The sequence below is a fragment of the Tauraco erythrolophus genome, chromosome 3 (assembly GCF_009769465.1).
Source record: "Tauraco erythrolophus isolate bTauEry1 chromosome 3, bTauEry1.pri, whole genome shotgun sequence".
NCBI lineage: Eukaryota > Metazoa > Chordata > Aves > Musophagiformes > Musophagidae > Tauraco > Tauraco erythrolophus.
Window position 1 is genome coordinate 11434535 of NC_141467.1, and position 288358 is coordinate 11722892.

A 288358-nucleotide genomic window follows, 5' to 3' on the forward strand; every position below is an offset into this window, starting at 1 on the left:
GGCAGCAAGCCATTACCATATACTCACAATTCCCCTTGCCCAGTTCCTGCTGGATCTCACAGAAGGAAAAAGCTTTGGACTTGCCTGTGCCTGCAAGGATTCCTAGTATTACATGTTGGTGGGATACACAGGCATGAACATTCTGCCATCAGCACATCCTCCTCCTTCTCATGGGCTTGAAATAATTTGACATGCCAAGTTAGACAATGCCTTAAATCAAACAGTAGCTCCATTTTCTTCAGTGGAGGAGACTATTTCCAAAAGCAAGTTGAGGATCTAGCTACATAACCCTAAACTGATGGAAGTGACTACATCCCCTTGGAGACACTGAGAACATCCAGCTGTGGTCTTGTCCCCACAGCCTCCACAACTCCTTTACTTCTAGTTAGAAAACATGTTATTGCAAATATCACAATATAAGTCCTTCCTGAAGAACCTTTTCAACTTTCTTCTCTGTTATGCTGCATGGTCAACAACAAGCGTGCTGAACATACGCTTTAATGATTGCCACAGCAATAATTCACAGAGAACCGGTTTTCTTTCAAAACACTTCACGATAGCAAGGAGTTGGGAGAGGGAAGTTATCAGGATGCTGGAAAGCACTAAGACAATTTATTAGACAAACCCTTTGTGGATGTGATGGCAGGTCTGCTATCAAAGGCAAAAACCTTCAGGCATTTTACATCCCATAATCCCAATGAAAGCCGGCTTTTGCAGATACCCTGCAGTTCATGAATCACTGGCTGTAGCATACAAAATCCCCTATTTAAGTAATTACAGCACAATACAAAAATCTTCACAGTGGCTGATGTTACATAAAATATTCCAAGGCAGTCTCAAAACTACAACATTTAAAAAAAATCCCAACTGGAAACAAATGTCTTGCAGTAAGAGTATTTTGTGAAGTAGAGGATGCTGTGAAGTAGGGAATGCTCTGATCTACTCATATGAGGTCTGTCTTGGGGACTGGAAGAAGTCTGGCAATACAAGGAAGAGAATGGCTCCTGTCTCCAGATATTGTTTTTCATTTATTTTCACTTGGGCTTCAGAATACCCTCAAGCTCCCCACTTTTACATAGTTGGATGATTTTGTTATTGCCACCTAAGTTTTCAAACATCAAAAACCACAGAAAGATCTCAAATCTTAACCCCAGTCGTGGCCATGCATTGCCCCAATAAGGAGGCTGGCTTTCATTTCTTCAGAATAAGGAACCAAAAGCCTAGTATTTTAGGAAATTCTTAAATTCCTACGTTCCACCAGGCAATATGAAGTCTCACCTCTGTATTCAGTTCTGATTTATCTCCACACCTGGGAAGTTCAGCTTCTACAATCAGCAATAGAGAAGATAGGCTTGCTTTCATGAAGACCCCTTATTTGCCTAACTTTGATGTCATTTACAGATCTGTATACTTCACCAAAGCTTGCACCCTTCAGCTGGTCTGTAAATCAGACTTGAAGTGACAAGCATTTTGCCCTGTCACTTCCAGATCAGACCAGCAACTCTCAGTCATACCCACATAGCCAGGGCACCAACAAAAATGGATAAAGAAGGGCAGAATTGCATTATGACTTACAGAGCATGTTGAATGCGTTCAATTCGGATTAATTAGAAAATGTGTTCTACCCCTCTGCTTACAATTTAAGATCTGGCAAAGGTCACAGCAGAAAAAAAAAAAACCAAACTGGAAAATGAGCATTACTTATACTGTAAGGGTTTGCTGGCTTCCTCTTTCAGGGGAAGTACACAGTCCTCCTTCTGTGGAAGTCATGGTTTTAGAAATGTTGGTCTGATTCAGACTTAGCATTTTCAGAAATCTCCTGTACCTCCCACAAGGTCCAGCTCTTCAGTACAAACTTCATCTTCTTGTTCATGGTGCAAGGAATCTGCAGAACAATTGGAACGTGATTTGCAAAGAAAAAAATGATAAGGCCCACAAAACATAAGGTCAATCGATGTTTTGGAAGCGGTTTATGAACTGGAAATCTTTCTCCAAAGTATTCCACTAAGCCCAATAAAACATTACATGCTGGTGGAATTTTATCCTGTTAAAGTTGGCAAAGGCTTCTTCACCAAAGAGTAAGTTTTGTTCAGGCTTAATTCACTTCAATACTCCTCCAAAAATCAATGTAATTGCTCAGGTACATGTTGACAGGTTCCTGAGATAGTCTAAATTAAGTGACCCACAGCAACCAAGGCACAAACACCAACTACACAGTGAAAATTGAGAGAAATAGCAATTACCATCTCATGCAAAGGCTGTCTGTGTCAGGTCTGTGTGGAGCTCCCAGAGCATGCTGTTAAATTGGACATAAGTTCTTGTTTGAAGGAGGGCAGAGCCATGATGCAGAAGACTTTCCTGGGCTAGGTCTGCCTTTTGCTACAAGCAGCAATCACAAAGAGCACAAGCTGTTTGAGATAAAGACACAGTGAAGAGTTTGGCAGAGATTTGGACTGCTCTGTATGTGGGATGTTGTGATTCCTCCAGCTGCAATTCCCTCGGATGCATTTCACCCAGCCAACACCTGACAGGAAATATTTAGGAGGTTATAAGTCTTCTTTAGAAGAAAATTACAGCAGAAAGAGGTCCAATATAACAACAAAAACATGAGAAAAAGGTTTCTCACAGTTTGTGTTCTAGGTGCCTGGTTGAAATCCTGGCTCCATAAAAAGTCTTTTGCTGTGCACTTCTAGGAGGCCGACTTTGTCAAAGTCTAGCTAGCTTTCATATATAGTTGACTTTCTATGTTGCCTACTATTATAGCCAAAGAAAAGTAGATTCAATCTCACCGTGAAGAACAAACATAACATACACCGAGATGGAAAACTGTTTGGTTTGCACAGCCCTATGCATCTCAGCAGGCAGCCATTTAATAATACAGAGAAGGTGTCCCCATCCTTCTCATATATTGGATTTATTTGTCAGAAGCAGAGAGGCAGACCTTTGAGACCATTTTTTGACATAGTTGATGTGTTGATGCTGATTTTATTTTTCTCTAAAGAGTTTTATTGACTCAACAGAATAACAAGATTTTTGATTCAGGGACCATATTGCTACAGCATGACAACTGATCTGTCTGCTATAAGAGAGAGGGAGTTGTACCACAGTACATCTAATAATTTCTTTTCATATGCATATAGGTTGTTTTATGGGTTTAATTTAAAGAATAGAGCAAAAGATCCAGCCTTATAAAAAACGGTAGCTGTGGCTGCTTTGCTAAAAAGACCCTGACTCACAATCAGTAAATCAAGGGCAGCCTATTCACTCCTACCATTTTATGTCAGTTTAACAAACCCATTGCTGTCAAAATTGCAGCAGTAATGTAACAGACAAGATAGCCAGTGTCTTCTCCTCATTTTCTCAGCATCTAAACACAAAAACCAAGAAACAGAAACAAAAGTTAAAAAAGCTGCAATTTTTCCATGAGGTATGTCCAATGCCTAATATCTGCCCTTTTCCTCTGCTCATAGTCAAACTCTCAATGTGAATGAACACTGAGATGAGCATGCATCCTGGTAGCTGGATGGGCTCATGATTCATGAATGAGATTAGACCAGAGCTTCCAGAAAAAACAAACAAACAAACAAAACACAAACAGGTATTAATCTGTGCCCCTTTTCTTGTACTTCCCATGAGCAGCCATCCTTCAAAAATCCAGAGAATGAAATGATTATCAGGAGACATTAGCATTAAAAAGAAAGATAAAAACCCCATAGCTCTGCTAATCACTTGGCATAGTCTGTAAAGCCACCAACTGAAACAGGGATCTTTGGTCTGTTGTGGTGTATTATGTGCCTTCAAGAAAATGAGATGGGAAGGTAAATACACAAAGTATGATTTAGCAAGGCACTGGGTGAAGAGGGACAAAAACCCTTCTTATGGTTGTCAGTAAAGAGGAAGGTGACACTCTTACAGAGTTAGAGAAGGTCAATAAATCACCATCCTTATCTTGCAAACAGAGCCCGTGACTTCAAAAATTAGCTCATTTATTCTGCACAATTAAATTTATTGAAGTGTGACAGAAAAAGTTTAGCAGTCACTGATGCAGAAAGGCAGCAACAACGGAGACAGGCAACTGGCTGAGTGACACAATTAGTTAATTTTCATTTTATTTATCAATATAATTATTGAATTGTATTTATCCTATTTCACAGATTTTTACCATTATTAGAGCCTGGGCCTCAAGGGAAAGAATTAGTTCAAATTTTCAGTCTAACTCTAATGTGATTATAGAACTGCTAGTAAAAGTAAAGTTCTATAAAGTGCTACGCAATCTCGTATTCAATGTCACCCCACCATAAGGCTCTGAAAATCAGAATCCTTCCGCATAACAGCCGTCAACTGAATATGAATTGTGAATGCACTACATTCCCTAGATGGCAATTGAACCCGTTTGCAGGATCTCACCTTGGTACTGCCTCAAAGGAGCCAAGATTCCAACTGAGTTTTAAACTCAGGGATGTTTCTTTCTTAAAGAAACCAACCAACCAAAAAACCCCCAAAACCCACAAAGAAATCGCCCCTCAAAAACTCACTGCACTCTTTGTCTCCACCCCCACTTCAAGCTTCAGTAAACTTATTTGGAAATGTGAAAATAGTGCAGGAATATTGGAGAAAGACTGTCGTGCCAGAGGAGCGGCGGGTAAGTATGGTTTTTACACAAAATTACAACATTGACCAATTTGGTACACACTGAAAAAATACAACTTCAAAGATTCTGACAAGACTTTTTTAACACAAAATAAGAGCTATTGACAAATTAGAAAGGTATCTATTAGCAAAAGTTACTTTTCTTTTTGTCCAGTCCAGTTCAGAAGCACCTAGACTACATGAAGTTGCTCTGGCTCACTTCTTGGCATGCCTTTTTGACATTCGCAATGTCTGATTTGGTTTTGAACTTATAAGACACAGAATGGGAAATGCCAGACCTGACTTATGCATGTTCCACCCTTGCGTTTTACATACATGAGGAAGCAAGCATATGCTCAGCAGTAAGCTATATAATAATTCAAGTGTTTTCTCACATGTTCAGGAAATTAGAACACATGCTATTGCGAGTGTCTCACTCTTCCAATGTTTTGAAAGACTATTTCCATTGCAACTAGCTTATTCAGTTCTACCTCCACTTCCATTCCATAAAAAGTAATTTATTTGCTCTGAGAAAAAGACATACAGGCCATTTTTCTAAACGTTGGTCAAAGCATCACGGAGCATTGCCTAAAACAGTAAAAAATGGAGAGGATCCAACATAATTCACATAGATTCATTCTTTTCCCTGTGTGCCGGAAATCGAGCCGCTGGGGTAGAAAACCAGCTTGGATGACCAAGAAGATTTGGGAACACCTCAAAAGAAAAACGGAAGTCTATAAGTTTTGGAAGAATGGGCAGGTGTCCAGGGAGGATTACAGGGAGGAAGTTAGGGCATGTAGGGAGATAATCAGGGGGGCAAAAGCCCAACTGGAACTTAGACTAGCCTGCTCCGTAAAGGACAACAAAAAGTCCTTCTATAAATACATTAATAACAAAAGGAGGGCTAAAGATCACCTCCAGCCCCTAATGGACACAGGGGGTATGTTAGTCACTAGGGATGAAGACAAGGCTGAGGTCCTTAATGACTTCTTTGCCTCAGTCTTTAATAATAAGGTTAGTAGTTCCCAGGTGAGCCGGCCTATGGTGTCTGAGGGCAGGGAGGGAGAGCAAATCAAAGCTCCTGTGATCCAAGAGGAACAGGTCAAGGATTTGCTTTGCCAGCTGGATGCCCACAAGTCTATGGGGCCTGATGGTATCCACCTGAGAGTCCTGAGTGAGCTGGCGGATGTCATTGCCAAACCCCTGTCCATTATCTTTGGGCAGTCTTGGCTCACTGGGGAAGTTCCGCTGGACTGGACGCTGGCGGATGTTACCCCCATTTACAAAAAAGGGTGGAAGGAGGATCCGGGGAACTACAGGCCTGTCAGTCTGACCTTGGTGACGGGCAAAGTCATGGAACAGGTTATCTTGAGTGCTATTAATGAGCACATACAGGTTAACCGGGTGATCAGGCCCAGTCAACATGGGTTTATGAAAGGCAGGTCTTGCCAATCAAACCTGATCACCTTCTATGACAGGGTGACTCGTCTGGTTGACGAGGGAAGGGCTGTGGATATAGTTTTCCTTGACCTCAGAAAAGCCTTTGATACAGTTTCTCATAGTGTTCTGGTTGAGAAACTGATAACTGCTGGCCTGGATAGGCACACCCTCCTTTGGGTTAAAAACTGGCTGGATGGCCGGGCCCAAAGAGTGGTGGTAAATGGGGCTAAATCTGGCTGGAGGCCGGTCACCAGTGGGGTTCCCCAGGGCTCAGTGCTGGGTCCGGTTCTGTTTAACATCTTTATCAATGACCTGGATGAGGGGATTGAATGTACCCTCAGTAAAGTTGCGGACGACACCAAGCTGGGAGGCTGTGTTGATCTGCTCGAGGGTAGGGAGGCCCTTCAGAGGGATTTGAACAGACTGGATCGTTGGGCTGAGGCCAATGGCATGAGCTTTAATAAGGCCAAGTGCAGAGTCCTTCACTTGGGGTATAAAAACCCCAAGCATCGCTATAGGCTCGGGGAAGAGTGGCTGGAGAGCTGCCTGTCGGAGAAGGACCTGGGGGTGTTGGTTGACTACCGGCTTGATATGAGCCAGCAGTGTGCCCAGGTGGCCAAGAAGGCCAATGGGATACTGGCGTGTATCAAGAATAGTGTGACCAGCAGGAACAGGGAAGTGATCCTGCCCCTGTACTCGGCACTGGTGAGGCCACACCTGGAATATTGTGTCCAGTTTTGGGCCCCTCGCTTTAAGAGAGATATTGAGCTCCTGGAGCGAGTCCAAAGAAGGGCAACTAAACTGGTCAAGGGGCTGGAAAATAAAACTTATGAGGAGCAGCTGAGGGAGTTGGGGCTGTTTAGCCTGGAGAAGAGGAGGCTGAGGGGAGACCTGATTACAGCCTACAAATACTTGAGAAGGGATGGTGGGGAGGTAGGGGAAGGGCTCTATTCCAAATTTTCTTTTGAGTAAAGCCTGGAAAGTTGGCTCTCCATTTATGGAAAATTATATGCCCCACTCGGACCTGGAGTTGATGGAAACCATTCCGCAGCAGCACCATGCAGTGATCTGCTCACCTCCAGAGATGCAGAAGCAGAGGTGGCCCTGTCTCCAAAAAGCTTTCACTTCAGCATCAGAAAGGATAAAACAAAGGTACAGATGGGAACAAAAAGGGATCAAAGAACAAAATGTAATTTTAATGGTTCAATTGACTGAAGATGTTTCCACTTCAGCCAAGACAAGCAGAATCTTTGTTACTTTTGCTTGTCTTCAGTATGAGCAGAGGAGAATAGCATACCTTCAAGGACCAACTTCTTACAATCCCTGCAGAATTCAGCAAGGCTCTCAGCAGCAGGGAGAAGCTGCACATGAGTGCAGGAAATGGAATTCTAGACCTGCGTGAATATTCAGCAGTTCAATGACTACGATTTCACTCTTCTATGGTACTTTTCACTCCAAGAAGCCCAAATCATCTTGCAAAGAAAGAATATTCTTGTTATGAGGACCCAATTTGGCAGGTAAACCTCCCCTATCCAGAGTCCCGCAAATGAGGTAAGAAAGGCCTCTGAACATAAAACAACTAGATTTTACTAGAATATAGATTAGAATCCTTAACTTCTCAAAGCAGTGTAAACTGAACTGACTAGGTCAAACACAATCACCATAAAATGGAAAACATGCATCAATTTCTCCTTGCCCATCCTTACAAGGATGCCTTCCCTCCTGGTTTCATTCAATTCAGTCAATCTTTGGAGCACAGCAAGCCATGCATAATCCTTTCTGGTCCCTGTGAAGCCGCTTCTTCCCACCTCAAAGATACTTGATTGTGAATCTGCTTCTTGCTTATCTCTGCTATCTCCCAACCTGCCTACTGGGCTGGAGGCCTCTCTTAATAAGGGTTGCTCCTGCCTGACTGCCACACCCTACCTCTTCGGTGAAATCACCTCCTCCTTGACACTACTGCATGGACATAAAGGGTAGGAGGACCTATCTTCCTTTCACAGCAGCTGTAGCTGACTTTTTAAAAAGAAATCTAACCTATGAACTGAGAACAAATAAAGCAGATGCTGTCCATTGGACCTTGGGATATCCTCAATTTCCAACTGGGAGACAGGAGCTGAGAAAGGGAGACATCCAAGATAACAAAGATTACTAGGAGACCTCTGCCTTCCCAGGTGCCTTGCCTGACTCTCCATGCTTACACAGCATGCCATAAAAACTTAGGTGAGTTCATTTTAAAGTCTTTCATGTGCTGGAAACTCTAGCTGAGCTTACACACTCATCACTCAAAAGGATATTGTTCCTGTGCATACAAAAAGCATTGGGCTTGATCCATCTGATGTACAAGGTTCTGCATGTTAAAAATGTCACAAGCCTGGAGGATGCTTTTCTCCACCTACAGCAATGTTGCTTTGTTTTTCTCTTTATTTTTCAAAATAAAAACTTAACCAGGGCAGTTTTGTTCAGGGATAAATTTGATTTGTGACTGACTTCATAATCTTCCCAGATTAATCTCATGGACTGCTGTATAACCGTCAGGCCTCTGAGCTGACTTTTCATTCCAAATCAATGTTTTCTAAATAATTATTTACCCATGAACAGGTCACAGATGCCCTATGGCAATATTTTCCTCCCCCTTCCATATGCAGAATCATTACTCAAAAGCGCAATGTGCCTCAGGTTTCCAGACTACTCACCAATTCATCTTTTCTTTAAGCCATATTATGCATAAGTATTAATGTGCAGTACCAAAGCTGGAGAAAGCCTGTCCAACTCTTCAGAGGAAACAAACTAATTAATACAATCAGTGAGGATAAAAAGCAGAGGAACCCTGATTGTATGAAGTTCCTGAGTCCCTCCTAAGCTTTTTGATTAACAGGGGCCCTGGCAACAGTAAGTATCAGTTCTGCCAAGCACAGGGAGCCATACCATGTCATTTCATCTTTCTGTATATCAGTTTTCTTGTCCATATCCAAAAAGTGAAGGTTTACCAGTCAGCCTGAAACACTCATCACTTCAGACCTACAGAAGGCTGCCAACAGGAATTATTCCAGGCCTGAAACTGGATGAGCTGGAGAAACAGGAGAGGATCATAAAGGTGAGTCCAGAACATGGAGGAGTGCAGTCAAAGAAATAGATTGGCACAACATTTCAGGGTGAAGGAACCCCTCCTCGACATGGTTTCTGCTGGACTGAAGAGCACCTCCGCTTGGATCTGTCCTGAGTTCAAACACAAAGCAAAGTTCCCTTACAAGAAAGCTCAAGTGTTACAAAAGCTCTGTCAACTCCAGCTCTCCCACCAGTGTTCTGCCCGCCACTTCCTTTGCAGCTTCACTCAAATTATAAATAGCTCAGCATGACAGATCCAACCTTCACCTAGGTTGGGCTTAGTTGGTGGAGGGACAGGTTAATGCTCCTTCAAGGCTGGACATGACAGTGGGCTGTATGTCAGTTGCAAGGGACAATAACCGGAGGCAACACAATGGAGAATGAACAGGTAGCAGGGCCAGGACCTGAGTTCATGACTCTACTCCCATGGCTCTGATGAGACTATGCAGAGCAGGATGTGCTCAGGGCTTGTACCACCGCTTATGCAAAGCTTGGCAATAAATAAGAAATATTAAATGAATATAGCCTAAAACAGCCAAGTTATAACTACAGATGATTATGACTAGATATCAGATCCTAAAGGAAATGGGGAATAAATTGTGGAAAATGGGACACTGAAAGCCTCTGTGGAAACTGGTGTTTTTTCCTGTGCCTAACTGCAGACAAGATAAGCCAATACAGATCAAACAAAATGTTCCTTTCCCCCAACTCTCAGAATCTTTGAGTTAATCAAAATCTTTGAGTAGGAAACCCACCAGTCTGAGGTTGAACAAAATTAAAAAAAACACTTTGAAAGGAACAATGAGAATGAGAGAGTAGGCCAATAGGCAGACTTTGGAAGAGGGAAAGCTGTATTTAACATCCATTACTTGCCTTTATACCATTTACGATGTCAGAACACCATCTGAGCCTCCTCTCTGCACCTCAGTCACCAGAAGCTGGTGGTCAGCAGAGCACTCCATTGCTGAGTGAGGAGGTCATCAAGAAGACAGAGCCACACTCTTCACAGCGGTGCACAGTGGGAAGACAAAGCATAAATTGAAACAAGAGAAGTTCAGACTGGCTATAAGGATTTTATTTTTTTGTTTTCCCTGAGGGTAATCAGGGTTGCCCAGAGACTGTGCAGCCTCCTTGGAGTTCTTCAAAGCCCACCAGGATAAATCAATCTAGTCTCATCTCATGGCTGATCCTGCTTAGAGCAGGATGTTGTATTAGAGACCTCCTGAGGTGTTTTCCAACCCGAATTATCCCATGATCCTACCTGCACTGAAATTGTTTGCCCACTGCATATTCACTGATCCTGTATGAGAAAAGGAAGCAACTCTACATTTGATACCAAGGACTCTCTCTTAGTATTGAAATATTTGGGTTCTGGCCCCTTTTGTAATGACTAATTAAGTACCACTACAATTACATTACAATTGAGATAAACTTAAGACGTGTAATACCTCTACATTATTATCTGAGTTTGACTTCAGTGTGTCAACAAGCAAGTAATTTCCAGCACAGAAAAGTCTGCATGTTGCATGCTGCTGATGTATTACATACCGTATGGTGTTTCACTATAGTGACCCATAAGAATTAAAAATATGTGCACATGGGAAATTAAGCTTCATCTCCTGCGGCTGGAGCCGTTCAAATATCTAAGGTTCCATCAGACTCTTCCATCTCAGCGCCATCTTCCCTTGCATTTCTAGGGGATGAGAACATAAGGAAATGCCATTCCTTTTACAGCTAAATTGTGCTATTACTCCAACTACTTCTGAGATATTGGTACTGTTTGTTCTCCTAGCAGCAACTTTGAGGAACTTGGACAGTCACATATTGCTCAGACAAAATACAGAGGAAAGACAAGCTGAAATTTTGGTGGAAATCTTAACTATGAACACAGAAGGTGAAGTACATTTTTCTTCTTTAAGTCTAGAATGTCCAGTCTGTACAACACAGAAAGAATTTCTAACTCTTCTCAAGTAATGTTATTAATGCCAGACATTTAGTGCAACAATTTCAGCAGTGAATGTCAAATCTCTCTCAAATATTTGCATGCTTCTTAGCTCCTAAACTGACAAGCTTTAATTTAAGCAGATACAAGTGAAATCTCCCACAAGACGTTGGTTAAGATATTTAAATGATACAGGCCACAATGAGAAAGACACAGAGCACATGCAATCCTCATTAAGATCAGCATGGCAGGGGCTTTTCTCATTACAGTTACTTAAACAATAAATTAATTAAAAACTCCTCAAAAAGCCCAAACCCAAAACCATTGAAGATGCGTGGGAAAAATGCCACACTCCTGCAATCTCCTCTTCATGGAAAAAAGGGCAGTCCTCCCTCTTCATCTTCATCCTCATCTTTACTTGTCTTTTTCCCTACGGAACCTTTGTAGGGTATATAATACATAACTAAGCAAATAAGGCAACAGAAAGCACAAGAATATTAATTCCTGTGTCATATTCCTGAGCAAGCTCATGTCAATAGACCCCGACAGTGTAGGCAGTGGCAAACTTAACTCGGTGTTTCATCAACCAGGCCAAATGCAAGGTCCTACATCTGGGTCGTGGCAATCCCAGGCACAAATACAGACTGGGCGGAGAATGGATCGAGAGCAGCCCTGAGGAGAAGGACTTGGGAGTGCTGGTGGACGAGAAGCTCAATATGAGCCGGCAATGTGCTCTTGCGGCCCAGAAGGCCAACCGCATCCTGGGCTGCATCAAGAGGAGTGTGGCCAGCAGGTCGAGGGAGGTGATTCTCCCCCTCTGCTCTGCCCTCGTGAGACCTCACCTGGAGTATTGCGTCCAGTTCTGGAGCCCCCAACATAAGAAGGATATGGACCAGTTGGAGAGGGTCCAGAGGAGGGCCACGAAGATGATAAGAGGGCTGGAGCACCTTTCTTATGAGGATAGGCTGAAAGAGTTGGGGCTGTTCAGCCTGGAGAAGACGAGGCTCCAGGGTGACCTTATAGCGGTCTTCAGTACCTCAAGGGGGCCTACAAGAAAGATGGGGAGAGGCTGTTCAGGAGGGCCTGTTGTGATAGGACAAGGGGTAATGGTTTTAAAATAGAGGGAGGTAGATTCAGATTGGATATTAGGAAAAAATTTTTTACCATGAGAGTTGTAGAACACTGGAACAGGTTGCCCAGAGAGGTGGTGGATGCTCCATCTGTGAAGACATTCAAGGCCAGGTTGGACGAGGCCCTGAGCAACCTGATCTAGTTGGAGATGTCCCTCTTCCTTGCAGGGGGGTTGGACTAGATGACCTTTGAAGGTCCCTTCCAGCCCTAACCATTCTATGATTCTATGATTCTAAGTTGCTAAAACAATTCCCCCATCTGACATGAGTCCTTAATATACTATACTCCCCTCAGTCCATACTCTTGTGTTGTGCCCATCCTTTAGAGGTACAGTAAGCTTCATAGGACAAACACTATGCCATTTTTATTTTACTTTTCTCAGGAAAGCACTATATGTCAGCCTGTATCTATCTATCTTCTCTCCCCACACCAAAATCTTCTGAGCCTGTTGGCACATTTCAGGTCAACCTACTAGATGAAATTCCGCAAATATTGTGAAAGTAAGAAGGCATCACAGTAAATAATTGTAGTGCTCTTAACAAGATAGACCTCTTTTATCATCTTTATCAGTTCCACAGAACCCCCAGAGGCAAGCGCTTTGAGGAATTTCCCAATCACAGCTAAACCTTGGAAGAGAGCTCATTCTTTCTTAGACGCAGGCTCATTCAGTCGCAAGATCCAAAGCTATAGGACACCAGGCTTCGCATGTGTTGCTTGTTAATTCCGGCTATCAGACCCTAATTCCAGACCTGCATTTCAATAGAACTAATTGGCCACCTGTCAGTTCAAGTCCACGGAAGACAAAGGACTGGATCTAAGCCTGTGCCCACAGATGTTCTCCACTCAGATGGAGTGGAGAAGCCAAACAGCAAGTATGTGATCTTCTGTCCCTCCCTAACCACTGGGTCCTCCTCCAGAGCACTTACTGAGGCACCTTTAATTCTTCTTCTGAGCATGTCCAGAATCATAACTGTCATGACTATGTGGGGCCAAACATCTTGGAGCCTTCATACCCTAGAAGTCATTTGGGACTTAAGATCTAGGTCCTCTAGTGCTGATGTTCACTTAGCACATGGCTGGTGGAGAGGAGATAGTCCTGTTGAATCTGTCCTGATACACAACCAGCAACAGCTCAATTCCTAGGGTTGAGTGAGAATGCACAGGTGGGACTCTTTTTTTGGATCTGGTCACTTTCTGTTCAAGGTGCCTACATCCCAGGTAGCTTTCAGAAACGTTCTCTTGTTCTGAAGTCAAGGGAACTGGAATTGGCAGATGATGATAATGATTAATTAACAGATGACCTGTTAATGCCCTGCTGAGATGATCAACCAATAAATTCCCATCCGAAGATAAGTGCCTAAGAAAACGGAGCGTATCTGGAACATGACAATCTCTCTCCACAGACTGAAGAGGCAGCCAAGACAATTAAACCTCTATCTTACACATGTACCTTTACAATCTGTCCTTTGGACTCCTAAATATCTAACTCACTTCTGAAATCCTTTGAACTTGAAACAGTTTTATTTTTAATAAACAATCCAAACAAACTTGTCAGATTCAGTTGGAATATCTTTCACAGACTCTATAAATAATGTTCACATCTCTACATTATAAATTTAGTGCAGAATTTCAGGTCTTACTTTTCAGATGCCAAATCCTTTTAGTAGAAAGCTTTTTAGATAACAGGATCTTTCTTGCATAAGGCATTCATAAATTTCCTTTAGTGACAGGGGTGTAGTTCAAAGGTCATTTCGACACTGCTGATTAGTTTCTTATTTAAATTATTGTGTTTAAAAAGGAATAAATAAATACTGTTCCCAGTTTAAAGGGACACAAAAGTGGGTCACAGAACTTGAAAAGGCTGCCCAAGGAAAGAGAAACAACAAAACTTTGTAGTTTTCTCTCTGGAGAAGTGTGTTCATGAAGGGCTCGTGTGATCTGTCTCCCTCCCAAGAGGTGGACTGGAAATGCTGGGCTGAGCTTTTGTAAAACAAGGGGTCAATCAAGGGTGTTTTGTAAGGTGGAGAATAAGATTTACAGCAACATAACCAGTTGGCCAGTTCATCATTACACGCTACACACAGAATCATAGAATGGTTAGGGTTGGAAGGGACCTTAAAGATCATCTAGTTTCAACCCCCCTGCCATGGGCAGAGAAATCCTCCACTACACCAGCTTGTCCAAAGCCTCATCCAATCTGGCCTTGAACACTTCCAGGGATGGGGCATCCACAACTTCTCTGGGCAACCTGTTCCAGTGCCTCACCACCCTCAATGTAAAAAATTTCTTCCTTAGATCTAATCAAAATCTCCCCTCTTTCAGTTTGAATCCATTGCCCCTTGTCCTATCACTACACGCCCTTGTAAAAAGTCCCTCTCCAGCTTTCCTGTAGGCCCCCTTTAGGTACTGGAAAGCTGCTATAAGATCACCCTGGAGCCTTCTCTTCTCCAGGCTCAACAGCCCCAACTCTCTCAGCCTGTCTTCATAGCAGAGGTGCTGTCCTAAATTAGGAGAGCATGAAGCGGGTGGATACATTACATTGTTTTCCGGGAAGCTGGGTGAGTTTTTGTTGTTCCAGTTCTTTGAGACTCAATGCCACATCTCCCAGGAATCTGTAAATCATCAGCAGGTGATATATGTTGGCTGCCATACCACAAAGAATCAGAGCTGGTTACAACTTTTACCAGGCGTTTTCCGTTCATGTTTTTAAAGTTCTCTTTTCCAGGAAGCTGCAAAACAAACCACAAACCAACAAGTAAAGTAGCACAGCATAAAACAAAATTCCAGAGACAAGAGATATGCCAATAATATAGTCTTTGACATTTGTTTGGGAGCATTATTGTGTTAAATATCAGTCCTTTACCAGATTAATAAATGTACGTCGTCTCTCTCTCTCTATTCACCTATGTAGCCCCTGTCAGTGCAGTATCTGAAGACCCCTGGAAACCCCAGTGAACTCACCTCATAGTACCCCTTTGAGGTAGCAAAATACTGAGATTAACAGACTTGTCTGAGGTCAGATGGGAAGTATGTGGCAGAGAAAGGCCCCCAGAATTCTGGTTCCTCATAACCATAGCAGAAGCATCTATGTTACAGGGTCCTCCATCTATCTGGTACGTAAAAGGTTGTTGCTGATTGCCTCTGTAGCCACTGAAGAGGGAACAAGATTTCCATCAAAGACAACAATGTTGGACATCAGGGAAATCTAACTAATGAGGGAAATGAAGTACTGGGACAGGATATTCACAGCAATGCTGTGGCATGTCCTTCACATAGGTTTTTTAAAACGGGCTGATAAATAATTCTCAGGAACGAGTCTTCTGAAAGATTGAACTGGCCTGTTGTGTTCTACAGTGCTGACACGACAGCCTAGGATATTACCTAGTTTGTTGCACTTTGCAGTGCATATCAGAACTTGAGTAGCAGACAAGTAATGGCGACATTTGTTATCACCACAGTAAAACAGGAATGGGTCTGATTCTAGTGTGTCAGGAGATATGCAAAATAATATACTTCATCAAGTTACTAAAACAAATCAAGCAACTACAAAGGACAAGGACAGGCTCTCTCAGCAATGTTGAACCATAGTAAGTGGAGTGTGAGGATACATCTCCATATAAAGAGACCGGGGCTTTGGCATGGACTATAGGTGGTATGTAAGGCGTGTTGAAAACTAAACCAACTTTCAGGAATCCTCTCTGCAGACGATCAGTCAAGAACCTACAAGATGAAAAAGCAAGTGAAATTGTCACATCTGCATGGAAGATGAGATCTGTTATGGGTCCAGCCCAACTCCTTTTTAATTCAACAGGGCACTTCCATCTGACTTCAGGAGCTTGGATTTGCCTTCCCCCTTACAAAAAGTGACCCAAACTTCGTATTTTACAAGGGGGTGAATTCTTAGGGAATGTCAATAAGTTTAGCACCCTCCAATGGAGTCTCTTGTTACCGCACATTTGCATGGGATTTCTGAATATCTGGAAGCCTGGACATCCAAAGTCATCGACAAATAGTGGCTGCACACATGCGGCAAGTCAAACACAGCCAGATTGCACACAAGTTACTGTACATGTACTCAGCAACTCACAATGCTGAAGCATTAAAATGCTGGAGTCACATTTCTGAGCTGGGCCTTCCAGTCAAAAACGTATCTGTGCATCTATTCTTGACTCAGTGTCAAGAATATGACTTATGTGTCCCAGTCATAATCTGCAAAGCATCTTCCTCCTCTTCCTTCTTTGGATGGGGTTTGCCTCTGCCCTGTTTATAGAGATAAAATAGTAACAGTGAAAAAGTTGAATGAAGCTATGTTCTGAATTATTTATGTGTTTTCTGGTGATTTTTTTTTTGGCTTTTTTTTTTTTTAACTGGAAAAGAAAAAAAAAAAGAACAAAAAAAACCCAGGAATACCTAACATATCTATGCAACAGAAATAGACTTGAAGATCCAGTAACGAATACAGCCCAGTGTAAAACTATGGTTTGAATTCTGTGGAGAAAATACATGTCACATCATGTATGGGTATGTAAATTTTCCATGGTTTAAGGAAGCATCACCATATGCTGCAGGTCAAAAAAAAAAAAAGTATGTGCGTGTGTAAAGATAGAAGATATCTATCTCCTTCTGCCATTTCTAACAGCACACAGAGCTAGAGTTCATAGCAGGATCTGGCACTGAGGCACCAACACGTGCACGTGAATGTGGCCCAGCGGAGATGGATGCATTTGGTTGTCTACTTCTACTGCATCGGGGTGGAATATGCAGCTTATTTCTTCTCTTTTGGCTAAACCTGGGGAAGGCTCAAGGCACTGAGCCCTAGCAGCCTATCACCTGACAGGGCGTTCCTGACCCAAGCCACAAAATCCTCTGGGTAGCCAAGCTGCAGGTATATACCTGAAAGTTCCCACAGCCCAGCTCGCCACACTACCTGATCACAACTGTGATAACATGATCTTCACTGCTTTCAAGGGAGAAACCTAAATTGAAAGCTTTTCAGAGGTATAGGTCTCCCTTTTCTGTTCATGGGAGAATTTATCTGCAGTCATGGTATGCTGCATTTATCTGAAGATTATGTTCAGCTGTTCCCTCTCCAAACCTTTTGATACAAGTGCTGGTAGACGTTCACTACATCTACCTGTCAAGGCTAAAATGAATACAGGGAAATCTTGGGAAGACATCAAGCAGAGAGGAACCTGGATCACGATAATGAGCTATCAAGTGTGGATAAAGATCCAAAATTATCTAGGGCCTGGAGTTTAGTCAGCCCCTTTCTGTCCACAGTGTTAATGCTCACAAAACTCTCTAAAGTTTTAGACAAGCAACTTCTGTGACATTGGCCATTGAGGAATTCATGCTGGTTTTGGTAAACGCTGGGAAAATTGACCTTTTTGGCACAGAGCTATTACTTTTGCCTCTGGGAAGCAAAGAAAGTAAAAAACCTCGAGAGAGGTTTACATAGCCCACGTAAATTAAATTTTTAGCCAGACTTCTTTTATTTCCAACTGTTTCATCTTCATACTATCTTTTCAGCTTTACATTAAAGATGGTTCTTATCACAGAAATCAGACTCAAATCCAAGGCTAGATGTGGAATATTCTCCTTTTAACCCCACTCCTGTCCATAACAGTGCTTAAACCCTGGTTCAGCACCAGTCACAGCTTCCAAGCTGCCCTGCTCCCCACAGGCCATCCCACAGCCACTTCAAGAGAACCCGTCCTGTTGCTCCACAGAGCTGCCTCCTAGAGTTGGCATGTGCTGTTCAGGAAACAAAAGCAAACACTAGTTTTCTAGTGTGACATGACCGTACAAGTCTCTCATGAGCCCATATCCTCCCCTTTCTCCCTGTAAGGCCAAAACCCTGTTGCTACAGATTTTTGGTACTCGAGGCTGGAGTCAACCATCAGAGTGATGAGAAGGGCATTCAGCAACACAGTTGCTCTCTGCTCACATGGCGAGTGCTAAAGGGGAGGCTACCAGCATCTCTGTCCCTACCTTGATAAAACACTGCTGTCCATATATTGAAACTAGTTGCAGATCTCCCCTTAGCTCCCATGATGAGCAGATCCAGACCACTGACTCAAAATCTCTGTGCTCTAGGATCCCTTTCCTGTTTTAACAAAGACAGTTACAAAATCTGGTAGCTTGGAAACTCCCAGGGCTCAATACAAATTACTTGACATCCCAGAGGAAAACAGATTCTTCCATTTCAATAACATAGAGTTTGTTTAGAGAGCTGGCAATGCAGAGGAGGCTGAACCATGGCTCCTGCCAAGCCTGGGCCTCACACCACAGTGACTGGGGCAGTGAGTAAGGATTTATTTTTTCCCACAGAGACATCGTTCATGTAGATACATCTCCCCTTGTTTTAAATGATGGCTGTTAAAGGATGTCCTCACACTTCAGGAAGCTGAGAGAGCCTCTTTGTCTAGTCACCTGCTCTGGAAAATTCTGATCAGGTCACGTACCTCCAGCAATCTCTCGGATCAGGTATCCCCACTGGACTTTAAAACACAAAACAAAGTGCTCCTGAGGCCGTGTAAAGAACCTCAATAAAACATTATAAATAGAAAAACATTTCTTCTCCACCTTCAGCACTTGGCAAACCTCCTCACTAGTTTCATCCATCCTCACACATAAGCCCCACACTTACAACAGTCCATCGCTGTCTCAGAGGCCTTCTCCTCAGCCTGCTGGAGGCTTATGCTAAATACTGATCTAGCCTCAGTCCCATTCAACCACTGATATCTTTAAACACCTTGCTGACTTACCAGCTGCAGTGAAAGGTGGATTATTCCTTGTCATCCTCAGCCCAGCAAACACTGTCCTTGTTAGTCACACGAGTCCAACACCATACAATGTCTCAGGTCTTCTTTATAAGCAGTGGTTGCTCTTGCAGCCCTCCAGGAACCAAATGTGCTCCCTTTCTCCTCAAGGGAGAATGCCACAAAGAGCCTACCTTCCCAAACCACTCAGGAGTTAGCACAGCAATTGGCAAGAGCCAGAAGCTTCCTACAGAGCCCCAGGGCCAGGACTGCCACTAGGATTTAACAGTGTGCAACACAGGCAGATGCGGCCAAAGAAACCCAGCTGCTGCCAAGCTGGTTGCATTTTGGGTGCAACCAGGTCTGAAGCTGGCCAGCGCTTTGAGGTGGTCTTCTGACACATTTCCTTAATGTGAGCGGCCCAAGCATGCCAAAGGGGTGAGGGTCTGCACACATGTGAATGCAAGCTACTCAAAACAGAGTGAACACAGCTCTTGGAACAGAAGAAAACCCAGTACCCTCCACCACTCCTTCCCTACTGGACCTTCCTGGCTCCTGTGTTCCCATGCCGGGAAGCTCCCAATCCTCCTCTCGGACCAACAGCTTTCCATGTGCTCTGCTCAGCTCCAAGCCCTGCGCCATTCCCACTGGCTCCCAGGAGACCCTCTGCAAGGGCCACGTGGGGATGATATGGCCCAGAGCCACACTCGGGAGTTTCCCATGAGCTCTGCTCCATGTTTGGGGGGGGTCAGGGAGAACGGGGTGCCCCACACTGCCCTCTGCAAAAGCTCTTCTGCCCTCCCTGTAGCCTTCTCAGAAGGCGTAGCTTTCCCCTCTCTTCGCAACTGAATCATGCAGAATAAAGCAGCCTTCCTTTCTGCTGCTCACCCGCAGCTTTTGCAACGAAACAGAACGTGCGCTAGCTGCAAACAAACAAAATAAAGTTGCTACCTCCCTTCACAGCAAATTATGCATCTTTTCCTGGCGTATTTTTCCACTCTAAAACCATCTTGAGAATGAAAGCAGTAAGTGAGCACCATCAGGAGGCCAGGGACAAGCACCAGAACGAGTTCAACCATAAATCACTCGCATAGCCACAGATGCACATACAGCGATGAGGACACGGAAAAGCCCATGAGGAAATCAACCATTTTGGGCTTAAATATTGTGCAGTAAATAAGGCTAGGGGCCACACACCGAGCAGTAAGGAGAAAACTAAACATTAAGTTGCTGCTCAGTAATTGAGCACAGCCCATTTCATGCACAAAATAAGGCAGGGACGAAAGAGGGGGGAAATAGCAGAAGCATATGTAATTAAAGGCTATGGCAGAAAAACATTCACAAGAGGACTAACTGAAGATGCCAGGGGTAACTGGAGTTCTGTCATTCGCTAAATCGGAAGTGTTACACGTGTGTGCATGCTGTGTAGGTTTGATCACCCCACACACAGGTAATCCACACAAAATGCTTTGGGAGGCTTCCACAGGGAAGGGAACTGAGGTCGGAAGAACAAGTGTCAGAGCTCCAGCAGCAAAAAGCTACGCAGAACATCAGAGTGAATGTTTCCTTTTACTCATGCACATATAGAATTCCCACTACTGCAGAATTTAGGTGAGTAGGGGAGCAACTGCAGCCAAGTTGCCTTTGCAACTCTGAAGGCATCCTTTAATTTCTTTTTTAATGTGTATGCATTCAGCTTCAGTGTGAGCAATGGCTGGAGTAGGAGAAATTCATGATACCTAACTTCTAGTGATAACCTTTAGTGGGAAGCTAGACACCTACCCATCATTTATACCTTCAGAAAAACCTCCTCCCGAACGTTGCTTGCCTGCAGATCATGCAGCTCAGCTGGCTTTGACAAAAAACAGTTGTTCAGATTTATAGGACATTCTGGAGAGTTAGTGTAGTTTTTCTTCCCCAAGGCAAGGCCTGGGTGGAGCTGGAAGAAATGACAGCAGGCAGCGATTGAGAAGTGGAGGTAGCCCAGGGAGGAGAGGCGGTGGAAGAAAGTACTGAGGCAGCAGCTGAGATGAGAGGGGAAGCAGCCAGTTTTAGGGGATAAAATAAAACAGAGAGGTAATGCTGTTCTCTCTAGGCACTTCACTGCAAATTATGAAAAGGAGCACAGAAAAGGGAAATGGGAAGGCAGCCCTTGTTCCTCTGATATCAGGCAACCTGGGAAGCCTTGTTCTGCTCATTTAGAACATGACCAGTCTATAGTATAGCAAGAGAAGAGGGGACCAGCCTGGCCATTTATTTGGGGCACCAGCCACCCCTCTTCCAAAACTCACCAAAGCTGCCAGAAATTTTCCAACTGGTTTGAGCCCGGGGGGGGGTGGGGCGGAAGGGAAGAAAGCTGATTGCTAATCTCTAACACATGCATTGTCCCAGCAGTTGCAGAGGGGTGAGGCACAGGGGTTTTAATTTCTGCTTTACGTTCTTCCTGCTAACGCCTGGCATGCCTCTCCCTTCGCCGCGCAGCTTTCCTACCTCCACTCCGACCATTTTCCACCTTCTCTTTCCAAAAATCAGCTGCAGGGCCGGGGAAGGTGGTGAAGCACTGTGCGGGAGCAAAACCCAAACACAGCCACTTAAAGTAAATATTATTTTTCAACCGAAAGACTTCTAAATTCTTTTTTCCCCAGTTTATTTTTAGAACAATGGTAAGACATACAAATCCTGGAGGCCTCAAGCACTTTCCTACTGTGCTAGTGACTTAATTTATTTCTTTAATTTGTTAAAACCTCACCAAAAAAAATGTTATTCTTTGGAGACTTCACTAGCCCGAGTTTTGCATGTATTATTTTCTGCAAAAGATTAATGAGTTAGCAGAGGCAATTTTTAATGGATTCCCTTGGTTTTCTCTCACTCCCTCTCAGTTTTGTGTTTCCCCCCCGCTCCCCCGCCCACCCCCCACCCCCCCAATTCACATGGCAGCCCAGGTCCAGGAATCTGCTAAGTGCTCTCTGCAGACAGGATAGAGGGTGCGGGAAGAAAGTAATGAAATCGAAAAGCCTCTTTCACAACTTCTCCCCTCCTCTTTCAGCACCCAGAGATATCATATCAACCCCGGTGCTGCACCAAGCCCCTGCAGACGAAACGTCTCCATGGCCCTTGTCCTTTGCAAGGCTCGGAGGGAGGGACGGAGCTGAACACCCTGAGTTTACAGAAAGGCTGCACATGTGACAACAGCTAATCCTAAGCATAGTTCAGAGGTGCTGTCAGCCAGCCAGGCGATGCACTGAGGCCCTTCTCTTGGCTCTGTTAGAAATCTGCTGACGCTCCCAGAGACTCTTGGGGAGCGTCCTGGAGCTCGACTGCGGAAACCTTCCCATCGACCTGCTCCTCTTACGGGAACTAAGTGCTGCCTGGAGTGTAGCAGCAGCATAGGCTTCTAAGGCAATGGCTACGAATCAGATCTGTTTCTCTTTCTTTACCCAGAATAACTGGGCTGTTTGTCAAGAAGACACACTGTGCGCAGAGGGCTCTAAATCCTTTCTCCTCTCTCGGCCCACATGCCATGTATTCCAGCACAGCTCTGCAGGCGAGATTTTGCCTAACAGGAGGTGAAACAGAGGGAGAGATGAGGAAAACAAAAAGCAAGGGAGCACAGGGAGGGTGGGTTAAGATGCTGAGGTTAGGGCAGAAAGAGATGTGACAAGTTCCTTAGAGACATGGTAGGTCTGTGATGGGGTAAAGGCATATGAAAGTGAAAAAAACCCCACAACTCCCTGTTGCAGAAGTGAGGAAAAGGAAGGTGCGAGTCTCTTGAAAGGCAGCCAACAGAGACCTCCACTCTTTCTCCACAGCAAAGCTAATTTTTTAACCTGAGTGAACCAAAGACAAAGTGTGAGCAGCTGCTCTTCTAGCTCGCCTCCCTGCCTTTGGGGGAGTCTGCTTATCGCTTTAGGGCTGGAGGCTCCAATTTGCAGAAGGACTGAACTACAAAAGCCCTTCAGCATGACCAAGGCCAGGACACTGGCCACTCAAACCACTTGGAGCAGTCTGGAAATCTGTCCAAATTGAACTACCAGAGAGAATACACAATAGGAACCATGTCAGGGATACTAACCATGGTATGATTAATTCAGGTGGATCAGCTGGTGGCCCAAGGGCCACCTACCATGTATGAGGCAAATCCACGCAGCTCAGTATCTTTTTTTGCCACAGTCTCAACCCTGACACTGTCAGGACCATCACCAAACACTTCTGAATGTGCCACTTGTGTAGCACTGAGCCTCGTAATCTGTATTTGTGCCTGCATCAGAGCATGTTGGCCATGATCAGCCAGATTTCTGCAAGCATTTGCACACTCTGCTCTGCACACCTAACTGCCCTGCTTTGAGTGTCAATGCCACACAGGTACAAAAGTGCTTTGAGTAATCTGGCCGCTACAGTGTGCCGTTCCAGTAAATACATCAGCACATTTTTCTCACCCTATCTTTTTACCTTGAGTGGTAGGTAACACCACACAGAAATAGAAAAGCAGAGCAACAGTGCAGGAATAAAGAAAGGACGTCAGAGTACCTGTCTGGAACCACCAGCTCAAAGGCAATGACACACAGTAAATAACCCTGAACACTGAAAGACAGGGCTGTCATTCTCTGTCATGCCAGAAACGTCATAAACTATAACAGAGATGTGTCAATGGTTTGAGGACCCCACAGAAGAATTTTTATAGTGCCATATTTCATAACTTCTTTCGCTATCTTGTGGGCCCGACTTCCTCATCTATGTCTGCCTCTGCCTCCCCATTCACTGGCATTTACTCAGAAACTCACAGTCTCTGCTGCCGAGGGTGTATTGAGGTTGCTGGCTGCCCATCCCCAGAGGCAACTAAGTCACTCCAGTGCACATAACACAGAGGGCTTCATGCAACATGCTTAATGCTGGGATCCAAAGGAAAGGCTGCTGAGAGACACAAAAAAAAGATAGCTCAGTTCTGGTTCAGAGTAAGAAGTGAGCTCACCTGAGAGCAAGTGTCGCCTGTGAATTTATCAACTATCAGATGCAAGACTTCTACCTACACTGAACTTGGAGCTATCAGATAAGGTAGCTTAGAGCTACTTCAGGCACTTCTAGATGAGTTGCAAGCACAGTCTTATCACTTCTAGGCTACCCTGAAAAAAGTATAAACAATTGCTTCTACCAACAGAAGTTTGAACTGTTCAGAGGTAGCCCTAACGCCTTTGAATATCCCTGACTGGATTCCCCAATATATCACTTGGATCAAAACCTCACCAGAATTCCCCTTCTGCATTTTCTTTGGGTGGTTTTTTTGAATGAGATGACACATGATCAACAATACTACACAGGTCTAGTCACGGTACTTAAATAATCCTGTACACAGCAAAGATTCCCACACACGTTCATTTAAAGGTGGCCTGAGGCAAGCCGAACACCAAACAATTAGCGATCTGTAGGCATGCCAAGAAATATTTGTGCAGCATATAGGCCCAAGAGAAAATATAATGAAGATTAAAAATATTATTAACACATATATGGAGGTAATAGTACTTGATGGATTTCTATAGGAGTACCTCTGCGATCCTGGCAAACCCCAGAAAGACAACTGGGCGGACATTTTCCATGTTTACCTACAGCTGTCAAACCTGTAGCGCTGCAGCAGCGCGAAGCCTCTGAAATAGAAACAGCTTCTAAGCTGTCTTCCTTTGTTTTGTTACGCAGCAATTAGATCCACCTCATCCACTTGGTTCATGACAGACGTTTCCATTTCATCCCAAGACAACTTCTGTTGCCCTTTTAGGTTTTGTGGGTTTTTTTTTTTTTTCCACAGAAAGGCTTTTATTTCCCTCTGAACCTTGTGAATTTCTTGCTCCCATTACAATCTTTGGCACACAAAGCAGGTGGTATCAGAAGCGCAAACGCATCCATATTCTTTGAATTGCTATAAACTGTGGTACGGTTTTGTTCATTTTAAGTACCTAGGCTTTTGATATCCCGGCCAGTCCATTCCATGCTCATGAGTTAACAAGATCATAGGCAGGGAGAGACACAGGAAAGGCCACCCAATCAAAGGGAGAAAATGAAGATTCAAACAGGCTTCTGGGCTGTGATGTGGTGAGGTCCAGAACTGTACCTGGTGCAATCGCTGATAACAGGCTTGTTAACACTGCACCTGGCACTTTGCCGTGACCTTCACCAGTCACCTGGCTCTGGCCTTATAAGAGCTGACTATCTTCCAAGATAAAAAGGCTTAGATTAAAAATATTAGTAAGCCTGGAAATCTTCAAACAGCTTAACTGAAAACAACAACAAGAGGAACAACTTTGATGTTACAAGTCCTGTGGAAAGGACTCTGCACAATTTGATAGCAGACACAGGTTCTTTTCTTCTCCATCAAATCAGAAGGAGCTGAGCACTGAAAATACATGCTTATTTGAGGGATGGGGAGACCATCCCACGTTGCACATAAGTGTGAGGTTACCCATTGTTCAGATCAATCCTCAGAGCTGCTCAGGCACAAGCTGCTCCACGCATCAGGTACTGTTCTGATCGTGCATCAGAAACCACAGCATAAGCAGAAAATTGTAAGCAGGACTCTGAAAAGAAGTATGTCATCAGTAACCCAAAATGGACATGGGTCCCATTGCTCTAGGTATTAATGTCGTGGGGTGAGAGTTCCCAAACTCAGCATTCTGTTTCCTTGACACAATGTGGGTGAAGTGAAGGCAGGCAACTCACTGCTAAGCAGAGACGTAGATCTTCATTAAAACACCATGATGAAGATAGTCTACATTTCAGAGAGAGCTCGCACCTGAAAATTACTAGGAAAAATAGGACACAAATGTTATTTTCAAAATAAAGCAATGACTTCAATGGATTCTCCCCCAGGAGAATTAAAAGAAGGATTGCCTCTTCCTGCAAATGGAGGGAACTGAGAAGGGTTCACCACACATCGCAGGAAACAAAGCTCTTGTTAAAAACAGAAAACAAACCACAGAAATTATTTGTTGATGCGTTCTACTGCATTTGACCAAAATTCCTGTGTGTTCGACTGCCACCAGAGCATTCAGTGAAGGAGAAGAGGGAGCTTAAGGGGCTAACACTCCACCAGCACCACTAGACATCCCAGTTGGCAAAGAAGGTCGAACACTTTACTTCTTGGTGAACTCGGTATTTTACATAATGAGCTGGAAGGAGTCCACCTTAAAAAAGATAGCGAGGAAAATCCAAATAACTGGAAGGAGAGTATAAGTAAGATTTTATTACCTAACACGTCAAACAGTTTCACAACTATTCTCTCAAAAACAAAGGAAAAAACCCATCAAAATGCAGAATTTGGCTTCCACAACACAAAGAACAGCTGGAACATTTCTGCATGACTTAGCTTAATGCAGCAAGATTGGAATTTTTAAGTTCCCAAGGAAAATTTTTTTTCTCAAAAGCAGCAAAGTTGCTGTTCACTTTCTGCTATCTGTACCAGTTACCACCTGGATCCAACTATTCAAAAAGCCACCTAATTAATTAGTATCAAACCAAAGTGAAGGGTCAGCATCACAGCTCCACGTATTAATGTTTCTGTCTGTGAAGCATCTATACTCCAGGAGTGACCTTTTGATGAGAGAAGACCATTCCTTGACTCCCCAAGCACTACAGCTCAGACTTGAAAAAAGACTTTCGCATGAGAAGCTTCTCATCAGCTCCACACTCCACAATTCCAGCAGCGAAGTGCAGGTAAGATATAAACAAACCCAGGGAAAAGGGGAGTTTTCTTAGACATTATTGTAGGTTCAGCAGGTTTAGCTAATTTGCCTGTTCTGAGGACATTCAAGACCCCTTTTCCATTTCTTCTTTGATGTTTTCCTGAAAGCTACAGCACAGCAAGCAGTGCATTAGGGGGAGGAGAGCTTTCATGCCACCAGAGTTAGCAAGGGCGGACATAGATCTTATCCCAGCAGGGGACCCGCACGGTCACAAGGAGACAGGTGGACATTGATGCAGGAACTACGTACCATATCAGCTGAGGAGTCGGAAGAGCGAGGACCCCAAATTTGCCCCCAAATTCCACATTTCTTTCTACAGAGTCCTCTGACACACCTAGACCTGGGTATGGACACAGTGCGTGTTGCTGGATACCGTTCCTTTGGACACAAATCATGCCACCACCCACAGCCAGGCACTGGCACCCATTCCTGACCTTCCAGAGCTGTTTAACCCAACAGCTCCCAACCTGACGTCCTGAAAGTGGCAAGGGACAGCTGCTGAAACCCTATCAATCCAGACAAAGTCAACATGATGTGTGGATGCAGACCAGCTCTGCCAGGAAGAACCTAACAGCAAGTGCGGCTGAGGAAATATTTAATAGAATTTCATAGAATTTCTAGCTTGGAAAAGACCTTAGAGATCGTCCAGTCCAACCGTCCCTAATCCCCTGTTAAACCATATCCCTAAGCAGTTCATCCACCCTTTTCTTAAACACATCCAGGGATGGGGACTCAACCACCTCCCTGGGCAGCCTATTCCAGTGGCTGACAACCCTTTCAGAGAAGAAATTCTTTCTAACATCCAACCTGAACCTCGCCTGACTAAGCTTATACCCATTTCCTCTTGTCCTATCACCCATCACTAATGTAAAGAGCCCTTTCCCCACTTCCCCACCATCCCTTCTCAAGTATTCGTAGGCCGTAATCAGGTCTCCCCTCAGCCTCCTCTTCTCCAGGCTAAACAGCCCCAACTCCCTCAGCCGCTCCTCATAAGTTTTATTTTCCAGCCCCTTGACCAGTTTAGTCGCCCTTCTTTGGACCCGCTCCAGGAGCTCAATATCTCTCTTAAAGTGAGGGGCCCAAAACCGGACACAATATTCCAGGTGCGGCCTCACCAGTGCCGAGTACAGGGGCAGGATCACTTCCCTGCTCCTGCTGGTCACACTATTCTTGATACACGCCAGTATCCCATTGGCCTTCTTGGCCACCTGGGCACACTGCTGGCTCATATCAAGCCGGTAGTCAACCAACACCCCCAGGTCCTTCTCCGACAGGCAGCTCTCCAGCCACTCTTCCCCGAGCCTATAGCGATGCTTGGGGTTTTTATACCCCAAGTGAAGGACTCTGCACTTGGCCTTATTAAAGCTCATGCCATTGGCCTCAGCCCAACGATCCAGTCTGTTCAAATCCCTCTGAAGGGCCTCCCTACCCTCGAGCAGATCAACACAGCCTCCCAGCTTGGTGTCGTCTGCAAATTTACTGAGGGTACATTCAATCCCCTCATCCAGGTCATTGATAAAGATGTTAAGCAGAACCGGACCCAGCACTGAGCCCTGGGGAACCCCACTGGTGACCGGCCTCCAACCGGATTTAGCCCCCATTTACCACCACTTTTTGGGCCCGGCCATCCAGCCAGTTTTTAACCCAAAGGAGGATGTGCCTATCCGGGCCAGCAGTTACCAGTTTCGCAACCAGAACACTATGAGAGACTGTATCAAAGGCTTTACTGAGGTCAAGGAAAACTACATCCACAGCCCTTGCCTCGTCAACCAGGCAGGTCACCCCATCATAGAAGGTGATCAGGTTTGATTGGCAAGACCTGCCTTTCATAAACCCATGTTGACTGGGCCTGATCACCCGGTTAACCTGTATGTGCTCATTAATAGCACTCAAGATAACCTGTTCCATGACTTTGCCCGTCACCGAGGTCAGACTGACAGGCCTGTAGTTCCCCGGATCCTCCTTCCGCCCTTTTTTGTAAATGGGGGTAACATCCGCCAGCGTCCAGTCCAGCGGAACTTCCCCAGTGAGCCAAGACTGCCCAAAGATAATGGACAGGGGTTTGGCAATGACATCCGCCAGCTCACTCAGGACTCTCAGGTGGATACCATCAGGCCCCATAGACTTGTGGGCATCCAGCTGGCAAAGCAAATCCTTGACCTGTTCCTCTTGGATCACAGGAGCTTCGATCTGCTCTCCCTCCCTGCCCTCAGACACCATAGGCCGGCTCACCTGGGAACTACTAACATTATTAAAGACTGAGGCAAAGAAGGCATTAAGGACCTCAGCCTTGTCCTCATCCCTAGTGACTAACATACCCCCTGTGTCCAGTAGGGGCTGGAGGTGATCTTTAGCCCTCCTTTTGTTATTAATGTATTTATAGAAGGACTTTTTGTTGTCCTTTACGGAGCAGACTAGTCTAAGTTCCAGTTGGGCTTTTGCCCCCCTGATTATCTCCCTACATGCCCTAACTTCCTCCCTGTAATCCTCCCTGGACACCTGCCCATTCTTCCAAAACTTATAGACTTCCGTTTTTCTTTTGAGGTGTTCCCAAATCTTCTTGGTCATCCAAGCCGGTTTTCTACCCCAGCGACTCGATTTCCGGCACACAGGGACAGCTCTCTCCTGTGCCTCCAGAATTTCCTTTTTGAGGAGTAACCAGCCCTCCTGCGCTCTTTTACCCTTGAGAGCTGTCTCCCACTGTACTCTATCAACCAGACTTCTAAACAGTCCAAAGTCTGCTCTCCCAAAGTCCAGCTTGGCTGTTTTAGTGCTCCCCCTCCTAACTTCCCCTAGAATTGAGAATTCTCTTATCTCATGGTCACTATGCCTCAGGTGTCTTCCAACCACCACATCTCCCATGAGACCTTCTCTGTTCACAAACAGCAGGTCTAGGGGAGCACCTTCTCTAGTCGGTTCACTGACCAGTTGCGATAGGAAGTTGTCCTCCATACACTCCAGGAATCGCCTAGACTGTTTTCTAACTGCTGTGTTATACTTCCAGCAGACATCCGGTAGGTTAAAGTCACCCACAAGGATAAGGGCTAGTGAGCGCAAGACTTCCCCCAGTTGTTTAAAAAATAGTTCATCAGCCTCACCCTCCTGATAGGGGAGCCTGAGGGTTTTCTCATGCAGGGTTCTATTTTGGGGCATCATGTCTTGTTGCATGAGCATACCCTGGGCATTTTGGGAACTCCAGCCACAGATAACACTTAGGTTTAGGTCACAGTGGTTTTACTGATAACAGGTTTCACCATCCTGATTTGGGTGTGAATACTTGCGAATGCTGCAGTATTATATACTGTGTAATCACTTGCCGTGGACCAGAAAATATAATGTGCCTACTGAAGAAGTGCAGTAAATAGAATAACAGTCCAAACAAACATTCTTCCATTGCTAGCAGAGCAAGACAGTACTAACTCACAGAACTGCAATGTTTTGAGACTTCATGTAATAGTAGTAAGAAAAAAAAAAATAAATCACACTGCTGTGAAGTGACACGGAAACATGCGTAACACAATTTGTCATCAACACAGAAGCAGTGGTTATATACAAAGAAATCTTTATTTGATCCATTTGCTAAGGCACAAATCAACTTGGTCTTGAACTATTTCATAATATGCATTCTCACTCAGTGACACAATTTGAGGTAAGCTATTTGAGGTCATCACTGTATCTTTTCAGGCAAGAGAGCCATTTGAGAAACCATCTATAGCATGTCTGTCCACAGACTGCACAGTTTGCACCAGGAAGTGGGCTGCAACAAAAAAAAAAATTAAATCTCTGACTTAGCTAATGACAAATCCACATGGACTTGGATAGAGAAGTCGTGTGTATCCACTTGCCCTGCCCTTGTTTGGCCTTTTGGCTAAGTACAAGGGGATTATCAGTTAAGTATCTGATGTTTTCTCTCTGGGAAACTCAGTGAGTTAATAAATAATTTCAAACTATTACGATTTTGATGCATGGAAAAAAACCCCAACAAACTAAAAACAACAGCTTGGCTTTCCTCAGACAGTACAGCTGGGTAAGTATTTCCCGGCACTGTTTAAGGCTGGGTGGGGTGGGAAAAAGAAAGAAGAAGAAAAAGGAAACAAGTGAAGTTTGTAAAGAAGAGAGAAAAAAAAAACAAACCAGAAAGCCTGCCAGGAACTCAGAATATCTTTCCTTCCTTGTTTTGCTTATGGAGATCAAATAATCCAAATTAAACGTGAATCCCCTTGCAAAATGCTGTGACTCTACTCAAACTTGGGTAGCTAAGGTGATGAGAAACCACAATGCTCAGCTCCAGTCCTTCAGATGTTCACACAGGCAAGTAGCTTAAGTGATAGGTCTCATGTCTGCAGGATCAGCGCTCCAGACAGTCCCTTAAGGAGGAACCGACTCTTGGGTATGCCTATGGCCAAAGCCAATTATATCCAAGTCCTCACTGCAGGCCTCTAGTCAGCTCCACAGAACAAGCAGAAAATAGCAACTGCGCACAAGATCATGTGATCACAGCAAAGCTGCTGCCAATGTTTCAAGGAGATCTCAGCCCCCAACAAAGGAACAACACAGAGGATTGTTGGCATCTTTCCCAACCTGTTGCACTGCAAAGTGAAATGGCGTTAACCATCATGTAAATGGGATGACCCACTTGGCAGAATGCTGCAGTGGATGAGACTGTACTTACAGCTATGCTTGGCCTTCAGGTGGGAGGATGGACTTCCAGACTCAGAAAAGGACCTTCCTATTTGCTGTTAACTTGGTCTTTTGTCAAATCTACATTTCATTGCAATAAACCACATTTTTTTCACCTGAGCACCTCAAAAACAATCAGTATGTGCTTTTCAAGCCCTGCAAAATCTAAAAATCATGCTATCTCCACTTACAAAAAAGAAGCAGTGCACAAAAAAATTAAGTCAACAAAGGGTGTGTGGCAGAAGCGAAACCCACTTTCTGAGCCCCATTCATGAAAAGACCTGTCTTCCCTCCTTTCACTTTCACTATGGCTTCCCCAAGCTACTAGATTTTTCCACCTAGGGTTTTCAAAAGACACAAATACCGCTTAATATGCACAGGAACAAATTCAAGACCGTGCCTACACACAGTATGTGTTTATGAATATTTGTTTCACATACTGATTGTACCAATATTAGTGACTCCCCTGACTTGCTTCCCGTGGCCAAGCAAGAACAAATAATTTTTAAAGAGAAGTCTGAAGTTAGGAAATACATCATGCAGATGTATGCAAGCCAGTACCGCCTCCACACGCCCAAGTTTAGCAGGCAAATCTTTCAGAACCAGCTTGCAGGAGGTGGCTTTGCAAACACAAAGGCTTTTTAACGCGATGCACAGGTACAGGGATGATTTTCATGTCAATAAAATAATGCTAACTCCGTTAAAAAAAGGCCCTGCTTAATGCAGTGGTTCACAGATCTGTAAAGTCAAAAGGGACCACTGGGATCTCACCCAGTGCAAAACATAACCCAGGGGATTTCATCCAGTGATTCCTTCATTAATCCCCTAACTTTCGACTGATCTCAAACTTGTCTTCCAGACCAGCCTAAAACCACGACGGTCCCCCCTATCTGAAGCACTCCCACTAAAAAGCAAATGCATGAAATCCCTCCTCACTGAGGACATAATTCTGCAGGTTAAGAAAATTATCAGTATAACACTGTTTCAGGGGAAGGAGTGCAATTATGCAGCGCCACCCTATTAAAGTCAGCCATATAAACCAAACACTGATGTAAAGTCATCATGGTGTTTGGACCACTTGATCTAGTGACTTTCTGCTTTGCACTTAACTCTGCAGCTGCCTTGCACCTCCCACTCCTCCTTCTTTACTGTCTTCATGTAAATTAAAAAATCAATCAAACCTCACTTCATCAGTAATAAATCAATCACTAGGATCACTCAACTATAAAACAACAACCTTGTGGCTGTAAAGACAGAGTATGTGTAAGCACGTGGATGACAGCAAGCAAAAGTGAGAAATAGTATTTCTATGTACATATTTGCTATAGTTCACAGAGGGTCACTATTTTCTGGCCACATCTGAGCTCTCCAGAAGGGCTATATTAATGGAAATCCTCATTTCTTGCTTGCCAGTCACCCCAAACAAATCAAAGCATTTCTATCCTTTTTTCTGTGTTATTTTCTGTTTGTATGCTGCATTCATAACTTTTGCCCTGAATACAAACAAGCACAGATGCCAGATGCAGACTAGAAATGTTGAGGGACACACAGTACATCCTTGGTTTCGTCTAAAGATCAGACTATATCACCAATTTAAAAAAAAAAATGATAATAATAATAATAAAAAAAAAAAATCAATCAACCTCCATCTACCCACCTCCAAACGAAGATAAAGAAAATAGATCTCTAACTTTTCAGGAAGCCTCATATTACCTCCCAGAGAAGCCAGGAGGCCTGAGAATCCATCTTATTGTTTCCCTTGCTGGCACTGCATTCCTGCAGAGCCTCTGCATTTGCTCAGAGCTTCTTGTTGTTGTTGTTGTTATACAAGTGAAGCCCACAAGACAGAGAGCTTGACAGCTTTCCCACAATCCTCAGCATGTGGGAATAGCAAGTAACAAAGTGTTAACACCTGCCAACTGGTGGTTAGGTGTAAATGTCTCTGTTAACCACAAACACTGCTGCTAGCAATCATCAGAGCAAAGCAGCAAATCTGTTCCCTTCTCCAATGTGGCAAACACCGAACAACAACAGAAAAGGCACCTAATTGCTTGATTAAGATGTATCAGTGTTGGAAACTGCTGATCTAGAACATTGAATCTCTGACATTTACTTCACTCTTGATTAAACAGAAATGTTTAAAAACTAGGGATTGACCAGGCAGAAGCCCAGAGCCCTGTGTACCATCCAGGGAATTGTGACAGCAAAACTTTTCACAAAGAAGCAAAATCAGAGCCGCCTCTTTTCAGCTGTTTCAGAAAAACATCAGCTGCTGAGACCCTCTGGCTATTATGAAGAAGGGATGGAAGAGCACTAAGGAAGGGTTAGGAGTCAGGTAACTCCTTGATTCTCTTCTCCCCATGTGGAACTTCCAGGGAAACCTTGTCAAAAAGTCCAGCGCCTGCTCTGAAAAACATTGCTGAACAGGGAGGTCAGGACTGCTTCTTTATGGACAGAAGGATTAGCTGTGTACTTTTAAAAAGCGTATTTTCAGTGGTGATTTCCTAGGCAGCTTCATGAGCCAGGTGGCACTGATTTATCACCCATTTGCATGTGACTAATGTCTGACTCCAAAGGTTTACTCTACATTTGTCCTCAGTAGCCAGCTCCCTCATTTTATTGCCCTTTCTCGGTGACAAAAAAAGTAAGGGAGAAGGGGGTCAACTCACTTGCCTCGAGTAAACTACAGATTGCCAAATCAGAAGGTAAACTTCACTAATCTACACAGAAACTCCAGCTCAACTGGGAAGAGACATTAATCCTGGTTTCCATCAGCCTTCATTTCTTCAATAATCACCATTAGGAAAACAAATTATCCCATTCTTGATGGGTGGAGGGTATTTCTTATTTCTATCTTTTCCCTAAAGATACTATCTGTAATACTTCAGACAATCATGATTGTACCTGATTAATCAGCTGGTGATCAGGACAACAGATAATTTTAACCTATCTGGGTTCCCCAGTCTAGGTCACAGGGGAGGAAGAGGGCAAGTGGAAGGCAGAGGTCACTTCTTTTGGTGGTGCTACCAGTTTATGTCAGCATTAATGATGCATGAAACAAAAGGCTTTCAACAGTCAGCACCTGGAAACAGAGGACATGTTCTTATTTCCTGAAGCATCAAGTATTTTCAAGTTCTACAAGTAGTAGATGGTTAATGGTAACAAATTGGCTTACAAAGACTGGTAGAGCATTGTTCCAACTCTATGAAATGTTATTCACTAAATTGCTACAGTGAAGGCTCAAACAACATTTGATTAAAGTTTCCTGCAAATGATTCTACGGGTAGGAAATGGACAATTGTTTAGTTGGCCAAAAGTGGCGTTATCCACTAGGAATGGGTGAATCCGGTAATAAACTTGTCTGCCAGCATGAATATTGACCTATTTACTGAGCTAGATATTTCCAAACAGCAGCTGGGAAGGGTTTTTTTTGCTATAGAAGGTTTAGGATTGTCTGCACCAGAATAGTACTAGAGGAAGATTTCCCAGCTTCATGTGAATATTCAAGCCTCTCAGCAGCTGAATTTAGACTCAGTCACACGGTTTCTGTGATTCAGCCATTTGTTAGTCATCTTCTGCCCATTCTATCTCAGGAAAGTTACAGATACCCATAATTAGAAAGGCAATTCCCCCTCCTTCTGTCTTCTTTCTAGATATCATGTCCTCTCATTCCCTTACTTACCAGAGGTCACATGCTCTTTCATTCCCATTCCCTTCCCAACTAGATTTATTTCCTACAGTCTCACCCATTTTATACCCTTACAGCAGCCTGTATCTTACCCCATGCACAGAATGCTCCAGATTCACTGATGCCCACAAACCCCTCCTCAACCCTCCCTTTTCTGAAGGCAGCAGCCCCACCAAGGTCCCTGTGTGTCTCTCCTGCACAGGTTTTTATCAAGGGCTGCCCTTGGGGCTCCCACAGGCCTTATTCAATTCAGTGTCGTTCTTGCACAGTCTGGGAACAATAACACAACAGAACCTGGTTCCTTCTGTCTAAACCTATCCTGGACTAGTTTCTCTAATTGTCTGAGTTGTTGAACCGTAGAGCTGGCACTTCTGTGCTTCCCTCAAATCAACATTGATGCCTGATGTGTTATTTCCACTCCGGCATGCTGTTCCCTCCAAGCATTGCTCTACTAGCTCTCCATCGTTCGCTGCATCAAACAGCTTTCTTGGTTTCACCTTCCAGCCCACTATCTTCTCTTCTTGCTGTTCAGACAATCAACTCCCACCATCCCTCTGCCAGTGATAACTGCATTGATCGCAAGCAAGTCTGCTTTTCCATATACTCCACAACAGATTTTGCAGTTTTGCAGGTTTTTTTCTTATTCTCCATTTGGTAAAGAACAGAGATCTCCGAACTAGCAAAGCCACAGGCCTAACTGTCCTTATTCAGACTGAGACAGCAAAGCTCACGCTCACTAGAACAATCATCCAGGAGATGCTGGACTGAATTATCAGTGTCTGCTCTGGAGCAGGCAAAGGGGAATACTTGAGCATGCAGCTCTTAAATCTCAGATTTCTGCATCAGATATTAGGAAACAGGAGAAGACTGGGATGGATGGGTACTCACATCTCCTCACACTCAGCAGACTCAATACGAGGATGAGAGTTTCTCACACACAAACCCCATTCTTTTAAAACTAGCGAGTAATCTTTCTCGAAGAAAAAACATTTTTGTGGAAAATTTCCAACCAGTACTAATCTCTCACCTTCTCCAGTGCTACAAACACCCCATGCTGACAGCTGTAATGCCACTAACCCCTTCCAAATTCTTCCTGACTTAAACCTTTCTTTGGTAACAGAAAACACAAGCTTTGTTACTGGTTCACTCTCCAACTCGTTCCTCCCAAACACGCAAACCATCCCCTGTACTTTATCTGAGACAGTGATAACACTGTCTTCTTCAGGACAGGACAGGACAGGACACGACAGCCCCTTTCCCAGCAGCACCCCTACCCATCGGTGGGGTTGCTGGGTGCTGCCAGTCTGCCAGTGCAGACCAGTGCACACCAGAGCAGTAAGTCCAGCTCAGATCCTACAGGTCTGAACTTTATCCATTGTGTTTCTTTCTGAGAAAACCAGCTCCAAGGCAGAGGAAGAGTCTTTCTCTTTGTTCAGACACCTTGCAGTACCCTGAGACCACAGTGCTAGAACACTCCAGAGACAGAGGAGCTAAACGTAACTGCAGAAAACCCATCATGGCTTAGTGGTTAAAACACAGAGCACACAGTCTGGGTTCCTCTGTTGTCTTTGACACAGCATTTACGTAGTACTTTGGCAAGGGCACAAAGCAAACTACCTAGTGGGTGTTCCCCTCTCTGTGCACAGACATGCCAAGGCCTGTAAAAATGTCACAACTAATTTGCATCGGCACCTTTGGAAGCCTCCTGCTCACCTGTGACCCAGTGCTCTTTCTGCATCACAGGGGTAAAGCTGTTCCTACCCCACAGCTTGCCTCCGTCCGCCGCTTCACCAGGTGCTGAGGATTCTGGCAAGCTCTGATTCAGCACAGGTGGGGCTACATGCTGTCCCTAGTGACACATGCATATTCCTATGTTTAGCTTTAACACTAACAGGTTAACAACTCTTTCTTCTCTGACTATATTCAAATGATGACTGAAAGCTCCATCTGCACATTTTTTTCCCATTAAGTCAACAGCAGCCAACAGAGGAGCACTTGCTACTGTTTGTTTAGCTGGACAGGAGCAAACAACAATGGGTACAATATTAGATTAGCCCAAAGAGGGAGAAATATAGAGCTTCTGAAAGCACTACCAACAAAGCGATCATCAGCAGGGATGGGGTGGGCACCTGACTGCCTGCCCTGTTCATCAGCCTCACTGAGGGGCTCTGTTCCCCTGTGTTCAACAGAACTCAGCAGAGCTAGCATGCAAAGTTGTACATACAACTGTCTTAGAAATAAATTAGTCCCCCTGAACTTTAGGAAATAGATCCCTTTCTTAGCAGTCGTTGAACAAAAGAGATGAATTGTCCATTCCATTCCACACCTGTCTTATTAGTTTCCACTACAGGTTCTACCACATTACTTAAAACTGGTACTGGTTATTTGTCTAACTGAAGGGCAACTGTGAAAGAAATAGTTCTTTGGTGATGGGATGAAGGGCTCAAATTGACAAGTTGGAACAACATAAGGATGATATAAGCCATAAGCATGTGAAAAGTACTTCAACACTTGCCTTCTACTGAAGTCAGTGGTGTTGGCCAGCTTAGAATGTTCCTTCGAGGGTTTAAGGTCTTGGTGCTAGGCAAGGCTTGTTTCTATTCCTATAGATCAAGACTCCAGCATTGTACTTTGTTATCCAATAACGGGCATTGCTTGCCTTCCATCCTTCACCAATAACCTACAACTTTTTCACTGTTGAAAATTAGATAATCGGAGGCTTCATAAAAAGGAATATTTCAGTGTGGTTCCAAAAATCACTCAAGTGAAAGGCTCACAGGTTTACTCTCCACTCTGGAGCAATCAAAGCAGTCTTGCAGAATCTTGCTAGTGCTTGTCAGGTCCTGAACACTGAAGTTGTTTGGATCATAAGTGCAAACATCCGAAGAACTGACCTAGCAAGAGGCAAATACATAATCACATATCACCAACCCTTTGGCCTATACAGTTACCCAAAAGCTCTGCCTCTAAGGCAGAGCTAAATTCGACATCTGTGTGATCAGATCCTTTGTAAGCAAAGAACAGCATGGAAATAGTTGCCTCTTATTTCTAGCCCCTTCTTTGGCTTCTACTCTTCAGCACACAAGATGATGTCTGTCTTACCTGAGGTTGCCTCAAGCATGAGTACAAACATGCTACGTCCCCAGATTCCTCTCTGTCCTGTTGTCCCATGGTTTAATTTTCCGGAGTTAAGGGAATTCCGACAGTGAACAAACACCCCTGTTAACATAGAATCTTGGGGCTATTTGCATCTTTGGGGGATTTGGATGCACTGCAGGGTGAGACTGGGCCTCATTTTCAGAGAAGGCTCCAGCCCACACCGGTGCCAAGAGGCTGACTAATGTAATTATTTCCTTGCAAAGTAGCATTTTTCAAAGTGCTGATTCTTATTAAGAAAAAGGAACAGATTTGGAGCTCATATTTTGATCTGGTGCCCAGGATTATTTGGAAATTCTTTTTCCTGGAACGAGACTTTTTATTCCAAATTTCTCCATGGTGGGGAGAGAGAGTTTCCTGGGCAGAATTAGAATAATGATTACAGCCTGTATACAATCAGCTCTAACCACTGTGGAACTCCAAAAATGAATGTTATTGCTTAGTGGCTTCATTGAAAACAGAAGTATTATTTAACCAGAAGGATGGCAACACATGGAAATAGCTCATTATCATATTTTCTCCCTATTTGAAATGTCACATTGAGTATGTATCTTTCACGTCCACTACACTTCAATTAATTTGGACTGTGTTTAAATATATTACACGGCATGCTTTATTACAAAATTCTGACACATTCCCATTGATGAAACAGGGCTTTCTTTCAAACACATGTAAATGGCAGTAGGAGTTACCCTGCTTAAATGTTGTTTTAAATAAAATAAGAATACACATCATCTCTGTGTCAGCTTGTTTTTTTATGTGGCATGGAACATATAGAGCAAAACCAACGTTACATCCAAAGCTTGCTGTTTATTGAAGGGACAATGATGTTAACATTATTATTCCAGGTCTAAATCTTAACTACTTACCTTATTTACATAATTGCAAGACAAACATATATTTTACTCAATGGCCGAATAGGATTCCAGCAGTGTGATTGCCTAGGAATTAAAAAGTGGAATTGCAGGGTGTATGTGTGAGATGAAAATGGCTTGTTTTAACACAGCTGGTGTATTTCATCTTGTGTGCACTTTCAAACACAGCTCTTACAAAGGATGATTGTCCTCCTCCACCCAGGTCTCCAGCAAAGTGGAAGATTTATTTCATTTGCGGACCTTCCTCTGGAATGCAGTCACTTCAAAAGTTACTCCTGATTTATACTTGTATAAGTAATTTGGGAAATAAAAAGAGTTTTTAAAATCAAGTAAAAATAAAAGAGTTCACTCAAACTTCAGTGTTTCTTGGACTGGAATCTTATGGTACATGGAACTCTATGTCGAACAGGATTAGGGATTTAATAGAAGGTATGACTAATATCTGACTGAAAAGATGTCATGTCTCCACTATTGTCTCTGTTGAGGCACTCAAGAATTAGCTGCTGAACTACTGTAAAACCATCTTAGTTTCAACTGTCTTGGGTTCAGCGAACACCTAATGATAGTCTCTCTTAAAACGCGTCACCAGCTGCCCCCTCAGGGCAGTTCTATCCCACTCTATCACGCCAGTCCCACTAGATGCCACCAAGTGCTGACGATGCTTGTACCAGGAAGGAATCTCCTTCCTCACCACTTATGCACTGGTCAAGAACCACTCAGAGCCAAGGCTGGTGAGGGAGATCTGCTTCATTCACTAGGAGTCAACTGACCGGCGTATCTCACACAACAAGCCTCTGCATGACATTACAGTCAATCCCAACAGCTTGTTCTAAAATCTGGACCAGGGACAGCTCTTTGGACCCTTGCTTCCTCATCCATCCTTGTAAAAGAACAGTAATCAAAGCTTTATTCTCTGAATCATGCATTTTTTATTTTTTTTCCTTAGCAGACGGCCTTTTTCCAAAATAATTCCTCAAGCAAAGATTCATATCATGGGGAAGATAATTCTGTTCTGAAACAAGCTCCCAGATAGGGCCACATGGAACAGTACTCCTGGAATACACGTGTTGTTCCTTAGATAAAGGAAAGCTGTCAGACTGCTGATCACTGTGTGGATGCTGCCATGAAGGAACAGCACAAATTTGCTCTGTGCTCTTAGATACTCTGCTACTTCTTCTTCTGTCCTGAGTGCTCTCTCCTCACCCCACGTAACCCTTTCTTCAGGAAACATACTGAGAAGAAAAATGTTTCCCAGCAATTGAAAAACAACAATAAAGTTGCCTTTAGATACAACACGTAATGTCTGTCTTTAAAAATCTGGATTGGTTTTATATTTAATTCATTCAGTGAATTGTAATAAATGAATAAACATAATTTGGAGAAGAATAAAAAAAAAAAAACAGAACTGCGTTGCTGGAGCCAAAAGCAATAACTGCAACTCGCTTTCTCCCACTTCTTCACTCCTTTCGACCCAAGAATTACTATTGCAATCCTTTTTTTTTTTTTTGTATTTTATGTGTTTTGTTTTATTTGATGTCTGCATTAAAGGAACACTCCAGTGTAATATAAAAAGATACTATAATTGCTATGTCTAATTACAAAGAAGAGCTAAGTGTCTAATACAAAAACATGCAATAAAAAGAATAATTAACACTCAGATCGAAAGCCACCAACACAGCAATCTGATGAGGCAGGCTGGGAAGCACTACTCAGCTCTCCCCTTACAGCGTATGGGGAACCAAAATGCTTTGCCATGTGAGAAGACTGGACAGGGTGCTAGATAATCTACACAAGGCTCCCTTTCCCATAAAAGGTTAGACCAGATGACCTTTTAAGGTCTCTTCTAGCCTGGGCTGTTCTGTGACTCTGTAAGATGGAAAGGTGTGCTCTCATAGATGGCTCTCAGCTTAACCACAGCTTTTCCTCCTTGTTTTATTTCTAACTTCAAGAGCTTGCTCTTCCTGTAGGTTTTTTTCTTCCCTGATTCCCCGGAGTAATGAATATGAAATTTTATCCTTTTGTCTGCTAGTGGACAGGATCTTGTGTTCTTCAGACGTTTACATTTTCCATTATAATCATCAGGAATGTATCAAAACAAGCAGGCTGGTTTCCATCTCCTGGAACAAGTCACTGAAGCATTTAGACAAACATGGAGTGCAAGACTGAGTATACAACTGACAGTTTCCAAAGAGAAGCAGATCATTTAAGTGTTCCTGAAGGAGCAGTTTGTCTTTACCTGGCCACAACCACTCCCACTAAGAGCAACAGTAAAAATACAAAACCTTACCATCCACAGCTTCACTTGAATCAATGACCAATTCCAGTGTGTTTTGTAGACCTTTGAAAGTCCAAAGACAACCTTGTATTAAAGGCAGTTCATTACTCTCATCCATATGCAAGTGGATGGAGTCTAATGGGTCAAATTCCAGCCTGAGAGACTGTTTAACCATAAATCTTCCCACCAGGCAGAGGCATGAGTGACTTTGTTGGACTTGAAGGTAGAAGGAACAAAGGGAAGAAGTTGAGCCATAGAAACGATTTTTCAGAAGGTTCTCAGCACCATCAACTCAGAGAAACAACGATTCTGATTTAGGAGAAGATATTCTGCAGCAAGAATGAGAGATACTTTTCTTTGCATCTCATGTGTAGGACTTCACGTACACTTGTTTCTGTGCGACTTGGCAGTGCAGCAACAGCTTTTCGGGAAGATAGCAACAGAAGATTCATCAGCAACCATACTGACATCTGAAGAGGCATATGCTCACAGACAGTATTTTGCCTATTCCCTTTAACCTGGTATTTAAACCCACAAGGTATAGATATACCTTGGATAATGTCATTTTACCTGTACACAGATTTGTGGGCTGTCTGTGCATTTAAGATAATTTCAGCACTGGGCAGATGTTTACTAAAATCAAGATAATGATGCTATAATTATGAGACAGACAAACAGAAACATGGCTGACAGCACTGGTAGTTTTTGTTATCTTATTTCTATTCAGCTTTTGAAATAAATTTTAAACAAGTTCTGGGGTGTTGTTTGTTTGTTTGTTTGTTTGTTGTTTTGTTTTTGTTTTTGTTTTTGTTTTTAGAAGAGCACAAAAGACGGGAACAAATAATACTTCTTACAAAGCATTCTCTATAGATCAGTTCCAGCTAAGTCATCTTTCCATTCACAGACCTCATTCATTTTTCCAAGTTTTTGCAAAAGTGATTAAATAGCTTTAACAACAATAGAATTACAAGCATTCTCAGGAAGGGAGAAGCTTTTGGTCAGATACAATATGGTTTTTTTTCAGAGGAAAGTCAGTTAGAATCAATTGGCTGCAAAGATGACGTGAACATTCAAATCTGCCTGCAATATAAAAATGTGTTGATTTAACAAAAGTTTAAAGAACTTAAGTACATTGCTCAGGACAGACCCTAGTCCAACAGAGTTCTGACTACAGACACCAGGCAATAATTTCCTCCAGTTTTTGCAATAGTGTTCATTTCTTTGCTCTAGTATTCCCATACCGCATGTAACTTCCCTTGATTTTATCATTACTGCAATTAATTGTCCTAAATCTAAAACAGTATTGGAAAGAGAATTTAACTTAGACAAATCAGACTTAATTTGTGAGAGATTCACTGCAACATAGCCTCTGCTGAAATGTTTACAAGCTGCCTGTAGAGGAGAACTAAAAGCCAAGAGAGATCTCAGAATGAAAACTGCAGGGAAAGAAATAAGTTTACCAAACTCCACATGCCACACCATGATTGTGCTCTTCTGTCTCCAGGGTCTTCAGTCCTACTGATATTTATAGTATTTGATTACAATTCTATATACAACATCTTCCATTCAAAAGAAAACAAAGTGGATTAATCCACTCTAAAGTGATAGGTGTGCAAAATCTAATTGCTACCAGCAGCCTGATGCAAAACCCTGTGTAAGTCTAAGAAAACTTTATCCTTTGTTTCAGTGAGCTGAACAAACTAAGATCTGTTTGCTCGTAGGGCTTTACCTCCAGTACCCTAATACCCACATGCTCCACCTGTGTCTCTGAGATGACATGATTCTCGTCATGACTTTTAACTGCACGACTGTCCCCACAGTATAACTTTCAGAAGCAGAAATCTTAGCTGCTACCAAATAAATTTAAACATCTCACTGTTTCTAGAAACACCAGAAAAAACCTTTTCCTGCGTCCTCTTTGCCAAAGCATACAAGAAGTGAAAATTATGTCAAAGGCTAACACATTATTACCTGGACAGAACAAGGTACTTTTTTGGCTTTGAGTAAAAGATTGAGCTATTAAAGTAAAATCCTTGGAAAATTTATATACTTATTTCTAGATGGCTCTAGAGAATTCATGGCAAAAGGAGTCTGTGGTGATGGGCTCTTGCTGTAGAGGGAAGCTACCCATCAACTCTGAAAACATTCCAGGAATTCTTGTGTTAGATGGATTCAGAAAAGAGAGACAGCACTGCCAGGCAAAATATCCGATCTAATGTTACAAAAACCTTTAAAGGCATGAAAATATGAACATAATCTCACACAATGTGAACACACTGCTCTAGGTACACTGAGCAGTACTTAAACCCAGCAGTATACACACACTTTTATAAACATAATGTGGTCTTGCTCCCCAAAAGTTTGGGAATTTTTTTTTTTTTTATTAGTGCTATTTTTTTTTAACACCAACACAAAACTCAAGTGTTCTCAGAACAAGGAGGGCATGGACAGGTTATTTTTCAGTAGAATTAATAATCTATTTATAAGTTGAATTGGTTTGTTGCTTACGGTTCCTGGACAGCAAGAAATAGTGAAACTGCTGAGTGACGCTACTGGTGGTATGGCAGGCTCCATGTATAAGAGCGGTACCTGCTTGTCTGAAAAATCCGCCTGCTTACTTGCAGGCACAAATTGGGCATCCAGTTAAGGACTCCACTTGGCATCCTAAAAGCTGTGTCTGGCTTTCTGAAATTCTGAGGGTTAGTTCTGGAGGAAAAAAATCAAATCAAAAGGCATTTTAAAGAGTCTACCAAACAGAAACTATATAGTACAACAAAAACTATATAGTACAATAAAACCTATATATAAGTTGTAAATTAGAATATATGATAAACACATGCAAGGTTTGAAAGAATGGAAAAGGAGAAGGCGGCTAGACTGGGAGAACAGAGAATGCGTCCAAGGTGGGTAGATATGATCTAGGTTACTCTTCACCTTATAGATGAATTGGAACATTTCTGAGTAGAGAAAGACAACAAGCAATGGCCGTAATGAGAAGGAGCACATGAAAGTCAAAACCACATGGTTCTTAGAGACTCATTTACTGATTTAATCCAGCATTTTGGGATGGAAACTAAAGCTTGAAAACAGAGATGCTGGAAGCCATTAAAGAAGAATGCTGTGAAAACCAATGTCTGAAGCAACTTGAGATGTTTAATGATGACAGAATATGAGCAACAGAGGCCCCCACCCAAATAATATGTTCCATTTTCACATCATTATGCCAGATGAAATGAGGAGGTGGCTAAGAGCTGAACACTAATGATCCCACTAATCTGTAGGCAGAAAGATCCATAATTCTGATGAGCTCTGGGAAATTATAAAGAAAGTGGCTATTGGATTATGGCATCCTAGAGATCACAGGGAATTTGGGGCTAAACAGTAGGGAAAATGGAAGGAGCAAAGAAAGAAGTGAAAGTCTGAATGAGTAAGATGACAGAATTTGGTGCTTAAGGGCATCCAATTTCTCAGTATTTCAGGAAAGCAATAAGGTTGTGAGCAAATCCTATTGAAACCTTGATTATTGCTTTTGCCACTGAGCTCATGTCCCAGTAGGGCTTTCTGCTTGAATCAGACTCTAATGTGAGACATTTTATTTGTGATTGCGGGGCCAGCAGGAAACAGTGAGCCTAATGGGTTGGTAATATTTAAGTTAAGTTATCGAAGAGAGAGAATCATAGAATCATAAAATGGTTAGAGTTGGAATGGACCTCAAAGATCATCTACTTCCAACCCCTCTGCCATGGACAGGGAAACCCTCCACTACACCAGGTTGCTCAAAGCCTCATTCAACCTGGCCTTGAACACTTCCAGGGATGGGGCAGCCACAACTTATCTGTGCAACCTGTTCCAGTGCCTCACCACCCTCAATGTAAAAAATTTCTTCCTTAGATCTAATCGAAATCTCCCCTCGTTCAGTTTAAAATCCATTGCCCCTTGTCCTATCACTACACACTCTCGTAAAAAGTCCCTCTCCAGCTTTTCTGTAGGCCCCCTTTAGGTACTGGAAGGTTGCTACAAGATCACCCCGGAGCCTTCTCTTCTCCAGGCTCAACAGACCCAACTCTCTCAGCCTGTCTTCATAGCAGAGGTGCTCCAGCCCTCGGATCATCTTCGTGGCCCTCCTCTGGACCCGCTCCAGTAGCTCCATGTCCTTCTTGTGTTGGGGACTCCAGAGCGGAACACAGTATTCTAGGTGGGGTGTCACAAAAGCAGAGTAGAGGGGCAGAATCACTTCCCTCGACCTGCTGGCCATGCTTCTTTTGATACAGCCCAGGTCACGGTTGGCTTTCTGGGCTGCCAGTGCGCATTGCCGGCTCATGTTGAGCTTCTCATCCACCAGCACTCCCAAGTCCTTTACCTCAGGGCTGCTCTCAATCCATTCTCTACCCAGCCTGTACTTGTGCTTGGGATTGCCCCGATCCACGTGCAGGATCTTGCACTTGGCCTTGTTGAACTTCATGAGGTTCTCACAGGCCCATCTCTCCAGCCTGTCAAGGTCCCTCTGGATGGCATCCCTTCCCTTCAGCGTGTCCACAACACCACACAACTTGGTGTCATCTGCAAACTTGCTGAGGGTGCACTCGATCCCACCGTCCATGTCTCCAACAAAGATGTTAAATAGCACTGGTCTCAGTACTGACCCCTGAGGAACTCGGGGCCACTCATCACAGACCTCCACTGGGACACTGAACCGTTGACCACAACTGTTTGAGTGCGACCATCCAGCCAATTCCTTATCCACTGAGTGGTCCATCCATCAAAACCATGTCTTTCTAGTTTAGAGACAAGGATGTTGTGTGGGACAGTATCAAATGCTTTGGATAAGTCCAGGTAGACGATGTCAGTTGCTCTTCCCCTATCCATCAATGAACATGTAGAGCAGTGTGGAACACCGAAGAGTAAAAGAAATGACAAAGTAAGGAGTTACCTGGGGTCAAAGAGGAAGGAAGTTGCTGCAAGAAGCAGGGGTAAACAGGCTTTGGAGGAAAGGAGAGTGACTTCCTGCTTTTGGGTCGGCGCTTGTTTTAAAATATGTTTCCCCAATCTGTTGACGGTGGTGTCACCTGAGCTATCTCAATTTAAATTCAGAGTGATTTTTTTGGCTTCATTTTAATTTCCTTATAGAAGCATATATCTAGCAGAATCCACAATCAAATTTACCTTAATTAGAGAATAGCACAAAAATTACTGATTCAGACAATCGCTGAGGTGCAAAGGGACCTCTGAAGATCATAAAATACAACACCTCTGCTCAGAGCAGGGGCAACTAGAGCAGTGAGATTTTGAGTAACTCCAAGGACAGAAGCTCCTCAAACTGTCTGGGCAACTTGTTCCAGTGTTCAGCCACCTGTACAGTAAAAAAGTTTTATGTTTAAACATTTGTGCCCATTACCTCTTGTCCTTTCATTGGACACTACTGAGAAGAATCTGGTTCTGTCTTCTTTAGTCCTGCTCCATCATGCATTTATACATATTGAAAAGACACGCCCTCAATCCTCTCTTGTCTAGAGTGAACAGTCTCAGCTCTCAGCCTCTCCCCATATGTCAGACGCTCCAGCATTTTAATCATCTTCACGCCCTTTGCTGGATCCACTTAAGTATATCCATGTCTCTCTTGCACTGGGGAGCCCAGAACTGTACCTAGAACATCAGATGGGTGTCATCAGGACTGAGTGGAGGATAAGGATTGTCTCCTTCGAACTGCTGGTGATGTGTGGGAAAATAACTGAAATTGGAAGGGAATCGGAGAACATTATCCCCCAAAATTCAGCTACATCTCAACATAAACTGTAGTATCAGAGCAGCTCTGAGATGAGACACAGCTGCTGCTCCCAGGAACAAACGAGGCCTCTGTAATATCCTTGACATGGGGAATAAAGTGATACGGAGGTATCACGGCTCATCCTTGTTATCTGCGATAAGGAGTAGCAAATAAGGCCTACGTAATACCATTGAAATGGGGAGTAGAGTGGTATGGAGGTATCACGGCTCACCCCTGTTATCAGGGATAAGGGGCACCTGGTGAAGATAAAGATGAATCACAACTGCTGCCTCAGCAGTGATGGTGAAATCGTGTCCTTTAGCTACCAAATCACACCTCCACCCGTCTTTGAGCTGCGACCAGCCCTCACGAGAGAAATTTACATCAATCCTAATAAAGTTATGTATGACTAGAGTCACTTGAGAAATAAAAAAGGTATAAAATGGCAAAAGACAAAGGGGATGTTAGGGAGAAGACCCTCCATCGAAACATCCGGGACATGTTGCGGGAGCTGCGATTGTTTAGCCTTGAAAAGAGAAGACTTCGGGGGACCTAATAGCGGCCTTCCAATACCTGAAGGGAACTTACAGGAAGGCTGGGGAGGGACTTTTACAAGAGTGTCCACTGATAGGACAAGGGAAAATGGGTTTAAGTTGAAGGAGAACAGATTTAGATTAGATCTTAGGAAGAAATTCTCCAGTACGAGGGTGGTAAGACTTGGGAATAAATTGCCCAGAGAAGTTGTGGATGCCCCCTCCCTGGAGGTGTTCAAGGCCAGGCTGGACAGAGCCTTGAGTAGCCTGATCTAGTTGAGAGGCGTCCCTGCCCATGACAGGGAGGTTGGATTAGATGATCTCTAAGGTCCCTTCCAGCCTATGCCATTCTATGATTCTATGATTCTATGATCAGTCGACGGGCTGAACCTCTCTTCTCCCCCGCATAGGGACACTTATTGGGTAAGAACTTTGTGTTATGCACGCTTAGTTACTAACATCTATTTAGTATTATCTCTGATGAGTAATAGTTTTATATTATCACTGCAGTATTTTAATTAAAGTTGTTCTTGTAGCCAGTCACTATCACCAGCTATCTATGAATCTATATTCTGTCACGAATAAAATATATATACACGTTTCCAGAGATGCGTCTCCTTATTAGGAGTTTGGGCGATAGTATTACTGCTGTTAACCTATAGGTGAGCAAACACCCTCTGACTAACTGTGGTTGCCAAGGGAGGGCAGGGGGAGTTAGACTCAAGGGTCTTGTGGCATTTGGGGAAACCGGTATACTAGCCAATGTTATTATTAGTTTCGGCCATAATATTACTGCTGTTAACCTATAGGTGGGCGAACACCCTCTGACTAACTGTGGCTGCCAAGGGAGGACAGGGGGAGTCAGGCTCAAGGGTCTTGTGGCATTTGGGGAAACCGGTATACTAGCCAGAATTATCTTCTCGTCTATTGGTGTTAAGTCCCATGCTCTGACTTGGGGCGCTGATAGACCAGTCTTTTGACCGCTTAACGTGACATGATGTTCTACCTAGTGCAGCCTAGAAGGCTGTTGACCTTCTTTGCTGCAAGGGTGCACTGCTGGCTCTTGGCCAACTTCTCTGTGTCAACAAACTCTCTTCAAAGCTGCCTTCCAACTGATTGACTCTCAGCTTGTCCTTGTGCATGGCGTTGTTCCTCCTCAGGGGCAGGAATTGGTGTTTACCTTTGTTGAACTTTATGAGGTTCTTTTGGCCCATTTTCCCAGCCTGGTGAGGTCACTCTGATTGGCAGCACACCCATCTGGACTACCAACAACTCCTCTCAAATTTGTATCATTTGCCATCTTGCTGAGGATGCACTTTGTCACATCAATGGGATAATTAATGAAGATGTTAAAACAAGGTTGGCCCTAGTATCTTTCCCTAGGGTACATCACTAGAGATTGGCCTCCAGCTGCTGATCACAATCCAGCTGTTCAGCTAGTTTTCAGTCCACCTCACTGTCTACTCATCTAGCCTGTACTTCTTGGATTCGTCTACAAGGATGTTATGAGAGACACTATCAAAAAACTTACTGAAGACAAGATAAACAACATTAACTACTCTTCTCACATCCACCGAACCAATCATCTCACTGTAGAAGGCCATCAGGTGGCTTAAGCATGACTTCCCCTCCATAAATCCATGCTGACTACCCCCTACCATCTTGCTGGCGCTCATATGTTTGGAAATGGTTTCCAAGATTATTTGCTCTACCACCTTCTCAGGGACTGAGATGAGGCTGGCTGGCCTGTAGTACCCTGGATCCTCCTTGTCCTTATTGATGATACCAGAGACACTTGTTTTCTTCCAGTCTTCAGGAACCTCCTCCAGTCTCCATGATCTTTCACGTATTTTTGAGAGTAGCCTCACAGTGACATTGGCCAGCTCCCTCAGCACTTACGCGTGCATCCCATCAGGCCCCATGGACTTGTGTATGTCCAGTTTGTTTAAATGTTCCCCAAGCTGATCCTCCTTCACAGAAGACCCCTTGCTCCAGACTTTCTTACTGGTCTCAGAAATCTGAGATACCTTGATGCAAATCTTACCAGTACAGAAAGGCAGTCAGTACCTTGGCCTTCTCCACATACTTTGTCATCAAAAGAAGCGTGGCAGGCAGGTCGAAAGAGGTGATTCTGCCCCTCTACTCAGCTCTTGTGAGACCCCACCTGCAGTACTGCATTCAGCTCTGTAGTCCCCAACACAAGAAGAACATGGAGCTGTTGGAGTGAGTCCAGAGGAGGGTCACAAAGATGACCCGAGGGCTGGAGCATCCCTGCTATGAAGACAGGCTGAGAGAGTTAGGGTTGTTCAGTCTGGAGAAGAGAAGGCTCTGGGGAGACCCTGCAGCATCCTTCCAGTATCTAACGGGGCCTACAGGAAAGCTGGAGAGGAGCTTTTTACAAGGGTATATGGTGATAAGACAAGGTGCAATGGATTTAAACTGAAAGAGGGCAGATTTCGATTAGATATAAAGAAGAAATCTTTTACATTGAGGGTGGTGAGGCATTGGAACAGGTTGCCCAGAGAGGTTGTGGCTGCCCCATCCCTGGAAGTGTTCAAGGTCAGGCTGGATGAGGCTTTGAGCAACCTGGTGTAGCGGAGGATTTCCCTGGCCATGGCAGGGGAGTTGGAACTAGATGATCTTTAAGGTACCTTCCAACCCAAACCGTTCTATGATTCTGTGATTCTATCTGGTCCCCTGCCCCATTCAGCAGTGGGTCCTCATCTTCCCTAGTCTTTCTTTTGCACCCGGTATACCCATAGAAGCTCTTCTAGTTGCCGTTCTCATCCTTTACCAGGTTCAATAGGTGGTATTTTGTTTTCCTAATCCCATCTCTGCACACTTAGACAGTGTGTCTATATATCTTCCTGGATCACCTGTACCTGCTTTCACCTCTCATATTCTTCCTTTTTTGGTTTGAGTCAGAAGATCCTTGTTCATTCATACCAGCCTCCTGGCACCTTTGCTTGACTTCCTGCATGTTTGGATGGACCAATCTCAAGCTTGCAGAGGTGATCCTTGAAAATCAACCAGTTCTCTTGGACCCTTCTCATCAATGCACTCCAGAAACCTCCTGGATTGCTTTTGCCTTGCTATGTTGTCCTTCCAGCAGATATCAGAGTGACTGAAGTCCCTCCTGAGGACCGGGGCTTGCAAACACAATGATTCTTCCAGCTGTCTGAAGAAGGCCTTATCTGCTGCTTCCTCCTGACCAGGCAAGCCAGTAACAGACACTCACCACAATGTCACCCACATTGTTCTGCCCTTCAGTCCTGAACCTCAAGCTCTCAGGTGGCTTTGTCTATCCCTAGGCATAGCTCCATGTGTTCTTGCTGTTCTCCCATGTATAAACAAAAGATAACTCACCTCCTTGCTGTGTGGTCCTGTCCTCACAAAAGAGCCTGTTTCCAGCGATGGCAGCACTCCAGTTGTGAGAGTTATCCCATCACATCTCTGATCCCAAAGGAGATCACTGACCCATGTGCTGCACGAAGACCTGTAATTCTTCCTGTTCATTCCCCTGGCTGTGTGTATTAATGTAGAGGCACCTCAGATAGTCAACCAGTTGTGTTGATTTTCAAGATAAGGTACAAATGCTTCCCCCTTCATGCTGCCCTGTAGGCACTTCCTTATTTGTGCGCAAACACTTGGAGTGAGCCTCCTTCAATTCTGTTTTTTTTTGTTTCAACAGGTCTGTCTTGTCCACATCACCCCGTAACCCTTTCCTTACTTGACTTTGGGTCATCCTGGGTCATCTCCTGCCATTCCTAGCTTAAAGCTCTCCTCACCAGGCTGGCCAGTTTGTTGGCAAGGGTGCTTTTGCCCCACTCAGGTGGATCCTGACTCTTCCTAGCAGTCCTTAATCCTCAAAGAGGGTCCCATTGTTGCTTTTCTTTTTCAAGCTCCAATTACCATCCCTTCTCCAGGACAGCAAATAAGAAAGAACTATTGCAGAAGATCAGCAAAGGAAGACTCAGGCTATTACATTTGCAGAGAAGACTATGAGGAGAGCAGAGTGACTACGTGTCAACAGTCCAACCTGCTTACATCAAAATATCTCACAGGGTTTCTCCAGTATAGACCATTCTGCTTAAATATATCTTTCCCACTGATTATAGCAAAGGCTCGGCTCCGAAAAGCAACAACCTAACGAAATATTTAAAAATCCTTCATATTTTTTCAGAATTGTTTATCAGAGTTGCTCACAAACTGTTACAAGACCTGGATTTGTACAGCAGCAGCGTAAGAGGAGCTAGCACGATATACTGCAAAGAAACCTTTTTCCACATTAACTATTCTGGTTGATGAGAAGAAAAGTCAGTACTTGTCAGAAGCTAGACAGAAATTGACATCAACATACTGAAGAAATTTACTGTAAATTTTAGAAAAAACTTCACATTTTTCTAGGGGCAAGCTTACTAGCACGCATCAGCTAAGATGCACATTTATAGCCCTCTTTTTCCTCTCTCATTATAGTGCACATCCTCCTGCCAGTGAACAAAGATCTCTGTAAGGTGAGAGTCACAACAGGTGGTAAACACTCCAGCATTTAAGGGCTTGTCTAGGTGGTAAAGGGAACCAGTCCAGTTAAATCAGTTGTAAATCACACCCTTAGCATTTCAGCAGTAGTTAGCACAAGACACAGATTTCAGAGCCATTTCAGTATAGCTTAATGTGATTTCTTTTATCAGCTTAAATTACATCAAAATCAAGGTCTACAAATAGACCTTAATCAAAATATTATGAATTCGAATGCATATTTCCTTTGGTTCTAGTTACCTAAGACTTTATAAACACGTGCATATGCACATAGAACACTCACTGATCCAGTGGGAAGACAGATTACAAATTACTCAGTGCTGCCAATTAGTGAACAAGCAGGCCAAAAAAAAAAAAAGAGATCTGCAAATAGAAGCAAAGCAGAATGCTTCACAAAATGTATGCTCTTTCTTTTATTTGATAAATGTCATGACTGATACTGTATACCACGTTAGCAAGAGAACCAGTGAACATCCCGTCATACTAGATATTGGAGAATGTATAAGAATATATAACATTTAGGGAACAAATTCTCATTACAGCAGTTTGTTAAATATTTAGCAAAGATTCTTGGAAGAGACCTGTGTCAACTTGAGATGTATAGCAGCAAATGGCAAATGAGGGATGCTGATATATTGACGTGATTGCTCAGGAATACTGCAAACAAGTTTCTGCAGGACCCCCTGAAAAAAAACAGTGCTACTATATACACAACTCCCCGTTAAGTTTCCTACCAGTGTTTCTGTGGTCATGTTAAACTAGTGCAAATACGCAAAAGCAAGCAAATCTTTAACCGTGCATATTCTGCAGAATAGAAAATTTTGATCCGCTAAGCTCATTCAGTCAGGGAAGAAAAAATGAGGCACGTGAATGATAATAAACAGGCAACACGGCTTGAATTCCCGGTATTCTACACCTCCACAAACCACAGAGTAATTTATAACATGTCATTCAGCTGCAAAGACTTTTGAGGAAACTGCAGCCAACTGGGAGATGTTGCACAGAGAGACATGTGGGCAAGATTCAAATAAGCAATTGGTTCAGCTTTAATACATACATAGCTAACGAAGCATCTAGATTACTTTCACTCTCCTGTTGTCGAGTAGGACGGTTTTCCGTGGAACACGTGCAGCCCGCGCTCTGGTATGGAGCCACTTTCTGTATCAGGAAATCCTATGCAATGCTCTACAGTGGGGTATGGCCAATAAATAAATACAACTTTGCAAAATTAGCACCACCAGCCTCCACTCAGAATCCAGTCCTCAAGGTACAAAATATGGCAGTCACAGTCAGGATGACTTCAGGTACATGTCACATGCACTATGTCCCAGGGCTTAAATGTGAATGCCTGGGTGAGTTTTTGCCACCCCATAATGACCTTATATTTTCAGATGCTGGCTCAGCAGCAAAAGATATGGAAAGGGACGTGATTACTCTCTGCAAATATACCAAGGAAGAAGTATACGAGAGGAGGAAATAAGAATGTAAAGACAATGTTGGCATAGCAATGAGAAGAAGTCAGCCAGAAGTATGTTTAGAAATTAGAAAAAAAAGTCATAAGCTTCAGGACAAAAAGTGACTCTATGGCAGATTTTGCATAAAAATAACAAGGGAAAAATAACTTTCTTCATTTTTAACATGGAATTTCATCAGTTGAAGCATCATTCAATGGAGTTACTTGTGACAGGAGGGGACAGGCCTGAGAAGGTCCCTCTGCTCCTGCCAAAACTTATACATGTAGATAGATGGCAGACATAGATACAGGTTTGTTACCTGTAGCAAGGTGAGCCTCAGAAGAGTAAGATCACAACGACGAATTTATTTTCTCAAGGAAAAAAACCCAAACCAGCAGTAAGTAGCTAACATAAGCAACTGCGTTATAACATTGGCCATTGCTTTTTCAAAACATTGGCATGCTTGTTTTGCAGCTATTATGAAGAAATCACACTGTGAAACACGAAGCCTTCCTGCAAACCAGGACAGGAAGCACAGAATCAGCTACAGTTTTTTCACTGCAGGGGTTTCTCTAAAGAAAAAAAAAATAAATCTCATCATTGGTTTTCCACGCACTAAGAAAAATTCCGTTTGCAAACAATGAACATGCTTTGTGTTCAGCGTTGGCAAAGCAATTGATCTAGTTTAAGATTGGACCTGTGCCACTGCAAAAGCAGTTTGTCTTTTCTCCTCTAAAAAGTACCATAATGCAGAGCTTCAACAGAGGGGATTTTTATCATTAGGCTTGGGCTATATTTTCTTTCTATTTCTCTCAGTTACAAAACAGAATGTATGGAATCCATCATTTCAGCATATTGAGAAATAAAGTAACGCTGAGATACTGCAGAAAATGTTAGGACTTAATCTATAACAAACAAATAACTTCCAATATGCTGTTATCTTCCTCCTTAATGGGGTTTTCCATGCTTTCTCCATCAACATTCAGGAACACATTATGAGGATACAATTTCCTGTTGCATGAATACAAATATTGATGCAAAAATGTGACTCTCAGGAAAAGAAATCATCTCTTTTTGAATCAAAAGATTCAATGGATATTTCTACCATTGGGCTCAGCATGCATGCTATATACTTGGTAGAAGTAACAGAGAAAACCCCACAAAATTATCAGACAAGAAACAGGGTCACATAACTGGAAACATGCTTAGTGTGCCAGAGAGCTTTTCTTTCGAACCCTTAAGTGTTCAAGTGCTCACACTGTCTCTCAAAGGATAGACCTTTGTATGTCCAAGCAAGCAGGATGAGTCCACTTGGAAAAAATCTGGCCTTCGAATGGCATCTTTATGATAAAGTATGAGTAATTCCCTATAAATATAGGGACCTTACTAATGGTTCATAGGCCCAAAAGCTTTTTTTTTTCCTAACTGTGTCTGTATGTCTAATAAAAGATGTCACTTCTCCCTGCAAACCTTGCATCTCTTATATCCTCAGACCATCTTGACTAGAACAACCCCACTGTATTAAAAAAGACTCACCACCTTAAAACTTGACAGATGTTTCTTTTTAACACCTTTTTATACAAAAGCAATAACAGCAGGTAGTAAACCAACACTGCCGCACAGCATGGTGTAGGGAGGAAGTGCTATAAACCCTATCACAATTTTTTCAGTGAAAGACAAGGCCATCATTAGTGCTGTATTGATCAATCTCCCTCTCCCATCTCCACTGTTTGGAAATTCATTCACATTATTTTTGCTGTTCCAGACAGTATTATTATAATAGACCTGCATTATACAATAAGAGGCTTTGGTACAATTGACCTCTGAAGCACCAGGGAGCTTGAATGTTTGCTACTGGTTAGAATGTGGTCTCCAGAGGGAGACTTTCCTTCTCACAAAGGGGCTTTCGCACAGTCATTGCACTGTGTAAATCAAATCCTCAGTGACTGCTGTTTCTTCATTACTCGTCTATGACCTGGAACGAAATCTTTGTAACACTGTACTGCTGATTACCCACCAGCTCCCGCTGGTGGTAGTAATTTGTAAGGCAGAATTGAGCCAACAGCGCTGTCCCCTACATCTGCCGTGACATAGGGAAATTCTGCCGCATACCCCAAAATCAACATCGTTCACCGAGTTCACACTCGGTGTGAGCAGACCTGAGGAGGAATTCCACCCTCACACCATTTGGATGGCTTCACGAGCCCAAAGGCCTCCAGATTAATATAGCTCATTTAAATAGCTCACTTCCTACTCCCTGGGTGACTGTTACCTCCCTACCCTGCCCATAGCAGCTGTGTGGGGCCAAAGAGCAATATGTGGCTTCATGCCCTGTTGCTATCAGGGCTTCAAGGAAATGCTACAAGCCGGCACAGGTCACAACTATTTATTCTTAAGCCAGGACCTGAAAAAGCTCTGCCAATACCAGAACTGAGAAGGAAGAAGAGGACAAGGAGGAAGGCTGAGCAACCAACTGCAGTTGTCTTAGAGGTAGCCAACCCTCAAACCCTGTAAAGGGTAGCTTTGCTTAGGACACATGAGGGAGTGTGAGGTCCTTCATCCTCGCACCAGTCATTTCCAGCAAGGTACACTCATGAGGTCACATGGCAGGAGAAAGATCATACTACTGCGTCCGCAGCCTGCTCCCCTCCCTAAAAAGACTACTTTCACCTTTTCCTCAACTAGGCAGAAATGAAGCAATTCCACAGCACGGATCAGTGCCTCTTCCTCATGCCAAATTGAATTCAAAGCCTGACACCATGCTAGTGGCTTGTTGCTGCTTGGCTTTGATTTACTGGGCTTGGGTGGGTGAGGAAGCAGGAGGAGGAACTTCTTGACCTAATATTGAATGTACATCCTTGCAGTCAAACAAAACTCTGGTGCCTTGTGAGCCACAAGTCAGGGAAAGGCAGAAGGGGGCTGATTGTCATCCTGATAGGGATGGATGTCTCTGATTAAATAGGCAGGGAAGCAAAAGGTACTGGAATAGAGGCCAAATCCAGGAGAAACAGGATAAGTTTGCTGCTTGCATGCAAGCCGGGCACATGGACCTAATTTTACCCACAAGCCAGCAGTGACTGACCGAGTCCTGCAATTAAGAAAAAGAGGAGAGGTGACTAATGGAGTTCACTCAGGAGGAGGTGAGAGACCAAAAGGCCTGGCTGCCACAAAGACAGCGCTGGGCTCAGTTTTGCCAAGCACTGTCAATCCCCTTGGCTCCCTCTGACAACAGTGGAAGACGCAGGCACACACCAGACTAAAACAATGATCCAGCAGCCTCCACACACCAAGGCAACAGTGCCAACATTTGTTTTCAATATTTAAGAAAGCCAAGCAAATACATCTTAGCACTTAGTACTAAACCAAAACAACAGAAGTCATGGCCCTGAAACCTCAGTGGTGTTCTCCCGCAATTATTTCAAACAAGACACATCTTATTCTCCTGTATTTGTACTCGGCAGGGGGAGGTGAACTTATCTGCTGCCTGTGATGTCGGCTTAAGAGCTCTGCTTAGGTCACCGTCATAATTCTTGTCTTTCTTTTTTGCTAATGGTTGCATACCTTTGATTAAAACCTGCATGGTGCATTAAAGGCTAAAACAGATGATGAATGCCATGTAGTACGTTGTGTTAGATCAGAGTTGATCAGAATTTTTGATGATACAGCAGCTAGAAGAGGAAACTGCATGAGCAGTGAAAATACTCAGCTGTTACTGTTGTAGGAGGCAGTGGCTTTTGTTTGACACAAGATACAAAACAGTAACTAAATGGACAATGTACTCTCTTGGTCAATGAATGGCTTTGTACCACAAAAGAGCTCTGTAAAGAAAAGCTGGTGAATTAATCAGTCCAAATATTTGCAAGACTTCTTGCTTGTTTTCAAGTGGGCAGCCCTCCCCCACCAACAGTTTTGGAGCCGGATGCTAGTTAGTCTATTTTTCATCCCTGCAAATGTAACAGTTGAGTATTTTAAACAAATAAGGAAACAAAAAGCAGTGTAGTAAAAGTTAGAGATATCTAACTGACCCAACTGCGTATCGCATCAGCATCCAGATGTCTTTAGTAACCTCTGCCAACACAACAGTTAAGCAAAACACTATTGCTGCTCTGAGTGAAAAGAGTGAGTTAAACAGGACAGACCAGTTACAGAGAAGAAAGCTGCCTGATTAAACATACTACTAGCAGAAAGCTGACAGTATGAGCAAACCAAACTTGCAGTAGGGGGAGGTTCACTTTCTAAAGTCATCCAAAATTTGGTGGAAGAGTGCGTAGAATAAGTACATTGAATAGGAACAGAAGGAAGAGGAGGAGATAACTGAGGAGAGATGGGAGAGAAAAGAAAAGGATAAAAAAGAAAAGCAAACCGGTTTTATGGAACTGTCTCCAAACAAGGAGAGTGGATTTTGTGTTCTTTTTAGTGGTATTATTAACTGAAACAAAGAACATGAGCATTGTTTTGTATGCAGCTTTTGAAGATTCCCCCCTCCATATAACAATTTTCAAAGAAAGGAAGTTGATGCCGCTATTTTGGAACACTGGGCACAAGATATTATCTCACTATTTGTACAACTACTGCTAAGTATGACCAGTTACGTTCGTAGTTCAACTGAGTTTCAGTAACTATCTCAACCTTTCCAGCACAGTACACTGACATTGTGATGGTTTCTTTTGTAATTAATGCCCTGCATATACACTTCTAAGCTAGATCATGGCATTCAGATCAATGATGGCTAAGGTTACAGAGTTAAAGAGAATATAAATCCAGGACCTCTCTACTTCCACTACAGCTTCAGAGTGGAGTCAGATGCAGGAACACATCATTTTGAAGAAGTATCTTTACCATCACGTTGACAGGCCAGCTATTCTAGTGCTTGAGTTATCTTTAAAATGAGTTACATGTATGTAAATCTAGAATAAACCACCAAATCTCCTCTTAGATTCAAGAAGGAAGAGCTGGGTAGAAAGAACTCTTTGAGAAGCACAATAGTAGAAGAAAGCCACAAAGGCCCCAGAAAGTATAACACTTTTATCAGTATCACATAAAAAGCCACTTCCACAACTGCAAGAAAGCTGTAGCTTGCTCATGCTCTGGGCTTCCCCAGGATGTCGGTTCCAGAGATCTGAACCCTTCTGGACAAATGCCCTGCTCACCATATAGCTACAAGTCCTTTCTCAAGCAAGCTCTTGTTTGAATCTCATACAGAGGATGCTGACCAGACAGCAGTGCCTCTCTCCTGCATGTACTTCATCCATCACTAATCTTAGATCCTTGCTTGAACGATTCTCTCTGAGGCAGGAAACTTTCCTTGTGTGTCCCGTGAAGTCTTGGGTGCCCAAGGCAGGAGGAAGCCATTACAAGGCTTATTTACCCTAAATAATCATCCAGCATGTTGTAGAACATTCCGTCATGTTTAGGCTAGCATGAGCTGGGAGATCTCCAGTCAGAGTGCATCATTACTGCTATCCAGACATGCTTTTCCTAACATAGGCTGCTGGAATCAGAGAAAAAGCACCGTTGCATTTCTAGCTTCAAAATACCTAGTGCTATCTCCAAACACGTATCCTTTCCAGTTTTTGCTACCCACAACTCCATTGCAGCAGATTATGTGTTTAAGATGCACAAGTGAAAAGGAGGTTGTCTTAGAAGAAAAAAAAAAAAAGGTACTACAAAGTCTATCACAGACAGCTTCAAACAAAACTAGTACAGCACGTCAAAGAAGTAACTAAATAATCTCTTCTATTATGGAGATAATGGGTTTTGATTCCAAAAAAACTGTATCGAATTCTGTGTGTATCTGCACTGTGTTATGATTAAGTGCTCTTTCCCCTTAATATTTGAAAGGGAACATACTCCAAAGGCACACTAGCTAGATTACACGGACACATTATAAGTTTCACAATCTTGAGAGCATCCTACTTTGATCTCAGAAGTCGATTGTTGGAGCCCCACAGAGCAAAAAGATAGCACAGGAGGGTCTTTTCACTGATACACACAGGAGGAAAAACTTACGAGATTTCTGTGAAATTGCTTTGGCTTAGAATTTTTCTCAAGTGTTTCATTTCAACTATAAATAGAAAATAGAATCTCATGACAAAGATGTAGTTGACATAGTGTGCAATTTATCATCTGTGAGCACATTTCAGAGTACTTGTCTCAAAGCTGACATGCTGTGTGGACTGTGGAATATGACTATTTTAATATATGCCATGACAAATGCAAGCAAAAGTAGCTGGGATGCAAACAAAACACAAAGAAAAATTCCCCATTGGCTCTCCTGACGTGGACTTCTTTGTGATAACAGATGACCTTGTGGAGCCAAAAGTGTTCCAGTATAAATGGAAAAAGCGTTGCTTCTCTATCTCACTTCCTACCATGTTTTTGCCACGACTTGTAAAGACCTGTTCCTGGAAGCGCACTGTTAAATAGATTTGACTTCTTCCCCACCTATAAAAATACCACAGACATGGAAACATTCGTTAACATATATGTAGACTGCCACTGAAGTCAACAAACTAACATAAAACTATGAAGACAGGCTGCAAGTTGAGGTTGTTCAGCCTGCAGAAGAGAAGGCTCCAGAGAGACCTTCTAGCAGACTTCCAGTACCTGAAGGGGCTACAAGAAAGCTGGAGAGGGACTTTTGACCAGGGCATGTAGTGACAGGACAAGAGAAATGGCTTTAAACTGAAAGAGGGGAGATTTCGATTAGATCTAAGGAAGAAATTGTTTACAACGAGGGTGGTGAGGCACTGGAACAGGTTGACCAGAGGAGTTGTGGCTGCCCCATCCCTGGAAGTGCTCAAGGCCAGGCTGGATGGGGCTTTGAGCAACCTGGTGTAGTGGAGGGTTTCCCTGCCCATGGCAGGGGGTTAGAACTAGATGATCTTTGAGGTCCCTTCCAACCCAAACCGTTCTATGATTCTATGACAAACAAAAACACAAGCATCTGATTCCAAGGTTGTCACTCCCTTTCACGGTACCTTTCTCCTGGGAACCATTTCTAGCAAGAAAGAAACATAACGCTTTACAGTAGGTCACTTATGCTAAAGCATTCCAGTTCTTTCACATCTCGGATAACAGACCCATGGGTGTAAAGTCAAGTTTATTCCACTAGTACCAGTACAACTGAAAGAAGCAGCTGATCTCGTCTGATAAAATCCAATGTAACATGTCAAGGGCTGTCAGTGATTTAACCCTACAGCACCTGAGAGGTGAGGTGCACAACCTCAGAGAGCAGGTGGTGACTATAAGAGAGGGTTCTAGCTTCAGGCCACTCAAACTTTGGCATCAGTGACTATATACTAATGAACACAATTGGATTTTCACCGAGAATTTTTTTTTTCTTCTTTGTGCTCTAAGAAACTGCACATGTGCTGCAAGGGCAAACTCGTAACTCTACTATAGATTAATGGTTAAGCAATTTAAAGGTTGTCCTGTCTCTCTGAGCCACTTTCTGACTCTATTTGCACAGGTATAAATTCAGTGCGATGAGTCTCGCTCCAGCAGAAGCCTCTGGATTTCTATGAGGATAACTGATAGCAGACCTTGCCCCATTGTTTTTGTTTTACAATTTTCATAATAAGCTAAAGCAACAGCAGACAACGGTTCTTACAAACGCCCTGACCAATATTTGCCTGATTTTTCTCTGCTTCCTGTAGTACCTGCTTCTCTTACACAAGCAGCACATATTCCTGCAACTGGTAACAACAAAAGCCTTACACTCTAATGGACATGCTACCAGAGGGCAATGGAACACATCCACTGTGTCAGCATCTTCTAGACAGTGCTTTTTGACCCCAAGTCTGGGAAGTGGTTCTGCTTTTGGCTGGGATAGAGTTAGTTTTCTTCACAGTAGCTAGTACGGGGCTGTGCTTTGGATTTGTGCTGGACACAGTGTCGATAACACAGGGATGTTTTCGTTGTTGCTCAGCAGTGCTCACACAGAGCCAAGGCCTTTGCTGCTTCTCGTACCACCGCACCAGCGAGTAGGCTGGGGGTGCACAAGAAGTTGGGAGGGGACACAGCTGGGACAGCTGACCCCAACTGATATTCCACACTATGACATCATGCTCAGCATATAAAGCTGGGGAAGAAGAAGGAAGAGAGGAGACACGCAAAGTGATGACTTCTGTGTTCCCAAGTCACTGTTATGCATGATAGAGTCCTGCTTTCCTGGAGATGGCTGAACACCTGCCTTCCCATGAGAAGTAGTGAATTAGTTCCTTGTTTTACCTTGCTTGTGTGTGTAGCTTCTGCTTTACCTGTCTTCATCTCAACCCAAGAGTTTTCTCACTTTTACCCTTCTGATTCTCTCCTCTATCCCACTGGGGGGAAGCGAGTGAGTGAACAGCTGTCTGGGGCTTAGTTGCCTGCTGGGGTTAAACCACAACAGAGGTTAAAAGCTTCTTTGCTAGCCATAAACACGCTTAGCAGCTGTCATGAGGAGACCCATATCCCTTTTAAGACCAGATCCAGTCTGTGCTCCTGCCCAACATTACAAGAGGGTCAGGCTGCAACTTCTCTTCTTGTGTTGGTCAAACTTTGCAAAGCGAGCAGCTTCCATAGTTGTAACAGACACAAATTTACTCGTGACCTTAGAGTCCAAGGCAAGTACTTCCACTGCAGAAATCTTACCCAAAGTCATCAACATGCCATCGGCCTCATGCTCATTCACAGCCCTGCACCTCCATACAGCTCAGGCGAGGAAGAGATCCAAGTTCTGCCTGAGCCCTGCCAGCTAGGAAGTGGCTCATTCGGATGAATTTTATGTCACTTTGGAGGAAATTAGGATGTTCTTTGGCACATGATAAACTGTCAGTGAGTAGTTTTTACTCTTCTGGGGTGGTTTTCACTCTTCTGTGTCTATTATTTGCAAATGCTGCTTTTGAAATGCAGTCAGAGACTAAGAATTGGTTATGGATTTTTTAGTGCTAGGACATTATGCATAGAAACATATGTAATATACCTCTAGTTTCAAGACACCTTCCAACATTTTATAATTTTGAAGAGTAATACATGATAATTGATAAACTACACATCAAAACTGAATCTTGCATTTGTGGGCGACTAACTTTCTAATGACACCATTAAATTATCCTCCTTGGGCACCAGAAACTACTACCTGGGATTTTAAGCACCAAATACGGGATTTGGGTGTCCTAGGTAAATTCAAATTGTCCTAATCCAGAAGGTAGTTGCTTTCATTAATATGATGAAAGCACTCTGAGTCAGCTGCCTATTTTGACAGTCCATATATTCAGATGGTGTTTGAGTAGAATGTGCACAGATGCAGCATGATATAAGATCATGTGACCTAAACACATATGTATGACCTATGAGTACCTGGCTGAGAGCTTATCAGCTCTGCTGATCTCAGCTCTGGATTACACCGGAAGAGGTTCGGAATCACGCCTACAGCATACACGTACTGTCAAAATCCTCCCTGTTTTCCTTGTCACTAATCTGGGGTCTGATCAGTGAAGGTGTTGGAAGTCCATTGCAGTCAAGGTGATTTCACAACTTTGCAGAATCAGCATTTTAATCACATTAAAAAATATTTCATTAATACAAAGCCAAGGAATGAAGGAAAACATTTGCCATAAGCAATCAGAGCTTTAAAAAGCAAGTATACTGTCTGCTAGACAGTACCAACCAGAGTGACTTTTGTCTTCCAGGCATGAGTCAGAAGGTTTGATATAAAGAAGAAATTTTTTACATTAAGAGTGGTGAGGCACTGGAACAGATTGCCCAGAGAAGTTGTGGATGCCCCATCCCTGGAAGTGTTCAAGGCCAGGATGGATGAGGCTTTGAACAACCTGGTGTAGTGGAAGGTGTCCCTGCTCATGGCAGGGGGGTTGGAACTAGATGATCTTTGAGGTCCCTTCCAACCCAAACCATTCTGTGATTCTATGATTAACTTTCAACACTACTATACTGGCATTAATGATTGATATCTCAAAGACAGGTATTATGGCAGAGATTGCATGCTTAGGAGCACAATTCAAACAGTTACAAAAACAGACTTCAAAAAAGTCTAAGAAAGATAGAGTTCAATAAAGTCTGAGAGTGCTTTGGTCTTAACAGAGGGTCTAGGATAAAGTTTCTATAAAAAGAAGGAAAGTAGTTGAGCCACGTAAAAGATGAAGAGATTTAAGAAGTAGGGTAGGAGAGGAAGAAGAGAAGAACAGAGACTGGGATTTGGAACAAGCTTCTGTAAATGTTGCTTTAACTATTAATTGAAGAGTAAACAGTCTATTAAATTCTTATGGAATATGTGCATGAAAAGCAGTAGCACAAGTCAGATCTGCCCCATGTGGATGTTGTCTATGAAGCAGCCTCCTTGGAAATGTTCCTCAGACTTTTGACAAATGAACTTTCTGTAGGTTGTACATTTGAACACGGAATGCCTATTGTTTCCATCTGCCTTTGGCTTGTAGAGTTCCTTAGGGGTTTAATACAGAGACAGACATTTAGTGGAAAGAAGGGTTTATTGAGTGACAAAAGCACATTCTAGGAGAATGTACTAGGAGAGAAAAAAAAAAAACCACTAACCAAAACCATCTCACAACCAACCACTGGTTTCTACAGAAATGAAACCATTGCAGAAGAAAAACGCTTTTAAAAAAATGCATACATTTTTCATGGAGTGGGCCTAAAGCACTTATTTATATTTCATCTCTGTATGACATGGTTTTGCTCATCTAATTCCATTTAGAACGTTACAATTTTTGTTTCAAATGTCTCTGTGCTGAGACATATTCTCTAAAGTGCCCTGGAGCTGCTGGTATTGTGAATGTTATCTAAATGACTCATTCCAATTTTTAAGGACAACTCAGCTTAGAAAACAGAGCATTCTGTTTTTCGATTATTTTTATTTTAAAGTTTTTAGTTTGGGGTGCAAAGAAGAAAGACATAGAACAACAGATAGCATTTGAATGAAGTCACACAATTGCTGTCGTTTTCTACTTTATGGGATGAAGCCAGACACGTGCAAGTGGCACAGTTTCTCCTGATATGCACAGGGTGAATCTTAATTGCTTACGGCATTCCTGCAAAGGCCATTGCACGAAAAAGACAAATCTCTCTCTGATAGAAAAGCAACAGACGACTATCAAACACTGCTGCTTATGTCTGTTTCTATTGTGCTGCTACACATTCTATAAAGAGCACAACTTCAACTTAGCATTTCACGCACGCATTGTCTTTGCACACCTGTATATACCTGTATGGCGAAATTCTAGCTCCAGAGAAATGGAAGTTTCCTTAAAATGCACATTATACCATAACATTATACACACATTCACATTCACAAATACTTGCCTGCATACAGAGCAGGTCAGATTCTGTGTCACATATACCACAGGGCCCCTGAGGCTGCAAAGCCTGTATTTTGAAGGCAGGCTTTGTTATTTTGCAGAAGTAGAGGGACTTCAGGGCTAAATTGTATGCTTTTTTGAAAAAGGATTCAAACTCGGGAATACCCCATTGATAGGACAAGGGGTAATGGATTTAAACTGAAAGAGGGAAGATTTAGATTAGATATTAGGAAGAAATTCTTCACTCTGAGGGTGGTGAGGCACTGGAACAGGTTGCCCAGACAAGTTGTGGCTGCCCCATCCCTGGAGGTGTTCAAGGCCAGGTTGGATGAGGCTTTGAGCAACCTGGTGTACTGGAGGGTGTCATTGCCTGTGGCAGGGGGGTTGGAACTAGAGGATCTTTGAGGTCCCTTCCAACCCAAACCATTCTGTGATGCTGTGACTTCATTGACATTGAAAAGTCACTGTAGAAATTATAATCCTGCAGTACCAGCACACAGCAAGACAGGAATTCACTATCTGGCTACTTTAAATACTAGAAGAGCACTCTGAGTAATCTTTGGCTTTAGACTGGTTCTTCCTGTACAGAGCCAGAAAGCTAATCAAAGGGGATATCCTTTCAGACAGTACAGATACCTAGCTAAGATCAATTTATAGAATTGCCTGTTTTTACATATGGAAATGCAAAATCTGAACTGTATTTGTTGATTGGTCTTTGCAATTAAAGTAAAGCAAGCCAGACTTCTGCTCAATAGAGATTAAACTTTTCTCAGGCTGCCAGGACAAGCCATCAAGGGCATTTTTCAGAAGAGAAGAGCATGCTTTCCTAAATAACCACCCCAGCCTTAAAAAATCAGACACCATATAGATATCATTCTCTAAAAATTAGCGCCAAAAAGGATACCAGATGGACCTGCTGTGTATTAGAATCATAGAATGGTTAGGGTTGGAAGGGACCTTAAAGATCATCTAGTTCCAACCCCCCTGCCATAGGCAGAGAAATCCTCCACTACACCAGGTTGCCCAAAGCCTCATCCAACCTGGCCTTGAACACTTCCAGAGATGGGGCACCCACAACTTCTCCGGGCAACCTGTTCCAGTGTCTCACCACCCTCTGAGTAAAAAATTTCTTCCTTAGATCTAATCAAAATCTCCCCTCGTTCAGTTTAAAGCCGTTGCCCCTTGTCCTATCACAACAGGACCTTGTAAAAAGTCCCTCTCCAGCTTTCCTGTAGGCCCCCTTTAAGTACTAGAAAGCTGCTACAAGATCACCCCGGAGCCTTCTCTTCTCCAGGCTCAACAGCCCCAACTCTCTCAGCCTGTCTTCATAGCAGAGGTGCTCCAGCCCTCGGATCATCTTCGTGGCCCTTCTCCGGACTCGTTCCAGTAGCTCCATGTCCTTCTTGTGTTGGGGACTCCAGAGCTGAACACAGTATTCTAGGTGGGGTCTCATGAGAGCTGAGTAGAGGGGCAGAATCACCTCCCTCGACCTGCTGGCCACACTTCTTTTGATACAGCCCAGGACACGGTTGGCTTTCTGGGCTGCCAGCGCACATTGCCGGCTCATGTTGAGCTTCTCATCCACCAGCACTCCCAAGTCCTTTACCTCAGGGCTGCTCTCAATCCATTCTCCACCCAGCCTGTACTTGTGCTTGGGATTGCCCCGACCCACGTGCAGGATCTTGCACTTGGCCTTGTTGAACTTCATGAGGTTCACACAGGCACATCTCTCCAGCCTGTCAAGGTCCCTCTGGATGGCATCCCTTCCCTCCAGCGTGTCCACAACACCACACAACTTGGTGTCATCTGCAAACTTGCTGAGGGTGCACTCGATCCCACTGTCCATGTCCCCAACAAAGATGTTAAATAGCACTGGTCCCAGTACTGACCCCTGAGGAACTCAGGGCCACTCATCACTGGCCTCCACTTGGACATTGAACCGTTGACCACGACTCTTTGAGTGCGACCATCCAGCCAATTCCTTATCCATCGAGTGGTCCATCCATCAAAACGACGTCTTTCCAGTTTAGAGACAAGGATGTCGTGTGGGACAGTATCAAATGCTTTGGATAAGTCCAGGTAGACGATGTCAGTTGCTCTTCCCCTATCCATCAATACTGTAACCTCATCATAGAAGGCCACCAAATTAGTCAGGCTAGATTTTCCCTTAGTGAAGCCATGTTGGCTGTCACCAATCACCTCCTTATTTTCTATGTGCCTTAGCACAGTCACCAGGAGGATCTGCTCCATGATCTTGCAGGGCACAGAGGTGAGACTGACTGGCCTGTAGTTCCCTGGGTCTTCTTTTTTCCCCTTTTTAAAGATGGGGGCTATGTTTCCCCTTTTCCAGTCATTGGGAACTTCACCAGATTGCCACGACTTCTGAAATATGATGGATAGTAGCTTAGCAACTTCATCTGCCAGTTCCCTCAGGACCTGCGGATGCACCTCATCTGGTCCCATGGACTTGTCCACCTTCAGGTTCTTTAGCCAAAACATCCTAGTTGATGCCCAAAGACTTTAGTGAGGGAAAAGCACTTCTGTGCTTAGAAAACTATCTGCCACAGACACAGCGTTTGCAAGACCTGAGAAAGCCCTGAAATGGCAAGGAATTAATCATGTGAGATGTACATGAACGATCCTAGCAGACAAACCACACCTCGTGCTATATGAGGTGAAAGATCCACAGAGCCTGCCAATCTGACCTGGAAAAAATTCCCTCCTAAACCAACTAAGGCAATCCGCAATCACTCTCTACACCATCTACAAAGAGATCTCCTGCTGTGGCCAATCTCTAATGCTGCAGGGGAAAGTCATTAACAACAAAGAAAAGAAGCAGCACACAGAAATCTTTCTTTATTGCACAAGGGAGGAGATGAAAAGAAATCTGTCCTGGTGATCTTCAGACAGCTTACTGAAAATCTGAGCCATGACATTCAGGTCTGTTAACACGGAGTAGCTGGCTACAAGCTTTTGAGTGCAATGCTTTCCCCTAAAGGAAAGGGACGAGCAAGGCTAGCTGCACAGGGACACAGCCATCCAGCTCAGGCTTATCAAAAGGCTTGAAGTGATCACAAAACTCTCTCTGTTCCTCAGAGGGACACATTCATGTTCAACAGACCTTGCAGCCAGAGAGCAGCTTCTTACTTCAAGACTGAATTAGCTGAACTTCAGCTTCTGTCAGCCAAGTGGAAAAGCCTCTAGTCTCGAGTATCTTAGAATCATAGATTCATAGAATGGTTAAGGTTGGAAGGGACCTCAAAGATCACCCAGTTCCAATCCCCCTGCCATGGGCAGGGACACCCTCCGCTACACCAGGTTGCTCAAAGCCTCATCCAACCTGGCCTTGAACACTTCCAGGGATGGGGCAGCCACAACTTCTCTGGTCAACCTGTTCCAGTGTCTCACCACCCTCATTGTAAAAAATGTCTTCCTTAGATCTAATTGAAATCTCCCCTCTTTCAGTTTAAAGCCATTTCCCTTGTCCTATCACTACACGCCCTTGTAAAAAGCCCCTCTCCAGCTTTCTTGTAGCCCCTTTAGGTACTGGAAGACTGCTACAAGATCACCCTGGAGCCTTCTCTTCTCCAGGCTGAACAACCCCAACTCTTTCAGACTGTCTGCATAGGAGAGGTGCTCCAGCCCTTGGATCATCTTTGTGGCCCTCCTCTGGACTCGCTCCAACAGCTCCATGTCGTTCTTGTGTTGGGGGCCCCAGTGCTGAACGCAGCACTGCAGGTCGGGTCTCACAATAGTAGATTAGAGGGGCAGAATCCCCTCCTTCGACCTGCTGGCCACACTTCTTCGGGTGCAGCCCAGGATATGGTTGGCTTTCTGGGCTGCCAGCACACATTGCCGGCTCATGTTGAGCTTCTCATCCACCAGCACTCCCAAGTTCTTTTCCTCAGGACTGCGCTCAATGCATTCTCCGCGCAGCCTGTACTTGTGCTTGGGATTGCCCTGACCCATGTGCAAGACCTTGCACTTGGTCTTGTTCTTCATGAAGAAACTGGCTGCTCTGGCAGACGGGCATAGGGAGCGGGTGCTACAGGTGGCCTTTTGACATAGAGATGCTCCACAGACGTGCTCAGCCAGGGAAGCAGTGTTTCTACTGAAGATCAATTGCATCTGCCCAGCTTTCAGCACCTGCCTTCCGCATGGGGCTTTGTACCTGGGTGTTCCGCATCTTTCTAACATCCTTCTCCACCACAGCCTCTTCTGTGCCAATTCTAGTACATACAACATTCCCAGCCAAATCAAACACAGGAGTTGCTTCCAACAAATAGCAAAATTTCTGAGACCTAAGGAAAACTCAGCAACATGTCATAAACTATTGGCTGCAACCCTATTCCCTAAAGAGAGGAAGGCCAGTCCATATCATATTTCCTTCATAGAAAGATCACTTTTCCCCTCAGCAAAACCACTACAAAATAAGCCATGTCAGAAGTAAATATTATACTGACAAAGACCTCATCTTTTAGGTGAGTTATCAAAGATCTGACCAACAGAATCAGAATATCCAACAGTGACTTCTGCTCCAGAATTTACACATCAACTCCAATATACTAGGCAAATACTAACTCAAGTAGCTCTATTCTGCCACTGGAGAAAAAAAATAAATAATTGCTGCAGATTCTGGTGAATCGATTAGTTTTTACTGTTGTGCACTAGTGACATACAATATTACACAAGTTGCCACACTCTATCCTGGAAGCAGTCATCACACACATGTGAACCCTCTTTGCATCGCTCTTGTACCAGCTCTTTAAATCCTTTGTGCATCATGCGGGATGAGACAAAGGTGATACATAATAGGAGATTAATTATGCAGTTATTTACACACAATCTTATTAATTCTTCGTCTGACTTCTATATCCAGTATCACTTAAAAATCCATGCAACAAAGTAATAGAAGACAGTAATCAAACTGAATTAAACACGCCTAACACAAGCAGCAAAACATTCACTGTCGATATCCACAGTAGACAAGAACAAGACTCACCTGAGTTAGGAGAAACTGGAAAAGAGCATTTTAAGGTATTGCTTTTGGCTTTTTGTCAATACTAAATGAACCATCTCACAGGACATACTACATGAGTCCAGCACTACGGTGCTGAATCTACTGCAGGTATAAGCTCATTACTTTGTTTCCTGAAATCTAACCATTATGATGATAACATTAACTTACCAATCTCATCTTGCTTCCTGCAAAAATGTCCTGATTACCTTTGTTTTTCCCTCTTTCAGAACTGCTTCCTTTCCAAAATTAAAAAAGTCTCTGTCTATGGAAGCAGTGTCAGAACTCAAGAAAGCAAATGAGCAGGCAATGCTGAGGCATGTTGGCTCTACTACTCTCCTACTTTTCACTCATGTAGTGGCTAAAATAGTACTTCCTGTGGTCAGGAATGCCAGCACATCAGTGCTTCAAATTGCCATTCTAGAGCAGGAAAATGAAATAAACATAAGTCAGACTATGATTTCTAAATTTCCACTCCTTCTGTGTTTTTGTCCATTGCATCTACCTGAATCTGCTTGATAATCATCTTTTAAGGTCAGAGAAAAAAAGCAAAATTTAATTTGACCATTGCTTTCCTTAATCTTTGCAGTTTCTACATGTTTGATCTTATCAAGGTATGGAAGGATTGCCCTGCTACAGAAGCAGAAGTAAGCAAGGAAGCTGCATGAACATAGGATATGCTTTTCAGAACACAAACAAGGAAAGGCTAATGGGGAATGGGTCAATTCAGCAACATAAGCTATGTAGTTTGTTAAATACAGCACCACCATCCTCCACCCCAAAAACGTAGCTATTTAACAAGGTATCTGTTAGTAATTAGGCAAACTGAGATGATATCCATCACTAGACCAATATTTACACAAAGAGTAAGTTAATTATAAATATCTAATGCTACAAAAAGTTGTATAACTGTACACACTGTCAGTATTCAATTATGACCCTCAGGTAAATATTCCACCTTTAAATAGTACTACCAAATATCACTGTTTTAATAGTTGATTTGTTTAACCTCATGTGCAGTCCTTGCAATCCTAAACCCACATATTGGCTATACAGTCCATGCAATACTGTGTTCAAAGAACAGCTTTAAAAGCAAATCATAAACAGGCTGACAGAGATACGTCAATGAAACCTAAAGAGCAAAAGAGAAGAGCAAAACGAAGAAAAGTTATACCACTCCGAACCTTGGTGGCCTGCCTACTAGAAACTCTTGGACCTTTACCTTAGCCCTGGGAAAGTGGATTGAATCACTTCAAAAAAACTTTTCCTCCCTCTAAAGAGTTGTAAAGATTGGGGTTATAGTTATTGTCTGGGCCAACCAGGTCACAGCTAGCACTGATAAGTGATTTACACACCAATGACAGTGGCATAAGGTGGCATAACACTAACACAGTCGAGCCCTTTCTAAAGGGCTCAAGTCATTGCAATGGGCAAACACATCCTGCTCTATTGCTTTACTCAGACTTTGTTCCCTTTTATTTTGATAACAAATTTGCTTGAAAAGGTTTGCCAGGATTTGTACCTCTATAAACTTGTTTATGCCTCCGTTTATTCTTTCAGGATAAAATCTTTTCTTGATATGATTAATCACAATTAATAAAAAAAGGAGGGGAAAAAATCTTTCTAAAGATCAAATATTAAATAAAGCAATAATAGTTTTCATGTGCTTTCCCCATGGGACTCTCAGTTTTAGAAAGACTACATACACTGTGAGATGGAGTAAAATTTGCACAAGCAGCTCGGAAACACTTAACTGCATTCAAGACACTGTCAACTTCTGCTTGATACACTGCTTATCCCTCAATTGCTATGGGGATTTGATTCAGGTATTTTCTGTTGGAACTACTTGTCATTACCAACAGCTAAGAGGAGCAGCTATGATTCCAGAATAAAAATAAAATACCAAATCTTATAGACAGAAAGAGAATTGCATGAGAAAAAAAGTTAAACCAATAAAGAGAAAATGTCCACCTTCATCATGGACAGATGCTTTTAAATTTACTTTCAAACATACTTATTCTATATACTCTTTGACAACATACTAAAAAATGTCTTAAAGCCACAAACCTAATCAGAAACTTCAAGAGCTGAGAGCTGACGGCATGCTGCACTTACTGTTTTGATGAGTTTACACTCCATGAAGAGGAAGGAAACATCCCCCTGCACAGCATATGGCATCACTACAGGAGATAGCAACAAGAAACGACCTTCAAGGGACCATCTGCCAGTTCTGCTCCAGTCACACCTCCTCCTTGCCCGCAACATGACCCTTATACCAAGGAGACCAGCAAAGGATGCACATGGGAAACATTCTAAACAGTTAAAGCTCATGCTAGGCTTGCATCATTCACTTCACCTCTGTTAGAGTTTTTTTCCATCAAATGCCAAGACCATTTAACCTTTAACACTGTTGTCCAGGAGCATCTGAACATACCACTGAAACCATGGCCCAGAGGTGGTTATCCATTCCTCATGGCTCCACATCTTCAAATATTGTTTCAAACAATAATAAAGGGACAAAACTGCTAAGACAAAATGTGATCTTTATGCAGATGGTACCACAGGATAAATGGCTGTCAGTCTGCTGTAAATAATTCATCATTGTCAAGTGTGGTGCCCCAGTCATCTCAAAAGAAGTATATGATACAGAGAAAAATGTAACATTTGTCACAGAAGTACCACATACATCATAGGGCTTTCTTTTTAACCGAAGTTAGACACAAAAATACAGAGTCAAGCAAGGCCCTAAGGACGCGCAAGAACAACCTTCCTTACACACCACCCCCCGGTGCAAGCTGTCTGACTTTCCGTTTGCTTGTGAGAAAGTGAACAGAGAATGAGAGGAAGAGACAGAAGCCTTGTTCTGTTTCTCTCCTAAACCCCCAGTGTGGTAGCCAGTGCACATTATGTTCCTTGTACATTTATGCCACCATCTTTATTATGCACATCCTAGAGGAAAAAGTGAAGTACGGAGGCAGCTGGGACTCACAAGACATCACTTAGGCTCACAACTCCTAGTGCAAAGCCTGGTACAGTGCAACTTACACCTCATCCCTCTACCACTGTGTTCAGCCACCTCTTTTGGGGTCATATGGAAACCTGCGGGAAACAGGCAGACGGGGTGGAAAACACATTTCCGAATAACATCCTTATGATATAGCTGTGTTTCCCTTACACAGCTCTGAACAGTCCAGTGCTACAAGAATTACTATTCTCAAATTACAGGGAAGACCAGCCAAACAAAGGAACAGCATTATTTGATGCACAGGGGAAAATCCAGGTTAAGAACTATATATACAAAGGTACTTGTTCCCCACACTTGCCTCCCCAGTAACTGTAAAGAGACCACAGGCTGCCTGATCTGGCAGGGTGGCTTGAATCACCTATTAATCTCCTGCCAGAAAAAGTCCCTTAATCCATTTTAGGTGCTGAACGGCAGCACTGAATACATCCTGGGGGGCCTCCTTCCTCTGCACCTCCTACAAAATATACAAGGCTGTTACAGCTCCCAGCTTAAGAGTATGGCTATTTAGCTCAAGATAAAGTCATTTTTTTAAACTCAATTTTCTGGCTGCTGTTGCTTGTGCGCTCCAAGCAACAATGGGAAAGGCTTCCCTAAGAGCCATAATGGATGTGGCACAGGATCAGCCCAAAGGAGCTCTGACACCCACCCTGTGCAGACACATCCCTCTGAACAGCAGGCGTGGATGGGCTCCCAGTGCTGTTCCAAACCTTAGAAATTGCAAGTAGATCTGAGAAGGACATCAATACAGCATTCATTCAAATAAAAAAACGCTCGTGCAATTTTGTGAGAGGAGGTGGGCAAAAATGGTGTCTCTCCCCCCTCCCTTTTTCTTTCCTCTTCTCACTCCTCTCTCATTTCTGCTCGTTTTACCCTTGTTACAGCTGTAGCCATGTAAATGACAGGCTGCAGCCTACCACCATGTGACGGATCATCCTACATCAGCTCTGAAAAATGGAGATGCTGTCAACTGCCTGGTTCTCCTCACATTGGCTGTCAGCATCAGTGCATTGAGGCAGCATGTCACAGTCATCTGAACAAGATGAATACAGTACTGTGAACATCAGCTTGGGAACCAAGTCAATCAAACATGTGACCACAACCACACAGAGGCATTTGTGCTGAGAAACTGCCACACAGAAAGGGTTTCCAGTGCCCTGCTATGTACTGGTAGTTTTTAATTAAAATATCTGCTCAAGCTACTTTTTAAAAGAAACAAAGAGGGATTTTTGTGTTGTGGCTTTTTACATAGAAGCTCTTAAAGAAAATCTCAGCAGCCCCTGGGGTTGAAGACAACCTCAACACGCACTAAAGCTGTCAGGGACCAGTCTTGCTGTTCCTAATCGAACTGGACTAATTTCACTGACAGGCTCCCAGAGTGAAGGAAGGGAATTGGTTCTCCTGTTCTATCCAAATAAGCCTCTAACAGAGGTGAGTCAGAGGAGACAGTGTTGTCTCCATTCCCTCACTATTCAGTACAACTAATTCAGAAAAGAGACGAAATCAAAGCGACCAAAGAGGAGGCTGTTAAATTTAACTTCCATCACGGAAAGCAGAAATAGCAACGGGCCATGCGATGGTTCAGTGCTACTGTGTTCACAGGACAATGTGGGTGTGCACTGCCTCCTGTCCTGTCACTCCCTCCTCAAGGTTCCTGGGCTGCACATCCCAGCCCAATCCGTTGAAGGTTGTGCAGTCCTTATCAAAGAGGCCTTTGCTGCTGCACAGTGAAAAATGGTGTAGGGCATGAAATGGGAAAATTAACGTTTCTCCTGTTCCACTGTATTTCATCATACAATATCCAGAGTTTTCCTTCCTTCTATCTTGCCTCCTTAGAATTTTCCTCTGAAAAACATTTGCAGGTCTTTAGGTGTATCTCTTATAAATTGTCTGTATTCTGTTGCCTGCTACAGGTTGGTCTCAGAGCTGCAATCACTACACAAACAAGCAGGAAAAGGTTAACCTGTTGCGCCTGTGCTGAAATTGGTTTCAACATCGATGAATCAAAGCAGTGGTCTGGGAAAACAACAGAAATGCCTTTAGCAATGCAGTGATAAAAAGCAGCATTCAACCAGCTGAAGTGGCACTTATGGGAAAATTTTTGAGCACTGTCCCAAAATGAAAAATGTGCAGTACATTAAAATGAGTATCGTAAAAACATCAGGAAAAAATGCCAAAACAGCAATGACTTTGTAGCAGTCAGAGAAGAGTCCTATTCAAAGAGAATAGGACTTCAGCTCAGACAAAAGAAGACTGTTTCAGCTGTGTTGGGAGGTTCTCCAACCAGAAGACCCATTTGAATTGTCAGTGGAAGTCTGGACTCTCTCCAGCAGCTAATACAAATGTTGAATCTCTTTCTGGGGTGGCAGAATCTCTGGTTCTCATAGTCATGCTCATGGTCATGCTACCTACAGCACAGAGGTAGGGGAAGAGGAAATTTTTTTTCAGTTACAGCAGCACTTCTGGCCTTATCTTCTTAGCAGAAGGGGATAGAGGTAAACTATGAAGGAAAAGCTGCATAACAAGCCATTAACAGCAAAGTGACTTCAAGATTTCTGGGACTGCTTCTCTCAGCCTTGCCTGAATCACCATCTCACCACCTTTCTGAGAATACCTCATTCAGTACCTTGTCTGAAAATGAAATTTACCTGAGTCGTTTTCAGAGGAGTGAATCACCTGCACAGCTACACCCCTATACGTGGTCATACTGAGAATGGGACCAGATGAATGGTGGCTAAAGACCATCCCATTCCACGAGGATCCCTCCATGACTCTTCTACCCCTAATGTGGCTCCTGGCAAAAGGAAAATACTCCTTGCCTTCTAGATGTAGAATGCACCTGCAACTGAGCTAGGCAATGTATGTGGAATACAATACTCATTAAAAGCAGCAAAAACGAAAACAGTTTATTTAAATTAGTACAAATTTTCCACAAATTCCAAAAGACAACTATAATTCCTGCAGGCTTCTCTACTGTCCTCCAGATCAGCAGGGACAGCCACACAGAGAAGTTATGTTCATGTGCAACTGCGGATATGAATCAAACGAAGAGCCTACTTCTGAAACATATACCACACTGTACAAGCTACTACTGCTCTGTGATTTGCCTAAACAAACAGATGCATTTATTTAAATAGCTCCCTGCACTGACAGGGACCTCAAAACAGCTCAGCGTCAGTGCATGAAAACTAGAACATGAAATTTTCTCAGAGCTGGGGGGATCATATAACTTGTAGAAAGTTTCTTCAGTTTTATATCACGTCCCCTGCCACAGACATGAGAAGATCAGCAGTGAAGCTGATTCTGAACTTGATTCTGCTTATATCCAGACCTCCAGACTTAGTCCATTTGGGAGACAAAACAAATTTATTTTAGTTCATGAAAGATAGAACAAAATCGACTTTTTCCTTCTCACCAATAGTGTTTTTATCAGTATCACAGACAACCTGCAAGAGACTCTACTTTGCATTTGAGAAAAAAATGGCTACTGAAACCTCAGAACAATCGATGTTAAAAGAACTAAGTCTTCAGGACCTAGCAAATTGGACTTTTATTTGCAATAAGGTACAGTTTCTTGACATTTTATCAAGATGATGGATATTTTTTCAGTTAGATCTCATTCTGAAATGCAGGCTCTCTGCTGCCAGCATCTGAGTAATGCGGTGGTTCGTTAACAGATCTCTTTGTATGAGAAGAGGTAGAAGATTATCCCTAAGCTCATGTCTTCTAGCCAAACAGACACTTTATTCTTGCTGTGCTCAAAGTTCTGAATGGTCATTTACAGTAAAGGCAAGAATTTTCACTGGAAAACAAGTAACTTGCCAAGAAATAATGAATTAAAAGAAAAAAAAAGAAAAAGGAAAAGCAGATTGACTGCAAATCTCCAAAAGATGAACCTTTGTCAAGGAACAAACTTAAACCACACTTTAACTTGATCATCTATCCCATACCTCAAGAGTCTTGCTATTCCTTAGGATTTTATGAAGACAAATGCAGAAATGTGACAGAAGCACGTCAGAAGACAACATGACTTTTTTTTTTTTTTTGGGGGGGGGGGGGAGGGAGTGGTGTGGAGATTGGGAAGGGCAGAGGGAAAGCAAACTATAAAACACGATAAAGTTATAGTGCCAAATAATGCAGTATTAAGATGAGCTGACATTACTAGAACAGATATAATTCCTGGTCCTATTTTATGGAGCTTATTCACTGTGTTCATCACTTCTTATTCAAGCTGTCAGGAAAATTGTAGCACTTACCATACACAGTCTTAACAAAAAACACACCTTTAAAAACTGTGTTAAACAAACTGAGATAATTCATGACAGAGTTGCTAAACTCACAGGAAATGGGTTTGCTTTCTGACCACCGAGCCAAAATCTTGAAGATTTTTCATGACAGGCACTTCTCATATAACCATTGCTTACGTTTTTCTTGTCAAGAAGCTTTCTCAAATCTCAGTCTTGTGGGGTAATTGCCAAGAAAGTAGACAAGTTCAAATTCTTCCAAATCTCGAGTGTTAACTGGTGGGTCAAATAGAACCTAGTTGGTTGTCTGTGTGCCACATCACCACTCCAGTCGATAAGTAGTACCTAATAGATATTATTGCGATATTTGTTCCTGTTCTTTTAAATTATCATTGCATGTAAACCATTAAGCTCTGGGATACCACTGTGATATTAGGGCAAGATTTGAGCCAGTCTCAACTGCCATTACTGCACTAGAGTAGCATAAACACAATACCCAGTATGCAGTCTGATCACATTTGTTTGACAGTTGCATGCAGAGAGCACACCTCTCTCATCATTTACATCTCTGCATGGAATTAGAATTCTGTCAACATCGGTGGAGTCAGACCAACATATAGCCACAGCGAGGAAGAAAAGAGAATCAGCTTGCATCCCCATACTACTTGGATAAAGTAAGTAGAGCTAGTCAAACAGTGAACTAATTCAGAATTAAGTCATTAAATGAGTTAGCCCTGATGTTATTCACCGAGTTGCATTATTCATTGTATGCAGATAATTACCAGGTCATTTGCAAAATACTTTTGGCTCATGATGATTTCACAAAATCTAACCATTATTCCTTTCTTCAAAAAAAGCTTCAGTCACCCAACGAGGAAACAGGGAAAAAAAAAAACCAAACATATGAATTGGATAATCCATTTTATATCACAAGCATTGTGCAACTGAAATGAATCTGTCACCAATAATCCATAGACCAAAATAGTTGCACCTAATGCTTAAAACCATCACAGTCAGAGATAACAGGCTTGGTTAGCAAACAATAGAAAGTAGGTTGTTCATTGCAGAATTTGTTTGCAACAAATAATGCAGGGTGCTGATCTCTTTCCTAGAACACATTTAAAATAATGTCTATTTTGATAGTAGCAAAATCATAAAAAATTAAACTCAAAAATTAATTAGACCTATTTTATAACAACTCAAAGAACTTGCAGGTTTACTTCAGAGCTAACAATGGAAAAAGAGTAAAATAAAAGAAAATTCTATTCATAGATTCTATATTACTCCTTCTTCTGGATGATAGAGTAGTGATATTCAACATAATGTCAATAAACTCATAAATTTGCTGAAAATATAATTATCGCTGCTGACGAAAAAAATAGCCAGCTACTCTCCATCGGCCTCAAGACATCATCAGGCACTTTGCTACATGCACAAGACCACCCTGAGTACTACCTTCAGTAAGGCAGTTCCAGTAGTTAACATGTTATTAAGAGACAATGTCAGGGAAAAGACAGTAGTGAAAAATCTACTTACTTACTGCATCCGATAATGCTTCACCACTATGAATAAAATAGGGGTTTACTCTTTTAAGGATGTATTTTTGCCACCTCCAGTTGTAATCTCCTCAAATGCCAAAGATTAATCAGAATTAGATGTCACAGGTCCTTGAATGGGAGACTCCTCATGAGAAATAAGGCAAATGACTCAGACATTTTCTCCATGGAATTCTTACCATCCTTTGATATTTTTCCAGTTGAACTTCCAAATCTAGGTCTTCCCTTAATGATCCAGCTGCCTAGAAAATGGCCACAGTTTGTTTATTTTCATCTGCTTTACAGCTAAGTACCTCCTTAAAAAGCTTTCTTAATTTTTTTAGAATTGGAATTAACAGGGTTGCTGGAGACAGAATCTCCAGCATCGTGGAGATGGACAAAAAACCTCCCCACCTTAAAACGTGCAATATGGTCTGGACTTTAGGTTCCACTAAAACACTTTTCCTCAATAAAAGTAGTAAAAAACTACGGTGGAAGTATGTTCCAAATCAGGCCATTCGAACCTGCTTCTCTCTGTTTTTCTTAGTATTTCAATTTACAAAATTTTTTAAACTTCATGTCTGAAACTCAGGGGCCGTTGGGGATGACCATTAAAGGGAGCAGTATTAAACTAAAAACAAGCAGCTGAAAATATTAGGAGTGGACTGAAGACCTAATCCTGCAATATCCTATTCAGGTAAGCAGTTCTTAATAACATGAGTATCTTAACCTCACGTGAAATTTCACATGAGGAGCAGCTTGCAAGACTCTGCATGTTTTGCAGTACTCTGGAATGTCATCTGATGAAAACCAGGTGTGCAAATTGTGTTTTGGGTGTTTTCATCACAGTTAATAAAGAAGAATAATTTTCGAGGACAGAAATGGCAAGTTAAGTGCTTAGTGCCCAACAATCATCCTCCAAATACTTGAGGGACCAGGGCAGGGCTATTCACCCACTCTTACGTACAAGGAAGAAAGAGTGTAATCACTTTGCATAACTTCCCTCAGGATGTTGAAGACAAACTGAGAAACAAATCTGAGGTCACTGCAGGCTAATACTGCAATTATCTTACCCTCCTTTTTCCCAAGAGGCATCCCTTCTGCCTTTATGAGTTTCAGAAGAGTACTCGGCAGATGCTCAACTTCCAAAATAAAGGCTTATGTCAAGAGTTTGCTCACATACAAACCTGAAAAGTTAGGGGAGGACAAGGATATGCTAAAGTATTTACCTGATTCAGAGCTTGGATAAATAGACAAGTCTTCAGATTTTTTTCAAATCTCTTACTGCTCTGCTCTGACTCTGAAATACTCAGTGACTTAAATCACGTTATGTACGTTTTATGTTATCTGCTTGTAAGTACCTCTTCATAAGTACCTAGCTTCTTCTATTAGCCTGTATCTTTTTACAGTTTCAGAAAAATTCTGGAAAATGTGCTTGTCTTCTACTTTTTTTTTTATTGAAAGTTCAGTTTTTCATATTTATCTCCATGCTATGTCCCCATGGGATATATGAGTAATATCCGTAGCAATTAATGGCTGTAAATAACGCAACATCATGTAACAATATGAAGATACGAAAGCCACACGTTAGAAAACTGTAATGGAAACAGCCAGCTTTTAGTAAAACATGACAATATTCTCTTACATCCACCTAATTCAGATTGGTAGTTTTACAAGGAATCTACGATTTTGGTCTAAATCTTCTTTAATGTTGTCTAGATCCAAGCATAATTATATCTTCTTAGACATCTTTTTGGTTTTGGACCCATATAGAGTGCATTTTATACACAGAAATAAAATGCTAAAGGAAAGAGGAAGAGAACAATTAATATGATTTATTAATATGAAATATGCATTAATCATTAGCAAGTCATTCTACATTCATCACTTACAGGAAGGCTCATCATTCAAATCATTTTTGGTGCCAGTGTTAATTGCCTGATCTTGGGGCTGATCTTGCTTCCCAGTGAAGTCAACAAGACAACAACTCCCACTAACTTTTACAGGAACCCTACCCGTTTTGCCAGATATACATCCCTTCACGGCAGCTGAAGAGCTACCCCCTCCACCTCCAAACAACTTACCTCCTAGGCCTCTTTTTTCATCTTTGCTTTTTCATCATGACATCTGTACACTCACCTTGTGAGCCACTGTTCTAAACTACAGCAATTGCTTCATCACTGAAGCTGCTGAGAACATCACAAGATTTTCTCTGTAAATTATTTCATTATTTACTTTTACGTTTGACTTTCACATGTGCAGCCATTACAAACGTCAGGTCTAATCTGAGCATACACATTTAATGTTCACTTGCCACTAAAATAACTACTTTGAATAGAGTGACAGAGTAAAAATAAGACACATTTCTACCAGGAAGCCTACTTAGTAGAAGGATAGCACATCACAGGCAATAAAATACACATAAAATACATCACGTATCTGTCATCATAGCAGATGATATCTGCTATGTCACATGTTTACGTAAGAGAACGTCTTGCTTTGCTTTACACATCAGACTGCTCATTTCAGAGACTGAAAATCTTCTGGTGCTCATACTTCACTGCTGGAATAAGGGTCAATTGACCATTACCTCCTCCAATGGACACCAGCTTCTACTAGAAAGCTCCCGTGGAAAATTTAGAGACGACATCTTTGTCTCTAAATTGGAGAGACATGGATTTGACAGATGGAGCACTAAGGAATAAGGAATTGGCTGGATGATCGCACTCAGAGACTTGTGGTCAATGACTCGATGTCCAAGTGCAGACCAGTGACAAGTGGTGTTCCTCAGGGGTCAGTACTGGGGCCGATACTGTTTAACACCTGTGTTGGAGACATGGACAGTGGGATCGAGTGCACCCTCAGCAAGTTTGCAGATGACAGCAAGCTGTGTGGTGTGGTTGACACACTGGAGGAAAGGGATGCCATCCAGAGGGACCTTGACAGGCTGGAGAGGTGGGCCAATACAAACCTCATGAAGTTCAACAAGGTCAAGTGCAAGGTCCTGCACATGGGTTAGGGCAATCCCAGGCATAAGTACAGGCTGGGCAAAGAATGAATCGAGAGCAGACCTGAGGAGAAGGACTTGGGAGTGCTGGTGGATGAGAAGCTCAACATGAGCTGGCAATGTGCACTGGCAGCCCAGAAAGCCAACCATATCCTGGGCTGAATCCAAAGAATCGTGGACAGCAGGTCAAGGGAGGTGATTCTGCCCCTCTGCTCTCAGGAGACCCCATCTGCAGTACTGCATTCAGCTCTGGAGTCCCCAACACAAGAAGGACATGGAGCTACTGGAGTGGGTCCAGAGGAGGCCACGAAGATGATCCGAGGGCTGGAGCACCTCTGGTATGAAGACAGGCTGAGAGAGTTGGGGCTGTTCAGCCTGGAGAAGAGAAGGCTCTGGGGAGAATTTATAGCAGCTTTCCTGTACCTGAAGGGGCTATCAGAAAGCTGGCAAGGGACTTTTTTGTAAGGGCATGTAGTGATAGGACAAGGGGCAACGGCTTTAAACTGAAAGAGGGGAGATATCGATTAGATCTAAGAAAGAAATCTTCTACATTGAGGGTGGTGATTCCAAAAGTTGTTTTGAAAATTATTCAAAAATTGGTTTTAGTCTAGTTTTCAGTGATACATAGCATAGAAAAGTTGATTGGAGATGAACCTATTTCAAATGGTGTGGTTTGAGCTGTTTCAAACACAAAATCTTTCCTGTACTTTCTGATTGTGTCATTAAACCTATGATAATTTCTATCAAGAGCTCCTCAATGTGCTAATGGACTTCAATTCCCTGGACTTCAGTGGGAGCAACACACTTCAGCATCTCACAGAAGGTAACTGGCACTACATGCCTGGATTTTTCAAGGACGTAGTTTCTCAAATTACCTTTGTCCTCAAAGAATGCAATTTAGTCAATCCTGAAGCCTGCCTCATTGACACAATATATGGTTACAATGAAGCTATTTCTTTCATTGTCCAGTGCACAACTTTGAAAAATAGCTATTAAATAGCTGCTTCCTTAGTCCACAATCTCTTTAATTTGCAAAACTGCTCATCTCTACTAGAATGTCACCAGAGCACTTGACCATTGTCTGTTAGGAAGTCTCTAACTCTATGTAAATTTATGAGAGCAAACAAACAAAACTGGCAGGTTTCTGACAAAAAATAAACTGGTTATTGGTTGCACAATGTAAACGAGGCTTGAAGAATTTAAGCCAAGTTAGAAGGTTCTGGATTTGAAACAATGACAACAATAATAAAAATCACATAAACTGAATTGACTAAACCAATTTTCTTACAAAAGTGTCACAATTACAGATGGCAACAATCTGGAAATAGATGCAAAGAGAAAATAACTACAAAGGGATGAAAATGTATTAATGCTCAATCGTACTCCATGTGTGGGAAAGTACATTCTGATATATTCTGGCTGTCCTTAATTCATCACTCAACTGTACTAAGAACCCACTTTTACAAACAAAAACATTGCCTCAGTTGTTGAAATTCTTTATTTAGTAATCTGTGTAGGCTGAAATGTTGAAAACGATTTCTAAATTCCTGGCTTCTGAATCTGTCTTCAAAGTTGTCTTTGTCTATATTATCGTGCAGCTGCAGGCTTTAATCAAAGGTCATTAGATCTACCAATTTCTGTCAAACATCCTAACGTCATTCCTTCCAAGGAAATACTTACTATTTTAGAACTTTCAAATTCAAGGAAATTCCACTTAATCTCCAATTTTTCCAAAATAAAGTGTCACACCAAGGATGCTAGGCAGAAAAAGAAAAACGTTGGAGTATTCTACAAAGTGGGTGTTAGTATGGCTTAAGCAGCTGTAAAATAGCAGAGAAGATTTAGTCAAAAATCCAAACAAAGTCAGCAGACTTTAGATGCCCATGACACCCATGTTCTTTTTTAGGCACCTACAATTAAGCGGTGTTCCATGAACCACTGCTCAGCTGCTGCATAAGCTTAATAAGTATCTCACTGTTCAAAGTTGCCTAGGTGTCAGTATCCTCTGCTTCACGTGCTCACAATTGCCCAGTATGGTTTAGGAATTAAACCCAAGCCGTTTGAGAAGTCCAATCCAGCAGGTGTGCTAAAAATATTCACCTATGCATCCACAGGATCAGGCACCTCGCAGGGTGGAGCAGCACGCCTTGGCAGGAAGTAGGCAGCAGCGTTTCATGCAAGTGTTGTATAGGCAGGCTCCAGGTAATTCCACATAATTCTCTTGGAAAAGATACTGCGTCATATTCACTCTCTTGGATTAGATCTGCAATTCCATTCACATTAAATGCAGCCTTGGAGGAAGTATGACAAATTAAGTATTTTAACTTATTTATAAACCACAAATGGGTAGTCTGATATCTACGTGTTCGTGAGTGCAGGGAGGGCACTTGCAAGACCCTCTCTTTCGTAATCCTATCAAGGCACTAGGCTCAAAGAAAGTCCGTGACGTTTAAGACATTTGAGAGCTGCCATTATCAGTAGAACAGGAATAAAGAGGCAACACGTGTTGACAGGATGCATCACTCGGCAACGATGAATAACTGCAGCTTCTCACGAGGTGACACAGCTACTTAACGTCCTTTGCTGAGATGATGCCTTTTCACCTCCCACAGGCCCTGAGCAAGCATAGAGAAAGGTTCCAGAAATGGAATCATACTAATGATAATATTACTGGGGCTATTTGGTACCTGTTTCTACAAATTGCAAAGTGACCACAACATAACGCACAGAATAAGAGATGTGCAAATATGCTACTGCCCGGACTGACAAAAACAAACTACCACTGTATAGATCTATCTGTCTACGTGTGAGAACAAAACACAAACACACTTTATCACGGTTTGGGTTTTTTTTGTATTTTTCTGCTCGGATCATAACCTAATCTGCTTAGACCATGGCCCAAATAGACTAAACGCTTTGTGGACCTCATCAAAAATAGCCTGCTCCATTGAGCTCAGCCCTAAAGCTAGGGACATGCAGACAAGTTTCTTGCTGTTCTTAGTGCTATTTGCAATACTTGACACCATCACAAACAGAAACGATAGAACAGACCTTAGTACAAGATCCAAGCTTGTGGAATACACACAGCAGAGCCCTTGAAGTTTCACAGTCAAAAAAATCAATTTCACCTTCAAGAAGTGGAAAGACTTGAGTTTTGTGAAGAGATGCATTAAAGGATGAAGTTTTGAGCACACTCATAATGCACCACATGTTTTCCAGCTGTCCAGGCATTACAGCATTAAGACAGATGTTTATACATGAAGAAGCTCAGCTTTCTTTCCAAGCAACATACATTCAGAAGACCTGCTAAACACTGGATGCCTTTATGTCACTGCCAAACAGTCGTAATGAATGAAGCACTTCTCAATCCCAGCTAAGATCAAAACATTATTGGTGAAGAAAAAGAAAGGTCCTTCTGTATTAAACAAACCGAAGCTTCTGCACTGCCAAACAGTCCTTTGGGAAATTCAAGTGGAAACTGAGAGCGACATGGTAGAGAACACAATACTCCCTCTTCTGCAGAAGCAGAAGAAGAGTGCTTTCCTTCTTTCTGTGCTTGAGAAAGCAGTTGTTACTCTCAGCTCCCACATGGTCTCAGCTGGTGTTATAAAAGGTTCCATCTGCTTCAGCCACGGACTCGGTTGTCTTCTGATGCTTACTCTATGCAGAAACTCACACCATTACTGAAGATGAGTGTTCATTACTGAAACTGTATTCAAAGGCAAAAAAGCAATAACTGTTTTATTCTCAAAAGTATCCCAATGGACACATGGCCCCACCCTCACCCTTACTTAAGTTTTTCCTCCATATCATTTTAAGGATGAGATAATCCAGATAGACTCTATTCCTGATAGTCTAACTGAACTGAGATATGGTTTTCTGAATATCAGCAAAATGGGTTACAAGCAGAATATTATTTGTGACTATGCAACAGCATCAGTAACATGACATTTGTTAATTTTCTCCAGGGTTTATGAGCCAATGTATGGACTACTGTACAGAATATTCAAGACTGGTTACATTCAGTTCATTTATAGATGGGTTTGTTTTGCTTGCATTAGACAGAAGAATTTTATTGTCAGAGGAAAGCTTTAGTTACTGTAGTTGTTACTAGGGCAGAGCTGTGCATGGGTTAATGGATCTGTCCACAAAAGCTAAATAGCTTTAGCCACTTCAAACACAAACTGTGAAGAGTTGTTATATTCCAAATTGTAGCTGCAAAAGGCTCTTTAGCATCCTTTGCCTAAACTACTAGGCATCTTAGCTATGTAAACACTACTTCTTCAGGAGATTAACACATGAATAACAAGTTCCTGACATGATGTGCTTATAAATGGAGCTTAAAAAAAAAAAAAAGCACCAGAACACTAGTTTTAGCAAAACTCTAGCTTAGGTTCCTGCTGCTACTTCCCAACGGGCATAGGGCTTCTCAGAACAGTAAGCCATAACTCTCTTGGTATATTTTTACTTTGTTGATCAAACTGAAATAAATAGAAATATATAAACAAATAAATGAAAACCAATAAAAATATTTTTTTTGTTACTGGTAAAAAGGACTTAAATAAATAAATAAATAAATAAATAAATAAATAAATAAATAAATAAATAAAATCCCAGCAACTGAGCTCACAGTTTCCTAAGGGATTTAATTGTTAACATAAAAAGATCAGTAAGTTTATCCTTTCTTTAAGGAAAACTTAGATTGGACATTTATGTCGGGTCTTGTAATACCTATGAAGCACACTCTTGATGTCAACAGCAATAATCATGCCAGGCTTCTACAGGCAAAATCCTCTGGTCTTTTAAAAGGGTGCATTGAGTAAGTCCCTTTTCAAGTAACTTTCATCTGCAAAGTTCCACCTGAAATATACTCATTTCCAGATTTATGAACAAACAAGCGTGAAGTTTTCTGGTTATTTTTTTCCATATACTCTTTCTCATCCACCAAATTCCCAAGAGATATTGGAAATATAGAAGAAAGGATTTTTGAACTGAAGTAAACAAAAATTATCTAGTGAGAACTAAATAACAACATATAAGATTCTACTCTCTCAGTTAAGCGGCATGATGGATGTCTAAAGCTATGGAACAACAAGCTCACTTCCTTTTAAAAATCCCAGTGGTACCAAACTGGCAAAGCAATTTCAGCTCCTATGGAAAAAGGTACAGTGAAACAAAGTCCAACCAAAAAAATAACCTCTTACATATACAGGCTAGTTCACCAAAGCAGGCTTTCCCCAGGGCCAGCTGTTGGCAATGAATGCTCACGTTCCCCAGATGCTGCTTCTCTAGCACAAAGCCTACTGACCAGCAGAAACACTCACTCTACTTGTCCTGTTTCCTATTCCTAATTAGCATGAACATACTAACTATTAAGTCAGGCTAACCTGCCTTCTGCTGAGCATCTCTTTCACAGTTTAGGTGAAAGAGGTTGTTATTTTTCCTAAAATCAGAATACAAAGAAAGGTTACACAACACGCACCACTCCACAGAACGAAGCTCAAATATGATGTTGCTGCATATACATCCCGTATACAAATAATACTGTACATATATACTGTATGTAAATGAAGATTGTCAGTAGTTAGCTTTGGCCCTTTCTTCTTCAGAGCAAGCAGACCGCTTTCTGGATATCTAACCTTTCTTACTCAGAGCTTGTGCATGAAGGAATGGTGAGGTTGCCTGTTCAGAAGATCCTTTTTCTTAGAGTAACCCGTTTGTCCAGGCCAGCTATTGACAAAAGGTTTTTACCAGATGCAGTCATGCTTTTAGTATACTTGATAAGTGACGTACAACTAATGACAAGATGGAATCCTTAAGTGCAACTCGAAATGCTTGCTTACTTTCCGGAGTTATAACTATTGCCATGTGAAGGTGGCTAGCTGGCACACAATCAAGCAATAAACCGACATTTTCAAATGTGGGGTGAGGTAAGTTGAGCAATACCAGATACTGTGGGCTTGTCAGAATCGGCCACTCAACACAACAGGGCAGTCTCTGCTATGGACCTGAGAGCAATTCTGCAGTTTCTTAACTTTCGCCAGAGCGTGACTTGCAACCTCCCAGCAGTAACTGCCTTTAAAAAGAGATGCATTTGAAAAAGAAGACAATCTTAAAAGCACAACTATGCTTAGAACTGAGCTTGTTTTTAAACAAATAGAGAAATACCATTTGCATGTTAAAAGCAGCGCTCTGTTTTCTGAGTGGACAAAGCCGAATGAACCAGGCAAGATCTAGGCATGGTTCCTTCTCCATAAACAGTGTAAATAACATACCCCTAACAGCCATTAGAGTATCTGTAGACATTGAAGTCTCTGGATTCCAGCTGCTGCAAAGTTAACTTTTACTGTCACACAAGAAGTCATACTCATACCAACAAGTACTGGCTACTGAATTAACTTCTACTTGAGAAGGAAAGTTCAGCTTGAACTTCTATCATCCTCAGGACTCTTTATTCTTTTTTAAAATTACTGTCAAGCAATGTTTGTGCTCAAAAAAACCTTCCCTCTTCTCATGATTCCGTAATTACTTACATATTACCTTAAGATAATCATAAAACATTAGTAATCTTTAAAGCAAAACCCTTTGGGTATAGGAACACAGAGAGATTCAGAGCAAGTTTTTCCTCCCAGTCATTTGTACCTGTCTTGCTAAGTACAGTACGTCAACCAAGCCCACATCCTGGATTTAAATTTATAATGCTCGGCTCACCAGAGGGATTTACCTTTGCAAGCAGGAAAGAAGCCTGTTCAGATGCATCTTAATGCCTGAATCATTTTCAGAAAAACTGATTATGCAAATTAAGATGAATAGCATTAAGAAACATATCTTAGAGTTCAGAGTTGTAGCAGGAAAAGGTTGGTTTAGTGCGCTTCCCTTTATCCATAGTTGAGCAATACCAGATACTGTGGGCTTGTCAGAACCGGCCACTCAACACGACGACAGGGCAGCCTCTGCTATGGACGTGAGAGCAATTCTGCAGTTTCTTCTTCTCTTCTTCCACTTCCCTTCCCCTTAACCATCCCCTCTCCTCTGAAACACCCTAGGAAAGGTTAGCATTTGTTGGATTTGGATTATATCCATAGTTTTATACATTAGTATCTTCTGGATACTAAACATCACTCACAGGAAAACATGTAACATCCTCAAGAAGCTGTTTACCAAACACAGTCTCATTAAACTAACATAATTAATCAATATTAATCCAGACAGTAACTCAGCAGACAGACAGGAACACAGTGTCAGCACCCAGCAAGATGAAAACAGGATGCCATTGTGTGTGCAGAGAAGGCAAACACTTTCACATTAAAGGAATTTTAAGGAAATGAAAAGAGGAAAGGCTGGTGAGTTCAGTTGGACGTAGATGCGCAGACTGTCAGATTTCTATTCGTGGACCAAGTTTTCAGTTGTAAAAAGAAAAAATTATGAGAGAACCCAATCAGTGTTCTAGTAAGTCCAGATACCTTGGTCAGAGCAAGAACCAATTAAACTCCATGTTGCCCAAATTAGCAGTAGGTAACAGTATGATTTCAGAAAGAAAGACTGGGAGAACAACCCATTTTTGTACATCTCTGTGCTGGCTATCATAGAATCATAGAAAGGTTAGGGTTGGAAGGGACCTTAAAGATCATCTAGTTCCAACCCCCCTGCCATGGGCAGAGAAATCCTCCACTACACCAGGTTGCCCAAAGCCTCATCCAACCTGGCCTTGAACACTTCCAGGGATGGGGCATCCACAACTTGTCTGGGCAACCTGTTCCAGTGTCTTACCATCCTCAATGTAAAAAATTTCTTCCGTATATCTAATCGAAATCTCCCCTCGTTCAGTTTAAATCCATTGCCCCTTGTCCTATCACTACACGCCCTTGCAAAAAGTCCCTCTCCAGCCTTCCTTCAGGCCCCCTTTAGGTATTGGAAAGCTGTTATAAGATCACCCCAGAGCCTTCTCTTCTCCAGGCTGAACAGCCCCAACTCTCTCAGCCTGTCTTCATGGCAGAGGTGCTCCAGCCCTCGGATCATCTTCATGGCCCTCCTCTGGACTCAATCCAGTAGCTCCATCCTCCTCTGGACTCCAGAGTTGAACACAGTATTCTAGGTGGGGGTCTCATGAGAGCTGAGTAGAGTGACAGAATCACTTCCCTTGACGTGCTGGCCCCACTTCTTTTGATACAGCCCAGGATACGATTTGCTTTCTGGGCTGCCAGTGCACATTGCCGGCTCATGTTGAGCTTCTCATCCACCAGCACTCCCAAGTCCTTTTCCTCAGGGCTACTCTTGATCCATTCTCCGCGCAGCCTGTACTTGTGCTTGGGATTGCCCCGACCCACGTGCAGGACCTTGCACTTGGCCTTGTTGAACTTCATGAGATTCTCACAGGCCCACCTCTCCAGCCTGTCAAGGTCCCTCTGGATGGCATCCCTTCCCTCCAGCGTGTCCACAACACCACACAACTTGGTGTCATCTGCAAACTTGCTGAGGGTGCACTCGATCCCACTGTCCATGTCTCCAACAAAGATGTTAAATAGCATTAGTCCCAGTACTGACCCCTGAGGAATACCACTCATCACCTCCACGGGGACACTGAACCGTTGACCACAACTGTTTGAGTGCGATCATCCAGCCAATTCCTTATCCATCGAGTGGTCCATCCATCAAAACCACGTCTTTCCAGTTTAGAGACAAGGATGTCGTGTAGGACAGTATCAAATGCTTTGGATAAGTCCAGGTAGACGATGTCAGTTGCTCTTCCCCTATCCATCAATGCAGTAACCTCAACATAGAAGGCCACCAAATTAGTCAGGCAGGATTTTCCCTTAGTGAAGCCATGTTGGCTGTCACCAATCACCTCCTTATTTCTATGTGCCTTAGCATAGTCACCAGGAGGATCTGCTCCATGATCTTGCAGGGCACAGAGGTGAGACTGACTGGCCTGTAGTTCCCTCGGTCTTCTTTTTTCTCCCCTTTTTAAAGATGAGGCCTATGTTTCCCTTTTTCCAGTCATTGGGAACTTCACCAGATTGCCACGACCTCTGAAATATGATGGATAGTGGCTTAGCAACTTCATCTGCCAGTTCCCTCAGGACCCGTGGATGTACCCCATCTGGTCCCATGGACTTGTCCACCTTCAGGTTCTTAAGATGGTCTCGGACGTGATCTTCTCCTACAGTGGGCAGTTCTTCATTCTCACAGTCTCTGCCTTTGCCTTCTGTGACTTGGGCCGTGCAGCTGGAGCTCTTGCCAGTGAAGACTGAGGCAAAGAAATCATTGAGAGCCTCAGCCTTCTCCATATCCCAGGTAGCCAGGTCCCCCGTTTCCTTCCGGAGAGGGCCTACATCTTCCCTAGATCTCTTTTTATCACTGACATATCTATAGAAGTTTTTCTTGTTACCCTTCATGTCCCTGGCCAGATTTAACTCTAGCAGGGCTTTAGCTTTCCTAACCTGATCTCTGGTTGCTCGGACAATCGCTCTGTATTCTTCCCAGGCTACCTGTCCTTGCTTCCACCCCCTATAGGCCTTCCTTTTGTGTCCAAGTTGGGCCAGGAGCTCCTTGTTCATCCATGCAGGCCTCCTGGTGTTCCTACCTGACTTTCTCTTTGTTGGGATGCACCGCTCCTGAGCTTGGAGGAGGTGATCCTTGAATATTAACCAGCTTTCTTGGGCCCCTCTTCCCATTGTACTCTATCAAGGAGATCCCTGAAGAGGCCAAAGTCTGCTCTCCTGAAATCCAGGGTAGTGAGCCTGCTATGCACCCTCCTTGCTTCTCTAAGTATCTTGAATTCTACCATTTCATGATCGCTGCAGCCAAGGCTGTCCTTGAGCATCACGTTCCCCACCAGGCCTTCATTGTTGGTGAGAACAAGGTCCAGCAAAGCACCTCTCCTCGTTGGTTCCTCTACCACCTGGAGAAAGAAGTTATCATCCATGCATTCCAGGAACCTCCTGGATTGCCTATGCCCTGCTGTGTTGTCTTTCCAACAGATATCAGGATGGTTGAAGTCCCCCATGAGGACCAGGGCTCGTGAACGTGAGGCAGCTCCTATCTGTCTGTAGAGGGCCTCATCCACCAAGTCCTCCTGGTCAGGGGGTCTGTAGCAGACCCCGACTACTACGTCCCCTGTCCCTGCTCTCCTTTTAATCCTAACCCATAAGCTCTCAGTCGGGACCTCATTCATCCCCAGGTGCAGCTCCATGCACTCTACCTGGTCCTTGACATAGAGGGCGACTCCTCCGCCGCCTCCTCCTCTTCTTCCCCACCTATCCTTCCTAAAGAGCCTGTACCCTTCTATTCTGACACTCCAGTCATAGGAGTCATCCCACCACGTCTCCGTGATGCCAATAAGATCATATCCCGACAGGCACACACACACTTCTAACTCCTCTTCCTTATTCCCCATGCCGCGCACATTGACAGAAAGGCATTTAAGTTGGTCCCCAGATGAATCTGGCTTCCTGGCTAGAGCAGCTGGAATTCTCTTCTTCTGTTCTACAGGTACTTCCAGCACATCTTTATCATTCTTGATATTTCCCCCCTCTCCCTTCAAATCTAGTTTAAAGCCATGTCAATGAGCCCTGCTAACTTTTGCGCTAAGACCCTCATTCCCCTCTGAGAAAGACAAGTTCTATCTGGTGCCAGTAGGCCTGGTGCCATGTGACCCATGCCACTGTCAAAGAAGCCAAAATTGTGGCGATGACACCAGCCACGGAGCCACTTATTGATTGAATGGGCTTGCTTCTTCCAATGTCATTGCTCGCAACTGGAAGGATGGATGAAAAGATTACCTGTGCTCCAGATCTTCTTACCACCTGTCCCAGGGTCCTGAAATCCCTCTTGATTGACCGTGGACTCCGTGTTTCGGTTTCGTCTCCACCTACATGGAAGAGTAGTAAAGGATAGTAGTCTGTGGGCTGTATCAGGCTAGGAACTTTCCTAGCGATGTCTTTAACCCGGGCTCCAGGGAGACAGCAGACTTCCCTCAGAGCAGGGTCAGACCGGCATATTGGACCTTCTGTCGCCTTCAGATGGGAGTCACCTATAACTACTACCCTTCTTTTCTTCCCTGTGGAGGCAGTCTTGATACAACAGGTAGCCCTCTCTGACCCTGGTGACACCTCCAGTGCAGATGGTCCCTCAGCTTCACCATCCATTGACGGGCCTTCCACTTCCAGAGCCTCATACCTGTTGTTCAGGGCCACCTGGGGAGCTGAGGTGGGCAAGGAGCAGGGGGGCCACCTGTTGCCCCAAGCACAGACTTCTTTCCATTCATGGTTCACCTTTGACCTACTGTCCTCTGCTGTGTGGGGTGAGGAATCAGAATGCCCTTTGTTTTGGGTTACCATTTCTGGGCCTTCCTGTTTATGTTCTTGCTTCAGGTCAGGCAGTGCCCGACACTTCCAATCTTTCTCTTTCTCAGGCTCCTTGATACTTCTCAGCCTTTCTACTTCCTCCCACAGCTCTGCAACCATGATAAGCAGATCTTCCACCTGGTCACACCTCACACAGCTGTTCTCACCACTTACCATGGAGAGGCTCAGGCACTCCCTACAGCCTGAGACCTGGACAGCCATGTCCCTCCGTGGGAGCTCTGTCTGCGCTCCCACATCCCTCTTGCCAGGTGTGGAGGTCTTCGCCTTCCGCCGGGTGGTCACCATGGCTGAGTTTTTTCTGAGAAGGCGACAGCTGACTACTAAACCTCCCTCTCGAGCAGCAGCCTGACTGACTGACTGACTGCGCCCTTCTCTCGCGAACTGCCGCGCAAAATGCCGCACCATACCCTGGCTGATGTGCCACGCCCTGCTTGCCCCTCCTGGTCGCTTGCGCTCCCTGGGTGGGTTTTTTATACGGGTGGGAGGGACCGCTGTTGCTCTGGCAACGCCCGGGACACGTCAGCGTCTCCCGCGAGAGCTGCCGGCTCCTGGGGGGCGGTCACTTCACTCCCTCGGCGTCTCCCGACTTTTCGAGAAAAGCCCGTGTGTGTGCCGAGATCTGCCGCTCCGCAGCGGGTCGGTCCTGCTCCGGCGCAGCTCCTTCGGCAACTCAACGAAGGAGTTGAGTTTTCCTCCAAATCACGGGAGGAAACTACAAACTGGGTTGTCTGCCATACAGCCTCTCCCATTCTTGCAATCTTATCCCTGGTCTCAGGGTATCTGATGCTTATTTAAAAGCCTAGATCTTTAGATCTACTGCTTAGATACAACATCTGGTTTTATCCAAAGACTTGCAGAAGACTGCTCTGGAAAGGGGAGAAGCAACCCACTGCAAATACACACTGGGTCATGAAAATCTACTGTCAAGGTCCAGATTTATCTCTCTGCTCTATATGGAATTGTACTGAGCAGATTAAAGCCAATTTAGCTTTTTTTTTCATTATATTCTTTTCCAGATGAAAAATAAATGATATTTTCCATAAAAGCTGTCAGATTTTTTTTAGCTAAACTTTATTTAGTGCGCAATTATTCTGGAATGTCATGTATATTGTGCTTTCACATAGGGAGCTATATAGCTCTTTTTTAAAGAAAAACATAAGAGACTTCATCAGAAAACATGAGCTAAAAATATAAAAGTATTTTAAATACAATGCTAATTTTTCCAGAGCTATGTAGACATTAAAATGTTAATTTACTGAATAGACAGTCATGGGATCTGTTGGCATATTTTTACTACTAACTCTCCACAGTACAAAAGTTCCTTGAGAAGCAAAACTAATGACAACTGGTTGGTTTCCTATCCATCAGGATTCCACAGCTCGACTCTCCGTGTCTAACACTGTTCATGCTCGAGGCACAGATTTTCCTCCACATTCAGGACATGTATATCACAATCCTCTGTTGATCTCCACTGTCCAGTAATACATTTATGTTGCTGTCTTTATGTCAATGTAGGCATCAACAATATATCTCCTCTACTTAACTTTCATGATTCATGCAGTTTTGTAAGCTCTGGAAGAACTAATTATCCTTAGAACTTCTGTTAAACTTGTTTAAAACCAGTGAAAGAACTGAGAAAAGCAAAAGAAGATGTGTGCATAAACGCACAGAGCATGATCTTTTAAAGCCAAGTTTCCTCACAAAATCTAGCTAAAAAAAGGAATATGGTGGTAGTTTTTTTTAAAACTAGTTCAAATAAGGAGATACATTGTATGTCCATTTCAGCATGCCTTTTTAAAACTATTGGAATGCAGATGCATTCATAAACAGCTATAAATACTTCCCATAGAAGCAGCATATAGTTGATGTTTCTCTCCACTCCCAGCCAAACTTCATCTTTTCAAATGTTAAGACAAGAGCTTATTTTGGAAACTGAACTTCAGCAATGTGTGTATTCCTGCAATTTGGAAAAGGACAAGCTTTTGGAGAAACAAAAGCAATATAAAATGCCCTTCTATCATTAGATGTACAGTTTACTTTCACAGCTAAAACCAGCAGTAATTTTAACCTTGCACAGATCAGGACGCAGAAACTATCCCTCCAATAAAAACTTTGCAAAAAGGTGCCTTTGTTTTCACCCTAAAATAAAGAAAATTCAACATCTCATATCTGCCGGAAGCTGTTGCTTGTAAACTTACATCACAGTAAAATGAGAGCAGTTTGTTTTCATAGCGCTTTTGTCTTGGAAAAGTTGATCCTTGTCTTTGCCACATCAAAAATAATCCATCTTTTTATACTGGCAGGGAATACTTCAGGAAACATGGCATGACAAGCACAGTACATATTCATAAGGGTGCACAATCCACATTTTCAAGATATTATTGATTTGATTATTGATTTGTCTCTAAGCTGCAAGTATGCAACTGCAAGGCAAGAGGCAGGCTCAGCAACACAACTCCACATTTTCTGTTCAAGCAGCAACAGCAGTCCAGGATCTACTTCAGTGGCACAACTCATGAGGATAAGGCCAGCAGTACAGAGCAATGGCCTCCAGTATTACGTTCACAGAGGTGCTCAGAGAACATGATGATGCCAAGTACTTGTAAAATCATAGAATGGTTTGGGTTGGAAGGGACCTTCAAGATCATCTAGTTCCAACTCCCCTGCCATGGGCAGGGACACCCTCCACTACACCAGGTTGCTCAAAGCCTCATCCAACCTGGCCTTGAACACTTCCAGGGATGGGGCAGCCACAACTTCTCTGGGCAACCTGTTCCAGTGCCTCACCACCCTCATTGTAAAAAAATTTCTTCCTTATATCCAATCAAAATCTCCCCTTTCAGTTTAAAGCCATTGCCCCTTGTCCTATCACTACATGCCCTTGTAAAAAGTCCCTCTCCAGCTTTCTTGTACCCTTTAGGTACTGGAAGGCTGCTATAAGATCACCCTAGAGCCTTCTCTTCTCCAGGCTGAACAACCTCAACTCTCTCAGCCTGTCTTCATAGCAGAGGTGCTCCAGCCCTTGGATCATCTCTGTGGCCCTGCTCTGGACCTGCTCCAACAGCTCCATGTCGTTCTTGTGTTGGGGGCCCCAGCACTGAACACAGTACTGCAGGTGGAGCAGAGTAGAGGGGCAGAATTCCCTCCCTCGATCTACTGGCCACATTTAGCTCTTTTCCAGCACTCCCTGATCTCCAAGTTTGCAAGGCTGACATTTATTTTATTATGCTTAGCCACATGCTTTCAGTGTAAAAATCATGTCTGAGGGAGGGACAGCCGAACTGTCAGCAGAACATGGCTTCTGCAAGACCACAGGCTAGTACCATCGCTGTAAGCAAAATAATCCCCAGGCTATGCTTCCCCAGCACCCTTATGCAGGGAGTGGAACTACCCATTGCTGATGACAAGAAATCCAGTTTAAAGAACACAAGTGGTACAATTCTGCTCACAAATCCTCTGACTTTCTGCACTTTCACAAGTGGCAAGGGAAGTGGAAAACAATCTTGGAAAACTGAAATGAGTACAGCTCTTCCCACAAACTTTAATTCCTATGACTAAGAAGACTTGGTCAGAGCTTCTGACATAGGCCACTCTTCCATATAGCAGAAAATTTGGTTTTAAGGCAATCTCTGTTGGATCAAATCCATCAGGAAAGAGCCGACCCATGGCAAACTCACTTCCACACAAACATGTTGAAAAAGAAAAATTTTGAAGGAGTATCTCATTTCTAGCATACTTTATGCTGGATTAGGTATTGTCTGTCCTCCCACAGCTGGCACAAACCCAGCAGAGACTCCATACTGTGTTCTGCTTAATTTGACACTCGATTCAGATCATATTTGTGCTGCTTGGTGATTTGGTATTAATAAATGAGAATCAAATTCAGGAAGATTCTTCCATCCTAAGGTTAATCAGGGTAATTATGATCACTTAGGTTTTTATTCCTGCATTACAGAGATCATTTCTGCTAAAAGAATGTAGGACAACAAATTCAAAAATGCTTATCAGCCATAGCTCAGCCCTCTCCCAGCTCTCTCAGTTCTCTCCCAGTAATCTTCAGCGATTACTGAACTTCACAAATTACAAAAACTATAGCAAAAAACAAATTACAAAAATCATAGCATCAGAACTATGAGTTTTGTAAGCTACTTTTTCTCTACTCTTTAGTTTCTCTCTCCATCTAATGGGAATACCCATCCAAACATGAGTGAGGGAAAATAACAGCTTTCTAAAAATAATGACTGTAACCAAGTTCAGAGTGATTATTCATTAATATGCCACTGATAACTTGCGGCAGTGCTGTGTGGAGAGGGCTTACGCTGATTTTCCTCTCACAAGGTCTTCTGTCATGGCTACCCTCTCCTCTGGGAGTTATGCACATGTGCTCAGACTGGCAGGTTACCCTTCCCCAGTCAGGGTCATTCCCAGAAATCCCTGCATCCCGAATGAGGGGTAACTTATTCCAGCTCACTGCCTGCTCTCCAGATCTATCTTCGGCCCAGCCCACCACTGAATGGTGCCTTCCCCTGCACGAATTTCCTTTGGCAACAAATCCCCGACTTGCAGAACCACAAGACAACAGGAATTGTCCTTTTGAGACCTGCATTGGGTCAGGAGTTTTATTTATGCATACATATCTATTCTTATACAAGAGTTCAAACGATGATTCAAGCAAACAGTTTAAACAAAATGGTTCAATCAAATAAAAAAATATAGAAATAAAAGCATTTTTTCTTTAGCTTAGCAGAGAACACCACTGCTAGGTCCAAAGTCCTCACCTGGGCAACATTAACACTGGCTTCTACTTTATAGGCTTGATCTCTCATTAATGCATCTAATTAATATATATAGGCAATGAATATATGACTGGACTGTATTTTTATAGTCTTAGATGTCAACTTGTGAGGTGGACTTGGATATAAGTTATTAATTCAATGATCTGCAAGAGCTAGCAATCAACTATAACCTTTTCACTATAGCAACTAGATGATTTATATAACAAAGAGTAGTACATCAAGTCTGATGGTTTTATGATTGTATGTGGAGCTATTCATCAAAACAGTTTCTTAAAGATCTAGACTTGGTCTATTTTTGTTTAGAGTTGATTTCAGATACGGTAAGTCCCAAATAAGTAACGTTTACAGCTTGTCTTCATGACAGATAAATAATTGAAATATTCATTTATTATGTGCCATCTTCATATCTGTAAAGAATTTTAAAAGCAGCTTACACCAAAGACAAAAGAGCTGAACAAAACATAGACGCATGTGCTTACTAAACCAATGAGCCACAATGACACAAACTAAACCAACTTACTTACATGTTTGTCCCTAAGACGGCCCCAGAACTTATTTATTACTGTAAAACGCTGCCATTGGAGATCAAGTTTTTCAGACGAGATGTTTGATTAATCATTTGATATCCAGTGAGTATAACGTGGTAAGGTTATTTATTTAAATGAGCAGAGGTACCACTGCTGTATTTCTATGTTAAAAAAAGCAACCAAACAGACAGACAAAAATTTATTATACTTACCTGTTCTCTTCCAAACAGTTTTGGTCAATTATAGAAATTTTCTCAACTACTGTATAACACTGCCACCAAACAGGCAGGTGTTCTAGCATAGAACGGGCTGAGTTTTCATGCACTGTGCTCTAGAGGAGGTATCCGAGGACTATAGCAAGAACTTCACTCATGCCCCCACCACTTCAACACAGTTTGAGGAACAGGACTCCTTTTTGACAGGCAGCGCCACCATCAAACTTGCAAATGAAACAATAAAGTCAACTGCAAAGCACCTAGAGCAATCCAGCAATCTCCCTTGAGCCTGCACTTGGCTGAAGGCAGATGTGTCAGAAGAGTAAGAAAGCCCTGAATCGCTGGACCTACAGTGAATTTCTCAGCCTTCCTGTGGATCCCAGAACAGTAGCATTCCCAGTCTCTACCCCACAACACTTGGCAGTGACATAAGTTGGCAGGAAGTCTTGGGACTGCTCTGCTCCTTGGGACCAGATTACTTGCCAAAGGGAAGTGCTATGACTACTAGGAGGCCATTCAGACTACTGAACAGCAAGTAAACCTATCTGAGGAAGACTACATAGGTGCTGGTTTACCTAGCAGTTTTATTAAACTTCTATCTTCAGTTTCACTGCTCATATTGTGGTTAAAATGTCATTATGTAAAAAGATCCTGCACACAAGATAAACCAGACACCTGAGGGCAATCATTTCAGAAATAATGTACCTAAAACATATGTTGGACTGCAGTCCTGTAAGTCAGCAGCAGCCCAACTTCTGCTAAAGGCTAGTGCATAACATGCAAACTACTTAAACCATTACATAAACCTGCCAGAGATTTCCAGCCACTACTTACCACTGAACAAAGGTAAGTAATACCTTTTATGCATCCAGCTACTTGCATTGAAACAGGAAATAACGCCTCTCCACACTGGCTGCGCTGTCTGTATTCTTAAACACCCAAGGTACATGTATGGACAAATGCACACATCAGAACAAGATGGTGTAATTATGCCTCTCCAAGTTTACATCAAGAGGGGAGAAATTCTTAATTTGGAAGGCCAGAGGGGCATCTGAGAGTTTCTAACTCAACAGCCTCCATAAAACAGGACACTGATCTTCACCCACAAGCATTGTATCCGTAACTTTAAAGTACCGCTGTGCATACACACCTATACATCACCAATACCTTCCAGAAGTTTGCTCACCTAATACAGCATTCCCTAAGTCCCAGAGAGATGCATGTGTCTTATGACACCATACTAAAGATGTGTGTGCAGTGTGGCATAGCTTCATCATGCTCCTTGCTGGTATCCCATCATCAGCCACAAGGATGACAGAACAGAAAAAAGCAGTACTATGGGCACATTGGCACAGCTATGACATCTTCTGAGAGAGGACTGTAGTAATAAGGGCCTGGGCTTCTCCGCCAAGAACAGCTCATTTCTGGGTCCCCCCCTCTTCTCCATACTATTTTCAGATTTGCATCATATTATCATAGTGTTTAGGAACTTCAGGCAAACAAAAGGACCTTGCTATTCCAAGCACTGCACGGTCCCAGAACTGAAACTGCCCCAAGCAGTTTGTCCACACCAATCTACCCAACATTTTCAGAATAAAAAGTCCTCCTCTACAGACCTGGCAGCCACAGCACTCTTGCCATGAACTGCCTATGCTCCAGCCTCAACTTCTTCCCTTGTCCCCTCTGTTCATTCTGACCAAGTAGTCCTACACTCTGAGCTAGCATCTCTTTGGCAATTTTGGACACAGGAGCCAGACTGAGAGTGAGCCACCCTTGAGAAAACTGTTCTCTAGTTCATTAATCTCAGCCTATCTCTTCTCTCTTAATAGTGACAGGTTTCCCATGCACAAATAAAACCTCTTCTGCCAGCATTCCTGATTGACTTCTGTTGATGGAGAATTCCCCTAATGCCAAGAGAGAATATCTCCCTGGCTTTCCCAGGGAACTGCATTTGCCTTCAAAAATACAAATCTTATTAAGGATTTCAAATCCTGGAGAAAGAGTTCTCAGGATACTTAATGAGGGAGTCAAACAGAATAGTAGTCCCAAGGAGTACAGGCCTCAGCAAATGGACTAAAACCAGGCATTCAAAGTTGCAACACAGCAGAATTCCCAGAAGGCTCTTCTGCTGGTAAAAGGATGCTGCACACTTATAATTAATGTAAAACTTAATTAGAATCTGTGGGAAAAAAAAAGAAATCCATTTGGAGGCAATTATAAAAGGAAGCAGTTATACAATTATTTATCATCTCTATTTCTGGAAGAGAAATCAGAGGCCTCATTTTTGGAGGCATTCACAAGTGTAACGAGCAGTTAAGTTCTGCTTGCCAGCACAGAAATGCTCCAAAGGGTTTGCACTTGCTCTTATCACCTCCACCCAGTCAGCACTACTGATGTATGACCAGCTGAGTCATTCCACAACACAGCTGCTATGTCAGGATCTCTACCTATTATTGCCTCACTCGTGCGCGTTAGTGCGACTCTTCCGTGCCCGTCACCATGTAACTGTGAGACCAAACTTCTTACCATACAGCATGTGTCATCTCTATTGATGGCAATGCCATGAGCCTGGTGACGGATGTCCTGATGCTGTGCAATCTTCCGTTGGTAAGTCATGGAGCACTGGAGGTTATCGGTGCGCCAAAACTCTTGCTTACGTGCATTGGAAAAATATCCTATAGACAATGCTCTTGGGAGCCATCTACTGGCAATTAGGAATTAACCATTTGCATGTCTGCAGAGAAATCTAAGAGCCCCTTGCAACTCCACCTTCTCAAGGCACCTCCTAAACCCCTGCATTCATAACTGGAATCTTTTGAGAGATCATCTGTAAACTAGTTATTGAACCATAGCTAAGCCTTATAGCCCTATTTAATAGTGATTCTCAGCACTTCACATACTTAGCGTGCTACCCTAAACATTATCTTCTTTCCCAACACATTTGGACTCTAAAAGATGGAAAGCACTGTAGAAATAATGTATTATTTTCATGTTAAATGCAAACTCTAGTCAGTACATTTGGGAAAAGTGGGAGAAAAGTCCAGGCCACACAGCAAATTGAAGTGTCGTGATTCGAAGTCTCAACTCCATGGCTGGAAATACTAGGTAAAGAAGACAATTTAATTCCCAGGAGATAGGTGGGAAGAGGGTAGCTGGAGGTCATGCTGGAACACTGCCATTGGGACAAGAATGCAGGATATGCATGTGGACAACCACTCAGAGAAGAACTGGTCTTCACCTACCACAGCACGTCTGTGTGAACACAGCCCCTTGGGCTACTGCAGATACATTGCAGGTGGCAAATTCAGAGACAGCAGATGCTGATTATGCTGCATCTCATGTTTGGATGGTTCGAATTGCTTCCCTACTAAGTGCAGGTCCAAAGGCAAGGAAAGACTTCCAGCAGTATCGTTGAAAGACCTGAGGGGTAATTAGAGGAAAAAATACATGTTCAGAAAAATGGGTTACTTTTCCAGGGAAGAAGGATTTTCTGGCACAGGGACATACAACACACATCAGTTCCCCAGCCTGAGGGCAGGAACTTATTTCATCCACAGCATACAGAGGACAGACCACCGGTATGCATCACTCACACCCACAGCGCAGGAAATAGCATGGCCAGTACCTGCAGGTCCCCACCCTCAATGCCCAGGATTTCCCATGGATGGAGCAGAACACATGCTCCAAATGAGAGCCCTGGCACCTACCGACTCATACACAGTGTGGATAACCCATGGATTGAGAAAAAAGTCTGAAGCAGTCTCCCAGAACACAAAGTATAGCCAGACACAAACTAATTCAGAAATAACATGGGAGACAATGCCTACCAGGAAGGTCTCAAAAATGGTATCTGGAGACTCACAACAAAATATCAGGAAACCAGTACAGAGGAAATGATCCATGTTTGCCATTTTGCATGGCAGAAGGTTTCCAGGGCATTCCACCAGCCTAGCAGACACAACAAAGGCTGGTAACAAAGCAGTAAAACCCCCTCACGTTTATCATAGTTCTAGAGGACATTGTGCTGTAAATACATAAACCAAAGAATGGAGATAAGAGCCATGAAGTAGCGTCATTGCACATCACATGCAGTATTTTATTAGCCAGAAAGACATGAAGTTTGTTTACACATACACGGATTAAAAGGTCTCACTTTTCACACCATCTGCTAATTATGAAGGAGAAGATAGTAGCTTAAATGTCTGTGTTCTATTGTGTTTCGTACTTGGTTTTAGATTTAAAGCTACTTTATTTTAAAATTAAAAGTAGACCCAAAAAAGTCCTGTTCATATATCATCTCTACATCAATGCCCAGGATTCAGTCAGCCATCATTAAAGGACCAGCTCTGTATTAAGACCTAAAATGCTGCCAATTTTCTGCGTCCTTGGTCAAGGTCCAGTTAGTTTCTTGGTGTGAAGTGGCACTTTTTCTCAGCCCAGTAGTAGTAATACCCCACATGTTTTTTTCCCCTCTCCTCTCTCTTCATGTCCTGTTCCATGCCAATATGTCTTAGTGAGGCTGTCTGGCATACTTCTTCGTTCTTTTTAATGGTTTAAAGAAAACATTTTTCATCAAATGAAAGCACTTTAAGCAGAATCTATTATGAAGGAGAGAAAAATATTTTTTTTCCCTCCCTCTGAGTGGCAGTTTTGTTGGGAACTAAATTTCTAATTTGAGGTGTCTAAAATTGCTAAATTTAGAAGTCAAGTAATAGCAGTCCTACGTGGGCCAAAGGATGATCTAAGGATGAGGGAAGCAATATATCTTTTTAAAAACTGAAAGAATTGGGAATGTTCCCACAGTGAGAACATGCTTAGCAAATTTCTCTGCAAGTGGGACACTTGGATGCATGGAATATTTCAGCTACAGCAGTAATCCCCCAGTGTTCTGTGCTGAAAGTGGAGGTCAGCCTTAAGGGAATTGTATTAGACATACAGTCAGACAAGGCAGGCACCTCAGGGAATAGCTCCTTGCATAAATACAAACACACCAGCTGCATGCAAGTTATTGCATCTAAGATGCCACAGCTACCCCTCCTCTTCTCTCTACCTGTCTTTCATAAATCCAGAATTTGATGCCACGCTACTTCAAACCGTTTAAAAAACTTTCCTTCCTATGCAAACATCATTCCACATTCAAGTAAACATGGAGCAGATGGGACAACCATCCTCAAAACAAACCACTGTGGGCACAGTCAGGCTGTTAAGCCACAGGTCTGCAATCAGGACTAGGTTAGAATCATAGAATCATAGAATGATTAGGGTTGGAAGGGACCTTAAAGATCATCTAGTTCCAACCCCCCTGCCATAGGCAGAGAAATCCTCCACTACACCAGGTTGCCCAAAGCCTCATCCAACCTGGCCTTGAACACTTCCAGGGATGGGGCATCCACAACTTGTCTGGGCAACCTGTTCCAGTGCCTCACCACCCTCAATGTAAAAAATTTCTTCCTTATATCTAATCGAAATCTCCCCTTTCAGTTTAAATCCATTGCTTCTTGTCCTATCACTACATGCCCCTGTAAAAAGTCCCTCTCCAGCTTTCATGTAGGCCCCCTTTAGGTATTGAAAAGCTGCTATAAGATCACCCCGGAGCCTTCTCTTCTCCAGGCTGAACAGCCCCAACTCTCTCAGCCTGTCTTCATAGCAGAGGTGCTCCAGCCCTTGGATCATCTTCATGGCCCTCCTCTGAACTCAATCCAGTAGTTCCATGTCCTTCTTGTGTTGGGGACTCCAGAGTTGAACACAGTATTCTAGGTGGGGGTCTCATGAGAGCTGAGTAGAGTGACAGAATCACTTCCCTTGACGTGCTGGTCACAGTTCTTTTGATACAGCCCAGGATACGATTTGCTTTCTGGGCTGCCAGTGCACATTGCTGGCTCATGTTGAGCTTCTCATCCACCAGCACTCCCAAGTCCTTTTCCTCAAGGCTGCTCTCAATCCATTCTCCACCCAGCCTGTACGTGTGCTTGGGATTGCCCGACCCACGTGCAGGATCTTAAACTTGGCCTTGTTGAACTTCATGAGATTCTCACAGGCCCACCTCTCCAGCCTGTCAAGGTCCCTCTGGATGGCATCCCTTCCCTCCAGCGTGTCCACAACACCACACAACTTGGTGTCATCTGCAAACTTGCTGAGGGTGCACTCGATCCCACTGTCCATGTCTCCAACAAAGACGTTAAATAGCACTGGTCCCAGTACTGACCCCTGAGGAATACCACTCATCACCTCCACGGGGACACTGAACCGTTGACCACAACTGTTTGAGTGCGACCATCCAGCCAATTCCTTATCCATCGAGTGGTCCATCCATCAAAACCATGTCTTTTCAGTTTAGAGACAAGTATGTCGTGTGGGACAGTATCAAATGCTTTGGATAAGTCCAGGTAGATGATGTCAGTTGTTCTTCCCCTATCCATCAATGCTGTAACCTCATCATAGAAGGCCACCAGTCAAGCTGGATTTTCCCTTAGTGAAGCCATGTTGGCTGTCACCAATCACCTCCTTATTTCTATGTGCCTTAGCATAGTCACCAGGAGGATCTGCTCCATGATCTTGCAGGGCACAGAGGTGAGACTGACTGGCCTGTAGTTCCCTGGGTCTTCTTTTTTCCCCTTTTTAAACACGGGGGCTATGTTTCCCTTTTTCCAGTCATTGGGAACTTCACCAGATTGCCACGACTTCTGAAATATGATGGATAGTGGCTTAGCAACTTCATCTGCCAGTTCCCTCAGGACCCGCGGATGCACCTCATCTGGTCCCATGGACTTGTCCACCTTCAGGTTCTTAAGATGGTCTTGGACGTGATCTTCTCCTACAGTGGGCAGTTCTTCATTCTCACAGTCCCTGCCTTTGCCTTCTGTGTCTTGGGCCATGCCGCTAGAGCTCTTCCAGTGAAGACTGAGGCAAAGAAATCATTGAGAGCCTCAGCCTTCTCCATATCCCAGGTAGCCAGGTCCCCCGTTTCCTTCCGGAGAGGGCCTACATCTTCCCTAGATCTCTTTTTATCACTGACATATCTATAGAAGTTTTTCTTGTTACCCTTCATGTCCCTGGCCAGATTTAACTCTAGCAGGGCTTTAGCTTTCCTAACCTGATCTCTGGTTGCTCGGACAATCGCTCTGTATTCTTCCCAGGCTACCTGTCCTTGCTTCCACCCCCTATAGGCCTTCCTTTTGTGTCCAAGTTGGGCCAGGAGCTCCTTGTTCATCCATGCAGGCCTCCTGGTGTTCCTACCTGACTTTCTCTTTGTTGGGATGCACCGCTCCTGAGCTTGGAGGAGGTGATCCTTGAATATTAACCAGCTTTCTTGGGCCCCTCTTCCCATTGTACTCTATCAAGGAGATCCCTGAAGAGGCCAAAGTCTGCTCTCCTGAAATCCAGGGTAGTGAGCCTGCTATGCACCCTCCTTGCTTCTCTAAGTATCTTAAATTCTACTATTTCATGATCGCTGCAGCCAAGGCTGTCCTTGAGCGTCACGTTCCCCACCAGACCTTCATTGTTGGTGAGAACAAGGTCCAGCAAAGCACGTCTCCTCGTTGGTTCCTCTACCACCTGGAGAAGGAAGTTATCATCCATGCATTCCAGGAACCTCCTGGATTGCCTATGCCCTGTTGTGTTGTCCTTCCAACAGATATCAGGATGGTTGAAGTCCCCCATGAGGACCAGGGCTCGTGAACGTGAGGCAGCTCCTATCTGTCTGTAGAGGGCCTCATCCACCCAGTCCTCCTTGTCAGCGGGTCTGTAGCAGACCCCGACTACTACGTCCCCTGTCCCTGCTCTCCCTTTAATCCTAACCCATAAGCTCTCAGTCGGGACCTCATTCGTCCCCAGGTGCAGCTCCATGCACTCTAGCTGGTCCTTGACATAGAAGGCAACTCCTCCTCCTCTTCTCCCCTGCCAATCCTTCCTAAAGAGCCTATACCCTTCTATTCTGACACTCCAGTCATAGGAGTCATCCCACCACGTCTCCGTGATGCCAATATGATCATATCCCACAGGCGCGCACACACTTCTAACTCCTCTTGCTTATTCCCCATGCTGCGCGCATTGGCATAAAGGCATTTAAGTTGGTCCCCAGATGAATCTGACTTCCTGCTGGAGCAGATGGAATTCCCTTCTTCTGTTCTACAGGTACTTCCAGCTTATCTGTATCATTCTTGATATTACCCCCCTCCCCCTTCAAATCTAGTTTAGATGTTGCCCAGCCTGTCACATTGGGAACTGCTAGGAGGAGGGAACTCCGTCCCAGATATTCTCAAAGGATGTAGAAGTCTCCCTCCTCATCTTCTGGTTGATTATGATGGCCTCTGGGTCATTCTCTGATCTGTTCTCCTTGCCTGCGTAGCTTTGGGAAGGTGTGATGGTTTGATGTGGGGGGCGGTCTGGTGGCAATAAGAGGGCATTTGTTCCCTGTGACTTCCCTGGTTTTGGAACTGGGTCAGATCCAGTTCTGGCCACCAGATTGGACTCCCATCTCCTTTGGGGTTGAGCCAATCGGCGCCTCTGCGAATTGCCTATTTAAGTAGGGACAAAAGAACCGGAAAAAGTGCTTTGCCCAGGAGTGAGGAGAGGGGAGGAGGGCACTGCCCCTGCTCCCCAGCTCCTGGACGGGGTCTGCCCGCGCCGGGCCGGCGCCACCCACTGAGGATGGGATAGCCACAGCGGAGTCTCTTGGAGAACTCGGGGAGCGTCCCACTCCCTGCGTGGCCACTGGGCTGAGTTCACCCAGAGAGGACTAAGATCTGAGAGAAACAGCCACACAGACACCAGGTCAGTGAAGATGGAATGGGACAAGGTGTGCCGGAGCTGAGTTTCCCCTGCAATCAGTGGTGAGACGGCAGGTGGCCCCCCTGCAGCCAGGACGGACTCGGTGGAGCAGACACCCACTCGCAGCCCGTGGAGAAGCCCACGTCAGAGAATAGATGCCTGAGCCTGAGGATGGTCATGGAGCATGGGACGCACGACAAGGTAGAGACGCATCTAGAGTCCGTGGGACGACCCACGCCGGAGCGAGTGGCAACAACTCCCTAAGAATCTGAGACTGTAGTAAAGCCCGCACCGGAGCAATCCGATGGGGAAGGATTGCATCCTGTGGGTAGGACTCATTCTGGAGAAGTTTGTGGATTTTCTTCGTGAGTAGGGGATCCACTGAGCAAGGGAAAAAGGGTGTAAGGACTCCTCTTCCTTTAAGAAAGGAGCAGCAGTAGCAACGTGGGATGAACTGACCTGCACTCCCCCATTCCCTGTCCCCCTGCGCCGCTGGGGGAGAAGGTAGAGCGGGAAGAAAAGGAAGGGGGGGGGGTGTGTTGTTTTTAAGATCTGGCTTTGTTTTCTCTTTATCCTCTCGAGTAACTGGTTTTCTTTGTCTCTGTCTTTTCAAAGTAACTGTTAATAAAATGAATTGTTTTATTCCCAAGCCGAGTCTGTTTTGCCCAGGCCCATGATTGGTGGGTGCTCCCTCTGTTCTTGTCTCAACCCTCAGTCCCTTTATTACATTTTTTCTCCTCTCCACTTTACTGGAGAAGGAGTGAGAGAGCAGCTGTGTGGAGTTTAGTTGCCGGATCGGCCTAAACCACAACGGAAGGCAAAGTGGAACCCCAACTGTGGTTTATGGCTATGTTAGAAGTCAAGAAAAGGAGAAAGCCATATGCTTGTCAAGCAGTCAGGCACATGCTGACCCCTATGTCAGCAGCAGAGAAACGAGAGGTAGTTTAGAAACTGCTTTCTGCTATAACTTAGTTTAAATCAGTTTGCTATTGCAGCTGAGGATCAGAAAGAAGAGTCGTTACTTATAACTAGAGATGACCACAAGCCACGGACATCCAGATGCAAACTTCTCTGAAGCTCTCTCTGGATCCAAGACTTAAGTTCTCAGCCAGCAGGTGCACTGTAGTCAGTGGAGCAATGAAACTGTTTTGAATACAAGCACAACCGGTTTCGGAAGTAGAAGGCCTGACTGGGAGCCAGGTAGAGTTTTTGGCATGCCCCTCCAGGAGCTGTTATTTACCCCTCTGCCTCTTACCAGGTGCATTACTGTTAACTGAAACAGAACGAAACATGAGCACACTGGCAGGGTGTGTGTCTGTCTCTCAGAGCAGCCACATGATATTGCTCACCCCTTTTTCTCACTTCCCCCACAATTATGTTCCTCTTAGTACATCTGTTTATTATCCTAGGTTGCAGGGCCATGTTCAAACTTTGACTCTGATTGTTCTTCTGGCTCTGTGCATGTGAAAACTGGACATCTGTGTTGAATCTCACCAATTTCCAAAGTAGTTCCAGGAGGGAGATCCGTAGGAGGTATGTTAGTTGCCTGGGTGATCCAATATGCTTTAGGCAAGAAAGAGGGAAGGCAGTTCCTCCAGCAGGTGATGTGACACTGTAGCCTGACTCACTGCGTCTCACCACAACCCATGGAGGGAGACCACCCTCCAAGTGTGATCATCCATCTTGAATGACTCAAGTTGAGTACTGTGAGTCCCTCCCCTACCCGGTCAGTCAGCAAGTGATTCATCTGCAGAGCTCCGAACAGATCAGCTCAGGACTCGAGATGGAGAATTCTGTGTGCGGGGCTCAGCAGTTTGGGTACAACGACCACTGCTTTTAAAAACCCACAAACGCAACCTCGCTGCAGCTTTTCAGAGAGCCCAGCAAAAGCTGTAAGTCTCCACCCTGAAGACATATGCAAGGCCAGCTGAGTTCCTGAGAGACAGAAAGCGAGAAAAAAACACTGTGGCCAAGTCCAGACTGGAGCATGTTTCAGGTTTTTTCCATGCTCAGCTGAGTGGCAACATATTTGAAAAAGCCGCTTGAACCAGTCATTATTCTGGGGTGCAGGGAGCACCATACACACATACCTCACTTTAGTTCCCTTCCCAACACAAGCTCTTATATTATGAAATCTAACCACAATTACTCTGTTATAAATAGCACAGTGTCAAGATCCTACTGAGTCCCAAGTCTGAAGTTTTAAAAAAAGAACATTTACAACTAGTCTTGCTCATTTTGAGCACAACCACAAAGCAGGAGTAAGAAGAACTGATTTATAGCACCCAAGGAGTTGATACAGCTAGAATAATTCCAGACTGATGAAAGACTTCAGCTGCAAATTACTGCTGTGTTGTCCACTCTGCCTTAAAAATTGCTAGTTTCCAGAAACATAGCTCTTGTAGGACAGCTTTTGTGGGGCAGGGTGTCTTGTTCTCATATATATTTTTTTTTTTTCTCAGCATGATTTAATATACATAAATAAACTCAGCTTGGATTTCAAACCAAAACTCAACTCAACTTTTTTCCTGGTGACACTGGACAGTGAACACTAGGAATTTAACAACAGCTCATTGACTTCCCTGGTTTTTGGTTTGTTTGTTGGTTTGGGGTTTTTTTGGGGGGGGGGGTTGTTTGGTTGATTGGTGTTTTTTTTTTTAAGTTATAAAATAAATAATAATAATACACTTGTATATATTATTACAGAAACAAAGAATAATAATACAATAGCAGAAGTTGGACCCTGGACACTTGCAACTTATAATTGGCTGTGTACAGAAATGCTTGTCTTACCATGGATGAGCTGGCCTATGCTCTCCAGCTGAGCTACTTCTAAACTAGATGCCCTAAGTATCTGTTTTAGAAGGTGTTGTGAATTAAGGTCTGCGAGTGCTTTGAGATCCTGAGAAGAACGGTGATGTACCGAGTGTAAAGTATTTAATAACTAGGAGCCAGAAACAGAAGGGTAAATGAATTACAAGATTTGCACAGACATATGTAAGAGAGGACAAACAGGAAAAAGAAAAAGTGAGCTTGGGCTTAGTAAGCTAAGTACTGCTTGGTGATCTGTACTTCTGAGTATCTAAGGCAGCAGTTTCAGTTCCAGGCTGAGCACCAGTTTGCCCGCAAACTGCAATGAGGTGCAGGTGTTCATTACGCCAGGAAATCCAAAGGACGATTTTTGCCAGGGATCTTGGGTTTTTATTAGGCACTTAGTAGTGACAGCATCTTCGGACACTGGAAACATATGGAAACCTGCAGACATACAACTGCACTGAACAAAAGAAAGATGGTTTCACTTCTGAACTCCTCGAGCATCCAGACAAAAGGCTGTGCAAATGTTCCAGCAAGATATCCTAGACCAAACGCATTCAATTCATTGGAACAGACAGTAACATTTTAAGTTACTTTAACAGAATGTACCTAATTATGTAATCACAAACTATAAAGGCTGTAAGAACACATGCTAAAGCCAATATCTTGACATCATGCACACATGCTTAATGTCTTACTAAATCTTACAAGTGCAAGAATAACATCTTTGTTTAACAACAAAGAAGCAATGCTGGGTTTACTTGTCTTAATCACCTTATGTATAAGATTATTTTTTCTAGAAATTCTTACTCATATGAACGAGCACGTTTACTGCTATGTCACTAAGGCAGTGCTATCTTCCACTTGCTGTATATTTTTCCAGTTTCTAGAAGAAGATTCTCAATATGCTTCACAGACACTAGACCAGGTACAGTCTCTGATTTCCTTTTTCTAATTATTCATGTAAAAATAGGACTATGATTAACTGAAATAGGGCAATATCTCCAAAATAACTACAGTAGAAACAACTGGCAAATATTTTCAGCTGCTTCTCTGAGTTAAGCAAGCAAACCCCTTGGCAGGAACAATCTGAGTGTTAGAAAATGTTTGTGGAAATAAAAATTTGGACCTGAAGTTTTAAGTATCTGCACCCAAATCCTGATTCCAAGCACTGGTTTAATCCAATCAAAGCAACCCACACAGGTCGAATTTTGTATCCTGTGTAGTCGTAACAAGCTGCTTGAGGACAATCTACGGATCAAGATAATTTCAAATGATGAATCTATTCATGAAAACTGTACACTGTTCAGAGATCATTTAAACATGGGGAAATGAGGCTAAAAGCATCAAATATAATTTTTAAAAACTACTTTAGAATGTAATAGTGACATTAAAATATTAACAAAAAGTGGTAAAATACTTGAAAAATATGAGCACTAGAAACATAGTGAATACAAAAAAATGTTCCAATACACACATTTACCTCCTACCCCAACACCTACATGTCTTACCAGATCTCCAACTCTGAGTTGGAAGTATTCACACATTTTCATGGGTTTTATATATCTGGCTTGTAGACAAACTCAACATATTCAGTCTTGGGTTAAATGATAATATCTGCTGGGTATATGCTTCAAACAGCAGAGAAAACTTAATTATCAGGGCAAATAATTAGGGTAATCCCTTAGTATTTAAACCCAGCATTCCTGCAAAGCTCCCCATATTTATCAGCATGGTGATTAATGGATGAGTGGTTTTCACTTGCTAGTGTAAAAGGCAGGGTCTAAACTCAATGGACAGGTAACAAGATTACACATCACTTTTTATACAATCTCCTCCATCATATCAGATAAGTCGCTGACCTCTGAGAATCTGCTACAAGCAGTGTGACTGTAAGGACCTGAAAGCTCTCTCTTCATTTTATAAATAGAAGGGACCAGAGGTAAATCCCCCACTTAGATATGTTCTCAGGAACTAAAAAGTCATAAGGCAGTGAGGTGAAGAGACGCATTATACCTGGAGAGCAGTGTTTCAGGGCCACATCTGGAAAATGAGCAGGAGAAGCGAAGAAGAACGTTCAAGAATATTTATGGCAAATATGAGCTAGATCCAAGAACATGAGGCATTCCTTAGTGTATACGGCCCCAAAAGAAAGCACAAATAGGTCCACCTATTTGTAAGATGTGGTAGAAAGGGGCACACCTTCATTGCAGACTTCTCTAAGGCAGATAAAGCAAAAAGGTCTTGGCAGACCAGTGAGGCACAGACATGCCCAATGAGACATGCCCCAAGGGCAGCAGCAAAACCAAGATTGTTTCTTCTTTAATGCCCCAGCTGTCCAACCTCCAGGCACTCACCTCTACAACCTTTAGGCATAGCAACAAATGGAAGATGACAGCTATACCCTTCCTCCCTTCATTCCCTTCCTTTAACATTGGGAGCACAAGGCAGCAGAGCTGGGTCAAAGCAGCTGTCGTTGTGGCCAAAAAACACAATTCTGTTGGATCTCATGATGGCAAGGTTACTGCCTCTATGGCTATATGCTTCATCTCTGCTCCCTGGCGGGCTACATTTGCCCCTGTTATGCATTAAACCCACCTAACAGGCAGGTTTTTATCCTTTTTCTCTGTACCTACTTGACATGGAGTACTACCTTCAGCACAGTCAATGAACACTGTCTCGGCCAAGAAGCTTGGAAAAGAAGTCGCTACAGCAATTATGTTGTCAGCTTTCTCAGCCACTTCAAGCAATCAATTCTGAGGATTTTCTGACTAAACACATCCTTCCTTCCTATTCTTGTTTCATCCTCTAGATTAGAGATCACAGTAACACAGAGATACTGGAAATCACATTGTGCCTCCAGCAGGCTCTCAAGGAAGTTTGACAGCAGCAAGTTCCTGGCTTCCCTGATCAGGCTCAGATGGATCTGCATACCAATTTAAGAAAAATCAATTACGAATTGCTATTTGTCATCATAAACTTCACAGAACAGTTCACAAAAAGGTTTTTGGAAGCCTTCAATTTTTAATTTGAAGCCTTGAAGAAAAAAAATAATCTATTCTGAACTGGCATAACATACTAGAAGATTTAATATATCACAAGCTAAAGAAGTATACAGATGTTGTTTTAAGTTGCATACAATTAAATGCTTCTCTGATTATAATTACTACTTCTAATCCTTCAAAGGCTTAATTCAGTTTTGATATACTGTCTTAGTCCCCACCTAATTTAACCAAGATACTTTGAATTGGAATACACCATAACAACCAAGAGCCTATCTCCTAGAGTTCCAGTTTTATCACTGGTAGTATTCTGACCAAATGTGTGAGGGATCCTCATTCTGCTTCACTTAGCAATAATGGTCAAAGACGTCATAGCTGTGCATATATTTTCAAAAGTACAGCAGAGAACACTCAATACGAGTTCATGCACTTTGAAATACCATAGAAACCAGTACACTGTGCTATCTGAACTACAGGATGTGTTACCCAGACATCTCCAATATTGTACGCAAGGGTCATGAAAACTGGCTAGCAATTTTAGCATCATAAACTACAAGAGAACATATCTGCTTCAGTAGTCAACCCAGCAGGAAAGTTTATTATTTATTATATAATCTAGTGAACAGTAGTAAAAGCATAAAATTGACAATGGATTTAGTATCACGTTCTATAATAAAAGAGCTGTTGGTCTTTTGGCTTAGGGTACATCCACACCGCACAGGGAAGACCAGGACAGAGATCCTTGCAGGTAGATGAGTTCTGAAACTGGAAGTGTGACAGCCAGGTCACATTGAACCTCACTCACACAGGAGAAAGGTCTAAGGCGCTCCTGCCTTGACTCTCACCTGCCTGCATCACCTCACTGAAGGGGTTCTCTTGGACATCTGTAAACACAGAGATGCCACATCAGTGTGACCTGGATCCAACAAATCAGGCTCTTGGCAAAGCTCTTGCAGACACTTCTGGACAAGAGGAAGAAAGGTTTTCAGAAAGCTACAGCCTGTGAAATCTGAAATGAATGTGAAACTGGGAATGACACTGGACATTAGCCACAGAGACAAAAGATGACTCTGATGCACTAGAGTCCAACTGTCCAATTAGGAAACTATTTGTATTCTTTTATTGGTTAACACCACTCCACCAACTATACGGACAACTAGGAAATATGCACAAAATGTGCTCTAGCTAGAATCCTCCTGGCCATGTTTGTGTATGAAATAAAGCAAAGCCAACACTTAATTTCCTACTTCAGAAGTAGTTCAACTGGACAGAAGAAACTGCCTACTTTGGAGTTATCTTTCAGCTGCTAATCCAAACATCATTCTGCAAGTGGGATACTCCCCTTACTTCCAGCAACGCAGTTAACTGGGAGGCCTGGGCCCATTAATGAATCTGCGCAAAAGAAAAATGTTTCCATTATTTGCCATTTTTGCTAGAATAAGCATCTCCTAGAACAAAAGCTGAAATCATGGCAAAATAGCTTTTCATGTGAGTAACAGAACAAAATCATTAGCTATCCCAGAGAGTGCATTTGCATGCTGTCCCACAGGGTTTAAAATTCCTGACCTGTAAAAAGAGGGAAGTATGCATTCCCTTCTCATGCAGAGGGAGCATAAAAAGATGACAGGAATAAGTAGGTATGCTTACAAAGAGCTACATGAAAGGAAATATGCTTAGATCTCAATTGATGTCCCTTTTGGCACTGAAGATATACTTTAATGTATAGTAGCATGCACTGTAGCAAAACAAAAAAAAAAAGAAAGTCTTGCTTAAGTTCCTCAAGCCTTTGCTGTGAGCGAGGATAGCTGAAGGAATTACAATAAAGAGAAGATTTTGCTTGAGAGCTTTTATCTGAGCGTCACTTAGCTATGAGACTGTCATGGACACCTAACCACGGATCTCAGTGGACAAAAGACAAAGAAAGTAGTGTGACAACTGCAGTTGTGGTGCAGCAGAATAAGCAGCAGTGTAAGTCATCTCCCTGCTCTTGCAGCTAGGTAGAACTGTGGCGTATATATTTCAAGTTGCAGTATCCTTGTTTTCTCATTCACAAGAACAGAAGAGGAAGAAAAAAATACGCCTGGATCCATTCTTCTGTCATAGTTTCAGCAGGAATCACAGCATTTCACTTGCTTAGCACTTTTCAGAGCGTTTTCTAACCTCAAAGCATCCTTCATTAAACGAAGGATGAAGAAATGCAGCAACTTCTACCAGGCATAATAAAGTTGCAACTTGCACTGATAGTGCTTCTGTAACTCACGCTATTTAAATCATTGCTTATGTAGGATCTGGCAAGTCAATGAGCCTTGCTCAGACTACAGGAACTCATTAATTCTGCCTTTTTTGAATCTTTTTCCATCTAGTTTGAGGACATTTGGCCCATGTTCACAGTTCAGGAGCTAGAAGGACCAAATGTTTACTTTAACTGATTAAAAGCACAAAACCTATTTGCCAATCCTATAAAGTGCATGCTTTTGTGATACTTCAGTATTTCCACAATGAATTCTAGCTCAAAAGAAGATCATCAGAAACAAACAAAACACGAAGAAATAGAACTGGGACCTCATCTGCATGTATGAAAGCCTGAAGAACATTGCTTGTTTCTTTTAAGGGCAGTAGGCCTCAACAGGCACGGCCCTACTACCAACTCCACTTCTAGCCCACTCAGGAGTCTCCAGCAGTTCCTTTCCCTCAGTGTGCTCAGTTTCCCACCCATAAACTGAGGAAAGGATGATGGAAGGTTTTCAGTTGCATCAGAAAGATAAAAACTGGGCACCACTGACTACAGCCCATTTGCTTTCAAAATCTGTGCGTTCTGTTGCTAAGCTCTTTAGATCACAACTACAACCCTTATTTTATGTGCTGCAGTGCTATTGCAAGCAAAGCAACAGTTCTGTAGGACACTCTTTTACTAACAGGGCTGGTCAGAAAAGTGCCTGAGGACAACACTAGATGTTATTCAGGCATGGAGAACGAGTGCCTTTCCAGCATTTCCCTCAAGAATAAGCCTCTGGAGGGCTCATGCACCTGGCTTTGCCAGGGAGGTGTGGTACTATGGGTGTTTCTCCTGCCTGAAAGCTGAGTCATAACTTCAGCCCACAGAAGCAAACCTAATGAAAGTTGAGATTTTTCTTTTCCTTGCCACCCTTTGACATGCTTCTGTGAAGATGTCTGATTACTGGAACAACAACTACAGCCAGTGAGCAGCCGCTGTTGCTGTCCAACCAACGAGAGGGGCTCATGCCAACATACACTTTACTCACATGCATGTCTCCTTAGTAATGCTGGATAATGCTTTGCAAATAAATAAACATTACCAAAATCGCTTCTTAGTCTTCATGGTAAGAGTAGAGGAAGCCACTGGAGACAGAAAAACACTGACACACAGGATTTTTACCTGTGACTCGTCTATTCTAACATCCTGCCTCTGGCCTGAGTCATGTACCAAGTGCTTTAGAAAAAGAAACAGGAAAATCTGTTAGAAGTAAGATTTGGGATACGTTACCCTTCGAAGGGTATTTTGTCATGATCCCTAAAAGTTAAACCCTAAAGCACGAGGTTTTTGTATCTACCTAAAATGTTTGTTACTATTAACAACCATAATTCTGGATATTCTGGTTATTTATACAAAAGCGTTCAATCTGTTGTTTAATCCTTCTAAATCCTCTGGCCTCAGCAATGCCTAATGGCAACTGTTTTCACAGTCAAATCACATCCATAGTCAGGGACTTCAGAGCTGGCAGCTCTGCCACGGAGCTGGTGACGCAGCAGCTCTGCGGGCCTGAGGAGGCTCAACGCTATCTAGGACTCTTTGCCTACAAGGCACAATGAAGTACCAGAAGCAATGCGGTCTCACTGGCCCTGCTGGGAAGCAAGGTGCAAAAGCCAAGGCAGAGGCTGGCTTCTCGACCCCAGATTAACCCAGTCAGAGCTAGTTTTGCTGCCTACCCTGCACATCAGTATATTTCTGTCCCCATTCCTGGTGCTACAAGAGAACCCAAAGCTCTATGACATCTTGCAACGGGCACAGATGATCCAGGACTTCTGGGTTCCCAAACCCTCTTTAGTTCGCAAGGCCGGCAGGCAGCCTGTATTTGAGAAATAGAGCTGCTGCTGAACTAGGAGACTTACGTCTTGGGCTCTAAGGCTTTATTTCAAAGTGAAATCAGAACAGACCAAGAGCAAAGTATTTAATTTTCAAATTACCATGGAAAATATAATCTTTTTTTTTCTCCTCTCTTTTAAATGGAGCAAAGGTTTTAACTTCTTTTCACAATCAAAAGCTTTGCACCTGTGCCAAATGTATATTTGGAATTCATATAGTCATTCCTCTAGTTAGTACAGGATCAGTGAAAAGGGCACACAGCTTGCCCTAAGAAATGCAACTACAGCCAGGTTTGTACACGGATTTTGGGAGGCTTTTTATCAAAATACAGATCAAAATGGGAAGCTAGGGACAACAGATGCTATGTGATATAACACACACAAAGGAAAAGGTTTATTCTCATTGTGATTTGTTATCGCTACTGTCTCAGAGACAATTAAAAGCAGCAAGTTCACTTTGATGTGCTAGTTAAAAGCTTGCAGCAGAGAGTCTGGTTGCACTGCACAGAGACATCTTCGCCAAAAAAAGTCAGAATTGCCTTGCATTTGAATTGCCACTCTCTCCAGGCGTGCCACTTCAGAACTCTATAACCACATGTCAGTCCCATTTATAAAAAGATTGACTACTGGATAGCTTGTGAAGGGGTCTATATTCTGTCAACATGCTGCCTGCACTAACGTTATAAAAAAAACAAACCAAGACATAGATCAACATTACTGATGATAGCTTAGGAACAGTCAGGCCATTGCATGCTTCCATAGTCTCACTCAGAACCTGCAGAGGCTGACGATTAAAAATAGACCATGAACAAATTTGTGCTGCAGACGATCCCCTTAATAGATTAAAAAAAAAAAAAAAAAAAATCACAACTGCCTTCATCAAGGAGCATGAAAAACTCTGTATACATTGAAGAGAGAAACAAAAGTAATACTTTTGGCAAATAGTTTGTGACATGACATATTTAGAAAGGCATCAGTGTAATTATCTGAGCTGAATTTGCCAGACTGAATTAAAACACCACAGACTACGTGAGCATAAGCAATTCTTCTGGCTTTGGTACTTTGCAAGGTCTGAGAGGATGCTGAAATTTGACAAATCTGGATGAAAAAAAAAAGAATAAAGTTTTTTAAAAAAGAAAAAAATCACTCAAGATTATTTTTGAAAGTTTTGTGACATTTAGGCCGATTTCAAGATATTGTAATAGGACAGGGAGAGAAAACTCATGAGCTTTAAATACTTGGATTTGGCAGCGCTAGACAATTTTACTGGCTTTCACTTCATTATGGGATCCAGATCGAAACCCACTTCCTTGTTTTAAAAACCCTTCATAGACTTATTCTTGTTAACCCTTGATCTATGGCCCCTGTATTTGACAAGTACTAGCTTTCTGTCCATTCTTTCACACAATCTCACCTCTAAGAGTTCAAAAAAAGCTCTTTTTCTCTCACTCAACTCCCTACACCTGCTTTATGATTCACCAATCCACTCATACAACCCGAACTCAAAAACAGCAACAAAAAGCAAACTCCGACTCCTTCAAGATCTCTTTTCTCTATCTTATTTCCCCCTCAATTTCTGGCCCCTTCTACTGTTGTTTGCTGTTTGCCTTGATAATTTTGGTGATTGCAAAAGGCTACTCAGGGAAGCATGAAGTGCTCCACTTCCACTCCACTTTCCATTTCCTACTCAATCTACACCTACACCAGACTGTATCCTATTTATCCCTGGAGTGATGACAGACACTATGTGAGGGATGCCTTACAAAATAAAAGGTATTATCCAGCTGTAATAATAGGATTAAAAACAAAAGAAAACAAACAACCAAAAAAACAACAGCAAACCAAAAAACACACCACAAAACAGAAGACAGACATGATGCTAACATTAGAGGCTGCTAAGGTGGGAAAGTATAGTTATAACACAGATTTCAGTGCATCCAGGAAAAATCATTGTAATATCTTCTCCCATTGACAAAACATCACCTATGGCAACATTTTTGTATGGGAGCAGTAAACTCTTGGTGGCTCTGCTTTGGTAACAGCACTAGACTTTAAATCCTCCCTGAGCACATTTATGTTTAGCAGTTTAACAAAGACTTGGAAGAGCATGACAAGGACTAGATCCATATTCATATTTACACATATCTAACATGAAAATAACTTACAAACTTTAGTTACTTTGGAAGATGGGGACAGATATCTCAAGTGTTTCCCAATTCAAAACTTTTAATTGCAAAGGTTCAGTTATGACAGCACTATGGGGTTTAAATATAGATATATATGTATTATTATATATTTTATATATATGAGTTGACAGATTTTGACTCAAAGGAAGACCTGCACCAACATCACCTCTGTGGCCACCTGAAGGATGGAAAAAAACCCATATAGGTGAAAAGCTGTAACCTTTTCTTGGGTTGCATACAGAGGGAAGCCAATAGAGTCTAACACCATGTACATACTCCAGGTGCATGTTTATCACATATGCAATATTTGCAGCAGGTGGAGAGAAAGAGCATCTCTCTTCAAAAGAAGCAGGGTATGGTAGGCAATAGAAAGAATCCTTCCTGGATGTACTTAGATCAAGATCTTGGAAGAATTTAGCAAAAAAACTGCATTTCATGGAATTATTCTTCTGGTAATGAGGAAAAAGAAGAGTGCTGAAACACAGGCTGCAGTAAAAGACACTGTGTTCTTTCTCTTGCTCTGTGAGGTTTTGCTTATTTGCTCTGACTGCTTGTAAATCCATCGGCCAAAAGTCAGACCTTTCAACAGTCCATTCTCCCCTCTGCCTTCACCTTTTGTAGCATGCTCTTCTGACCTTTCATTGTGAAAACTGCTCCAGTTTGTGCCATAGCTCAGGGGTTTTGTCCTTCAGAATAATCTCCTCAGCAACAAGGAGCCTGAGATGAAACCTTTGATTTGATCACCTGTGCTCTTATATGACTTTCACATGCAGAGCAGTTCAATGTAAGTATAATAAAGCAGAAATACTCAATAAATATAACTATTTGGATTATTTTGTTGCATGGAAGTACATATTCAGCAAGTACCAACTATCACAAGCCTGAACAAGACCTTCCATGTCCAACTCCTCAAGCAAAAAGCAAAGACAAGTCTGCAGCTCAGTACAGCTCTGCCCTCAGTTTGGTCTATCCAAAATTTCTTTTCTTCATCCCAAAGTTGCCACACTACTCTGTGCATATACAGTTGCTAAAGAGAAAGAAGCAAACTAGACATTAGAAAACAGGAGCCCTGCCAACAAACAAGACTAGCACTTAGTTAAGGCAGTAAAGTAGCAGTTAGGCCCAGAGCAAGACAGGGCAGATGGCATTTTATCCTGCAGTGAAACTGTAGCTAAGAGGGAAACTTAAATAGCTCCTGGTAAATGAGGCATACGAGTGCGTTCAGGTCTGTACTTAACAAAGGAACTCCATATGAGGCTCTTGCTACTATCCATAATCAAGTCACAACAAACTTCAGCAAGCCTCAAGGCACCATCTCAGTACTATCCCAGCCTAGGATGCTACGATCAATTGAGAATGGTTAGAGGATATTGGGTCCTGCAACACTTCAGGTGTGGTGTTGTCATACATGATCATGTCATTTTGGGAGTCTAGGAACAGCAAAGAAATTGTGTTTGTTCATGAAGCTGCAGTTTGTAAGGAACAATATGAAGATGGGGAAGCAGCCCTCTGTCCATTCCCCGTCTTCCCCTCCCTGCTTTATTCTACTCCCTCCATCATCCGCTTAGAGATCATCCCACAGACCAAACCCAACTGGCACTCTAGTATAATCACACCCAGGCTTCTAAAGAGGCTATGGCAACATAGCTTTTGTCCACTCTCTGTTCCTATGAGTCAGTGTGTATGTGTTGGGTAAAGGAAGGGCAAAGGAAAACAATGACTTCTGACCACCTCCCCACCCGCTTTCAAAACTTGATACAAAATCCAGACTAGAGTTTCAGTTACTGAGAGGAGACCAGGTTTCTTCCTCCTATTTATCATGCCCGTGGACCCAAAAGAACTCTGCTTCTGCAGTGGGATGCCTGGCTTGCTCAGTTGTTCCTGTGCTGAGCAGGGACTTAAGATACTCCAGTGCCCAGCCTGTAGAGATGTTCAGAGTCTCTGATTTTGCAGCTTTAAATTGAATCGGGTGCGAAGACCAATGAAAACAGCCCACAAGTAACTTGCAAACATCCTTAAACACTGGAGACCAAGTATTAAGGACAAAAATATAAATCTCATTTATCTCTTCACAAAAAAGCAAATCATCATTAACTACCAAATGCCATGTAAGCATTTGGCAAAAAAGTTAGAAAAGAAAACCAAAAATAGATCAAGATCGCTACATTATGTGTTGGCTCATCTCACCTAAGCCACATGAAACAAATCTCTTGCTATTTTTTTTTCCACTACTGGGATTATTTATTTTATTGGCCATTCTTTAAAAAACAAAAGCTAATACCAATACAAACAACCCAGATACTCTCCCTTAAACCACGAACATTAACTGAGCTCAGAGTTAAGAGCTGAAGAATATAAAGTATAATATATTGTAACAGCAGTGGTATAAAGAAAAAGATTTAAAGAGCGTGGAACTATTACAACTAGTTTTGAGAGAGCTCAATGTGAAATCAACCAGAAAATGATCATTCCACAACTATAAATACAGAGTACTAAAACCAAAACAAAGTCTCTAGCTTAGTGAAAAAAATCCATAAATAAAAAAAACCACACACCCCCCCGAACCATTTTAGGGGAAAGTATTTAATGCAGCTATAAAGTAGAGAATTTGTTTTCTTTATATTAAGTGTAGCTTTGATTGAGTCTGTAGAATTAAACGCCAATGTTATTGTAAGTAAAACACAAGGAACTGGAATTTGTGTTTGGCATATAATCAAGAAATAAGTCACAAAGTCGAAGGATGTGATATGCCTTTATATGGCTTAGTTAGGGTTACTTTTGATGCACTGTAAAATAAAAGTATTCCTTATACAAAGAAACAAAAATCTTTTCAAATATGCACAGAGCTCACACTCTAATACTCTGTATATATACTCTCTTTGCAAGTACAAACAGATTAACACGTATAACACATTTGGAGTTTGGCTGGACATGTTCAATAGGTATAGCTGATTAACAGCATGTTCTCAACTACTTTGTAACAGGCTGAAGGAACATATCATTTAATTTTATTTTTTACAGCATTTTAGATGACCTACTACATCGATCATGCCTATAAAATAAACTGGCAATCAGAAAGCCCAGTCTTGCCAGCTCTGACAATCATTATATGTTACAATATTTGATGCTTCGGCTAAAGTTCCAGCTCCCAAAAGTTAGCAGTTATGTGAGACCCAAAACTTCTCTTTAAAACTAATGGTGTAAAAAAACCCCAACACTTAAAACAATGACCCAGTTGGCACCTTGAAATTCAAAAACCAGAAGAGACTTTAAAAGAGAACATAAAGCCCCCTTATCACTTAATTATTTGCTTTGTTTTTCTTCATCTCGAAACATAAGCCTTTTGAAGAATTAACTTAAGACCTTTTAAATATCTGAGACTGGTGGCACCAGAACCCAGACAAGACATTATATACCAGCCCAATGACTTTACCTGGAGACCTCACCCTGCAAGATTTCCATTTCTCCCCTCTCCCTGTCAAAGCCAATAGAATCCAATGCGCTTGTAAGCTGAGCCACCAACTTACAATTATAATACATTAGTACAGTGGCAGCATCCATATTCCAGTTTCCAGAGCCTCTGGGATAGCACTAGATTAAGCCTCAAATATACAGTGGCCCTAGATGTCATCATTTCATGCTAACAATTCTGCCATTTGATCCACTGCAGTGGCAGAGAAATTGCAGTTACTCCGAACTGTATAATCTTGATCTACTCAAAACCCTCTGCTTCCCTGCTATATCTCCCACCAGAAATCAATAAAGTAGACAGGACTCATATAAGGAATCTATGTGACAGAAAACCAGTTGTATCAAATATCAGACAGAAAAGAAAAGAAGAAAAGAAAAGAAAAGAAAAGAAAAGAAAAGAAAAGAAAAGAAAAGAAAAGAAAAGAAAAGAAAAGAAAAGAAAAGAAAAGAAAAGAAAAGAAAAGAAAAGAAAAGAAAAGAAAAGGAAAGAAAAGGAAAAGAAAAGAAAAGAAAAGAGAAAAGAAAAGAAAAGAAAGTGTATTAAAACATATTTACAGGTGTCCAACAGGCTAAATACATATATTAGATCAGTGGCAAGCAGAGGAAAGGTTATCTAAGTGATGAAACAGCCAGCCAGTGCATCAAAGCTACTTCAGTGCACCCACATTGCTACTAAAGTGCTTGATAACCCAAACCTAAATTGACTGGAGTTAAAATAAGGACAGGATTCACTATTGGCTGCATTAATGTGCTAGTGAAGACAACAAAGAGGAAAAAGCCAAGAATTATTAAGTAATAGAGATGAAAGGAGAGCTGTAAGAGTAAACAAGCATCTTTGGTTTGTGTGGAGGACTGGCACTCCATCTTTCTAATGGAACCGTCTTTGAACTTGATACAAATAATGGACAAGCTACAAGGGCTCAGGAAAGCCAAAGCCAATCCAGCACATAACTGTACCATAGCTGCTCCATAAATCATTCTGATATCTGCATTCCTTTTCCTTGCTAGCTATCCAATTGCATTTTATGTTTCTGCAAGGAGAATCTAGTCTGCACCTGTTGTGACTAATTATAATTTAAAATGTAAAATGCAAAGGACAGGAATATATTGGTAGAAAGCCTACTGTTAAGATTTCATGTGTAGTATAGACACGTTAGTGCAGACTAATATGCATTAGTACTCTACTGCATATTTGGTCGCACTGTATGTGGAGCTTTATGAATCTTAGTGGACTTGGGATGAGTTTGTGAAATCAAATAGGTACCCCATGGGTCTGTATAGAAGATTATACTTAATTAAGTGGTTTCTCTTTTTGGTTTAAGGATATACAAATGATCGTATTATCACATCAAATAACGATGCAGAGTATACTGTAAGCAAAGAGTATTCCCACCTAGTTCATCAGCATGCCAATCACATACCCAGAAAAAGACAAATCTGTAAAAAGTGGGATGCACTACTATTTACATCTCAAATTTATCTGCATGACATCGTCTATCTGGCCAGATAAGAGATTCAAAGTTGAACTCTCCCTGTTAAAAAAGACTCAGGGAAATTATAATACAGACATCTCTGGCTTAACAGTACAAAAGCAATTAAAACAGTGGCTATGTCATTAATTGTGAAGATTCTCTTCCCAAGCCTCAGAAAGAACTTAAATGCAGAGAAGTTATCCAAGGCATCATAAAAAGATCTCCTGAAGAAGAGGAAGGGCGTGGGGAAGAAGAAAGGGGAACGAAAAGAGTGTTTGTTTGCATCAGGACAGATGACTAACACTGCATACATGCCCAATTCCTGGGTATGTTAAACTTTTCTACATTTTCATCCTTTTTCTGCCATTTTTTTTTATAAGAACCTTGACAAGTAGATGATAGTTCCATTTGGAAAGTGCTGTTGAGAGTAATTCAATCTAGGAAAAAAAACCAACAGACTAAGTAACACAGTAACAGGTAACACAGGCCTGTAAAATCACAAACACTACAGGAGGAACAGGAATAACTGAAGTTTTCTTTCTCTGTCATTCTCTCTCTCTTTAGAAAAATATGGGTGGAAAAAAAAAAGTTAATAAAAGCTAGGTTCAACATATGAAGATATGGTTCTCCACACCATGGAGAAGAAACTTACACAACTCTTTGCCAAAGGATTCTGCAGATACCAAAAGCTGGCAAGGAAACATGGTAAGTTTTTCGAAAATAATCTAATGAGCATCAGTAAGGCCACAGGAAATGCTTCCAGCTAAGGGAGAACCAGAAACAGATGGGGGAGTATCATGGTGAAGTATCACACACACATCCCTGCACTCTTCTCACTCTTCATTACACAACCCACCTGCAGTCACAACTGGAGAGAGTCTACTGAGATAGGTGGTCCTTTGCTTGAAGCCAGTATGACCACTACCATGTCCTTACAAACCTAATCGCAGGCTCCCAAGGAAAGCTTCCAGCAGGTCTCAAGTACAGTTAAGCCACTGTAATTCAGTGGCGAATGGTGGTGGGATGAGGGAGGGAGACTGATTAACCTGTGATATGGAGAATGCGAAGCTGCATCCAAAGAGCGCAGGTAGAGAAATCTGCATGGACATATGCATGCTAGGGGACTGTGGAGTAGGGTGCAAGGCACTCTTCTCTCCATGGTGAGAGACTGGAATGGAGGCTAAGATCACGCAAAGATCCAAACCTCTCGCTGGGATACACCCAGATAGCCCTGTACTGGGAGCTGTGACACTTGGAAAGAGTGATCAAAGAGATCACAGGTACAGTTTTCCCTGTGCCTTCACATAAGTACCTACTTTACAAAAAAATTGCTAACAGCACTAATAGAGATCCAAAGACCTAGTGAGTACATTTCAGCTGCTCTCCAATGCTTTGATCCTGAGCACTTCCTGCAGAAAAAAGGAGGAAGCATGCTAATAAGATGAATACAGATACTACTCACTACCTCCTGCTGATAACCAAGAGGCAAGGAAAAAAAAGATAACTAAATTCACTTTGGCCGAGAGAACTGGCACATATGCCCTGAATTCAATCTCAACAGCAATTAGCTGCATGCCACAGACGGCTGAGGTTGGAAGGAACCTCTGGAGGTCATCTTGTCCAACCCCCCCCACTCAAGCAGAGTCAGCTAGAGCAGGTTGCTCAGGATCACATCCAGACGGCTTCTGAGTATCTCTAAGGAAGGAGACTTCATCACCTCCCTAGGCAATCTATGCCAGTGCTCAGTCACTCTCACAGTGCAAAAGTGTTTCCGGATGTTCAGAGGGAACCTCCTGGGTTTCAGTTTGTGCCGTTGCCTCTTGTCCTGTCACTGGGCACCACTGAAAAGAGCCTGGCTCCGTCCTCTTTGCATCCTTCCCTTCAGTATGTGATCCCCCCTGAGCCTTCTCTTCTCCAGCCTAACAGATGTCTCAACAATCTTTCTTTCTTCCAAGAAAAGCAAGGCTGCGTGTAGGCCAATAGACATTTCTGCTACCTACTCACATATACCTATTTGGAAGTGAACTGGGACCAATTCATTTAAGATTTCATCCAACAAACATGATCCAGATCAGAGACTTTGCTGACTTACCCTTTGCAGTTCAGACTGCCAAAGGCTATTTAATACAGGAGATATTGGGTGCAATGTTTAAACTTGTTTAAAGGGAACAGATTCATTTGCTGGATTGCTTATGTGCAAATGTGAATATTGCCATTTCAACACTAGTTCTACTTGCTAAAGTTAGCAGAACACAATTACAGATCTTCCACGCAAAATTATGCTAAAGTATCTGTTAGTACATGGTAAGGAAGAGATATCATATGATGAGTACATACCAAAGCAGGCCTGGGACAAAAATGCTCATCTAGTCACCTGTGGCAGAACAGACTTTTCCACGTTAAAACATTCAGCTGAAAGCTTAATCTAAGACTTTGTTGGCAGAAGAGAAATCTAAACACATAATCTTTATGGTTGCAAAGATAATTTTCAAAATACGAAATACTACAGCATTGGCTTTATAAATCTATTGCTAATAGCACTGTCTGCCTTTACTCACAATTGTACAGGCCTCTGAACTGCTGATCTTGATCCTTTGTGGGCTGCCTCCTACCATTCTACCAATGTCTTCTGTATGGTTTTAAAAATACCATACAACTCTTCTGAAATGGTTGCCAGTTCTTTAAATGAACTAAATTCAAGCAGGAGCCTGGAAAGAGTCTATATTTAGAGTCTGATTACAGTTTAACCCTGCTAAATTTAAACCAATTTAGTTAGCAAGACATTTACAAATAAGTGCTCATTTCAGTTACAAGAAGGGTTTTTTTTCAGTTTACCCTGCAGCACCCTGAGTGAAATTTGAACTAAAACAAAGTGGACATTCCCAAACTAAACATCCACTACCTGAATCCCAAATTTAAAGCTGATTAGAGTTCAACAAGTGCCATTATCTTAAGGAGGCATGGCTTTCCTTCCACCCCTTAGACTACACATTAGATTATTCTGTTCTTCTTCTTTGATTCCATAAATACAGTCAAGTAACTCCTTGGATTTACAAAAGCACCTAATGTCAACAGCTGTGGCTTTGTGTCCCCCACTGGGAAAATGCTGTCTCTTCAGGCAAAGATGAACAGCATGAAAGATGTCTAGAGAAGTCTAACAATGAATTCCTGTGGCAATCTACAGACAAACTTTATCTGCTTTCCAAGCTGAGCAGATATCTTGGCACAATGAGTTGTGCAGAACTGGACTCAGTCATTTACACCTCTGATTTTGTCACCGTTGATGGAGCTCCGTTCGTTTTCCAAGACTGTTATGAGTATGACCTATTGCACATATGACTTTAAAAGTTGGCCCCACCACACTTTAAACTATTTGCTATGTAGAAAGCATTAGTGTTTTTCAGGAACCCTCTGAGTTCCCACAGGAATATCTGATGGAATGGTAACCTAAATTCTGCGTGGCCAGAGCAACTCCTGCCTTGGAGGTGAAGGATTAGCTTATACTGGTGCAGCTAATTCCACTCAGGGCTGGTACATCATCTTAGCCGCAAGTGCAGAAACACAGGACAGAAAAGTATTTCAACACTTCTGGCTAGGGGATCTTGCCCTCAACACACATACTGATGCTTGTACATGGTCTCCTGGCTGTCTATACTCCTGTACATCTGTTGGGATGGCATTACGCCAGCTAACAAGGTAGCACGCCAGCTTCACTAGCACAAATATGCCAAATAAAGAGAGGTTGTTTTGAATGCACTGCTTTCAGAAAACTGCAAGGGTCAGGTAGAAATTGTCCCCACTAAAGAAAAGAGCAAGAAACTTCTGCACATCCCCAGCTCTCCTACAATTATTTTAGGTTTGACCTCCTCTTCATTTTCAATATTCAAGCACCTTCCCAAACATGGAAATCTGAACAAAGTTGTTGAATATCAGAGATTGCCAGGAAAACAAGTGGTATTTTAACAGACTCGCTGCTAAGACCATTACATGCCTGCAGGAGATCCTATCTCTCTATATACATCCCGCTAATATCCTTAGGAGAGAGCTTACCCATCTAAATCTTCACATTTCTTCCCTGTTTTCGTTCTAATCAGTTCTAGTCCTATATATTTTAAGAGCAGGTCTTCTCATAGAACAAAACTACAGTTTTTCAAAATACCTGTTAGCCTCTTAAACAGAACCAGAGTTCTTGCTGCTGGAGCAAGTATACAGGAAACCCTTCACATCCATTAGTACACATCCACTAGTCAACTTCAATTTTACTGTGAGATGAAGAATTACAGAACCAGATCAAGAAACTGTGATATTGTTGCATTCAGAAAGGCAGAGACTTCCCTATAAGCACTAATTTAGAAGTCTGGAGAAACACAGACTCCCTCTTTTCAGAAGTTTTCCTGTGCTTACAAATTACACAACCTCAATCCCAGAGACCAACAAGTCTGAAGAGCCATGATTTAAGAGGGTTTAAGAGGCCAGTCAGCTTGCTGGCTCTAGACATTATTGAGCACTCTGGAAATCCTCTCCTGTAAAGTTTTAAGCCTAAGATGCTCACTTATCATATAAAAAAGAGTTGGCCAAAACTATAGATTGGGAGCGAGACGGTGGGAATTTAGGTAATAAACATTGTTGAGAAGAAGCAGGAAGACACCAAAGCCCTAAACAAAGCAAACAGAAGTAACACGGACTGACTCCCCTGGGTTAATATTAAAGCCATCAGAAAGCTACAGCCATCGATAGATACAGGAAAGTTGCTTTCCCTTTAATAAGTAAAACTCAGACAAGGCAACCAGCATGCCTCCAAAAGCCTTTCCTCAGGAGGCATTTCTCTGAGCAGTTTTAGTTCACTGATAAGCGTGTCATTAGCAGAGGCACCTTTCAGGTTCTGGCTCCACGTTCCCCAGCAGCCTGGCCAACGGCACTGTGCAGGGACAGGGACAAAGAAAGGTGTGTGTCTTTCAACAGTTGACTGACAAACCAAGGGACCTGCCTACCTATATTTGTATCAAGTTCCCAGAAACATTACATCAGCAGGATACAGTCATCCATCATTTTCTAAAGTCGTCACAGTAGCAGGATCTTTTATTCTCAGGTCAGTTCAGTCCAGTTACTTAACTGCACTGTCATTCAGGTACCACTGCTTTTGACACTAGCATACTGAGCTCAGGTACGGACAATGTTATATGCTTCATGACTCCAAAGTCAAAGAACAAATGATTGCTCTACCCTACCCTTTCCTTTCTCCCACAGAGACTCTGCCCTATGAACAGAAACAAAAGACCGTAGCTCAATCTACATGATCTGGCTTTTAGCTTTTAGTAGTGTGTCACTAACATCCCTAAACAGGGATCACACTCAGAAGCATTGTTTTTGACAGCAATAGAGTATGTGCTGGTAGGGGGAAATATGGGGTGTGTAGACAAGCAGATCTGGGAAAGGTTTGTGATAGTAAACACAGCCAGCATGAAGATAACCATCTGCTAGGAGGTGATTCTGACATGTAAAATATCGAGCATGCATGAATGAAGAACAGCAAACCCCACCCATGCACCAAACACAATCAAATCTGACCCCCTTGAAATTTTTATTTTCATTAATGTTACCTTTTAATAACCTTTCACTGCTCTCTGCAAAGATAACAGGTGTCATTATAACAGCTGTCACTGTGCCAGTCTTCCCTGAGACACCTATTTATTTGGATCTTTCAAGAGAAACATAAATGAAATCAGTCATTCTATATTAGAGGGTTCCCAGGGACAGTTAGTTGATTGGCATCTCACACTAGTGGGCAAGTCACCACAAGACACTTTTAGGAAGAGAGCATTTTCCCTGAAGTCTTGATGCTTTAACATCTGACAGGAATATGTATATATGTATAGATTGATTTTTTTTTTGATGAATGATACTTTGTGAAATATCAGAGAGAAAAATGTCAGACATACATTGCATAGCAATTGAGGGCTAATGAAGATCCAGGTATTAAATCAATTAAGAAGTATCAAAAGCATCAAGGAACAAAATTGGCACCACAATATGTAGTGAGTATGGGAAAGCCTAATTTACTAAACATACCCTGCAGTCACATAATTGCATGTAATTTTACCAGCATAATTAACTAATTTAATTACCACTTCTCAAGTGCATCAATTATTGACATTACAGAGTTTTCAGACAGCAGAATTACTGTGTAGTACATTCAGAGAATGCAAAACGCTTTGCACGCTTATTTTCCAGTCACAGTCAACAACTGAGAGGGAACACAAGCAGCAAAAGGGGAAAAAAATTGCAAGTGCACGACACAGAGCACAGTTGAGCAGTCAAGTTTAAGAGATGAACCAGACAAAACCATGTTTATATAGGGCTGAAAAGGTAACAGCAAACAACTGGAGAGTCCAAGGAGACAAAAGCTAAGCATGGTGCTAAAACAGACAACTCTTATGTCTGAACAATGAGGTCTATTTTAAATGAAATCTATCCAGGAGGTGACAAGCTCTTTGAGATCTACCAGCCACCCTTACCTCTTAACTAAGGCCTTGATCTTAGAGAAAGATCTGCAAGGATATACAGATACCTGCACCAAGCTCCACTGGTCTCACTAAAAAGTCACAAAGGTGTCAGGTCTGTCTGCACAAGTCTCAAAGCAAAATCAGAGCCCAAGGAGACTCGGGCTAGTATGCGATCAGAAACAGGGATGTGCTTAAATAAACCTGGGACGCACCGGTTCCTTCCAAGACAGGGGAAAAATAAAAAGTACAAAGATGAAGTATGGATGCATTCTTATTAATTAAAATGTAGCCTTGCCATGTGGGATCATTACTCAGACTTGAAGAACTATCGATCCCCTGCTTAATGTTTAGACACTGTATGTAAATCTTTGCATAAAACCATTTTGTTTCAGCAATGAGCTTTTCAAAGTCAAAAGAGATGTCAGCATCTGCTCCCTATGGAGTCTTAAGAGTCAGTGTCAGTAAAAAATGGGCAGCGTCAGTAAAAATTATGCCCTGTGTCAGTAAATTTGTTAACAGGGTGGTTGGAAACCCTGGGAGCTGTGGTGTCATTTTCTTTTCCCATTGCCCTCTTGTACTTGACCTTTGCACAGCTGTTTCACAGTATCTGGAGATGGCTGAATTGTGAAATAGTGATTACAGGAAAGGGGGCATTTTAATGAGACAATACAACCTAGAACAAGAAGAGGGCATTCTTTCATATGCCAGCTGAGATCTTTAAAGTCTTTTTTTATCTGTCAGATTGAATTAAGAACAATCACCACAACCCCCTCTTTTAAACCTAATGCCAATGTTCAGTTACCATGTTTAAGATCACAAAAGCTTACTGGATTCATTGTGGTGATTGTTCCAAGTAAGCAGAGGCACTTTGTTAAAATAAAATAAAAGTCCAAATAAATCGTAACTACCCAGAAGGGACTTAAAGTAATATAGAATAAAGCAAGTGCAGTGTCCAACCAGTCATCCCAGTCAAGTCTGTGGGCACAGTTACACATGTGGTAAAGGCACCTTCCTGGGAGACGAATGATACTCTTGAGAAGAAACTCTACCAGAGCAAAGCTACTGCTGCCCCGTCCTTTTAAGAGGTAGGCTTCACCCTCCAGTGAGTAGCAATGCAGGGATGGGACTATGAACCTGTTGCTGTCTGTCCCCGCGAGGTCCTTGTGAGGTTCCAGCTCAGGCAAAACTTAAGCATGTGCTTAAATTTAAGCAATGGCTGAAGTTGAGCAACTGGCTTGAAGTATGCAGACAAGTATATCTTTGACTAGAGATTAATCAGACTGGTCTGGTGCATGTGGCAGTAATGAAGCTTCCTCCAAAAGCACGAGAGACTCCTTGAACTTTCTTCAAAGGTTCTATGTAACAGCAAGACACAACCTAGTCCCATCTGGAGTCCTGGCTTGAAATCATGACATAAAAAATCAAGACAGTGACAAAGTTTGCATGTTGCAACCGTGAGCAGTGGAAGGAAGAGGACAGAGGAGAAGGGGACCACAACATTTTCATGCTAAAAGACAAAATGACTTTTTGTAAGCAAATCTGATGAATGATGCTCTTGATGCTGCTCTCTGTACACTTACCACGTGGCTGCTATCAGTAAAAGCAATTCCAGTAATGACATTGATGTGTGAGGGGCCTGCACTTGTGAGACACTGAGCCTAAAACATTATTCATTGCAGTTGTAAGTGGGTGGTGGAGCTTAACCAGTCAGCTGAGTAAGTGCACATAAATGAGTGTAAACAGATAGCAAGAAGAGTGGATGAGTCAGTAGCAGTAGGAAAGAAAAAAGATAAAATACAAAAGTCTTCCTCATACACCATCGGCCCTAGCAGGGATTGTGACACCACTCAGGCCTTCAAATGGCCTCTCAAGAGACCATAAAACCTGTACGGAGGTTGTGATCTTTCCAACAATCAACAAGAGTTACCAGTCCGTGGTGTGTGCATGCTACTAGCTCTGTGAACTTGGCTATCTGAAATACAAATTTTCAATAGTGTGTGCAACGCGCAACTTTTCGATTTGAAATACAAATTGCAGTTTTTGCAACAAACTGCTAAAAGTCATCATCCCATACATATACTATAGACCAGGCAAGTGGCATGGCCTGTCACACTATGTGTGCAGAGACTTCCTTATGATGGGAAAGTTCAAGGCTGATCATGAATGAGGCTGTAACATGCTTCCATCACAGCCTACAAACAGAGCTGCGTATTCTATTTCACAGAGACTAAGGAGTGAAAGTGGAATCAGACATTCATGCTCATCAGCAGTGTAGCATCCTTCCACCTGGGCTTACTGAACTAGAGACCAGACAAATTAATTGGAAAGAAGCAGATGCTTCTGAAGTTATCTTCTCTTTGGTCTTTTCCAAGACTTTCCCTGCAAAGCTTTTCCTCAGCCTCGCTTCTCTGACAAATTTATTTGGGTGAACTCCTTTCTCGCATATTCCATTACCCTTCAGCAGAGACTGGGAGTTTGATGACCTCTCTTTGGGGGCCTTACTGCCAGTGGTAAGGGAAATGATGCTTCGCAATTCACTAACTCACCCAGATACTGTAACCTCCCAGATACTGAAGTTAAGTCCTCTTCAGCTTTCATGCCAAATCTGATATTTTGGACAAAACCAGGTTTTCCTCCTCTGTTGTGTTCCCATGCTCTCTAGATGCTTCAGCATCTCTTCAATGTGGAACGTAGCACTGCAGATACAGATGGGAACAAAGCAAGAAGGGCAGCATAACACTGTGAAAGGCGCATGACCAAGAATAGCTAACCATCTGGCTCTCCTCATTGGCATTCTTGGTATCGTGGTTTTCCATTGCCATCGTATGAAGAGGAAAAACAGGTTGAATCTTCCTTCCTACCCCACATTGTGAACCAGACTGCAAAAATTGGCCCAAAGTGTAGCACATCTGGTTAATATCTTAGTACTCAGCTAATTGTTTAACACAGAAAATCTGTTCTGAGCTGCTCTGGATGTCTTTTAAATAGGTGGGCTCTCGTGTAATTGATATCCATTCACCACACCAGGGTAGCTGAGAAAGCAGCAGTCTGCATAGCACGTGTGCTACCAACACACAGTAGGTGGCAAGGAGGGTTAGGACTGGCCCTGATAGCTCTGCCAGAGCCCTTCATCTAACCCAAGCCACTGTGGAACTCCCAGCAAGATAAGCATTGATTACTGGCTAATTCTGTCAGTTCCACATTGGGGTGGCTGGGTAGGAAAGCAACCAAAGTTGATCATACTAATTTAGTGGAAATAAGGAGGTGGGAGGTGGGAGGTGTCTGGGTCTCACTGAGGACCTTCATCCTATACTACATATCGTTTTGGCAAATAAGAAGGAATAGAAACAGAATTAAAAACGAGTGTTGCTTATGTACAAGCGAGCATGGCTCCATTACATCTGTTACACAGCACAAAGCTCAAACCAGTTACCTTTCCCTTTGGTGCTCTTCAAGGGTCAGTATTAAAAAGGTGAATACAATTAGGCCAAATTCAGTCATTGGTAAAAAAACCAAACATATGATGGAAAGATGACAATGAATGTCAAGAGTTTAAGAACATCTATTGGGTACCCCAAAAGACACAGAGTAATGATTCCAAAAAAAGAATCACACTGGTTACAGAAATGCAGCCGGGCTTACAATGGAAGGGAAAGCATCTGGAATTTTCCAAATGCATATAACAAATGGAAGAAAGAGAAAGGTAAAAATGGTAAGTTAAAACAGAGAATCGACACTGTAGAAAATGCAGAAGGGAAGTGAAAAGACATAACAAACCAATAGTCAACAGAGCCAAAGAACCAGGACAAATGTTTTAAAGTTCAATAGGAACAGAAGGACCTTTTCATGATGACAGCAATCTATTACTGGATGAAGTTAGTTGTCTTGTGAGCAACAACAGCAGAAAGACAGAAATCTAAGAAAAAGTCAGACGATCTAATACAGCTGAACAAACCAAAACCAAAATCCCAAAATATGCTCTTCCCTCCAGAGAAAGATCATGATCCTTCCACTGTCTAGTTAAAGTAGAAGAATAAAGCAAGATTTGACTACAGTTTGTAAGACTGTAAATGGGGAGCTAGAATTTAGTAGTAAAGTCTTCTATTCAGCAAAAGTAAAATAAGATTGAAAGGCTTGAAAGCTGCAGAAAACAAACCTCAAATAAAACTGAGATTCTTATTTTAAGTTTTGCAAGGATCTAACCCATTGGCTAGGTTCACTGTTTTACAAATGCTTCACCCATCCACATTGCCTGCTCTCAAAGGGCCGATGGAGTAGCATGACCCAAGGAGAGATTACACTGCATGTGCACACGTTGATTTATACCAGCAGGAAATTTGGCCCTCTAGGTTTTGGGAAGCACTGTGTTTTATTCCTATTTTTGTTCCCTTACAAAGATGAAAGACAAGAAGAATTCAAAACTGGTTCCAAAGGTGCAGGTGCTCTGTGCTGTTCTGCTGGGAGGTGGGCAATATTGGCAAGACCTCCTCACCACTGCTACATCAATACCGCACCTTGGCTCATCAACCAGTGAGACCAGCTGCATGAGAGACAGTTAGGAAGCTTCCTTTTACTCTAGTCCAGACATTTCCTTTCCACTACCAATTAACTACCCACAACACAGAAAAGCTTATCAGCAACATCAAAGAATGCATTCCTCACTAACACACAAGGTATGGCAGATAACGTCTCTGACTGTATCAGATTTTCTAATTAAGCGTGTGGGAGTGGGGGAAAGAACAGGGGGGGCTAAAAAAAAAAAAATCAAGCAGAGCACACTGTGTGTGTTGTTAGCAGTCACTACTGTAAACTGAAATACAGGTGCCATTAGCAATCTGCTGTCTGCTGAGCTGCACTGCTCTGGGGCCTTGCTTCCCAGTTGGTCTTTTTTGCCTCTCTCTCATAGAAAGCAATGTATAGAAGACTCTTTCAGCGTGGCAAGGTGAAGAAATAGCATGATGATTGTACATTGTACATACCTGCCGTCTCACAGTAAAAAATAAAGGGATCAGAAAATGCAAGCCATTGATTTCATAAAAAGACCATACTGCTTTAAAAAAAAAGCCGAATGAAAGGAGCAAATAACTAAAACATAATAGTTTGAATTATTTATGAAATAGTTGAACAAATAATTTACTATAAGGAATTTACTAGACTAATTCAGCTTCCTCCCCACTCCCCTAGCAGTTTAAAATTCACTTGAAAGTATCCAATTGAGTTGAGGGCAAATCTCTCTTTCAACTCTGCAAGTGCAAGCACAGACAATTCAATATTTTCTTTCAAGCTCTATCAGTCAATTGAGAGTATTTACACATTTCTTTGTTTCCCAAATGAAAGAGTACACATGCACTTCCAGCACAAATAATTGTGCACGTAGTTTAAAAAATTGGTGTCTTTATATATTTGTGCCAGCAAAATTTGACAGCAGGAACATTCACAGGAAGCAAACACAAAGAAGACGTCACTACAGATGAAGCAAATTAATTTTCAGATTGAACATTCCCAAAAATATTGTCCAACTACAGACAGATCATTGTGCTGAAGTATGAACTGTGAAACATTAACAACAGAAAATATGCAGTGCTTACTTTGCAAGCCTCCAATTGGGTAAATCACCTTAGGTCTTTCAACTGTACTAGCTGCATTAATTGCTCAAGATCTGGTTCCTAGATAAACTCTTCTGCATGGAAAACAAGTCTTTGTTTCATTATTAAATCCTAACGAAAACTGATGGTGCTATACAAAACAGCCTTCTCTTGAAATTCCAGTAGTAGCTCAGTTGAGTTCAGCTTGAAACCAGCAATCTGCATTATACTGGTTTAGATACAGGAATTTGTCAGATGCTGCTTTTTGTTGTGTTTAGAAAAGAGTCAATATTTGGCTAATATATTTATCTTTGCATAACCTTACTGTCTATGCGCAGGAAAGAAAGAAACAGCTGTTGCAAGTCTAACCCTTACTCATTAATCTTTCTTCATCTTGGGACTTCCAGTGTTGTATTCCCTATTACAGCACCAGCTTTCTATTCAGCAGTGCCATCTGAGAACAAATTCCCTACAAAACTGCCGCTTAGACTTGCCAGATCCACTCATACTGAACCTGGACACTGAGGCTCCTCACACATCATCGCTCAGCAGAGATGGGGACATGAGGCAGGCAGTATTTCTACCTCACCAAGGCTTGCAGAACCTGTCTACTGGTGGCTGCTTGTTTCAAGGGGAACACGAGGCATCCCAGGTGCAGTATTTCCTCGTGGCAGCATAAGGAGCAATCTGAGCTCCCTTGCACCAAACTCATGTTCTGAGGTTTGCTCTTACTCAAAAGCTTGGCAAATATACCGAATCTTGGAGTGCCCAGGTTACACCCAGAAACTTACAGATTCAGCAGCAGAGGACTATCTCCTCCTGTTGCAACGGTCTCATCGTTGCGTGATTTTCTTCTCAGACTTCTTTTGGATGCGTGCCCATATCCACAGATGTGCACAGGAGGTAGATGGCACTAGAGGTGCCCTTAAGCACTGCAGCTGTTACTTCGCACTGCCTCCCAGGTGTTATTAGCAGAAAACACGCACTGTAGAAACCACAGTAGGATTCCCTTTACACTATTCTTGTTTTCAATCTTTTCAAATTCTCAGGAAATAGAGTCAATGTGTATTTGGGAGTCAGAGCTGTACAACTTCCTCCTCCTCATTAGACTCTGTATTTATATAAACATGTAGTAAATCATATATTGGCTTCAAACATCTGCTTGTAGCGTGTCAGTGTTCACTGCTGTAGTAAAGTCACTGTTCTGGACAGTCATCAGTTTTGTCCAGCTGACAAAATAGCGTCACACAGCCTGGCTCTGCCCTCAGCCACCCATCTTCAGGCATTCAGGCCGCGGGCACCAGACAGGGGAAGGTGCCATATCTGTGCTGCAGACAAACTTCGTCCAACGCCTCACGGACTGTCCTTAAGCAGCTCTGGATGGGTCTGTGCCTGACCTGTCACCATTGCACTGACTTACATATGATGTAAATACAGCAAGGGCATTTAATTCCTCAGGCCATCTTCTAATGCTAGGGAAGTAACTGTGGTATTAGCAATACTGTTCCTCACCAGCTATCCATTACCATGCATGGACACACTGGAACAAGTATAGGCTGGGGCACATTTAAGAATAGCATAAGCTAGTCAGGGCAAGAATTATGCAGTATTTCTTCTTCTGGAAGATGCCTGTAGAATTTTTGATACTTTCATAATACACATTATAAATTATTCATGCAAGCATACACACAGACCACATACACCAGTAGTGTGTGTCACAGAATGACTAATTCACATACCACTCATATCAATGGAATTGTGCATAAGACTAAACTCCTAAAATGGATTACATGGTCCATCTTGAGGTTAATATCCGTACTACTTTTTATTTGGTTTACACCAAATGGTGTCCATACTATCTTTCCTTATTATGATCAGCCTGATGAGAATCAAAAGACACTCTTACCTAGCACAGAAAATGCACACTAGTTTACACACTAAGAAAGGGGAAGAAAAAAAAAGCACCAAAATCTTATTATTCTTTGTGCTAAGTGTGTTACTTATGCTTACCTCATCTGCATTTAATAGGTTGCCTTCATGCTCCCTCCACAGAGCTACAGATTCTCATGTTAAACAAGGAAGCTCCTGACAGCTTTCTCTTTCCTAGGGCAAGATTGCTCAACTAACAATAACTAAGATACCTTTTGACAAGTGCAGCTAAAAGTCAGCAAAGCTTAGTCAATCTGCATCAGTCTGTCTTGGCACCTTTCTTTCAGTTTCATATCTGAACACTGGATGCCAAAGTCTCTTCCAATGATTATAGAAAATTATAAAAAGGGAAATGAATGCAAAAGCAGAAATCATATTAATCAGTTGAAGGAAAATACTTTTCCAACTACAATTGTGTCTGAAACCCATAAATTAGATGACTGGAGTAATAAGACATGTGAAATGGCTTTTAAGTCCACTACCAGCTCCATGCAATAAATTTCAAATGACATCCAGGCTTTTAGTGGAGGAGATGATTTATTGCAGTCTGCAGGAAGAGAGCTTTCATGGATTATCTCTAAAATGGCAAAACTCTATTCCGAATTTTTCAAAATTAGTGCAGCTCAGTGAATGTTACTGACAAGCAAGTCCAAAAGCACTTTAAAAAAACCTTTTTGTAACAAAAATAGCAAACATACTTTAGAAGTATCCACAGATTTTGCTAAGGGAACTACATCTTGTCTTTTCATAAAGCAGGCAAAAAAAAGTAGCAAAAGAATAACACTTGCTGCATGTGTGGCTCACCTGGGCTTCCTACAACCAGAGATACTTCACTAATGAATTTCTAAGACAACATTACTCAGCTTTTCATGCTAAAAGTCTACAAAACAATTTGGCAGATAATGCAAGTTTCTCCCAAAACTTGTAAACCTAAATGTATTCTTTCTACTATTTGTGTCATTAGGCAATGCGGGTGAAGCACCAACCACAGAAATGCTCTCCAAAGACATCCTAGAGCCTACATGGTCCTGTTTCCTTCAAGCATCCAGAAATAGACTTACTTCCTCTCCTCTGGTAAAAGGAATAAGAGAAAACATGTCTCCACTGGAATCACAGAGTGCGGTAACGTCAGTGTATCAGTTGTGATGCTCACTGTCGGGATCCTGCATGGCACCTGACTACCGAAATTCTGGGCAGCATCCTGGTTCTGAGTCCATTCCTTTCCCTGGGGTGAAGGTGGCTGGTAAGAGCCCTGGAATGCTGTCACGATTGCATCCCTAGGTACACCCCTGCTCAGCACTGTAAAAGTAATTGTGTCTAAGGAGATAATGTTCCAGGGGACAGGCATAATCCTCTTCAAGAGGCATGGGTGTACCTTGGCTAAAAGCTGTTAGACACAGGCCTCTAATTTTGACTGCTTTACTGTCTAGTCATAGCAAATAATTCTTGTAATTCTCAATACATGGGACACTGAATTTGCATACCAATGGCAGTTAAAACTAGGGTATGTTTGTGTTAAGTAATGGAAACGTTTTATATGGGAAACAAAATCTTACATTTTCCTGACACCTTTCATCCAGAATAGTTCCAAAATATTTTACAGATGAAGTAGAGCTCTAATTTCACTGGCGTTCAGAGTAGAGACTGAAGATCTACGCTTTAGCCAATTAATTTAAATAGAAAATGTACAGTGGTGTGATTTAGTCTCCCAGGAGAGAATGTAAGAGGATACCAAGACTAACAGCTCTGCTTTTACATGACTGTTAATGATGCTTTGGCTTTCATTAGATTCTCTCCTACTAAAGACTAACCATTAGCCTTTTAAAGCATGAATTCAGCATTGACATGGATTAAGAGCTGTATTTCACTGACTCCACAATACTCACAGCTCTGAGATTTTCCCTGCAAGTCACCTATCCAAAGTCTGATCGTAACACTTAGTTTATAGGGAGTTCTGGAAGCAATAAGGGATTCATGCAAAATCTTTTGAAAGGAAGTCCATCTCAACTTAAGACATATACTACAATAAAACAGCTGGAAAAAATAAATTAACAGCTTTACCACTCAGCCCATTCTCATCTACTGTTTGGTGGGGTTTAACAAGTTGATCACAGCCATTTTTATGAAGCTAGTCACAGACATTATCTCAGTTTTATGGACAGAGAAACTGAGGCATAACTCAGTGAAATTACTGACTTGAAGTTGTTGGCGGGCCAAAGACAAAGCCACGACTAGAACGCAAAGTTTCTCACAGAAGTGCTTTAAACAGTCAGATACACTGCAAATAGCACTGATTAGAAAGTATAGGACAGGGAAGGTTTTTGAATTCAATATAGCATTTTTAAATCCCATCCTTACCGGTGTTCAAGCGAAGCCAGACACACACTCTACTTCATCCTCAGCTTAGTGTACTCAGACACATACTAAATATATGTCTTGCTCAGTACTCCATGTAGCACAAAGCCATGCAAATACATTGAAATCTTTAAGTGATGGCAACTTCTCTTCATCATCCCATGTAGACAAAATTCAGAAGAAATCTCTTTTGCTGTCATCGCTTAATAACCATGTAATTTCCCAAATACTTAGTCAGAATTATGGGACTCAGTCTATCAAAGATCGGCTTGCATCTACTTTGTTGTAGGCACAAGATAGAAGCCATTTCCTCTGACTAAGCAAATCTTATTCCTTGGATGATGGACTCAACTGAACATAAAATAAAAAAACATCCCTTATAGGTCTTTAAATATTAGAGACTATGTTCAATTGAAAATATTCACAAGAAGACCAAATGGACTTTATTATGCATGAACACATAAACACACTGCTACCGTTCACTTAAAACATTTTAAGTAAATTACAGGCTAGGTATCCAGCATTTTTTAGTTTTTGAGCATGTGTACATCTTACGTTTTAGGCAATGCACAGTGACCATGTTGCACATAGTGACAAAGCAATGATAAATGACAGAGTACTTAGCACTATTGTGGCACAAACAAGCTTTTTTGAAAACTAAATGGAGAAAAAGAACTTTGATATTCTTTCCCCACATCTTAAAAAAATCTGTAAGTTTTTATGAAAGAAATGGCAAGGAAGATCAAGTTACATCAATTATTTATAAACTCACATTGAAATGCATGTAGAAATTTTCCCTTCTGACCTACGCATAGAGCTGCATTTGCACCTATTATTTCTGTAGAAGTCTACACCAGTTCAACCCTCCAAACCAAAATCCCTACCTATAGCCTGATTTTATAGGTGGGACCATGTCTGGAGAAGCATTACAGTAAGCAGATAACAGAAGGCTCTTGCCTGATATGTCTAAACCCCTTTCTCATTAATGGGCAATATGCCTGCACCGACAGGAAAATTAATCTCAAAGTCCGTGATAAATCAGTCAGATTTGATCTGCTTTATGTAAAATACACAGGCAGCACTGATTAAAGGAGCAGCGTAGTGCTCTTTCAGTAGTGCATCAATGCTTTTCAGCACATAAGCATGGACAGACAGCTCACAGCTATAAATGAAAGAGAATCATGACTTATGTTTTCAGTTTCTAAAAGAATTAATTGTAAAATATGAATAGAGTGATGTGGCTTCCTTTCCCATTCCTCTTCCACATGTCCATTAACATGTTTTGCTGCTGGTCATTCATATTATTATTATGTGTGACAGCTTGGGGTGCATAGAGTTCTCTGCACACTGCTGTGTTGTTTTGAAACACTTTGTGAATGAGCTTGGATTGCAGTGCAACACCATAACACATTTTTAATAAAAGAATTTTAAAAAATATAATTACAGTTCTAATCCTCAGTACTGTTATCTCTCTGCCTCTTTCATCTCCTCAACCCTTCCTTCCTCACTAAAGAAAAAAGTCTTCCATAGAGGCTGACAAGTATATTTCCTAAAAGGCAAATCACTAAAATCAAGAAACGTCAAAGTTGAGCCTATACTAGTGATCCAGAATCCAGTTCGTGTATCTGACCACCCAAACATCAGAAGCAAACCACTGCCTTTGCTCTACAAGCAAACCTACAGAGCGCTTTGATCTACAAGCTCTCTTGCAGATCCAATGCAGCCAACCAATTTTTCTAGCTCTCATCAAGGCTCCCTCTCAACCTGCCAGCCTCATCACTGTAATAAGCAATCTGGTATAAGCAAACTCCTGTAAGTCCTCATCAGCACAAGATGTCTCTTCTAGAATGCCAAGGAAAGGCCTGCAGCCTCAGCAGCAGAGTTTGAGGCTGTGATGTTCAGGAGACTCTTCTTTCCTCTCTGTTGTTGAAATTCAAAATCAGAAGGAAAAGGAACCAAAGAGAAAATTTCAAGCAAATTTGCCAGACAAATGATGCTTTCAGAATGATTTGAAGTTGCACATAATAGATGAGTTCACGCATTTAGCAAAATTGTAGCCAAGACTCACCGGGACAGAGAGGAGTGGGCTGAGAGAATTCCTACATTTCAGAGACATCCTGCTTGACAGGATGCCAGGAACATCCTTGTCATCCTGCTTGACACAGATGCTCTGGCTAGCACTTTGTGCTGGGTTTGTGCGAAGGGGCTTTGCTAGCAGGAGAGGGGCTTCCGCCTCTGGCCCGGGCCGAGCCAGCAGCGCCGCTGCCAATGCCCGATTTAAGCCGGGGACAAAGGAGCCCGAAAGGTGGTTCGGAGCTGCGGTGAGGAGAGGGGCAGGCGGGGGCTGCCCCCTCCCCACCCCCGGGCGGTGCTGCCCGCGCCGGGCCGGCGGCCCCGGCTGGAGATGGCCGCGGCGGGAGAGCGCGGGAGCGCCCCGTGCCGCGTGCGCCGGGCCGAGGGATCCGGAGCGGGCTGGGACTGGGAGAAACGGCCCCACGGACCGCGGTCAGCGCGGGTGGGGCGGGAGGAGGTGCCGGAGCGGGGATCGCCCCAGCCCGCGGTGAGGGGCAGCGGCCCCCGCAGCCGTGACAGGCTCGGTGGGGCACAGACCCAGCGCAGCCCGGGAGAAGCCCGCGCGGAGCGGAGATGGCTGAGCCGGAGGGAGGGTGTAGGGAATGAGACTCGCGACGAAGCAAAGACATGTCTGAAGGCCGTGGAAAACCCACAGCGGAGCGGGCGGCAGCTCCCTCAGCACCCATGACTGTGGTAACAGCCCGCGCCGGAGTGATCCGATGGGTCAGGATCGCATCCTGCGGGAAGGACTCCTTTCGGAGAAGTCTGTGGACTGTCCCGTGAGGAGGGATCCACAGGAGCAGGAAAAGAGTGTCAGGAGTTCTCCTCCTTTGGGAAAGGAGCGGCAGAAACAGCGTGTGAGGAACTGCCCTGCACCCCCGTTCCCGTTCCCCCGCGCTGCAGAGGAGGGAGAGGCGGGAAGTGGGGAGCGGTTGGGGGAGGTGTTGTTCTTAAGGTCTGACTGTGTTCCTTGATCTCCTCTCCAGTAACTGTTAATAAATTGAATCGATCTGTCCCCAGGCCCGGTCCGTTCTGCCCGGGGCTGCAGCCGGTGGGTGCTCCCCCCGTCCCTGTCTCACCCTCGCCCCTTCGGTTCCATTTCCCTCCTCTCCCCGCACCGAGGGAGCGGGGAGTGGCTGAGCGGTGGCTGAGCTGCCACGGGGCTGAGCCCCGACACACTTTAGCATAGGTTCCTTTCCCTCACTTCTCCCTTGTAAGCTTCCAAACTGGGTCTCGGCAGCTCAGGGTGCACGAGCCCTGTTCGTAGGCATATTGCGTGTGGACGCTTCAAGAACAAACCCATATCACAGATTCAAGAGCCCCACAACAATAGGAAAGGAATAGCTGGCATGTGCCAGCCCCTTAGAAACTACTTCAATAAGAAAAAACTCTAAAGTAAAACAACCTCTTCCACTGAGAAGCAGAATATGGAAATCAATTACAAAATCTGGAGGCAAACGGAAATAAAATATTGTACCCTAACCAATTCTTTGCTCAATGACGGTCCAGATAATTTAAGGATTCTCCTCAGCTAGGACCCCCCCAAGTAAAGACAACACTGCAGACAAGGGTCTTAATTCCTCAAATTTTTTCCCTTCCAGTATACATTTGAGGTGATACCCCTTTCTCAGCATGGTTGCATTTGGGTGCTTCCAGAGACTCTCTGGTTCATTCAAGGCACTGACTCATATCTTAAGGTAATGAGATCTTGCCTGTCACAGTATCAGTGTCATAAGAACACCTCCAGAATGCCACTGCAGGGGTCCCAGCCAGACTTTACCCTGTTTTGTTTACGAAACATACTCCTGGAAGACAAAGGAGTTAGCACACATAATAGACCCACTATGTATATTATGAAAAATTTTTATTCCAGAAATAGTCTCATTATAAAATCCCAAAGGAAGAAACAATGGATGTGACTTGTTACTAGTGCTAAATACAGGCAAATTTGGCAAAACAGCCTGATTGCATTGGAATGGTTGGAGACTATTCAGAATATAGATATTTATTTCCTCAGTGACAAGGAAAAAAGACATGAGAGAGTTAAGAAAGTGCAAAAGAAAACACAAAGAAAATAAGGACGGGTAGGGAAAGGAGAAAAAGTGTGAAACTGAGAGGGAGTAGAGTAGAACCAGGCCAAATAAACAAGTGTCCTGACAATGAGGTCCATTCATTGTGGAATATTCTCTCCTGGGAACTGAAGCACAACCCCATTACCTGTAATGCTTTTGCTCAGATATCGCTGTAATGAGCTCATTAACACTAGAACATCAAAACCTAAACTGAACTAAATGCTTTATAATGTAATGCAAGGGCAAAACATTGCATAGACAGAACAATATTTCCATTTCTATCACTGTAACAAGCTAGGAATGATTATGTCCATGTCCTAGTCTAGTTTACAATGTTCTGTGAGGAAGGGGAAAAAAAGAAAAGAGAGATGAAGAAAAAGGAGAAAAAAGCTTAGGGAGAAGAACTCATGTTACAGAGAGAAACAATAACCTTATTTTCAGTTTGTAAATTCAATCTCAACAATCTTTTGAAGCTAATGAGGTAGCCTGTGAGGTGAACACCAAGTACTACTCAGCAAAGGAAGATATTGTGAAATATCTTATTTCTTACTGATGCTCACCAATTTCCACTGAAAACAAAGGGATGTTCCCACATTAATTCCAATGGAAAATTAGATTAGGACCTAGAATAAACTAGGAATCAACTCTTTAAATCATTTTGACAGCCTTGAGAAATTGGAGGGATACTTAAAAAATAATAGTAATAATAAAACAACAACAAACAAACAGGTTGCTTTTGTTTATTTCCTTGCCCAACACTTTACAGTCCAGCAAAAGGATGCCAAGTTGCACAAAGTTTGATTCCATTCTCCTTGTTCTGCCAAAAGACCATATGACCTCCAGAGGCCTGAAACAAAACAGGAAGCACTCCAAAGAATGAAAATCCTACAGAATCACGTATGGCACTTTTCTTCACACATTAAAACTACATGCATAGAAATAGCAGTAGATCAAAGGGACAGCAAGCACCTTACATCCATACACTACATTCACCATCTTGAGGGTCTCTTCCAGCCAGATGATTCTGTGATTCTATGAAACATGCCAGAGGACCCTGTGTATTGATCCATTCCGTGAAGAATCCACAGGCTTCCAGGTAAACTACTTTTGACATATAGAATCAGACAAATGGTGCAGTTGAAGAATGGCCTACCATACACAACCTTCAATGACATTCAAGAAAAAAAAAATCATAGAATGGTTTGGGTTGGAAGGGACCTTTAAAGATCATCTAGTTCCAACCTCCCTGCCATGAGCAGGGACATCTTTCACTACACCAGGTTGCTCAAAGCCCCATCCAACCTAACCTTGAACACTTCCAGGGATGGGGCATCCACAGCTTCTCCGGGCAACCTGTTCCAGTGTCTTACCACCCTCATCTTAAAAATTTTCTTCCTTAGATCTAATTTAAATCTCCCCTCTTTCAGTTTAAAGCCATTGCCGCTTGTCCTATCACTACAAGCCTTGGTAAAAAGTCTTTCTCGATCTTTCTTATAAGCCCCCTTTAGGTATTGGAAGACTGCAATAAGGTCTCCCTGGAGCCTTCTCTTCTCCAGGCTGAAAAACCCCAACCCTCGCAGCCTGTCCTCATAGGAGAGGTGCTCCAGCCCAATCTTCAGAGAAGTAACAGCCACAGAGTAACAGATCTGTTTCATACTAAAAGGACACAGAATCCTTAAGCATCCAGCTAAATTGGAAGCAAGAAAAAAATTGAATCCTGGCAACAAATAGAAACATGAATAGTAGCAGTAATACCAGAACACCTCTCATTAAGTGACCCTGCCTTCTCTTTTAGATCTCCTTGCAACCGAAAGTTACCTGCCGTTATCTGCTTAGGACAACCCATGATGGCATATGGACAAGCTGTTTAGCTATCAGGTAGCCAGGCAGCTGCAATCATCAATGGTCATTTCTTAAAACTGAATGAACACCAGCACAAATGCCCCGGTTACAAAAGTTTAGAGATTATTTTAGATATCAAATTGCAAATAATTACATAGAAGCTGCTGCACGGAATTCCTAAGTCTTTCAGAGTCTTAGTTCTAGGAATCGCTTTGTTCAACCGGAGCACTATACAAACATACTGGAAAAAAAATGGGGTTTGACCCAAAGAACTTTCATTTTAAATAAATGAAAGAAACAAAAACCAAATGACACAGAAAGAGAGGAACTAGCAGATAACTCTAGTAAATAGGAGAGGAGAGGTCAGGACACCACCAGACTAACAGCTGACAAGTTGGATTGCTCAATTTTTGGTTTTTTGTTTGGCTGGTTTTTAAATGGGCATCATGAAAACGGAAAGTATGAAAACAAACAGTGGATATGTTTTTGAAGAACTCTTCCCAAATGGCACAGCGTGGAAGGAAACACAGGCATTTGTTAAATCTTTAATATGAAGGATGCAGAAGCTGACATTGTAGGCCATAGAGAAGCAAAAATTGTGTTTCGGTAGCGAATAAGAGATGGTTAAAGAACTGGCAGAAGTCCAAAATGCCTTGGAAATGAAGACAAATAGCTTATAATAGGAAAAGGAGAGACAGAGGAAAGATATAGAGAAAGGAATGACTTGGACAAAAATGCAGAGTAGCAAAGTGATTTTTCTATCAATATTATGAGAGAATTTAAGTGGATTGTTTTTCAGATGATGTTTTCTTGCATATTACATTTTATTATATATGTGCTAAACTTATCATTACTATATAATTACTGAATCACAGAGTTTTAATTAAGCAAGTACTCTGAAAGAAGCAAGCACATGGTAGCATGTATTTATGCTCCCTCCGTCATAAAATATTCTGTAATCTAATTTTTGTAAATGTGTGCTTTTCTATGCTGAACATGCTCCATGTCTCAGAGAAATGGGAAGTGAAGGAGGACAAATACTTCTGCTTCCAACATCGCCCCCAAAATCTTCACCTATTTGCATATTATAGCAAAAGTGTTCCCATCTCCACAGGAACAAACGTACTTTAAGAATTCCTCTTGGAAATCCATGCCTCAGTTCTGTTTTGTTTAAGCAACATGAAGAGCGAGCAGAAGCAGCTCCAATTTCTTTCATGAATAAGGTCCTTTTTTAATGTTTTTCAGGGTGCAGTACATAGAACTTTAAAAGTTCCAGTCAATAGCTTGGACAGGCAACCAAATCTGAACTCTGATGTTAACAATTCAACCTTCAGAAACTAATGAGTCATGTTATAACCAGCAGTAATTGCATTTCATTTCTCATAACCAACCTCAGATTGCATTAAGTCATTTGAAATCAAAAATCACAAATAAACGTATTTTACTGTTGCATATGAGTTTTTAAACAAGACACACTGCACCACCTACCAGGCTTTGCATATTTTAGATACTTGAGGTGCTCCATGTGTAATGGTCACTATTATGCTCTCACACTATGCTGCTGCTTGTAAACACAGTTTTGGTGTCTAAAAGGATGAACATGGGTGACGAAAGTATAGGAAAGGTAGACTGAATAATGATGTGAGCTAGTTTGGGCTACTGTAAGAGGAAAGTTTGTCCAGCACATTTTGGTGTAAGTTGGAACAACTCTCATGCTTTTATACTTTACTAGTAGGATTACACAGGAGTACCAGTATTTTCAGTAAAAATGCTCCAAATTGGGCAATGGTAAGAAATTTTACAAGCGTGTTCAAATTATAACAGAATGCTTTTGGTTTTTAATCTAAAAAATGCCATAAAAGCTAAATACAATCAAGTAAATTATTTTTCATCAGTTTTAGTCTTTTATAAACACTTAAAATTTCTTGAAAACCAAAGAGAAGGGTTTTTTTCCAATGAGTCAAGGAACCATGTTCAAAACGTGATGGTTTCAGCCATTTTAAAGCTAAACTGACAAACTCAAAACCTGTGTAATCCAGTATAAAATTATTTTCCCCCTCCAAATTTTGGAACAGTGAACAAACAAAAAGAAACTCTGCTATTCGACTATCTGTGTTAAGTCCAAAACATTCTGAATGAAGAAGAGCCTACCCAAACTTAGCAGAGATCTCATTTACAGTATTTTTCTTTGCTTCTGAATCTGACTGTCTTTAGATACTTGTATCACATGGAAAATGGTGTAATACCATGTTTGAAACAACAGCCAGTGTTGCTGATGTTTTTTTCCCTGGTGTGAACGGTTACACATCTACTGGTATTTCCTGAACGAGAGAGAGTAAGGACAGTAAGCTGGTTTTACCTTGTTCAGTTCTGCCCTTTTCTACAGGCAAGTTCTGTGTCTTATATCTTATTGCTAAAGTTTAGTAATTAGGAGGTCAAATGCACCTGCCCTTAAGAAAGTATTTGGGGCCATACATCACCTAAGGTACCAGCTTTAGAAGCCAAACGTCCTTGCCATAGAAAGGGACTACGTGATGGCATTTCAAACATGCAGGAGTAATGCAGTGAAATCCATGTTAAAAACTGCACTCTCCCAAGGAACATGGAAGTTCAGTCATTTATAAACTTCCCATACCAAGACACCTCAGTCACAAGAAGAGAAATCTGTTCAGATGAAGATGTCTTAATGCTTGTTTGTGGAAGGCCAGGACTGCAACCACCATACACAGGATTAAGCACACCAAATGTGAATAATCAAATGGATACCTGAACCAGCAAGTGTGATAACAGCTAGTATTTAGGGTCATCAACACTCAGCATCAGCATTCACATACAAGGTGGCTGATTGATGACATTCAAATCAATACATTCACAACTCCTAACAACATGCCAGTCATTCTTCTGAAATGGAGAACGATATTAAAAAAGCTCAGATCCTTCTCCCATACTCAGCTGGAGACCATGAATTATTTAATTTCTTGGTTCCCTTTGTGTGTGTAGCAGAGGGACCGAGTTTTCATTTGGCTTGACAGACATGCTGTCTTTTTCTCTTCCAAACCCTTCATGCAGTTCTTGCTGTGAAAGCTTTGCTTTCTGTAGACAACTCTTATTTCAAATGAAAAGCTGCATGAATTTTTGTCAATATCAGACTTCATATTTAATTTTCCCTTCATAGTTCACAAAACGGCTATTTCTATAACTCATTCCATGTTACTTCATACAGATGATTACTATTGCAGCATACACCCATCAAAGTCATCTTTCTCATCCACAAAACGTTATTTGTAGCAGCCGCACATCAATGAAACTTCTTCAAGCCTCTGGCTGTTGCCTTTTCATAATTATATTTTCTAATCCCCCTTTACACATGAGAGCTCAATTCACTTCCTGGTACAATGCATTAGCACCCTCTTCAAATCCATTAGCAGCACCACAAGATTCACAGCATCTCTCCCTCTTCAAAATAGCGTGTTATTAAGTTACCATACAGCAGGCTGAAGACTATGAATATTTTAAGTCCACTGTATGTACCAAATCAGAGAAATCAATCCTAGTCTTTTACCATATTGGCAACATTCTAAGAGCCACTTAGGGGCTTTGTTAAACTTGTGTTGCTGGCACAATATATGGTATATTTAATAGAGAGCTTTAACATGTAATATGATGGTAACACCACAATCTCTCCAGTCATTTTCAGCCCATAGCACCCAACACTGGTTGACCTCAATCTACCACCCAGCTATGTCAAACATGTTTAGTAAAACCAAATTAATTCCTCTAATGAGTTGCTGTTTGGAATATCAGGTGTGAAAGATACTATCGAAACAACTAATAGGATGTTTTGAAGCACTTCAGAGCCTAAAAGTGGGTTGACATGTACTACAGCCCTTTTGGGCTTTGTTTTGTCCCATCCTCCCCAAAATTAATGTTTATTTTGAAGTATTTGAGGCATTTTACTGAACCAGTTATTAAACATTCATACTAAAACTCATTCAGCCCTTTTGAATTAATAGTAAAATCTGCAGTTGAAATTAACAGGGCAAAAACATGGATTACCCTGATTTGCCCCCTTTGCAAGTACAGGTTCAAAACAAGGCTGACGACCTCATGTCTAGCATAAGTGCAGAAGATGCAGATGACCTCAATTAATTCCCTGCTCTCACAGGCTCTGCCAGCAACAAATTTCACAGCTTTTTCAAAGGCATCAGCAAAAAGAGCCCTCTTCTAGAGACTTTTTCCATGCCAGAAATCCAGGTGGTTTTACATATTCCTTAGGTGGCATACGGAACCTCTATGTTTCAATCAAAGAGCTTTGATCCAACAAAATACATGCAACAGCAGCTCAGCTTTTAGCGCCACTCTAATGCATAGCCCTGCAATGAGTTTGAGGCATTCTGCATAGCAGCAAACAGTGTCCTGGTGTTAAGAGTCTCGATGGAGCCACACTAGTCTCCTTAAACTTCCACATGAGTAACACAGCATATGTGAGCAGAAGGCAGCACACGAACACATGCCACAGAATGAGTTTGTCCTTTCCTTTTTATCCTCTCCACTCCAAAGCCAAGGCAAATTTTGTTTCAACGTTTTTTCCAGCATGAGTTAGCCTTTATTTTTATGAATTCTTTTACTGCTTTCACTATTTCGAAAGCCACATTTTTGTCATTTTCCTGCTGCACCTGGGAAATGCTTCTAAAAAAAGCTTAAAACAACAACAAACCCAACCAGTTAAGTAGTTCTATATAAAATGTTTAAGCAAGAGAACTCTAACCCTCAGAAACCGAAACTCTTTTTTCAGAGTCGTCTTTTCTTCTTGGTTTTACAGCTGACATGTTTGCAGGAAATTAAGGGTAAGCAATTTACCATCATTAGAATGTTATACTCCGACTGAGGAGTTTCCAGCAGTTTGCAATATCCGTTAAGCTACAGTTATGGCTCTGGCACGCCTTAGGTTCCTACAGAAAAGCAATGCTTCTGCTGTACAGAATGACCATTATCAAAACAGATGCTGACATACCAAAACCGGCAGGAATTCCTCAACTAAGAACAGCCAAGTGGTCTCTCACAGGAAAGCTGCCTTTCTTGAGCGGTCTGCATCTTTCTTTGGACCACAACCTTGTAGCGAGCCCATAAAATAAATAGAATCAGTTATTTATTCATTCATTTTATTTAGATAGGAAAATCATCTATATCATATTTAAAATCATATTAGTAGTTGCATCTGATACAAAAGTAAGTACTTTTGTAGCACTGTAGGAAGGTCCTGTCCTATCATCAACAAATTTGCAACCTACCAGTCAGGAAAATTAACCACAGGGTAAAGACATAAATCACAGAACAAATAAACAGAAAGGAAATATGATGTCAGGGTTTAAGGGATGGAATCACTGTTCTGTTAAATTTGAATTCATTTCCCCAAATCTGAGAGCACTGGATACAAAGAATTTCTATTTATCACTTCTAATTTACTATTACAAATTGCACGATTCAGTGGTGTCTACTGAGAAAGAGAGAGCACACGAGCAAGTAATCAGCAGTGCAGTTTCCAATCATCAGCCAGATCAGCCCCCATCAAAGTACAGAATCTCATCAAATTCCATGCTTTCCTCCCTTTCCCCCTTCGCAAGGCCTGAGTGAGACAGCAGCCACAGCAGGAGATATTAATCTCACTAATTAGTAGTAACAATAACAACTATGCACAAATAACCTCTCTTTCCCATCTTTTCAGTATAAGGCCTATGGACTTCAAAGAAATTCTTGATATTTAAGCCATGACATAATAATACAAGAATGAAACAATTAAAGAGTTGGAAGCAGCATGGAATAATCTAATGGTGACACGCAGCGGAAGTTATCAAAGCTGCTTAGTAGCCAACCTGATTATCAGGTAACAGAGTTTGGTCAGAAAAAAAACCCTCATCTCATTATATCCAGGCACTGCAAAGAATTCATAAAGAATTTGGTAAAACACAAGTGTTACAAGGTTTGCATACTGCCTTTGTAGCTTTTGTGTGTTTACTCAGCACGCATATTTGCTTTCGCATGCAGGCATATCTTGATCTCAGAAGAGCAGTTGCTATTTTTATAGCTTTAAAATGTTTTGTGCCTCTTACTGACAGACGTAACGCGTGCTACGAAAAGAAGATTCACTTAATGCGGCTGATAATCTACAGACCATCTCTGTAATAATTCACAACTCACAGCGATTTGGCAGGAATCACAACAATCACCCTAGAATTGAGTTTGGTCCCTAGAACTTTAGGACAGACTGCACAATGTTGCACTATCATGAATACTCCTTTCCTCTGAGAACGCAGCCCTCTCTGTGAACACTGGCTAATGAAGCCTTTGTCTATTGCAGTAAGACAGAGAAATACGTCCCCATTTTACAAGAAGAGAAAAACAAGACTGAAAGTCTTCCAGCATTTTAGGAATAAGAGAGCAAATGCTTTACAGAGAAGGTCAATAGAATTACCCTTGTTTTACTAAGGTTACTGAACTGCTCATTTATCCCTAGACATATCTTTTACACCCAGCTGACGAGATGACTTCAACAGACTACCACTATGCATTCACCTTTCAACTGCACAGTACCTGTACAACAAACCTCACAAGTGGACCAACTGTTCATGTGCTCCACTCACAAGTGGACCAACTGTTCATGTGCTCCATGTGCCCAAGAATTCGGACACATTCGGCGCATATCATGGGTAGTACACATGCTACAGGCATCTGTGCAGCCTCAGATCCAGACGCACCACTGGCATACCAGGTAGCATAATGTTTTCAGTGTTCAGTACAAAAGGTTAGGAACTTCCGATCTTATACGCGTAGCAGCAGATCCAAAATGCAGACTTCTGCATTTTGAAGTTCTGCTCTGGTTTAATTGTTCACTCAGTGTTTGGCCACCTTCATATCTTTTCCGCCCACTTCTCTTCCAGTCTTTCTATTTCACTATGAGCTTCAGCAAAGCAGGAACCACCTGTTTGGCTTCTTGGTATGCAGGCCAAGGAGCTACGGCTACTCTGAGCATTTTCTGAGCCCTCTTCTGACACAAATCAACAGTATGAACAAAGTATGAACCTGACAGAAAACACTTTGTCTTGTGATCACTTAATGGGATTTGGAGGTCTCTCATATTCTGAGCACAAGTTACACAGTGTCACTCAACTGCCTAAGCACAGGTGTCTAGTGCTATTTTATATGTCATACAAAGTGCTATCACAGAATCACAGAATGTTAGGGATTGGAAGGGACCTCAAAGGATCATCTAGTCCAATCCTCCTGCCTGAGCAAGACCACTTAGATCAGATCACACAAGAACGCGTCTAGGCAGGTTTTGAACATCTCCAGAGAAGGAGACCCCACAACCTCTCTGGGCAGCCTGTTCCAGTGTTCTGCTACCCTTACTGGGAAGAAGTTCTTCCTCATGTTTAAGCGGAACCTCCTATGTTTCAGCTTATATCCATTTCCCCTTGTCCTATGAGATGCCACTGAGAAGAGCCTGGCTCCATCCTCATGACAGTCACCCTTTACATATTTATAAATATTAATGAGGTCCCCCCTCAGTCTCCTCTTCTCCAAGCTAAAGAGACCCAGCTCCCTCAGCCTTTCCTCATAAGGGAGATGCTCCACTCCCTTAATCATCTTTGTGGCCCTGCGCTGGACTCTCTCAAGCAGTACCTTGTCCTTCTTGAACTGAGGGGCCCAGAACTGGACACAATATTCCAGATGTGGCCTCACCAGGGCAGAGTAGAGGGGGAGGAGAACCTCTCTTGACCTACTAACCACACCTCTTCTAATACAGCCCAGGATGCCATTGGTTTTCTTGGCCACAAGGGCACATTGCTGGCTCATGGTCATCCTGCTGTCCACCAGGACCCCCAGGTCCCTTTCCCCTGTGCTGTTCCCCAACAGTTAAGTCCCCAACTTGTACTGGTACATGGGGTTGTTCTTACCCAAATGCAAGACTCTACACTAGCCCTTGTTGTATTGCATTAAATTTCTCCCTGCCCAAATCTCCAGCCTGTCCAGGTCTCTCTGAATGGCAGCATAGCCTTCAGGTGTGTCAGCCACTCCTCCCAGTTTAGTGTCATCAGCAAACTTGCTGACCATGCACTCTATTCCCTCATCCAAGTCATCGATGAATATGTTGAACAATACTGGTCCCAGTACCGACCCTTGAGGGACTCCACTGGATACAGGCCTCCAACTGGACTCTGTCCCATTGACCACTACTCTCTGGCTTCTATCCTTCAGCCAGTTCACAATCCACCTCACTACCCGATCATCCAGACCACACTTTCTCAGTTTAGCTGTGAGGATGCTGTGGGAGACTGTGTCAAATGTTTTACTCAAGTCAAGATAGACCACATCCACTGCTCTACCATCATCCACCCACTGGGTGATGTCCTCATAAAAGGCTATCAGGTTTGTCAAGCACGACTTCCCCTTAGTGAAGCCATGTCGACTGCCCCTAACGACCCTCTTATTCTTGATATGCCTAGAGACAGCACCAAGGATAAGTTGTTGCATTATCTTTCCAGGGATGGAGGTGAGGCTGACCGGTCTATAGTTACCTGGGTCTTCCTTCTTGCCCTTTTTGAAGACCGGAGTGACATTTGCCTTCCTCCAGTCCTCAGGAACCTGTCCTGTTCCCCACGATTTAACAAAGATGATGGCGAGTGGTCTGGCAATGACATCCGCCAGCTCCCTCAGCACCCGCGGGTGCATCCCATCAGGACCCATGGATTTATGGATGGCCAAGTTGCTTAACTGGTCCCTAACCAAGTCTTCATCAACCAGGGTAGACTCCTCCTCTATCCTGGCTTCCTCAGGCTATTTTTAGGTGTTGTACAGTGTCTTACATGGCTTTTACCTATCTCTCCCAGATAGCACGCCTATCCCCATACATCCAGTGTGGTACTTCACAGCCCCGTGCCAATGGCTCAGATTTAAAATGCCATATCAGATGGCACTCACCATTCATGGTTAGGCACCAGAGACTACTGGAATATTTGCTACACAGGTACATCAGAAGTCTATGAGGGACACCCTACAGACTCCCTTCTAGTAGTTTGGAAATAACTTCATTTCTCTTGTTTTCCGTATTTGGGATGCAAATAAAAAAGCATTTCTTTAATGCTATATTGTAACTCATTATTTAAGCCTCACTTTTTATGTCCTTTAAAGCAGAAAAGAATCAGATAAACATTAGTGCCGTTATTTCCTCCAGATGTTATCTTCAGCAAACTTTGACTGTGGTAACCAAGCACTTTTGTAGCTATTCTCACTCCTGCAGAATACACAGGAGGACAGACATCTAGGTGCATATCTTTTGAAAGTATTTAGACACCCAACCGCTCTGTGCACCATGTTCTGGAAGTCTCAGGCCTTCTGAAGTAGCGGTTATTGGCCACCCATTGTGCTGATAAACGATTTGTAGACATGTGCTGCAAGTCAGATCAGGGTTAAAAATAAAACACTCACTTTCAGAGGACTGCTTAAACCAGCTCACTGAACAGATTAACAGTGCATGGCCCTACAAATAGTTGTATCAGCACAACTGACAGGGCAAGAGTCTGTGGTTTGGGGGTGGGACTGAGCAGCTGCAGCTGGAATGCCTCAAGTTTGAATCTCCTCTTCAAGTTACTTAAGCTTTGAGCCTACCTGAGAAAGTCTGGCCTCTGGTTCTTTAAAAAAATGGGCAGAGGTTTTTTCCAAATGAAATAGCAAATTATGAAACCAAAGAAAACTTGTCAGAGCGTGATTGCAGCAAAGAGCATGAAAGCATTAAGATGGTATTTCCAGTAGAAAGGAACACTGATCAACAGCATTCTGCATGCTGCATGAATCAGAACAGTCTAGTAAAGGGGAAATTAATAAAATGAAAAATCTCATGTTCTTTTCCCTCTCTCTCCATATAATTCTCCTAGAAATTAAAAAAAACAGAAAGCAGGAAACACTTAGTGAAGAAGGTAAGTCTTACAAAATAGCTGCAGTTTTTAGGAGATTGTCATTCTTTTGCACATATTAAAGATCATAAATATTCAAGGAAATTCAAACTGCCTTTCTGTGCCCTCTGAACTTAATTGACACCAAGGAATATAACTATGCAGATACAATATAGGTGGATTAGTTTTCAGCAGGTTCATTTATTAGCAGCACGCTGCAATTATCAACAAGATGAATCAATGAGCATGAAGTACACTGGGCTGCCTATGTGTGACTAATACAGAACAAGTTCTGTTGCACTCAGAGCCAAGGAATGCCATTCTGTTGCACAGGTCTTCTACTGTACATCCTACATCAGTGCCAAAAACATCCACTCCTTACAAAATGGATGACTTACTCAAAACCAGTTTGTTAATAGGCAAATTCCTATGTTAGAGAGGGGAGCTTGCAAAGCAGAGCTAAGGATTCCACGCCTTTGCCAACAAACACTGTAGCAAATGGGAATTTCTCTCATTAATTTCAGTGGCTTTGTTTCAAGTCCTTAATGATGAGAGGTCTTATTCTATCTTCAGTTTTGATAGACGTCACTTCAGTCATCATGATCTGGCTGAACAGTAAGAGTAATAATGCCCCAGCCATGTGGTAGCTCACCCACTTTTTTCACACTAGCAATAAGAAACAATCATTTTTACTAATTCAGAAAGCCACTACAAAATACTTCTCTGGAAAATGTCACGCACACATGATTTGATCTTAGAACTGGTTCTAAAGGAGCAACAACAGTGACATTCAATAACTACTTTGTACTTCAGTCACAAACTCCAATAATGCTTAAAACGAGGTAAATCTAGACCAGCACCTCTTTCAATATTTGATATAACTAAGTACAGTGTACTAATCTTCACTTAGCTCTGGTCTTGCACACAGTATTGTAATAAGGGGTTCAGCCTTAGAGTGCTTTCATTTACAGGTCTTCCATAGCCTGCAAGGCTACACTGAGATACTCACAAACACTACCACCAGCCCTTGGAACAGCATTTTCCTTCCAGTCCAGATACAGAGGGAGAGGTGCAGTCCTTCAGGCTCTACAGAGAAACGCTAAGCAGAAGTGTAGCATTTGTCTCTGGTGACCAGCAATAGGACACGAGGAAATAGAATGAAGCTGCATCAAGGGAAGTTCAGATTAGGACAAGGTTCCTTACTTGAGAAGGTGATTGATCACTGGAACAGGCTCTTCAGGGAAGTGGTCATGGCACTGAGCCTGTCAGAGTTCAAGGAGCATCTGAATAATGCTCTTAGTCATATGATTTAGTTTTAGGTAATCCTGTGAGGAGCAGGGAGTTGGACTCGATCCTTATGGGTTCCTTCCAATTTGAGATATTCTATGATTAACTCAGGTGTCCTGATGTAACCTGTGAGTTTGTTCATTGACTGCAGAAGACAATTAGCTTCTCTAGGCTAAGGTTAAGCGTTGAGAATAGCCTTAAAGCATCTGATTTCCTCATTTGCATGTGGTACATGTTAAAATAAAGGAAATCATTATTTACTCCAAGAATGTAGTGAAAAAAGGATAAGAGGGTCCTAAAATTTCTCCTTTGTTGATTGCAGCTCCTTACTTACTCCTTATTGTTCCTACTGGAACAGTATGCCACAGTTGCTAAATGAAACAGGCTTATAAATACTCCTGGTCCTAAACATGAGCACTGTTCCTTGCAATCAAAAGCCCTAACAAGTTATAGACACCAAGTTACAAGAGACCTTTCCAAATAATGTTAGCTTTCTTCTTCTAGAGAGCAGAGTATTTTCTGCAGCCTTCCCTACAAGTTCATGGACAGTGACAACCAAACATAACCAAAAGTTGACATCATCTTCTTGAAGAAGAGCTTTAACATCAAATTGAGAAGTCAGTTAGTCTGCCTCTCTCAACTTTTATGTTGTGATGTCATTACAGCTTGGGCAAAATTCACATGCATGAAGGGACATAGACACATTCTTGAACATCACAAACCAAATCGACAGTACCCCAGACTACTAATCAGCTAACTAAAACCAAATCTCTTGGGACTACTTATTTCTCCTCTCAAATTTTTTTAATGATACCAGGAAGTGTGTTGGATATTTTTTGAGAAGTGTTTTGAGTATTTTATGAAGGAGACAAATCACTAAATTTGTACCAAATGCAATTTTACTGCAGATTTCCACAGAAGTTTAGCACATGTTAAGACCAGCCACTTATGTGTGAGTTATTCTGCTCCCAGAGGATATACTAGAGGAGGCATTGAGGCTAATTAAATATGCATATGTTTGCAACATTTAGCCCTTTATCTCTAAGTTCAAAAGCAAAGAGTTTTCTAGTAATGCATTGGCATTGTACCATGCTAGAGAAATCCTGAGTGAATTCACGTTTCTAAACTGCCTTTGCATTCACCATAGAATGGTTTGGGTTGGAAGGGACCTTAAAGATCATCTACTTCCAATCCCTCCGCCATGGGCAGGGACATCTTCCACTAGATCAGGTTGCTCAAAGCCTCATCCAACCTGGCCTGGAACACTTCCAGGGTTGGGGCAGCCACAGCTCCTCTGGGCAACCTGTTCCACTGTTTCACCACCTTCATTGTAAAAAATTTCTTCCTTAGATCTAATCTAAATATCCCCTCTTTCAGTTTAAAGCCATTGTCCCTTGTCCTATCGCTACATGCCGTTCTAAGAAGCCCCTCTCCAGTGTAGCCCCTTTAGGTATTGGAAGGCTGCTCTAAGATCACCCCAGAGCCTTCTCTTCTACAGGCTGAACAACACCAACTCTCTCAGCCTGTAATATGTTTGTTGCCTTGAAGTAATCAATACAGAGTTTAATAAATCCATATCATACTAGTTATCTTGCAAGTGAAATAACTGGCTCTGAATATTCTTTTTTGAAAAAATGAACTTACTCTATTAGCATTCTAACAAACAGTAGCTAGTCTCATGAAAAGGTAACTTGAGGAGTAAAAAAAACCCAAAAAACACTAGGATATTCGCAGCAGGACTTCAGATAAGAATACTTGCGATACTTATAGAAAGCTCACTCAAGGTTTTTGACCATCTTAGTGGTCTGCTCTACTCTTCTGAGACAGTCTTGTCTCAATTTAGTTTATCCCTTATTATTATTTTCTGTTATCTTGTATAAGTTTGCAATTTGCTCTGAAAAAAGAATAAACTCTGTATACATTTTCAGCATAATTCTAACTGCTTTGATCTTTAGTATATCTCTAGCAAGCAAGACACAAAAAAGAACCTGTGCTAGGACAATTTGAGAATTAATAAATTATCTTTACTGAAGTCAGGAGCAAAGTCAAAATCAAAAAAACGTCAGAATCATGAAGAAAAATCCTCACTAATAATCAAATCTTTTGTTTCTGATCATTTTAACTTTTTCAGACTCTACTGAGATTATGTTTCTATAACTAAAGCTGGAACTCTTTGTTATGAAAATGTCAATCTGAGATGTTTTGATGGTTCAAAGCCTTCCTCTCACACACACTCAAAAGTTTTCAATTTGAAAAGGCTAACCAATAAGCCTGTTCACAAAGCAATTTATAGCTTGTGAAAACAGCCGTTTTTGATTAAGAAAACTAATTTTTATCATACAACATGGGGCCAAAAGGTCATATGTGCCTGCCAGACTGTCAAACCCAAGGGCATATGAACTGCCCTTCACTAGCAGAGGAAGACAGCCTCATAATACCTCGTCAAATCTAACAGGTATCCATATTTTAAACAAACGCAATCTGGGATGGAGTGTCTATTACCACTTGACTGGAAAGAAATGCATGTCACTCAGACTCTCTTCCTGGCTGCAGCCTTTTTGTGCCACATAATCAGGTGCAGGAGAACAGGACAAAAAGGATGGGACAGAGAAAGATCTCTTACAACACACGAGTTGGCATACAGAGCTTCACATGTCAGGTAAGAAAAATCCTGAGGCCTGTATGTGGCTCCATCAGCAACATGTAAATGTGCAGGGTAGGTGAGGAATGCTATGCCTCCCTGCTGCAGATACCTGAGCAGGCAGTGTGAAACACTCCTGCAGCATTCCACGCATTCCATTTTTCCCTCTTCTCACTATATCTGTGCCCATCAGCTTTTAAATGCTGCTAATTTACATTGCTTTCAATATAAACACATAGATTCTGACTGCAAAACTTTCAAGGTTGTTTTTTTTTTAAAAAAAAACTATATAAAAAAAAGTAAGACTAGGCAAATATATGAATTAATTTCTATGGAGAAGCTAACAAGTTAACTACTGCTTTGAATTTATTGTTGTGGCTCAGGCTTGCCCTCACTTCACAGTCCTGATAAGAAAGCAGAGTCACTTTTTTAATGAATGCATTGAAATTCTTCCATCATTGCAGTGAGCTCATGAATCGTTTCAAAGCCATGCATGCAGAAGAGGCCAGAAACTTTCAGAAAATTGTGTTCTCTTTCTTAATAGATATAATTATATCTGGAGCACCTCTGCTATGAAGATAGGCTGAGAGAGTTGGGAGTGTTCAGCCTGGAGAAGAGGAGGCTCCGGGGCGATCTTATAGCAGCTTTCCAGTACCTAAAGGGGGCCTACAGGAAAGCTGGAGAGGGACTTTTTACAAGGGTGCGTAGTGATAGGACAAGGGGCAATGGATTTAAACTGAAAGAGGGCAGATTGAGGTTAGATATAAGAAATAAATTCTTTACATTGAGGGTGGTGAGGTACCGGAACAGGTTGCCCAGAGAAGTTGTGGATGCCCCATCCCTGGCAGTGTTCAAGGCCAGGATGGATGAGGCTTTGGGCAATCTGGTGTAGTGGAGGATTTCCCTGCCCATGGCAGAGGGGTTGGAACTAGATGATCTTTGAGGTCCCTTCCAACCCTAACCATTCTATGATTCTATGATTCTAATAATACACAGCAAATGCAAGCAGCCACAGAACCACATTTATCCTCCTTGCATTTTTGCATATAGGTCAGGCTTGCAAAAAGTTGACATGCAGATGCAAAAAAATAAGGTATTTTCAGACATGACTCCCAAACAAGAATCTACATAGTCATGCTGTAATCTAGTTGCTGAGTTTGCACCTATCTACATACACTAACTGGATCCAATATTCACATATAACTTAAACTGTCCCAGCTTTGCAACCAGCAAGCAACGCTGTAAACTATAGCCTGACATAATCAGAAAATACTGTGAAAGGACAAATTAAGGAAAGACGTTATTTCTGCTCCACCTTTTTAAACGTTAATAAAGGCTTGCAGTAATGACGCTTTCCTGTGTTCTGATCATGCTATAAAGAAATTGGAAACACACGTTCTGGTACATCAAGTCCCATCAAAAGCATTGATTCTGAAAATGGAGGAGATTGCAGTCTCTCTGATGATGTAGTCAATATTAAAAATCTTAAGAATCTTAAAATGTCTGATAAAGAGTATACAGCTCACACATGCTCAGGCAGTAGGCTGGTTAATATTTTATAGTTTATCTGATAAAGTTAACAAAAGAATTTAAGTCAGAGTAGAGGCATACACTGAATATTTCATCATCCTCTTAATTGCAGAATACAAACAAGACAATTTTTTCCCTTTGGGAAAAATAAATGTTAAAAGTTATCATTGATGGGAATCAGTTTGGCAATTAGGTTAAATCCAACTGAAACCAACCAGAATTGGAGTGCTGAAAACATCACAGAGCTCAAATATATTCAGCCGACTCTATTAATTTCCATGATGAAGCAGAAATGTTGATAGCAAAGCTTGTGTAACTCAGCAAGCTGAGGTTACATTAATGCAGAAGAAAACATTGCTTTGTGCTTTTTTCTTATAGTTAATTTGCAGTCTTCAGAAGCTGCTATTCTTTTGCACAGCAGACAATATGATATACCTAAGGCTTTTCATTCCGACTTCTGATTTAAAGGTCTTCAGCTTGTGCTACAGACCTTAGCCTTGAAGCCAAGTGCAAATTAGCTTTAAATCAATGAAGCTGATTAAAGCTTCATTGTGGCTGAGCCCTTTAGCAGAAAAAGAAGCAGGGGGAGGGGAAAGGCCCACTTGAACATGGCAAGAGCTGCCTCTCAACTTGGAACATACGTAATGCTTTTCAGCTCCACTTTACCCTAACAAAACCATGAAAGGTTTAAGGCCATTTACCTGCTGACAAGATGAAGCCAAAGTCCCAATTCAGTGAGAAAGGCCAAGAATCAGAGATGTTGCTATGCAAGCAGAAAGCAAAAGGTTGCTTTCAGAAATAGTGGGGGAAGAGAAGAGGGCAGAGGCAAGGAGATAGACATCAAAACGTTTCTCCAGGAGGGAGCTAGGGAACAAACTTCTCACCCTGCTGTAGCAGCATTTTTGTTTTGGGATTTTTTGTTGGTGTTTTTTTTTTAAATACAGACGTTTCTATTTAGAGAAGTAAGCTGTAAGCAAGTTTCAGTGCTATGAAAGGAACTAGCTCTTTCATGGGGTTCCATTCTCAAAACAAGGTACTTGTCTCCAGGGGCTCTTTTTCACTTGGAATGCAGACAACCTGCCAGATTCACCTTTAAAAAAACAATAACAGTACCAAATGAGAAGAGGAGAAGATCCTTACACTGCTTTGAATACCACCGTGGGAATTCACATTGCACAAATGCTGGGATTGCTCTCCTTTCTTTCCTTATCCTTATATTAGTACAGCCCAAATATGCATAATTTCAACAAAAAGGATGATAGGCTTTTTTTCTTCTTTTTTTTTTTTTTTAACACACATACATATTTGGGAATCTTCACAAAAGGTTATAATATAAAAATAAAAACATCGTACTCCAAGATGCTGAAATTCACTTCTCCCACCAGATTATCTAATGCTCAGTATACTGCTAAATTACACTCAGAGCACCAAGAAAAATTTCATCCCACTCTCCTGTTTGAAATCTTAGCCTTGGAGATGAATCCTGCCTCCGATGACAACTCAGTCACCCTGAGTCCCTCAATCTTTTACCTTTCACTTTCAGACATAAAATAAGACTTCAAGAATACTGAAATTCCTCAGAATATGGGATGCCACAAAGGGGAAATCAGTCTGCAAGATATCGAAAAGATAAAAAAAAAATAAATACAAGTGGCAACAATCTATGTAAGAGAAACAACTGAATATTAGAGCAGAGGATTAATAATACAGCCCAGTGTTTGGCAAATAGATGTTTGAATGTATGATCTGAAGAAATGAAGAACTGATGCAAGGAAAGTGATCCTTGCATGGTATGCAAAACTTAACCTCTAAGTTAACTCTACTTCACATACTCTTTTCTCATCTATTTATTATACAATCGTTCTGAGTAGATGGCACTTTAGCACTAGCACTGTACTAACTTCAAGTCAGTCACAATAGATGTTCTTATTGAATATTAAAAACCTGCCACGAGGATTGATTCACCCAGAATTTATTTTTTTGAAGACAAATTTCACAGAGAAACTTAGACTTCAAGATTAAAAGTGGGAATTCTCTCAAAACAGAGCTCAACACATGGACAATCTACTAGTTGCAGTGTTCAATTCCCTGATATTACCACCTGTATTTTGTGTGCAGAAGTCCTTAAAAAAGATTATGTCACTGTCTGTTTTCATGAGTTACCAAAAATATTTAGAAGCACCTAAATGTTTCATTCTGGTATCACAACCAACTCATGAACTAGCTATGTTCAGGCTGAGAGAGTCAGAGTTATTCAATCTGGAGAAGAGAAGGCTCCGGGGTGATCTTAGAGCAGCCTTCCAGTACCTAAAGAGCCTACAAGAAATCTGGAGAGGGGCTTCTTACAAGGGCATGTAGTGATAGGACAAGGGGCAATGGATTGAAACTGAGAGAGGGGAGATTTAGATTAGATCTAAGGAAGAAATGTTTTACATTGAGGGTGGTAAGGCACTGGAACAGGTTGCCCAGAGGAGCTGTGGCTGTCCCATCCCTGGAAGTGTTCAAGGTCAGGTTGGATGAGGCTTTGAGCAACCTAGTGTAGTGGAGGGTGTCCCTGGCCATGGCAGGGGGGTTGGAACTAGATGATCTTTGAGGTCCCTTCCAACCTTAACCATTCTATGTTGACTACTCTGGAACATAAACATACAGCAACTTTGATGGAAGGTCATTTATTAGTGGGCTTCAATATGGAGGATGAATACTCATATTGCCTCACTTTAGGCAAATACAGCAAGCTAGTCTGCATAGGCACTCATCTCTTGAGTCAAGGTAATGTATTGTCCTGGGTCTCCACAGACATATTATCGAGCTGATTGTGTACAAGGCAAGGAGTTAAATCTGTACAAACCTACACCACAGCAGATTATCTCCTTCCTTCCTTCCTGGATTTTAGTAATAAGAGATCTACACTGCACAGGGAGAAGCAAATATGTGTTCTTCACTACACAGGGCTTTTCCTTAGCCAACCTACACATCATCCAGAACAAGAAGCAACTTTTCATCACAAAACTGGCCAAAATAAGATATGTTTTGAGTGACAGCAATGTCACTTGGACCGAGTGAACAGAGTTACAGATGACAGTAATGACAGTAGTCACCCACCTCATACATAAGGGCCCAATAACAAGGGATCCAGTGTAGAAGCACTTACACTACAGATTTAGAATTTTAAGTGCTAGTCAGCAAGTTGGTGATGTACTTTGGAGGCTTATGTGTTTTGGTTGCTTTTTTTTATTATCTACTATAAAACATCAAGATTGGAAGCAAGGAGGTGTATTTGCTGCACCAACATTAATGCTTGTTATCTCATTTCCGTATTTTGTTAGTGGGCATCCCAAATGCCTCAAATATGGCAAGTTTCACTTTTTTTTAAACCACACTAACATCAGTCATGCTGGCACTCTGTGCACTAACATTTCCCATATCCCTGAAAAACATTTAATATAGAATTTGTCACTCAAATCTTCCTTAATCGGAATTCACTTTGTCTGCTACTCATGGAATATATTTTGCTATTGGCTCAATGGCCGTACTATTGGCTCAATGGCCGTACTCAGAGAGTAGTGGTCAACGGCTCGATGTCCAAGTGGAGACCGGTCACGAGTGGCGTCCCTCAGGGGTCCGTGTTGGGCCCGGCCCTCTTCAACATCTTTGTCGGTGACGTGGACAGTGGCATGGAGTGCACCCTCAGCAAGTTCGCCGATGACACCAAGCTGTGTGGTGCCGTCGACACGCTGGAAGGGAGGGATGCCATCCAGAGGGACCTCGACAGGCTGGAGAGGTGGGCCCGTACCAACCTCATGAAGTTTAACCAGGCCAAGTGCAAGGTCCTACATCTGGGTCATGGCAATCCCAGGCACAATTACAGACTGGGTGGAGAATGGATCGTGAGCAGCCCTGAGGAGAAGGACTTGGGAGTACTGGTGGACGAGAAGCTCAATATGAGCCGGCAATGTGCTCTTGCGGCCAGAAGGCCAACCGCGTCCTGGGCTGCATCAAGAGGAGCGTGGCCAGCAGGTCGAGGGAGGTGATTCTCCCCCTCTACTCTGCCCTCGTGAGACCTCACTTGGAGTATTGCGTCCAGTTCTGGAGTCCCCAACATAAGAAGGACATGGGCCAGTTGGAGAGGGTCCAGAGGAGGGCCACGAAGATGATAAGAGGGCTGGAGCACCTTTCCTATGAGGACAGGCTGAAAGAGTTGGGGCTGTTCAGCCTGGAGAAGAGGAGGCTCCGGGGTGACCTTATAGCGGTCTTCCAGTACCTCAAGGGGGCCTACAAGAAAGATGGGGAGAGGCTGTTCAGGAGGGCCAGTTGTGATAGGACAAGGGGTAATGGTTTTAAAATAGAGGGAGGTAGATTCAGGTTGGATATTACGAAAAAATTTTTTACCATGAGAGTTGTAGAACACTGGAACAGGTTGCCCAGAGAGGTGGTGGATGCTCCATCCCTGGAGACGTTCAAGGCCCGGTTGGATGAGGCCCTGAGCAACCTGATCTAGTTGGAGATATCCCTGTTCCTTGCAGGGGGGTTGGACTAGATGACCTTTGAAGGTCCCTTCCAGCCCTAACAATTCTATGATTCTATGATTCTATGATTTGAGTAAATTGATCAAGCTTTTTTTCATCTTAGCAGCAGTAGAATTTGGGGGAATCAGGATACCTTTGTGTGCATGTTAAAAGGTGGGAGCTGATGAGGGATTAATATTTTCTGTAGCATTAACTAACTGGCAGGATGTAGAGGGGTTATGTATAGTAACTATACATGGCTCTCTAAAAATGCATTAGTTTGGAAGTACATTAAGAAACAAAACTTTACCATTGAACAGCACAGATATTTACCTACCAAAATTGCAATAGACAACTCTTAAAGCCCTTAAGGCGACTGAGCAAAAGCGACTACCCTATTCAATCCTGATAGCAGTAGGTTAGACATCATAAATTGACTATTTGCTCTCAGTACTCCCTGTAATACGAAACAGATAAATTTATAAGAGCCAGTTTTCAGATCAGACCTCAGTTTTTCTTGGTATAGGAATCAGAGATGTCATCTCACATCTAGCTGCACTCCACACGAGGGACTTTTTACAAGGGCATATAGTGATAAGACGAGGGGTAATGGCTTTAAACTGAAAGAGGGTAGATTTAGATTAGATCTAAGGAAGAAATTCTTCACTCTGAGGGTGGTGAGGCACTGGAACAGGTTGCCTAGAGAAGTTGTGGATGCCCCATCCCTGGAAGTGTTCAAGGCCAGGTTGCATGAGGCTTTGAGCAACCTGGTGTAGTGGAGGTGTCCCTGCTCATGGCAGGGGGTTGGAACTAGATGATCTTTGAGGTCCCTTCCAATCCTAACCATTCTATGATTCTAAAAGTGAGCACCATCATTCCTCCTTTTCCAGTCTGGGAACAGCCTCCAGCATGGAGCAGTAGAGCAGGTAGAAAGACTGGTACAACCACAGTGCTCCAGACACAGTTTTTTGCACTATCCTTACTAAGACAAACCTGTCTTAGTAAGACAGTTTTAGACCTGCAACCCGCTGATCCCTCTGTGGCAGGAGACGTGGCATACTGCAGAACATGGTTTTTAATGAGTGCACCAGAGATGCTACAGACAGGACTTGTAGGTCATTGGTTTGAGGCATCTTAACACTAGATGTCCTAAATTAAAAGAAATATCAAGTGCCTGTAATTAAAGGAATCCCATATAATCACAGGAATACGTTAAAGATCAAGAAAGGTCAAACATCACTATATGTGACCTAACACTTCACAACCACAGGCTGAACAAAGGGAGTTTTGGAGAGCCTTCAATATAGACAACAACTAAACAGTACTTATCTGCTAACAAGATAAGCCCTGGCTAATGTTATATCGCAACAGTATTTGTCACTGTGGGAGGAAACGCAATCCAAACACTACAGTGTGCCGAAGAAGTCTATATTGTTTTCATCATTCATTAGGGAGCACAGAGCCATTTCCCACTATTTTGACAAAACAAAAGATATAAAAGAAATAATGGATTATGTTTGTCATTTCTACTATCACAAATCAAACCTTAGTTTTTCATTACTCCAGATAGGATTTGTCTGCAACAGCAGGTTTTTTTGGGAAATGTTTCCCTACACTATGAAAACATTTCAAGGATCAGTTTGATAAAACCCACCTGTTGCAAGACAAGTAGGACACTCAAAGCTCCCTTTCCCTATCCCAGTTTACAGCTTATGATCCAGATTCTTAAGCACATTAAAATCGTTTTGCACTGCACTAAGTAGCTCTAAAACCAGAATCACCACTTATAATCTTAAATATACGTCACTTGGTTTTAAAAGTATAACAAGCTCACCTCTTTATCTACATAATTTTCTAAAATTAATAACTCTAAAATCAAGACAAATGAAAAGGACATAAACCATGGCATAGTTAGTATAACAGTTAGCATCACCTTCTTAGTATCCACAAAGCTTACAGGAAGATGTAAGGTTATGAGAAAGGACGATACGTTTTCCCATTCATTTGTAATCCTCAACTGGTGAAAAATCAGCTAGAATTGCTATCTCCTGGAACATATTTATACTTTGCCTAAGACTGTATAAGTGCAAATTCAAAAATCTGCTGTGGAATTTCTAAACACAGCCAAAACATAGGCCTGAGCTTGTTGCTCACTACTAAATAACCAAACAAAAAAAAGGAGTAACGAAGACAAAAGAAGCACCTGAGCAGGTCAAGCACATTCACCCTTTTAAAAATTTTATTTAATAAACCAGAACAAGATAACAATTTGGCTCATATTCTGATCTGTCAGGCAAACATTACAGTATACAAGCTCACATTACTATTCTTTAGACAATCCTGGAAAATATAGGCCCAGCAATATTTTCACTATAAAACCAATACCAAAACCCAAAGGTAGTTGATGTGTCAGAAACAGGTAAATGAATATAAATTTAATCTTAACAGAAGTAGGTTTGCCATTTTTTGCATGCAATGCACACAGTCTAAGTTATTTCTCAGGTAGAAATAGCTTAGTTGAAAAATACAGCAACAGCTTCATTTTGCTTTGAAAAGCACAAATTATCAATTTTTAAATTAACTAAGTCAATCAGAGGATGTCATATTTGATGACAGTAAAGGGAACAAAAGGAAGCTGATCTTTCTGTTGATAATAAAATTCACCCTCCCCCCTGCAAGACATGGAAAGAAGGAAAAACCCTGAAGAGTTTGGAGTAGGTATTACTATTGAGAAACCAAAGAAGCGATAATATGAATTGCACAAAAAGTAATACCCACAGGCCATCTATTTGAAATTTGTTTTTCACACAGTTCGTACAAAAACAACCACTCCTGCAAGAGAGGTCAATCTACCCATGCATTAATCCCCAAATCAAGCATCACTCTGAGAATCAAAATGTGATTGCAAATCTCTTGCACGCCAAGATGAAGGAGTTTTTCATTTCAGTCTATTACTACCAACGTTTTACATTTGTTATGGTCGGGGGTGAAGTAAGTACTAGGTACTTGCTGGTTCTGAATACCAGCATGTTGCGGAAGTTTTCTGGCTGCTACATGGGCTACTACAATAGAAAGCACCTGTGCCTCGTCAGGACAGGTGCTGTGAGTCACGTTGGTCAGCCGGAGACCACGTGACTCATGGATGGTTAAAGGCGGGGCACTCCCAAGAGGGAGGGGGGCAGTTCCCTCCTGGAGACTGGAGTGGTAGGAGCCCCTGGAGAGCAGTGTCTTGAAGCTCTCTGTTAGAAGCCTTTGATTGCGGTATAGACCTTTGGAGCGAAACAAAGCCTTCTGATATACGAGGGGAATCACAACAACCTTCTGGGTTGTGATTCCTGAAGAACGTGAGACCAGCGGTCTGCGACACCAGCACTTTCTTGATTACATTACTAGAGAATTAACATACAGAACTTGCATTAAAGCAGTACAAATGGGCTTACTTATAGCCACTTTCATAGCTAAAACTTTCATAGCAGTCTTACTTTCCAACCCAGAAGGTTAAAAGGTTAAGAGGTTAAAAAAGCTGTATAACCTATCCATTGCTACAAAGAAAGGTCTAAAAGACCGAGCTTTGAGCATTACAATGACACGAAAGCTATCTTTGCTTCTGTAAGCATTTCTTTAAAATGCACTCAGTGGGCATGCAACCCCTGGCTTTGAGGGTGGATTTTTTTGGTCTTGTTTTTTTTAAAACTGTCACTGGGCAGATCAAGATAAAATTCACAAAAACTTTATATAACCTCCAGATCTACAACAGGCTAGCATATGTACTAACTCTTCACAATAGAAATTACCACAATGACAAGTTACAGTGACTCCAATAGGGTCATTACAACCTGTAAACCTTGGAGAAGATCCAGCAAAGAACTACTGAAGACACTAAAAGGAAAGAGGATCTGGCCTACAGCAAGTGGGATAAGCAGTCTTAAGAGATTTTAAGAGTTGAAGACCTTAGTGCACTTCTTGCAGAACTTCTTTTGCCATTTACATGATAAATATACCCCAAGCATCTCGATTAGGGACCAAAGTAGTGAATATTTCCATAGTGGAGTTATGCATTAACTCATCTGTATAAGGAGCTTTAGGATGAAAAGCAAGGGCAAAGACAGTGGCTCTTCTACAAATAAGCCAGAGTAATGTATATTATTAGCTGTTGTTAGCTGCATGAGAGATTATTTTGGTTAACCCAATCGCTCTTTGAAAATGTAAGTTATATGCAGTGTATTATACAATGATGATACAAAAGAACTTCTTTGAGTCTCATAAAAAAAAAGATATGCAACATTATGATGTTTTTAAAGTTTACCTCTTTTCTTTTCCTTTGCATTTAAGTAATATCAGAGACAATCCTTTTAAAAAGCTTCAGCATGGCACTGCATTAATAAAGATTTATTATTTCCAAATTCTAATTCACTTGCCTATGGCCAGCTCGCATGGTGGGCAGAGCAAACTTCAGGGGCTTCTAGGTGCAAGAAACAAGGAATGCCAAAGTTATAAACTCAGCTGCTGGCCCCATTCTTTGCTCTACAGGATCAATCAAAGCAATTTACCCTTTAAAAATAGGAAACAGATCTAACAGCATCATATGCAATACTACATCATACATACCTTGCTGTGAGCAATCAAATGCTAGATATGCTTGGATATTACTCACCAGTTCTGCGGCTAAAACAACTACACAGAGATAGCTGGATTACAGTGCTTTACCTATAGAGCTGGATCTTTACTACTGCAGAGTCACGACATTCCTTGACACATACGATGATGACCTTATGACAATGGGAATCAGAAGAGAAAGTCCCTTACCCAGAAGTTAACTAACTCCAAAGGATGAACAACAGACAATACCAGTTACAGTAAATAATATTAGCTAGTTATTATATATATATTTATATATGTTTATATAATACTAGTTAATAATATGAGAGAATTTTCTGGACAACAATCTGGCGGTTATTAATCCAGTAACAGTTATTCTAATGCCAAATTTCAGCCATCACCAACACTAAAATACACCATCACAGTTTTTTCAATCAACCAATAAGTCTTATCTGAAGTCAAATACACACTCCTCTGCTAAACAATGTGCTCGCTTAGTGAATCAACAGATTCAGTAGACTAAGTACAGAGACTGAACCACGCAGAAACAGCCTCACAAAACCCAAGGGTTCTCACACCCTACTACTAATCCCATGCTTTGCAGGTTTTTCTGCAGTAGGAGGTTCCACTGAGGTTCACTCAAGCCTGTTTGCTGCTTTGCGCTTGTTTCTTTCACTTTGTTCCTAGTGATCAGTCTTGCTGTATTTGCTGTAGTCAAATAAAGTCAACAAATACAAGATGCATACGTTGCATTAATTCTAGTTAACAATCAACAGAATCACTTATTTAATGTGGTCTGTTTCCACAGGAGCGGACAAGTCAGGTTATCATTTAAGAGCCAGATTCTACACTTGTAAAATATTTCGTGGGTTCAGAGGACAGGTTAGACAAGCATTTGTCAGGAAAGACATCGCTACAGGTGATCTTGCTGGAGGATAAGGAGATGAACTGGATAGCCTATTGAGGGCCCCTCCAGCTACGCTTTCTAGGGTTCTCTGGTTTCTATCCTCTTGAAAGCTTAGGGAGAATAAACCAACAAGTGTTTGCTTCTCAATCCATAGCTTATGGCACTAAGAATAGCACTGTGGGATTTTGTGGCTTTGGTACAAAGTTTCTTGTGAGAGAAAGTAGTCACCTTGCTCAAGAAACAACTGCATTGTGAAAACCTTTTCTGAGGCTTTCCACAAAGAATACTTATCCCAGAATGAAGAGACTCCAAATACTTGGGACCAGTGGAAGACCCTTCCTCATTCACATGAATGAGTCCAAGACAGAGCTTGCAGGAGGCAAGGTATCTCAAAAAATGAGGTCTTGTTTGGTCACGTTGCTGTGTCACATTGCTGCTATACCAAATTTATAAAAAAGAAATTCAGCAAAATGCTGGAGGATACTTTGATGCCACTGAAAGCCAACATGAACAGTGATGAAAGAGACTTTTGGGCAAGGTTCTAGCCAACGAAAGAAACTACTTGACAACCAGGTGTTTCCGTATTATACAGCATTAATGTTATTTCAGGATCGTGGCGTACTAAAAGAATAGCAATGGAGAAATATGTACCTGCTCACAACAGAACTGTCTTACAGCTTCCAAAGAATGACTGTATCCCAGGAGCTGTCACTCCAGAACATTTTATCAATGGAAAGCTCACTAAGAGTTTGCACTCAGAGAGCAAGCAAGCAGGGAAGCAAGTTAAACAGAAACCAAGATAGGAAAATATCTAATTGAAAGTAGTTCTGCCTACCTGGAATTCACTCCTGAGCATCAGTAAAAGTTTTTGGACAACCACCCACCTGGATGTTAATGAAACCAACTGATTCCCCAGATCCAGCATGTCCCTTCTGCTGAGGGCACTGGGGAACCGTCATTAGCATCCAAGACATCTGGGGGCTCATTAAACAGCAAGATGCAAAGGGTTGGGGGAGGGGGAAATCAGGAGTTTATTTCAGTAACAATCACTTTTTTAAAAAAAAAAAAAGCAAAGCAAACTCCATCGTTTATAATGTAGAACTCCCTCCAAAATTAGCTTACACACTGATATAAATTGGTTTTCTTTGTGGTCTAAAATTGACTTGCAGTTCACTGCTTAGTCAGAAAATAGCTCCTGAAAAGCCCTGGCCTCAGAGCTTTTGGACTGTGGACTCCTTTCATCGTGTAAACAAATGCTTCAGATTTAAAGCTTTCCCATAATTGTTATGCTAACCTTGGAGTGAAACCTCTCCATTTGCATTTGAAGGAGCTAAATATTAGGCAAGAAAGAAAGTGGTCTTTTTAAAAGCATGAGAAAATGTTCCTTCTTTTTGGTCCTCAACCATCTGGGCAGGCCCTGCTCCTCTCTCTCTCTCCCGCAAAGGCAGAGAGAAGGAAAAGGGGCACGGATGGTGGTAATCTTGCTGAAAGAGAATTAAATTCCTTCAAAACATGAATGAATGAGACTTCCTATAGGGGAGGGGAGTTTGTGTTCCAAGGAGATGTAAGAGGTTGTAGGCAGGGGGAAGGGAAGAGGAACACAAATACATCAGTGAGCTAGTGAATGATGTAAGAAGCACCTACAGTTTATTATGTTTTACCACTCAACATGTCCTTGAAGCCAAAGCCAGACTTCTTTATAGACCCCGTGTGTGAACCCTGCAGCTAACGGGATGTTAATGCTTCCTCTTTCACCCTTCTGAAGCTAAAAGGAGTATTTGACTGCATGTGGATGCACACACGTCCTCATACGTGCATATGTATACAGGTGAGCAAGCAGAATTATGTTGCGGGGGAGGGGGGAGGGGGGGTAGTCGGGGAGAAACAAACAAACAAAAAGATAAAATCCATGGATTTCAGAACCAGGTTTGTGATGAGAGAACTTCACCAAGTATTTCAGCAAGGGCAAGACTTGCATGAAACCCCACAGTTTTGAGATTTCTAGTATTACAGTGTAAATAAAAAATTCACAAGAGGAATGGTTCTCATTCTCAAACAGCTCTACAAGGGGGGCTGCCTCTGTCACTGCAGAGGTCAAGAGATTACTCCACTGAGACTGTTTAGAGTTAAAGCTGTAATCAGCAGAATAAATATTTGATAATACCACAATAAGCATATCATAGAGAAAAAACAAGACTGACAACCTTCTTAAAAATAATCTAGGCCAAATTATCTGCTGGCACAACTCTTCTCTTGAAGTCATGCCAGCAGGGAGTTTGGTGTTACATTTTGAGCTGCTAAAGGAAGTTATCACAACACACTTTCTCATAACAAAAACAAATAAAAATAATTAATTGTGCTGGAAGGAAATTAAGCAAGGATTACCAGGTTATCACCAGCCAGAACAGAGCTTATGTTAGCTGTGTTACTGGTTTCTATCTATTTTCCATCCCTTTCCTTGCAGAGCAATGGATCAACATTCTCATTGCATTTTCTGTTAGTATCAGAAGCAGACTGATAGTTGAACCAGCAAGCAAGATTCACTGCATCTTGGTCATATATAACAGGAGAAATCAACCGAATTCCCTTGATATTTTCCATTTCATAGAAACATTCAGGATTGCATCTGAGTAAAGATTCCAGTTTCTAGAGGGAGGACAATTATGAAATACTGTTTGCCCATTTTATTCTGGGACGAAGTAATTGTCATGTTTCATTCCTGGGCTGCACAGTACCAAGCAAGAGATCTAACTACCGGGAAGACTCCACAGAAATTTCCTGAAACTACCAGGAATCCTTGTAAATGTAAATATGAGTTAAACCCAAGAGGAAATCAAGAGTCACCTAAACAGTAGCCCTGCATTCATAAGCATCATGTTTGATCTTGAGTATGCAAAGTGAAATTCATCCTATAAAGGCCAAGGTATATGATGAGTTTTAAACTCACTTCGCTTCTAATTAGAGAGGTCAAACAAGACACAAAAAGTGTGTAAGACCAAGCCTTGTCTTCATCTCCACAAGTACAGGTTGCGTACTTAAAGTCTCCAAAAAAACTTCACTCAGCAGGAGGGTGGACAGATGTAAGGAAAACTAAGAATTACGTATCTTAAACAAAAATGTAGATGTATTCGCTAGGCCTTGGCAGAAGTTCTCCTCTTTGTTTACTATAAAAAGTAAACTATTTCCTTGCCTCCCTCCCAATAAATAGAACAAAAAAACAGAAAAAACAACATTGATTTAATCCCCACGTTTTACCTACTGACACATTGAAGAGGGTATGTAACAAACTCCAAATTCTTCTTTGCTGTGGGACAAAGTATAACACTTAATTTTTGCCTGCAATACATTAGACTCTAGCAGCAAAATTTACAATTTGTAAGAAAATATATTTAAACCCTGATTTTCTGCATTTATTTTATTCAGAGTAATATCAGAATGTAGAAACATTTATATAGATTAAGCATTGCCTGTACTAAGCAGTATAAATGCATTCATGCTAGTTTTTTCAGTTGAACTCTATCAGCTGCACACTCTCCATTTTCCTGGATAGGGCAGGGATGTAAAGTCAGCTCTGTCTCATGCTCCACTAATCTATTGCCAGGGGAAGCAGGGGAGGGAAGCAAGAAATGTGTATCGTAACAGTTGGGATCTACCATACACCAATACCCTTGTATTGGTGTAGCCCTTTCTGCTACACTTGAGCTTCAGAGTTTGTAGGGATGGCATGAGCTTTTGTTTCTACAGAAAAGGTTCCTTTCTCTCAGACTGACACAAATCTTAGCAATGTCTCCAAAAAGGTAAACATTCCAAAAAAGATAACAAGTATTATCCATTTTTTACAATAACCTAGAAACCAGTTATAATTAATTCAGTATTTATCAGCTGAATGACTGAGTTTTTGGTTCCCAAACTGTTAAACCATCACAAGCCCCAGAAGGAGGAGGCTAATAACTCATTTTTCATCATTTGTTCTCAATTCCCATTTCTTCCCAACTCTGTTTCTGACGGTTCTTGCCAGTTCCAGATTGAGGTGCTGGCAGTTCACTGCCCACCTGGTCATTCATAAAGCCCTTGTTGTATTTGTTGGTGTCCAATTCCAGACAAAATGGAAATTATTTAGCTCCTGCACCAAATACAGCAGAGCACTATTTCATTGGATGTACTGTAATGAACCCATGGCTACATACATACAGAAACTATGGTCACTGGCCAAAAAGCAAGGCCATTGGCTCCAAAACCAGATGCTTCTGTGGTAGCTCTGGGCATCAGCATCATAGTCACTTGGTTCTGTCCTTTTTGTGCCCACCAGGCTTCTTACAAGGCCCACTTCCATACAGCTTTGGACAGAGACCAGCCTCTCCAGTGGCAGTGAGCTGTTCGTTAGGTAGTTAAGTGTTCCATCCTCCACCTCTCTCCACATCCAGGGACAGTCGTTCCCTGATACACTAGCCAGCTGCTCACAAACATAACAGATGCTCAGTTTGACTGGTTTTAACCCAAAAGATACAATTAGTGGCAGTTAACATAAACATCAAAGAATCAAATTTTTTAACAAGGTGGTTGAATGCAATCGCACTTACATAAGCGCTGATGCTGAGCACACAGGGATATGTGTGCTTGAAAGTTGAATCAGCAACAGCCTTAAAATGGACCGATTTTCAAACCTGTCTCATCCTCTTTCTCTCAACAGGAAGAGAAGAGTCATCTTCCTCAGGGAAAAAAAACTGCCCTCATCAGGAAAGACAGACTATCTGCATAGTTCTTTCATAGACATCATTGATTTTTACTGCATGGCTATACTCTTGTTATAATATCTACTTGCTAACAAAGTCAAAGAACATTACTCCATTTCTGGGACTGATTTCTTTTCAGAGCATACATTATGCAGCCAAGACATACAGCTATCCAGACCAATTCTGAAATCTAGCATCACATGCTTTCCCCTGTAGCTCTTTATTCTCTTTCTCAGGATGTTGTACAGTTGCAAACTGACATCTTACAGGATTTCATTAGTGTATAGAGTTAGGCTATTCAGTGAAACACCTGATGAAACAAGGAAATTCCAGTCAAATCTGTCAGACATTACTGCCTCAAGTCAGGCTCCAAGTTCTTTATCTTGACACCTAAAACAGACATTCAATTTCCAGAGAAGATGAGTGACCCTATCACAGACTTCTGTTGCCATCCCAGTTTTAAGCAGCCAGAGCATGACAGTCTTGTATAGATTGTAATTAAGAAAGAAGTTAACAACAGACTTTGGAACATATTTAGAGCTTTCAGATGAAATCGGAAGACGTGCTTGATGCCAGATGCTCAGTGTGGCATGACACACCCAACAGTACGTAGTATCTTTAAACTCACACGTTTCTGAAAACAACATGGATGCACTTCTGAATTCTGACATCTATCATCTTTTAGAAGGAGGGTTCCTACCAGGTTCTTAATATACAGAGCAAATGGCAGACAACAGACAGAATCCCTATTGCTGTCATAGGTGACCAACTCTTGTTATCAAGCTCTTGGCAGCTATCATAGAGGAAGGGGACGTAATAACACACACCTGAGGCTTCGTTCCTTCACAAGCACACTTCATTAGCACTCACTGATAAATACACTTGCACATTTTCAGAAAGACAAACACTGCTTTTGCAGAGTGACTCATCAATGCACTAATTTATGGTGGCAAAACACATAGCAAATCATTTATCAGCATTTCTGTCGTCTTTCCATATACCAGAGAAGTCACGAGTTATCCCCGCATTATCTGTTGATATCAAGGGCCAACATTATTTCATATAGCTTGGTCTGCTTTGTTTACTGCGTATCACATTTAAAAACAGCCGTGTATCCTCTTGGAATACAAAGTGACAGCTCTAGAGTGACAGCAAGGTCAGCTACAGGAAGAGCTGAAAGGAGCAGAAGGCAGTGGGATGGCCTTCCCGAAGAAGGCCTCCTACCCTTCCCACCCTCCTACTGCCACACTACTGTATTGCAATACCCTGTGCTGTCATGTATCTACCACCAGAAGACTAAGTGCTGATGTACATGCAAGTATCCTGGTTTCTTTTTTGTTTCTTTGGGGTTTTTGTTTGTTTCTTTAAAAAATAAAACCCCAAACTCTGCTACTGACTTTCCTTTTTCTTTGGACAAGGCACTTCACTCCCTTCTCACATCTGTATGTTCTTTGGAGCAGGAACTTTTCTATATGGTGCTTCCCACAAGGGATTTTGTCGTAAGCATCTCAGGGAGCCAGCTCTGAACTCCCGGCTTAATTTCACTGTCTGCTGCAGACTTCTTCTGTGACAATTGACAAGTCAGTAAAGCCATCCACACCTCCTTTGAACACCTCTGAAATGGACATAAAGTTATGCTGTGCATATTGTCCCGTTAGTAATAGAATTCACCAAGATGACTTGTTTGCTGAAGCTTCACGGAGACTGGTAAAACTCAGGTGATAAAATCCTATTGTTACTGAGAATTCACTCAATAGTTCTTCCCCAGCCCTTTCTAAAGCTTCAAAACAGATTGTTATGATGGTAGCCTTGGTTGTAGTGACCATGAAGTGGTGGAGCTCAGGATCTCATGTGGCAGGAAGAGAATAACTAGCAGAACTAGAACCCTGGACTTCAGTAGGGCCAACTTTGATCTTTTCAAACAATTGCTAGGAGAAATCCCATGGGACAGAGTACTAGAAGGTAAAGGGGCCTAAGATAGTTGGTTAGCCTTCAAGGACCTCTTCTTCTGAGCTCAAGACCAGTGCATCCCAGCAGGTAGGAAGTCAGGAAAGGGTACCAAGAGACCTGCATGATTAAATGGGGAACTGTTGGGCAAACTCAAGTGGAAAAAGAGAGTGTACAGATCATGGAAGGAGGGGAAGGCCACTTGGGAGAAATATAGGTCTGCTGTCAGAGGGTGTAGGGAGGCAACTAGGAAAGCTAAGACCTCCTTGGAATTAAACCTTGCAAGAAAGGTCAAGGACAACAGAAAGGGCTTCTTCAAATACATTGCAGATAAAAATAACACTAGAGGCAATGTAGGCCCACTGGTGAATGAGGAGGCCGCCGTGGTGACAGAGGATAAGAAAACAGAGTAACTGAATGCCTTCTTTTCCTCAGTCTATACTGATGGAGGCTACTCTGATGAGCCCCGAGGCTCCTGAGGAAGTCAGGATAGAGGAGAAGTCTACGCTGGTTGATGAAGACTTGGTTAGGGACCAGTTAAGCAACTTGGCCATCCATAAATTCATGGGTCCTGATGGGATGCACCCGTGGGTGCTGAGGGAGCTGGCGGATGTCATTGCCAGGCCACTCGCCATCATCTTTGTTAAATCGTGGGGAACAGGACAGGTTCCTGAGGACTGGAGGAAAGCAAATGTCACTCCGGTCTTCAAAAAGGGCAAGAAGGAAGACCCAGGTAACTATAGACCGGTCAGCCTCACCTCCATCCCTGGAAAGATAATGGAACAACTTATCCTTGGTGCTGTCTCTAGGCATATCAAGAATAAGAGGGTCGTTAGGGGCAGTCGACATGGCTTCACTAAGGGGAAGTCGTGCTTGACAAACCTGATAGCCTTTTATGAGGACATCACCCAGTGGGTGGATGATGGTAGAGCAGTGGATGTGGTCTATCTTGACATGAGTAAAGCATTTGACACAGTCTCCCACAGCATCCTCACAGCTAAACTGAGAAAGTGTGGTCTGGATGATCGGGTAGTGAGGTGGATTGTGAACTGGCTGAAGGATAGAAGCCAGAGAGTAGTGGTCAATGGGACAGAGTCCAGTTGGAGGCCTGTATCCAGTGGAGTCCCTCAAGGGTCGGTACTGGGACCAGTATTGTTCAACATATTCATCGATGACTTGGATGAGGGAATAGAGTGCATGGTCAGCAAGTTTGCTGATGACACTAAACTGGGAGGAGTGGCTGACACACCTGAAGGCTATGCTGCCATTCAGAGAGACCTGGACAGGCTGGAGATTTGGGCAGGGAGAAATTTAATGCAATACAACAAGGGCTAGTGTAGAGTCTTGCATTTGGGTAAGAACAACCCCATGTACCAGTACAAGTTGGGGACTTAACTGTTGGGGAACAGCACAGGGGAAAGGGACCTGGGGGTCCTGGTGGACAGCAGGATGACCATGAGCCAGCAATGTGCCCTTGTGGCCAAGAAAACCAATGGCATCCTGGGCTGTATTAGAAGAGGTGTGGTTAGTAGGTCAAGAGAGGTTCTCCTCCCCCTCTACTCTGCCCTGGTGAGGCCACATCTGGAATATTGTGTCCAGTTCTGGGCCCCTCAGTTCAAGAAGGACAAGGTACTGCTTGAGAGAGTCCAGCGCAGGGCCACAAAGATGATTAAGGGAGTGGAGCATCTCCCTTATGAGGAAAGGCTGAGGGAGCTGGGTCTCTTTAGCTTGGAGAAGAGGAGACTGAGGGGGGACCTCATTAATATTTATAAATATGTAAAGGGTGACTGTCATGAGGATGGAGCCAGGCTCTTCTCAGTGGCATCTCATAGGACAAGGGGAAATGGATATAAGCTGAAACATAGGAGGTTCCGCTTAAACATGAGGAAGAACTTCTTCCCAGTAAGGGTAACAGAACACTGGAACAGGCTGCCCAGAGAGGTTGTGAAGTCTCCTTCTCTGGAGATGTTCAAAACCTGCCTAGACGCGTTCTTGTGTGATCTGATCTAGGTGGTCCTGCTCCGGCAGGGAGATTGGATTAGATGATCCTTTGAGGTCCCTTCCAATCCCTAACATTCTATGATTTTGTGATTCTGTGATGATACAACCAACTTATAGGTTTCTACTTTTTCAATTGTGTTACCAAGTTGTAACATAATAAGATTTCAGGGAGACATCCTATCATCTCATGCATTCTCTTATTTTCAGAAGGGCAGACACCTCTCCAAAATCCTGCTCGCATGTCAAATGTAGGTATTGCCCCTCTCCCTCTTGCACACAAGCACAAAAAGCATTAACATTTTCAGACAATAATTTTATTTCCTCTTTTTACCCTTTCTCTCTATTTTTCCTTCTAATGCCCCTGTTAAGTTTTGGGATATCACCAGGCTTATATAGAAGCAGCAGCTACACCTCCTCCTCTCTGTTCATGTTCTCTGTTCATTCATAAATTCAGAAATGCCCTGCACAAAGCAAAACATTTTTTGAGTAATATAATGTACATATCATTACATTAGCCATATTTACAAAGCTATAAGCAAATTATGTTTTGCATCATAGCCGTGAACACAAATATAGTAATAGAATCAGGTACCTTTCCAACCAGATGGAAATTTTCTAATGCAATAGGAAGTTGCTTATTAAATACAATGAACTTCTGGTGTCAGGAAATACAAACTGCAAGAACCATCAGGTGAAGCAAAAATGGCTGCTTTAACGATTCTACACTCAGATACATAAATTTCTCCTGATTAGAAAAAAAACCCCAACTGTCAATACTTAGACTCTCCTAACTGGAGTTGCTAGTTTTTATCTTTTTTTTTTTTTTTTTAACTACACATCACAATATACTGCTAAAGAAAAAGTTGTTGTCGTCTTTTCACAAGTGAAAAAAGAAGCTATTGGGCAATGCTTGAATGCTAAAACTTGAATTCTAAACTCCTCAGTGTTTAGTCCTCATGGACTGTCCTCCATGTCTTGCGAGGACAGTCTCTAAGCACTATACATGGGTCAGGGAGTAGTCTCAATAAGACTAATTTCAGAAAATAGTTTCAGAAATAATTTATAAAGACAGGGTGGTGAGCATCTTAATCACATCTGAGGTATTGTATCACGCTGTTTAATTAGAAGATGCAATTTTGATAAGGTTCTTACAAAGGAATTCACTTTCGAGAATACAGGTCAGAATTACTGAAGTTTTTTTTTTTAAATCACCCATGCAGAAGATGCCAGTCTTTTCTTCTCATATCAGGTCTACAGTCATCATGGCAAAACTCACATCAACACCACAAAACCTAAAGTTTCCCCTCCACCTGTAAGGCACATCATCTGCAAAACGGACTCAACACAAGGCTGCACGAAATGGATACATTCAAAACGTAGAACTATGATAAAGCTCCAGAGGAGCAAGTTACTTTTATTTAGGTTCACAAAACTGATTCACTGGGAAATGCCTGGATGAGAGCATCTGGACCTGAACTCCCTGAAGAACAGTTCTGCTACAGAAAGGCACTAAGAGGGTTAAGTAATTCCTGTTAGAATAGTCCTCACAGGTGCCTGGATAAAGGGCACTGTGAAGTACAAACTAGCACAGAGGTGCCAATAGATGTTCCATAATTAAGGCTCTACCAGTATTTTCTTCTTAATGGGTGCTTGGCAATTTTCTAATTCTCTTCCACCTTGAATATTTCGTTTCAGCAGTGCTCTAAACAGCAAGTCCTTGCAGTGTGAATTTTCTACGGGTAATTCTGGAGTTTAGAGGCTAAACGAAGCAAGAGAATTTTTATTCTGGGTTGCAAACAACAGTACACAGCCCATTCAGCAGTTGTTCACCATAACCCACCTACTTTCTTTATAAAACACAGGCTGGAGAGATGGGCATGTGAGAACCTCATGAAGTTCAACAAGGCCAAGTGCAAGGTCCTGCACATGGGTCAGGGCAATCCCATGCACAGGTACAGGCTGGGCAGAGAATGGATTGAGAGCAGCCCTGAGCAAAAGGACTTGGGAGTGCTGGTGGATGAGAAGCTCAACATGAGCCAGTAATGTGCACTGGCAGCCCAGAAAGCAAATCGTATCCTGGGCTGTATCAAAAGAAGCGTGGCCAGCAGGTCGAGGGAGGGGATTCTGCCCCTCTACTCTGCTTTCGTGAGACTCTATCTGGAATACTGTGTTCAGCTCTGGAGTCCCCAACACAAGAAGGACATGGAGCTGTAGGAGCGAGAGTAGAGGAAGCCGCAAAGATGATCCAAGGGCTGGAACACCTCTCCTATGAAGACAGGCTGAGAGAGCTGGGGCTGTTCAGCCTGAAGAAGAGAAGGCTCTGGGTTGATCTTATTGCATCCTTCTAGTACTTAAAGGGGGCCTACAGGGAAGCTGGAGAGGGACTTTTTACAAGGGTGTGTAGTGATAGGACAAGGGGCAATATATTTAAACTGAAAGAGGGTAGATTTATATTGCATATAAGAAAAAAAATTTTCACTCTGAGGGTAGTGAGGCACTGGAACAGGTTGCCCAGAGAAGTTGTGGATGCCCCATCCCTGGAAGTGTTCAAGGCCAGGTTGGATGAGGCTTTGAGCAACCTGGTGTAGTGAAGGGTGTCCCTGCCCATGGCAGGGGGTTGGAACTAGATGATCTTTGAGGTCCCTTTCAACCCTAACCATTCTATGATTCTATAAAAATATGCAGAGGGGGTTTTGGTTTGTGCTAGTTTTAAGTGACGAAACTGCTTGCTTTTCCTGTCAGAAGACTTCTACCAGAAGCGTGCATTTTCAGTCCAAGAAGCCATCACATCAGCCTGTTTCAGGGAGATGATAGATGTTAGTTCGTATGCCTTCTCACCCTTCTCTCAGAACTCAACACAGCAGCCTGCCACCCACCACAGGAACCCAAGAGATAAACCCCAGAATCATACTTCCAGAATGAGAGTGGCTTGTAAGCAAAGCCAAATTAAAAAGATATGCACACTAAAGCTATAGCTGAGTATCAAAATTCAGCATCATAGCAGCTAATAACTCAGAAAACAACGTCCTGCTAACACAACAATACCTCTCCTATACCTGGGATAACCTATGTAACACAGTGCTGCTCAGACCTGCTGTAGAAGGCTCAGTCTCAAAGACTCATTTCCTTACATCAAAACTGTCATTAGTAAGCACAGTGTTTGCCAACATCACCACCTAGGAACTGCGGCCTAAAGAATGCATAGACCTGAAGCTACAAACACAGCACACTCAGTACTCTCATGGGAAGTAAGAGGTGTCTGTTGCATTTGCTCATGTGCTCATTGGGGTGGACTACATGGGATCCACTGAGGATTAAAGGGATCAAATAGAAGTGAATCTCAACAGTATGAAATGTAAGGTCATGCATTTAAAGACTAGTGTCATTCTTGAGACTATGGGTTTATCACTAGAAAAGGACAAGGAAGAGAACCTAGGAAAACAGGTGACCACTGGGTCAAAATAAGCTACCAATGTCACAGGGTAGCAAGAAGGAAAGGAAATCCTAGGATCTATTAACGAAGAAAAAAAAATAAAATAAATCAGTGAGACCTCACCTCAAGTACCAATCTCAAACCTCCAGCTTCTCCAATTTTACCTGTTCCAGAAGGGAGAGTTAAAATTAAACAACTGGGGTAACGAGTTGCAAAAATTTCACTGCAGAAATGGATTGCTACAAGACAAGAATACTCTGGAGAATAGGCCAGAACACATTGGTAACCACTGCCTCAGCCTCAGAGAGGCGCACCTGGATGGAGTTAAGCTATGAGACCACCAGTGAACTGTCCTGCACTGCATGGACAGGTCTTGCCTTTTAAAGACTTAACTTTCAAGAAATACCAACACAGACATATGTCCACTAGAACAAGCCTTCTTCACATGCCCGTTAGTACCAGCCTGACTCATGTTACTGGCTTAGTGTACAAGACATCCATAGTTTCCCTCTGGGCATGATATTCAGGCATTGCAAACACCTCTATATCACAGAGGCTTCAACCTTCTACAAAACACTGCACCATACCTCTATTCCCTCTTGGCAAATCTTTTCCTAAAGCAGGCAGAACACGTTTCTTCATGTTACTTTATGCCCACTTTGACCTAGAAAAAAGAATTCATGGCAGCTTGTATGGAAAAACATATTTAATTTTTCCTTATTGACCAAGTCCATTAAAACTATCCAAAAGGTGAACCTTTTGTTCTACTAATGAAAGATTGTTGGGCCAGGGTTTCAGATCCAGCATTATCATTACGTAAAGAAATTCCAGACAGCTAGCAAGAGCACAGTTTCACCAAGAGATGTTAACTTATAACTGCAAAAGCAGTAATGGAGAAAAGGAAAATAACCTCAAATCAGTCTTCTGTATATCATGCTGTTCTATTTTTTTAAGGTAGCAAAAGATGCAATAAATTGAAAAAAAAATGAAGTTGTTTTTAATTACTACAGCATTAAAGAAATATATTTCATTTTGTATGGCTTGAAATTTTGACATCATTCTTGGCTTCAGTATCATCCCCAATTAGAAACTCCTAGAAGAGTGAGAATGACAAGAGCCATTAAACGTGTCACAACATGGGGTGAAGGGAAGAAGTGCTGGAAGTGGAGGCTTTTCAAAGAGAGCATAGGAAATTGTGTTTCACAATGAGTGCAGAATATGTTTTTTTCTCCCCCCCCCCCCCCCCCCCCCCCCCCCCCCCCCCCCCCGCCTCCTGCCCCCCTGCTCATGACACACACATACATTTTTATGGCCTAAAAGCCAAGCAAAAGGGTGTGTTCTTTCAGGTTTATAGCCTTGACTAATGGAATTGCTTTAAATAACATTTTGATCTTGTAAGGTCACACAGAGTGCTATACCTTTCCTTTAATGATTCAGGTCTGGACCAAGCATTTCCCAGAATTGAGATGGTAATGAAGTCATTAGTTTCTTCCTACTTGAAGCTCTGGCTAGGAAAGGGAATTCTATGGGTAAAGTCTGAGAGGGTCTTTTTCATAAAGCTCATACCCAACTGAGCTGTAACACCTGTTACATTTTCCCAGGAGCCTGAGCTGCAGAGCATTTCCAATCTATTTGCTCTTCTTCTCCTACAGCACATTGACAAAAGCCGGGGGAACGGGTTTTCTAAGGCAGTGCTAATTGAAAAAATCTATGGCTGGTGCAAATGTTAACTCACATCCCAGTTGACATCAGGAATTGATGATTATTTCCTTGTCTTCTTTGAAAATACATGCAATTCTAGACTGCATTTAAATTAGAAATACACATTTGAAATGGATTCCTTAATAATTCCTCACCTTCTAGATATGATATAAAGGAGGAATGACGACTCTAAAAAAAAAAAATCTATTGAAAACAAGCCTTTATGCTAAAAGTTTTTGACACTAAAATACAGTCATTACCCAGTAGAGACACACAGCACAAAGCACATGCCAGTAAATATAGAACTAACATATATCAATTCTTACAAATGCAAATAATATTTCTTGGAGAAATATTTTAAAAATACAGTTTCTCAAGCAAAGAGAACAATAAGGCTGGAAGATCAAGATTTACCTCTGAGTATCTGTGGGGAGAAGTGTGGTGTTTGTTCATTTGAAACAGCAATTTGTATAATTTAAGGAAATTCCAAATCACTAAAGAACAACATGTCAACAAGTTAGACTAAAAACTGAAATACATTTAGCAACCAGCAAATACATTGTTTTGCCATTGGTACCCTCTACCTCCATGTCCCTTCAAAATGAATCCGTTTATAAACTATATTTTATGGAGCAGACTCAGGTATTCCAATGTATTTTAGTCTCGCCAGCTAATTAGCACACATGCACACACACAGAGTAATAGAGATCATTAGAAAGGAAGCTTGTAAGACGACATTCCTCAACTTCAGCATTTGTTCCGCCTACCGGATCAGACTTAATGAACCCCAGAACATGCCACAAATTCAGCTCTTCACTGTGGGGTAAACATACACTTTAAAGGTAGGACACTTCCTTACTCTTTTTCCTGCAGACCTAGTAGCTGTTGCTGTGATCATTAAGGCTTTATAATCAGATACAGAATGAGATTCTGAAGAAACATCCAAATAGTAACCCAGGGCCTTAAACGTAACATTGGAGCTTCAATACACCTGTCCCTGGAGTCAAAATACTTTGCTACGTTGCATTTTGGTTCCTCACTTTTATCTCTGAAAAAGCAATTCTGAAAAGCCTCCAAAAATGAAAATAACTGCGTTTTTTCTGTTGGTTGTTTGTGGGTTTTGTTTTTTTTTATTTCTACACTCTATTGCACATATAGTATAAACAAGTGGAATATGGTGTGGAAATTTTTGACCATCTTTGTAACATTTAGGAAGTCCATACACAAGAAAGAAGGGACATACTACTAAAGTATAAAATTAATCTTGTATTTTTAAGAACAGAGTGTGCATTCAAGAAAGAATATTACAGTCCTCATTTTCATGATTGTTATGCTAAAATATACTAGAATAAGTTAAGCATTCATTATGACAGGCTAAGGTAGAGGCTTTCGCTCTTACATCTTTCTCCCAGAAACATCAAGCCAAATTATTATTGTTTTTCTTTTAGTATTACAAATCTTAATGACAGATGTTGCTCATTTAGAAAGTAGGGAATTATTATAGAGTAACTTCTGATCTTTTTGCTCACAGATCTGATTTGCTGAGTCTATTCTACATAGCTGAGAGAAGCAACTTTGGTGCCAGACTTTACTGCAAGGTTTTGTTAGTTTCCCAATACAATGAAGTAGAACCGCTTTCTGTCCGTGTTTATATTCCCAAAATCATACCATATCAGTCCAATGGAGGAAGCATCCGCAGGCAATCGGGAGACAGCATCTCCCAGGCATTTAATTCTAATTCTGATCAGTTCAATAGAGCAGCTTAAAATTTTCCTTTGTAAGCTTAGCCTTAATTCTTCACTGTAATATTAAGCTTGATATTTAATGCATCTGAAACATACCTGCTCCCACAATTTAGCCATGCCTCATCAGCTACATCCTTCTTGTCCACTGCTTCCATAATTAGTTTCTCCTTTCCTTCCAAACTGCCCTTTATTCAGCATGCAGTGTCCTCCCCATGCAAAAATTTCCACTTTTTTAACCTATTGAACCAAGTAAGCTGCATAAAAGTCCAGTTCACCCCTTTCTAAACATTTCACAAAGCATCTATCTATATACTCCTGTTTTACACTGGTTACCTCTTCATATTAGTAGCCACTTCTGAAACAAGTAACAGGATCTATTGGTACTCCATGTAGGGCAAGGTGCCCCAGTTAGACAACCATATTCTCTATCCAATGCTAAGCCTTCCCAGAAAGAGCCGGTTCCTGCACTACTCACAATCAAAACCTGCTGATGGTAAGTTTACAGGGCTCCTACTTCCTTTTCATTTGGAGAACAAAGGCAGACTCTGGCAAATAACTGTTCGGAAATTACTGCGTGCCAAAGGCTCCTGAATCTTTGAGCTTCTAGTTGCAGCTTTCTCCATATTTACGCATGAGCTGGCCATGGCCTGACAAAACGGCAAGACTGGAAACCTGGGATTCAGATGTTTTACCTGTACTCTGGAATTTGAAGAGAAATAGAAAACTGATTCATTTCACTATCACAATTAACATTAATTGCTTTCTACACTGTACTGCACCAAACTGTTAAGTAACAGTGAATTGTTGAAAGCAAAAAAAAACCTTCAGCATTTCTTGCCTGTCCACAGAAGGAGAGCAGCAGCAGCAGCCCAGCAAAAGCTGTTGTCCCACCTGCTCTGCTACTGAGACAGGAGCACAATCTGAAAGGTATCCCTAAATGGGACTGATGCCTCCTGTGTCATAAACAGGCCATAAATCTGACTATATGTTTGAATAATGTCAAGAACTATCACAATGCAAACTGCATATAAAGATAGACATTAAATAAAAATCAAATAACTTGAATTGTACTCAACCATGGCCAGCCCACCAATAAACTCCACATACAAATACCTATTGAGGCCTAATAACCTTTCATACATCTGTCACGTGGAATGATTCACTTCATTGCACTTTTCCCAAAAATAAGAGGATCAACAGCAGTGCATGACTTCAGGTTGCCTCTAGAAGAAAACTCCAGCAAGGCCTATTAAACAGAAAGATATCAGCCCTAGCCTATGACTATCTAGAGCACGAAATCACTGAAAGCTAAGGGAGTGTGGTGGTTTGGGCTGGGATAGAGTTTTCTTCATAGCAGCTAGTACGGGGCTGTGCTTTGGATTTGTGCTGGACACAGTGTCGATAACACAGGGATGTTTTCGTTGTTGCTCAGCAGTGCTCACACAGAGCCAAGGCCTTTGCTGCTTCTCGTACCACCGCACCAGCGAGTAGGCTGGGGGTGCACAAGAAGTTGGGAGGGGACACAGCTGGGACAGCTGGCCCCAACTGATATTCCACACCATGACATCATGCTCAGCATATAAAGTTGGGAGAACAAGAAGGAAGACGTTTGGAGTGATGGCGTTTGTCTTCCCAAGTAACAGTTACGCGTGATGGAGCCCTGCTCTCCTGGAGATGGCTGAACACCTGCCTGCCGATGGGAAGGAGTGAATGAATTCCTTGTTTTGCTTTGCTTGCATGTGCAGTTTTTGCTTTACTTATTAAACTGTCTTTATCTCAACTCAAGAGTTTTCTTACTTTTACCTTTCTAGTTCTCTCCCCCATCCCACCAGGTGTGAGCAAGTGAGCAGCTGTGTGGGGCTTAGTTACCGGCTGGGGTTAAACCACAACAGGGAGTATTCTGGGGAAGCATCACTGCATGTCTGCCCTGCTCTCTGGACATCTGCAGCTGGCCACCGCTGGAGACCAAGCAATGAGCAAGACGAATGCTCAGACACTTTAATGTCAGAACTCTGCAACAGAGAAACCACCACTCTCAAATGCTTGTAGAGCTCCCAGCATGACAACATCCAAACTTTCTGTTCTCACGTAAGTCAAAGAAACATGATTAACCTGGTTTTACAAGTGGCGAACTGAAGCACAGAGTAAATAAGCAAGCTCTCCAAAATGCCAAGGGAAGTTTGAAGGCACCATGTGAGCCACAGTTCTGAGGTTAGACCATGGTCATGATTACTCTAATGCATGAATACAGTCAACAGCTTACTTTCCAGTAGAGGTCACAAGGCACACAATTTCGTAATCTTGTTCTCATTAGTCAAAAATCTCACTAAAACTTTGACCCTTTGAGATGAATTTAGGTGAATTCAATACAGATAGCAGACTAGAGAAAAAGATTCCTCTCAACTGCAAGCAAAACCGGGTAAGCTGGTTTTGAATGTGAAGAAAATAGATTAAAAATAAAAATTTATCTCCCTAAGAACATTCTTGAAATAAATATATCTATATAAAATAAATGCAAAATTACACATTTTATTTACATATGTACATGTTTTATATTTCCACTTCCACAATATTACACACAATTTTATGAAGTCATTCCCTGCCACAGATTTGGTTTGAGCAAAAAATCCCAAACATTTTGCAACCTTGTTTAGTGACTGTAAGAATTCTCTTGTAGACCAATTCAGCCTACAGCCTCTTTTTTTCTGAAATAGTAAATCTGACTTTGAACTAACCTAGCAAACAGTTATGACCATCAAGTCATCATAAACACATCAATCTTTTCACAAAGTTACTGACACCTGCCAATGAAGTGCAATATTTCAGCTTAAGGCAATACTGGTCACTTGCTGTATACATCCAGAATGAGGAACATATGCAAATGCTATCCTCAGTCATCAAAATCCATGAAACAATGTAAAGAATTTTAAGATTTAAAAATTAATAGTATATTTGAATTACTACAAGTTTTCCCATATTTAAAACTTTAATAATATTTTTTCTTTTTATTTTAAAGCAAAAAGCTTGGGCCCTGACCCTGAGTGCTGACACTTTAAGAGCAGAGGAGAGGAAATGTATCAGTCGCTTTCAGATACATGATAAAAATCAAAATAAAATGAGAACCAGCAACACTGAACATGAACAGCCTTTGAAATATCAAATACTGAGCAGCACATTTTCATCATTTTTCCCCTCTTTGCTATTCAAAAGTGTACAGCTAAGGAAGAAGAGAAGAATGGAAAGGAACTCAAGCCTGACTGCTGTTCACACTTTTAAGTTGTTTATTATGTACACAGAATTTTACTGTGAACTGACTTGGAACACAGCTTGTGTGAAATTTTCTTACTAAACTCACATTTTTCATTCAACAAAATGCAGTCACCTGGAAGGTATCACATGCCCAGATGCTGTTTCTAGTCAGTGATCTTCCATCCCACCTCAATCTCATGAGAGCCTAGTGATTAGGAAACTCACCTGGGGTGAGTTTAGATACCCAAATTCAAGCCCCCAGCCCAGCTGTTTCACAGCAAGGAGAAGACCTAACCACCAAACATCTTCCTTTTCAAGTGCTCTTGTTGAAGCTATTATACCTTCTACTAGTAACAGGCAATGTACTGCAAAAAAAGCAGTAGGCTTGGTCCCTTCCCTGGGATTATGGAAGGCACCAAACATGACAAGTCATGTATCTTAAGCCAGTATCCTGACCATGGACTCTTCTACAGTATCGTGCTCCCTCCATCCTACCCAGCTGAAAAAAATTGGTACAGAAGTTCAGCATATTCAGAGCAGTGAGTTGGAGACCTAAAGTTGCAGATAGCAGTCTTGCTGGCCTTACAAGCTAGTCTGAAGTCAAAGAGAATTCAACAACACATAAACCACTTCAGTGTCCTCGAAAAAATCCCCATAAGTGCTTATCCTTATGCGTCTTTGTACACTTGAGAACTGTGCCTGAGTCCCTTGTATAGGTTTTATAAATAAGAGAGAGAGAAGCACCTCATGAGCACTGTAGAGAAGACAGCAGGCAGGTTTTCTAAGGCAACCTGTGCAGCATTTACTGACAATAAGGCATCACGACATGGCATTTTCTCAAAGTAGTAGGTGTCTCAGGTTCTGGGAATGACAAACAGTATACTCCTTCAAACAGTATTAGAAAATTCCATACATAGATTTTATGTTAAAATACCAGTATGGCACGTTCACTTCTGAAATTTTATGTCATGATCATAGGATTATTTTGCCTCTTAAATTGAGTATTTACTATGAGAAAAATAGTTAATAGTGAACCAATAGCATATGTCCCTGCATTCCATAATGGATGCATGATCTTTAGCTGTAACTGCACATTACTATTCCACCAATGATACGTCTGGTTTAAGTTTGTATATCCTTTACTTCTGAGGTTTGTACTCCTGTCAAGGGCTACTATCCTTCAATTGTGCTGACTCAAGTGCTTAACTTGAGGATTCTGTTAATAATGTTAAAATAAAATAAAACCCAACATAAAATCACAAAGCCAAATAATTAAAAACAAACACACACATTAACCAAAAAAACCCAACCACAAACAACTTTGCAAAATATTTAAAAAAAAAACAATCAAACCAGATTATCTTAACAGATCTTTAAAGTATCACAGTGCAAACACTTGAATTGTGCAACAGGGAGAAAGCAACTTCTGGAAGTGAATAAAGCTGAGCAGTAGTATGTTGTGTAATCCCTACATTGTATCTGCTCCTGAGAAAACATTAGCACAGAACCATAGCCTTAATATGACAAGCCCCTTACTTTCTCCTCTCCCTCTGTGATCATCACACACTTCCTGCCAAACTCTTCCCCACAGGAACTACGATCCCTTCTCCTAGCTTTAGAACTGATGTTTGAACATGCTAGTTCTCATATAGTTCTTTAATATACCGCTTTTCAAACATTAATTCACACGCAGCTTTACACTAACTCAATTGGACTACCCAACATAAGAGAACTGAAGTAGTAAAAAACTTTTGTTTTTTATAGATTTGGCATGCGTTGCCTGAGATCAGTTTGAACAGTCTGCCTAAGTACCATCATACCTCTTCCAAATGCTGATCATCTGCCTTGTTGATTTGGACTGTAAACTCTGTTGGGCAGGCATCATTTACACACAGTGTTCATAAACTGTGTAAAGCACTGGAAGCTCCCACTTTTCATTGGTCTTGAAGGTAAAGAATAATAAGAATCAATAATATGCTCAATTTTACAACATTTCCAGTTATTTGCAATGAAAATCTTCTGGTTTGTTTAGATCACTAAAGTTTTCTGCTCAGTTAGCTCTGATACTAACCACACCACTCATAAATTTCTGGTAAGAGAGGCTAGTTGGAAACAAAAAGTTCAATGCAAACAGATCAAAAAAATCTTTATCTGAAAAAAGATATGGTTATCCTTTGGATAGCTGTATTAATCATCATGTATTGCAATATAAACTACAAAAGACTTTTTTTAAGCTTTGAATTAAATATTACAAGATATTAAACAAATACATCTAAAGTTTCTAGAAAGAAGACAGCTATTCAAGAACAGAAAGTGGTCACAAAATTAAAGAATGCAGTACCAGATTAAAAATAGCAGGCACAATTCAGGCTAAGTATGCCAACTTAACAAGCAAAGCCTGAATGTCTGTGTTGGTGTTTTGAGGGGTTTTGGTGGTTGTGGGTTTTTTTTGTTTAGTTTGGCTTTTTGTGGGATTTTTTGGTGGTTTGTTTGGTTGGGTTTTGTTTCTAAAGTGGACTCTTAAGTGTGAATTGCAGTGTAGGGTCAGGTGCTGATCAGGTGTTTCCAGAAGTTACGATGCAAATACTGACTCTGGTTATGGTGAGAAAAGTGCTTCACCTGATGAATATACATGCAATGACACTGAAGATGTAGGGAGAAGAGAAATAAACAATATCATTGAAACTGATGAGGATACTAAGGAAGAGCTGGAGCAGAAATGTAGAGAATAGAGATATAGCACGTTAACATGAAATCTCAAGACAGTCGTTCTTGTCTGCTGGGACATCGCTCCTCTGTTGTTTGGGGATGGCTGCCCACTTCCTCAGCAGTTTTGGGGGAAGAAGAGAGCTTGAACAATGCTCACCAATCCTCCCACACTGTTGAATAAACAAAAAAGATATTGTGATCAGATGTAGCTGGCGCCATCTCAAAGATAGCTAGAAAGAAACTTGGGGAGGACAGAACATCCCAGTGGGAACGCTCAAAACCATTCTGAATCAAAACAGAAAAAGATGCTGTACACCACTACTCTTCTTCCTAAATAATATTCAGAGGAGGAAACAAAGGGGATTGGTGCACCATAAGGTAAAAGACTTCTGGAATGGGGGAGGCAGGTCAGTGTCACGTCAAAAACTACACGAACGCTTTTGGTGGGAAATAACTACATCCTGATTGCAAATACACATGCAGTAAGACACTGTGTGGCTTACTTCTGCTATCAGGCATCAAACATCTTGCCCTTTGTGACTGCTGGGATTAGACATATGACTTAGAATGAGTTCCCTGAACTGGAAACAGGTCACAGATAAGTATCTATGCAGAATTCCCTGGAAATCACTGAATTGGATGTTTCTGAAAGATATTCAGGAGTTAGGCTACAGTTATAGGCTCTGAACTGGAACTACCAGGAGTGACTCAACACCTTTGTTGCAGAGGTAATTGGACGAAGTGGTCAAAATAGTCCATTCTTGCTTTAAAGTCTACTACGTGTTATTCCCTGTGGTCCACCTCACCTCTGGCCACATGGACGGTATCAGAGGAAAAACACCTTTCACATTGCAGGAACAAGCATAAACCACTCAAAATACTCTGAGGTCCTGCAAAAAAGCCCAGAATTGGGAAGCACATGCAATGCACTCAAGGAATGAGGAAGGATTTGGCACTACCTCATGTTCAGAGGAGGTAAAAGATGGAGAAAGTGGGAGAGGGGAAAGAAAAAACCAGAATCCTTCCTGTGATATGGCAAATCCTGAGATTACTAGACATGGGGGCAGGGAAGAGTTTAGGCAGCAAGCTGTCAGAACCGCCCTTCCGCCTCCTCTGAAGTCTAATTCTCCATGAGGATACTCAGTTTCAGTTTACATTTGTTATCAGGTCAGCTTTCTATGCAGCCTAAACAATAAAATACATGCAGGAGAGGGGGAGGAGGGCAGACTGAATGCTTTCTAATTTATCACATAAAGCAGAGACAGTCCAATTCATGTAGTATTCCTACCCTCATTCACACAGGTAAGAAAGAGGAAAAGGGAGGAAAAACTCTGGAGGAAAAAAAATAAAATAAAAATAAAAGGCTTTTTATTTTGCTAAAGGACCCCAGGGAGGGGCCCCTGATGCAGAGGCCCTGCTTTTACAAATGCTTCCCTTTCCTTACACGGTTCCTTTAATACAAGTAAAAATTCCAAATTCCTCATTTGTTTAGCCTGAAATCCCTTGCACATTTCCCACAAACTACTTCCTTTTCTCTCTTTTTAGCTGGACTCCCTCTCTTTTTAATGAAGAGAAGTTCAGAGAGTTTTTCCCATGAATAGATGGCGGGCACCTGGGAGTTATGAATTTTAAAGTGATCATTTTCTTTCAGCCCCGCCGGACAATGGGGATCTCCTTTTGACTCACTTTCACAGCTTTGAGAGGCTCTCAGATCAGCCACATTCCAATCAGACTGGAGTCAGATCAGAGCCAGGCTGGACTGCATCAAGGTTTCGCACACAGAAAGACGAGGAGCAGATGGCCAACACTGAGCTCTCCTCCCCTTTTCAGAGCGCAATGGAAGGCAATGTGGGAAAGCGTTCCCCCAGCATTGCCTATTGATTTCTGAATAGGACCACCACATGCCACCAGCCTGTAGGTATGAACCTCTCTTAACAGATGGTGAGATCATTATGAGCAATTAATTCCTTTAATGTATCAGTGGGAACATGTTGGAAAGGGTGATGCAAGCACAGAGTGAATAGTGAACTTCTCATTCCTCGGGGAGAGCTGCAGCTACATCACTGAAGGATGGGAACAGTCTTTCAAGAGGCTCTGTACGTACTGAGAACCAGAATTAGCCATTTGGTCCATAGAAACAAGGCACAGTTTTCATTAACTAATCATCCCTCCCTCGTTGATATGTGATTAACAACAGCTTTCTTTCTAGGTCATTTTTAGAGAGACAAACAATTCAAAACAATGGGGGGAAAAATATCCCAAACTATCAGCCTGATAGGAACACAGGGAATTTGGTCCTAAAGATGATGAGGGAATATTGCTACCAAGCTTTTTGTTACATAAGATTTAATTTACATTAACTATAAATTAATAAGAAAGCAGACTATTTTGAACCCAAATATGTGTACATAAATAAATGAGAGGAACTCATAATAGCTCTTAGCGCTGAAAACAGAAGCAAAATAAACCCTTAGCAGACTTGTCAGAAAGTTACTACCAAAGGCTTTCACACAGAAATTATAGATGGTACAATTTTAATACAGATATCATATTGAAATGCAGAGAAACCCACAGAAAAATACTGCATATTTACTGCTATTCATTGTGATCTGGGTAAATTCACTGTGCTAATAACAACTGTAAGACTAGAACACTTTCACATCATCTGCTTTACATGAATTTATATGACAGGCTTTGTTTTGTTTTTTTTTTCTTCTTAGAGACAGAAGGAAAAACTGAAAGCACAATATAGATGGCTAGTTAGCTCTTGGTCTTAAAGATGACAGCAGAACAGGCAATACAGGCAACTATTCACTTATTCATATTTAAATGACACTTTTTGCTTGTAATTAAGACACTCAAGTCGTGTCACTTCATGGAATTTACATAACTGTACAATAGCTTGCCTTAGTGAACAGCAATTGGTAGTTAACCTTGAAGTGTATTATCTTAATTGAATAAATCTCGCTATAGTTCAATAAATTTAAACAGAAAGATACCTTTAAACTCCTAAAATAATTTTTAAAAACACATTTGCTTTTACATGTTTTCATTGTTTTCCTTCAAGACTTATTTTTGCTGTAACATTGGTCCTTTAAAAAAAAGAAATCATTGCAGAGCACCGAAGACATTGATATATGTTTGCTGTTTTCTCCTTATTGTTTGCGGTTTGAGTCAGTGTCACATTCTGGAAAGCCTTGATAAGAATATCAGAATATTAAATCAAAACGTATAACTTGCCTGTTTGAGATAGTCCCATACCTACTTTCTCTGTCCTTATTGCACTGGTGTTCCTCCCCTCCCCCACCAGGTACCAGCTGAGTATCCCATCACACAGTGAGAAACCTAGGTGGAAGAATATAGATTTTTGCATAGGTTAAATAGGAAAGCCACATTCCACCACTCTCCCATTTAAATCAGATTTACATGGGGTGTAAATCCCCTCAGAATAGAGCCATTCACAAACGGCTCAGAATGCTCTCCTCAACACTGATTACATTAATCAGTAGCAATCATGTTTCTTGGATTATATAGTTACAGCAAGAGAAACTGTGCAGCATATTTATATTGATGTGAAATAAGTTAATGAGAAGCCACCTGTGCCTTTTACCAGTTTGCAACAAAAACCAGAGGAACACAGGTGTTTTAGCAATGTAGCTATGTATTTTTGTACGAATTTGCAAACACTGAAAATGAGCATATTGTTACGAAAGTCAGCCTGTCATCACTCAGGATGACAATATTTTGGATTTTGTTTGGGCTGTCTTCATCTTAAAAAAATACAAAAAGCTAGTTTCTTGGCCATCGGCAAGAGCTGTAATTTGCGCTTTTCTCCCTCTCACAATGTTCACCATTGTACCTTATGCAACATAGATTGTACATGCTCAGTTCTAACCCACATTGCTGGCAAGAAGCATTCACACTGTGAATTAACATTTTTCCTAGCATCTAGTGCTACTCAAAAGACAGCACAATAATACACTAGAAGTGCCTTTGTCTGTTAAAACATTGTTCTTCATTACTACATGAAAAGCAAATTCTCTTTGTATAGAGGAAGAGCGGCACACAGTAGCTCTAGGAGTAGGGAGAAGGAATTTATATTACTAGCTGACCACCTTATAGATACACATGCCAGTTTCTTCCTCAGTAGCAGCCACATTGATGTTTTGGATAAAATTTTGGCATGCCTTTTTTAATTATTAGTTGTATTAGAATGTCTCCAAGGGGGATCACTTGCTTTTGCCCTTAAGGAGGACATCCAAGCTTTCTCATAAATGCTTTTTCACTTGGGGTTTGGAGGAGAGAGGAGCACATTAATAAAAAGTGCTTAATCTCTTGACTTGATGCATCACATCTAAAATGACTGCAAATCAGAAAACCTCATCCTTTCATTCAGATCAATTCAAAAAGCACATCAAATGATGAATTATGCAAATTCCAAAGAACAACATTTATTTTTGCAGTACAGTTGAACAACTGTTCTCCAAACTGATGTGTTCTAATGAAGATTTTGCAAAATATATTCTATGGTCTTGAAATCAGGCAAGTCATGTGACAAATATCCTTCAAAGGCTATTCTCTCTTCCCCTAGGTTTTCTTTCTCTTTCCAAAACCAAAAATTAAAAAAATCAGTGTGTTCAAAAAAAGATTCTGGTCAACAAGTCTAAAAACAAAACTTAAAGGACAGAGAGGGATGCAGCCTAATACAACAGTTGCAGATGTTGATGGATTGCGAGAGGAATGGGCATCAGAGATCACATATTCTCCCTAAACAGTATCACTTTCTGCTCCTGTCAGACACAGAACACTGGATTCAATGGACCGTTGATATGACCCATGGACATTTCCTACATTCTTATATTCTCTCATTCTTGTATTTGCCAATGCGCACAGCATGGGGAATAAGCAAGAGGAGTTAGAAGTGTGTGCGTGCCTGTCGGGATATGATCTTATTGGCATCACGGAGACGTGGTGGGATGAATCCTATGACTGGAGTGTCAGAACAGAAGGGTACAGGCTCTTTAGGATGGATAGGCGGGGGAGAAGAGGAGAAGGAGTTGCCTTCTATGTCAAGGACCAGCTAGAGTGCATGGAGCTGCACCTGGGGACGAATGAGGTCCCAACTGAGAGCTTATGGGTTAGGATTAAAGGGAGAGCAGGGACAGGGGACGTAGTAGTCGGGGTCTGCTACAGACCCCCTGACCAGGAGGACTGGGTGGATGAGGCCCTCTACAGACAGATAGGAGCTGCCTCACGTTCACGAGCCCTGGTCCTCATGGGGGACTTCAACCATCCTGATATCTGTTGGAAGGACAACACAGCAGGGCACAGGCAATCCAGGAGGTTCCTGGAATGCATGGATGATAACTTCCTTCTCCAGGTGGTAGAGGAACCAACGAGGAGAGGTGCTTTGCTGGACCTTTGTTCTCACCAACAATGAAGGTCTGGTGGGGAACGTGACGCTCAAGGACAGCCTTGGCTGCAGCGATCATGAAATGGTAGAATTTAAGATACTTAGAGAAGCAAGGAGGGTGCATAGCAGGCTCACTACCCTGGATTTCAGGAAAGCAGACTTTGGCCTCTTCAAGGATCTCACTAGAGTACAATGAGATGAGGCCCTGGAGGGAAGAGGGGCCCAAGAAAGCTGGTTAATATTCAAGGATCACCTCCTCCAAGCTCAGGAGCGGTGCATCCCAACAAAGAGAAAGTCAGGTAGGAACACCAGGAGGCCTGCATGGATGAACAAGGAGCTCCTGGACCAACTCGGGCACAAAAAGAAAGCCTATAGGGGGTGGAAGCAAAGACAGGTAGCCTGGGAAGAACACAGAGCAATTGTCCGAGTAACCAGAGATCAGGTTAGGAAAGCCAAAGCCCTGATACAGTTAAATCTGGCCAGGGACATCAAGGGCAACAAGAAAGGCTTCTATAGATATGTCAGTGATAAAAAGAGATCTAGGGAAAATGTAGGCCCTCTCCGGAAGGAAACAGGGGACCTGGCCACCCAGGATATTGAGAAGGCTGAGGTTCTCAACGACTTCTTTGCCTCAGTCTTCACTGGCAAGAGCTCTAGCAGCATGGCCCAAGTCACAGAAGGCAAAGGCAGGGACTGGGAGAATGAAGAACCGCCCACTGTAGGAGAAGACCAGGTTTGAGACCATCTAAAGAACCTGAAGGTGGACAAGTCCACGGGACCTGATGAGATGCATCCGCGGGTCCTGAGGGAACTGGCAGATGAAGTTGCTAAGCCACTATCCATCCTCAGCAGCCCTGAGGAGAAGGACTTGGGAGTACTGGTGGACGAGAAGCTCAATATGAGCTGGCAATGTGCTCTTGCGGCCCAGAAGGCCAACCGCGTCCTGGGCTGCATCAAGAGGAGCGTGGCCAGCAGGTCGAAGGAGGTGATTCTCCCCCTCTACTCTGCCCTCGTGAGACCTCACTTGGAGTATTGCGTCCAGTTCTGGAGTCCCCAACATAAGAAGGACATGGACCAGTTGGAGAGGGTCCAGAGGAGGGCCACGAAGATGATAAGAGGGCTGGAGCACCTTTCCTATGAGGACAGGCTGAAAGAGTTGGGGCTGTTCAGCCTGGAGAAGAGGAGGCTCCGGGGTGACCTTATAGCGGTCTTCCAGTACCTCAAGGGGGCCTACAAGAAAGATGGGGAGACGCTGTTCAGGAGGGCCAGTTGTGATAGGACAAGGGGTACGGTTTTAAAATAGAGGGAGGTAGGTTCAGGTTGGATATTAGGAAAAAATTTTTTACCATGAGAGTGGTAGAACACTGGAACAGGTTGCCCAGAGAGGTGGTGGATGCTCCATCCCTGGAGACGTTCAAGGCCAGGTTGGACGAGGCCCTGAGCAACCTGATCTAGTTGGAGATATCCCTGTTCCTTGCAGGGGGGTTGGACTAGATGACCTTTGAAGGTCCCTTCCAGCCCTAACCATTCTATGATTCTATGATTCTATATTTCAGAAGTCGTGGCAATCTGGTGAAGTTCCCAATGACTGGAAAAAGGGAAACATAGCCCCCGTGTTTAAAAAGGGGAAAAAAGAAGACCCAGGGAACTACAGGCCAGTCAGTCTCACCTCTGTGCCCGGCAAGATCATGGAGCAGATCCTCTTGGTGACTATGCTAAGGCACATAGAAAATAAGGAGGTGATTGGTGACAGCCAACATGGCTTCACTAAGGGCAATTCCTGCCGGACTAATTTGGTGGCCTTCTATGATGAGGTTACAGCATTGATGGATAGGGGAAGAGCAACTGACATCGTCTACCTGGACTTATCCAAAGCATTTGATACTGTCCCACACGACGTCCTAATCTCTAAACTGGAAAGACGTCGTTTTGATGGATGGACCACTCGGTGGATAAGGAATTGGCTGGATGGTCGCACTCAAAGAGTTGTGGTCAATGGTTCAATGTCCACGTGGAGGCCAGTGACGAGTGGTGTTCCTCAGGGGTCAGTACTGGGGCCAGCGCTATTTAACATCTTTGTTGGAGACATGGACAGTGGGATTGAGCGCACCCTCAGCAAGTCTGCAGATGACACCAAGTTGTGTGGTGTTGTGGACACGCTGGAGGGAAGGGATGCCATCCAGAGGGACCTTGACAGGCAGGAGAGATGAGCATGTGAGAACCTCATGAAGTTCAACAAGGCCAAGTGCAAGGTCCTGCACGTGGGTCGGGGCAATCCCATGCACAGGTACAGGCTGGGCAGAGAATGGATTGAGAGCAGCCCTGAGCAAAAGGACTTGGGAGTGCTGGTGGATGAGAAGCTCAACATGAGCCGGCAATGTGCACTGGCAGACCAGAAAGCCAACTGTATCCTGGGCTGTATCAAAAGGAGCGTGGGCAGCAGGTTGAGGGAGGTGATTCTGCCCCTCGGCTCTGCTTTCGTGAGACCCCCCCCTGCAGTGCCATGTTCAGCTCTGAGTTCCCCAACATCAGAAGGACATGGAGATACTGGATTGGGTCCAGAGGAGGCCACAAAGATGATCCGAGGGCTGGAGCACCTCTGCTATGGAGACAGGCTGAGAGAGTTGGGGCTGTTGAGCCTGGAGAAGAGAAGGCTCTGGGGTGATCTTATAGCAGCTTTCCAGTACTTAAAGGGGGCCTACAGGAAAGCTGGAGAGGGACTTTTTACAAGGGTGTGTAGTGATAGAACAAGGAGCAATGGATTTAAACTGAAAGAGGGCAGATTTAGGTTAGATATAAGAAATAAATTCTTTACATTGAGGGTGGTGAGGTACTGGAACAGGTTGCCCAGAGAAGTTGTGGATGCCCCATCCCTGGAAGTGTTCAAGGCCAGGTTGGATGAGGCTTTGAGCAACCTGGTGTAGTGGAGGGTTTCCCTGCCCATGGCAGGGGGGTTGGAACTAGATGATCTTTAAGGTCCCTTCCAACCCTAACCATTCTATGATTCCATTGGAAGAAACTTCTTCCTTTTGGGAACAATCTACAAACCACATAGGTTGCTTCTGGTCCATATAGGACCTGTGAAATCTCATGTCATCTACTACCTGAGAACTTCAAATGTGTGATTGACTCTTTACTCTGGCTTCCTGGTCACAGTGCTCCAGTGCTTCCACCCACACCTGCTCTGCAGAGCATCCTTCCATGGTTCAGAGACAGCGATTAAATGGATAGATTGGGCCCAGGCCACCTCGACTCATCTCCTCTCCATCAAGGGACCCCCAATGCCACAAATTTTGTAAGGGATAAAGAAACTTAGCCAGCAATTCAACAATTACTCATTCTAGGAGGAAAATCTACTGTCTTCCTGTTTTTTTTTTTTTCCTCTCTCTCCAAAAAGCAGGTGATAAAAATCTACTCATTTTGTTCCTGACAAAGATCATAATTATTTTTTGCAACCAAGACAGCTGAAATCATTAGTCCTCCCCTAGCGAACTAAAGGGACTCTGTCTGTCTTGGCACAGTCGAATGTATTTAGTCTAGATAAATCATATTTTAGATGCTTATGAATTTTAGTTAATTGAGAATACCCCTAGCAATTCTACACAGTTACTGGGCTGGTTTGCCAGCGCAAGCAGAACTGTACTTCATAACACTTGAGCAGAGGCTGAGTAGGACAACCCCACTGGGCATGTGCCCACAAAACCTGCATACCTCTGTCTTCAATGATGGATTGAGATCTGATTTTTAAGGTTTGAGATAATTTTCCAACTGTTAGTGGCTTACAGTTCAGTACTTACCCATGTGGACAGCTTTCAAAATTAACAGGTATGTAAGAATTCCCCCTAAAGTCACAACAACACATGCTAATATTCAGGATGCTCTTAAGGTAGGAAGTTTTTCCCCATACATTTCTCACACTAAAAGTAATTTGACCATTTATGAGCCTTATTTATTTATTTTTAGGGAAGCAAAAAAGTATATCTTGGATCTCTTTAAAATAAATATTTAATATATATTAATACTTTCCAAAGAGTTTTAATTACCTTCCTTAATAGCCAGTTTCTGTTGTGTATTAATATGTAGGCTCTTTTTAATTATCATGTCTGTAATAGCACTTTTCCATTACATGGGCACAGACATGACACACAATTAGAAATATTAATTACTTTCAATTAAGGAAAGTGAATCAGTTTGAATCTGAAAGCAGAGGACATTCTGGTGGTGGCAGTTGTGCAGATAAGGGGACACTTCAGCAAGCTCCAGGGTGTCTGAGCACTTGATTCTGGAGACAAACCACCTCCATCGCCAAGAGCTGAGCTCTGGTCAGGGCACAATGCTATGCCACAGCACCGAAAACTGACACAGAACCACTTACCAACATGCCTGCTCACCATTTAACTCCTTTTAGAAGTGCTGGACACTATCTGGCACAACAGAGAACATGCAAGTTGAGTTCTGCTGCAAGCACACCAGTCCAAATCTGCTGCTTGATTAGAGCAACTGACTTCAGATTACACAGGGTTCCTTCCAGGAGAATACTGCATTACCGCTTCCACCAATAATTTCAAATGGGAAATAAATAAATAAGAGAGTGAAGTCATGCTTCAAGTTCATATTACTGGCTTAAAAAAAAAAAAACCACAAAAAACCCACACACCATCAAACTTCAACAGTCACATATAAATCAAGTCGTAACAGCATTCAGCACCAAAATCTTGGCAACAGAATGATCTGTTGCTTGCATACCACACACATTAAGTACTTGCAAGCACTCTAAGTTTTTCTTCATTTTTAACAACATGTAAATATCTTGTCTATAGACACCAGCAACAGTTCTCAACAGTTGCTCTGTTCCATTTGATTGGAACCAGTCTGTAGAAGACGAGGAGGCAAAGAAATACTAAGTATGATCACAAAAACTCCTCAAGCTCCAAACACAGTATGGGTGTTTGCAGCTTAATCTCTTTTCCAGCTGAAACACACAGATCATAAACTACAGGAAAGACAAAACTAAAATCTGGGAAATCAAATGTTCAGGAATATTTGCACAGGTATTCTTCAGAGATCAGGAGTTGGACTGTTGACAACAGATTTTTGTTTGATCTTACCTGTCATAAATACAGAGGTGAAAGTGGAAGAGCAGCCCTTCATATCAGGGCTAAGATTACTGAGGAGAAGCTTAGTAAATTCTCTCTGCTTACATACTGACTAAAAAGCACTACCAATGCTAAATGGGCTTACAAGCAAGCTCTGAAAACTTAAGCATTGAATTACTGTTCAAGAGGCACCGAGCGGATAGAACAGGCATACGTGCAAGAGAAAAAGGCTCCAAAAAACACAAGCAAAAGCCAAACTATGCACATCTAAGTGAGACTAAGGGGTGGGGCTTCTGGGGAGAAAGGAAGGTTTGTTTGGTTTTTTCAATTCTGAAAGTTTGCTTGGTCTGGACACTGACAAGCCTCACCCCTTAAAATTAGCTTCTATTACTGATATGAATATCTATGGACACAGACCCGATTGAGTTCCCTAGTCAAAAATGCAAAACGCTCCCACACAGGAATGCAGGTAATTTGTGAGCTTCCCTATGTCTCACTACGTTCCAGTCTCCAGACAGGTATGTTCTCTGGATTCAGATTCTCTTTATGCCATAACATTCTCAAGCAAACAGAGCTTCAAGACTCCATCACTGGACTCCTATTACCTAGGTGATAAACTTCCAGCCTTTCTATCAGTAAGGTGGATTCACAGCCTGGTTAGCAATCCATTTTGCAAAACCAGTTTAGTCACTTCCTTCAGCTCATGCATTGACCTGTAAGCATATTTTTAGGTCAAGGGTCTTGATAGCCATCTGCTCAATCCCAGCCTTTTTTTTTTTTTTTTTGTAACTACACACTAGTCATTTAAGTGGCTATTTCTAACTCCCAGAAAGCATCCCTGCAAAGTAGCTGGGGTTTTCTCATGGTACTGGAGTAAGTCCTTCAACATATAAATAACAACTCCCAGGTAGACAGGGAGAAAAGGAAACCAAAAGCCAAATCGCAGCATGCCACAACCTGCCACCATGGTCTCATCAAACACAGTAGCAGTAACAATTCCAAAATAACTTTTTTTCTCCAAGCCTGTCCTGCCTGGATGGCAAACAGCATGCAAACTCTGTCTCACTTTTTCTCACAGAAGCAGCACCCTGCTAGCAGTGCACCCAAACACGCTGTCTTCACTACTCACTTTCAGGGCACCTAAAGATATTAATTTCATTTTTATCATGCATCACTGTGCATATATATTGTGGGGCTCTTATTCTCCAGTCTCTTTGATACTGTCTCTCTGTGCATTTGTGTTTGAAGGTATGAATTCTTCAGAAAAATAAATGGGAAAGCTGCCCTATTTACTAAAATTCAAAAATATACAAGCACATTTCTCAAAGAGACTCATTAAGGTTCTTGTTAGACCCAATAAGAGCATTTGTGAACAAAATGTATTTGAAGTTTAAACTGACTTCGGAGACCTAGAAAAAAACAAGCCAACACAGAAAGCATGCATCTGCATGTCTCTCTAGTCTAGAGTTGCCATTGCTGATACTGAGTCATGTCAGAAACACACATCTCCAAAAATAGCTATGCTGGCAAAGTGCCCTGTGAGCATAATCTGTCATCCCCTGAAAGACAATAAAAGTTTAGAGTTGCTCTCTGACTTGCATGAAGGGATGCCAAACAACTAGTGATGATAAAAGGTATACTCTTACAGAAGTTAAATCATAGCAAAAGTTTAAAACAAGGCTCTAATTATCCGAGCCTGTTGCAACTTTTCTTATTTGATAAGTCTTGGAGAAATCATAGCCTCACTTAAACTAACAGATGTTTTAACAGCAACTTCAGAGTCCAAAATTTCACCCTTAACATATGGCTAGATTTTTAAAGAAAGCTACAGGATACGGTTCCCAAAAGACTGCAGGGCATTTAAAGTCACAGATGTATAACTAACAAGTCCCTGGAACAGAGTCTGCCCATTGTCACACCACTTTTATGCCTCAAGTCTGATACAGGTGCAGTACAAAAGGTATAAACTATATAATTATGCAAGGATTAACCTAACAGCTTTGATATTAATAGGAATTTGACACTGCTGGAAAATAATGGGTTTGATGAAAGTCTTCATCAGAGCTCTTCAATAAAGGGTTGGTCATCTGGCAACTGGTCTTCAGAAGGAATCCAGTCTCATCCAATTCTACTTTAGCAAAGGATGGATGGTTAAAATAAAGAAGGGAATTTTTTTCTCACCTCTTCCAATTGTCAGCACTCATGCATCTTGTTTCCTATTCTAGCAAAAGAAAACATTGCAGAGGAACATCTCCTTGTTCCCATAGTTTCAACCTAGCCTGCATTGGACCAGCCTGCCGAGAATCCCACAAGACAGTCTTGCTTTGTCACATGGATAAGGTTCAAAGTAAGGAAGCAAGAAAGTTAGGTGCAAGCCTGGAAAAATGCTTCTTAACTGAGTTAGGAGGCACATGAATCTGAACTGCTGAAGCAACAGTCTGGGCTTCTGTAGAGTAAGATTTTTCACAGCATGGATGAGGATTCAAGACACTGCTGTCTTTTTGTCTTCTTTTTTTTCCCCCCTCTCTGTATAGTAATCTTAAATTTCTAAGCACCCAGTCTGTCCATAGGAATATTGGCAGTCCTTTTGATTTCTAAATTCAGGGCAGACTGTCAGAAAAGATATACGCCACATGCTCTGTAAAGGTCACAAAATTATCTACCTCTGAAATAAAATTTTCCAACTGAGTGTCAGATAACAAAGGATTCTTCATCTTCATTGGCCAAACGAATACCTTTTGCACATCTGAATTTGTCTAGTATCATCTGTTAGCTACTTACTTGTTATGTTTCACACCATAATTCCATAATCCATTTAATATGTCATTGATCAATGCTGCTGATTAAAGAGGCCAATCCCATTTTCCTCCTCCATATTATAGCCATTAATTCCCACTATCTCCATTCCATCAGCACTATCATTCGTGTGAGGAACCAAACCAAAACACTGAGTAAGCTGAAAACCAAGTAATTTTTTTGGTTTCTGCAGGTTAGGAAGTTCATCTGGCAACGAACTACCTCAGTTTCACCCAAGAAGCACAAAAACCAGAGCTCCCTCTCTCAAGGGAGAGGCAGAAATAAGCAACTAGATGACAGTGGGAATGCCCTTTTCAGCAGTCACATTAAATTATGCCAGATGAAACAGATCAAAGAACTACAGCACTAATCTGCTAGATCAATCAGTGTAACATCTCACACAGGGAAGGATGTAGAATACTCTCTGTTAAGAGAAGACTAAATCAAGACTAGGTCTGCAAAACCATGTGCTTAGCTTCTTCCAAAGATACAGGCTAAGTGATGAAACATCTGGGTAAAATACTATAGTTTCTGTACTACAGCAGCGATAGGATTCTAATGATCTCTTCAGGCTTTAAAATCTATGCAATATATGTGAGAATAGCCTTACCCTTCTTCAGATACACTAGTGTATTAGAAATTTATCAACTCCCTAACAATTTATATTTCTTAAGAAAGCATTTGCACCTTTTATCCATTGGTATAATCCCTGCCTTGAATAACTTGGGGACATTTATTAGCCCTCTGCGTTTACTGGCAGTCAAGAGTCTTCCTTCCGCAGAGGGGGAAAAAAAAAAAAAAAGGAAAAAAGAGTATCTACAATTATAGCATTGTTCTTACTGTTCCCAGTGCATACAATATCCTAACTGAAGCCACAAGTCCATTTTTTTTCCCCACTTTAGAACATGGTGAACTTTTCATTAAATCTAAAGACTCTCTCAACACATGATGTATGAGATCTGCATAAACACTGATAAACCTTTGATGCTTGGGCACTCAATCTGATGATGAAAGCAGGTGTGTGGACTGCTTTATTCCAAAATCACAGATCTTCAGTCAAAAAAAGGTGTTTAAATGTCTTTGAAATCTAAGATTTTTTTTTTATATACTTCTCCCTGTACTGAGTTTTACTAAGATTCTGAAATACACTATTACAGAAAGCTGACTTAAAGGACAAGATTCATAGACATTTTGCCACTAAGGAGGAGAAAAAGAAATTAAAAAAATAAAATAATCAAGAACAATAAAGAGATGTTCTACAGATTTTGTTTTTACTGCCTCCTGCTGGCCTTGAAGCCAAGGTTTTTGCAGGCATATGGTGCCAGGGTATCTGCCATTATTTTGCCACAAAGACAGATTCTCACAGTTGACCCCATAGAGAAAGATCCATGCAGTGGTCTTCCAGCTCATGGCCTCAACACTGAGGAATATCGAACAAGTTGCAGTGCTGTTGATCTCATCTCCCATGTGCGTGGCTGGATGATCAAACAAATCTTTGATCCAGCTGCTTTTGGCATGTCAGGTTTGAAAGCAGAATAAAGGCTGCAGAGCTGCTCCACAGCTCAAGACCCATTATCTAGTAGCATTTCAGGCTTGAAGAACTCATGTGGCTTCTGCTGTAGTGCAGCCTCCCAGCTTGACATCCCTTGGCACCCATGGTCCCTCTCTCAACACGTGGCTTGAAGTGCCACTAAGGAACTGGCACAATGGTGACATTATGAGTGGCATGTTCTTAGCTAGGTTAATTAGCCTGAACACAACACTGTATTAACACAGCTCTCTTGCTTGTAATGTTCAAGCTCTCTTTTCTGAAGACAACACAGATCTTTACACAACATCACATTATCCTGGAGTGACATAAAACAAAAATTCAGGGCAAACCAATTTTTAGCACTCTGTCGTACACAGACCCCCTTTCAGCAGGTGGCCCATAGGCACTGTTGCTGTACAAGAAGATTTGGGTTCCTAAGTTCCAGAGAATTACAGCCAATGTTTAGCACACATCATCACAAGCATTGGTACTCAATGCCTCATTTCAAAAGTTTGGGTGTTTTTGTGTTTGGTGGGTTTTGTTGTGGGGTTTGTTTTGGTTTTTTTTTTTTTTAATGGATAAATAAGCCCTAGAGGAATTACAACAGTTTTGCTAAGGCATTTGTTGCTGTAAGTATATTTTGGAGCACAAAGACTCTATTCTATGACCACTCATGAATTAGAATCTATGAAACAAAATGCTACATTCTCATTTCTCAAACTACCTTACCTAGTGCTGGTGGGACAAAACAATAAGGTATGCAAATATTTCCTATATAAGCATATATACATGTATGTATTTTAATATTTAAGTCTGTGCATTACATGCTTAATTCTAGGGGTCTAAGTCTACTCCAGCTATGAAAGTGTAAGACAGTTTAACAGGTCTCTCTGACATCACAGTCACATATTACTTCAAAACACTGAATGCAACACATTGCTTGGAATCAGGACTGAAGATACACAAATAGCAAACACACCAAAACATACTCAAGTCTTGCAACGCTCACACACACTACTATATACACAAAGGGAAGATTGTAGATTGGTATTTCTGCAGAGGAAAAGGAGCTTCAAAAGCTGCACTTGGCAAAAGCAGCCTTGTGGACTGCATTTGCAGGGCTTCTCACATTTGTAGACGTTTGATCAATGCGCATTTTATTTTTAAGGTCTGATATTCTGGATGGATAGTTTGTTTTCAAACCACTGAGCTGAGTTAAATTCTGCTTACGCTCCGCCCTCAAGGAATCAATGTAGTCCTTTAAATTTAATCTTTTATCATGACTGATTAATGTTAAGGCAAATCCTCCAGTTAAAAAAAGATCAAGCAGAACTCAAAGTTATGTTTGAGACTGTAGCAAGTACTTTTCTTTCCAAGAGTATCCCAGCAAACAGGGCAGATGGAGAGCGTAAGAGCTCTTGCACATCAATGAGGGCATATATCTTTCCAATGCAAGTTACTTAAACTCAGTAAATTTAATTTTAGGATCAGAATTTATACACATTGTGCCTATTTGTAGATTACAATGTTGCTCTGCTCATACGAGGCAGTTCTCTCCAAGGCGCATCCCTGCTAGTTCTAAGTGTACAGAGGCTTCTGGTAAATCTTAGTATCTTGCATAATTTTTTTTTTCTTTTTTAGGAGAAAACTCTTTAGACAAAGTGCAGAGACTTTACCTCAAAAGAGTAATTTAATCGGGCATGCTACACAGAGGATACTACGCGATCTATTTGCAGTATTTCTGTAACCTTGCAGCTGCAAGCGTATGATCCCCTCCCAACACAAAGGCAAAGATCTGGAAAATAAAAATGGAAGCCTGCTCTAGAAGAAAGGGTTACATATACAGGAATGTTTTCCACCTGGATTATGAGTTTTATCCAAAAGAGAAAGATCAGTCCCTCATTTCTTCGTTATCACAATCCTGCAGGATCAAGATGCCCCGTGGCATGCGGGCATACCCTCCAAGCACAAAGAAGAAATATTCCAGAGAATTTCATTCATCTCAGTATCTTTAGCTGTCTAAAAGTCAGGCATCCAATCTAAACTAGAAATCTAGGCTGTCTCAACAGAGAGAGAAACATCTCCAAACAGAGATTCATCTCACCCTAAAAATAATATTTCAGTTAGGAGGACCTGCACAGGTATCTGCTGAGTAGGATCACTCTCCCCTAACCAAAGAGGCTTTCCTGATGAGCATTCAGTTTTAAATAGCTGAAGTCACAGAATTGCCAGATCTCCAGGTGGCTCCACATCCCAGCACAACATGTTTACATCCAAACAAGCTTAAAACTAGGTAGCTGAGGGACTGACAACAGCCCTATAGCAACATTACACCACACACAGGCACTATAGAACCAGCCTAAAAAGCTCATACTTTCAGTCCATGTGGTGTTCTACTCATAGCTGGATTGCTTCTTCTTTGGAAAACAGTTTAGGACTGTTACCTAGGCCACCATCATCACTGCCACATCTGTCACATGGAACACAGAGGTTACAAAACCTTGTTCACAGAGCTTTGTCAAGCAGCTGATTTCTCTGGTTATTCAATTATTTGGCTTTCCCTCTGCAAAAAAGCATGAATACAATGGACTACTGCTGACTGATAAACAAGCTTCTCATCTGCCACTTGTGGGCTGGTCTTCAGAGGCATTAAGAACCTGCAACTGCCAGAGCAGTGCTCTCGGACATCCTCCAACCATCCAGTTGCAAAGGACCTTCTGTTTAAGGTGCACTCTTCTGGTAAGTTCCTTTTCCACATCACATTCAGTAACCTGTAGCCTGAACTGGTCGTTCTTCCTCCAATTCCTTTCATATACAGAACGGGAATTTTATTTCCTATCACAGAGAGCAATTATGGGAACATTTTTGTCTCCTACAAAGAAATATTTGACATGCTTACTCATTTAGAAAAGGAGAGATTATCTCCAAATATCACCTTCCCATCATGAAACCATATTACTAAAACTGCTGCTAAGATCTGTAATTAGCAAACGCCTGTATCTGCTGAGGAACTCATTACACAAACTCACAAATACAGACAGCAAACAGAAGGAGCGTTCTTAAGGATGTTTAAATACATCCGTGAGCATTGGGTAAACTTGACCTCTCAAAAGAAAAGCAATGGAATATAAAGCTTTACACCATAGGTCACAGATCAAACTTGGCACAGCTCAATAGCAACTGGAAGGCATTGCCAAGCTGAAGCTTTCATTTTCACCTACAGAAGCATGCTGATCCCACAGTGTAGAATTAGTCTTTTACAATAGCATCTGATAGCTGCTTGATAGTTCAGCCTCTTAAAAACAATCTGAACACCAAGAATCTCCATCATCTAAGAGGACTTGATGCAACAAAGACTCTGACATCCCCCAAGGAGAGGGACATTGTGTTTGAAACACATCAGTGGTGAAAAATTGAACTTTCAGCAGCTTGTGCTGCTGCTACTGCTGAAAATTGTCTTTCAGCTCTGTGAATGTGACGTTTCACGAGTGTAATGTTCAGATTTAACAAAATACATAAAAAGAAACAAAAAAAAAATTTTTAAACACGCAGATAATATTTCCAAGAGATCCTTGAAGATCAAAGGCAGAAGTCAGCTGGACCAGTTGTGTAGCACGCTCAGTATAGGCTTCAAAGCTCAGAAAGCCAGAAGTTGCATAACTGGAAGTTAAATTTGATTTATTCAGCAGCATTGGACTGGGAGAGGCACAGCAGCCTCTCAGTATTTCACAATAGTGACTCTTCTTTATTCATCTTGCCTAATTATATACTGACACTGAAAAATTACATTACAAGGGCAGTAACTTCTCTAAATAATTGTCACTCAAAGACGTTCTGCAATGCTTTGTGATGTCTTCCAAAGCAGGCTATTCGGAGACTGGAAAGCAAGTTTCATGTCAGAACAATTGGTTCATATACAATTGTCTGAGGCATTTTGTTTTCTTCAGCTTTGCATTATAAAAGCAGCTGCAACACCTAAGACATCTCATGTGTGTTTCATTTATCTTTTTGGATCAGCCACTGGAGACCTGGCCCTGACACTAAAACTGACATTATGAAAACTGGCCAGAGTTAAGAGTGTGTTTGGCTTGGTTGGAGTTAACAGAATGTTTATTTGTCTAAGAACCTAGGTGAAAGTTGCATTTTAGGACTCAAACACCTGGGTCTTATCTTGCAGTTTAACCCTTGAACAGAACTAATGCAGACTTAGTACACTGTTGGGAACATTGGGGACTGGGCTTCAAGAGCAGGCCACACGATGCTCATGATTCAGATAGGACGTTGGGTGGGTTCAAGCATCTGAGAAAACATGGGATTGAGGAATGAACACAGGTAGCCACTGATGTCCCAAAGTCTATTAGCAATACAGCAATTAAATAAATTAACTAAGAAGTTTCAAGCTTTACATGTTAGTGAGAGACTCTGACCTAGCCAATTTTTTAAGGTTATCCATCGTCAGATATTCTGATCTCTAGTACGAACGGAGGAATGAATACAGAGGGAGGACCTTGAAATCTCATCTGTATGTCTTGATACTCTGATTTTTCAAGATCAGCCCTTGCATCAGGCAAGAATTTAAAGAAGGGTCAACCACCCTCAATCTACCAAATCAATGAAAGAGATCTTCCAAAAAATTACACCTAATAGGCCTTGCCAGGCCAGGTTCTAGTTACACAGTCAGTCACTCTAACATTTCTGTGGTAACAAACAGTAGATTATCTAGACATGCACTAGTACATATACCCATATGCCAAATACTCTGTCAAGACTGCTTTGAAACGTTCTTTCAAAGGAAAGGAGAAGTAAAAATCCTGCACTTACTATCCTGCACTTACAATCCTGTTGACATACTATCTTTCTGAGATGCTGTTCCAGATTTGAAGATGAAAAAAGAGGGCATCAGAAAAGTTTTGTGGATAAAACATAAGTGTGGCCATTTAAAAGCAAACAAACAAGCAGTTGCCTTTTCTTCTAGTGCTCATTAGCTATTCAATTATAGACTCCTCCAAAACAATACTGCGCAGGTAAACACTGTTACCTTGCTGACAGAGACAGCAGGATATATTTGTGTCTATATATATAAATAAAGTTTGTGTATAAGCATGCACACATTCACTCTTTTAAGAAAACACAGCTTCTTTTAGAGTAAGATTTCCAGGTCGTAATTTTTGCCCAAAATGCTAAAATAAGCAAGCATACAATGTCCTTATCCAAGTTGATATTCACATTTTTCCCTTATGAAATCATTCTTTAAATAAAACCTTTCCATTACATTCTCCACAGCACAACTGTTCCATTCTCCTTGGTCCCCATGACACACAATGATGCTCCGGCAATACTCTGTGGATGATGTGACAATATATTGGCATAGGTACTTGAAAGAAAAACCAAAGTGAGGTAAGTATAGTTTCTGTTTACTTGAATGGGAGGATTAGCTTGGTACTAGATCTTCTGGCTGTGCTGACTAACTGTGGTTTGCTCATCTGTGCAGACTTGCTGGAAAAGTTCTTCGTGTGCACTATATTTTGGAACTGCTTAACACCAAACAGCAACTGAGATTACTCCAATATGTTGTTTGATCCCATATGATGTTAAACTCCTAGTGACTTCAAATGGAAGTTTACCTCTAGTGCACATTTCCAGTCAATGTTTGTGCTCAAGCACAATTGTAAAACATGGTAAAAATGAAGTTGCAAAGAGCATAGGCTAAAGAGGAAGACAATTCTATCAACCTTTTTCTGATAACTTTTTTTTTGGCAAAAGATTAAAGTACTTCCACAGATAAGAGAGAGAAAGAATAATCAAACCTGTAGACTAAAATATTTTACATACTCACAGTTTTTCAAGATAACTTACTGATAGTCATTTCAACCATTGCCTTCTCCTTGTAATATTCTCTGGTCTAATTACTGAGAATAAAAAACTTATGAGTACCCTTCGTTAGGGGAATCACACCAAAGGGCAGCTGCTTTATGGTCAGTTTTCCATTTCTATCAACTCTCTGAGCATCTGTGCACAATGTTAGTGATTACGAATTGTACCATTGATTTCCCAGCAGGAGAAACAGAGCCAGAAATTCTGCTGTGTGTTTTGCTTGGTGAAAAATTAAAGCCTCTCTGGAAAAAAGAAAAGGGAAGGAAAGTGGAAAGAAAAGAAGGTACCCAAATCTGTTAACTTTTTTTTTTATCTTGTTCAGAACAAATTTCCAAGTGCAAGCAGGTGAGAACAAGTCCTGTACCATCCTAACTTGAAGACAGAACAATAGAAGGATTTAACTGTAGCCATACACTGTGTGATGGCATAACTATAGAAAGCTGACAGAAAACTTTTCTGGCTAATTTGATTTTTTCCCCAGTCTTCAAAATACTTGAACATTGGCATAGAAATCAAAGAGCGTTTTTTTTTCTATTAGACTTACAGTTTTGGAAAGATGTGAGGATTCAGTTTAAATTTTTGTCAGAGAATTTCAAACCAAGAAAACATTTTTGGACCTCAGTGCCTAGCAATGAAATTACCTGGCAACAGATAATGGAAAAAATATCTTATTTTTTAAAATAAAAGTAAGGCAGTGATCACGTAACAGTTACTTTTCATTTTAATTGTAAAGATCTTTCTGTAAAAACAGTCCGTGATTTCTTTTCTTTTGTTAGAATCCAAATTTTCTGAAGATTTGGTGGAAAGAAAATTTTCAGGGACACTACGCTGTCATTTGTGAGTTTACCAGTATCCTCTACTGCCTTCCTAAAGCTAATGACATTCCTTCAATTTAAAATGCAGTAAGATTTCTATGGTGATGAGTGTAGCATACAGCAATAGACCCAATTCTTCCTTTACTTCATACAAAAGAATTTCCAATAGAAACTAAAGCTCCCTGTGTGTAGGAGTATAAATACTCCACCAGTGAACATCCTTCTTCCAGCAAGCAACAATTTTAGATTATCTTATAGTGTATTATCTTTCTTAAAAGTTTTTGTTTGCTTGCTTTTATGCTTCCATTCAAACACATGGTATCAATGGGACAACAGATTTCAAAACTGCACACCTTGAATAATCTAGTCCATCCTCACAGGATCTTTGTAGTAAAAAATTAATCTGTTAAAAACTCTATTCAATGGAGTCCACCCCTTCTACTGTAGAAAAGTAAAGCCACCAGCGAGCATAAGGCCAGCACAGCCAGGCAGCAAATCCCACGGGTACGCGGGTGCATAGGGAACCACGGCTGCCTGGGCTTGTACTTGCATTCAAAGGAGCATTCACACAGGTTCAAAACAGGGCAACTGAAATGACAACGTAAAGACACAACTGACTTCTGGCCTCCCTACAGGAAAAGCCTGGCTAGCCTAAAGAACCAGAGGACTCTGTTTATTCTTTTTAATTAGGTGTTTTTCCTCAGTACTCTTTTAATTATTTTTACATGGCACCTGCTAGGGAGGCTACACAGAATTCATTTTTGTTTAGGGAAGACAGATCTTGGGGCTCCTGGCAGCATCCCTCTAGTTTGCTTTCTCCGAGACTGGTCTCTTTACTGGTGGAATCAGGCAGGACCATGGGGGTTAATAAGCAGCTGGCCAGATGGTGCCTGTCCAAAGGTGTTGGCTTTGTAGACAACTGGAGCTTCTCTTTGGGAATAAATCAGTGATACAAGAGAGCCAGGCTGCATTTCAATCAACCACGAGCAGAGAGACTATTAGCAGAGATAATTACCTTTGCTTTTTTTTTTTTTTTTTTTGCCTTACCCCATCTTTCCCCATAATGAGTAAACGCAGACCTGGGAAGTGAGAAACAAAGGATCCTCACAGCTAACAACAGAATTCTTCCAAACACTACAAGCAGAAAGCTAAGTGTTATTTATTCAGATATCAGCACTTACACCTCCAGTGCTCCTGAGTTAATTCTATGTAATAATGAAATGGCATGCAACAATAAAAGCTTTTGATATCGTAACTTAAAGACAACTTAAAGGCATATGCTATTGGTCTTGTGCTAATGAGGCCACTCTTGTGGCCTTGTGACCATTATCATTAGACACTTCAAGTGCTGATGATGCAGCCAATGGAGTATAAAGTAAATAAGAGCAAGATTTTTTTTTTCCTCAGAGAAAAATGACAGTTGATTGTAACTAGGAGTCTGTTTTCCTTTTTCACCACAGACATCACACTACCACAAACCAGTCACGTCTTCTATAGCTCCTGCTCTACCTCTCTAAAAGGCATAAGGAAGGTTATCTTAGCATGGTGTCTTTGAGCTACAGACCTTAAGGATCCTCAGGAGTAACAATAATTGGAGCTACCAAGAAACTCAACACTAGTGTGCTGATGCAGAGTCAAAATAAGGACACACATGAACTTTCTTTACCCGTTCCTTGAAACAATCTGGAACCAATTTGTTACTCCAGAAAGTTCCCTCTGCCTGTAAACACATTCCTTCCTTCAGAAAGCCCCCTTTTTAGGCAACACTAGAATCTCTTTCAGCTGTCCCACTGACACCACTCCACAAAAGGGGTTTGCACTTGGAGAGATGATGGCTGAGTTCCCTCAGAGCTGCAGCCATTGAATCCCACAGTACACAAGCCCCTTCTCTCCATCCCATAGCACAAGCATGCCATGAAAGCCTACTATATTCTTATTGTGGTTAAGAAAACAGATCAATTAAATAGTCCAGGGGTAGCATATTTATTCCTCTCAAGCAGTGGGAAGTGATTAACTGCTCTTTACTATCTGAAAGGACTTCTGGAGTCACAGGCTTCTGGGTGAGAGCAGGTTCTTTGAAAACAGACTGCTATGACAGCATTGAAGCCAACAGAGGAATGCGATGGCACTGATGCATTCCAGATTCACATTGTTCCCTGCTGCATCATGTTTTTAGGTTCCCCCATGCATAGCCTAACTGCAGTGTACACCCTTCCAGGAGCAGGAAAAAAAAAAAAAGAAGAAAAAAAAGGCTCTCCTCAAGCAAACAGCTTCGTTCCACAGAGTCAGTGCAAGGATTGAACTTCAGAATATTTATAAATTCTAATTTAAAAGGCATTGTTTTCTTTTTCTTTTATTTTTCTTTTTTTAACAGTACGAGGCTAATATGAATAGCCTTTTCAGAATCTTCACTGATGAGTCCAAACTGAAAGCTGCTTTGTAGCCCCCATGTTTATACTTCTTAAAAAGCATTTATCTCATCTAAAACTAGAGTGACACTGTTTTCAGTTCAAGCTGTCTTCACTTCAGTTTCTCACACAAGATTCATGCTAGGTAAACAATTACATTATCCACATTACATTATGTCCAAAACTGCTATCAGCTAGAATAAAGTTACAGAGAATATTCCTACACTGAATGCAGAAAACATTTTCTGCAGCGCCAAGTAAATCCCCCATGCAGGCAACCTACGAATAGCACCATTTGTGAAAAGCACAAAACCAGAAAACCCACTAAGCACACTTTCCTATGCTTTCATGCCCTGACACTTCTCTCATCATATTATCATAGAATCATAGAATCATAGAACGGTTTGGGTTGGAAGGGACTTCAAAGATCATCTAGTTCCAACCCCCCTGCCATGGGCAGGGACACCCTCCACTACACCAGGTTGCCCAAAGCCTCATCCAACCTGGCCTTGAACACTTCCAGGGAAAAGGGGGACTGTGGGCTGTAGTTGGCAGGATCCTCTTTTCCCATCTGTGTACGTGCCAATCACAGTGTAAAAATTCAACTGTAGATAGATTCTTGGAGTCCACGTAACAGAAGTTTTGCATGACTGCATTAATTTCTAAGTTATAAATCTGTGATTTGTCTTCCTCCTTCCAAACTCTGACAAATGGGCATGTCATATATTCATTAATGTAATTTGCTCTATTTAAAAATCCCACATAGATTTATCTGCTTTCTTTTTCGCAATTATATCCCTAACACACTACAGGCCATGGCCTTTAAATGACAAAATTCAAACAATAGGGAAAAAAATAATAAATATATATACGTATATATCATGCAGAGAAAAGCATTAGATAAAAGACCCTGCAGCACGACTTGTGTTCCTCAGCTTCTCATAGCCTGCAGTTTTCTTTTCCTAATAGCACTTGAGTAACTCCCCATGTTAAACAGTACTATGGATGCAGACCATCAGGTTTGCATCTTCATGTAATTAAGGTAATGTTTCTGCTCTGTTTATTCACTCTGCCATATCATACATACAAACAGCTCAACAACAGGATTGATCTGCTCACCTTTGACATCTTTTGCTTTATAGAATCATTGAATCACAGACTCATTCAGGTGGGAAGGAACCTCAGGAATCCTCTAGTCCAACCATCTGCTCAAAACATCAGCTAGAATCAGATCAGCTTACTCAGGGCATTATTCAGTCAAGTCTTGGAAACCTCCACATCCTTTCCAAACAACCTGTTCCACTTCCTGACTGTTCACACAGGGAAAGAGATTTTCCTTGGAGCAAGTCCATGCTGATGGTCCCCAATCATCACCTCCTACATTTGTGCAGATATGTGCTCCAAGAGGACTCTCTCCATGCTTTTCCCACAGAATGAAGACAGGCTGATTAGCCTGCAGTTCCCTGTATTGCATTTATAACCTTTTCTAAAGATTGGTACAACATTTGTCTTTCTCCAGCTATTGGGGCTCTTCCACAAACTCCATAACCATTCAAAGATGACAGAAAACAGCCACGTATGGACACAAACTAGCACTGTCAGCAACCTCAGATGCAGCCTGCTTTGACTCATTGACTTGCTTGGGTCAAGTTCTCTCAAATAATCTCTGACTCAGTCCTTGTCCCCTGATGGGACTCCTTGTCCTTCAGCCCTTTAATTAAGCACAGAGGCCAGTGAGGCCTCATGAGTGAAGACCAGTGCACAGGAGGGACAAGTACCTCATCTCAGGCTTACCTGTGCTTCTTGCCACTAATCTACCCACCCCACTCAGCAAGAAGCGTACAATTTCCTTGTTCAGCCTTTTCCTACGGAGCAAGCCAGCAGCTGTGTGGTGACTTGCTGCTGGCTGGGGTTAAACCACAACACTTCTCCAATTGATTTCAGAGAGGTTCAGTCTGTGAACCAGAGACTTCCTCAAGCTGTTTAAAGACTTTGTATGCTTCTGCATCATCAGATGATTTGTAACAAAATCCCATCATGATGCGCCTCTGTGATAGTTCGATGTGGGGAAGGGAGTTCTGGTGGTAGGAGAGGGGATTTGCTCCCTGTGCCACCAGATTGGATTCCCATCCCCCTCGGGGTTGAGCTAATCATCGGCACCTCTGCAAATTGCCCTATTTAAGTTGGAACAAAGGAACAGGAAAAGGTGCTTTTGCCCAGGAGCCAAGAGAAGGGAGGAGGGCGCTGCCCTCGCTCCCTGGCCCCGGCCAGGTGGCTGCCCACGCCGGGCTGGCACTGCGTGCTTAAGATGGCAGTGACAGAGCCGCTTGGGGAACTCAGGGAGCACCCCATTCCCGGGGTGCCCTCTGGGTCGAGTTCACCCAGAGAGGACTGAGATCCGAGAGAAACGACCACACCGACACCAGGTCAGTACAGATGGAGCGGGAGGAGGTGTGCCAGAGCTGAGTTTTCCCTTGCAACTGGTGGTGAGATGGCAGGTGGCCCCCCTGCAGCCAAGATGGGCTCTGCGGAGCAGAGACCCACTCGTAGCCTGTGGAGAAACCCACGTCGGGGAAGAGATGCCTGAGCCTTAGAGAGGTCGTGGAGCACGGGATGCAAGATGAGTAACTGTTAATAATGGAGCTTGGGATGCACGACGAGGTTGTGAGTCATCTAGAGTCCATGGGACGATCCACGCCGAAGTGAGTGGCCACAACTCCCTAAGAATCCAAGACTGTGGTAAAGCCCACACTGGAGCGATCCGATGGGGAAGGATTGCATCATGCGGGTAGGACTCATGCTGGAGAAGTTTGTGGAGTTTTCCTCATGAGTAGGGGATCCATTGGAGCAAGGGAAAATGGTGTAAGGACTCCTCCTCCTTTAAGAAAGGAGCAGCGGTAACAACATGGATCAACTGACCTGCGCTCCCCCATTCCCTGTCTCCCTGCGCCGCTGGGGGGAAGGTAGAGCCAGGAACAAAAGGAAAGGGAGGTGGGGAGGTGTTTTTTAAGATCTGGCCTTGTTTTCTCTTTATCCTCTCAAGTAACTGGTTTTGTTTCCCTTTGTCCTTTTAAGCAACTGTTAATAAATTGTTTTAAGAAAGCCGAGTCTGTTTTGCCCAGGACCACGGTTGGTGGGTGCTCCCTCTCTGTTTTTGTCTCAACCCTCAGTCCTTTTATTATAAAACCACGACAGCCCTATAGTGGCCTATCCCTCTATCACGACTCACAAGCTCTCGACTTGCCTGTCCTCTGTACACAAAGACTTTCATATATTCAAACTGCTCCTTCACCTAGACGGAAACACACTCGATCCTTGTCTTTCCATCTTTTCTGTAGAACCTGTATCCTTTCATTGCAGCACTTGTCATGCAAGCTGTCCCACCATACTGAAGTTATACCAAGAGTGCTGGTATAACAAACTCTGTGTGACCACGCAGAGTTTAAGTTCACATTTTCAACCTGCGTAATCATTCCTGAGATCATTTTTGTAACTGACACCCAGCACCATATGCTTCTCAGCCCTGTCCACCATTTTCTCACTGTTTCCAGCTCTCTCCACTTGGTTTTCCAGCCTGTTGGCAGAGATGTTGTTATCCCACTTAGTTGGGTGGACCTCTCCAACCCTCAGAGATTTCTGTGTCTGTAAAAGCCGAATCCCTCTCAAAGACCCCAGCTGCACAGCCAGATTTTGACTCACAGGATCCATCAACTTCTCCCCAAGCCTTTCACCTTCACAAGAAAAAACACATGGAGCCTCACACACTCCATTCCTGCCCCAGAGCCAGGGGTATGCTGAGCATCTCCCTGGCAGTATCATTGGTGCCCAAATGGATGAGCAGCAGGAGGTGACAGTCCAAAAGACAGACAAACCTCAGCAGACTCTCCACAACATCCCAAGTCTAAGCACCTTGTAAGCAGCCAAACCCCCTAAGACTTCAGTATATGGGTGCCTCCATCCCACACTAGAGATTCTCCAACAGCTATCATCCTCCTCTTTTCCTCTGTGCAAAAACATACTTGAAGCTCAGCTGTCTCTGACACCTCTGTTGAAGGGAGGTCACCTTCCTCCTCTATTTCCAGGGCACTGCACGTATTCTGTAACTGCAGCACGAGCCTGCTGTGGTTGTTGAATTTCAGGGCTTTGGGAGAGCGTTCCAGAACAGCACAGAATACAAGCAAGCAATTAAATGAAAGAACTATTTCCCTTAATACAGCTTTTGGTTAAAAAAAAAAAAAAAAAGTGAGTTGGCTTACAAGTATAAGGAGCTCAAAGGATAAAAGTATTTACTCAATTAGAAGACAAAACATCTGTAGCTTCCAAAAGCATGCACAAATCTCACCCAATGAGTTACTTGCCAAGAACAGTAATATGGTTCCCCCATCTGAACAAGCTTTAGCAACCACTGTTGGAGTCCCAAGCTTTGTTCACCCATTTAGGAAAAGCATTCTCCCCATCTTGCAACAAATCATAAACAATTGGTCTGTTACACCTCAATAGCCCCATTATCTTCAAAATATGTGCTGAGTAACACCAGTGTAATCATCTTGTCTGTAACGAATTTCCATGGGCAAAACAGACTGGAAGAGAGCAAACACTCTGCTGATGGAAATGGGGAATGAATCCCACAGCTCACACTACCATGGTCACATTTGGTACTGAAGCTGCAGCCAGAACCTCACGTTGCCACTACCACTGTTAACCATAACCAAAACCACATAGAAACAAATTATTAGAAGTACGCCATTTCATACCAGACCACAGATGTTGGAATTTTATACCAGATTTGGTCATGTTATAGCCCAGAACTAATTTCCAAAAGTCTAGAAATGAAACTTTTACATCTTTTACTTCAAATAATAGCTTCCACTGTATTACCTCCCAATGATACTTAAATATTTCTTATGCTTTCTGACTAGCCATAGCGATCTGCGAAGACCAGATTTCATTACAAGTTCCTCCGTCAGACTGTGCAACTGTTAACAAGCTCAGCTAGATAAGCAACACAATTTTAGTGTACTTCTTGGCTGCATGTTATCCAAGGTATAGATGACATTTTTAGTGAAAAATAATTACATGCAATTGAGTCCTTATTTATACACCTATTCTTATGATCATTTAGTGGACAATGTTAACTTAGATAGCATCACTTTAGTAGTTCTATATTCTACTTATGCAACTAAAAATGCATGGGTCCAAGGCATCTGAAATGGTCAGAGTAAACCAGCAGAATGTCCAAAAGGTCAAAGATGTTGTCTGAAACTGGAGGCCGTGTAAGACAATCATTAGCATAACTTTTTGCAGATAGAACACAGACTAGAAGCATTCTGCTTATCTCTTTGTATATCAGTTTCAACCTGTACAGGAATATCAATTACTTTACGAGGATAGTCCTCACCTTGTTATATCAAAAGTAAGGAGTGATAACAGCTTATGTTGATTTTCTTCTCTTTCTCACAAAACCAGTCACAATTTAAAATACACACTAACCTTGCTTCTCACAGAAAAAAGAGCATTTATTTACCAGAATATTGTGAAGGTGTGAAATTCAATTTAATAACAACAGATATATTAAATAACAAAGCTTTAGAAAATATATGTAATTAGATGACAACATAGTCATTTAAGCAGATGTTTCTATTGAATCTTTGCTAGACTCCATGCTTGTCATCAAATTAGATGTTGTCCCATGGTATGCATTATAAATGAGGTGATTCATTTCATGAGGTTTATAACCAATGACTGGAATTATCATCAACGATATACATCAGTGCCTTCTAATATTTACAATATTTGGAGCCTATTTTGATCTCATGCTCATTTCATATGACAGTAACTCCCTTCTCTTTGTACAGACTCCCGATTTATGCTAGGGTAGGTTACAATAGAGCGTCTAATTTCATAAGAAATATTATGGGGCTCAAATGTTTTTAAGGTACACACCAATGTCAAATTATTTGCATACTACAAGGCATTCTCCAAAACCTGAAAAGTTTGGGGATTTGTTGTTGTTTTTTTTTTTTTTTTTTTACTAGCTACCATCATTCACAAATTGCAATCATTACACTGAGGTAAAGCTGCAGGACCCCAGAAACAACAAAGGAATGAGACTATTTCTGTTCCTTTCTGAAGCTACATGCTGCAATACATACAGTAATCCTGGCTTTCTTCTCTAAGTTTGATTAAAGATAGATGTATTTTCTACCTATCTATCTACCATTGAATCCTACCAAGAAGTTTCTCCATTTCTCTCAGGAGATGTCCCCACTTCCAACAGCTGTATTTATTTAAAATGCATCACAGCAACTTCATCCATTAAGTACCTATGTAAGTTTTTTGCCATACATATCAGATGCATCCTCTGTTCACATGTCAAAGACACAGTAAAATTATATCTAAAGTTCCATAAAAGCAACAAGAATTAAGTTCTACAAAGTCTTCTGCATCCCTACTGAAACTTGGGGAAAACATTATCTTGTGCATCACATTCAGACTTCTATCTAGAGTAACTGAAAAGCATGGTTTCCCATTCACAGGAAAGGCAAGACTTCAGCATGAGCAAGACTAAACTCTGGAAATAAAACCTTTCTACAGTCCAGAAACATAAAGAGAAATTCAATCGTATTGCCCAGTGAAGACTTCCTGCACTCTGCAGGGTCTCAGTGAAATTAAGCCTTGTTAATTTTCCTTTTCCTCCTTAAATATCTGCTATTATATTAAATATTATTCTCAGTTTTCATGATCAGCTACATTGGCTCTTGCATTGGGTCTGCATGGGGGTGTTTTGGTACCAGGGGAGAGGCTTCATTCCCCCTAAATCGAGACTCAGGGAGTGCTCCAAAAGCTCCCCGCTCTTGGAGCACCTGTTGGGTGGAGTTCATCTCACCAGGGCTGCCCAGATTTGTCAGGCCCAGTGCAGCTGCCCAGTGGAGAGAAGAGAGAGATGCGAGAGAAATAACTACGCAGACACCAAGGTCAGTGAAGCCAGAGCAGGAGGTGGTGTGCTGGAGCTGAGATGGCAGCGGCTCCCCTGCAACTATGGAGATGAACAGTGGAGCAGAGACCCACTTGCAGCCCATGGAGAACCCCACACCAAAGCAGGTGGCTGCACCCTAAGGAGGCCACGACTCCAGGGAAAGCCTGCGCTGAAGCAGTCTATTCCTGAAGGACTACATCCCATGAGAGAGACTCCATGTTGGAGCTGGAAAAATGCATGAGGAGGAAGAATCAGCAGAATCAACATGTGACGAATGGACCACGATCCCCACTCCCCATCCCTCTGCGCTGTTTTGGGGAGGACATAGAGAAAATCACGACCAAAGTTGAACCTGAGAAAAAGGGAAAGGTGAGGGGGAAGGTGTTTTTAAGATTTGGGGTTTTTTTAAGATTTGGTTTTATTTCTAATTATCCTACCCTGGGACCTGATGAGGTGCATCCACGGGTCCTGAGGGAACTGGCAGATGAAGTTGCTAAGCCACTATCCATCATATTTCAGAAGTCGTGGCAATCTGGTGAAGTTCCCAATGACTGGAAAAGGGGAAACATAGCCCCCATCTTTAAAAAGGGGAAAAAAGAAGACCCAGGGAACTACAGGCCAGTCAGTCTCACCTCTATGCCCAGCAAGATCATGGAGCAGATCCTCCTGGCGACTATGCTAAGGCACATAGAAAATAAGGAGGTGATTGGTGACAACCAACATGGCTTCACTAAGGGAAAATCCTGCCTCACTAATTTGGTGGCCTTCTATGATGAGGTTACAGCATTGATGGATAGGGGAAGAGCAACTGACATCATCTACCTGGACTTATCCAAAGCATTTGATACTGTCCCACACGACATCCTTGTCTCTAAACCAGGAAGACATGGTTTTGATGGATGGACCACTCGGTGGATAAGGAATTGGCTGGATGGTCGCACTCAAAGAGTTGTGGGTCAACGGTTCAACGCCCAAGTGGAGGCCAGTGACGAGTGGTGTTCCTCAGGGGTCAGTACTGGGGCCAGTGCTATTTAACATCTTTGGCAAGGTCCTGCACGTGGGTCAGACCAATCCCAAGCACAAGTACAGGCTGGGCAGAGAATGGATTGAGAGCAGCTCTGAGGAAAAGGACTTGGGAGTGCTGGTGGATGAGAAGCTCAACATGAGCCGGCAATGTGCACTGGCAGCCCAGAAAGCCAACCGTATCCTGGGCTGTATCAAAAGAAGCGTGGCAGCAGGTCGAGGGAAGTGATTCTGCCCCTCTACTCAGCTCTTGTGAGACCCCACCTGGAATACTGTGTTCAGCTCTGGAGTCCCCAACACAAGAAGGACATGGAGCTACTGGAGCAGGTCCAGAGGAGGGCCACGAAGATGATCCGAGGGCTGGAACACTTGTGCTATGAAGACGGGCTGAGAGAGCTGGGGCTGTTGAGCCTGGAGAAGAGAAGGCTCCGGGGTTATCTTATAGCAGCCTTCCAGTACTTAAAGGGGACCTACAGGAAAGCTGGAGAGGGACTTTTTACAAGGGCGTGTAGTGATAGGACAAGGGGCAATGGATTTAAACTGAAAGAGGGGAGATTTCGATTAGATGTAAGGAAGAAATTTTTCACTAAGAGGGTGGTGAGGCACTGGAACAGGTTGCCCAGAGAAGTTGTGGATGCCCCATCCCTGGAAGTGTTCAAGGTCAGGCTGGATGAGGCTTTGGGCAACCTGGTGTAGTGGAGGGTTTCCCTGACCATGGCAGGGGTGTTGGAACTATTTCATCTTTGAGGTCCCTTCCAACCCTAACCATTCTATAATTCTCTGATACTCTGATTTGATTGGTAACAAATTAAATTGATTACTATTTTCCCCTGAGTCAACTCTGGTTTGCACATGACCACAATTTGTGAGTGATCCCTCTCTGTCCTTGTCTCAACCCATGAGCCTTTCACTGTATTTTCTCCTCCCCATCCCTCCAGGGGTGGGGGGAGGAGGAAGCAAGCAGCTGCATGGTGCTTAGTTGCCACAACAGCTCCCAATATCTGCAGCTTTCAATTAGCCTCATTAGGCATGCTGTCTCAGAATCACTGACCTTGGAAACACTTCCCAGGTCTGCCAATCCTCATATTCTGCCTCTGAGACCCCTGGAACTCCAAGCTCCCTTCTACAAAGACAAGGCAAGCCTATATGAGAATCAATCTCATTTGGTTCCTGGAATGGGAGCAGAAGTGTGAAAATTCTAGTTGAGCTATCCAATCAGCTAGCTCTGCAAAGGTTTGCCATCCTAAAGGAAGTCTACTTAGCAGGTTTGCTGCACGGCAACAAAATCTGGAATCCTAACAAGCAGAGTGTCACAAGACTGATGATGCAAGGCTTTCAAGATCATCAGCTCGAAAGCAGAACTAAAAAGGTGGACAGTTCTGACCTTAAGACCACAAGAGTTCATGTTAACCCTCTCTCAGATCCTGCTGAACTGAAATTTCACTGATCTAAAAATGTTGCAAAAAACACATTCCAGGCTTAACAGGGTGACATTCTTCTGACTGCATCAAGTTTCATCTCTTTATTTTTCTAAATATTTGTCCACACTCAGCAACATCTTGACTCAGTGTGTCATTTTCCATACATTGATCCTCTATGCTGAATAGATGAGAGAAGGAAATAAACCTTTGCAAACAGGAAAAAAAAAAAATCTAACAAATAACCACAAACTGAGCTGAGCATACATACTGTTTAACTCAGTTCCAGTCAAAGCTACCAACTATAGGACTGATTATTACACACAGCTGGGAGACAAAGTACAACAAGAACAACATGCAATTGGTATTTGGGGATTATAATAAATCCAATGTACGTCACCCATTAAAACTAACTGATAGTGAATCATATTTTTCCTAAGATTGCAATGCAACACGTTATTGTGGAAGCTGGAAGTGGAGGGAAGCATTCTAACCTCTGAAGAGTCCTTTGACTTGATGGGATAAAATAAAAAACAAACAGCTTCACAAGTACAATAACGAAGTACAGCAGAACCATATATACTCGAAGAAACTTGATATGTTTATACTATTACAAGTACTGATATTGTCTAGGCCACTGAAGTATCATGTTGAAACATTTAGCTAGAGAAAGATATTGGTTTTGTTTCTCCTCTTGTTACTCTAAGCATAAATCTAGAGTACTTCCAATGATGTCAGAGTTTCTGCATAGTGGTGCCAAGAGAGCACAAGAGTACCTCTATCTTAACAAAATTCTTTAACTTCTCCTGAGTTGAAAGCTATAGTTGAGAGAGAAAAATAAATCCCACATAATCACACATTAGAAATCCATAATGATGTCAACATTTTGTAATCAGAATATAAAGGGCAAGAATGACTCAGCACAAAGACACAAAGGTAGAAAAAAACCCACGCTTAAAATTACTATAAAGGAAGAGATCAACAAAACAGAAGCAGTCTTCTGATAAGCTGTAAGCCAACTCAGAACATCCATTTCATGCCCAGGGGGCTAAGATGAAGAAAAAATAAATATTTCTGCTTTTAAAGAAGACTTTGTAGCAAACCCATGACCAGCGTGAAACAGGATAGGCACACCCTCCTTTGGGTTAAAAACTGGCTGGATGGCCGGGCCCAAAGAGTGGTGGTAAATGGGGCTAAATTCGGCTGGAGGCCGGTCACCAGTGGGGTTCCCCAGGGCTCAGTGCTGGGTCCAGTTCTGTTTAACATCTTTATCAATGACCTCGATGAGGGGATTGAATGTACCCTCAGTAAATTTGCGGACGACACCAAGCTGGGAGGCTGTGTCGATCTGCTCGAGGGTAGGGAGGCTCTTCAGAGGGATTTGAACAGACTGGATCGTTGGGCTGAGGCCAATGGCATGAGCTTTAATAAGGCCAAGTGCAGAGTCCTTCACTTGGGGTATAAAAACCCCAAGCATCGCTATAGGCTCGGGGAGGAGTGGCTGGAGAGCTGCCTGGCAAGAGAAGGACCTGGGGGTGTTGGTTGACTACCGGCTTGATATGAGCCAGCAGTGTGCCCAGGTGGCCAAAAAGGCCAATGGGATACTGGCATGTATCAAGAATAGTGTGACCAGCAGGAGCAGGGAAGTGATCCTGCCCCTGTACTCGGCACTGGTGAGGCCGCACCTGGAATATTGTGTCCAGTTTTGGGCCCCTCGCTTTAAGAGAGATATTGAGCTCCTGGAGCGAGTCCAAAGAAGGGCAACTAAACTGGTCAAGGGGCTGGAAAATAAAACTTATGAGGAGCGGCTGAGGGAGTTGGGGCTGTTTAGCCTGGAGAAGAGGAGGCTGAGGGGAGACCTGATTACGGCCTATAAATACTTGAGAAAAGATGGTGGGGAGTTAGGGGAAGGGCTCTTTACATTAGTGATGGGTGATAGAACAAGAGGAAATGGGCATAAGCTTAGTCAGGGGAGATTCAGGTTGGATGTTAGGAAGTATTTCTTCTCTGAAAGGGTTGTCAGCCACTGGAATAAGCTGCCCAGGGAGGTGGTTGAGTCCCCATCCCTGGATGTGTTTAAGAATAGGGTGGATGAGCTACTTGAGGATATGGTTTAATGGGGATTAGGGATGGTTGGACTCGATGATCTCTAAGGTCTTTTCCAACCTAGAAATCTATGAAATATGAAATCTATTGTCGTGGGTTTTTTTTTTGGACTGAGGGTCGAGACAAGAACCGAAAAGGGAGCACCCACCAAACATGGTCTCGGGCAAAACACGACTCAGGCTTTCTTCATAAAAAAACAAAACAATTTATTAACAGTTACTTAACAAAGGACAAAAGAGGACGAAACCGGTTACTTGAGAGGAGAAAAGAGAAAACAAGGCCCGATCTTAAAACGACACCTCCCCACCCCCTATTTTCCTTTCGTTCCTGGCTCTGCCTTCCCCCCAGCGGCGCAGGGAGACAGGGAATGGGGGAGTACAGGTCAGTTCATCCATGTTGTTCACTGCCGCTCCTTTCTTAAAAGGAGGAGGAGTCTTTACACCATTTTTCCCTTGCTTCAGTGGATCCCCTACTCACAAAGAAAAAGTCCCCAAACTTTTCCAAAGTAAGTCCTGCCCGCAGGATTGCAATCCTTCCCCATGGATCGCACCAGTTCGGGCTTTACCAGTCTCGGCCTCTTAGGGAGCTGCTGCCACTCTCGTCGGCGTGGGTCGTCCCACGGTCTCCAGATGCCTCCACGACCTCGTCGTGCATTCCATGCCCCATTATCAACAGTACCTGGTCGCGCATCCCCTGCTCCACGACCTCTCCTGGGCTCAGGCATCTCCTTCCCGACGTGGGTTTCTCCACGGGCCACGAGTGGGTCGCTGCTCCGCCGAGTACACCCTGGCTGCAGGGGGGCCACCTGCCATCTCACACCGATTTGCAAGGGAAGCCTCAGCTCCAGTACACCTCCTCCTGCTCCATCTTTGCTGACCCGGTCGTTGTGGTTGTCTTCTCTTAGATATTAATCCTCTCTGGGGAAGCTCGGCCCGGCGGGCACCCCGGGAGCGGGGCGCTTAGCAAGTCCCCCATGCGGCTCCCCCGGCGCCATCTTGAGCACATGGCGCCGGCCCGGGCCCAAGCGGCCGCTCGGCCGGGAGCCGGGAGCGAGGGCAGCGCCCTCCTGCTCTCTCCTCGCTCCTGAGCAAAAAGCCCCTTTCCCGCCCCTTTGTCCCAACTTAAATAGGGCAATTCGCAGAGGCGCCGCCTTGGCTCAACCTCCCCCGGGGGGGATGGGACTCAGATCTGGTGGCACAGGGAGCAAATCCCCTCCCCTGCCACCAGAACACCCCCCCCACACATCAAACTATCACATCTATGAAAAAAAAAAACATTGAAACAACATACATAAAATAAACATAGAAGGTCAGTTGACCAGAAAAATCACAGAAGCTGTTAAGACAAAAGCCAAGTAAAGCACACTCTCCTTCAAGCCAGAGATTTCAGGGGAAGAGGAAAAAAACCCATGACTTGATGGCTAGCCGTTGTAAAAAGTGAACAGCAATACAAAACATTAAGAAGTCTTGGCCTTAAAAAGGCGGCTTTACAGCATGGTCACTGCCGTTCAGCAAAAGGAAAAGAAACATTTGACACTAGGGTCGTAAATAAATTGCTGAGACATCAACTAAGGCGAAGGCCTTTTTGAAGGATACAAAAAAAGGCTGAAGGCTATAGTACAGTCACATCAAAACATGGAAACTGAGTTTCCTAGCATATAGGCCAATAAACAGTAAGTGAAGCAAAGGCCATGGAGGCACGAGCTGGAATCTTTCACATGACTTGCAGACTCTTGGATAGGGATGTCAAAGGACTTAAAGGAAAGAGAGAAGATTTAATTCTTTGCTGACCAATATGATTAGACAACTCTGATGTCTCCTTGTTTGCTTTCTCCTTGAAACCTCCCATCTCCAATTTGCGTTATTTACACTGACATCTGCCAGCTGGGTTCTCAGAGTAATTTAAATTAACTGGTATATCCTCACTCAGTAGTCATGCTCAAAAGGACACTACTGTTTTCCATGTTCCTCAGCTATTCCCTATGCACAAACACAGCTCTTCACTTACCACATTCATATGCAGCTTCTGCTTCACTGTGTTTGATTCTTCACTACAGATTTCCAGGAAGCAATGGTCACATCTGAGCAATCCAGACTCCCAGTGAAATGAAGTGCCACGCATTGCTCCCTTCAACAGTTAGTGTCTTCTCTATAGCATCTGGGGAATAAGCGAAGATGCTCTTTATAGAAAATATGCTTAGAGGGCTAGACCATCAATGCATGCCTTAGAACCTGTAGTTTTAAAGGCTTATTAATCGTCCCTTAAACCAGAAACAAACAGACGACTATTTACAGCATCTGAAATATGAAGAGTAGCAGATTTTACAAGGTACACGGAGGTCACAGAAACGCAGACATTTTGCCTTACACAGTGCGTAGGTTTGCACAAAAAGAGCTACAGCATGAGATAGTCTCAAAATGTATGTCTAAAGAAAGTTTGCTGGTTTCAGTAACTGGCAGACTCTATAAAAGGGATTCTAGTGTTGATACCTGGAATTGAAAATACAAGCCACCATAACACTTATAGCCATAAGTACAGGAGTATAAGTATAAGCCACAGAGTACAGAAGAGAGGACTGGTGTTCTGGCAGTCATCTAATATGCAAACTCAAAGATTAGTAAGGGAGTCCAAGTCATGCTGCAAAGTAAAATAGCATTCAGAAGCCTCCCACAAGCAAAAGCGTAGACAGGGAACTACTTCAACTGCATAATAAGAGAGCTTCTCCTTAAATGTATTTTACAAAACATCTCTTTCTTCTGAAATTCCTTTCAAAATACTCTTGGGCTGGTTAAGTATCCTCCTCAAGCCCCAAACGCAGAGAGTTAATATAGGAGACTTTCTCTTCAGCTGTTATAATACAGCATATAAGGGCCCAGATAACATTTTTCAACCATTCCATGGAACATGAGTCTCTGTCAGTCTCTATTTCAGTGGGATATTCCACAAACAAGCCCATGAATGCCTATCTTCACTCACATGAACAGTTACAGTGAAGTCCTGCAACACATGAAGGTAGGTCTTTTAAAACCATGCAGGAGGAACAAACTTACTACAGTCACCATATTTACTTGCCTCGAGTCTTCCGAATAAAAGACAAGGCTGTATCGAGACATATCTTCTACAACTACATTCAAAGAACTGCTGCTTTGATCTAAGTTTCTTCCGTACAGTTCACACTACTTGCATATCGAAGTTCCTCGCGCACCAATGGTCATGTGATGCATGGAAACAGTATTGTCCCCTTTCCACATAGCAGACTCAGATGAGCTTTTTAAGGTGGTCGATCACCGAAGCCTTCTTCACTCTCCTCTGCAAAGGAGGCTCTTTTTGTTTTCTACAGCATCACAAAATGGTTTAACACAAACAGCATTTCTTAAGCTGTCGTGTCCCATGCTCTCCTTGTTTCAAAGATTCAGGTCACTCATGTCCCAGGTATTTGTGTATCCTCAGAAGAGGAAGGTTTCCAATTTTATTATTCCATGCACAGGGTCCAGAGTTCATCAGCGAGTGTAGGACAAAACCATACATCTTCAAATGAAGGTCTAAACACCAATTCTGCTCTCACTAGAATCAAAGGGAAAAAAAAATCTTCATTGATTTCACTGTGTTGCTGCCAGATTACACCCTTTCACTCTGTTATCTGCCTCTTGTACCCAGAACTCTGCCAATCACATTTGATAGCATCTCTACAAAGTCGTAAGGGCTGCAGAGACTTTTCTGCTGATTTTCAGATAGACATTTGGAATGAACACAGACAATCAGCTCTCCTTGAGCTCAGCAACTAAGCTCTCTGATATTACTGAGGTATGGTGTTGCTGCCATGAGAAGCAAGGCTAGGGCCTGGAAAAAAAAAAAATTGGGATTTTATCAGTTTCCCAAAATACTTTCAGAAATATGACAATATAGCTTCATATTTTAGTAGCACAATCTGGATTTGGAATAACCAGGAGTAATGAAATATCTACAAAATTACTATATGCTAAATATCATGCTGAAAATTATAGTGTTTCCCTCACAAAAAGATTAACTTTCTAGAAATATTTAGCATAACACAAAATCATACACATTTCAAAACCTAAGTAAACCCCAGATCAGTTATAAAAGACACACATTACAATGCTTATTAGCTAATATGAAACAAATATTTGCAATACTTGGCTTTTTAAGTCTATGTATATAGATTGCAGAAATTTATGTATTAAATACTGCCAAATGTAAAGGAATAATTTCTGGAAACCCAATAAAAGAAAGTTTAAGAGCTTCAAAACTGAAAAACACAGGAGTCCTTCCCTTGAAGATTTTCTTTGATGCAACAGAAAAGGTTGTGCTGCAGTATTAAAAAACAAATTTAGGTTTTGCAAACTAATATTTTATGAAATTTATTACTTACCTTCTTTTTCATGTGATTAAATGCGGGAGTATATAAAATGCCTGTTATTCTGCTACTGTAGTACTGAGGACTCCTATTTGTGCATAAATGTCTGAACTCCACAGCTTTTGAACAACCACTGGTCAGATAAACCCTTGACTAAACAGAACTTCTGCTACAGTAAGAAAAGCAGAATTTATCCCAGGAAGTAACAGAAATTAAATGAAAACTAGTTTAAGGAGACAACAGAGAGGGGAATCACAAAGGCACTTAAAACATTGGTTTGCCCTTCACTGTGTTTGGTGAACAGAGTTGCAGAGGTTTTTAATGAGGATTGATGACCAGCTGGGGTTAATGGCCCTCAGCTGCACCTCAGACCATTAACTCCTCCCTATCAGTTATTAATCCCCAGGAAATACTCTGTACTTCTCTCTTTATTGCTTAATCATAAGTAGCAAGAGATGATCAACCAGTCAAGATCCTGGCATGGTGTGAATGCTCCTGTTCCTGCCACTTCACACAGCATGTCTTATGCTGTAGAACAAACTATTTAGATGTTATCACATTAAGGTCACAAAAGGATGAAGAAACACATGTGAACAGAGAGAAAATAAACATTTTGTCTGGTGACAACTTCATATTTCTTCTTTAGAATAAACATTATATTTATAGCTTGTATAATTTGTGGAGTTACACAAATCTGTTTGCAATCCCACTGCTATTAGCCTCCCACTGGAGGCTCTTTCCTTTGCAGTTCTAGAGCATATAATGGGGCTAGTGTTCTTATTATTGCTGTTTTTAAAGCAAGAACATACCGAGCAGATGTTATAACATGTAGCCTGAAAAGTAAAAGCACCGTGGTCAACCGAAGACACTGCACTCAAGAGGCAAATGGAAGCACAGAATCACAAGGCTCTCCCTTGAAAAGAGTAGAGCTCAAAGGAGAGTCAGTACACCCCTACCCCTGACTTTGCCCACCCAGTGAAACAGCTGGTTTGGCCCAGTCTCGAGCCCATATGCTACCAGAGGATGATCAGAGAGTTTGTGCATGGGGTTAATTCAAGAGTACGAACATAACCTTTATGTTTTAATTTTGTTGCAGAGAAAGACTGCACTGGAAATTGGTTTGGCTGAAGGGAAGTGGCATTTGTATGATACAGTATCCTATGGATAAAAATTATTTCATCTTCCTTGAATATCTCCACTTCAGAATCAAAATTTGTGAGAACATGTCTATTGAATGGGACATATCTAATTAACATACTTTAATTCATACCTACTGAGTTCACCCGCTCTGAAAGATGACATGCAAATACACTAATAAGCAATCTGAAGATCATCTATCTCGACTGCATCTTCAGTGTGTAACTCTACATCCTCTTGTAGTGTCATTTCATATCAGTCTCATAGAAATAAAAAAAAAAAGGAATTACTTTTCCATTTAATTCTTTCCGTTTCCAGTATATTTAGACTACCCAGGTATTGAGGCTTGTGGGCCACTGACATTTTTTAAATGAATCAATAATTTATGCCCGCATGTCTTTGTGAAAACTCTTACACGTAGAAGAAATCGTAACTTCCATCTCATGAACAATCCCATTTATTTCAATGGGAACATCAGCGTCAATAAATGCTTGAAAAATCCAGTCTTTAGGGAATAAAGAGTACCTCAATCCCCAAGGGCTACAAGACATTGATTACTATTATTCTGTTTAAAAGGAATAAGATCACATTGAGCTTCAGACCAAAATATAGATCCTTTCAGGTCACATTTACCAATGATCCATGGTGACATAAATTACATCAATTACATCTTTTATTTGTACACAAATCATAAGTTAAATGAATGTTCTGCTGCCCTACTTAAACATAATTATCTATAAACACACACCACACTTTTGCACTCCTTCTTCTGACAATGTCATATTTTTCTTAGTTACAGGCAGGACACATTTTGAACATTCAGTAGAATCATCTGCATTTAGAAAATTAGACATAAAAATCGGTATTTGCTTAATGAGAGTTCTCCAAGAACTGGGTGTAGTCAAAATTAGCAGAAGAATCAAGAAATAGGTTGTAAAAAGAGGTAGTATACTTAATTTCAGAACAGCTTATTGAGGTCTTTACACTACCTCAGCTTTTACAACATTTTCATCAACTTCAATAGGCTTTGGGTCAGGCTCCAAGTTGGAAGGGAAGTTGATGATAAAAGTAGGAGTGCACCAACTGATGCCAAGGGGCTTTGAATTGTTTCATTATTATGAAAGCCGTTTACAAAGAATGAATAAGTAATCCATGCTGTGCTATATACACTACCTCTCTACTCAGAATGGCTAGTGTGGCTTACTGACTCACTATGTTTACCATTTGCACAGCCACTTGATGTCATAGTGAACATTTTCTAAATCAAATTTTAAAATCTTTTCAGATTTCAACAATACAAAGATTTTTCATGGGGTTTATTAAAAAAAGAATACGGTGGGACATCTCTTTCTCCTACACTAGTTTCTTTTAACCTAACAGCCAAGCTAATCCTGATGAAACATCTTTACATCAACTGTTCATGTTTTGCAGAATGTTTTTTTCCTAATTAATTGAATCATATATATCATAGTCACATTTATTAAATTTGGTTAATTATTAGGTACATTCTCACACATAAGATTTTAAAGATTTGTTTAATGTCATCTATATATAGTAGACAATTAAATCATTATATTCATTTAAGTTAACTCATTTAATTCCTTTGCTTGGCAGTAGGAGATGGAACTATGAATACATGTTTCAGTTCACTTTAATACTAAAAGCACACATTGCAAGCAGCAACAGTGTACATTTTTAAGGATCACTTGTGAAATGTGCTGGACTTATAAAGTCAGATTCTGAACTTTTTTGTTCCTATAAAAGATTTACAGAATATAAGAGACTCCTACCCAGCTATTGTACTTGCCTCTTAGAATGGGGATTAAATAAGTAGTTATAGCCACCTTAGCTTTTGCACTACATTTTTTGTCAAATACATACTTCAACTCAACTGATCATCAGAATGGGCTTCTGCAGAGACTGATGACTAAAAATTTCTTGGTTTATGTTATTTATTAGTGGTTCACAATGGTCTTTTCTGTCCTTAAAGGATATGAATGTATTATGAAAACAGTGCTACTGAGTAACAACTATAACAACTTTGTTTTCATGTCATTATAATGATCATACACCCTCACGAGCAAATTGTTCATGCAGACATCTATCAAACATGTAATAGATGGTGATCACAAACCACTGCATATGGTCTTTCAGAAACCTGTCTTGAGGGGGTTTTGGTCACTAGCATTCATAATTCACAAACCAGTCAACCTAAGACTTCAAGTTAGCAGCTGAGAGGAAGTTCTAGAAAATCAGTCTGCTTGTAGTTCATGGGTAAAGATGGACATAGGGGCAGTTCAGCCCACTGAAGATCTTTGGACAATGGTCTATACATTTGGGAATGGTTCCTAACTCCTAGTTTCAGATGCTGTCGTATCCTGTGTTCCAATTCTCTATCAGGTTTAAATCAGGTACACATGATCTCTTGTCCCTTTCTGCCCTGATTACTGCAAGAAGGAAACCTGACATTCTTGGCCAGTACGCTCCAGCTAGATCCCTAATTTGGACAAATCAATCTTATGGTGTGGGCAGGTGCCACACCATATACTCAGAGGTCAGTTAGATGCAGCCTTTCTCCTTCAAAGTACAGCCTATAGATAACACACTTCTAAATTAGATCCCTTAGGTAAATGCTTGCAACTGATTGGGATGAATCCAGTCTTAACAGCTACCTTGTTATATAGTTGCTTATTAACAGCAAAGATTAAGATATCACTAATTCTCTGAAATACAAACCTTAACTTCAGTATAGTCTAACACTTTTCTGTCATTCTACAGATTATAGTAACAAAACAGAGCAAAATACAACAGTAATATAAAGCGGCACTATAAACAAGATGTATTTTCAACTACAAAACTCGCATGCATTTTAACACTACAAATATGGATCTATATTCAATTCCTTAGAACTCAGCTTGCATTTTGAGCATAAATTTGCTTCGCCTTACTCATGGGGAGAAGGAAGAAATCTAATCAAATTCTACTGAGTGTTTTCTCTGCTACAATTTAGTGGTAAAACTGGCAGGCTGCCTAACCACGTCAAAAAAGGATACATTTGAAATGCTGTAACTATAAAATAACAAGGAAGCTTTTAGCCACATTCATGTAGTGGAGACTATGAAAATGTTTACTTGTAATGTGGTTAGCATATGAAAAGATTAATCTAACAGGAAAATACATTTTCAAGTTGTGAAATTGTCTTGCTTGATGTATAAATATTTTATGTAAATAAAAGCGGATTTGAAATTCATATAACATTTATGTATTTTTAAAACTAAAGGCATAGCAACTGACTCTGCAAAACATTTTTCAGTAATACTCTCACTCTGCTATCTACACTAACGTCTTTATTTCTTTGTATTAGCTTTCATCCTGATGAAGATGGCGCCGGTGGTTCTGTCTGGCTAAGCTGCTGACAGGACACCATCAACTTCAATGGAAGTCATCACTGAGACAGAGCAGGCGGTTTCTCGGCTCAGTGACTCTGACTGCAGACTATGGTAGAAGGAAATTGATGCCAATGGCAGGAATAAGGAAAGGTGACTTTTCCTCAAGACTGACTGGAGAAGTTTGAGAAAATTGGGGCGACGTATAGAGATGCTGTTCTAAGTACTTTGAACGTCTGAGCTCGTTTCCTCAAGTTGTTTTCTTTTTGCCACTTTCTTCATTAGAGCATGTCACTGGAACATAAATGTCATTTTATATTCTTGGAGATTTGGAGACAGCTTTTAAATTGCATGCCAGAGAGGAGTAAAGGGGTCTAAACATAAATGAAAGTCAGACATTCTTTTTCAGTTCTGATCCAACTTAATTGGAGCTTACTTTTATTATTTTTGTTCTTCGGGACAATTAACAAATTGTCCCCCATTCAAGAAACAAAACAGAATGTCCTGGCAGACTAATGGCCAACTAACAATACCAAGTCATTTTTGTAAGATGCAGACACCTGCTACCACAGCAATAGTTAAGTTACTTCTGCAATATAAAGGTGGGATTACTTTGTGGAAGAACCAACATCTTTTACCAAATTTCAAAGTATTTTCAAATGTTTCGGCAGACAATGAATGTCTGAGTCAAGATTCAAAGCAAAGACCAACCATTTTACTGCTTTGGTGGCTCAAATTCACAAGTTTGTAGGGAACAGAAATACATTCATTAAAAAAATCTACAAAATTACACTTATTTTCTTTGGAAGCCAGAGAGCATTAAAAGTCAACTGAAGAACAAAACAGTCTATGTGTGAGTGTTGGGGAACGTGATGAGTTACTGCATCTCAAATCATAATTATAGCATTAGAGATTTTTTTTTATTTACTGTTGTTAAAAAAGGAAAACTTCAGTGATCCATATAGCTTTCTGATATACTTGTGGATTCAAAAAAGACTCATTCTAACTTAGCATCATAGTACAAATTATTTATCTGTTGTTAAATCTAAATAGAACAATGTGATGTAGTGAAGTCTATACTTTGACAAATACAGTGAAGTCTATACTTTGATAAATACAGTGAAGTCTATAGATTTGTGTCATCAATTTAATAAAATCAAAGGCATTACATTCGAATTGAAATATATTTTCCTGGATGACAGGATAGCCGAGTTTAGACAGTACAAATTCGTGGATTGCTCTGCCATTGTAAATGCTTGTGAATTTTGGGGGCAGGGGAGAGGGCTGGTGCATTGACGCTAATACACACAAAGCTCTAGATGATTCAAGCACTTTTACAAACCTTACCTTGGACCATCAGCTTGACCTCCCTCCTAGTGCACAATTAGAAGCATGCTGCACCAGGTTCCAAATATTTTAAAGGCATATATCTGAGCTCGTACTGAACTCCAATGGGATGCCTCTGAAAATCTGGTAATGACCTGTCACATACGAGACTGAAAATCTCTCTTAAACAGTAAGAAAAGCATGGGTTCCAGCTGGGATACAGAAAGTGTACCCTGAGAAAGATCCAGCAAATAGCATCAAACAGAAAACTTCCAAATCTCTTGAAGATTCCTACGATAATTTTACCAAAAGGCATACTGTACACAGAATAGATGCTCATGGAGTGTAGCTTAGCACTTGAAGCAGCAAGAGATTAACACCAACACTTTTCCCCACTATACACAATCTGGAAGTGGGGGGGTGGAAGAAGGAGGGAAGCAACCACCTAAACAAATAACCCAATTCCCAAGTATAGAATCATAGAATCATAGAATCGTTGGGGCTGGAAGGGACCTTCAAAGGTCACCTAGTCCAACCCCCCTGCAAGGAACAGGGATATCTCCAACTAGATCAGGTTGCTCAGGGCCTCATCCAACTGGGCCTTGAAAGGCCAGGTTGGATGAGTATAGATCTGCATCAGTCAAACCAATGATTGTTCTGTTATTAATCAGAATGAGAGAATCAAAAATTAAGTAATTTCTTTCTTTTAAATATCAAATGCATTGAAGCAGCAGTAATTTATTTTTATGTCATTATTTCTTTTGATACTATGCAAAATACAATTTCTAAACACTGGTTTTCTAAAAACATAACCATTAGGATAGTTGTTACATATTTAATTTCATGCTCCACTCAGCATAAAGCAGTTGAGAGACTGCCAGCCAGAGCAAATTAAGTAACTGGTTAGATAATTTCCTGCTTAATTGAAAGCAGGTAGTTTTTAAAAATAATAATTGATTTTGTTTCTAATGAGCGTGTAGCTATTTCTTACTTTTTCTATTCCTATTATTAAACAAGATTGAACTAAACCTTTGTACACTGTTAATGACAGGCACAAGAGGAAAAGGACTGGAGAATACTGTTTATTTAATATTTTAGATTCCAACTGCAGTTAAAAAAACAGCAGAATGGCATCTCAACATTGGTCCTCCAAGATCATTCTTCAAGATATAATCCAGGTCAAAAGTTCTTACCTTCATGCTCCTCAAGGACAAGAAGTGAGCCAGCAATCTCAGTTTAGTTCAAAGCAGAGATGCATCAATCACCCTAGCAGACAATAACTGACCTCAGGAAAAAAAAAAAAAAGTCTCTGGAATTACTACTTTCCTTTTACTTTTAGGAATGGTCAATCCAAAAGAAAGGTGTGATGCCTAAAGACAACAGATAAAGAAATCTTTGACTGACACTGCTACATGATTTAATAAAAAAGGACTTAATTCACCACAACTGTTGAAAAAGCACCTGTCACAAGCAGTTAATTCACCAGAAAATTATATTTAAAAATAAAAGAATAATTGTTCTACTAAAATGTTTGAACAAAATATTACATTTTCTCATTTAAAGAAGAAATTAGGATGACTGTGTCCATCTTCTTTTCTTCCACTTCTGTGAAAATTAACAAAAGGGAAAGCACATTCTACATGTGTAGAAAGCAAGCTCCTCCTGCAAGCTTTGCATTACAATCCAGTGTTTTGACAAGTTAATATAAGAAATAATCAAATTCCAGTGTGACTCATTTTAGACTGTCCTCGTAATTGTTGAGCACCTGACTGCTTCCCTTCCACAGGTGCATATATATGAAACAATTCCCTGAAATGAGTGATACAAAACAACCTAGAGTCTTAAGTCAGCAATACATCTGTATAAAAATCAGAACCTATAGCATCATATATACATACACACGTAGTAGATTTATAACCACCACAAAATGCTGAGATAATTCTCCCAATGAAAAATCATTGCGGATTTCAGGCTGGTAGGTATTTCCCATATTGCTATTACTAATTGGTGTGCTAAGACAATTAAGACCTGCATCAGGTAGAGCAAGCAAGAGTTCTGCAGCCTGTCAGTAGCTTGATCCATGCATTACTGAAAGTATTATGTGCAGTTCTAAGTACTTAAATCTGGTATTTAGTATACAAATCCTTCTTCCGAATTTACAGTCTTACATGCAAAGGTTTAAAGAAAACCGCTCTATCCTCACAGAACATAATAAAGAGGTGTGCAAGTGTATCATAAGATTGAGGTTATCTTCTTTAGTTTGTGTTAAGAAAGTACAGTCACTGGCATTTACTAGTATGCCAAATGACAAGAGTTTTTTTGGTTTATCCACACTGTCGAATCTCTAAAGCAGTTAACAATCATAATGGCAACACTATGATTTTTTTTCTGAAAATCATGGTTGCTAACCATAACGAATTCTCCTTTTAGCTAAAAGTCATCAACACCGTGCTTAGAGTTTGGCTATTCATACACAATGGCACTAATGATGCCTATATTCTTGATAACACTCCCTTCTTTTTCATGTGTGAGTACATATGTACCAATAAAGCTTAAACTTATCTACATGTACACATCTATGTATGCACCTCAGTCTGTAATAGTGTGGTCTAGAATTGCTGAGGAGAGAGGTTAATGAGTTCAAAACAAGTATTTTATTCAAAGAAGAAAAAATATGAATAAGCCATGCAGTTTGGCCCAAGCGAATACCTGAAGAATATCACGTCATCAGGTGCTGCTTTTCTAACATCATCATCACAGGGGCAAAACAGCTCTAAAACTTCCAGAGTTTCTCTACTTTGGATTAGGAGTGCTTCTCGTATCTCATCACTTCTGAAGCTACATGCTGTTGTTGCTATCTGTTCCAGTTTTCAGAGTAAAAGAAATTAAATCAAACACACACAAAAATACTGCATATCCTGACATTAAGTAGCATGTCTCATGCAATGAAGTCACACTTTTCATGTTTACTGTTATAATCGTTTTCAGTTCAGCAACAGGATCGGGACTGATTGACAATCCCCCCTTCCAATATTTGTAGCATTTCATAGTCCTTTTGTCTCCTTAGAGATCAACAAAAATTACCATTAAAGCTGCTAATTGTTAGGCTGCTCATCGCAGACTTTAGGCCATGGTCATTTACAGATCAAACTTGTACAAACAGAAGTTGTGGGAAAGGAACACAGAAGAAGAGGAATAAGTAGAAATATGACATGGATATGTGAAAAATGGAGGTAGGAGAAGGGGAAATGCTTTACTTCGTGATATCCAAATGAATACTTTATGAATGGTCACTCAAGTAAAAAAGCTGGGATGCCTAAGAACAGTGGAAAAAATTCTGACAGATGTTTCCCCTCCCCCCAAAAATAGTCTTCATTCTTTACACTTACCCAAATATCACTTACTTAGCAGACATGAGAATTCTGCTTGAAATTACTAAAGATTTATATTAAGTGACTTGGTCTTGTTGGACCAGCGGACAAAAGCTAGCCAATGCTAAAAAGGATCAGATACATGACAAATACTTTCAGTATGTGACTGCACTTTTACTATACTATATGTATGTACACATACGTAACTCATAAATACGTGCCATTTATGTTTAGATTCTGCAGTGTGAAAGAACACAAATAGAGCATTAAACACATGCATTACTTCTGATACCTTCACCACTCCTTTCACAGTTGTAGACAGTGGATGTTTTGCTAATAGAATGGATTTTAGAGCACTACATTGAATAATGACCACATGAGCTGTAGTTGACCACGACAACTACATGAGCTATTTTTAAAATCACCCCTAATTGACCCCCAACTTACAGGTTCTCGGTTTTCCACTAAACTTGTGCCAAGAGCTCATGGCCGATTAATCTGTAAATAGCATCTTACGAATAAATCTAATTTCTGAATGACTTTTTCTCTAAGTACTTAAATGCAGCTATTTTCCCCCACAAGCTTTAGAAAGAAAACGAGTCATTAAAGATTACAAATTTATAACCATAGATTAAGAGCTAATAAATCATAATGATACTGAGTAGGAACTCACATTCAAATATTCATAATTATAAGAAAAGGTTAACTGATCTAAAATACGTGGATGAGCACTGTGAAACCTGTTTTGTGGAACAGAGACGATACTGCATAAGTAAAACTAAAAAGTTTTGGGGAAAATTAGAGACAAACAGCATAAACTGGTGTTCTTCAGAAGTATATTTATGTATGTGCAGACACACACTAATTCCAAGTTCTATCTTCTCTGCAGTTTCAGACTGCAGTTAATTGGCTTCTAAGAAAGCTGGGCTATAAGAGCAAGAGTTTCTAGACAAAAGCATAGTTCTAAGATTGTCTTATCCAAATAACCTCAACCAGAATTCTACCATCAGTTGAAGAATTGTGTCAAGTTCTTAGGAAATACAAAGTCATAGGAGCAAAGAATGACCTCCCCTTTATCAAATAAGGTATTTGAAAAGGGCAGTCTGACTGATGGAAAGTCTTGAACAGATCAAGATTAATTACAACTCCTAGGAAATAGAATAATCCTCTGTTCTTGCTCCAGTTGCAAGAACAAACTCACTTGGAGAAGTCTGCACAAAAGCTAGAGTAAAGGTTGAGATGCCTCTTGGAACACGCCATGCTTAGTTTTATCGTGACCCTCTGTATCATCTAGACTTACCTGTCAGTCAACCTGGAATCACAGATGCCACATGTGAAAGGAAGATAGAGAAGGATAATACTGCTGATTTTCTATAGAAACTCCCTTAAAATATTAAATACAGTTTTTAATCCAGTAGCTAGAAAAATAAAACTTCACTTCAGGAAGTTGAAAACTTCATGAAAATACAGAGCAAGTTCCACATGAAGGCTCTGATCTTACAAGTTGACTTGTGAGCAGGGTCATATTTAAGGATAAATCAATTTAAAAATAAGCATTATGGGTAGACCTACTTTCTCAACAGTTACTAATCTCAAACCATCTGCCCTAACCATCCTTATGAACATGTGCCGCACAGGAAAAGAGAAATGGGGGGACAGAAGGTGGGGTGAGCAGGGAGAAAAGTACATTAGAGAAGACATGAACTCCAGCACACATTTATCATACATTAACGTAATCAGTTACATAGTTTTCACTTTAGAATTTTAAATCTGAACTGGACACGGTAGTTCCTAGGAAAGAAATAGTACAACATGGGTTTGTCAAACAACAAAAAAGTCTGTATATATACTATCAGATCTCTGAGGGCTTAAAGAAAAGTATCTTTTATCCTCTGAAGGGAGAACAGAAATGTTTATAAATACCCAGACAAAAAAAAAAACCCTACTGAATAAAATATAGCTGTACTGTGAAAAATTTATCTATTCTTCCTCTTCTCTCAATCAGCAACACTGCTAACAGTCTCAGCATTTAAGGGCGTCATTGGCAGGAGTAGCTATGACTCTCTTAAGACAGGACCACAGCTACCAACTGGGCTCTGCTGCAGAGGCTACACTTCCTCCTTGTCCTGCAGGACTCTCTTCAGGGTAACCAAGACAGCCTCTGCCTACTGTCATAGAGTTCCTCCCAATCAGCTGACTTCACCAACCACTAAATAGTTCTCTACTAGGTGAAACAAAATTTTGGCAATCTATCATATGGATCAGTGCCCATAGCCTGCGCCCACGGGTACTGTTGGGCAGAGTCAGGCAGGTGAACAGGGAGGGTAGCCTGTCTGGCTTTTGTCTGCCCTTACTTTATGTACGACACTAATGGGTTTTATTGACTTGTGCTGTAACACAGTGTTTGAGGGTACCATAGGCCGTGACAGACCAGCGGAAGAGGAAATGGATCTTGCAGGACTGAGTTTCTAACTCAGAATGAATTGAACTGAATGGTGTCATCCTTCCTCTGGGACTGACTGGCCATGTTACAGGGAGCAGTCTCCTCTCTCCTCCCAGGTGAGCTGGCCTTTGGTGTCTGAGAGCAGGGAGGGAGAGCAAATCGAAGCTCCTGTGATCCAAGAGGAACGGGTCAAGGATCTGCTACTTCGGCTGGATGCCCACAAGTCTATGGGGCCTGATGGTATCCACCCGAGAGTCCTGAGAGAGCTGGCGGATGTCATTGCCAAACCCCTGTCCATTATCTTTGGGCAGTCTTGGCTCACTGGGGAAGTTCCGCTGGACTGGAGGCTGGCGGATGTTACCCCCATTTACAAAAAAGGGCGGAAGGAGGATCCGGGGAACTACAGGCCTGTCAGTCTGACCTCAGTGATGGGCAAAGTCATGGAACAGGTTATCTTGAGTGCTATTAATGAGCACATACAGGTTAACCGGGTGATCAGGCCCAGTCAACATGGGTTTATGAAAGGCAGGTCTTGCCAATCAAACCTGTTCACCTTCTATGACAGGGTGACCCGCCTGGTTGACGAGGGAAGGGCTGTGGATGTAGTTTTCCTTGACCTCAGTAAAGCCTTTGATACAGTTTCTCATAGTGTTCTGGTTGAGAAACTGGTAACTGCTGGCCTGGATAGGCACACCCTCATTTGGGTTAAAAACTGGCTGGACGGCCGGGCCCAAAGAGTGGTGGTAAATGGGGCTAAATCCGGCTGGAGGCCGGTCACCAGTGGGGTTCCGCAGGGCTCAGTGCTGGGTCCAGTTCTGTTTAACATCTTTATCAATGACCTCGATGAGGGGATTGAATGTACCCTCAGTAAATTTGCGGACGACACCAAGCTGGGAGGCTGTGTCGATCTGCTTGAGGGTAGGGAGGCCCTTCAGAGGGATTTGAACAGACTGGATCGTTGGGCTGAGGCCAATGGCATGAGCTTTAATAAGGCCAAGTGCAGAGTCCTTCACTTGGGGTATAAAAACCCCAAGCATCGCTATAGGCTCGGGGAAGAGTGGCTGGAGAGCTGCCTGGCAAGAGAAGGACCTGGGGGTGTTGGTTGACTACCGGCTTGATATGAGCCAGCAGTGTGCCCAGGTGGCCAAAAAGGCCAATGGGATACTGGCGTGTATCAAGAATAGTGTAACCAGCAGGAATAGGGAAGTGATCCTGCCCCTGTACTCGGCACTGGTGAGGCCGCACCTGGAATATTGTGTCCAGTTTTGGGCCCCTCGCTTTAAGAGAGATATTGAGCTCCTGGAGCGAGTCCAAAGAAGGGCGACTAAACTGGTCAAGGGGCTGGAAAATAAAACTTATGAGGAGCGGCTGAGGGAGTTGGGGCTGTTTAGCCTGGAGAAGAGGAAGCTGAGGGGAGACCTGATTACGGCCTATAAATACTTGAGAAAAGATGGTGAGGAGGTGGGGGAAGGGCTCTTTACATTAGTGATGGGTGATAGAACAAGAGGAAATGGGTATAAGCTTAGTCAGGGCAGATTCTGGTTGGATGTTAGGAAGTATTTCTTCTCTGAAAGGGTTGTCAGCCACTGGAATAGGCTGCCCAGGGAGGTGGTTGAGTCCCCATCCCTGGATGTGTTTAAGAATAGGGTGGATGATTTACTTAGCGATATGGTTTAATGGGGATTAGGGACGGTTGGACTCAGTGATCTCTAAGGTCTTTTCCAACCTAGAAATCTATGAATCTATGAATCCTCAACCTTGACCAGTACTTTCATATTGCCATTGACCCCTATCTCAGCCACCAAGGTGAGGTGGGAACTTCCAAACAATAGCACGCCAGTTGTTGACGGTGCTAGACAGGAATGTATCTCCAGAGGGAACCTCCAGCTGGTAGAGCTCTGATTGTGAACATCCTGGCTGGGATTCTGTTGCTGGGGAAACATCCAGCTGGTTGTGTTTCAGAGGTGAAGGTCCCAGACAGATAACCAGCACGACCATGATGCACTAACTGGATAGGAAGAATGTCGGGAGTGGTGAACATACAAAGACCCAGCAGAAGAAAGTAGCTTAGCTCTTCCTCTGAAGAGCCCTATTAACATCAGCAGCCATTTTCAATAATTTGTGAGCCATGTGGACTATTACTAACTTTAACTATATATAAACTGTATCTACAGGGTTGTACATGACCTGGGGAAAAGAAGGCCTGTGTGAAACCTGTAGGTAGGACATAGAATCATAGAATGGTTAGGGTTGGAAGGGACCTCAAAGATCATCTAGTTCCAACATCCCTGCCATGGGCAGGAAAACCCTCCACCACACCAGGTTGCTCAAAGCCTCATCCAACCTGGCCTTGAACACTTCCAGGGATGGGGCATCTACCACTTCTCTGGGCAACCTGTTCCAGTGCCTCACCACCCTCTAAGTGAAGAATTTCTTCCTTATATCTAATCTAAATCTGCCCTCTTTCAATTTCAAGCCATTGCCCCTTGTCCTATCACTACATGCCCTTGTAAAAAGTCCCTCTCCAGCTTTCCTGTAGGCCCCCTTTGGGTACTGGAAGGCTGCAAAAAGAGAACTCTATAGTGATGAAGCGTCATCTCAAGCTGCTGACATTAACGTACCAGCTTTAGTTGAGTGGACAGGCCACCTTACCTAAAAGGAATCTGAAAATTATGTATGTTCAATTTCAAGGTTAGAATGCTTAGTTTCTTCTTGCTATTCATTCAAGGAAAACGTACCTTATTTAGTAATGAGATTTTTCCACAAATTAATTCATTTTAATTACATTATTAGTCGTCAGATTTGGGGGGGATGAATACATGTGCATGCCACACAAAACCCATTTTTTTCACACAGTTAACTCAGTTCATAAAGTTAATATGAACCCTCTCATGACCAAGCCTACTTGTTGGGCAACTCTAGGGATGTAATTACATGTAATAAAAACGTGCTATTTTTCATTTCTTATCCCAGCTTAAAGCCTGGAATATAATGCTCAGCCCCGGGCCTCCTTTCATCTCCTTACTTACAATCAACAATAAAGAGAGATCTAAATTCTGCTCATTTCATTGATTCTCTCCAGCACTACCTTCTCTCTAAGATCACCTCACAAAACAGTGTTCACGTAGACTATGTGGAGCCAAAAATAAGAGTTCTATGCTTGTTACACTGCATACAACTGTCCCAAGTTACTAACTGTGCATCTGACAAGAAAATTTTTTTGCATCCTGAAAAATCTGAAGCAAATGTATTTTGAGTAAAGCACAGTAAGAGACTCTGAACTGACATTATTGTGTCGTCCATGACACAATAGTCCCCAAGATATCATAGAATGGTTTGGTTTGGAAGGGACCTTAAAGATCATGCAGTTCCAAACCCTCTGCCATAGGCAGGGACATCTGTCACTAGATCAGGTTCCTCAAAGCCTCATCCAACCTGGCCTTGAATACTTCCAGGGATGGGGCATCCACGACTTCTCTGGGCAACCTGTTCCAGTGCCTCACCACCCTCAGAGTGAAGAATTTCTTCCTCAACTCTAATCTAAATCTCTTCCAGTTTAAATCCCTTGCCCCTTGTCCTGTCGCTACTAGGGAAGAGGCTTGTACAGGTTACTTGGATTGTCAGTAGGCCTGCCACTGGGAAACACAGCCAAGTGCTCAACTTGTGCACCTTGCCGAGAGATGTTTTGTCTGTGAACACTCCACTGGAGCTTCTTCCTCCATACTATAGCTCACAGCTCATAGGCTGCCTGAAAATCCATCCTTTAGCCCTTTGGCTTCTTGAATGGGCACAGAGGGCTCATGATAATCTAACGCCACAAAAAAATGATAATAAATTTTGACTTACTGGCACACAGCATCCCTTGGCCTCTAAGCAAAAATGAAGAGAAAAACTGTTTCAGAATAAGACAGCCTGTTACGATATATTTCAGTTACCAGAAGAGAGAGCCATGAAGCCCCAATAATGCAAACAAACTCCAAAGATGAAAAGAAATTTCTGAGTCTAACTTAGCTGTCACTGATGTACCCAGGTAAGCATTTTGCAATACTGACAAAGAAAGTGTATCAAAGACTGTTTACAAATCAATAAACAGTTTCTAGCACATGAAAAGCTTTCAATATAATGATTTATTTTATTTTTACACTAAAAGATTCTTTCTTTCTTGGATAAAGCACATTCTACACAGGCCACTGAAGACTATGCTTCCCATATTTCTTTATCAAGTTGCTGCCATCATCACAATATACAGCCAGTCCTGTTTTGGAAAATGGGAATTGTTTGTATTTCAAATGGATGAGAAAAGCATAAAAAGCCTTGAACATGTCTCATAGGCATGTTGGCCCACACTACTTCACCAAATGAAGTCCTCCAAGTTCAAAACTGACTGCCAAGGCTGCATAAATGACATTTGCTATTTCATTTCCTATGGGAGGATCCAGATAAGATCCTTATGGGTAAGGAATAATGCTAGACAAACTCTAGCCAAATATTTCAGAGAACATTTTAAGCTTTACTTTTTGGAAGTACTAACAATGGCCCTGATCCAGTAAAGCTCTAAAGAACATAATTTAAACGCTTGCTAGATCAGAACTGTAGCATGCAATGGAAGAAAACACAAATATCTGACTATTACAAACACTGAAAGAAGGAACACACAAGCACAGTTAAAGTTTAGTACTACAGTCAGTTTTTCCTATAGTAAACCCCAAGTTCTCATGGATCTGCTCCCTTGCCCGTAGAAAAATTAACAGCAAAGTGTCACGTTATGGACCTAATCTTAAACACAATCCCCTTGTGCTACTGAGTCTCTCTCTATAAACTTTCCTCTTAATGCTTTTAGCGTTATTTTCTACCCGATCACATTTTTGCTTATGCATCTACACATACACCACCAGAAAAAGTCAATCTGAAGATATACCACAGGTGATGAGCTGTAGATCAAGAATGCTGAAGCAACAGAGGCAGCGGGGTGAGCTCCATGCAAAGCCAATTCAGCTCTGATTGAGTTCATTAGCTCAGGCTGCTAATGAACCACTGCAGACCCACAGCCATCCAAGTATTTTCATGCAGCATGGAATATGAATGCATCTTGAAAAGCTTGCCCAGTTATCCCTATGCTGTGCTCCCAGGACAGCTAGGTGGCAAAGCCCAAATGGATTTGAGAGGCACTGGGATGGAGCTGGTGCCATTAATCCCAGACTGAACTCAATCTGAGCCCTTGGTAGAGCACAGCACATATCCAGCCGGGATCCAGGACTGTAGCTGAGGTCATCTCTGTGCGCTATGGCACACAGCATGCAGGCTCCAAATGGTGCTGCAGTGTTCAGGCTGAATCAGTACCTCCGGCTGAGCACCAACCACGCTGGCGCAGGGTCAGGTCTCTGTGTGGACACTGGCTGGGTTCCTCAGCATCCCTGATAACAGGAACACAGCGTAGACACACCCAAACAGGCACAGATCTGGTTCAGCAAGGCTTAAGGCTTCAGCTCTATAGGGCAAGGAAGCAGCTGGACTGCATCCAGGTTCATACTCAGTGCTAGATGTTCCAGACTCACACTGGCTTCTGCTGAATTAATCAGACATTGTTGCAACATAATCTTTTGCTCACATCAGAGTCTCCACAGGGCTCTGCTCCCCAGCATCGCTTACACTATTTTGCTGTGCCTCCTTTGTACAAGATCCAGCTCTCCCAGCTGTCCTGAGTCTAGGCGCAGCTCCCTACATCATTATAGAAAATACATTATAGAACAGTAAGGTGTGACGATGTAAAAGACTGAGCTTGAGTCGTAAAAGCATCACAATACCGATGCAAAAGAAACAGCAAAATTAGCATAAGTTACTCCAAGTAAATCAGAATGGATACACTATGATTGCATTATACAGATCTTTATATCAGGATTCCAGCATACCAGCCTGGTTCTTTCATCTCTAAAGCATTTGGTTACAATGAGTTGTAATTTATTATAACAATGTTAATAAATTAAAAGCACAAAGGGGCAATTAGAATCACATTAAAACATTCCGTAATTTTGGTAAAATTAATGTTTCACTAAGTCTTCATTTTTTGGATAAATTGAGTCAGAACTGTGCTGTTCCTACACTGTGCTAACTAGTATCAGTGTTAAGCTTTTTGGAACCATATGGAAAGCTATCAATTTTTTTCTTAAGCAGTATTCTCATCACTTTGTTTAATATCACTACAAATTACGCAGGCTAATATTTACAGATGGTTTCCTGTAGGAACTGTGAATCAACAAACTGCAAGGCAATAGGTAGTTACTATGGATTCTCAAAGGAAGCGTGGTGAGCTACCTGCCAGAGGGCTGTACCAGGAAAAAAAAAACACAAAACAGGAAACTCTCACTTCTCATCGCTTATTTGACTCAGTGCCCCTCTGGGACTTTGCAAAGTCACATGGGGCCAAACTGTATCAAACCGAAGTGTGAGAAGTTTCTGCATCACATACAAAAAAAAAAAGGATATATATAAAATCATAGGATTGGCTTCAAAAGTCATGAGATCTTTTAATGTTGTACTGTAGGTTCATTTCAATTGTCTCCTGGTGCTTCTAGTTTCAGTCAACACAAGACTTCAAAAGTTTTCATTTTTGACACTGAATATAGAAACATATCTATTTGATCAATAAAAAGGGATATTTGCCAAGTTCGACATCAGCTCTAGGTGTTTCACAGAGACATTGAGAATTTTAAGTCTCTCAGATGAGTTTAGAAAGCCTACCGCTTTTAAGGTCTCAAAACACTCAGTATCAGATTTTTGTGTACTTGACCACAATACTGGGGCAAAAATGGCTCACGCTCGGGTAGCTAAAGAGAAAACAGTTTTCAAAAGTACTCAGCACACAGCAGTCTTGTATCGTTTCCATGCAATCCTTCCCCCACTGTCTCAAAACCGGATCAGCAAAATCAGTGACCATGTCAAAAAGGTAAATATGGAAGTTACTCACTCTCTCATAATACAAGAATTAGGAAGTGCCAGGTACCAGCTGACAGATTTTTAGAGCTCTGTGCACGGACGGAATAACGGCGGGCAGCAGGGGGGATAAGTGGGCACAGCGGCCGTTATTAGCGCTGTGGTGGGAAACGGCCCCCACGCGGGCGAGGGGCGGGGGGGGGTGGGGGGTGGGGAAGAGGGCGCGCGCGCGCTCTCGCGGGCGGGCAGCTGGAATTCATTGCGCGGAGAGTGGCGTCTGCGTTGCCAAGGCGACCGCCCCGGCGGCGCCAGCTGGGCCGCGGCGTGAATGGGTGATGTCACGCGCCCGGCGCCGGCCGGTCTGGGCTGGGGAGGGGGCGGGGAGCGCGGCGGTGTCCGCGGGGCTCCTCCCGCCTGTGCCCCTCGCTAAAGGGGGAGGCCGGGTGCTGGGCTCGGGCCGTGCCAGCTCTCCCTTGTCTGAATGGTGATGCCTCTGTTGCCATCCTCAATTCGTTTGCTGGCACTTTGAGGAAAGAAAAAAAAAAAAAAGTTCTTTCCTGCAGGAATTGAGGGGCTTTTCATGGCGCTGCAGCGAGGTTTACAATCCCTGCCAGCGCTCCCGAACTGGCCTCATTCAGCCTCGAAATTTCCCACTGCTTTCAACGACAAGATTCCCACACTGTAGAATACCTGATTATTTATAATTCAGGCAATTTCAGTAAAATATCCTCCCGGACTTGCAATGAGCAGTTTACTTTGCATATTAAATTCTTCATTACTTTCTTTACTGCAATTCTTCATGACAGGATACATTCCTAATTGGCTTAGAATGGGAAAGTCAGATTGTTCCTTAATGCAAGTTGTTATTGACATAGATCCACTCTTTATAATGTTTTAGTGGGTTCAGGACAACGACCGCTCAGCAAAACCCAGCATACCTGTTTTGTGACCCAGCAGGAAATACGGGTTGGGTTTAAAAAAAACCAAAACATTTCTCTCATTAAAGACATTAAACTGTTGCAGAGTGCAGGGTTTTTTTGAGTGAACGCAATCGCTGGCCATCCATCCATCAGTCAGAAGCTACAACTCCTCTGTGGTTTATCTTACCTTCGTGGCACAGCAGGTCCAGCTGCGGGCCTTAGAGCCTGCAGACACGGGAGCTGCTCCGGGCTGAGCAGGAGATGTGACATCAGTAAAATCTTAGAGAAACTTAAATTAATGACACAGTTTTGTGTTTTACTTCACTCGACATTTTCTGAGTAGCTGTTTTTAGCCAGGCAGGTGGGACACTTCAAATGGTTTTCACTGTAATTCTGCTTATTTTAATTCTCCTGTTAATAAATTGGCTTGGGGCATAAGTTCTCAGGGAAGAAAAGGAGGTTGAGTCCAAACCTTTAGGAATAATTCCAACCGCTTGCAGTCATACAGAAGCCTTCAAAGGCAGCAGAAACTGTTGCTGGAACGTCACCCATCAGCTTGCAGACCCTTTATTTGAATCTTGTCGCAGCAAAGGCTCAGCCACCGAAGAAGCAAGAGCAGCAGCGTGAGAGGAGGCGTGTGGGGAGCAGCAGCACCTCGACACAGGGCCAGGGTGGCCGAAACGCCCTACGAGGATCGGGCACAGGCTCCTCCAAGGGCAGACACTGACCAGGGGTGAGGAGGAGAAAGGACGGGGAGATGACCCATGGATCCCTCCAGCAGCTCAGCCCTAATGCTGAGAATGGATTTTTAAATCAATTCAAGCGGTGCAGATTCAGTCTGAGGGCAAAGTGAAAGTAAATCCCCTGTAAAAGTCTGCACGGGAATGGAACTTGCAGTCAGTGTAACATACTAAGACTTTACGTCATTCACAGGCATACATCGAGGAGTTAGGACAGGCAGGTACGAAGGACTCATCCTGCAAACACTGTTTTATCTAAGGTCAGCCAGTACACATGCATGTTGCAGGATCAAACACTCATCTTCAGTTTGCTGGACACTTTGGAAAAATGTGTGCTGGCAGCCCAGAAAGCCAACCGTGTCCTGGGCTGCATCCAAAGCAGCGTGGGCAGCAGGTTGAGGGAGGTGATTCTGCCCCTCTGCTCTGCTTTCGTGAGACCCCCCCCTGCAGTGCCATGTTCAGCTCTGAGTTCCCCAACATCAGAAGGACATGGAGCTACTGGAGTGGGTCCAGAGGAGGCCACAAAGATGATCCGAGGGCTGGAGCACCTCTGCTATGGAGACAGGCTGAGAGAGTTGGGGTTGTTCAGCCTGGAGAAGAGAAGGCTCCGGGGTGATCTTATAGCAGCCTTCCAGTACCTAAAGGGGGCCTACAAGAAAGCTGGAGAGGGACTTTTTACAAGGGTGTGTAGTGATAGGACAAGGGGCAATGGCTTTAAACTGAAAGAGGGGAGATTTCGATTAGATCTAAGGAAGAAATTTTTCACTCAGAGGGTGGTGAGGCACTGGAACAGCTTGCCCAGAGGAGTTGTGGCTGCCCCATCCCTGGAGGTGTTCAAGGCCAGGTTGGATGAGGTGTTGAGCAACCTGATCTAGTGGAAGGTGTCCCTGGCCATGGCAGGGGGGTTGGAACTAGATGATCTTTGAGGTCCCTCCCAACCCAAACCATTCTATGATTCTATGAAATTGGGGGGTGGCAAGTAAGCTGAGTTCATGTAAATACGATTTTAGTGTGAGGCTCAAGTTAAGTCTTTCTGATTTTAGCTGCTCGATATGATGTTTAAATCTAAGTGACCTGTAGCCTTTAAAATCTGACTGGGATTTTAACACTGCATGCTTTTGATGACTGCTTAAGGGAAATTAATTTGAGAACAATCACTGACAGGCAGCCCTCTCCATCAGGTAACTTTGCAGTAAACGAAATAAATTCCAGTTGGTCCTGAGAAACTCACTCCTCTGCTCCCATTGATCATTACCTGCACCGGACTTCATACAGCGGTTTAATCCTATTCTCTCCCTCAAAGGTTTCAAGCCTCTGCAAGATCCTGACTGCTTGGGAACAAAGACTGGTATGTGGTTCCCTCAAAGGTCAGTCATTAACCTGCCCCAACAACAGTTTTAGGAAGATCAAGGCAATGAAGAAAAACTAAGAAAAAGCACTTTCACTTTGGAATGAATTGTTCGAAATGCCCTTATACATTCAGTTTTATTCCCTTTCAGCTCTGCACTTTTTAGTTCCTGCACGTATTTATTTCTCATCAGGAATAATGGCAAGATTTGCTCTCCCAGAGATTTGACCTTAAGTTTATTCTAGCCACAACACTATAGAGCATTTCATCCATTATGAATGTACTCGTGTATAGAGGAACTGGTAAGCCAGCTCAGTAATGCTACCCTGTTCTGGAGACTTACCCTTATAAATAAATTAGGGACATATCTTTATGAAATAACAGAAAGAAATAGAAGATGAAAGACAGAGAGAAAGAGAAATAAAGATAAAAAGAGAGAAAGATTTAAAAAAAAAAAAACAAAAACAGAGAAAGAGAGTAAAGAGAGAAGGAAAGAAAAAAAGAGAAAGGAGAGAGAGAGAAGAGAAAGGAAAGAAATAAGAAAGAAAAAAAAGAAAAAGAAAGAAAGAGAAAGAAAAAAGAAAGGAAGAAAGAGAAAACGAAAGAAAGAGAGAGAAGAATGATGGAAAGGAAACAGAAAATCTAGAAAGCCACGTTTTTCTAAAGATAAAAGGACAGAGGCTAATATCAAAAGTGATTTCTCTGTGATTTGTATTTTCTGTGCCTGTGTGTCTGTATGTGAGACAATATACTGGACTTGCAGTAGCCAGACTATCAATAAGACACTTATTTCCATAAGTTATTGATGACCCTTTAGCTCACAAGCGACAGGCCAAAGTAGAGCCATGAGCAACTTCTGAAAGGTCATCAATAACAACTAAAAAAAAATGTTTATCCAGTGCCTGCCCATTGTGTGCCCTGTTCATGCAATGCCAGTTTAAGTTTCATCTGGCGCAGTTTTTAATGGGCTCAGTTCCCTGAAGCAACGGAGGACACACACATACATATCCCCACTTGCTCACATGCTTCGTGGAGTACCTTTTGTCAGATGCAGAGGTAAAAGCACGCATCTCTCAGCACATCAGGATGAAACAGAACCCTAAAGAGTGAAAGGGGAGACAGCCACCTCACTAAAACATTAAACACCATGGAGAATCCTGATGCTGCAAGTGTAAGATTGTTCGGAAGAAAGAAGATACAGAGGGGACAGGGAGAGGAAAAAAGAGAAGCTGAGATGCAAGGTTGTAAATAAATCATACCTCATGCTACAATTACAAATACATAATACTCTATTAATGTATTTCTAAGAATAATTCATACCATACTGCAAGGAAGACTGACGCACTGTGCGTGCTAAGGAGTTACTGGAGGCAAAAGAAAGCTCTCTGTGTCTATAAGGAGTCTCTTACTCCCAGTGGAAAAAGACAGTAGTGCACACTGGATACAACCCAGTGGGGACCAAAAATTTACTTTGAATAACCATCACCTCTAACCACAAAGTCTTTTAATTAAACTCTTGTATTTAAAATTTCAAAATTTTTTAACTCTTTTGCATCTGCGTTTTCACATGTAAAAATTTTTTTTTTTTTTGAGAATCAATTCTCAGGAGCTCGATGTAGAGTACTATTTCAAGAGGCTGGTCTGAAATAACCTAATGACTTTGCATCCAGTTGTGAAATTTCTGCTCAATTGAGCAGTCCTTGTACTCACATCCTTACTCAGGCAAATAAGCTCATTAACTTCAAGACAAACTTTCTACATAAGCAAGGATTTGTGCTGCTTTTCAAGTCAATTTCTCCATTGAGGTAAATTAAGAGATTTGCCTGAGTAAAATATATCAGGGCTTTAAAGTGTTGAAAGAGCATGTTAGTGGAGTAAAAATTACCAAAATAAATGACATTAACACTTCAAGGTACATATGTGGAAACATACTGGTATTGAAGACAACTTGAAATAGTTACTTAGCATAAGCTGTGTGATTACCCATAATATTCTTACGTATGCACATCATTTAGCTGTAGGAAAACAAAGTCAAAACTGTAAGAAAATTTGCATGTTGAAGCATTTTTAACAGCACTTTTGAATATGTCTTTAAAATACTTTTGCATAGTTTGCCCCCTGCACAAGAAGCAAAAAGATGAAGAATTGCTGTACAATTACTCTAAAATGGAAAATAACATTAATTCCCATTTCTTATAAGGGAAAATTAGTAACTCAGAGAATATATTTAACTGTGAAGAATTGGAGTTCATGGATCATTGTCCAATATTCTCCTTGCATCCATATTTCTTCTTTCTGCATCTCCAGCTGTTTGCACTCTGCAATGTGTATCCTGGTTTAAATTCACGGTGTTACCCAGCGGTTTTCATTAGCCAATCCTGTTGTCCTAATAAATATATAAGGTTATTTTGGTATATACTATTGCTGGAATTAAAACCTGTGAGTGTGACCCTCTCTGCCTAAAGGAGACATTACCTGTCTTTGCTTTTTTTCTTGCTCTCTAAACACAAAATCATGCAAGAGCTGTTTTCTGTCAACAAAAGCTAAGGGCTCTTGTTTTCTTAAGCGACAACTTTCTCAGAAGCCATGCAGGCTATAAAGAATGATCACAGAAAGCATCCTACCACAAATTAATACAAAACTTCTTTTTGGCAGACTGCTTTTTCAAAATCACACAAGTACCTAAACAAATTAAAACAGTGATATGATCCTATAAATAATCTCTTACTATTCTACTGTTTCTTCTGGAGGATGGAAGAGAAGGAGGAAGAGCCTTTTGCTTCTGTTACTAAACACTTGGTAGATCCTCACATGTTATGGCAACAGGAAGTCTTTAGCAGGTAAATAGGTAATAAAGTTACACAGAATCAACATGCATTGGAAGTGCATGGCGTGGCCCAGAAACAAGTGCAGTCAGGGGATTTCAAGATACATTGAAAAGCTTTTCCTCCACACACACAACCACCAGACTTGGATTTCTACTTCTTTCTTGCTTCTGTTCCCAGCGATGACACCAATGTGACTTGAATCCAATCAACAAAGTTGCAGCATTTTCTATAGTGCTTTAAATATTGGTCAGGCTGTCACTAGCATAAAGCAAAATGCAGAATTGTAAATTAATATTTGGCAAGCAGGTGATATCTGGAAGTGACACTGACCCATAACAGTACTTTGAGAACCAAGTGGAATCACAGAAAACATCGATGCATTTGCATCCACACAAAGGGAGGAAAGGTCTCTCTGTCTACCTTGGATGTCCTCTCCCAAAGGTCTCTCTCTGTCTGCCTTTCACTGTAGGAAAGGCTGTCTTCGCAGTCAGGGAGAGAGAGGTGATTTCTTCTTTTATTTAATAAAAAAAAATATCACAAAACCCAAAAAAGATTAAAAAATATAAACCTCAAAGATTCTGAACAATTCCTTAAAATACTCGTGGAAAACAAATGACAAACTTGTTAATATTAGCATTCAAAGTGTAAAATGTTGTCCTAGTGCAAAGTATTGGTATTGTTTCTGCAGGGTTTTTTCGTGGCATGAACTTAGACTGCTTTTGCTGATGAAGCTCTTCATCAGCCCTGAAAATAAATACCAGTATCACTGGTGTAATGATAACATATGCAGATGAGCATGTATATATCCAGATACTTATTTGATTTAGGTTGATTTGCTCATTGTCCCTGTAGGCTGTATTATTTGTGTGATTACAAAGCTCTTAATGCAAACTCATAACAAACATGAAAACAATACGAGGCGGTACCATACCATCAGTTTTCGGGTAGATTGGCTGAGGATTTCTGTCTACAAACAAAGGGCATGACATTGCACATAAATCTGACCTACATCTACACAAAATAAAATTAAAGGTAAAGTTAAGACCCCAAATTCAATCTGTTACTATGTAACTCAGTTTAATGCAGTGTTCCTCAGGAAGCTGCTCCAAATACTCCTAAATTATTTTCCCCTTCCCCAGAAGAAGAATCTCGATTCCATGTATTTGGACCACAATGCATAAGATTGTCAACATGAGTTATCTTTCTTGCCACAAGCTTGCTTTAGTCAATGCAGAAATCTGACGTTACCCAAAAACCCCAGTGTTTCTGGTCACCTGAACAAAGCAACCTTCTTAAATGACATTAGCCTTCAGCTGACACACAGCCACCAGCAAAATGCCAGGGTATCTGTCAGTGATGTACCAAGGTTGTCTGCCACCGCAGGGTCTTGAAGGGAGGAGGTGGGTTTGCACAAATTTATATAACATAGCTGTGCTGGAGGCAGCACGGCAAGAAAAGCTTTTGTAGATGCTAACCTGATTACAGTCTTTTTTTTTTCCTTCACTTAATGGAGGTAAAATATTTCTTTATGTGTTTATTTCCACATTCGTGGAAAAAAGAGCTTATGTAAGCATCAAGCCATGGAGAAGGGTTCTTTTTTCATCTGTTCCTCAGCTCTCCAAAACGTTTGTTGTCACGGGATTTTTTGTAGCACACGGAGCTGAAGGGAAGCATGAAGAGGTAGGCAGGAGTATGCTCCTGTCATTAGAAGGATGCTCTAAAATGGACAACTACATGAACAAGTAAAAAAAAAAAAAATTCTCTTTTGTCTATGAAGAGCTGTTGTGAGCAATCAACAAGCATTTTTATTTTGGTTTTATATTAAAATTCACACACGGGGCAATGGGGAGGTGAGGGTCTTGAGAATCTCTTAGGTTTTCTCATCAAACAGAAATTCTGTCATGACCACAGCCAGAGAATGAGAAAAAAAACCCGCCACGTTAAGTGAAGTGTGTGAGTTGTATTTAGATTTTGGATTTGAGGAAAATGAGGAGAACAGTACTGTAGATGATGACTGGTGCTATTTGGGGAAAAGGTTTGGAAGAGCTCTGAGGATTAATTGTCCGTGGTGAGGGGTGGTACCAGAAGAATGATGGATTTTGGTCTGTTGGTAGTCTGCAGAGCGAGGTGACTTCTCTGTGCTCCACAAATGCCCAATGGATCTTCCCTGACCCATTCTGAGGATCCATGGGGTCTCACTGCAAAGGAGTCCACAGTCTCACCTCCAGCCTGGTGTCCAAGGGGACACAGGCATGTAGGAATAATAATCCAGTAAAAGATTTACATATTCCTTCCTCCATCTCACTCCCCCACCCTATTTTTCATTTCATATCACCATCCCCTGCTGCCAAGAGGAGTTATCTATGGTGTTTGATAAGGGAGCACTAAACACATTATAGTGCTATTTTAAATGACATCACAACTAACTAGATATTTTAATTGAAGGTAAATAACCAACATTATTGCCTTTTGAATGATAGCAATAGTGGAGAGTAATAGCACCACTGAGGAATCAATTGCTATTTCCCTCATAAACCATAAACCATTCAGAGATTTACAATGCTTTTTTACTGATCAGCCCTTCTAGGTGTTGAGCAGCTCCTCTGAGATCCTGAGTCTTCTGGCTGCCTGCTGAAGTCAACAGGAACAGGGGGCAGGAGGTCTCAGTATCACATAGCTTTGTGCCCACCACGATGAAACTTGTCACACCAGTTGTCAGCCTCAAGCAAAGGAAAGCTTGGGATTTTACTGCACCGCTCTGATATGGTGTGCCTCAAGCCTCCAAACAGGGACGCTTGACTCAACCACTGTTTCATAATCTGCTTAAGAATAAAAAAGCATTGTGCATTTGTGTGTATTTCATGCCCTCTTAAGGTAGGTATGGCAAGTAATCTTGTGTGAAAAACCACGTTGATTGCTTGCTTCCCTCTGCATACCTAAACATGTTCCCTTCAAATTTTATCTGTCCTGAGACTATTTTAACTAATGTGGTACTACCTGAAGCACCATTTGGTTCAGCGGCATTGTATCATGCACAAACATCTGTGGATCCAGAGTGCTGTCAGATGAAATGTCCTGTGTTCTGCACTTGGAAGGACTGTCGCCCTTCCCTGGTGCCATGACCCAGAGACAGTGTCAATGTCTTAGGTTTATTTTTTCAGCTGGAGCCAATGGCATATTCATATACTCAGATCTGTGCTGACAAATTCAGCCTACATTACTCATTAAGTTCAATGGGATTATCCTTATGACAAAGGGGACACAAGGCCAGTCATTATGTTTTCATTTTTAACTTTCTTTACTTTGGTTTTGAATCAAAAGCAACTTTTTTAAGCTCTATAGAGCACCTATGATGCTATGTGAACTCATGAATTTTCTTTTAATGGATCAAAGTGATCCATTCAAGCATTATCAAGGATCTCATGATCATATTGCAAGAGTTGGTTACGAATCTTGACTCTGGATGTGGGAGGAGAGCACAGAAAATCCAAGACAGATGAACTCCTCCGGCCAGCCAGGAAGGGTTTACATGCTGAAAGATGCACAGAATTTATTTTAAAAATCCAAACTTGGTCTGTGAAAAAACAAGAGTGTTAATCCCTACATACTCATGTCATGAAAAATATTGCTATTAATAGGACAAAAGCATGAAGAGTAGCCACTGTCCCTCTGTCTTGTGTACATCTTCAGGGATGAAGAGTTTCACTATGCCTATCTCCCTTGCCAACATTCTGGTGTTTTCAACCCATGTCTAGAGCAATTTATTTAACATCTGGTGCACATCCAATCTAAATTTTGAAAAAGCAGCCGACCCAACCTGCTCCCACTTCAGTCAATGACAAAACTCCCATTGACCTCAAGAAGAGCAGAAGCAGACTGGTTGTTAACAGGGAATTGGTGCCTATTGTTCAGCTGAGCATGTCAGAGTAGTGTGTATCAACTTGAGGAGTATCAAAGGGAGTTACTAGAGGAAATTCCCTGAATATTTATGCCATAGTTGAAGGGGAGGGCTGTTTTTCCCTCTCCCGCATAACTTTACTGCTACGTGGTGGACAGTCTTCTCGCAACTTCCAACAATGCTTCCAGACCCTTGGATTTCCCTTCCTACCCTCTGTGGTGGAAGTAGCACAATGGAAAAAGAGGCCTGCAGCGTATCGTGGTTCTTCATGGGTTTCCTGAAATATGGAGTCGTCTTCAAGAGCCGATGTGGTCTCAGTGGGTTTGCTATAGTGCTGCTACAGTATGTATGTCTGTGTGTGAGTTTGTGTGTGTGTACACAAATCTGTCCAAATGAGCTTTGGGAGAGGTAAAGGGGAACCAGTTACATACTAGGGTTTCCCGGAGATTTCCAGTGAGATCAGACTGGCTCCCAGGAGGGATTCCCTACAAAGGGAACAACCCAATGTTACAGCGTATCTAGTTTCATGTAGATACTACTTAAATGGGACTAGCAAGATTTGAGCCTGTGTGCTCACTGTAATTCATAAATGATTTTTTTTAGACAGCACATCAACTCTGTTCATACTACCAGGAGTCTGGGAAACAGACACCAAGTGTCACCATAATGTATGCTTTAAGGTCCATATATTTCTGCCTCGTGAGACTCTGAGACTGCAAGGAGTGGAGTTTCACAGAATAAAAGCAATGGCTAATGGAAATACATCCTGCCATCACATCATCATGATGTAGCACACAAATGTAGACCTTCGTCAGACAAAGATTTACGCCATGTGCCGAGAGGAGCCCAACTGCCATGGATGGACTGGTAACGTGGGACAAAATCAGGAAAACAAGAGTGCGAGTATTTGTAAGCAGAGCCTTAAAACATATGTTTTTAAAGGGTGAGAGAGAAGCATCTCTACAATTGGGTGCTGAGTTTCTTACACCAGTGTCCCATTCAAATATGCAATGGCTCTTAATCCTTAGCAGGAATTAACAGAAAGTTTGAATGCTGCATTATTAAATTAGAAGGTTACAGTCTGCCATAAGATGACTTAAGCAGGACTCGGGAGTATGTGTCTGTTAATTTTAATGCTCTGTCTCGAAGTATAGAACTCTGGACATTTCCAGCATCATATTTAAAACATGGTACATCTACTAATACGTGATCTGGTGCATTAATGGACCAAATTAAGTTACAGGTATGAATTTTACATAAAACGGATTAATATTATATGTCATGAAGGAATTTTAAATACTCCATCTCCATGCATTTTTAATAGTTATGTGCTCTAATTCAATGTTCCCAGTCATTGCTTTGCTTGAAGTCCCTAAACCCTCCCCTCTCCATCTCTCCCCTGCTCCCCCTCAAGTTTTGCTTGGGATTTTCCCAGCCTTTAAACCGGCGTCCCGAAGTCCCTCAAAATAAGTGTAAAGCGGGGCTGACTCTCCGACACCGAGAGGATAAAACCGCGTTTCACGACCCGAGGAGATGCCACCCCGCTCCCCGGGGTGGGAGGGAGCGGGGGGGGAGAGGGGCGGCCGCCTTCCTCCAGGCAGGCGGCGGGGAGCGGCGCCGGACGGGGCTGCGCTCGCCACGGCGGAGCACCGCGCCGGACCGCGGGGGCGGCGCCGGGAGCCGCTGGGTGGCGGGTCCCGCCCGCATTCCCGCAGTCCTTCCTCCCAGACACCGCCTTCCTCCTCCTCCTCCTCCTCCTCCTCCTCTTTCGCCGCCACCGCCGCCGCCTCCTCCCCCCGGGGGTCAGCGCCAGCCGCCCGCCCCCTCCAGCAGCACCACCTCCCCCCCGACCCTGCCGCCATTGGCCGACGCCGCGTTCCGGGGGGGGAAGCGGCGCCCTGATTGGTTGTGGCGCGGCGCCGCGGCGCCCCCCCGCGCTCTCCGCGCCGCGCTCGCCTTGCCCCGCCGCGGCGCCGCCCGCCGCGCCCCGCGCTATATAGTGAGCGGCGCGGTAGCAGCGGCGGCAGATGGGGTGGCGGTTCAGCTGAGGAGCTGGGACGGGAGAGGTTTTTTTTTTTTTTTTTTTTTTTTTTTTTTTTTTTTGTCGGTGCCGCTGTTGTCGCGCGGTCCTGCTAGCGCCTCTCATTATATCCCTGGGGGGGCCGTCGGTAACGCCAGCGAGGCTGCAGCCGTGCCCCGCTCCGTTGCGGGCAGTGCGTGCGCGGCTGCCCGAGGGCGCAGGAGGCGGCAGCGGTGGTGGAGAGGGAGGTCTCCCCTCCCTCCCTCCCTGCGGCACCATGAAAGCCGTGAGTCCCGTCCGGCACCCCAGCCGCAAGGCGCAGCCCGGTGTGGCGGGCGGCGGCGGGGGCCACCCGGCCCTGCGGTGCCTGGCCGAGCACAGCGGCTGCAAGGGAGGCCCGCCGTCGGGCGATGAGCCGGCGGCGCTGTGCCTGCAGTGCGATATGAATGACTGTTACAGCCGGCTGAGGAAGCTGGTGCCCACCATCCCGCCCAACAAGAGGGTCAGCAAAGTGGAGATCCTGCAGCATGTCATCGACTACATTCTCGACCTGCAGCTGGCTCTGGAGACGCACCCGGCGCTGCTCCGGCAGCAGCAGCCACCCGCCCTGCACTCGGGCAGCTGTCCCGCGGGCACCCCCAGGACCCCGCTGACAGCCCTCAACACCGACCCGGTAAGAGGTGCGTGCCACACCAGTCCGCGGTTCGGGGTGCACAGCTGGGAGGAGGGCAGCGCCCGGCCGCTGTGGGAGCACTCCGGTGCTGCCTCGCCGCTGCCGGCCCTGCGGCTCTCCCGAGTGACCGCAGCCCTCGGCGGAGACGGGGCGGACGGGCGCAGAAACGCCCCGGCGCTGCGCGGTGGGTGCCTCCATCCCCTCGATGCAGGCGAACACCCGCACGGTGTTTACCGTGTAATTACGGCCTCTGGAGGGAGTAGCTGCAATCAGCGTGTTTGCACACACGAGAGCAGACGCGGTGCTCCTGCGCTTCCCGGCCCTCCGCGGAGCGGAGCGACTGTGAGCGGGTTTGGGGGGCTGCGCGCATTTAACGCCCTCAGTGCAGCGTGTTTTGGGGGAGGGAAACGGGGAGCGTCTCCCCTCCACGGGACCCCCCTCGCCCCCCACCGTGGTAACCCAGGGGCGCTTGCAGCCGAGGCGCGGGGACCTGCAGCCCCGGGGCTCCCCGCCGGGCCCGGCCCCCGCTGCTCTGTGACCCCCGGGCCTGCCTGCGCCCCCCACCCGACCACCCGCAGCCGGGGGCTCCCGTTAGCGCTCCCCCGCGGATGTGGGGACTGGGGAGAGATCTGCATGTCATTTTTAACTCCCACCTCTAACTTACCGTGTTTGTTGCTGCGCAGGCTGGCTCTGTTAACAAGCCGGGGGACAGCATCCTCTGCCGCTGACCGCCGCTCCCCAGGTGAGTGCCAGGCGTCCGCGGGCGCGGGGGGGAGCTCAGCCCTCCGGGCAGCAGCGCCGGCGCTCCCGCTGGGAAGCCTTCCGAAGGGAGACCCCGAGCGCGGCGAGAAATACTTGCAGGAGGCTTGGGGTTTTATTTTTAATCGCCGGGTAGTTACTTGCTTTTTTTTTTTAATTACTGGGTTTTTGTTTTTCAAACACGCACACACACAGCCCCTTCCACTCTCCCCCGCCCCCCTCCGCCCCAGAAGCGCTTCTGGCTGCGGCGCGCAGCTGCGCATCCCTCCGCCTGGCCCAGCCCGGGAGCTGCGGTTGTTTTGTGACCTGGTTTGTTTTGGGTTGTTGATCAAGCATGTCTTGTGTTGTGGCGGTGGCGCCAGTCGGTCTGGAGCGGGGCGGTTCACACACCCCCTCTATTCATTCCTCTCCCACAGGTGTGCGGCGGCGCCGCGCCGAGGCACCGCGGGGGGCGGGCGGCGGCGGGGGGGGACCCGGCCCCGCCGCACCGGAGGAAGGAGCCATCCAACCCCCCCCCCACCACTACCACCCCCGAGCAGTTCTCATGCTTCATCCCGGCAGATCCAGCCTTTCCACCGGTTTGCACGTCCGTAGTGATCCCGCCCCCCTCCCCCTCAAAACCCCGTCCCGGTCCGTCCGTCCCTGCCCCCCCTCGTCTCTTCTCTTCGTTTCCGAGCAGATGGGAGCGGTGGCAGGAGTTTGTCGGACTCGAGCAGGAAAAGTTGCGACTCTGCCCCGGGATAGAGGACCGAGCCTAAACCAGAACTTTAGAAGCGTTATAACTCTTTAAGGGGCCGAGCAGCTGAATCTTGAAGCTTTACTAATCTACCAGAGCATTTGTAGATATATTTGACATCTATTGTTTAAAATAGATGCATTTTATTGGGGCCCAGGGAACTTTCTCCTCCCTGCAGGAATGTTACATACTGTATAGATAAAGGAGTGACATTTCATACTGTGTATATATAGAGATGCTCTATAAGTGTGAGAAAAGTATATGCTTTAATAGACTACTGTAATTATAAAATATTTTTAATTAAATATTTTTTTTGTAAATATTATAAAGGTGTGTATGTTTTTTTTTTTAAATCTGTGGGAATATCTCTTTAGAAAACCACAGCTCGAGTACGGAGCTGCTAATATGGAAATACCTTGAATGTTAAGGACTTTTTTTTTTTGTCCCCAAATGTCCTTTAGATGCCGAAGTTACAGCTATAGCTAGTGGTGTCCTGCATGATTGCATGTGGTGTCTAATTGCAAATAAACTTGTTTGGAGTCCATACAAACGTGTTTTCCTCGATCTAGACTTAAAATGTTTGTAAGTGTATTATATATTTTGAGACTACACTTTTGTCATTTAGGCACAGGGGGTTTTTAGTGAATTCTATAAAAGCAGTAAGATGTAGAGGTGTTTTTTTTTAATTGAGACTAGAAAAAACAAATTCTAGTTTTTGCATTATGGGGGCAATGCTTTAGATCTTTAATCAGCTTTTTTTAAAAAAATCTGCTCTTGCATCAGATCAAGAAATTTGTTCTGGAACTTCATTTAGGGCTAAAAGATTTTGTTGTAAGCTTGCGTTCCTACAGCATATTAATTGCTTAAAAGGTGAAAACAGGTCTCTGCTTGTAACCAAAGGGCAAACCATTAACAAAACCAGTTGCTGTTTCCTTCATCCAAAGAGTATTAATACTGAACTGCAGAAAGGCACACGGGCGAAGTCATTATGATCAGCGATGTAAATTCATCTTAAAATGAATTTAAGTAGACCAAAAATCCGGTAACTGCATCAAGACTATTTTTCTAGTACAAAATGACTTTCATTTCACTGCAGCTCTGTTACAGTTAAAATCCTGTTTAATCTTTGTGATGTGTAACTGCTACATGTGAACATTAAACCAGATTTACCTGTCTTTAACTGTGATTCTTCAGCTTATTTCTTCAATCCTCTCGTTTTGCACATTCTCTTTGCCTTTGTCGTTTGGGGTTTTTTTTTTGTACGTACCATTTGACGGGCAAATTCAGTTTGCAGCAGGCTTTTGTACAATCAAGTCTTACAGACTGTAAATTAAGGTCCAGACTGGGTGAAAGATGCTCATCTTGTGACATCGGTAGCCCTGCGCGCTAGTGAAACGGGATTTTCAGAGTAGGAGAATTAAGTAGGATTTAATTGGGTGCTTTGTAAATAGCTAGCCAACTGTGCGCGTAACATGGTCTGTTTGACTGAAAAAAGAGAGGATTTATTTCAGATTATACAAGTGAGGAAAGCACTATAACCCAAGGGACTTCTTCTGTTAAATTAAATATTTATAAGGAAATTAACTACTGGGGTCATTAGCTATGGACTGCAGTGATAATGTCAACAAGACGAACATTTTCTTAATCAAAATAATTGTGTAGATAAAGATCAAATCAAAAAGTGGCTGACGCGTCTACAAACATAAGGCCCCCTGTCACTGCGAATGCACCGAAGGCTGGGGCATTTCACAGCCTGAGCCCTGACTCTAACGATGGGCAGTGGGTCCCTGCTGCCTTTTCGCCAGCTTGAATGTTACAATAATAGTAGTTTAATGAGCAAAATAACACATTCTTTTAAAATTAAGTCATGAACCTCTCATCCTGCATCTCCAGCTACTTCAGTGACACTAAGAATGTTATCAATAGGATTTTTTACTGCAGTTTGGGAATTCTTACAACTGTGTTTGAAAAAAGCAACGGTTTTCCAAAGGAATGGTTTAAATTTACGTTTGTTTTATTTGTCCTGTTAATATTTGTAGTCCTCCACTTACTTCAGCTTATATAGCTCAGCTTATTTTGGATATAGTTTTCCAGTAACATTAGTTCTCCATACCCTTGTTTGTTTCTGTCCACTGTTGCCAAATTACGGTGTTGTGTTACACACAAGAGGAAGCGAGTAAAAGGTGCCGTCTTAAACTACCTTATAGGTTTTCTACATATCAAAGCTGGTGTATCCTGGGAGAGCTGATAAATCACTGAACTGCTCTTCAAGGGAGAGCGTACCAAATCCCGGATTGTTTCAGGTCAGGGCAGTCTCCCATTGAGTGTAGCAGCTTGGGGATTTGGTTTTGCTTTTTTAAAAACTGTTGCAGTGCGACAATATAGGACCTTTAGAAAACAAAGTCTGATTAAAGACCTGTGAAAATTTTTCCTGTTGTACAGTGTTCTTGACAGATGTGAAAGCCTGCACATAACACTCAAAAAAGCTCTGTCAGAGCACAGTAGATGCTGGTCTTGATTTATTCCTTATGCTATGTATGAAACTGTAAGCAAGGAATATCTAATCGCTCACTTCCTAATGGCTGGAATTAGTACAGTCCTAAATACAGCCCTACTTATATTTTTGTTTTTCAAAGATTTTAGAGTATTTCATCATGTTTGAATCCCATATCTTGTCTAAATCATTTTTTCCATATAGCAAAAGGCATAAATGTTTGAACAAAGGCAAATTAAAAGGGCTCTCTCATCTAATGCCTTGGATTTTCTCTTAGTCAAAAAGCGTTCTTTAAAAGGAGCTATTTGATTGCGTGATGAGACCTGTGGCAAGGCTGCTAGATTGGGAATTAGGATACCAAATTCTGTTCCCAGCTCTGCTACTGAGGCTCTTTTTGTGACCTTGAGCGAGTCGCCGTCTTGTAAAACAAACTTCCAGTTTTCCATTGGTTAACGTACTGGTGGCAACACGTCCGCATCGTTACGGAAGCAGGGAGATGAGACAGGCAAAACGCAGTCATGTTTCTTACTTCGTCTTTCTTACGGGGATTATGTTTTGCGTAAGAAAGGAAGTGTGGGGAAAGCTGGAGTGATTCTCGGGAAAACTTTCCTAAGGAGGAGCCAGTTGGGAAACACGTTGCTAGCAGAGCCTGCGAGGACTCTCTTGCTTGGGGCAGTTAAGTTGTGAAAGCCTAGAAAGTGCTCTGGAGGAGGAATAGGTGAGGGATCTAGGTCTTTTCCATCTCGAACTTGTGTGCTGTCTGCAGAGTGCAGCGACAGATACTGCTGGTGCTGCGCGTGTGTTTTGGCGAGGTATGGTGCAGAGGTCCCGGTCCTCGTGGATCCTGAGACTCCGCTCCGAAATTTCCAAATGATAGGAGATGATCATTCCATGTAAAAGGCAAGTTCCAGCTACGTTTTCCCTGCCGTTTCACATGGGAATGGTATTTGTTTTCACTTTCTGAACTATGTAGTTTTAACTGCTTTTAAGTGGTTGTTGGGTTTTCAGCCACAGGTCATAAGGAATGCCATAGCTGTCCTGCAGGTTGTTCCGAGGGTTAATGAATAAACCATGTATAGGATAAACAGGTTTATGCAAATGCAGAGCAGTAGTTTACTCTTACTTGTATTTTCACTGCTTTTGTAGCTGTAGAAGTCACATTTTTGTAAAACCTTTGTAGTTGGAAAGAAGAAACCACGGTATAAGCAATTCAAGTAATTGTTTTAGACGCAACGCGATTTACTGGCTTCTCCAATAGTAGGGCTTGCGATACTAAACAGCGCGCTTCCAAAACGGAATTGAAAACGTTTTGCTCTCCGGTCCCAGAACATGTGATCTGAAAACGTAGACTAAATATATTCCCCCTCACAGCTTGCTCTCTTGCATTAGAAAATCCATCCTTTACTCTTATTCCTCCGTTACGAGAAGACGCGCGTGCTGTGCCTACCAGGGGAGCCTGCTTTGCCGAATGCCTGGAGCAGGAATGCACACACCAGCTCTCCGAGCACATCTGAGCTGAGCCGGGGACCAGACACCCCAGGGATGGGCAGCATTTGGGAGCTCAGCTGCAGGCAGCTGCTGGCCAAGCGCCAGCATCACGTTGGCCAGAGCCAGTCTCTCAGCCACCACGTCCTGGTCGTGCCTCCTTGGCAAAAACCCTTGTCCCCTTCGCGTCTTGGAAAAAAAATCTACAGGGGTCAGGTCAGGCTACGGCGTAGAGTGCTGTGCGATCACAGCAATGTGGACAGGAGGGGGGGTTTTCTAAGTCAGCATCCCTCGTCCTCAGCCGGAAAAGAGCCGTGTCACCCACAGAGCGTTGGGGAAGGAGCGGTGCAAACCCTGCCAAGCGTTGCGCTCAAGCTGAAGTCATTGGTGAGATGCTGGTGAGCCCAGCTGCGGGACGCACCAAGCACCACAAGGCAACGTTTCGCCCCGTTTTACCCCTCTTGGAAGGTACACGAGGGGAGGCAAGGCCACCTGCAACCAGCAACATGGTTGAGGACCTGCAAGAATAGCCGTAAAAAGCAGCTTCCCATAGAGCAAGGCGAAGGCAATGCTGGAGGCTCCGACTCTCCCCCACTGCGCAGCACTCTTCTGGCAGCTTATTTCCAAGTAGAGGACACGGTAGGGGCTGGAAGGAGTTAGTCTCCATTGAGCGTTTCTTGGCCTGCAGGGAGAAGAGCTGGTGCCCAGGACTTCGGTACATGGAGACGGGAGCAGCCCCTCCGCAAGAGCCCCGGGTGTGCAGCCCTCCCCGTGCCAAGTGCGACGGCTGCGCTGAGCGGGGCAGGGCAGCTTGGGCATGGTACCATGGTTGGTTTTGATTTTCTTCCTCTTTTTTTTTCTTTTTCTATTTTTAACATTCTTTTAGCCTTGGGTTTGCTTGCTTTTTTTTTTCCCCCCTCCCCTCAAAAATAATGTGTTCATCAACTGACAGGATACACTCGTTTCTGGTAAAAGAAGCACTTTGACAATTTTTGCAACATGTATAATTTACTTAAGGACCATAATGGCTTCTTCTGAGCCCTGTGTCATGTAAATAAATATTCCAACGATTTTTAACATGCATATTAGGTACTCCATAGATCAATGGCTCCTTTGAAGCTGTTACAGTTTATCCTGTAAGTTCCTATTCAGACATTTTTTAATATATATTATTTATTCAACAGGCTAGCTCTTCATTCAGAGATGCCAGTGGCTGTATTTGTAGCAGCCTAGCATCTATATCTTGTTTAGAATATTTCAAAATTAATATTGCTTAGCCTTTTCAGCAGGTTGGAAAGATCCCCATGAAAATGTGGAAAAGGGAAAGAATAGTTCAAATGAATGAGACTGTCACATCCATCCATTTCAGATCAGGTTTTTAAGGCTCCTTCCTCTGCTTTGCTCTACCTTTTCCACCAGCCCTGGAAACATGGGAGAGCAGCAGTGTCTGACCTCGGAGGGTGCCATGGGCTAAGTGTTCCCCTTTGTCTGTCCAGAGACTGGGGGATCTTTGCAGGACCATCACAGCGCTGGGCGAGGAATGGTGCAAAATGACATTGTACCTTCTCCAGTTCTAATCATAAAATCATAGAATCATAGAATGGTTTGGGTTGGAAGAGACCTTCAAGATCATCTAGTTCTAACCTCTCTGCCATGGGCAGGGACACCCTCCACTACACCAGGTTGCTCAAAGCCTCATCCAACCTGACCTTGAACACCTCCAGGGATGGGGCAGCCACAACTTCTCTGGGCAACCTGTGCCAGTGCCCTCAATGAGGGCACCACCCTCAATGAGGGTTTCACCACCCTCACCTCAATGAGGAAGCGGTGTCTTGGTCCATGCATCGAACAGGCTCACCAGGTAAGTAGGAGCTAATATCCCAGCACTGGTTTGTGAGCTGCCCCAGGGCTTCAGGTGTCAGCAGGATTTTTTAGGGGTTTGGGATTTTTGGAGGCGCAGCTCTGGGGGCTCCCTGCCAGGCAGCGAGCACAGCTTGGGGCAGGCGTGAAGGTGTGGGTCACTCAGAAATGGAAGACATGCACACAGGGGACTTCACACCTCTGCAGCTATTAGCCAGGGCAAATCGTTTTCCCAGAGGGTGGGGGAGCAGACAGAAGTTATATCCCCACCTCAGGAGAAAGCTGGAAGGGGAACCCGGTGAGCTTCCAGACCCTTGCAGGAGAAGCCCACAAGATAAGAGGACCTGTAACCTCTGCGCAGGCTAATGACAGAGGAGAACCTTGGCCGAGAAAGATAAAGTTTCTATTTAAGTGCAGAGGTCTGCAACAATAGAGGTAGAAACAAAAAAAAAATCGCTATCAAAGTCATTCGCTTGTAGTATGAAGCGAATTTTGTCTCATCTTCTTTAAACAGTTCTACCCCTGTGTTTAGTTTACTTGTGTTAATATCCCCCAGAGGCTTCATCATTTGCTATTGATGATCATACCAAAAAACACCAACCAAAAAACGGGAAAATGTTGTTGTCCATGCAATTCATTCTCTTTCCTTTAAATGCTTAAAATTCAGCATGTCCCTTCAGTTCCAAAGGTGCTAGATCTTCAAAACCAGCAAGCTGCTCACAGTCAGCTGGGAAACCCCGAGTTGGTTTGGAGCACATAAAAACACTCAGTGCTGATAAATACCCACACTGTGTTTTGCATCTTCATAATTTGGAATTCCATTTACTTGACACGTGCAATAAATAAAACAATAAATAAAATATGCTCCCTGTCTCAGGAACATTTCTCTACATAAGTTGCAGGTATACAAACTCTTTCCAAACCACCTGGCACTATGCATCTACCACACTTCCTATGCTAAATGCAGGGACATCTTACAGCTGCCTACAAACAACGCTGTTTAAACCATAATGGAAGCAGCTATGGGTAAGGCTTTTAATAAGAATGCAAAGCAATAGAAATAGAACACTGCTTTCGCTGGAAAATGGGCAAATTGTTCCCATTAGCCCTTTCTGGTGAAAAACGCTTGTACCTAAAGCAGTGGAAACTCCAGTGACTCAGCTCTTGATCAAACGCCCACCAAAGCCTTTCCATCACCTTCAGTGGACAAAAATGGCAAATTCGTATAAATGAACGGGTACATTCAGGGCTCTGTAGTGTTCTGCTCTGCATGGACAAAATCCTGTTATGCCTTGTTCAGGCTTCAGTTGGGAGCTTGGTTTTATCATTTTTTACCTATTTACTCCAGACTTACACTGTTGTCACTGACATGAGAAGTTGGGCACAGCTTTCCATCGAGCAGAACAGCATCAGGGCTTCCCGCTTTTAACTTTCCCCTATTCTGAACCCACGATGACTATCTATGCAAAGAATGACATGCGACGCAATAGCAGCAGCAGCTCTGACAGGGCTAAACAGTGAAGGAAATAAACCGTGAGGCCAAACCTGTCCCCACCTTGGCTTTGGACTCGGTCTCCTCTTTGTCTCAGTGGATTTGGGATGAGGGCCTGGTGTAAACACGTCGAAAGTTATAAAATCCTCTTTCCTGTTGCAAGATGGGGTTTGAGTTGAGTTTTGCGCTTGGCTGTGAGTGTAGCGGCAGCGGCAGGGTTGGATGCTCGCTGCCGTTGATTGCTGGCATGCCGGCATCGTGTTCGACTTGGGCGCTGAATACAAGCAGAGACGTCAGTCTGTGTTTGCTCAGATTCATGGAAATATTAAAGCAAATGCTTGTGTCTGTGTTGCAGGGCAAGATCTTCTTTATTTTGCTGGGGCATTAGCCATATTGAGACAAACTGTATTTTGTTTTCTTTTGGACAGGTGTGATGGCACACCTGCAGAGCTCAGGCTTGAATAGTGACTTGTAACCTTTTGTAGGTAAGGTGGGGGGCAAATCCTGCTTAACAAGGATGTCAAACCGATCTTTGTTCCTTTCTCTCGACCAAGTATCTGTGGCAACAAACTGGAGACAGGTAAACAATCGGCTTCTGCTACCACAAGCTTTCCATTTACAGTTCACCAGGAGCTCTTATTATATGAAAGGAAAGGGTGGATGTGGTGTCAACACAAGGTAATAGTAATATTATTTGAACAGGTGTGTGGGGTGTTGCTAAAGTGAGAGGACGGGTGAGCAGTAGGGAGCAGTTAGTACAGGGCTGTGCATGTAACAACCAGAGCTCACCCGCGTTTATTATCATAACAATCATGCGCTGTGATAGGTTTCACAATGAGCTGGTCTGATTTACCTGGTGCATTAAACCAGTTTTGTTGTTTCTCACTTCCTAACTCCCTGCTGGAAAAGAGCCGGGAAAATACGCACACTAAAATTTCAGAGAGCAGACACACTGCGCACGTCTGTCTGTGTACAGATAGACAACCCACCAGGCCATAACGACCCCCTGGCCTCCGCTCCTCCGCGGACGACTTCACTGCTGATTTACATTGGTGGAGGAGAGAAAGCAGATCAAGTGTCTCAGGACTGCTATACAAAGGGGTGGCAGGTTTGTGATGAGCATTAAAGCACCTCGGGATAGGGGGAGTTGAGCATCTCAGCAGTTTTGTCTACACATCTCTTCTCTGTAGCGCCGTTAATTTTAATAACGTATTTCCAGCCTGTAATGTGTGTTGTGTTGATATGCGTCTATGGTTTGAATGTATATTCATCTATGTGTATACAGAGCTAGATGGATATCCTCTCAGCAAGAAAACTGTATGCCACAATAGAGAATGGAAACAGTAAAAATAGTCTTTTGGATTCTACTTTCAAAGGGCCGACTGGAGTCACATTAGAAAGGATTAATACAGTAGGTACATACTTTGCTGAAATTTCTGTGTTTCCATTGTGGGAAACAGGGAAACAAAAGGAAAAATCATGCCCTGATATGCTCTTGGAGTGGAGATATGTGCTAGGATTCACTGAAGACAGCTATGGAGGTTACAAAAAAAAATATAAATTAAGAGACGATATAAATTACATGAGGATGTTCTAGACGATTAGACAACTCGTTGGTCCATTTACAATGCTGCTCGTAGCTTTATAGCAAATCTGCTAAAAGAGTGGCAAATTGTAAGCAAGGAAATTCTTCATTCTCTTCTGTTCTTAAGCCCTACTTTGTTTAGTGAGATCTCAATGCGTATCCTGAGTATTTAATAAGAAACTATTGCATGCCACTGGTTTGTGCAAACAGTAGTTGTATTATTACAGGGGACGAATTAATCTTCCAGGCGTCCATTTTTGTTTCTCAGATCAGGCAGGGTTTGTTTGCAAAGGGCTGACCCTGCTTCCTGGCAGGTTGTCTCAGAGATGCTGTGCCAAATTTCCTCCAGCCGATGGGAAAGGGTTCAGCTGGCACATCTTCGGGACAGCAGGGACAGTCACAGGGCAGGGGCTGCCACCCAGGGACAGCGACACCAAGTCCTGGGTTCAACGGGCTCCTTCGTGGACCAGCTTTAAATAATAAATACCTTTAGCAGGTATTTAAGGTGAGTAGGTAGGAAGCATCCTCAAGCTTGGGTCTGCATCCTGCTGGTAATGTAGATTTAGCCTGAGATCACAGAAGAAACCTTTATTTCAAGCAGCTTGCTACCTCTTAAGCAGGATTGCTACAACATTTCACTGTGTACAGATTTCGTTAAGTAAATGCTTGACAGCAGGGTGGCTGTCGTCTTAGGACAAATATTTTAGAAATCCCTTGTTAGTCACATCAGGTGTGCGTCTTCAATTCTGCAACATCTGTTACTCGTTAGATGCAAACAGAGAAGGAAAATGGGTATTTGCCCTGTCCTGAGCTCTTCAGTGATTCAGGCAGCCTGGCTGAACATGCCAAAGACAGTGCTGACACCATGCTTATTTCAGGAGGATAATGTTGCACCGAATATTGAGTAAGGGGTAAACTAAAAAGTGTTGTATTACACTTGGGTGCCCTCTAATTTTTTTTTTTTTTATGATCCAGCATGTACTTTAAATATATCTCGTTCCTTAGTAAAAGTCAGTGCTATGCTGCTGCTCAAGCAGAGCAAACATTGGATGGACTCTTCACAAACAGAAGGTAAGTCATGGTCAGCTGAAAGGAGCCTATTCCCAATCACAAGGCTCCAGGCAGATGGATTAAAACAAGCATTTTGATCTTTCTTTGCGTGCTTGATTATTTCACACTAGAAGACACGTATTTTGGGGTTACATCATGAATCTCTTACTCTTCACTTTGGATAGGCTTTGCCAGTTTTTAAGCAGATACTTAAGTAATCAAAAATAACAACCTGGTAACATTTTAGGCATAGTTCGAAGAATGAGAGAGCAGCGGATTATTTAATTACCTCAGACACAGTTTAACACTTCAGTCATAGGTGGTATTTATCCACGATGCATCGGTCTATTATTAGTTGTCTATCGCAGTGCAGATGTTGGTGGCAAAGTCGTTGTGGTGCGCTGCAGAGACAGCATCACGGCTGCGTGACAGATGGCACAAAGAGTTCCTTGAACATAGATGGGGTGTATTCATTAATATTGTCAATCAGTTAAGAGGTGGGAGGATTTTTTTTGTAAATATAAAGTCATAGGAACATAGAATTTCTTCCATTAAATGTGATTTTTTTCATAACGTGATGTGTCTATTTTGCGGCTGGTGATTTTCATTCACTTGCTGACATCCTTCTACAGGCTTGGGAGTCGTTCCCTTCCTTTCAAGCAGCCTCAGTAAAATGCTGCCCTCTCTTGAATTTCGAGACTCAGTGCACCTCCTGGCACAGGGAGGCATCGCCTCCGGAAAGATACCGCTGACTCCTGCAGGGCTGATGAATGACGAGAAAGGCAGCCCATATTTTATACTGCTGAACAGTTAGGACAGTTGTCCTGAAGAATGCAAATTCCCTAAAATGTAAACTCTCCCCTCTTTTTAAAAAAAAAAAAAAAATTGGAAAACATGCAGAGATGCCATACTCTGCTATCAAAATGTCTCATCCAGGGAAATTCCATTGTCTCCAGAGCCTGAATAGAGGGGACACCAAGTCCTTCTTTGGACTATTTTATGTGAGTCTTCACTCAAATTGCAATAATTTCTTTGACTGTTATTTGAGTTGTGTGTATTGCTGAATGCCCATCTAGGTTTTGCATTCAGAGGAAAACTTTTTGTTTGAAAGGCCTTCTCTGGAAGAACGAGGATGCCACTGGTCCTCTGCACCAGAAAAGAAACACTGAAGGTTACTCTAGTGTCTAATAACCCCCAAAGTTTGCCCATTGGTATGGGACCACTCATGTGGTGACTGTAGAAACTAAAGCGTGTCTGCCTTGAGCGACTTAGTCAGGGAAGCAATCCTGCCCCTGTACTCGGCACTGGTGAGGCCGCACCTGGAATAGTGTGTCCAGTTTTGGGCCCCTCGCTTTAAGAGAGATATTGAGCTCCTGGAGCAGGTCCAGAGAAGGGCAACTAAACTGGTCAAGGGGCTGGAAAATAAAACTTATGGGGAGTGGCTGAGGGAGTTGGGGCTGTTTAGCCTGGAGAAGAGAGAAGAGGAGGCTGAGGGGAGACCTGATTACAGCCTACAAATACTCGAGAAGGGATGGTGGGGAGGTTGGGGAAGGGCTCTTTACATTAGTGATGGGTGATAGGACAAGAGGAAATGGGTATAAGCTTAGTCAGGGGAGGTTCAGGTTGGATGTTAGAAAAAATTTCTTCTCTGAAAGGGTTGTCAGCCACTGTAATAGGCTGCCCAGGGAGGTGATTGAGTCCCCATCCCTGGATGTGTTTAAGAAAAGGGTGGATGAACTACTTAAGGATATGGTTTAATGGGAAATTAGGGACGGTTGGATTGGATGATCTCTAAGGTCTTTTCCAACCTAGAAAATCTATGAGATCTATGAAATCTATGAAATCTATGAGATGTGTCTCCAGTTGGAGGGAGGAGTATGTTTCTCCAGTTGTTTCCCCTCTTCACTGGTGAGCAACTGCAAGGATAAGGCATAGCCTCGTGCATCTTCCTTCGAGGAGGCAAAATCATAGAATCATAGAATGGTTTGGGTTGGAAGGGATCTTCAAGATCATCTAGTTTCAACTCCCCTGCCACTGTCAGGGACACCCTTCTCTACACCAGGTTGCTCGAAGCCTCATCCAACCTGGCCTTGAACACTTCCAGGGATGGGACATCTACAACTTCTCTGGGCAACCTGTTCCAGTGCCTCACCACCTTCAGTGTAAAGAATTTCTACCTTAGATCTAATGGAAATCTTCCCTGTTTCAGTTTAAAGCCATCATCCTTCCTCCTATCACTACATGCCCTTGTAAAAAGTCCCTCTCCAGCTTTCTTGTAGTCCCCCTTTATGTACTGGAAGGCTGCTTATAAAGTAGACCTTGAGGGAAACGCTGTGCTGGAGTAGCTACCATCTCCATTTCTTCAATAGGGCATTGAAAAAAAAAATTCTCTCCCTTTCTCCTATACTTAACACTTCTTTCTGCCGGAGGGAAGGAATGAAAAGGGTTGTTACATCATGTATCAAGAGGGACTGTCTATAGGGAGTCATACAGAAAACTAGTATCCCGAGGAGGTAGGACGCATAGTTTTTGGTCTGTGGTCTCTCAGAAGATGCCAGTGGACGCGTGAGAAACCAGGTGGTTTGGATATCACATACTGCATGGGAGGAATGGGAAAGGGGAAAGCATTGTGAAAGAAAGGGCAAAAAACATGCACACACATATAAACCCATGGTCTTTTTCTTCCCTGTTATTATTTAACAGGCTTTTTCTGAGCATACAGCTTCCCACCAAGCCCTCTTACAGTTCTTGAAAGCTAAAAGACAGGTAGGAAGTGAGGAGCAGTAACGCAGGGAAAACGCTCAGGCTAACAACAGCTGTGCATTGTTACAGGATTTGTGCAAAAGGACATGTTGCTCAAAGTTCTTCCCATTTTTCCGCACTTACAGATTTTTTGATGCAGAAACGAGGGTGATTAATCCCGAATATCATCTGAAACAGGATCAATGAAATGCGACTGGGCATGTCTATGTCATTGGTATTGTATACTATCTTATATATATTAAATGGGAGACAATGTAATAAAAATAAATGACACAGTATTGTGTCAGTTGTAACTCAGACGGTAACAAAACGTTGCCACATTTTTTCTCACAAAGCTGGCGATGTGGTGGCTGGAAAGACCTCTAAAGCATATATATCTTCATATATTTCCCTAAAGAATAATAGATCAGTTGGTGCTCTGATGCTGTTTTAATAATGTACAATTTACAATTCATTTGGTTACCAAGCACTCATGGTATAATTAATTTCGCAGACCCTTTCTACGCATTCGCATGGTTTATGACAGCACGGAGGGGCAGTGGGGAAACTGTGTATCCCCCCCGCTGTCACAGGAAGGCTGCATTTCCCCTTTCCTTCTGCTCCTGGCTCCTACCTGCCTTTCCCGTTCCTGTATATGGATATTTCTATGAGGGATGTTGCCTCAGGGATGAGCCTGGCCCGGCCCGCAGCGCCCTGGTAGCACGGTGCCAGAGCCACCTCATCCCTATGGGACACAGCGGACGTGTGGTCTGCCCCGCCAGCCCCGAGATGTGTGGCAAGTGCTGGAGGAAAAGCTAAGATGAGCCAAGGGGAAGTCTCGAGGACAAGAGGCAGGTGATGAGCCTTCAGTGCCTCTCTCCGACGCCTCCCTTCACCCTCACGGCCAGGGACAGAGGAGTCTTGCTCCAACACACGTATTGCTTCAGTCAGGAGCAACTGCCCGTCCGAGACTGTCAGCGCGTGAGCCCAGGTCTCATACCTTCTCATAGAATCAAGATGTGAAAACTGGAGGCAAAGGCTCCAGAAGCCAGCAGAATACATGTTGTTGAGGGGGTTATTTCTACAATCCATCATTTTTCCCTTTATGGGGAATCTGTACAGTTGCCTGAGAGACTTAAATAATAGATTCTCTGCACTGAACGGAGCGGCCGTTCTGTGATGTCTTGCACATCAAAGCGATTTTTTTTCAAATCTACCTTCACCGCTTTGATAAAGACAACACTGCGAGGAATTCTGCAGCTGCAGAGAACCTGCGGGTCTGTGCATCCACCCGGAGTGTGCTTTGGGAGAGACGTATGAATCGCTGGCGTATGAATTCAAGTGCTGATTTAGTTTCCATTATCAAATAAATGGAGTTCTCCTTTTCTGAATTTCCCTTTTTTTACAAGGGCGTGTAGTGATAGGACAAGGGGCAATGGCTTTAAACTGAAATGGGAGATTTTGATTAGATATAAGGAAAAAATTTTTTACACCGAGGGTGGTGAGGCACTGGAACAGGTTGCCCAGAGAAGTTGTGGCTGCCCCATCCCTGGAGGTGTTCAAGGCCAGCTTGGATGAGATGTTGAGCAACCTGGTGTAGTGGAGGGTGTCCCTGGCCATAGCCGGGGGGTTAGAACTAGATGATCTTGAAGGTCCCTGTGATAGTTTGATGTGTGGGGGGGTGTTCTGGTGGCAGGGGAGGGGATTTGCTCCCTGTGCCACCAGATCTGAGTCCCATCCCCCCCGGGGGAGGTTGAGCCAAATTGGCGTCTCTGCGAATTGCCCTATTTAAGTTGAGACAAAGGGGCGGGAAAGGGGCTTTTTGCTCAGGAGCGAGGAGAGAGCAGGAGGGCGCTGCCCTCGCTCCCGGCTCCCGGCCGGGCGGCTGCCCGGGCCCGGGCCGGCGCCATGTGCTCAAGATGGCGCCGGGGGAGCCGCATGGGGGACTCGGTAAGCGCCCCACTCCCGGGGTGCCCGCCGGGCCGAGCTTCCCCAGAGAGGATTAATATCTAAGAGAAGACAACCACAACGACCGGGTCAGCAAAGATGGAGCAGGAGGAGGTGTACTGGAGCTGAGGCTTCCCTTGCAAATCGGTGTGAGATGGCAGGCGGCCCCCCTGCAGCCAGGGTGTACTCGGCGGAGCAGCGACCCACTCGTGGCCCGTGGAGAAACCCACGTCGGGAAGGAGATGCCTGAGCCCAGGAGAGGTCGTGGAGCAGGGGATGCGCGACCAGGTACTGTTGATAATGGGGCATGGAATGCACGACGAGGTCGTGGAGGCATCTGGAGACCGTGGGACGACCCACGCCGACGCGAGTGGCAGCAGCTCCCTAAGAGGCCGAGACTGGTAAAGCCCGAACTGGTGCGATCCATGGGGAAGGATTTGCAATCCTGCGGGCAGGACTTACATTGGAAAAGTTTGGGGACTTTTTCTTTGTGAGTAGGGGATCCACCGAAGCAAGGGAAAAATGGTGTAAAGACTCCTCCTCCTTTAAGAAAGGAGCGGCAGTGAACAACATGGATGAACTGACCTGTACTCCCCCATTCCCTGTCCCCCTGCGCCGCTGGGGGGAAGACAGAGCCAGGAACGAAAGGAAAATAGGGGGTGGGGAGGTGTTGTTTTAAGATCGGGCCTTGTTTTCTCTTTCTCCTCTCAAGTAACCGGTTTCATTCCCTTTTGTCTTTTGTTTAGTAACTGTTAATAAATTGTTTTGTTTTATTAAGAAAGCCTGAGTCATGTTTTGCCCGAGACCATGTTTGGTGGGTGCTCCCTTTTCGGTTCTTGTCTCGACCCTCAGTCCAAAAACCACGACAGTCCCTTTCAACCCAAACCATTCTATGATTGTATGATTCTAAGTATTCACACTCAAGTGCAGCTTAAAGCGAGGCTTACTGACTCGCTGCAACTAGAGATGGTGTTTCTTTCATCAGGTAAGATGATGGAAAGACTTTGGAATAAATTGCCCAGAGAAGTTGTGGATGCCCCCTCCCTGGAGGTGTTCAAGGCCAAGTTGGACAGAGCCTTGAGTAGCCTGATCCAGTTGAGAGGCATCCCTGCCCATGACAGGGAGGTTGGATTAGATGATCTCTAAGGTCCCTTCCAGCCTATGCCATTGTATGATTCTTTCTTTTTTCCTGGATGTGTAAAAGCCTGGATGTGTGAAAGGTACGGTTTTCTTCTGAGGACTAAAGAACATTGTAAACCAGAGCAGTAAACGTTTGATTAACCCCTATGGGGGCCTGTGTGATTTTCACAAAGCATTAACTGTAAGAGGTACATCTTCTCTTCCTCTGCCTCTGCAGCTAGCTGTTCAATCTTCTGGCATTCAGCCTATTGATCGGGTTTCCTGATCTCTTACTTGAGCAAAGATGTGGCGAGACAGAGGCCATGAAAGACTGTTTTCACATCTTGTTTCCTTATAGGATTTGGCAGCCAATTTGCCAACATATTGAAAAGCTGCAGTTCTTATTTTTTACAGTCATAGAAATTTGACTCTTTTGTGAATCAGGGCATATCTACAAACATAAGCGTAAACAAAAAATATGCTTAAGGACATTGTACGTGTATTTGTAAGAACAACAGTAACAAATGTTGTTATTATCAATTATTCTTATTCACAACGTAATCATAATTAAAAGCTTGAATGGTTCAAATACCACAAGGTTCACTTCACAACAGGGCTCAGGTCTCTCCCCTGCAGTCAGGTTTGCAGGGGGTTTAAAGCAACGCCCATGATCCATGGGAAGGGTGACAGAGTCCTGGCTCCCCAGGAGAGAACTGGCCTCTCCTGCATGAGAGAAAGCACCCAGGAAAACCTGATACAAACTATTCCTAATTTGTGGGAAGCAGTGAACCTGAAAACTTTTGCTTTTAACCTTTGATTATCAAAGGGTCAAAATCTAACCTTCAATCCAGGTCAATTTTGCCTATGGCCAAGGAATAAATGAATGTTTGTGTAACTATCTATTATCTGTGGTTTTTTACCTGTCTCATTTCTCTCCCATGCAATATTCCTCTTAGCATCTTTTCTCTTTTCGGTTCAAAAATACTTTGTTTTGGTTTAATATTGCTCAAGAAATGAACCCAACTATGTTCATAAAATTCTTGCAGGCACCAACCTGATTGCAAGACGAAACTCTCTCCTTTGAGTTTCCAGGTCTGTATCTACCAAAGAAAAACAAAAAGCATAGCATTGCTAAAAAGTATTATTTGCTTTATTTCACCATTTTTTTTCAGTGCTAGAATCAGTCAAAAATTTATCAGACATGAAAGTAAAGTTGACAATGTTTAAACCCACAGTGGCTTAACAGCATTGGAGAAATGATAGCATTTAGCAGAAATACCTAGAAAGACATTTTAAAATTTGATCACCTATTATTCTTTTCTCTGAAAAAGAAAATTAATTATCTGTCAATCAAATCAAAATAACAGCTAAACCAAATCTTTCTTTTATGATCACTGGAGGAAGAAAGAGTCTCTTCTTGTTTCTTAGTCAATCCTGAATACGAGGTGGAAATGAGACAGCCTCTGCAGTGGAGAAGTCAGGGGTCCAGGTTGGTGTCCACATCATCCCTAGTTAGTCTTGCTGGACGCCTTCCCTCGGATTCACTCCTTGGGAACTCACAGGGACTATTGACAGTAGAAGGTTAAATGTGCTTTGACGTGGAGGCCAGCTGGCGCGAGATGGCCTACATCCGTTCTCCAAATCCTCATTCCCTCCTGAAATGCCTGTTGGGAAAGATCCCAGGCCAGAGTTAACACCTGAGCTGTGTCCAGGGATGGCTGGGGAGAGTCATACTTGACCCAAACCAAAACCATGCCAGGGACAGCTCTAACTATTTAACAATCCGGAAAATTGAGCTCCAGCACCTGGGGACGTTCCCTGGCGCTGTTGACTTGACTATCCGCATGCGGCCACACAGAACAAACCGATTCAATAAAATACCAACGTGACGACACTTTCAGTGCAGGCTTCATGTTGAAACGCACAACAGCAGATGCTTTCAACATGCTGGCCAAAACATTACATTGAAGTTTTGCAAATCGACTAATACGTGTTGAGATCGTTTTTTAAAGAGAGCCTAAAATTTGCCAAAAGGAAGTCAGATCCCCAAGCTGAAGGGAAATCAAGATAATACTTGAGTGGCTTATTCATGAAAAGCTACCACTTGACTTTCCACAGTGAACTTGCCAACATGAGGCTTCATGGGAGGAATGCAAAACAAGCAGTCAAAGCTCAAAAAAAGAAGTGTATTTTCAGTCAACAACAAAATAATCATGTCATCTTGAGATGTGACAGGCCAACTTACATGGCTTTGATTTTACCAGCGTAACTACCTGGCACTTTCTGTGATCAAGATGCCCACAGCTGTAATCTAATGTGATCTGGAGCTTATTCACTGATCACAGCTGTGTAATTTCAGGTAACATGCTTCCCTTGTTTAGTTTTGTTTAACATTGTTAAATATATAGTCAGACCATCTGCACAGTATTTTTTTAAATTGGAAATTACAACCATAACTTTCTTTTTATATATCAATAAACTAAATAGCAAAATTTCAAAGGGATCCTTCTCTACCAAACACTGAAGCAGAATGTTTGTCCCACGCCACACCATTGCCTAATTGCACACTAATTGGACAAACGTGATTAAATATTTCAAGATCTTTACTAATTGCCTCTATTTTAGCTTTAAAATTTGCTTGCCACCAACAAATTTAATGACACTGGTGTCTAGTCATCAGCAAAAAGCCCAAGAGTTGCTCTTTAAAATGTACCTAGTCAGAATATTTACTGATTGTGCATTGTTGTTTCCAATGTAGCTTAATTAGAAATCCAATCAGTTCTCTAAGTCTAATTATACTTGATTTGTAGATTCAGACTATGATACATAATGAAGCTAAGCAGCTAACAGTAAACGTGCTTGAAATGTAACAATAAGAGAAATATTTTTAATGCATGCCTTGTTATCATTTTGGAAACTCCAAGTAATATATGAGATCAAACACAAAGGGAAACACAGAGATTTATGACTCAATAGATTTTTTAAAAAACCCATGTTATATCCTGCAGCAATATAACTGGTATATGTTTAGTGTTTAAAAATATTTCCTTTGTTTGTTTACTTATTTGTTCTGACAAAATAGCAGCATATGTTTTGGAGATACTTTGATGTCTGTACTCGGTTGCACGTATCTTACAACAGATATTTTTGCCCTATATTTTGGAAGCCATTATGCATCAGAAGCTGAAAGCTGGGTTAGACATGGTTACTAAGGTAGCAGCTCCCTTTAGCTGAGTCCCTACATCTTCAATGTATCTTTAATTTACTCTTCTCTGAGAGAAATATCCTTCAGGGGCCAAGGGCCAGATGTTTCTTTTTATTCCACGCTGTGCAGGGAAACACATCTGCTCTGCTATTATTTTTTACCTCAGTCCTACAGTCTGAACATTGCAGCTGTGTTCTTACACCCATGTTGTAGGGTCAAACTAATACCCTGCCACTTCTTGTAGGCAAGGCATTGCCAACACTGTCCTTTTATTAGTATTTTTGTGTAGCAGCAAACATTTAAATCGTGCTGAAGTAATGAGCAGCACAAACATTTTCTAAAGAACAGGTGAAACTTGGAGCAAGCAGAGAAGGAATTCTGTCAGCAAGTCACCCCAAGTCCCTTGGCTGCTTCCTTGTGTTTCCAAATTGACAGGCAGCCACACTTTTCCACTTTGTAAACTGTAGAATTACCCAGGGGCTTTTCAGAAATCAGCCTTTTTTGTTGCTACCTCTCTAGATTGGTGGCTTTTAACATCATCTTCTGCAGACTTCTTCAGGACCACTTGTTGCACCTAAAGGAGACAAAGTTCACTAAAGGAGACAAAGCCTGCTGTTTGGGAACTCCAGTTTGCTGTAGAAGACACCCTTTCTTCACTAGAAAATTTTTAGGAGTCTACAGGTTAGAAACAGTTAAAAACCACCTAGGTTATCTCGTATGGAAAAAAACACCTCTAAACCTGTGACAGAAAGCATTATGAGGAGCTCTCCATGTGAGGAGAAGAGGAGCAAGGTAGATAGCAACCACCTTCAGCAGCGTTGGGGCAGTGTCGTGGTTTTAGGCTGATCCAGCAACTAAAACTCACACAGTCTCTCCTTCTCCAGTAAAGTAGAGAGGAGAAAAATATAATAAAGGGACCGAGGGATGAGACAAGAAGAGAGGGAGCACCCACCAACCATGGTCTTGGGCAAAACAGACTTGGCTTTCTTAAAAGCAAAACAATTTATTGACGGTTACTTAAAAGGACAAAGGGAAACAAAACCGGTTACATGAGAGGATAAAAAAGAAACAAAGCCAGATCTTAAAACCGACACCTTCCTCCCCCCCACCCCACCGCCCCTCCCAGCGGCGCAGGGAGCAGGGACTGGGGGAGTGCAGGTCAGTTCATTCCGTGCTGTTACTGCTGCTTCTCTCTTAAAGGAGGAGGAGTCCTTACACCCTTTTCCCCTGCTCCAATGGATCTCCTACCCACGAGGAAAAATCCACAAACTTCTCCAGCGTGAGTCCAGCCCACAGGAAGCAATCCTTCCCCACAGATTGCCCCAGTGTGGGCTTTACCACAGTCTCGGATACTTAGGGAGTTGTAGCCACTCGCTCCAGCGTTGGTCGTCACGCAGGCTCCAGACGCCTCTCTGCCTTGTCATGCGTCCCAACACGACCATCCACAGGCTCAGGCATCTTCTCTCCACGGGCTGCGAGTGGGTCTCTGCTCCACCGAGGCCGTCCTGGTTGCAGGGGGGCCGCCTGCCATCTCACCACCAGCTGCAGGGGAAACTCAGCTCCGGCACACCTCCTCCCGCTCCATCCTCACTGACCTGCTGTCGATGCAGCTGTTTCTCTCAGATCTCAGTCCTCTCCAGGTGAACTCAGCCCAGTGGGCACCCCGGGAGTGGGGTGCTCCCTGAGTTCCCCAGCCGGCTCCACCGCCGCCATCCTCAGTGGGCGGCGCTGGCCCGACGCAGGCAGCTGCCCGGCCGGGAGCCAGGGAGCGGGGGCAGTGCCCTCCTCCCTTCTCTGCTCGATCCTGGGCAAAGCACCTTTTCCAGTTCCTTTGTCCCGACTTAAATAGGGCAATTTGCAGAGGCACTGATTGGCTCAAGCCTGAGGGGGATGGGAGTCTGATCTGGTGGCCAGAACCAGGTCTGACCCGGTTCCAAAACCGGGGAGGTCACATGGAGCAAAACCCCTCTCCTGCCACCAGAACCCTCACCCCCTCCACATCAAACCATGACAGGCAGGATCTTCTGGAGGCTGCAGCATAAGCAAATTCAGGTACACAGACCCTTTCCTTTTATGAGGCGATTCTAAGGGGCTTTATGCAGCTCAGGATTTTCTCTCCTTGCCTTTTTATTTCTAAACTTCTTCTTAAATCAAAACGAGCCTTTTACTGCAAACAAAAAGCATAACCAACTGGTGAGTCTTTGTGTGGGGCCTGCAGAAGAGGAATATTGAGAGCTCACCCCGCTAATTGCTGCAGCTCTGTAAGAAACTAATTAATAAAGAGGTTCATGAATAAAAGCTTTTCTCCAAGTTGTGGCAATGCCTCTGAAAATATGAAGGATGGGGAGAGGGAGGAAGAGAAGGCAAGAAGGCAAAAATAAAGAAGTAAACAACGAGGTTAATGTTAACTTTTGCTCAGTAAGAAATGCAGCCACTGAGGAAAAAATAAAAAAAACTCTTGCTGAAGTTGTACGGCTTAGCTACGGGCAATGCCATCGCGCCACCTCATGGTATCATGGTTTTAAATGTTCTGGATTCCAACTCGATGGGGTGAGTGACCACAGGGCAGATCCCTGCTGGCTAGGAGTCCAGCTGGGGAGCCACAGGCCCTCCACAGGGTTTACGTGGCTTCTCCCACGGCCCCTGGCTCTGGTGCCATTGGCTGAACAGCCCAGCCACACTATGCTCATGGTCCACCACTGGTTTTTGTGGTCTCTGCTGGGAAATACATCGAGTGGCTTTTCCTGGTGGCAGTGTGACCTGTTGGATGCATCATGAAAGGAGTCAGTGGGTGATACCAGCTTTCATGCTGGCTCCAGCCCCAGCCTGTCCTGCACCAGGGTACAGCCTCTGCACTTTCTACCCAAAAGACAATACTCACCAGCTTCCCAGAGCACTTGAACTCAGTAGATGAACAGCACTGAACAGCAGCTGGCTACTATTTTCAGGCTTCTAACATGATATTTTGTACCACATACAATGAGATAAATTTTTAATTATTTTTTTTTAAGTAACTACTGCGAGAGTGTTCTTTAAAGAACAAAAACTGTGAAGTGGACTTGTATGGCAACCAATCATTATTACCCAGCTGGACTGAGTTGAGATAATGAACTAATTAATTAATCAACCCAAGGTACCGACCCTGCCTACAAGAGGCAGGCCATTTCCTCCTG

At 42.5% G+C, this 288358-nt stretch overlaps 1 protein-coding gene across 1 annotated transcript; it reads left to right on the forward strand.

Annotated features, from left to right (window-relative positions):
* The first annotated feature begins 264315 nt into the window (after nucleotides 1-264315).
* On the forward strand, nucleotides 264316-265439 carry ID4 (inhibitor of DNA binding 4). The gene is made up of 2 exons (XM_086609045.1): nucleotides 264316-264711; nucleotides 265395-265439. The coding sequence occupies exons 1-2, from the start codon at nucleotides 264316-264318 to the stop codon at nucleotides 265437-265439; spliced, it is 441 nt and encodes a 146-aa protein (XP_086465171.1).
* Nucleotides 265440-288358: the final 22919 nt, after the last annotated feature.

What these genes read in the sequence shown, in the direction of transcription:
- ID4 (XM_086609045.1), top strand. Translation starts at nt 264,316, where the DNA reads ATGAAAGCCGTGAGTCCCGTCCGGCACCCCAGCCGCAAGGCGCAGCCC. An exon ending in CAGCCCTCAACACCGACCCG is followed by an intron (nt 264,712 to 265,394) that starts GTAAGAGGTGCG and finishes GTTGCTGCGCAG; the next exon opens with GCTGGCTCTGTTAACAAGCC.